General features: G+C 45.5%; 2 protein-coding genes across 3 annotated transcripts; both read right to left on the bottom strand.

The window, feature by feature from the left end:
- Positions 1 to 4183: 4183 nt before the first annotated feature.
- Positions 4184 to 72554, bottom strand: PANX1 (pannexin 1). Of its 2 annotated transcripts, none has more exons than XM_040340157.1 (5): positions 72270 to 72554; positions 26132 to 26271; positions 21697 to 21911; positions 11327 to 11985; positions 4184 to 4592 (listed from the first exon to the last, which is right to left on the bottom strand). In XM_040340157.1, exons 1-5 carry the CDS (start codon positions 72448 to 72450, stop codon positions 4513 to 4515), a joined length of 1275 nt encoding a protein of 424 aa, XP_040196091.1. In that variant the 5' UTR covers positions 72451 to 72554; the 3' UTR covers positions 4184 to 4512. The 2 variants fall into 2 exon arrangements, with proteins under 2 accessions (XP_040196091.1, XP_040196092.1); XM_040340158.1 differs by lacking the exon at positions 4184 to 4592 and adding an exon at positions 7698 to 9087.
- A 39326-nt stretch (positions 72555 to 111880) lies between these two features.
- On the bottom strand, positions 111881 to 272192 carry HEPHL1 (hephaestin like 1). Its single transcript, XM_040340156.1, has 20 exons — positions 271985 to 272192; positions 242264 to 242508; positions 229130 to 229342; positions 221928 to 222104; positions 213867 to 214121; positions 204162 to 204327; positions 196898 to 197037; positions 192393 to 192524; positions 183095 to 183309; positions 180914 to 181058; positions 163089 to 163301; positions 159100 to 159319; positions 153756 to 153895; positions 150390 to 150518; positions 146255 to 146361; positions 140929 to 141151; positions 134725 to 134864; positions 126690 to 126852; positions 112593 to 112613; positions 111881 to 112513 (listed from the first exon to the last, which is right to left on the bottom strand). The coding sequence occupies exons 1-20, from the start codon at positions 272140 to 272142 to the stop codon at positions 112314 to 112316; spliced, it is 3402 nt and encodes a 1133-aa protein (XP_040196090.1). The 5' UTR covers positions 272143 to 272192; the 3' UTR covers positions 111881 to 112313.
- Between the last annotated feature and the right edge of the window lie 16166 nt (positions 272193 to 288358).

The raw sequence follows: 288358 nt of genomic DNA, 5'->3' as shown, positions 1-288358 counted from the left end.
TGTAGTGAAAGACATCATTTTAGGCTCGGCCACCATCCCCGTGGAGCAGAATTCCTTTCCTCTGTTGTAAAGGAAACCTCAGTATCCTGCATAGGATTCTTCTGTATCCAGAGAGCAGCCAGGACATCAGAGAAAACGTCAGCATAAGATAAAAGGTGCATAGAAGACGAAGACAGGAGCAGGATACAAAAAGAAGAATATTCTGTAGTAACAGCTTAAGCCAAAGAAGTCCGTTATATACATGCAAAAACCCCTTAAATAGGTTCTCAAGTTGAGCTAAAAATATAAACAGACAAGGGAAGCCTGCACATAGCAGGGTAGACAGGACCACAGCAATGGCAAGGCAATAGTTATTTCCTAAGTCCAGACATGCCCACTTGATGATGTACAAGTATCTCAGCCCAATGTACAATTCGGCTGGTTTAGTTGCCCATATGTCCATTTTGAAGCTTCCAGATTGGAGGGAATCATCTTCATTCTGCAACAGGCTTAGGAGCACTTTAAAGTTTAAATGTTTGCAAAGTCATCAAAAGGGAGACCACACCTTAGAAAGGACCAGTGCCATCATCAGTCACCTCTGAGTGAAGGTAAGGCAGAGTGATGACTACCATTATCCATTGAATTCTCTTGGCCATTTACAAAATTATTACAATTGGATGCCAAGCAGATATATAAAGCACCATTAAACCAGTTATGTGTTCATTTGAAAAAAAAAAAAAAAAAAAAAGACTAAATGTATTTTTTAACATTCAGTTAGTGCATGATGTCATATTAGCTTTTCCAAAAATTCCTGTACAGCAGCACTCAGACCTTGGGGAAGGAGCCAGTTGGGGCTCTTGCTTTGGTCTGAGAGGAAGGACCTCATCAGTGTGCTGGCAACTCCATAAGCAAAAAAAAAAAAAAAAATACCCATGCAGTGAACCCCCCCCCCCCCCAAATCCAAGGGTAAAATGATCGTTGGCTCAAGGGGATGGGGAGCAAGATGTAATACTTACCTTAGCAAGTGCTTAACAATTGCTCTGGCCTTGGACTCATTGACATTATCACGTGACTGTGATCCGGTATACCCTATTAAAGAGGCTTCAGGGTACTAGTCACAAGGAGAAGTAGTAAAGCAGGCCATAGGTGGATGGATCAACTTGGGTACAAGTCTGCCCTTAGATGGTATAAATCCTCGCGGAACCGGCCAAGATTCAAACCATCTATGGCCAGCTTAAAGGAGTTGAAAAAGGGAGGTGGTTTACCTTAATGCATTCTATGCATTATGATAAAAAGCCTTCTGTGTCTAGCAGCCACCCCAGCACCCAGGGCTGCTGATAGGGGGGCGGGCACCAGTCCTCTTGTAGGGGGCCCGGGCGCAGCAGAGGGAATCTGTGAAGTTGGATGGAGGGGCAATTACAGGATGCCCTATGTGACTCTCTGCAGCAGCTGGAAAACGGCTTCTCTCCCTCCCACTGACTTTCAGCTGCTGCAGGGAGAGACACAGACACCTGTATTGTTTTAATCCCTTGTAAATTGTAATAAAATTCTTTAAAACATTTTTAAAAAAAATGTATTTGTAAAAACTGTAAAATATATTTTTTTCAAAACATAAAAAAAAAAATGAAATGTTTTTGTTAAAAAAATGTAAAATACAAATAAAAAAATGGCTAATTCACACAGCTTCTCTGTTATCTTCGTGTCCCCTAAGAATGATTTTATTATATTTTTAAGGAAATTCAGCTGCAGCGCCGATTTATCTTGACAGCAACAGCGTTTGCTCCCACTATACATGAAGCCGTGACTCCAACGCTGTAGGAGGTGATTTTATCACCACAGTTAAAAAAAAAAAAAAGGAAGAGCATATATGCCGACGCATGGGGGCAGCAGGGGCGGAGGATCGATTTTAGTCCTAATGCCGCGTACATTCCGACGGAGGCTTGCCCGTGTAAAAGTCAGGCCGTGTGTATGCAGCATAACTTTTTTTGCGGGAGGATGCCCCCATGCTTCGGCATATATAAATGGTGCATGTACAGGCTGCATAAAAAAAAAAAAAAGAAGATGACAATATATGTCCAACAAGGACCAGCAACGTACTGGTACCTGTCGCTACCTATTGCCATCATAGGGGGATATTTACATTCCCTGAGATAACAAAAATGATAAAAAAATATAAAAATGGAAGGAACAGTTTAAAAAAATAAAAATAAAAGCAAAATGATTAAAAAGAAGAAAAAAAAAAGCACCCCTGTCCCCTCCTGCTCTCGCAAGCGACGGTCTGGTGTCATATGTAAACAGCAATTGTACCATGCATGTGAGTTATCACCACGAAGGTCAGATCGAGGGCAGTAATTTTAGCAGTAGACTTACTCTGTAAATCATCAAACATTTGGGCAATATAGTGTGTTTTAGTGCATTAAAATTACAAAAAGTGTATTTTTTCCCAAAAAAAATGCGTTTGAAAAATCGCTGCGCAAATACTGTGTGGGGACCCCAAAAACCAAGCACCGCCTTCAGGCTTTCTAAGGGTGTAAATTTTTGATTTTACTCCTCACTGCCCATTACAGTTTCGGACACAACCCCCCCCCCCCCCCAAATGACCCCATTTTGGAAAGTAGAAACCCCAACCTACCGTATTTATCGGCGTATACCACGCACTTTTTTGCCCTGAAAATCAGGGCAAAATCGTGGGTGCGCGGTATACGCCGATACCCGCGCCGAGTTTTCAATACTGCGCCGACATATACCGAGCGCAGTACACTCGGGTATCGTCGGCCAGTCTCGGCTCCTTCCGCGCTCATGTCCTGGACTTACAGGACATGAGCGCGAGTGTTGCCGAGCCTGCCCGACAATACACGAGTGTACTGCGCTCTGTATATGTCGGCGCAGTATTCAAACTCGGCGCGGGAAACGAGCGGGGAGGACGCCGCAGAAGGACGCCGGACCTGACGAAGAGGACACCCGAAGCCCGCAGACGGACCCCAGACCCGACGAAGAGGACACCCGAAGCCGGAGAAGGACTTTTCAAAATGGGGTCATTTGGGGGGTTTTGTGCAATCTTGGCATTTTATGGCATTCAAAACTGTCATAGGTAGCGATAAGTAGTGAGGAGTGAAATCAAAAATGTACTCCCTTAGAAATGCTGAAGGCGGTGATTGGTTTTCGGGGGCCCCGTACATGGCTAGGCTCCCAAAAAGTCCTACACATGTGGTATCCCCATACTCGGGAGAAGCAGCAGAATGTATTTTGGGGTGCAATTGCACATATGCCCATGGCATGCGAGAGCAATTTATCATTTAGTGACAACTTTGTGCAAAAAAAAAAAAAAGAAGTTTGTAATTTTTCCGCAACTTGTGGCAAAATATAAAATATTCCATGGACTTAACATGCCTCTCAGCTTGGAGTGTCTCATTTCCAAATTGGGGTAATTTGGGGGGGTTTTGTGCCATTTCGGGCATTTTATGGCCTTCAAAACTGTCATAGGTAGTGAGGAGTGTAATCAAAAATGTACGCCCTTAGAAATCCTGAAGGCAGTGCTTGGATTTCCGGGCCACGTATGCGGCTAGGCTCCCAAAAAGTCCCACACATGTGGTATCCCCGTACTCAGGAGGAGCAGCAAAATGTATTTTGGGGTGCAATTCCACATATAACCATGGCATGTGTGAGAAATATATAATTTAGTTACAATTTTTTATTAAAAAAAATGTTGTCATTATTCAATCACTTGGGACAAAAAATGTAATATTCAATGGGCTCAACATGCCCCTCAGCAATTTCCTTTGGGTGTCTACGTTTTAAAATTGGGTCATTTGGGGGGGGGGGGGTTGTACTGCCCTGTCATTTTAGCACCTTAAGAAATTAGATAGACAGTCCAACCAAAAGCTGTGTAAATTCCAGAAAATGTACCCTAGTTTGTAGACGATATCTTTTGCGCAAACCAATAAATATACGCTTATTGACTTTTTTTTTTTTTTACTAAAGACATGTGGCTGAAAACATTTTGGCCTAAATGTATGACTAAAATTGAGTTCATTCGATTTTTCTTATAACAAAAAGTAGAAAAAAAACTTTTTTTTTGTTTTCACTAGCCCAGTCCATGGTTTTAAATAAATAGCAAGTATTCTTATAATGAATATATGAATCAAAAAGACAGCCAAATTGAAGGCTATACTGAGCATAAAAAAAAAAAGTGCAATCCAGTTCCTTTAAAGACGTTATTAATAAAACGCTATAGTACAATCGTACCAGGTCTGCTGCTTCCTCTAGAGTAAAAGTACATTTCATCAAGACGATAACCCATTGTCTAGAATAGAAAATCTCAAGCGTTTATATCTAAACCACACTGTTTTAGAAACACAATAACTGGTTCCAGTTTAGTTTTCACCCACTTAAAGGATTTGAGAGCTACAATGGGATCCCTGAGTGAGTTGTAATGAGTCTTTTCCAGTGTCAGTCTGATCCAGTGAATACTTCCAGTGGCTTTGTCACAAGGATGGTTGGCTGTAAACATTTCTACACTGTAGGAGCGAGCTCTTAGCAGGACGAATCAAGAAGCCTTTGCCGAACTTTTTTGTCTTCTGCAGAGACCTTCACTCCATCGGAGGTGGGCAGATCTGAAAGGAAAAAAGACGGACAATTCATCATTCTGGATGTCCCCCCCCATGATGGGATTTAAACCAACCACAGAAATCTCTCCGCACATAAAAATTACACAAAGATGACACACTAATTGGAAGATCTGTTCCCTGTTGTATGACGCAAAGTTAACGTATTGTATTTAACACGGATTTGTTCATAAAGAGTCCCATAAAGGTTACAATTTCTTGTTCAATCATTTTTTATTAAAGTGGTTGTAAAGGCTCAAGTTTTTTTACCTTCATACATTCTATGCAAGAAAATAATAAAATCTTCTGTGGACAGAATTGTCCTAGCCCCACTTCCCCCTTTATACTTACCTGAAGAAAAGAACCCCCTTGAAGAATGGGACTTTGAAAGTGAAAGAGTGGAGTATGTAAAATTATAATTTAGTGTGTATAGTACAAAATGTATTCATAAGTTAAAAAAACAAACATGTGGGACATACAAATCCAATTGGAAAATGTATTGGATACATGGACAGCGGCTCTTAGAGAGAGACCCAACGACCATTTCCGTCTTGATGCCCTTCTTCAGGAAACTTACAAACGTATAGAGCCAAAATGTCTAATAAAAGAACAAATTACATTAGTATATCAAGTAAAAACATACATTTTGTAATGCAGGTGTATTGTATAGGGACAATTGAATGAATACAAAAAGGGAGAGGGGAGAGCAAAAAGGAACAAGATCTTACATCAATAAAAGGTTCTGCGTGGTATCCCACATGACAAGAAAAGTGTGTGCGACTAATAATAAAGTTTCTCCAAATTCAAAGAATTAGTGATCTCAGTGAGGGTCCCTGCACAACCTCCACAAGAAGGGAACTCGCAATCTAAAAATATAGGAGTATAGCAGGTAATTATGTATGTTTGAAAACATTCGTTTAGTAATACTTTTCAAAACTATTTAAAGCATGAAAATAATGTAACCCCAAAACAAAAAAGGTAAGTAGCAATCCAAACACAATCCGGCCATGTGAATATGTGCATCCCAATATGGAAGGAAGATCCAAGTCGTCCTAGGTTTCCAAGGGGTATGCCTAAGGATGGTGTGGGGAGTAATGCCACGCTGCCCTAACGGTAAGCGGCTAACACAAGCAAATAGACAAATAGCAAAAACAAGTAAAACCAAAAAAGTGTAGCGCTAAACAAATATAGCGCACATAATCATGAATAAACACTGTGCCAAAAATTATGATAAAACAATAACAATAGATGTATTGGTGCACAAAATGGAACAAAAACAAACCGTCTGTAAATAAACCAGGTGAGATGATGCACCAATGGACAACTGAATGTCTAGAGTGGTGAGTGAAAGTTGGTGATCATTTCAAAAATATTCATGTATAAGTATTATTAAATTTTAGATTCTATAGTAAGTTTTAGATTCCATATTATAAATGTTCCCATTGTTATGGGTATTTTAGATTTATGTGGCGCTGTTCACTTTCATTGTGGCAATGTTACTGTTTATATAGACCCTTTAGAACTTCCTCCCCCAATATTCTTGTTTATTTTTCCTGTTAGATTAGCATGGTTTTCATGGCCATTCTGCTCCGACCTGTAGGGTGCTGGCTCCTAACTAATTGGAACGCAAACGTTCCTCTGATAGTGAGGCCTGGAGCACATTGGGATGCTACGTACCGTGTCATGTGTCACGTGAATGGCCCCATAGGAGTTGGAACGCAATCACTCCTCTCGTGGCGCGGCTTGGAGCGCACATGGTGTGTCACGCTGTGTGATGTGGCACTCCATGGGCGTAGCTGAACTATGAGTGAGCATATCAACACATTTATCCACATAGAGGCATAAAGCGCCACACGGCCCCACCCCATCAAGGTTTACCATTGACACACTTATTCAGATGGAGGCTTGGAACGCACGCCAGGCTGCCATCTTGCCTTTACAGGAAATACGAGTTTGTTAATGCTGACACGCCGGGGGTTGGGGTCTCTCATAATTGGGGACATATTGTTTGTATATTTTTGGAGGGCAGCAGTGGAGGGACACCCCAGATGATGTACTATGCTATGAAACGCGTCAGGGGACTCCACTGTTTCCACAAGTACTTTGAAAAGCGCCATTTGTCTTCCACAATGTAAGTGTTCCTACTACATTAAAGTTCCTTATTTATACAGTATTACGCTATGTGCCCTATTTTTCCTTTGATTTTTTGATTCACATCCTGCTATATCACTTTGGGACCATCTGGACCACCGCTCTTTATGAGAACATTCTACAAGGATAGCCTCCCCTCAGCGGTTTGAACTATCTGTTATTGCATGGAGCGCAACTGATAAACCAGTTCCCAGTGGTCATTTCACATAAAGCCTGTCTGACCCAATGAACACGTTCTTTTGGGCCCCAACATTTCGGTAAGCCTTCTACCTACTGGTGGCGGTTTTTCTTCACCTCATCGTATTTTCACCTTACTATTTATTTTTGAAATTATCACCAAATTTTGAACTTTCACTCACCACTCTAGACATTCAGCTGTCCATTGGTGCACCATCTCCTGGTTTATTTACAGACTGTTGTTTATTTTTTTTGTTCCATTTTGTGCACCATTACATCTATTGTTGTTTTATCATTTTGGCACGGTGTTTATTCATGATTATGTGCACTATATCATTTGTTTAGCGCTACACTTTTTTGGTATGCCCAAGGATGCAAGCGAGTGGCTGGCATGAATACACGAGGGTAAGTACCAAAGTGACAACATGAGAGAGAGTGGAAAGCAAGATTGCCCATTTACCTGTGGCATGGAATGAATGCAAATAGTTCCATGGTATGAGCCGTCACAGCTATTGTGCAGATACTGCAGGCTTAGGGTTGATAGGGATAGGGTTGATGTTAGGGATATGGTTAGTTTTTGGGTTACAGTTAGGGTAAGGGTTCCAGATATGGTTAGGGTTGGTGTTAGGCTTACAGTTGATGTGAGGGTTAGGGTTGGCGTTAGGGTTGTTTTTTAGGGTAACCCCAACATTAAACCTAACCTCCCTCCCCACCTATCCCTCGCCCTCCATAACACACAGTACATCCCTCTTCTCATCCATCCTCTCTCCCCCCACTGTATCCCATTTATCCTCCCTTTCACTCGCTTCCTCATCTGATACATCTTCCCGTATCTATGTAATCTTACTTCTTTTGTCAACATATTTTGTAAATGATATGTCAAATCACAGATTATGGCCATAGTACCGATTCTCATTGAAAAAAGGAAACCACCGCAAAGTATAGTATATTATAGTAATATTTTTTTGATTTTATACATTTTTGTAGAAAACCAAAATAGCCAAAAAGGGCTGCAAACATCCATGAGAACTTAGATTTATTAAAATAACAAACTACATTAATATTCACATTCAACATTATCAGTAATAACCACATGCATAATAAAACAATAGTCTTTACAGATTATAAAATGTCTCGGCATCCTTTTCAGAAATGTTTTGCACATTGTAATGTGCGTTGACAGCAACATCAGACCTTGGCCCAGGGACTTCAGAGTATTGAGGCAAGGGTGCACTCAAGTAAAAAAAGAATGTTTGTTTGGTTTAGGGGCCATATTGACAATCAATTTGATGCACAGTTGAGGCCATTCCAGGTATGGTAGAGGGCACTGGAGGAATTTTTGAGGCCACTGGAGGCATATTAGTGGCCACTGGAGAATTCGCCGAGTACATCTGAGCCATTAATGGAGTTTGAGAGGCGATTTGAGGAAAAGAAGTGGATATTGGGGTATAATAGTTGCTGCTATGGGCTTCCCTTGATGTTGAATGCTTTGCAATGTGTAGCTTGGGAGGTCTGCTGTTTATGGAGAATTATGAATTGGTGGGGGGCATTGGAGGTGTGATACTGAGAGGCCTGACAGGGGAAATCACAGTAGGATTAGGAGACGGCTGCCTGAAGCATTTATTTCATCAATACTGGGTACAGTGTCAAAACTCGAAGGGTAAGGGTTTGGTGCTTTTTGGGGTGGAGGAGAATGGGAGGACAATAGATGGTCAAAAGTTGATTCCACCATGTTCGAGGACAGCTGTCTGGGAACACAGAAGGAGTGTATGCACTGCTAGATCGCCATTCTCATAGCAAAATATTTTTCCTCTGGGACATCTTTTAGTAGAGGAACCAAACTCATTACAAACAATGTGTGAGGGCAGCATTGTGCCTCCATTTGTTCTGAAATTCCAGAAACAATGCTGAGCAGCTGCCTAGTGCCGTCATCTTCCATCGATGGAGCTCTCCTGTTTGGCGGTGCCTACTTGACCTGTGCACTACAAGAGTATTAGTATCCTGTTGTGCCTAGGATTGGATGGGAACCAGTGATGCTTCTTCCACCAAGGACTCCTCTAGACCAGGCAGCTCCATTGGGGACTGGCCCACAGTTTCCTCCTCCTCCTCAGCAGGTGCTTTGACATGTTCTCTCAAAACCATAACATCCCCCTCCTCCTCCTAACTTGCTTCGGTGCTGTAGAATATAAAAGTTTACCAATTATTCATTGTGTCAATAGATGGAAATTTATATGTTGGATACATCCTACTAAAAAGGAAATGAGGTAGATTGAGGAGGTATAGGGAGGAAAGGAGTGAGGGTGAGAAAGAGGGGGTGTTTGGCAGTAACTCCCGGTTTACTCACGGCATTTGCAGTGAATTTGCATCGGCGCATACTCAATGCAGGGTGCTATTCCTCCCCCATCCCTTATCTGTGGATTGGGGTGGTGCTGTGCGCTCTATATGTGGTGGGGCCCTAGCACCATCCTAATCAGGATAGTCATTAGCCGTTTCTTATGCCATCATTTGTTCAGTTCCTGCTACAGTATTATGTAACTGCGATCCATCATTTTACCTCTTGAGTGCTTTGTTTTTGATTGACTCATTGTGCAAGTTTTCACTGTGTAATCACGCCAATGCGCCGGCCATCTTGGTGACATTCTGTTACTATGCAGGCGTACGCGTCATCCGCACGCGATGCTTGTCAGTCACCGTCGGGATGATGTCATTATGTCTTGGAGCATCCCTGCGCATGCTTGGGCGTCTGTATTTTTCTCTATTTAAACCGCCAGCAGTGTCTGCACAATAGCTGTGATGGCTCATTCCACTGAACTATTTGCATTCATTCCATGACACATGTAAATGGGCAATCGTGCTTTCCACTCTCTCTCATGTTGTCACTTTGGTACTTACCCCTGTGTATTCATGCCAGCCACTCACTTGTATCCTTAGGCATACACCTTGGAAACATAGGACAACTTGTATCTTTCTTCCATATTGGGATGCACATAGTCAAATGGCCAGATTGTATTTGGATTGCTACTTACCTTTTTGTTTTTTTCAATTTTGGTAGGCATTACATTCTTTTCATGCTTTAAAAAGTATTACTAAACTAAATGTTTTACCAGGCAGAAGCTTTATTGATGCAAGATCTTGTTCCTTTTCGCGCTCCCCTCTCCCTTTTTGTATTCATTTAATTGTCTCTATACAATACACCTGCATAACAAAATGTATATTTTTCTTGATATACTAATGTATGTAATATGTTCTTTTATTGGACATTTTGGCTCTATATGTTTTGTAAATCCCTGAAGAAGGGCATCAAGCCAGAAACGGTCGTTGGGTCTCACTAAGAGTACTGTACATGTATCCAATCAATTTTACAATTGGATTTGTATATCCCACAATTTTGTTTTTTAACTTATGAATACATTTTGTACTATACACAATAAAATTATAATTTTACATACTCCACCGTTTCCAGTCACTTTCCAAAGTCCCATTCTTCAAAGGGGTTCTTTTCTTCTTGTTTATAATCGGGATGTGGTGACTGCCAACAGCTTCTTTCTGTGAATATTGGGTCTCTTCTTTATACTTACCCGAGCCCCTTCATGACACAGTGATGTGCACGACAGCCTTGGCTCTCCCCCCTCATTGCCAGTGAGCCAATAAGAGTGGAGAGGGGGGTGGGACCGAGCTGTAGCTCTGTCTGTGAAAGGCCACGCAGAGCAGTGGCTAAAGAGCAAGCCTGCTCGGGTGCCCCCCTAGCAAGCTGATTTCTGTGGGTTCACCCAAAACGAAAGAAGGGCAAGGAGAGCCTGGGGGGGGGGGGGGGGTGGGCAGAAAAGGAATAGATCCAGGCTGCTCCAAAACCATTTTTGTTTTTTTTAAAACAAAAATTGCCTTTACTATCACTTTAAGCATCGGCGCCGAATAAAGCCGAGCCGACCCGAGCTTCTTTCGGGAAGTCGTGACGCGCTGTGTGAACCGTCGTTTAGCATGTCAATCAATTGGCATGTCAATAGGAACACCCACTCCCGCGGGATTCCCTACCTGGAAGCCGCGGTGAATTCCACGGCTAAACGCTATCTACGGGGAAAAAAATAAATAAGGTCAGTGTCATTTTATAGGCAGAACTGGGCTGGATGTAGTGTTAGAATTTTTTTATAGGGTGAACCTCCACTTTAAGTAATTCATTTATAGCTGGAGACGCTATGCTTTTTCCCAACATGTAACCTTCATGGGATTTTTTTTTGCTTTGTAGATTCCTTCCACCCATGGTGGCCAGAAAGAAAACGGCATAATCTATGGGCTGCCCTACATTTTCTTTGAAAGAACTTTAAAAGGTATTCAAAAATACGCCAAGTACGGCTGTAATGTAGTTTTTACTACAAGTAAAATATAAAAAAAGTAAAAAAAAAAAACCTATATATTACCTTTCAGCTCTGTAGAGTCCTTTCCTGCAGGAGGTAAAGCTCCAGTTTTAAATCCGGATTTTTTGCCATCAACCGTGTCTGTCTTCACAGTTCCTAGCGATGTCAGGAGCTGCATGGTATCAAAGTCCTCTCCTGTACCCTTCAGATTTTCCAGCACTTTGAGGTACTTGTAGGACTTCAGCTCACTGACATTCTCCTCCAAGAACAGAAGGAACAGGCTGAGGTCATCATAGTTTTTGGAGGGGCACTGATAGACACTGAAGGTAGGGAGTAACTCGTACACTGTGAGAACGTTGGACCTTTTCCTAAATGGCACCAGCATGCTGTACACCACAACGGGCATCATTACAGAATACACAATTAGGTTGATATAACTGAGCAACCGGAAGACTCCGACCGCAATCAACTTGCATTGTATTAAGGAGGGCAATGTGGTGTCGTTTTTTAAGATTCCGGTTCGGATGTTGCAGCTGAATTCATCGGTCAAAGAAAAGAGGCTGATGTAATAGCCGAGGTAGATACAAGCCAGCAGGATAATTGTCAATGTCAGAGAGCGACAGATGAGGTACTTGATTATTAGGTGATAAGAGCTCTTCTTCGTCTTGAGATACTGCTCGACAAATGGATATTTGAAGTGGCTTTCTGAAATCTCCCACGCGCTGTAAAAAATAGAATCACAAAAAGTAAGAAAACTGAGATTGACGCAGCACGAGCCGGCTTCTGAAATCAGCAATTAGGTGTTCTGATGGATTTAAAGTTTCCATTGGAAAGTTTCTGTAACCTGTAAACTCAGCGGGTACACTCCAAGAAAAACAGAGAAGGCAAAAGAAAAGAAAAACGCATTAATCTGGGTTCACACCATCTTCACATGTGGCTCACAGCAGGGGTCTGGTGCCTCCAAGTTCACTGTTTCAGGTCTGATTTCCACCCAAATGTTTGGCCAAATTCAGACCTGAAATTGGCCAAAGGACACACAGGTCTCCTATGCAAATTTGCACCAGAGCCACAGCGGAGATGTGTGTACCGGCTCCATAGAGAGTTGGTCAAAATCTCCTGCTATTGCAAAGCCAGCCTAACAAAAGGAAAACTACCGACTGCCCAAAGATTGGCAAACTGGAAAAGCGGTAGTGCAGGATGCTAAAGTGGAGTTAAAAATATTGCGAACGGGCAGGCATTAAATTGCAGCAAAGACAAGCCATCTTTCTTCTGCAATAATAAAAACTTGCCGCCTGTTGGCAATCTTCTTTAACTACTTTAACACCGGGCACTTTCACCCCCGGCCAATTTTCAGCTTTCAGCGCGATCACACGTTGAATGACAATTGAGCAGTCATGCTACACTGTTATCCATATGAATTTTTTATTTTAACCACTTGCCTACTGTGCACATACACCCCCATCCTGCCCAGACGAGATTTTAGCTTCCGGCACTGCGTCGCTTTAACTGACAATTGCGCGGTCATGCGACGTGGCTCCCAAACAAAATTGACGTCCTTTTTTCCCCCACAAATAGAGCTTTCTTTTGGTGGTATTTGATCGCCTGTGCGGTTTTTATTTTTTGGGCTATAAACAAAAAAAAGAGCGTAAATTTTGAAAAAAACAAAAAAAAAAACACAATATTTTTTAGTTTTTGCTATAATAAATATCCAATTTTTTAAAAAAATATATATATATTTTTTCTCAGTTTAGGCCGATACGTATTTTTCTACATATTTTTGGTAAAAAAAAAAAAAAAAATTGCAATAACCTGGTTTGCGCAAAAGTTATATTGCCTACAAAATAGGGGACATAATGATTTTTTTTTTTTTTTTTTTTACTAGGAATGGCAGCGATTTGCGTTTTTTTCGGGACTGCGACATTATAGCGGACACATCGGACACTTTTGACACATTTTTGGGACCATTCACATTTATACAGTGAACAGTGCTATAAATATGCATTGATTACTGTATAAATGTGACTGGCAGGGAAGGGGTTAACCACTAGGGGGCGGGGAAGGGGTTAAATGTGTATCCTGGGTGTGTTCTAACTGTGGGGGGTGACCGATCTGTGTCCCTATGTAAAGGGACACAGATCGGTCTCCTCTCTCCCTGACAGGACGTGGAGCTCTGTGTTTACACACAGAGCTCCACGTCCCTGCTCAGTTACTGGGCAATCGCGGATGCCCGGCGTTCCCAGTGACGTGACGGGTGCGCGCGCCCTAGAGGCTTTAAATGACAGGACGTCATATGACGTCCTGTCGGAACAATAGAGCATTCCGCCCGCCGTCATTTGACGGCGGGCAGATGTTAAGTGGTTAAAGGGGTTGGAGAGGCAAAAAAGAGATTTTTAATACAGCTTACCTGTAAAATCTTTTTCTTGGAGTACATCACGGGACACAGAGCGGCATTCATTACTATATGGGTTATATGGAGTACCTTCAGGTGTAGACACTGGCAATCTCAAACAGGAAATGCCCCTCCCTATATAACCCCCTCCCATAGGAGGAGTACCTCAGTTTTGTAGCAAGCAGTATGCCTCCCAAAATGGTCCTCAAAAAAGAGGGGTGGGAGCTCTGTGTCCCGTGATGTACTCCAAGAAAAAGATTTTACAGGTAAGCTGTATTAAAAATCTCTTTTTCTTTATCGTACATCACGGGACACAGAGCGGCATTCATTACTATATGGGATGTCCCAAAGCAATGCTTACAATGAGGGGAGGGAGAACATCTCCAAGACAAAAGGATTTAATTTAGAGATATACTCAAATCATAATAAATCCAACTTAGTTGAGAAAAATAATTTTAAATTTTAAATTTAACTCAAAAAAGAGGAGCCCCCGGAATCCGAGGGTCTCAAACTGCAGCCTGCAGCACTGCCTGCCCGAAGGCAGTATCAGTATTCCTTCTTACGTCCAACTTGTAGAATTTTGTAAACGTGTGGACAGAAGACCGGGTTGCCGCCTTGCAAACTTGAGCCATAGAGATCTGGTGGTGTGCTGCCCAGGAGGCGCCCATGGCTCTAGTAGAATGAGCCTTTAATGATACTGGAGGAGGCAACCCTTTCAAGCCGTAGGCCTGAGTGATTAATTGCTTAATCCACCTAGAAATGGTGGACTTTGCAGCTGCCTGCCCCTTCTTGGGCCCCTCCGGTAGAATGAACAGCACATCTGTTTTCCGGATCTTCTTTGTAGCTTTAAGATAGGCCTTCATGGCCCTGACAATATCCAAGGTATGCAGCAACCCTTCCTTTCTGGAAGTAGGTTTAGGGAAGAAGGATGGTAATACCAAATCCTGGTTCAAATGAAAACTGGATATGACCTTCGGTAGGAAGGAAGGATGAGGGCGGAGAACGACCCTGTCCTTATGAAAAACAAGATATGGTTCCTTACAGGATAAGGCCGCTAGCTCCGAAACTCTTCTTGCGGAAACTATGGCAACCAAAAATACTAACTTCCTTGTCAGTAGAACCAAAGGAATTTCAGCCAACGGCTCAAACGGTTGTTTCTGTAAACTTGACAGAACAAGATTTAAATCCCACGGACAAAGCGGGGATTTAACTGGAGGTCTAATACGTAAGACCCCTTGAAGGAAGGTCTTAACCAGCGAGTGGGTGGCCAGCGGCCGCTGAAACCACACTGACAGAGCAGAAATCTGTCCTTTGATTGTGCTTAATGCCAATCCTTTATCCACTCCTAGCTGGAGAAAACGTAATACTCTATCGATGGTAAATTTGCGAGAAAAGCCATCGCTTGGACTCACACCAGCCTACATAGGCCTTCCAGACCCTGTAATAAATCACCCTAGAGACCGGTTTCCTGGCTCTGATTAGGGTAGAGACTACTTTCTGAGACAGACCTCTACCCCTGAGAATCAGGGATTCAGCTTCCAGGCCGTCAAATTTAGATGCCGTAAGGCAGGGTGGAGGATCGGACCTTGCGATAGCAGGTCTGGCCGTAGAGGAAGAGTCCAAGGGTCTCCCACTACCATCTTTAGGATGAGTGAGTACCATGCCCTTCTGGGCCATGCTGGAGCTACCAGGATGACTGGTATGTGTTCCACCCGGATCCTGCGCAGCAGGCGGGGTAGTAACTGGAGCGGGGGAAACGCATAAAGAAGTTTGAACTGATGCCAAGGGCAAACCAACGCATCGGTTCCGCAGGCCATCGGATCCCTTGAGCGGGATATGAACCTGTCTAGTTTCTTGTTGAGTCTCGATGCCATGATATCCACGTCCGGCACTCCCCATCTTTGGCAGAGTGCTTGAAAGACTTGTGGATGCAGAGACCATTCCCCCGGCCATAGAGTCTGGCGGCTTAAGAAGTCCGCCTGAAAGTTGTCCACTCCTGGAATGAATATTGCCGATATGCAGGGCACATGCGCCTCTGCCCATAGGAGAATCAAGCTCACCTCTCTCTGAGCGGCTTGACTCCTGGTTCCCCCTTGGTGATTTATGTATGCCACGGCCGTGGCATTGTCTGATTGAATTCTCACCGGGAACCCCTGCAATTTTGACGTCCAAGCCCTGAGGGCTAGTCGAGCAGCTCTGAGCTCCAAGATGTTGATGGGCAACTGCTTCTCTGGCTTTGCCCAAGTACCTTGGCGAGTGCAACCATCCAAAATTGCTCCCCAGCCCGTCAGGCTGGCGTCTGTGGTCACTATCTTCCAAGCCACTGGGCTGAAAGACTTCCCCTTCAGTAGATTCTGAGGGTCTAACCACCAACACAGACTTTGTCGGACTCTTGATAAGAGCGGCAACGGGATATCCAAGGCCTGTGGCCTTCTGCTCCATGCTGACAGGATGGCTGCCTGTAGGATGCGAGTGTGGCTCTGGGCGTATGGTACCGCCTCGAACGTGGCCACCATCTTGCCTAGTAACCTCATACATAGGCGAATAGTCGGTTCTTTCTTGCTTAGAACCAGTAGGATTAATTCCTTGATGGCTTTTACCTTCCTCAGAGGTAGGAACACTCCTTGTTGTTCTGTGTCTAATCTCATGCCGAGATATTCCAACTGCCTTGTGGGCTGGAAAGCTGACTTTTCTCGATTTAGGACCCAGCCGAACCTCTCGAGGTATTGGACCGTGAGGGCCACTGCTCGCTCCAAGCCGGGAGACGAGTGGTCTATGACTAGGAGGTCGTCCAGGTATGCTAGGATCGTGACCCCTTGGATCCTTAGCTTGGCTAGGATCGGAGCTAGGACCTTCGTGAACACCCGGGGGGCCGTAGCCAACCCGAAGGGAAGCGCCACGAATTGGAAGTGACGCGAAGCCACCATGAAGCGTAGATATCTTTGATGTGGCTGATAAATTGGAACATGAAGGTAGGCATCCTTTATGTCTATGGACGCCATGAAGTCGTCCTTCTGGAGTGTGGCAGCTGCTGACCGCACGGATTCCATCCGAAATGAGCGGATCTTTAGATATGCATTTACCATCTTTAGGTCCAAAATTGGCCTGACATCTCCATTGGGGATGATGAATAGGTTGGAGTAGAAACCCAGCCCCTGTTCCAGGACTGGCCGGAATCCGAGGCGGATCGTTTGGAATCCTCGACTCCTGGAAATGAGGAGGAGGAAACCTTAGGAAATCTAATTTGTAGCCTGTGGCCACGGAAGACCGTACCCACTCGTCGGGAATGCTGGCTTCCCAAATCTCTGAAAAGAGTCGCAGCCTTCCCCCCACCTTCGTGGGTGGGGGCGCCCCTTCATAAGGTTGGCTTGGGGGCTGGTTTTGCTGGTTTGCGAAACCACTGCCTTTTGCCTCTAACAGCCTGTCCTTGTGATTTGCTGTTGAAGCCGAAGTTTGCTTTTGCAGGAGGCCGTCGATACTGCTTGGCATTAGAGGGCCCCTGCCCAGGGGAATACTGTCGTTTAAACGCAGGCCCCTGAACCTTCTTCTTAGTTGGCAAGAGAGTACTCTTGCCGTTTGAAATGGTCTGAATGTATTTATCTAGGTCTTCTCCGAAGAGTCGTCCTCCATGGAAGGGGAACCCTACCAGGAGCTTCTTGCATGGGGGCTCAGCCTCCCAGCTTTTTAACCATAAGAGTCTTCTCATATGGATAAGGGATAACGATAAACGTGACGCTTGCTGGATAGAATCCTTGATTGCGTCTACCGTAAAACATATGGCCTTAGGGACATCCGAAAATTCTTCTGCCTGCTGGGCAGGAATAAGTTTAAGCATCTGCTTAAATTGATCCGATAATGCTTGAGCGACCCCAATCGCAGCCACAGCTGGCTGTACTACTGCCCCTGCAGTAGTGAAGGAGTTCTTAAGTAGTGCTTCCAAGCGCTTATCAACTGGATCCTTGAACACCTGTATGTTTTCTACAGGGCATGTTAACGATTTGTTAACACATGAGATGGCTGCGTCCACTGCAGGAGTAGCCATCTTTTGGAAAAAATTTTCTTCCATAGGATATAGGACAGAGAACTTCTTAGGTGGTAAGAAGATCTTATCTGGCTTGTTCCAATCTTGGAACAAAACTCCCTCTAATAGAGGATGGATCGGAAACACAGCATTGCTTTGAGGCGCCCTCAGTGAGCCCAAAGCTGAAACCGTCGATACCTGGAGATCTGGTACTGGCAAGTTGAATGCCCTATGGACCAAGTCCGACAATCCTTGAATCCACCAGCTCTCCCTCAGGGAGACTGCCCCAGACTCCTCTGTATCCGGATCTTCGATCCCTGAACCTACTTGGTCCTTGTCCAAGAGGTCGTCCAATTCCCCTGAGGAAAGGACCTCCTCTTCTGAGGGTCCGCGCTCGGGCGACGGAGATCTATTCCGCTTACTGCCCCGCATAGCTGCGGCTATCATTTTACCCATGCTTTTCTGCATCTCTTTTAAAGAGGTGAGTAATACCTCCTCCGTGACCATCTTAGGGTTGGACTGACCCGCGTCAGCTCCAGCCCCAGATCCCGATGGCCCCAAGGCTCCCTGTGGGGAAAGCAGCGGCATAGCATTGTCCGAGACCTCAGACTCTCTGGGGGAATCCCCACCTCTTGTACCCTTGTTTTTTGATGCCATGGTACAATACCGAGGTACACCTGCTACTTATTGGTACCTGGGACTTATAAATAGTTAAATGCCCAAACACCTGTTTGGGGGATAAAAAAATGCTTCCTCTCCCCTAGATGACACTTTTTTTTTTTTTTTTTTTTTCAAAAAAAATTATTTTTTTTTTTTTTTTTTTTCAAATCTAGGAAAGAAAAAACATTCTGTCCCCCTGAGTAGTATTGCAAGAAAAACTATGAGATGGAAAAGAAACAGCCTATTCCTAGGCTTGAAAACAGTCTTTCTGAAGACTGCAATATTCTTTCTGGCCACTGTGTGTCCTCGGCGCCCCGTGCTTGCCGTTCTGGTCTTTCCTCCTCAGTTCCAAAGTATTGAATGAGCTATATGGAACAAACAAGGAAGGGCCGCCCCTTCCTTAAGCCACTGACCCGCCCTTCCCCCCCAGCAATCTCAAACAGGAAATGCCCCTCCCGACAGGGGGGGGGTGGGGTTGGGAGGAAGGGACCTCTCTGCTCCAGCAAACTGCAGCCTGCAGCCTGGAACCATGAGGAGGTCGGCGTTTTGCCTGCTTTGCAGGCCGTGAGGAGGAAGACTGAATGGAGCATCGCCTGGAGGCTTGCAGGTAAGCACAGCTCTCTGACACACACATATACTTTTATATCACAGGCCCCACTCAATGCTTTTCCAACACTACAAGGGAGGTCACATCTTATGGGGAATAATACATATAGAGCCATCCTATCTTTATGATATGTGACTAGTTTGCCAGATGCAGTGCATAACTTTAGGCATGTCCCCTGTGACCCCCCAGAAAAAACCTGCTAAGAACCAAGTTCCGCAAGTTTTTCCCCTCACTTACCTGCTCCATGCCGCAGGACTTTGCCAAGCAAGAGGCCCAATCTTCCCCCATCTCGGTGGGGATGTCTAGACCTTCAGGCCCTGGGTTCCTATGAAGGATCCACTGTCCTGGGCCCATATAGCACTCTGGCAACAGAGACATTAGGCACCCAAAGGTTTCTAAGTTATGGGCCCAGGGTCCAGCTCTCTAAAAAGAAAAGCATTATGGGCTATACCCCAAGGGTTTGGGGTCCGGTTACTGACCACTTTAGCGCTGAGGCTTTTTTGGACAGAACCGGTTAGCTCACCTAATCCCAAGGATGTGGAGGCAAGCTAAACCATGACTAACACCTAAGACACTGGCGGAAAAACTGAGGTACTCCTCCTATGGGAGGGGGTTATATAGGGAGGGGCATTTCCTGTTTGAGATTGCCAGTGTCTACACCTGAAGGTACTCCATATAACCCATATAGTAATGAATGCCGCTCTGTGTCCCGTGATGTACGATAAAGAAAGGGTTATCCACTTAATGCATTCTCTGCATTAAGATAAAAAATCTTCAAAATTTACCTTTAAAAAAAAAAAGATAAAAAATCTTCAGTGGGCAGTAGTATCTCAGTGTTTTGATCTGGGATTGGGAATGATCAGTGTAGCAGTGGGTGTGACCACTTGTGCCGAGGCTCTGAGACGCCTCCCCTGCTTTCAGTCAGTATGTTTTGGAACAGGGGCTGGACTTGAAGTTCTGAGTGACAGGTAGCTCATGTGAGGAGCTCTACTAATCCCCATTCGGTATTGGCAGGGGGAGGACCTCCCATATAAGCTGAGGTCACATGCTGCTGAGGGGGGAGTGGCGGGGAAGATTCATCCCTCACATGCACCACAGAGAAGGAATTCAAGAGAGGAGAGGAAGGATTAGAGGAGTCGCTGGACTGTGCAGCTGAACTATGTTTCCTCCATGGACCGGGGCATGGAAAAGGTCAGTGTGTACACTAAAGCCAGTAATGGAACCGGAGGAAGCTATTGAGGATATTGTAGACCAGGGTTTGACAAATTTGCTTGGAATCTAGGAGCCAGCTAAAAAAGTTAGGAGCCAGAAAACGCGCCCCGTCCCGACAAGCTTGCGTGCAGAAGCGAACATGTGTGAGTAGCGCCCGCATATGTAAACGGTATTCAAACCACACGTGAGGTATCGCCGCGATTGGTAGAGCGAGAGCAATAATTCTAGCCCTAGACCTCCCCTGTTACTCAAAACATGCAACATGTAGATTTTTTTTAAACGTCGCCTATGGAGATTTTAAAGGGTAAAGGTTTGTCGGCATTCCACGAGCGGACACAATTTTGAAGCGTGACATGTTGGGTATCAATTTACTCAGCGTAACATTATCTTTCACAATATAAAAAAAAATTGGGATAATTTTACCGTTGTCTTATTTTTTAATTAAAAAAAGTGTATTTTTTTCCCTAAAAAGTGCGCTTGTAAGACCGCTGCGCAAATACGGCCTGACAGAAAGTATTGCAACGATCGCCATTTTATTCTCTAGGGTGTTAGAATCAAAAATATATATAATGTTTTGGGGGTTCTAATGTGAGGGAAGGAGATGGCAGTGAAAAATGACACAGAATTGCTGTTTAACGTGTAATGCCAACGGCCACCACCAGATGGCGCCAGCTCACAGAACTAAGAGCTTGGGACTTCACAAGGCCGCGGCCTCAATTACCGGCGATCGCGCGGCGGGGGAGGTGGGGGCGCACGGAGACACAGGATCTCCTTGTAGGCCGCAAAGCCGCGGCCTCAATTACCAGCGGTCGCGGGTGCCAGGTCACAATTTCTTGTCGCAATTGCGACCTGGCGCCCGGATATTGTCGACCCCAGCTGTAGACTGTTGTGGTCAGGGAACGCAGGAGTTCAGAAAAAAAACTTTAAACAGTGTGGATCGCTGTGACCGGGGAACTAGGCATCTGCAAGATTGGACTATCTGGGCCTAGTAGTCCATCTGTCGCCATGTGTTGCTGAAGTTCTGGGCCGTCGAGGGGGGGGTGTGTGTGTGTGTGTGTTGCAGGCACCTCTGGCTCAGTACCAGCACTTGAGTGACTTTGAGCAAGCTGAGGAGTTATTCAGAGTGACTTCTCAGTGACAGTGAAATATAAAACTAACAGGTTTTCAGCAAAGGATTTATACAGGAGAAGTGATACTCTGCAGGAGTCAGTGCAGAAGACTGTGAACCATAGGTGTGCCTTGTTATCAGGACTCAGTCTTTCAATGAATAGTTCTACCAATGTGCCAAGTGCTATGGGAATCTCATTTCATCCCTATCCTATCCAAGTTGTGTCCCGCAAATAAAATACAGCAAAGCAACGCAAATGACTGTTCACTGTCTCAAGATGGATGAATGGGGGTCAGGCAGCGGGGTGATTTGTGGATCTTTTAAAACTCGCGGCAGTGCACTGCTACACGAAAGTATACTTATAACCTTTGTAGCCATTACAGAATTTCTTTCAATAGAAGTTTTTGCGTAGATTCAGCTTTATTGGTACATTTACCTCTGTGCCATGCTGTCATTTATCACTGGGGAGCTGGCGCCGTCCCTCTTGCTGGTTATGCTGTTGGCAGCTTTGATGGCCCTGTTGTAAGACTTGTCCAGTTCCTCCATGATGAATTTCAGATCAGAACAGAGATGAGGAGCCGCTGTGAACCTCCAGAATAAGGTGGGCAGGTACATTATTATTGCCACGAGCAGCAGAATATATGGGAAAAACTGTGGAGAGAGGAAATGTAAATATATCACATACCAGCTGTAAGTGAGAAGATACATAATAAGGAGAATAAAATATCACACAGAAGTCAGCCATGTGCAAAAATGATAAAACGTGTTTGTAATGTATACGCTGTTACAGTATTTTCTGAATTTAAAGCTGAAGTTCAAGCAATCAGCTACCTACACAGATGAAAAACATAAGGTAGCTGTTTATCTGACAAGGGATTTTTATCCATCTAGTCCTTCAATTTACACGGCTATCACAGCATAGTCTTTTCTGTCAGGGCCCCCCCCCCCCCCCTTTTTTTTTTTTTACAGGTTACCACTTTAGGTGTACAAAAGGAGGTCTAGTGCTAGAAGTACTGCCCATGATCCGACGTTTGCAGTGATACCTCAGATATGTGGGATGATTGTGGTTTGCGTGCGCTCAGGACTGATGCACGAACTAGCACGGGGGGCACTTAAAAAAAAAAAAGATTTTTTTGTACTCGGCTGTTTGAGGTTGCAACTCCACAGCTGAGAAGCTCTGTTTGGGGTGAAGTTAGTTTTTTGATTGCTGTTCCCACCCCTCGTTTTTTTTTACACTGCTTGGGGACATCACACAAGTCAAGATTTAATGGATGAAAAGAGAAAATAGGATTTTTTGTACTCACCGTAAAATCCTTTTCTCTGTCATCCATGGACGGACACAGCTTCCTTAAATCTTGACTTGTGGGTTATGTTCCGTCTATTGGGAGAGGACTAGGCAGACATGTTGGATGTTTAAATACATGTAACTTTAACAGAGTTGAACAGCCCCGCCCAGGGAGCGGTCAATCCGGTCATAGCCACTCACCCTGCAGCCAGCAGCTCAGTTCATCAAAAAGCAGTACAAACTTAAAAGGAGGGGTGGGTGCTGTGTCCGTCCATGGACAACAGAGAAAAGGTTTTTACCCCCCCAGGCTCCCCTCCAACCTGACGTCCGCCATAATCACAGTCCAGTGGAAAGGAAGGAACAACTTTCCGGACTGAAGGGCCGGAGATCTCAGCCACCAACTCAGAGAGGCCCTGACTAGGTGACTGACCCAAATCTGATGATCCAGAGACAATGGAGATTTGTTCCCTTTGGACAGAATCTCCTTCTGCAAGACTCGAGTGTGGAAATAGGCATACAGTACTGCCTCGAAAAAGGCTACCATGAGGCCCAGGACTCGCATGCAGAAACGGAGAGACGACCATCTGTGGCATGTTGACAATCTTGCCTGGAGTCTGGAGCATCTGCAACTTCTCAAGAGGAAGAAAAACTCTCGCCTCAGAGGAATCCAGAATCCACCCCAGGTATTCCAGGTGCTGAGTCGGTAATAAACACCGACTTCTGGAGGTTCAGCACCCAACCAAATTCTCAAAGAGACCGACTATAGACACGTCGTCCTCTAATTCTGACCTTGAAACAGCCCTCAGAAAAAGATTGTCTAAGTAGCCCACAGTAGCAATGCCTCGGAGTCTCAACAAAGCCAGAATCGGGGCGAGCACCTTGGTGAAAACTCTTGGTGCCGGCGCTAGACCAAAGGGGAGAGCCACAAATAGATAGTGGTATTCCCTGACCGCAAAACGTAGGAATCTCTAATGTCTGACGGAGATGGGGACATGCAAGTATGCGTCCTTGATGTCCAAGGATGCCAGAAAGTCCCCCGGATGGAGCTCAGCGACCACCGAGCGAACCCATTCCATCCTGAATTTCCGAACATTCACAAGGCATTAAGGGCCTTAAGGTCAAGGATTGGACGAACTCCATCCTCCTTTGGGACCATGAACAGATTCAAGTAGAATCCCTGAAACCTTTCCAGCAGCGGTACAGGTATAATTACCCCGCACCTCAGTAAGTCCTGTACTGCCCCCGTTAGGGCATTCCGACGAGCCGGAAGGAGAGGAACATTTGAGGGAAAGAATCTGTTGGGAGGACAAGAAAGAAACTTGTACTCTGAGGTGACCACTTCACATGCTGACTCACTGACAGCCCTAGGGACCAAGTCAATGCACTTTGCACAAAAAAATGTCCACCCTCCTTGCTGTACTGACCGGGGGGTTACCCAGGGAACTCGCCACCCAGCAAGAGACTGCTCAGCACCATCGTCTGATCTGCCTTCACACACGCAAACACTCCAAAATGGCCGCCGGGCGCCTCAGAGAAAAAAGGGCGCGGGCTACAAGAAAATGGCTACCCGCAATGAAGAAATGCGCAACAGCGCAGCCACGACAATATAGCCGCAAATGGGAAATTTCAATGCTGAAAATAACCACAAAAAATGGCAGCGACGCTACCCAAAATGGAGCCCAAGCACACTGAGGTGGACGAGAAGGCCGCAGAGACACGGAGTGGAAGCTTCTAAGTGACATACCACCCCCCACAGAGAGCGGACCCGGACACCCCCACAGCCCCCAACCGAAATACGGAGTCCCCCTACAGGTATTCTCCGGCCGACGCAGCAGGCCCCGCAAGGGAAGGAGGGGGACAGAGGGAGAGGAGAGGAAAGGAAGGACAGGAGACCCCCTAAGTGACCCTCCAGGAATGCCCAGCTGTTCTAACCTGTCGAAACAGGAGGAACTTTAACCCGTCCATGCGCCGACTTGCTGGTGCGTTCCCGACAGACCCACAGCCTAGCATTTCAGAGTGTCTGTCGGCCATGGTCCACTGTGACTGAGACAACAGCAGCCCAGTCATATGTGAACCCCGGAGCATAGAGCTCACCGGCCACCCCTGGAGCAAACGGGGCATGTCGTGGCCAACCCAGCGTGTAGCTAAGGTCTGCTCATGCTTGATGGCCGGACTGGGGAGACTACAAGGATCTATATTATCCAGCCTGTCACCCAGCCGGCAGTTGATAGTAGATCTCAGGATCCAAAAATAAAATAAACAATATAAAGTATAACTTTCTTCAGGACTCTGGGGCCAAAGGGGAGCCAGGTCCTTCTCCTCTACTAGGCAGAAAAAAAACTGAGCTGCAGGGTGAGGGGTTATGAACGGAGGGACCGCCCCCTGGGCGGGGCTGTTCAACTCTGTTAAAGTTACATGTATTTAAATATCTAACATGTCTGCCTAGTCCTCGCCTAATAGACGGAACATAACCGTCAAGATTTAAGGAAGCCGTGTCCGTCTGTACATGGACGAAAAGAGAAGAGAATCTATATTTCTTTTTTTATTCTGTTGCTTTACATTTTTTATTTGATCACTTTTATTGCTGTCATATGGAATGTAAACATCCTTTGTGACAGCAATGGGCACATGACAGGTATTCTTATGGAGGGATCTGGGGTCTATAAGGCCCCTTTCAGACTGGGGCGGGAGCCGCGGTAGCGGTATATCGCCACTAAAAATAGCGGCGCAATACCGCCGGGATTGCCGCGGGAATCAGCCGCTAGCGGTGCGGTATTAACCCCCGCTAGAGGCCGATAAAGGGTTAATACTGCCCGCAATGCGCCTCTATAGAGGCGCATTGCGGGCGGTATTGCCGCAGCTTCCCATTGTTTTCAATGGGAAGGAGCGGTATACATGCCGCTCCTCTCACCGCTCCAAAGATGCTGCTGACAGGAGATTTTTTTGTCTCCTGCCAGCGCATCGCCTCAGTGTGAAAGCCCTCGGGCTTTCACATTGAGTCTGCAGTGACGGAGTTTTTCAGGCGGGATAGCAGCGCTATTTTTAGCGCTGTACCGCCTGAAAAACTCCTCAATGTGAAAGGGGCCTAAGACTCCAAATCCCTCCTTTGTACTTGAAAGCCATTTAAATGGCCAAGATTATCAATTTTTAATACTTTCGATTTTTTCTAAAACTGGCGCCTTTAAGATTCCAGTAGTCCAGAAGTGATGTCATGACATCACTTTCAGGTTACTACAGCCGAGACCCGATCAAAGCCGATTCCAGCTTTCTTTGGATCTCTGGCTATTCAGCGGACGTGCCGGCTGGTCGCACGGGTCTACCGCGAGACAGGAGAGCCCAGGCGAGCGGCGGGGAGGTGCACCCGTGTTAGAAGCCTCAGACGCCAACATTTTTGGTCATCAGTGCTTTGTTCTGGTTTTAAAGCTCTAAAAAAAAAAAAAAAAACAGTAACGGGGTGATGAATGTAGCTGCATCACCCCGGTACTACCCCTTGAAGCAGAAGGCTGAATATTTGCGCTACACTGGCGTCAAAGGGTTAATCACAGCCCTGGTCTTCCTGTAATAGCAAAGCATTGATGACTCTTACCTTGTGAAGCCACAGAGGGATGTTCCCCGCCTCGCTGTGTGACAAATGTTTCTGCTGGACGGCGGCCCAACAGAAGGAGTCCACATAGGCAGCCTGTCTCCAGGAGAAGGTGCTGGGGGCGAAGCAGCTGATCTGAGCACCTGTCAACAACAAATACAGAATCAGAGTCAATGTTAAAGTGGACCTGTCATTATAATGCATTAATACAACACAGAATGCTCATCAACAATGAAAGATGAAATATGATTATCCCAGTTGAATGCCGGTACACATACACAGCCGAAACACCATACATGTACTGTAGAGGGAATATACAACATGTAGAGGGAATATACAACATAATATCTGCCACAGTATATTTAAAGCTGATCTCTAGGATTATTATACAGGATTTATATAGCACCAACAGTCCTCTTTTGGACTGAGCTGTCCAGCAGGTGTGCAAATTAGAAGACTGGCTGAACAGGATAACGGACCTTTTGGTAGGTTAAAGCGGTTGTAAACCCGCATCAATTTTTTTTTTTTTTTCTCCTGCAAGGCAAAAGTCATAATGAGCTAATATGCACCGCATATTAGCTCATTATGAAATACTTACCTCGGAACGAGGTGTGTAGAACTTACCTGGTCCACGCCGAGCGAGATATCATCTTGACTCGGCGTGTCTTCTGGGTATCGCCGCTCCAGCGCTGCGATTGGCTGGAGCGGCGATGACATCACTCCCGCGCGGGAGATTTAAATCCGGCAAGGTCCGGCGGCGGCCGGTCCTTTCGCCGTAGATCCCCCCTGCGCCGCTGCAATCAGCGGCGCATTGCTAGAGGAATATCTCCTAAACCGTGCAGGTTTAGGAGATATTCTTTATACCTACAGGTAAGCCTTATTATAAGAAGAAAAATCACCGCTCAAGGTGGGTCTGCTATAGGGTCATACACAGGTGTAGGATTCCAAGGGTGCTGGCAGTGCACTAGGCAAGCATGGGCGTAAAATGAAGGATGGATGGCCGCACTCCAAACCAAACAGGTTGTCTTTATTTAAACGAACAGCAAAACATACCAGATCACAGCAACAGAAACAGGAGGATAACCGACGTTTCGCACTGACTTGTTGCTTATTCATGGCTAGAATAAGCACTAAGTCAGTGCGAAACGTCGGTTATCCTCCTGTTTCTGTTGCTGTGATCTGGTATGTTTTGCTGTTCGTTTAAATAAAGACAACCTGTTTGGTTTGGAGTGCGGCCATCCATCCTTCATTTTACGCCCATGTAAGCCTTATTATAGGCTTACCTGTAGGTAAAAGTAAAAAAAGTGGGTTTACAACCACTTTAAACAGCGTTGTGTGTATAAACACACACACAAAGCTATAAAATCTATGCAGGAGAATTTGTTTCCTCTCTGTGTATCATCTGGGGCTGTTCACTTTACTGGGTATATATATGTGAGGGTTTACATCCACTTTAAATAATTTAGAAACGCAGTGGGTTGCCCTGTATAAGGATTTTTCTCTGGTCATAAAAATTGTTGTGGTCACGTTATAAGCCAGATCTGACTGCTTTGCATACTAGAATATTATGCCCTTACCTTACAGGGTTTAAAAAATAAATAAAAAAAATGGTGTGGTTTACTACCGCTTTAATACACATTTTATTTTTTCTGCATCCATTCCACCAGTTCGCTCTGACATTATACTACACAACACCGCCCTCCGGTGGTCACAATCTCCAAATGATGTATTCTGCTGTGGCTCCTACATACAATAATAGTCAATAAATTTCTCTCACAGAGTTCATGTATGCCTAGCACATTCCTCATTTACTGCGCTCCTTGAAGCATAAAGGCCAGGATTTAAGGGATAGATGCTTTCTTGGTGAACTAAAGCTTTATTAATTCGTTACCAGCTGTTAATTATGGAAATCCTAACCCTATGAGAATTATGGTCCTTCAATTGTGAAGCTTTGACACAGGAAGCCATGGAGAACAAATGACACGCATTAACATAAATGGCAAATTGAAAGTATTAAATCTTCTTTTACACAATGCAGAGCATGACTGGGAGGACATCATATGACATCCACCCAGGAGGGGAAAGGTCCCGTTCAGCCATCACTTTGCGATAGGCCTGGCAGGAAGTAGTTAAAAAATAAAAAATTTAGGGGCAAATGCACAAGGTGAACAATGGTGGATGTGCTTTAGGATACCGGTGCTCCACTGATTAGTACAGGAGCATGGATCAGCCTGCAATAGTGGGACTCCCAATACTTCCCTCGGCCCCCATACCACCAGCATGGCACCGCCAAAAAAGATAAAAGGGAAGCTCTAGAGCCACTCCATTTTAGGAGGAACTGGTGTTCCAGGGTACAGCTACCAAGATGGCGCTCAACAAGAGTAGGTGGTCTGTCTTCGCCGCCCAAGGGGGTGAGGACAGCCAGTTGAGTTCCCCTGGCCCCCTAGAAAGACATTACCACCTATGCAGACCTCAGACGAGTCGAAAACCAAACAAAAATTTCTTGTTGAGCCTCATGTCTTTCATTTTTCACATCATTTGTATGCCAGCTGCAACACAATTTTCGTGGCACAATCAAAAGTGCCTGATCCAACATATTGGATTTTTTTTATATTTTTTTAGAAAAACAAAATGATGGCACAATCATATGCGCCATTTCTGTTTTTTCGATCGCCATAACGTTTTTTTTTTTTTTACTCATCTATGGCCGGCCTTACTATCTCAAATAGACCAAATGCTAAAGATAGAGTTTCAATCTACTTCTAAAGCGATTACTGATTATCCCACATGAGAGAAATCAGGGAGCCTGACCAGAGGACTGAGGAGTTGGAGGCTAGGATGGGACAATACAGTCACCTCCCTTACAGCACATGATGAAGAGCTGGAGCGGTTAAGGGACAACAATGTCACTCTCCACTACAAATTGGAAGACCTGGAGAACAGATCTTGTAGATATAATCTGCGCTTCAAAGGGTATCCCAGATACTGTAATTGATCTACAATCTACCATCATGGCTTTCATACAAGAATTGGCACCTTCGATCCCGATTGACTGCTTGGAGTTCGAAACATTTTTTTTAATGGGTTTGGTTGCAAAGCAGAATAGTGGCCTTAAAAGTGAAGATTTGCTATGTTATAGGGAAGATTTAGATATGCTAATTGTACATAAGCAGTACCCTGTAAAATGTACATTTGGTCTTGAATTCCTTCTGAAAAGTAGAGCACTTTCTGCCGTGAGAGTGCCTAGGTACTCCTGCTTTGTAACCTTATAGCTGTATATGTGTATAGTGTGAGATCTAAAGCACTGCTGCCTCTGACTGCTAGTCTCCAGAGATTTGGAGTGAGATGTTGCGATGTCACCACTGTTCTGAACACTGTTTTCCTTGCTGGAGGTTCTGACATGAGGAAGCAAAGCCCTGCCTCTACCAAAATCTGCTGCAGACAGAGACCACAGGTTAATGTGTCCTCTGTCTGCCTTTTTTTGGGGGCACAGCTTCCAGAGTTCAATTACCCTTTAAGGTGTGCTGACAACTTCACTCTGGGGATAGAGCATTGGGCCATGGTATAGAGAACAGTTCATAAATGATTTCATGTCTTTAATAAACTCCACTTGGTTTGAAACCAGACCCATCACAGACACACTGATGAGTTCCTGCTGTTACTCTCTTCCTTGAATGTCCCCAGGGATATCTCTTTAGTGGGTAGGGTTAAAAAAAAAACTTTCCACTCAACTCCTGTACCTTTTTAATTGATGGGACAGGTGTGGGGTTCTAAGTCTACTTCCTTGTGGTCTATATTGTGGGTACATGTGTGACATGTACTCTGCCCGTTGGCTGTATAAAGTAGAAATGCACCGATTTATCGGCCGAAAATAGGGTCTTCAGTGGTTTGTCGATAATGGCACAATGTCCTATTGACGGCAATGCAAAGGCCCGTCACACTGATGCCAATGCAAAGGCCCGTCCCACTGACGCCAATGCAAAGGCCCGCCCCACTGACGCCAATGCAAAGGCCTGTCCCACTGACGCCAATGCAAAATCGCGACTTCAAGCCAAACATGCCAGCTACATGAATTACATTTTTTTTTTACTACATAGAAAAATAAATAAAACTGTCCATTTTGGTTTTTGACCAATGGCAACATTTTCAGTTTTGGCACTGGAATTTTAATTTCTGTGCACCTCTAGTATAAGAGAGTACACTTGAAGGCTTCAGCACCCTATGATGGAATGTCATGACACAAGGGGCGAACAAATGACTGGTTGGATGAGCAGCAGAGAGAAGAGAGCAGCTTATGACCACCGATAACCGCTAAAGGAATACAGGTATTAAAAAAAATTATATATATTTTACCCAGAGTAGTGCTTTATTATAACATACAAACTGATTTATGCTTATTTTACGTGAATCAGGTCTAGTCCTCCCGGCTGCAGGTTTCATCATCTGTTTAAATAAACTTTATACCTCAGAATGAGCTTTCATGTCTACCTTCCCTCTATAGTCTGTGATCAAGTCAAATTTGTTGAAAATGTAATCCCCTATTCTGTTTTCTTTTATCTTGAGTCACACCAACCCAGAAAGCCAAGCGATATGTAATGACAAAACAGAAGAGAACACACTCTGCTAATTTCAGATTTATGGTGTTCCTCAATATGTATAAAGCTCTAGCCCTGTAGCACCATCTTGTGGTTGTTCATACACTTTACATGCATAGTTATTCCACTATCAAGAACTCTTTAACCAAAAGCATAGCATTTTTAAGAGCTGCGTCAGTTTAATGCCAAACTCAATGTATGTATAAAATATCGCAAAATTAATGCAGTCATGTAGACTTTAAAAAAATGCAGCTAGTTTAACTAGTTCGGCTCTGGAGCAAATGTGTACAAAAATGTGCCAATGCTACAGTGAAAGACGAAGATCTGGCTATGAATTATGAATCCTTTGACAGCCAACTGGACTGCAACCAAAACAAAAATGATCCAATTGTTTTCTGTGTGTCCTTGCAGAGCCATTGGCTCCCCACTACAGCTGGCGAGCCAATGAGGAGAGATCAGTGGCAGGCCCGGGAACGCTCTGGATGTGAATGGACACACAGAACAGATTTTTTTTAAATGTATGGCCAGCCTAAGAAATGATTTAATGATAAATAGATTACAGGACCATTCAGTAGTGGATGCGTATGAAATTATTTTTGGAGAATAAGATGATCATATAATGTTGCATTAAGTACTGACAAAGGTCCATAACAGAGATGTAGCAATTGCTCCAGTCCATAAGCAGTGTTAAGATACGAGAGCTGAAGAAGTTAAATACAGCTCCAATAATGTCACAATGTTGCCAATTTGTTAATTGACCAATGATGAAGCTTTGCATGCAAACAAATCGCATAAAGCAAGCCGCCAGTTACGGAATGATACCAGATAACAGAGAGGACGATTGTGGTGGTCTTATGACTAGAGTACAAGACAAAAGCAGCTTTCAGCACACTAATGGACCAACATCGCTTCCATAATTTATACAGAGTGTTCCATGCAAGTAACACATTAGCTTTGCCTGGCCTTCCAGTAAACAGGGAGAGAAAACAACAGCCGCCTACACGTAGTACCATGTGACGGGGAAATCTAAAGGTTACAGGGGCTCGAGACCTTAGATGCTCAAGGTTTGGTCTGCAGTGGGAAAAAAAAAAATCCCACAAGTTTCATCGGGGGGTCCCTGAGGTCCCCTAATAGTCCACTGCTCAAAGAGCACTACTGTATACATTCAATCAAAAAGGTAAAAGATATGATAAACACAAACATGGCATGCAATGCCACTCTGCTGGTAACAAAGCAAACAGAATATTGGAATGCGTTAAAAAAATAAATAAAAAAAAGAGATTAACTCCAGAGATAAAAACGATAAGTCTCCCACTCTACAAGACTCTGGTCCAGCAGCATCTAGAGTATGCCGTCCAGTTCTGGGCACCAGTCCTCAGGAAAAATGTACTGGAAATGGAGAGAGTACAAAGAAGGGCAACAAAGCTAATAAAGGGTCGGGAGGATCTTAGTTATGAGGAAAGGTTGCAAGCACTGAACTTATTCTCTCTGGAGAAGAGACGCTGGAGAGGGGATATGATTTCAATTTACAAATACCATACTGGTGACCCCACAATAGTGATAAATCTTTTTTCGTGGAAGGGAGTTTAACAAGATATATGGGTACTCATTAAAATTAGAAGAAAAGAGGTTTAACCTTAAACTGCGTAGAGGGTTCTTTACTGCAAGAGCGGCAAGTAGGGTTGTCCCGATACCACTTTTTTTAGGACCGAGTACAAGTACCGATACTTTTTTTCAAGTACTCGCCGATACCGAATACCGATACTTTTTTTTAAATGTGTTCCCAAATGCAGCCATGTCCCCCCACATATGCAGCCATGTCCCCCCACATATGCAGCCATGTCCCCCCACATATGCAGCCATGTCCCCCCTATATGCAGCCATGTCCCCCATAAATCCAGCCATGTCCCCCCTATATGCAGCCATGTCCCCCCTATATCCAGCCATGTCCCCCCTATATCCAGCCATGTCCCCCCCATACCTTGATGCCGCCGCATGGGTTAAACAGCGTGCGGGGAATATCACAGCTTTCATTTGAATAGCGGTAGTATTCCCGCTGCGCCGCGTATAGACACCCCCCCTTGCTCGGGATTGGACAGATCCCGAGCAAGGGGGAGTGTCTATACGCGGCGCAGCAGGAATACTACAGCTATTCAAATGAAAGCTGTGATATTCCCCGCACGCTGTTCAACCCATGCGGCGGCGTTGTTGCGGTATGCGACGGGGTCGGCGGCGGCGGCGTTGGGGGGGTGGGTGTCCGGATCAAGTATTCTATTTAGGTATCGGGGGTATTTGCAGGAGTACAAGTACTCCCGCAAATACTCGGTATCGGTCCCGATACTGGTATCGGGACAACCCTAGCGGCAAGGATGTGTAATTCTCTTGCACAGGCGGTGGTTTCAGCCGGGGGCATCGATAGCTTCAAACAACTATTAGATAAGCACCTGAACAACCACAACATACATGATATACAATGTAATACTGAGACATATAATCACACACATAGGTTGGACTTGGACTTTTTTCAACCTCACCTACTATGTAACTATATGTAACATGAGTTCTTCCAGGCTCCCGACTAAATGGTGTTAAAGGTGTACAGTGGGAGTGCCCCTTAGTGATCCTTATGCCTCTGAATGGGTGGAAACATAGCCACTTCAATTATTATTGTAACGTATAAACACACGTAAGCCAAGTGAGTTTTACTTTAACCACTTAAGCCCCGGACCATTTTGTAGCTAAAGGACCAGGCCACTTTTTGTGATTGGGCACTGCGTCGATTTAACTGACAATTGCGTGGTCGTGCGACATGGCTCCCAAACAAAATTAACATCCTTTTTTTCCCACAAATAGAGCTTTTTTTTTAGAGCGATTTTTATCGTGACTGACATTATAGCGGACACTTTTGACACTATTTTGGGACCATTCACAATTAGACAGCAACAGTGCTATAAAAAATGCATGGATTACTGTATAAATGTGACTGGCAGGGAAGGGGTTAACACTAGGGGGCGATCAAGGGGTTAATATGTTCCCTAGTGAGTGCTTCTAACTGTAGGGGGAGGTGACTGATGAGGAGGAAACTGATCGTTGTTCCTATATACAAAAGGAACATACGATCAGTTCTCCTCTACCCTGATAGGACGTGGAGCTGTGTGTTTACACACACACACACACACAGTTCCACGTCCATGCTCTGTGATGAGCGATCGCGGGTGCCTGGCGGCAGTACCCTGTGATGCAGAGAGCACGCGTGCGTGCCTCCGGTGGCGCGTGCGCTCTAGCTAAAACCCCCGGGAATACAAGGACGTCATATGACGTCCACCCGGAGGGAGGGAGGGTGCCTGCCGCCGTTATTTACTATACGGGGGTAGGCAAGTGGTTAAAGGGGTTGTAAAGGTTCATTTTTTTATTTTCTAAATAGGTTCCTATAAGCTAGAGCATTGTTAATTCACTTACCTTTTCCTTCAATTTCCCTGCTAAATGTTTTTTTTCTTTGTCTGAATTTCTCAATTCCTGTTCCTCCTCAGTAAGGTGTTCTGACGCACTTTCCACCGCTCGGATGATGGTGGAAAGCTTACTGAGGAGAAACAGGAAGTGAGAAATTCAGACAAAGAAAATAAAACATTTAGAAGGGGAAAAGGTAAGTGAACCAACAATGCACTAGCTTAAAGGAACCCATTTAGAAAAAAAAAAAAAAAAAACTTTACAACCCCTTTAAGCAAGCTTCTAGCAGGCTTTCTACAAGCTTCAAGTAGCGCTGAAGCCTGCTAGCAGCTGAACACATTTAATGTTATCCTATGTGTCCAGGCACACATTCACGTTTTTTTGCGTTTTAAAGCAGTTGGGTTTAGGCTCGTTTTTTCAGAAGCAAAATTTTGGGTTCAGACGCAAAAGTTTTTGCCTTTTCAAAGCTTTGGGAGGGTCTACAATGTCTTTGTTATAAACGCTGATTGCCGCAAACGCGGTAAAACGCCGATAAACGCGGCAAAATTTGCGGCAAGAACGGGCGTTTTAAACGGCGGTTTTTGCCTTTGAAAACTTGAGTTTACATGTGTTTGCATTTGCTTCTCGTGTGCATGGGGCTTAAAAAGCTTCGACAAAGCCCCCGATGCAAATGCTTTGTAAAAGCTTACCGTTCGCACTTTTCTTATACAAACTTGGAGCCTTGTGTGAATCAGGCCTAAGTGTGGCTGTTTTCATTTATGCTGCCACCTCTTTAGTAAAAGTGGAAAAAAAATAAACAGTTAAACGCCTTTGCAAAATGACTGAATTAAACAGAACAAAGCGTTTAAGAAGCTGTAGGTAAAAAGTTAATAGAGGTCCATAAATAATAAATAGCTGTCATCCAACGTTCATAGCAGATGGCGTGTTGGCGTGTTTGAGAGACAGAACTTAAAAGTTCCACAATGATGTTTTTATTTCTACAAAAGAAAAGAATATTCTGGTTGTTACTGTTTAGCAAGTCAATTTCCGTCAGCAAATCACAAGATGAAAATTAGAGAGCTTAATAAGGAACAATCCAATGTCCTGGCGGACAGAACAGGCGGTCTCTGACAAAGCCGTCAGTCTGGATCCTGCAGACAAAGTAGCAGTCTGGTCTCTGAAAGAAGTTAATTAGGCATATTTTATATGGAAATTGGTCCGATAGAGACATCAGGAGTAAGAAAAAAAGTCTGAGAAAATAAACAGAAACTTAGTTTATTTTCTCAATCTTTATTTCTTCATCTTATACCTTCTAATTCGCCACATGAGAATGTTTTGGAAATGGGGGGTAGAATAGATGGAGGAGATGCTATACATCCCTTGAAACAACTCAACCCAGATAGGTTATAGGGGGATGTAGGTAGGTTGTTTAGGAATTAATCATATTCATGAAATCGAATGATATAACTTATGGTGTGACACATACTAATACCCTGTTTCTCTGAAAATAAGCCCTACCCCGAAAATAAGACCTAGTGTGAGTTTCTGGGATGGCTGCAATATAAGCCCTACCCCAAAAATAAGACCTAGTTAAAGTCCTTGTAAAAACATGTAATCCGTTCTGTAAAAAGATTATATAATGTAACTTTAAAATTCCTTATTTACAGCACTGCTGGGCGCTCACGTGACTGGCCGGAGCTCTTCTCCTCCCGCCTAATGTCAGCTGTTTTTTTTTTTCAATAAAACTTTATTAAGCCCCTACCCACTGCAGTACTCAGAGTGGGGCTGACGTCATTGGGGATCTTGGCCCCTCCCTCTGCAGCATTTGGAGTAGGGAAGAAGAGCTCCAGTGGCTCACGTGAGCGGCAAGCGACACTGTAAGTAAGGTATTTTCCACAATAATGTTACACAAGGAGACACACTGCACATGATATTATCTTTTTACAGAACGGATTACATCATTTTATAAGGTCTTTAAACAAAGGTTTATTTTTGGAATTACAGAATTTCACAATGCTGACTCCAGAGCTGACAGGGGGAGAAACTTTTTTGTACATATCATAAATAAATAAGACATCCCCTGAAAATAAGCCCTAGTGTGTTTTTTGTAGCCAGAATTAATATAAGACCCGGTCTTATTTTCGGGGGAAACACGGGTAGTTACACTGAATTTGAATAGTACTTAGGGGGAGGATTGGAGATGGGCAAGTACAGGTATTTACTCGATTTCAGTTGGGTTGGTTTACAGAAACATGTGATTTTTTGTTGTTTTCTTTATCTCTGACTATTGAGTGATTCTTTGATTTGAACCACGGTATTGTTAGAAAGAATATACTACTAAATATGTCATTTTGTAATGCAATATAATGAATTTTTTGTTGTTGTTGTATAATATCTAATGTATCATCTATATTTTGAAAATAAAATAAAATTTGATTGAAAAAATAAAAATTAAAAAATGTCTGACGCATCATTGTTCTGTACAGAAACAAGCAGCTGAAGGATAATGCTTGATTTGCTAAAGAACATCGGGCCTGATCCACAAAAAACGGCCGTAACTTAATTTTTGCCATTTAAGTTACACCGCCGCAAAATCTCTACCTAAGTGCCTGATCCACAAAGCACTTACCTAGAAATTTTCAGCGGTGTAACTTAAATCCGTCCGGCGCAAGGCGTGCCTAATCTAATGGGGCGAGTCCCATTTAAATTAGGCGCGCTCCCGCGCCGGACGTACTGCGCATGCTCCCGACGTTATTTTCCCGACGTGCCTTGAGCGGATTTACGTTGCGCCGGGTTTTGAGAATCGCGACGGGCGTTTAAAAAAAAAGTTGCGGCGGGAAAAAAAATGTTTTAAAAAAAAAATGACAGCGACGCGGGATAGAAGGGTCTACTTTTACAAGGTGTAAACAGTTTACACTTTGTAAAAGCAGCCCTAATTTTGCGACGGCAAACTAATACTTACAGAGAAAAAACGAAGCGTAAAAGCTTTGTGGATCTCCGTAAGTGCTAATTTGCATACCCGACGCTGGATTTCGACGAGAAATGCCCCCAGCGGCGGCTGCGGTACTGCATCCTAAGATCCGACAGTGTAAGTCCCTTACACATGTCGGATCTTCTGCCTATCTATGAGAAACTGATTCTGTGGATCAGTTCCATAGATAGAAACAGGGATACGATGGCGTATCAGTAGATACGCCGGCGTATCCCTTTTGTGGATCAGGCCCATCTACCGTATATACTCGAGTAAAAGCCAAGGCACCTAATTTTACCTAAAAAAAAAAAAAAAATACTGGGAAAACTTATTGACTCGAGTATAAGCCTAGGGTGTCTATCTGGATTCCTCACTGTGCCCATGACTAGACTGACGTTTAACATCGGAGTCTATGGAAGGGGTGCGCCCGGCTTTGAAAAATCGGTGCTCCCCGGCCAACAAACTTTGCACACTTGTAGAGGAAGAGTGTGGCTACATGTGTGCCAAGATTGGGGTCCAGGGAATCTACGGCCGGCCAGTATCGGGTCTCCAAGATCCGTGAGATCAGGCACAAAAAGGTGACTCGAGTATAAACCGAGGGGGGCATTTTCAGCACAAAAAAAATAAAAAAGTGCTGAAAAACTCAGCTTATACTCGAGTATATACGGTAAATTAAAGCGGAGGTTCACCCTAATAACATGTATATCTGACCAACTTCCTTATACTTGCAATAAGTACAGTCCGCAATTTGTTTTGTTTTTTATGCTGTACGTACCTTGTAATCCATCTTTTCAATCTACTTCTCCCCACGGTAGTAGGCGTTTCTATGCCTAGGGGGATTGTCATCTGGGAGGTTGCCCAGATGATTGACGTCTGTTCCTCCCGGCGAAAAAGGCCCCGCCCCCCATATTGCGTAGGCACGCACGAGTTACGGGGTTTCCGAAAGAAGCCGAACATGGAGAGATGCGAGTCGGCCCTATACGGCGCCTCTGCATGTTCGGCTTTTTTCGGAAACCCCGTAACTCGTGCGCGTCTACGCAATACGGGGGGCGGGGCCTTATCCGCCGGGGGGAACAGACGTCAATCATCTGGGCGACCTCCCAGATGACAATCCCCCTAGGCATAGAAACGCCTACTCCCGTGGGGAGAAGTAGATTGAAAAGATGGATTACAAGGTACGTACATAAAAAACAAAACAAATTGCGGACTGTACTTGTTACAAGTATTAGGAAGTTGGTCAAATATACTGTATTTATCGGCGTATATCACGCACTTTTTTGCCCTGAAAATCAGGGCAAAATCGTGAGGGCGCGATATACACCGATACTCGCGCCGAGTTTGAACCACTGCGCCGGCATATACCGAGCGCAGTACACTCGGGTATAGTCGGGCAGGCTCGGCTCCTCTCGCGGTCACGTCCTGGACGTGACCGCGAGAGGAGCCGAGCCTGCCCGACTATACCCAAGTGTACTGCGCTCAGTATATGCCGGCGCAGTGGTTCAAACTCAGCGCGGGAAGCGGAGATCGAGCGGGGAGGACGCCATGATGACCGCAGAAGGACGCCGGAACCGACGAATAGGACACCACCGAAGCCGCAGACGGACGCCGGACCCGACGAGGCCGCCGCGCAAGACACCAAAACTGTAAGTACTGAATTTTTTTTTTACAGGAATGCGGGTCCACATTAGGGGTGCACGCTATACGCCGGAGCATGCAATACCCCGATAAATACGGCAAATGTTATTAGGGTGAACCTTCGCTTTAAAATTTAAGTAGGGAGAAGTTTGTGATGAACAATTTATTGTCCCAAGTTCACAACTAAACAGAACAAGACCGGAGTCACGTCAGAGACGTGTGTTGGAGTATTCTGGGAAGTCCATTGGTTTTCATAAGAAATATAATAAACCTCTAGAAACCAAACATCTGTTTAGTTCCCCAACCTCTATGAAAACATCATCTATCACCACTTTCATTACTTGGAGGACTTCTAGTGGATCTAGCATCAGATACCCCATTCAAGGGAATGTATCCTAAAGTACTGCGTACGTTTAACCACCTAATATATATATATATATATATATATATATATATATATATATATATATATATATATATATATATATATATATATATATATATATATATATATATATATATATATATATAGGCACCTGATGACACACGTTGGTGGAGAAACGTCGGGCCAGTGGAGGAAGGCTAACGCTATTTTGCTATTGGAGGGCTGAACGGAAGAGCGCCATCTTACTGGCAGGAAGCGCAGGTCGTTTTCATAACTACATGCCTGCTTTTTATAGTTTACATGTGAGTGCATCCTTACACCATTTAAAATAAACCTTTGTTTAATGGGATGTCTGCGCAATGAGCTGTGTTTTTGTTTTCATTTCCTACACAGGTGTTCATGCTATTGGAGCCTATTGGGTTATATGCCTTGCTGATCTCCAAGCTCACTTTGAAATTACAAGTCCATAGAAGGAGGAGTGGTGGATGTTTTTTCTTTGAATGATCTATTATCCTGTGAATCAAGAGTTCCATCTGTTCCTTGGGTTAGAATATCCTACATGTGCATTTTATATGTACTGACGGTAAGGGTGAGTGTGTTTGGGTGTTGGTGGAGGCTCGGCTATTATCCTTGCACTTGATACCTCCTCTCTTCTGGATTTCTTTGCATTGGATCCACATTTCAATTGTCATTTATTGGAATGTTACATATGAACTTTTTATTTTTTATTATTATTTTTTTATTATTATTTTAGCGCTACACCACAACTTTCATTATTTTCCATTGTATCCAACAATATTGTGTCAGCTGCTGTAGTATATATATATATATATATATATAATTTTTTTATATTTAGCGCAACAAGCACTCTATTACAATAAATATATACAAAGCCAGCAGCTACAAATCCTGCAGCTGCTGACTTTTAATAAGTGGACACTTACCTGTCCAGGATGCCCACGATTTTGGCAGCTGAGCAATGGCTCGTCTCTCGGCTGCCCCCAGCCACCATCCTCGGTAAGGGAATCAGGAAGTGAAGCGTTGCGGCTTCACTGCCAAGTTTCCTACTGCGCATGCGCGAGTAGCGCGGCGCATCCTCACTTGTCCCTGCTGTGTTCTGGGACCTGCGTTTCCTAAAACAAAGCGGGGGGGAGGGCGTGATATACCACGGTATTATACAGGTATCTGCACCCCCACTCTCCCCTGAAAGGTGCCAAATGTGCCACCGGAGATTCACTTTTTGTGTGAACCTCAGCTTTAATACCAGGCACTTTCTACCCTTTCCTGCCCAGGCCAATTTTCAGCTTTGCGCTCACACTTTGAAGGACAATTGCTTGGTCATGCAATACTGTACCCAAACAAAACAGAGCTTTCTTTTGGTGGCATTTAAAGCGAAGGTTCACCCTACAAACAAGTATATACCATTCCATCGAGCATACTGCCGATATGTACAGTATGCTGTTTTTTTATTTTGTTTCGCTGTACATACCGCTGTATAGATATTTCCCCCCCGGGTTTCGGGTAGTGGATCCCGCGGGAGTGGGAGTTCCTATTCAGAGACTAAGTGATTGACATGATGACAAAAGCTTCCCTCCCGGCGCATAATGCGTGTCACCAGATTCCGAAGGAAGCCGAACGTCGGTGCGCAGGCTCCGTATAGAGCCGACTCGCAGTTCGGCTTCTTTCGGAAACTGGTGACGCGCATTATGCGCCGGAGGGGAGCTTTTGTCATCACGTCAATCACTTAGTCGCTGAATAGGAATGCCCACTCCGGCAGGATCCACTACCCGGAAACAGCCGGGGGGGGGGGGGGGGAATATCTATACAGCGGTATGTACAGCGATTAAAAAAAAAAAACAACAGCATACTGTACATGTTGGCAGTATGCTGGATGGAATGGTATATACTTGTTTTTAGGGGGAACCTCCGCTTTAACCGGTTCCCTACCAGCTTGCGTGTATTTACGGGGGGCAGAATGGCTCCCCTGCACGAAACACCGTACAAGTCAGGGTTTCCTTTAAGAGCCGCCAGAGGGCCCGCGAGCACCAGAGGGATGCGCAAGCGCCCACACTGCACACCAGGGGAACCCGATGCGCGACAGCACAGGGATTTGTGTGTGTAAACTTTGCTGTCAGAGGAGAGGAGACATGTTTGTTCCTACTAATTAGGAACAGCGATATGTGCCCTCTCCTACTCAGTCCTATCCCCATACAGTTGTACACTCCCCTGAGGAAGCCAATCTGGCGAAATATATAGGGATGTGACATCACATACGACCACTATTCCACACAATTTGGGGATTTCAGCGACCCATACAATAAAAAAATGTGCTTAATACCTTGGGCCAAATCCTCAAAAGGGATACGCAGGCGGAACTGCTGTTCAGCCTGCGTATCCCTGTGCCTATCTTTGGAACTGATCCTCAGAAGCAGTTTTCCAAAGATAGGCAGAAGATCTGACATCTGTAAGACACTTACACTGTCGGATCTTAGGATGCAGTACTGCATCCGCCGCTGGGGGCATTTCGCGTTGAAATGCCGCTTTGCGTATGCAAATGAGGACTTACGGAGATCCACAAAGCTGTTCAGCTTTGTTTTTTCTGCGTAAGTTTAAGTTTGCATACGTAAAATTAGTTCTGCTTTTACAAAGTGTAAACTAGTTACACCTTGTAAAAACAGACCTTTTTTTCGATCGCCGCTATTTTTTTTAAATTTTGAATTTTATTTTTCGGCGCGCAACTTTTTTTTTACTCGACGCAACTTTATTGTCCCGTCGCAATCCACAAAGCCCGGCGTAACGTAATTTCGCGCGCTGCCCGTCGGGAAAATGACATCAGGAGCATGCGCAGTACGGCCGGCGCGGGAGCGCGCCTCATTTAAATTGTCATCGCCCCCTGCAGAAGAGGACCGCCTTGCGCCGGAGACATTTAAGTTACACGGCCGAAAATTTCTAGGTAAGTGCTTTGTGGATCGGGCACTTAGGTAGAAATTTTCCGCCAGTGTAACTTAAATGGTAAAAAAGTTAAGTTAGGCTACGTTTTTGTGGATTTGCCCCCTTGTTTTTACCGAATCTTGTTTTTTTTTGTATAATATCTATATATTTTAATTAAAAAAAAAAATTACCCACGTCTATACTAGAGCTGCACGATTCTGGGAAAAATGAGAATCGCGATTCTTTTTCTTATGCCGCGTACACGCGGTCGTTTTTTGTGATGAAATAAAACAACGTTTTTCATCATGAAAAACAACAATGTTTTTCTAACTTCATCATAAAAAACGACGTTGCCCACACACCATCGTTTTCTGAAAATGCTCTAGCAAAGCGTGGTTACGTACAACACGTACAACGGCACTCTGTTCCATTCAAGCTCCCGTCTCATAACTTGCTTCTGAGCATGCGTGGGTTTAAAACGTCGTGTAAAACGTTGTTTTAGCCCACACACGATCATTTTTTATGACACAAAAAATGACATTTTGAAAAACGACAAAAAAAAATTGGACGTTTTTTAGAAGACAAAAAACGATGTGAAGCCCACACACGATCATTTTAAATGACGTTTTTAAAAAAATTGTTTTATTTCATCACAAAAAACATCTGTGTGTACGCGGCATAGGAATAAAGATCACGATTCTCAAACTTTTTTTATTTAAAGTGGAACTGCTCATCGGAACCCTCCCCCCCCCCGAAAATTTGTCTGGTCCCTGCTGAAGCAATTTACGATTAATTTATGATCAGCTTATTAACTCTAAGCCCAGGTTCACACTGCTCCGACATGAAAGTTGCACAGCTTCCGATTAGGACTGGGGAAAAAAATCGATTTGAATTTAGAAATGAATTGAGAGGTCAAATCAATTCAGATTTTCAGCAAATCGATTTTATTGAATGAATGAATGAAAACTTATATAGCGCGGCACATGCAAACTTAATCGCCTTTGGGCGCTTGTTGTTCCTGTCTCCTTTGGTATCAAAAGAGATGAGTTTTGATCTTTCTCCTGAATGCTAAGTGGTTCTCCTCCAACCGAATTGCTGGTTGGTAAAGCGTTCCATAGTCTGGGACCTTGGACCGCGAATCTCCTTTGGATTTGTATCTGGCTTTCGGAATCTGAAGAAGATTTTGATTGGTGGATCGCAAAACGCGATTGGGATTATGAGCTTTTATTTTTTCGCATAGATAATGGGGAGCATTCCCATAGATACATCTATGCGTTAGACAGAGTGCTTTAAAAGCAATTCTGTCTTTTACTGGTAACCAGTGAAGGGATCTCAGTGAAGGTGAGATTGATTCCCAGGGTTTTTTCCCAGCCACAAGTCTGGCAGCCGTATTTTGAACGACTTGCAGACGAGCGATTTGGTATTTTGGGAGTCCGAGGTAAAGGGCATTTGCATAATCCAGTCTGGAGTTTACAATAGCTCCCACCACGACCGCTATGTCTTCCTTGGGAATAAAAGGAGTAAGTCTGCGTAGTAGGCGCAGCAGATGGTGAGATCCGCTGACTACTGACCCTATTTGTGCGTCCATTGTCATGTGAGAGTCAAAGATGACCCCAAGACTTTTGACTTTGGCGCTAGGGGTGATGATTTTGCCCAGAATGGGCGGGGGGGTCCAAGTTGTTGCAGGTTGTTTCATACGCTTGGCGTGAAACAGGAGAAGTTCTGTTTTCGCTCCGTTGAGTTTAAGGTAACTCTTTGTCATCCAGTTCTCTATCAAAGAGAGGCATGTCTCTAGATTGAGGTGGTGATCCTTTTTATTGCAAATGCGGAAATACAGTTGCGTGTCGTCTGCATATGAGTGATAAAGCAGTTTTTGGCTGCTGATGATTTCAAAAAGCGGTCGAAGATAGATGTTGAATAACACCGGCGACAGAGGCGATCCTTGAGGGACTCCGCACGATAATGTGCGTTTCTCAGAAGTTAAAGGTCCTAACTTCACTGTTTGCGATCGGTTGTCCAAAAAAGAGGAGAACCAAGATAAATCGCCTTCTGCGACTTTGGCTACTTCAGCTAGCCGAGTCAAAAGTAGCTTGTGGTCTACAGTGTCGAAGGCTGCGCTTAGGTCCAACAGAACCAGAAGACAAGATTCTCCTTCGTCTGCGGCCTCGAGAGCGTCGTCCCATATTTTGACCAATGCTGTTTCCGTCCCGTGTCCAGGACGGAAGCCCGATTGAAAAGGATCAAGTAGGTTGTGGGTATCTAGATGCTGTTGCAGCTGTTGTACCACTACTTTTTCCATTACCTTTGAGAGAACGTTTAGGCCTGTTATGGGACGGCGGTGGAGAGGGTCCTTAGGGTCTAGGGTGGGTTTCTTTAAGATAGGTCGGATTATGCCCTCTTTCAACTGGGAAGGCACTATACCTTCCTTGAATGATTGGTTAATAAGCTGCGTGATAGGAGGTGCCAAGATGTCAGCGCATTCCTTCAGCAGTTTAGTGGGGATGATATCATTTGGCGCTGTGCCGTTACGCAAAGTACCAATGATATTCTTTGTGGCATGGATAGAGATGGGTTCCAGCGTAAACTTACCTAATTGTGGTGAATTACTGCAGGTATTGTATGGATAATTATGGGGGGGGGGTTGGGGGGGGTGTTGTTTTGCTGAATGCTTTCCCGGATTCCCTCGATTTTATTAATGAAGTAATCCAACAATTCATTGCAAAATTCTTGGGTATCAGTATTGGGGGTTTCAAGACATTCTGGATTCATGGTCTGAGTGACCAGCTTGAAGAGTTCGCATGGGCGATTTAGGGCGTTGTTGATAGCCTCAGAAAAATAGTTTTTCTTGGCTTTGAAGATTTCTTTGTGGTATTTTCTTGTTGCTGCTTTGTAGATGATGAGGTTCTCATCTGAAGAGCTTCTTTTCCAGGCAGCTTCCGCCCTTCTGCGCTCTTGCTTCAGTAATGCCAGTTGGTTGTTGAACCAGCTGGAGGTATTTTTTCGGATGCAGGTTTTACGTTTCGGCGCTATTAAGTCGGCTGACTGTAATAGGGCTGTGTTTATGGCATCCAGTGTTTCTTCAGCCGTTTGATGCGGCTGAATTGTTTTTATTTTTTTCCTTAATGTGGTTTTGAAGAGTTCCGAATGGAGCTTCTTCTGAAATCTAGTCCAGTGCGTTGTCACTAGATTTGATGTTTTTGTTGAGGGGGAGAATTCGGAAATAATGAATTTGATTGCAGGAGTTTTTAGGCAAGGCTGCAGCTTCGGCCTAGTCCGTGAGGCCGGACGTCCAAAAAAAAAAAAAAAATTGATTCAAGTTTTTTTTTTTTTTAAATCGCAGCTTTTTTGGGGGGGAGAAAAATCACCCAGCTCTACTTCCAATCTGACGTTGCCCTGTAACTTCAGTCCGACTTTATGTGACTTTTTACACTCTATGGCATTGAAGTCATATCAAAGTCGGACCAAAGTAGTGCAGAGCAACTTGTGTCAGATTAGTTAAGACGGCTCTCATAGGGAAACATTGAATTTGACATGTCATGCAACTTGTGCTCTCACAAGTCGGATCCCATGTCGCACCAGTGTGAAACGGTCTAAGAGATCACAGGACTCCCCCTAAAAATGCTTTGCTCTCCAGAAGTATGGAGACCGCTTTAATTAGGCTTTACCGGGATCACCAACTACTTCCTGGGCTGATATACTGGCTCAGAGATGCCTCAATAATGTAAATCCTGGTGCGTGTGCAGTTCATGGTCAGTCACTGGCAAAAGAAGCAAAAGGAATACTTACCGTATTTATCGGCGTATACCGCACACTTTTTTGCCCTGAAAATCAGGGAAAAATCGTGGGTGCGCACGGTATACGCCCATACCCGCGCCGAGTTTTGAATACTGCGCCGACATATACCGAGCGCAGTACACTCGGGTATAGTCGGGCAGTCTCGGCAACTTCCGCGCTCACGTCCTGGACGCACAGGACGTCAGCGCGGGTAGCCGAGCATTGCCGACAATACACGAGTGTCAGAGCGCAGTACACTCGTGTATTGTCGGCAATGCTCGGCTACCCGCGCTGACGTCCTGTACGTCCAGGACGTGAGCGCGGAAGTTGCCGAGACTGCCCGACTATACCCGAGTGTACTGCGCTCGGTATATGTCGGCGCAGTATTCAAAACTCGGCGCGGGAAACGAGCGAGGACGCCGGACCCGCCGAAGAGGACACCGGACCCGCCGCAGAAGGACACCCGAAGCCGCAGAAGGACGCCGGACCCAACGAGGCCGCCGCGCAAGACACCAAAACTGTAAGTACAAAAAAAAAATGTTTCCACAGGATTCGGGGTCACTTTAGGGGTGCCTGGTATACGCGGGAGCGCGTTATACCGCGATAAATACGGTACCTACACCAGGCGGAGGTTTCTTTCGAGTCCAACACTTTCGGGAGTGCTGTTCTCCTGGGTCCCCCACAGTGATCAGTGGTTCCTCCTGCTTATATCCATACCACAACTGTATAATGAGGGGAGGTCAGAAGGAGGAACCACTGAGCACTGCAGTGCACATAGGAGATCATAAGAAATATCAGCCTATAATGAAACCGCAAAGGGGAATGGCCGCTCCAGGTGGGAACCCAGACGAACATCCACCGTTGCAGACAACGCACTTAGCAAAGCAGGAACAAAGATTGTCTCTGGACAGCCGCACACTGAACCAATTGTAGCCTTTATTTAAAAAAGGACAGCACTACAAGTCACAGCAAAGTGAAATAAAATAAAACCCAACTGCTGACGCGTTTCGCACTAACACTATTGCTTAGTCATAGCTATGTCTAAGCACTAATGTTAGTGCGAAACGCATCAGAAGTTGGGTTTTATTTTATTTCACTTTGCTGTGACTTGTAGTGCTGTCCTTTTTTCAATAAAGGCTACAATTTGTTCAGTGTGCGGCTGTCCAGAGACAATCTTTGTTCCTGCTTTTATAATAAAACCGCGTTGGAGAAGTGTTCAGTGGCACAGTAGAAGAGGCAAATATTACCTTTACTTCTGTTTACATACAAAGGTTTTTTTTTTAAGTGCAACCTGCACGATTCTCACATAGAATTATTTTAAAAAGGACACATTTCAGAAAAACTATTATCCAAGGTCAATGCTCAAGTGTATTCACAAACCTGGACTCCTCACCAATGGGAAAAACGTGTTCCAAGGAGTCATGTTTCAACCGGTATGTAGACAGGTTTTTGTTTGCAGAGAGCCAGAGAACGCCTTCACCCTCGGGTGTTTTTTTTTTTTTTACATCAATTTAGGAAAGGGTTCTTTAAGAGTGGTAAAAAAGAAAAAAAAAGTGATTTACTGCATGAAGTAGTGACAGCAAAATCAATAACTGCATTTAACCACTTAAGGACCTTAGGTGTTTTTCAGATTTGGTGTTTGCAAGACAAACAGTTTTTTCTGCTAGAAAATTACTGAAAATTACTTAAAATCCCCAAACATTATATATATTTTTTTCTAAAACCCTAGAGAATAAAATGGCGATCATTACAATACATTTTGTCACACCGTATTTGCGCAGCGGTCTTACAAGCGCACTTTTTTTGGAAAAAAATCACTTTTTTGAATTAAAAAAATAAGACAATAAATTTGGCCCAATTTTTTTATATATTGTGAAAAATAATGTAACGCCAAGTAAAATGACACCCAACATGTCACGCTTAAAAATTGCGCCCGCTCGTGGCATGGAGTCAAACTTTTACCCTTAAAAATCTCGATAGGCGACGTTTAAAAAATTCTATAGGTTGCCTTTTTTGAGTTACAGAGTAGGTCTAGGGCTAGAATTATTGCTCTCGCTCCAACGATCGCGGCGATACCGCTTGTGTGGTTTGAACACCGTTTTCATATGCAGGCGCTACTCGCGTATGCGTTCGCTTCTGCGCACAAGCTTGTCGGGACAGGGGCGCTTTAAAAAATTATTTTTTTTGTTTTCTTATTTATTTTTATTTATTTTATTACTTTTTACACTGAAAAAAAAAATTAAAAAAATGTGATCACTTTTATTCCTATTATAAGGAATGTAAACATCCCTTGTAATAGAAAAAAGCATGACAGGTCCTCTTAAATATGAGATCTGGGGGCAAAAAGACCTCACATCTCATATTTAGACTTAAATGCAAGAAAAAAAAAATTGAAACTGTCATTTTTTCAAATGACAAAAAAAAAAATGTTTATTTTAGACGCTGGGCGGGACTGACGTTTTGACGGGCGAAGGAGATTTTTCCCTCACTCGCATCCCCAGTCAGCAGCCGAGCGGACCCGATCGCCCCTCTCCCGCCACCGATAATGGCGATCTTGCGGCGAATCCGCCGCGAAGACCGCCGTTATCGTGTACAGGACCCTTAGCACTAAAGATGGATACCTCGGTTGTGGCAGCAGCTGCTGCCGTTACCGAGATATCCATCTTTAAAAAGCCGACGTATATATACATGAGCAGGTCTGGAAGTGGTTAAATAATATATGGCCAGGAGTATTGGGTGGACTGCTAGGGGAAGGTCTGGAGGGAATTGGCAAGAGTCGCCCCAGGAGTTCTGTGTTGCCTTTCTCTTGACAAAAGCTGCAGGAGCCCTGAGAGGTTAACATGACATCAGACTTTTCATTTCTATTAACCACTTCAGCCCTGGAAGGTTTTGCCCTCTTAACCAGTTCAACCCCGCAAGTTTACACACACACACACACACACACACACACACATCCCGGTTCTCGCTCTGTCACGAGCGATCGCGGGTGCCTGCCGGGCACTCGCACCGGCAGCGTGCACGCCCCTAGTGGCCAAAAGGCGAAGCGACGTAAGATAATGTCACTTCACCCAACCGTGCCATTCTGATGTAGTAAAACTGTGGCGGCTGGTTGGCAACCAGTCAATGACCAGGCCATTTTTTTGCAATACAGCACTGCATTACTTTAACTGACAATTGCGCGGTCATGCGACACACACCCAAACAAAATTGGTTTCCTTTTTTTCCCCCACAAATAGAGCTTTCTTTTGGTAGCATTTGATCACCTCTGTGGTTTTTGTTTTTTGCACTATTAACACAAAAGAAGCAGACAATTTAACATTTTTTTTTTTTTTTTTACTTTCCTCTATAATACATATCCAATTCATCAGTTTAGGCCAATATGTATTCTTTTACATGTTTTTGGCTTGCGCAAAACTTATAATAGAAATGGCATAAATGTATCCCCTATTCTGTTGACTGCGGCAAACAGATCGGACAATTGACAATTTTGACTCGCTGTTTGGCACCCCCGCTAGCCAATCAGAGGACGTGTGCGCCCACGAAAGCTAGTGCACGAATCGTCTTTACTGGTATGGCAATTTGCACAGCCGAGCCACCTTACTGCAGTGCCTCTGTGGCGGGTGGTCGGCAAGTAGTTAACTACCGTATTTATCGGCGTATACCGCACACTTTTTTGCCCTGAAAATCAGGGCAAAATCGTGGGTGCGCTATATACGCCGATACCCGAGCTGTGTTTGAACCACTGCGCCGGCATATACTGAGCGCAGTACACTCGGGTATAGTCGGGCAGGCTCGGCTCCTCTTGCGGTCACGTCCTGTATGTCCTTTATGCGAGAGGAGCCTGCCCGACTATACCCGAGTGTACTGCGCTCGGTATATGCCGGCGCAGTGGTTCAAACACAGTGCGGGGATCGAGCGGGGAGGACACCACGATGGCCGCAGAAGGACGCCGGACCGGACGAGGCCGCCGTTGGACGACGGGCACGACGAGATGGACGACGGGCAAGACACCGATGAGGGGCATCCAAACTAAGTATTTTTCTTTTTCAGGAATTTTCCTTCAAGTTCGGGGGTGCGTGCTTTACGCCGGGGCGCGTTATAGCACAATAAATACGGTATGTAACAAAGTATCATTTTGGATAGAGTAGAGATGGCTTAGAACATCTATCAGGATTTATTGCCGTCTGTGCCCACGTTAGGGAGAGTCACCCTCTCAACTTGTCCTGTTTACCATCATCATTGAAAGTAAAAGAAAATCCCAAATTTTGGGTTTCCCCAGAAAAGTAATAGAGGAGACACAAGTTCTGGTGGGGGACCCAAGGGATTCCCATAATTTGCAGGGATGTATCAGGGATGTATCACACTTCCTGTTTGGCTATGGGACAGGAAAAGGGAAATTTCTGCAATAGATTGGGGGGGGGGGGGGGGGGGTAAATACTGTCAGGGGTTATAATATTTGCCTATAGTTCCATTTTAACCCCTTAACGCCCGCCGCACGACTATATACGTCTGCAAAATGGCACGGACAGGCAGATGGGCGTATATATACGTCCCTGCCTTCTAGCGGGTGGGGGGTCCAATCGGGACCCCCTCCGCTGCGTGCGGATTCCCTCGTCGCGATCGCTCCCCGGAGCTGAAGAATGGGGAGAGCAGTATGTAAACACGGCTTCCCTGTGCTTCACTGTGGCGGCGTATCGATCGAGTGATCCCTTATATAAGGGAGACTCGATCGATGACGTCAGACCTACAGCCACACCCCCCTACAGTTGTAAACACACACTAGGTGAACCCTAACTCCTACAGCGCCCCCTGTGGTTAACTCCCAAACTGCAACTGTCATTTTCACAATAAAGAATGCATTTTAAATGCATTTTTTGCTGTGAAAATGACAATGGTCCCAAAAATGACTCAAAATTGTCCGAAGTGTCCGCCATAATGTCGCAGTCACGAAAAAAAACGCTGATCGCCGCCAATAGTAGTAAAACAATTTTTTTTTAATAAAAATGCAATAAAGCTATCCCCTATTTTGTAAACGCTATACATTTTGCGCAAACCAATCGATAAACGCTTATTGCGATTTTTTTTACCAAAAATAGGTAAAAGAATACGTATCTGCCTAAACTGAGGAAAAAAATAAATTTATATATGTTTTTGGGGGATATTTATTATAGCAAAAAGTAAAAAATATTGTATTTTTTTCAAAATTGTCGCTCTATTTTTGTTTATAGCGCAAAAAATAAAAACCGCAGAGGTGATCAAATACCACCAAAAGAAAACTCTATTTGTGGGGAAGAAAGGACGCCAATTTTGTTTGGAAGCCACGTCGCACGACCGCGCAATTGTCAAAGCGACGCAGTGCTGAATCGCAAAACCTGGCCTGGGCATTTAGCTGCCTAAAGGTCCGGGGCTTAAGTGGTTAAAGTGTTACTAAACCCAGGACCCGGCATTCACTATATCTGGTCTCCCACAGTACACAGAACATGGAAATTCAATAGTTTAGTAAATATATATAAATATATTTTTTCACTTTTTTTGCATGTTTACAATTTTATGAGTTTATTCACTTATAATTGTGATATCACATTGTACACTTGTATATATTTAGATTTGAATATTTATTTATTCTCATAGCGCTGTGGTTTTATATTGGCACTTGATGTATATAATATATTCCTTTATTTTCACATAGTATTTATTTAAACAGCAGCTAGGCGCTTCAACTTCTTTCCATACTGGCGCAGTAGTGGGTTATCAGTCGGGCGCAGTTTTGATATCCCAATCATCACATGGAAATTCAATAGTTTAGTAAATATATACTGCTAAATACCTTTTCTCATCAGCAGTATATAGCAGTCTTGTAAATATCCGTGTCTGGCTGAGAACTGGTTAAAAGCTTGTAGGAGGAGTTTTGATTCTGCTCTGACTGTCTTATGAGGCTGCATGAACTCTGACACACACCTATCTAGCTATACACACCAAACTGAGCATGTGCAGAGTGCCTCCATGGCTCTGTCCCCAATCTATCTCCTGATGGAACAGTAAAAGATGGGGAAGTTAAGGAGGGGACAAAACAGCCTTTTTACACAAATGCGGAGGAATAAACCCTCCACAGAGTGTATAACAAGCATGCTTTACTGCATATACAAGGTGATTTTACTGTTGTGGGTTTACCAACACTTTAATCCTGCGGTGACTCATCATAAACCGGGACCGTTTCCTACCAACGTGTAATCACATCACAACCCAGCCAGCTTTGGGGGAAAATGGGGGTGGGTGTAGATTTAGGCCCCTTTCTCACTTGTACGACTTGGGATTGCAAAGTCGCATAACAAGTCATTCCTCACAATTTCCAATGGCAACTCTTCATATTAGTACGTCTTCAAGTGGTGCCAACTTCAAAGTAGTCCCTTCACTACTTTGTCCCGACTTTGATGTGAGTTTAGGTTCATAGACATCAAGTCTCCCTGAAATCGCATCAAAATTAAATGACTTTGAAGTAGCGGTAGTGTGAAAGTGGCCTAAAGCAGTTAGAGATTTTGACCAGACTTCCACTTTAACCACTTGAGGACCGCCTAACGCCGATATACGTCGGCAGAATGGCACGGCTGGGCACAGGCACGTTGCCCTTTAAGTGCCCAGCCGTGGGTCGCCAGTGTGCTCGCGACCGAGGTCCGAAGCTCCGTGATGTGAACTAGAGCCATTGTAATACATGGAAAACACTGCGTATACATTTTTAGTCCAGAAAACATGCGCACGGAACTGCATCTGGTGTAAACTGGCCCTAATGCCCGGTACACACTATCCGATTATCGGACGAATGATCGTCTGTTTTTTTTTTTTGTATGCTAATCTCACGTCGAATCTGATGAGTTTACTAAAGTCACGAAAATTCTCGTACGGCAGAATAAAAATTCGGAAGTGATGTCATGTGTTGTATTGCATTTTCGAACGACAGCTGTACTGATTAAACGAAAATCATACGATCTGGCATCGTACGAAAAAAAATTCTGTGCATGTCCGATCGCCTCTCGAAAGCTCTGTACTAAACGATACGATTATCGTACGATCGTTTCGAAAGCGGCATTTTTCGCACAATTTTTGGATCGTGTGTACGGACGGGGCTTAAAGCGGAGTTCCGGCCACAATTTCACTTTTTAAATATAAATACCCCTGTAATACACAAGCTTAATGTATTCTAGTAAAGTTAGTCTGTAAACTAAGGTCCGTTTTGTTAGGTTGTTACAGCATTTAGACACTTTATAAAATAGAAATTGACTGGGGCCATCTTAAGTGTGGGCATCATGAAGCCAGACTGTATGACTTCCTGGATTTCAGCCTTGCAAATCTCGCACATGCTCAGTGCTGCACAAGCAGTGTCAGATCAGGTTTCAGCACCTGTACTGTCAAGTCACATGATTCTTTGAGACTGGGGAATGCACAGACTCCTGGAAAGTTACACCCACTACATTCCCAGGAGTCTGTGCGGTGTAGGTTAGGAAGCATTAAGCACCTAGGTGCAGGAAGTGGGAAGATTAACTATTCTGCCTAGCAACAACACTTTGAAGGCATCAAAAAAAAAAAAAAAATTCGTAAAGGACTAATGACATTTTTTTAAAACTACTGATGTAATGTTATATTTATGGGTGGAACTCCACTTTAAGTGTTTTTTCTAGAAGCTGAAAATCTTCCACGAAAAGGAGACCCATAGAATGAAGAAGTGAAAAAGCTGATATTTAATCCTGCAGTGACTCAACATAAACCGGGGCCATTTCCTACCAACATAAAATCACATTACAATCCAGCCAGCTTCGACTTTTCCCAGAATCCATGCGTCTTACTGCCAGCAGTCCCCACCACGTGATCTTCAATAGAAATATTACTGCTGCATGGGATGAGATATAAAGGGTAGAGCATAAAAAGGCGTGGGTGTAACTAATTTAATACGTTTGAACTATTGCTAAACAATAATAGTATAGTTAATCACCTTAACGGAATTCTAATTTTGGAAAGGGGAGTGTAACCTACAAGGGATTCCACCTGCCTAAGCCACATACATAATCAGCAATTAGATGGAAGATTCAATGCAAAAATATTTCTTACGATTACATAAGAATAAAATGGAACAGCTGAGTATTTGTGGCATGCTAAACAAACTAAAGTAACTCCAAATAATCAGCTGTAACAAATACAGAAAGGTCTCTGCCAAGCAATTTATAAATAAAAAAAATAACTTGCCTTCCAACCACCAATACTTCCCGTGTCCACCCTACCCTCCCCGAATGAAATCCCTGTGTAAAAATTGCCATTCGTGGCTAAAGATTGTCTGCCTGGTGAATAGTAGGGATGAGCGCTGGCGTGTTCGCATACTCCACGTGAACAGCCCGCCAGGAATTCGGCACGGCGCTGCGCTAATCACAGGCAGGGAGACATTGTTCCGATCCATGGCTGCAGAGATCGGGAAATGTCTCACTGCCTGTGATTAGCGGAGCGCCGTGCCGACTTCCTGTTGGGCTCTGCTTGTGGAGTGTGCGAACACGCCAGAGCTCATCCCTAGTGAATAGGCCAAAAAACGAGTGTTGGGTGATCCTTCTGGTATTACTCAGCCTGGAATAAAAGTTTGATTCAAAAATCGACTGAGCAAGATGGAAGGTTCTTGGCCTAAAACTGACTGCATCCCATCAAATGAAGTTCCTTTTTTAACACTTGAAGAACCACAGAGAACTGTGGCTGGCTGATAACAATAGACACAAGGGCAGATTCCCGCCATCCACACGGAAATGAAAATTCTGGACCGAAACTGTATTTAACCACTTAAAGCGGAGGTTCACCCATACCTTACACATTTTCCCCTTCGCTTTATGCTCGTTTTGTCTAGGGGAATCGGCTATTTGTTTTAAAATATGATCCGTACTTACCCGTTTACGAGATGCATCTTCTCCACCACTTCCGGGTATGGGTCTTCGGGAGCGGGCGTTCCTTCTTGATTGACAGTCTTCCGAGAGGCTTCCGACGGTCGCATCCATCGCGTCACGATTTTCCGAAAGAAGCCGAACGTAGGTGCGCAGGCGCAGTATAGAGCCGCACCGACGTTCGGCTTCTTTCGGCTACTAGTGACGCGATGGATGCGACCGTCGGAAGCCTCTCGGAAGACTGTCAATCAAGAAGGAACGCCCGCTCCCGAAGACCCATACCCGGAAGCGACGGAAGAAGATGCATCTCGAAAACGGGTAAGTACGGATCATGTTTTAAAACAAATAGCCGATTCCCCTAGACACAACGAGCAGGAAGCTAAGGGGGGAAAAAAAAAAGGAATTGGTTGAACTCCCGCTTTAAAGCGGAGGTTCACCCTAAACACATGTATATAACATTACATTCTGCATACTTCCAACATTTACAGTATGCTGTTTGTTTTTTGCTGTACATACCGTATTATTGCGATTTTCCACCCGGCTTCCGGGTACACACTCCCGCAACAACTTTACTTGTTGCTATAATAAATAGCTCAATTTTTCTTTTTTTTTCAGTCTAGGCCGATACGTATTCTACATATTTTTGGTAAAAAAAATAAAATAAATAAATCGCAATAAGCGACTGGTTTGCGCAAAAGTTATAGCGCCTACAAAATAGGGGACAGAATTATTTTATTTTTTACTAGTAATGGCGGCGATCTGCGATTTTTATCGGTACTGCGACATTATGGCACCATTTACATTTATACAGCGATCAGTGCTATAAATATGCACTAATTACACTAATTAAACACTAGGGGGTGAGGGAGGGGTTAAATGTGTGCCCTGCCTAGTGTTACCAACTGTGGGGGGAGGGGACTGACTGGGGGAGGTGACCAATCTGTGTCCCTATGTACAAGAGACACAGATCGGTCTCCTCTCTCCCTGACAGGACGTGGATCTGTGTGTTTACACACACACAGATCCACGTCCTTGTCTCTGTAACCGCCGATCGTGGGAGGCTGACGGACATCTCGGCCGCCAGGCACGCGCATCGGCATCCCAGTGATGCGGCAGGCAAGCGCTCGCGCGCCCCCCAGTGGCCAGGAGGAGCGGAGGCCGTAAAAATACGGCGACTCAGAGAATTAGAACCACCCTGCGGCGTTAAAAAAAGTGGTACGGCCGTCAGGAAGTGGTTAATGTGCATAACAAAGCCAAGGAAAGATGGAAAAATCTCCAAAAGGCATCAAATTACAGATTAGACATTCTTATAATATGTCAAAAGTTAGATTTTATTTCCATCATTTACACTTTCAAAATTACAGAAAACAAAAAAATGGCATCTGCAAAAGTTTGGGCACCCTGCAGAGTTAATATCTTGTACTGCCCCCTTTGACAAGTATCACAGCTTGTAAACGCTTTTTGTAGCCAGTCAAGAGTCTTTCAATTATTGTTTGAGGTATCTTTGCCCATTCTTCCTTACAAAAGTCTTCCAGTTCTTTGAGATTTCTGGGCTGTGTCACGCACTGCTCTTTTAAGGTCTATCCATAGATTTTCAATTATGTTGAGGTCAGGAGATTGTGAAGGCCATGGCAAAACCTTCAGTTTATGCCTCTTGATGTAATTCCCCCGTGGATTTTGAGGTGTGTTAAGGATCATTATCCATTTGTAGAAGCCATCCTCTCTTTAACTTCAGCTTTTTCACAGATGGCATCAAGTTACCATCCAAAATTTGCTGAAATTTTATTGAATCCATTTTTCCCTTCTACTCGTGAAATGTGCCCTGTGCCACTGGCTGCAATACAACCCCAAAACATGATTGATCCACCCCCATGCTTCACAGTTGGACAGAGATTCTTTTCATTAAATTCTGTGCCCTTTCTTCTCCAAACGTACCTTTGCTCATTCCGGCCAAAAAGTTCTATTTTAACCTCATCGGTCCACAGAACTTGTTTCCAAAATGCATCAGGCTTGTCTATATGTTCATTTGCAAAGTTCAAACGCTGATTTTTGTGGTGAGGATGTAGAGGAGGTTTTCTTCTGATGACTCTTCCATGAAGACCATATTTGTACAAGTATCTCTTTATAGTGGAATAGTGTACCACAACTCCAGTGTCTGCCAGATCTTTCTGGAGGGATCGTGCAGTCAAACGTGGGTTTTGAATTGCCTTTCTCACAATCCTGCAAGCTGTTCTGTCTGATATTTTTCTTGGTCTTCCAGATCTTGCTTTAAAGCGGAGCTCCACCCTAAAGTGGAACTCCCGCTGATCGGAACCCTCCCCCCTCCGGTGTCACAATTGACACCTTTTCGGGGGGAAGGGGGTGCAGATACCTGTCTAAAGACAGGTATTTGCACCCACTTCCGGCCACACAGTCTCGGGCAGACTGTGGGCATGACGTCACCTCCCGTCTTCCCCCCCCCTTGTGTTCTGGGAACACTCGGCTCCCAGTACACAGCGGGAGGCAATCGCCAGGCGAAGCGCGACTCGCGCATGCGCCGCAGGGAACCGGGCAGTGAAGCCGGAGTGCTTCACTTCCTGGTTCCCTCACCGAGGATGGCGGGGGGGGGGGGCAGCAGAGTGACGAGCGATCGCTCGTCCTCTGCTGCGGACGCCGCTGGACTCCAGGACAGGTAAGTGTCCTAATATTAAAAGTCAGCAGCTTCAGTATTTGTAGCGGCTGGCTTTTAATATTTTTTTTTTCAGCGGACATCCGCTTTAACTTCCACTGTTCCTGATCACTGCCATTTCTTAATTACATTCCGAACAGAGGATAACGCATCTGAAAACGCTTTGCTATCTTCTTATAGCCTTCTCCAGCTTTGTGAGCGTCAACTATTTTCAGTTTTCTAGACAACTTCTTAGAAGAACCCATGGTGCTGATTGTTGGGGCAAGGTCAGATGAGTCTGGGCATTTAAAACCTTTGAGATTGACATCACCTGGTCTTCCCAGACGATGATTGAGAACAATCCATGACACTGGCAGGTCTCAGCTTTGCAAAGGCAGCGCATGCTATAAATTCTGCAGGGTGCCCAAACTATACCCTGCTATAAATTCTGCAGGGTGCCCAAACTTTTGCAGACGCCATTTTTTTGTTTTCTGTAACTTTGAAAGTGTAAATGATGGAAATAAAATCTAACTTTTTTTGACATATTATAAGAATGTCTAATCTGTAATTTGATGCCTTTTGGAGATTTTTCCATTTTTCCTTGGCTTCGATATGCACATTAACCACTTAAGACTCAGACCTTTAGGTAGCTAAAGGATCTGGCCAGTTTTTGCGATTCGGCACTGCTCCGCTTGCGCGGTCGTGCGACGTGGCTCCAAACAAAATTGGCATCCTTTTTTTCCCACAAATAGAGCTTTCTTTTGGTGGTATTTGAACACCTCTGCGGTTTTTATTTTTTGCGCTATAAACAAAAATAGAGCGACAATTTTGAAAAAAAACAATATTTTTTACTTTTTTCTATAATAAATATCTCCCAAAAATATATATATATAAAAAAAAAACGCAATGAGCGTTTATCGATTTGTAAACAATATAAATTTTGCGCAAACCAAATAGGGGATAGTTTTATTGCATTTTTATAAAAAAATATTTTTTACTACCAATGGCAGCGATCAGCGATTTTTTTCGTGACTGCGACATTATGGCGCAGACTTTGGACAATTTTGACACATTTTTGGGACCATTGTCATTTTCACAGCAAAAAATGCATTAAAAATGCATTTACTGTGAAAATGACAATTGCAGTTTGGGAGTTAACCACAAGGGGGCGCTGATGGGGTTAAGTGTGACCTCATTTGTGTTTCTAACTGTAAGGGGGTGTTGCTGTAGGTGTGACGTCATTGATTGCGTTTCCCTATAAAAGGCAACACACGATCAATGACGGCGCCACAGTGAAGAACGGGGAAGCTGTGTTTACACACAGCTCTCTACGTTCTTCAGCTCCGGGGACCAATCGAGGGACTCCAGCGGCGATCGGGTCCGCGGAGCTTCGGACCGGGTCGCGGGCGCGCGCCGGTGGCCCACGGCTGGGCACTTAAAGAGGACGTACCTGTACGTGCTTGTGCCCAGCTGTGTCATTCTGCTGATGTATATGTGCAGGAGGCGGTCCTTAAGTGGTTAATACAAATTTTTACCTGGGGTCCCCAAACTTTCGATCCTCACTGTATACGGTACATTTTTTTAAAATGTTTTGTGAAAAGCTCACCTAAACAAATGTACAAGAGCATTTTTGCTGCTGTTTTTTTCTGCCATTCTTACTGCTGCCTGGACCTTCACTTATATACAAGACAATAATCCCTCTCGCCCACCCCTATTATATACATTTGGAATGTTTTATTTAGTTTTTTGGCCAGAAAGTAAATTTTCCAGCAGCTACTTACCCCCATTTCCTGAATACTTGCCTAGGCAAGTATAAAATAAGCCTCCGCCTGCTCCCCTACCTGGGATACATATCACACATCCCAAAAGGCTACGGGACAAGTCTCCTGGAACCCCATGATATGCAGCATGACTATGGGGGTCAGCTGTTACCGATCAAGAAGTCACAGTGGGCCCCAGAATAAAAGATGTCGGCATGGGACCAATGACGGCACTGCTCTTCATGGGTTCAGAAGTGTGTGTTCTTTAAAGGCCAGCAGCTACAGTGCTTATAGCTGCTGACTATTTTTTTTATTTTCCAATAGTTTTTATTGTTTTAGGTGAAAAGAAATATAAACAAACATTCAATTAAAATAGAGGTTCAAACAAAATAGCAAAGCAGATTCAAATGAGCATGGAGGATCTGACTTTAATTTTTCAAAACAAAAAATGGAGTTCTTGGGGCCTACCGAAATTATTCCTCCCCCTCCCTATTTTTTCCAGATGAGCAAGCCTTAAAGGGGTTGTAAAGGATTTTTTTTTTTCCCTAAATATCTTCCTTTGCCTTAGTGCAGTCCTCCTTCACTTACCTCATCCTTCCATTTTGCTTTTAAATGTCCTTATTTCTTCTGAGAAATCCTCACTTCCTGTTCTTCTGTCTGTAACTCCACACAGTAATGCAAGGCTTTCTTCCTGGTGTGGAGAAAGCCTCTTGAAGGGGGGAGGGGGCGAGCAGGACGCCCACTAACACACAGCTCCTTTCTCTATCTGCAAAGTATAGTGTGTCCTGACCCTCCTGCTTGCCCCCTCCCCACTTAAGAGGCATTCTCCACACCAGGGAGAAAGCCTTGCATTACTGTGTGTAGTTACAGACAGAAGAACAGGAAGTGAGGATTTCTCAGAAGAAATAAGGACATTTAAAAGCAAAATGGAAGGTTGAGGTAAGTAAAGGAGGACTGCACTAATGTAAAGGAAGCTATTTAGGGAAAAATAAATAAAAAATTGTACCTTTACAACCCCCTTTAAGATGGTTACAAACTCATGTCCTTTTATTACCCACACAAATAGAGCTTTATTTGGGTGGTATATGATCACTGCGTTTATTTTTTAACCACATATTGCGGGTCAAAGACCAGAGCACTTTTTGCGATTCGGCACTGCGTTGCTTTAACTGACAATAGCGCGGTCGTGCAACGTGGCTCCCAAACAAAATGGGCGTCCTTTTTTCCCACAAATAGAGCTTTCTTTTGGTGGTATTTGATCACCTCTGCGGTTTTTATTTTTTGCGCTATAAGCAAAAATAGAGCGACAATTTTGAAAAAAAATAATATTAATATCCCCCAAAAATATATAAAAAAACATTTTTTTTCCTCAGTTTAGGCCGATACGTATTGTTCTACATATTTTTTGTAAAAAAAAAAAAAATATATATATCACAATAAGCGTTTGATTGGTTTGCGCAAAAGTTATAGCGTTTATAAAATAGGGGATAGTTTTATGGCATTTTTATTAATATTTTTTTTTTTACTAGTAATGGCGACGATCGGCAATTTTTTTTTCCGGTACTGCGACATTATGGCGGACACATTTTTGGGACCATTGGCATTTTTATAGCGATCAGTGCTATAAAAATGCATTGATTAATATAAAAATGCCACTGGCAGGGAAGAGGTTAACAAGAGGGGGCGGGGAAGGGGTCAAGTATGTTCCCTGGGTGTGTTCTAACTGTAGGGGGGGTGGCCTCACAAGGGGAAATGACTGATCGCTGTTCATACATTGTAAGAACAGACAGTCAGGCATTTCTCCCCTGACAGGACCGGGAGCTGTGTGTTTACACACACATCTCCCGGTTCACGCTCAGTAACGAGCGATCGCGGGTGCCCGGCGGTGATCGCGACCGCCGGGGGCGCGCGGCAGTCAGGAGCGATCGGGGCGTGCGCCCCTATTGGCTGCTGGGAGAGATGACGTAGATCTACGTGCTCTCGCCCAGCAGAGCCGACCTGCCGGCTGGTCGGCAAGCACTTAACTATAAAAAATAAAAATAAAAAACAGGAGCGATAATTATATATATAAAAATATTTGTACTTTTTTTTTATAAAACATATCCAATAATTAAAAATAAATGTTAAAATTCTGATTTCTTCAGCAATTTAGACGAATATGTATTCTGCTACATATTTTTGGTAAAAAAGTTTTTTGTTTTTTTTAATAAAAAAAACACACCAATAAGCGTATATTGATTGGTTTGCGCAAAAGTGAAAGCGCCTACAAAACTATGAAATATACTTAAGTAATTTTTATTTTATTGTAATGGCGGCGATCAGCGAGTTGTAGCAGGACTGCGACATTGCAGCGGACGAATCGGACACTTTAGAAACCAGTGCTAAAAATATGTTACTGTACTAATGACACTGGCAGGGAAAGGGTTAACATCTAGGGGTTAAGTGTGTGGCCAACACGTGTTACTGTGTGTGCTAAACAGCGTGCCGTTTTTCACTTCCCAATTTCCAGGAAGGAAAAAAAAAAAAAAAAACAGCACATTGCTGCTGTCAGTTTCTTTACCTACAAGGCTCTCTTCAGTAATGTCGCAGCACAGCCAGGGCCCTCTCTACCCTGGCGCGTGGATCACATACTAGGTACACCAGTGGTCATCAACCCTGTCCTCAGGACCCACTAACAGGCCAGGTTTTCAAGATAACTGAAATACATGACAGGTGATATCATTTGCTGCTCAGTGATTGCCGTATTCTAGCCTGCATCTCCAAGGGAATACATAAAACCTGGCCTGTTAATGGGCCCTGAGGACAGGAGTTGATGACCACTGAGGTACACGATCGGCGCAAAGTGACCGCCCTGCCACAGTATATCTACGGTGGGCAGTCCACAAGTGATTAAATGCAAAACCATGGCTGCTTGCGGTGCTCACAGGGCTGGGCATGTATAGGTGCCCCCCCGCCCCAAGCTGACATCAATGCCACCTTATACCCACGAGCAGGGCTTTTTTTCCAGGGGGAACCGAGTTCCACCACCTCTGGCTCAGACCCTTTGGTGCCCACTCACCACAATCACTTGTAAACACAGAAGTCTGGTTTCTGTGTTTACAACTGACAACTCTGCACTGTATGCAGCCCTCTTGAACTCTGCACTCTGTATGTAATGCAATCCTCGTATTTAATGCCCCTTTAAGACCCTTCTACTGTTTGTGAAATCTGAAAGGGGTCGTGGTTGAGTTCCTGCACCCATTTTCTGAGAAAAAAAGCTCTGCCCACGGGGTCCTGGAACTTCCTACATCTCCTCCAGCCCGGCGAGCACTACAAGCGGCTGTGGTTTTGGATTTGACATGCAAGATATATTAGGATGGTCCATGTATACCTATGGACTGGCGAGTGTAAACAGACTTTACAGCCGCCCACCTCCAATTTGATTCGGTCTGCTAGAAGAAAAAAAAAAGGAAAGAAAAAAAATGGAAGGCGATCCACTCCTCGCCGTCTAGGAGGATCGGATCAGGGGGCAATCAGGTGTAACTGACAGTGGAGTCCGTTTACACCTGGCCGCCCATAGAGCAGAGCAGCTGTGTCCACTCTGCATAAACTGAACACACATGGACCTGTCATGTGCCCACTCTGCCCGCTGATCCCCTGCTGAGCAAAGTGGATTCTGCACCGGGTTTAAGGGCCCTAAAGTTTCATTTACTGTACATGGTGGACTGACCCCGTACCTCCGCACAGAAAGCTGCGATTATGAGACTAAGGAATGACAGGGGCTCCGTGCAGAAAGCCAAACGGGGGCCAATGCACAGCTCTGGAGGCAGATCATCTGCATCGGTCCCCGTATGGATGTAAACACTGGCATGTGAGGGAAGATCTGTACAACCACTGCGTCTCTCCGGGCGTCATTGATTTTCACAGGACGTCTGCACGGAGCACCTGTCATTCCTGGGGGTGGAATAAACATGACGCTCTGCACAGATGTAGGGGGGTGTCCATGTGAGTGAAACCTTAGAAGTCACCTGTTGCTGCAGATCGGCATTGGGGGCTCTGGATGAGGTCTCCACTTACCACATCCAGATACCCCTTACCCCTCCCCCAGGAAGAAAAAAAAAATGTAACAAATAAGAAAAACATACAGTGGCCCAGATTCAAGAAGCACTTGCGCCCGTGCAACCATAGGTTGCGCGGCGCAAGGGCCTACTTGCTCCGGTGTAACGAGTGCTCCTGATTCAGGAACCTCGTTACACCGACTGCAGCCTAGGATGTGACAGACATAAGCCTCCTTATGCCTTCACATCCCAGGCTGCATTCTTGCGTTGGCCGCTAGGGGGCGCGGCCATTGTGATCGGCGTATAGTATGCAAATTGCATACTACCACCGATTCACAAAAGTTGCGCGGGCCCTGCGCACGCAAGGTACGGAGTTTCCGTACGGCGACTTTAGCGCAAGGTTGCTCCTGCTATAGCATAGTTTTGCATTTTTATTATTATTTTTTACTACAAATGGCGGCGATCAGCGATTTTTTTCGCGACTGCGACATTATGGCGGACACTTCGGACAATTTTGACACATTTTTGGGACCATTGTCATTTTCACAGCAAAAAATGCATTTAAATTGCAGTTTGGGAGTTAACCACAGGGGGCGCTGTAGGAGTTAGGGTTCACCTAGTGTGTGTTTACAACTGTAGGGGGGTACATACAAATAATGCATACTATATGCAGGCCAACTAATCAACTGGCCGATTAATCGATTATGAAAATAGTTGACAACAATTTTCATAATCGATGTGTTGTCGATTAATCGATTAGTTGTTTCGGCCCTATTAGAGACTTTAGATTGTGAGCTCCTTGAGGACAGGGACTGATGTGAATGTATAATATATGTAAAGCACTGCGTAAATTGACAGCGTTATACAAGTACCTAAAATAAATTAAAACATTTCACTTGGCTCAGTCAAGTTTAAAATCTACTTTTGTGGAGTGAATATTCGAGAAAATTTGCCTTCGGGGTTACCCACGGCTCAAATTCCTGTTGAACTGGTTCAGATTTGAGTTGACAACAGAGCTTTCAGTTTGGCAAAATCCACTCCAAATAGCAGCAAAAAATAAATCAATATTTACAATACAATTAAATAAGAAAAATAATTACTTAAAAGCATTGGCCAGTATGGCATTGCAATACATTGCACAAAAGATCAAAATCGCCAGTTTAAAGCGATACTGAAGGTACGCGATTTATTATTTAAAATAAGGAAGGTGAAAGAATGTGACAAATCACGGCTTGAACTATCTTGCTTTGCATGTAATGAGTCTCTCTCATATATTAGGTATACCTTTAAAGTTGCATTAGTGAAATAAATGAGAGATACAGAGAATATGTATATAATTATATACACACACACATTGCGGTCGGCAAGTGGTTAATAAGCACTGTGGTACAATGCAGATTACTGCAACAATATAAGGTGAACAGGCCCTAGGAGCCTATGCATTTTTGTGGTGCATCAATGCAGGTTATGATTCATTGCTTTAAGGGTACGTTCACGCTGAACGCAGGTTTGAAATTGCGCAAATTACTTCTGAAATCAGTCCGGAGCCACTTGGGACAGTGCCATTGCCGGCAATAGGCTGTGATTTGACATGGGGGGGGGGCTAAAGGATAAGTTCATATTTTGAAGTCCCATATTTACAGTGTAACTTAGACATGCTACAGACCTGCTGCCCGCACCCCTGACCCCCCCCCCATTTCTGTAACAGCAGGTAGGGGGATCCTCTCCCCACACTCACTGTCACATTTTGTGAATGGTGCGGCCCTGTAGGGCTCTGCTCACTCATTTACAACAATCTGTAAAATGAGAAAACTACAAGTCCTGTTTTCCACAAGAGAAGACAGCTTGTAGAACTCAATGGGCTGATCAATGGCCTCGTAATCCATTCATACTGCCAACAGCTCTGTAACAGAAAGATCATACAGAGGAATGGGCAACAGAGTGTGTGCAGGGGCCCGACGTTGCCATCCATTGACCACAGTTGCAATGCTCTGCAGGCCATTATGGGGGGGGGGGGGGGGGGAGCCATTTTTTTTTCTGCAAAAAGACATGCATTTATTATTGTTTTCAAAAGCGTGAACTTCACCTTTAAACTCAAAACATTTAAAAACAGCTGACTGGCTGGGTTTTTATGACAGAGGAGACTCAGCAGTGATGTATACTGATCTCATGCACAGTATATAGGTAATACTAGCACATTATGGCATAAACCTCCATGGTTTTTAGATAAGAAGACACACATCTGGGGGTATTCAGTAAAAACTGGTTTTATGTTGGAAAACACACCGAAATGCTGCTTTAAAATCACTGAACTCTCATGAAAACTGAAGATGGTACTTAGATCAGTAGTGGCAAATCTTCAACATTACAGAACAAGGCAAGTAGAATTTTACTACTACTAGTAGATATACTGCTTTAAAACATGCAAAAAAAAAACACACAACGTTTACTTCCACATGGCACCTGCCATACAAAATGCAAATACAAAATCCAGCAATAAACCAAGAAATGGTCCAAAGACAGGTACAGGACATCAGTGTGTCTCCGGTTTAATTCTGACACTAACCAGGAAGACTAAGCTACACATTAGCATTATGCAAGGACTCCACCCCATCCAATGACAAAGCCCCAATCAACACATGGTGCAAGGACTCCGCCCCATCCAATGACGAAGCCCCAATCAATACATGGTGCAAGGACTCCACCCCATCCAATGAAGAAGCCCCAATCCATACATGGTGCAAGGACTCCACCCCATCCAATGAAGAAGCCCCAATCAATACATGGTGCAAGGACTCCACCCCATCCAATGAAGAAGCCCCAATCAATACATGGTGCAAGGACCCCGCCCCATCCAATGAAGAAGCCCCAATCAATACATGGTGCAAGGACTCCACCCCATCCAATGAAGAAGCCCCAATCAATACATGGTGCAAGGACTCCACCTCATCCAATGAAGAAGCCCCAATCCATACATGGTGCAAGGACTCCGCCCCATCCAATGAAGAAGCCCCAATCCATACATAACGCAAGGACTCCACCCCATCCAATGAAGAAGCCCCAATCCATACATGGTGCAAGGACTCCACCCCATCCAATGAAGAAGCCCCAATCAATACATGGTGCAACGACTCCACCTCATCCAATGAAGAAGCCCAAATCAATACATGGTGCAAGGACTCCACCTCATCCAATGAAGAAGCCCCAATCCATACATAACGCAAGGACTCCGCCCCATCCAATGAAGAAGCCCCAATCAATACATGGTGCAAGGACTCCACCTCATCCAATGAAGAAGCCCCAATCAATACATGGTGCAAGGACTCCACCTCATCCAATGAAGAAGCCCCAATCAATACATGGTGCAAGGACTCCGCCCCATCCAATGAAGAAGCCCCAATCAATACATGGTGCAAGGACTCCGCCCCATCCAATGAAGAAGCCCCAATCAACACATGGTGCAAGGACTCCGCCCCATCCAATGAAGACGCCCCAATCCATACATGGTGCAAGAACTCCGCCCCATCCAATGAAGAAGTCCCAATCAATACATGGTGCAAGGACTCCGCCCCATCCAATGACAAAGCCCCAATCAATACATGGTGCAAGGACTCCACCCCATCCATTGACAAAGCCCCAATCCATACATGGTGCAAGGACTCCGCCCCATCCAATGAAGAAGCCCCAATCAACACATGGTGCAAGAACTCCACCCCATCCAATGAAGAAGCCCCAATCAATACATGGTGCAAGAACCCTGCCCTATCCAATGAAGAAGCCCCAATCCATACATGGTGCAAGGACTCCACCCCATCCAATGACGAAGTCCTAATCAATACATGGTGCAAGGACTCCGCCCCATCCAATGACAAAGCCCCAATCAATACATGGTGCAAGGACTCCGCCCCATCCAATGAAGAAGCCCCAATCAACACATGGTGCAAGGACTACGCCCCATCCAATGAAGAAGCCCCAATCAACACATGGTGCAAGAACTCCACCCCATCCAATGAAGAAGCCCCAATCCATACATGGTGCAAGGACTCCACCCCATCCAATGACGAAGTCCTAATCAATACATGGTGCAAGGACTCCGCCCCATCCAATGACAAAGCCCCAATCAATACATGGTGCAAGGACTCCACCCCATCCAATGACAAAGCCCCAATCCATACATGGTGCAAGGACTCCGCCCCATCCAATGAAGAAGCCCCAATCAACACATGGTGCAAGAACTCCACCCCATCCAATGAAGAAGCCCCAATCAATACATGGTGCAAGAACCCTGCCCTATCCAATGAAGAAGCCCCAATCCATACATGGTGCAAGGACTCCGCCCCATCCAATGACAAAGCCCCAATCAATACATGGTGCAAGGACTCCGCCCCATCCAATGAAGACGCCCCAATCCATACATGGTGCAAGGACTCCACCCCATCCAATGACAAAGCCCCAATCCATACATGGTGCAAGGACTCCGCCCCATCCAATGAAGAAGCCCCAATCCATACATGGTGCAAGGACTCCACCCCATCCAATGACGAAGTCCTAATCAATACATGGTGCAAGGACTCCGCCCCATCCAATGACAAAGCCCCAATCAATACATGGTGCAAGGACTCCACCCCATCCAATGACAAAGCCCCAATCCATACATGGTGCAAGGACTCCGCCCCATCCAATGAAGAAGCCCCAATCAACACATGGTGCAAGAACTCCACCCCATCCAATGAAGAAGCCCCAATCAATACATGGTTAAAGGACTCCGCCCCATCCAATGAAGAAGCCTGAATCAATACATGGTGCAAGGACTCCGCCCCATCCAATGAAGAAGCCCCAATCAACACATGGTGCAAGGACTCCACCCCATCCAATGAAGACGACCCAATCAATACATGGTGCAAGGACTCCGCCCCATCCAATGAAGAAGCCTGAATCAATACATGGTGCAAGGACTCCACCCCATCCAATGAAGACGACCCAATCAATACATGGTGCAAGGACTCCGCCCCATCCAATGAAGACGACCCAATCAATACATGGTGCAAGGACTCCGCCCCATCCAATGAAGACAACCCAATCAATACATGGTGCAAGGACTCCGCCCCATCCAATGAAGACGCCCCAATCAATACATGGTGCAAGGACTCCGCCCCATCCAATGAAGAAGCCCCAATCAATACATGGTGCAAGGACTCAACCCCATCCAATGAAGAAGCCCCAATCCATACATGGTGCAAGGACTCCGCCCCATCCAATGAAGAAGCCCCAATCAATACACGGTGCAAGGACTCCGCCCCATCCAATGAAGAAGCCCCAATCAGAAGATGACAAAGTGGGTGAAGATGACAGTGGGAGGTTCCAGGATCCTCCTACGTATCAGACATGCTTCACCCCCAGCCCCAAAGTCACCATCATTACACCCAGGATAGAGATGACCACACAGTCCACTCCCAGCCCCAAAGTCACCATCATTACACCCAGGATAGAGATGACCACACAGTCTCCCAGCCCCAAAGTCACCATCATAACACCCAGGATAGAGAAGACCACACAGTCCACTCCCAGCCCCAAAGTCACCATCATTACACCCAGGATAGAGATGACCACACAGTCCAATCCCAGCCCCAAAGTCACCATCATTACACCCAGGATAGAGATGACCACACAGTCCACTCCCAGCCCCAAAGTCACCACCATTACACCCAGGATAGAGATGACCACAGTCCCACTCCCAAAGTCACCATCATTACACCCAGCATAGAGATGACCACACAGTCCACTCCCAGCCCCAGAGTCACCATCATTACACCCAGGATAGAGATGACCACAGTCCCACTCCCAAAGTCACCATCATTACACCCAGCATAGAGATGACCACACAGTCCACTCCCAGCCCCAGAGTACCCCCGACATTGCACCCAGAATACAGATATGAGAAGTGAGGGCCCCTCTGGGTCTTGCTCAGCTAACCCCCAGCTCTGGAGTAGCTCTATCATTAGAGACAGAGATGAGAAGTGGGCACACAGGGAACACCCCTCTGGACCAGGCACAGTTCACCCCTAGCTCTACAGTACCCATACCATTACACTGCGGATAGGGATGATGGGTTGGCACACAGAGAAGACCCAGCATAGCCCCCAGCACGAGCGTACCCCCATCATTGCACCCAGGATGGAGATGACAGGAAAGATAGAGGGCCCCTCTTTGTGCCTGGCTCTGTTCACTCCCAGCTCTGGAGTACCCCCATCACTGTACCAGGGATAGAGACGACAGGTGGGGGTACAGGGAGGACCCCTATGGGTCTTGCACAGCCTACTCCCAGCCCTATGTACCCCTATCATTACACCAGGGACAGAGATGACAGAGGTGATCCAGCAGAGCAGCCATGATAAGGACGACAGGTGGGCGCAGAGAAGACCAGAATACTCCTATCATGGTACCCAGGATGGAGAGGACAGGTGGGTGCAGACAGGGAGGAGTCCCAGCCCCCAAGAACCCCCATCACCACACCGAGGACACAGATGACGGAGGGGGGCACATAGAGGATCCAGCACAGGACACTTCTGCCTCCAGAGTACTCCCATCATTGTACAGAGGACAGGGGTGACAGGTGGGGAGGAGTCAGGGCCCCCGCTATGTGCCTGGCTCTGTAGACTCCCAGCTCCGGAGTACCCGTTTGTGTACTCAGGACAGGGAGGGGACAGAGATGATGGGAGGGATAGTATACAGAGATGACAGGGGGGACATAACACCAGGGACAGGGATGACAGGCGAGGACACAGTATACAGAGAGATGACAGACATGGAGGACCTCTTTGTGTCTGTCTCTATAGCCCCCAGGACAGAGATGAGGGGCGGGGACAGGGGGGACATGACACCAGGGACAGAGATGATGGGAGGGATAGTATACAGAGATGACGGGGACATGACACCAGGGACAGGGATGACAGGGGGGTACATGACACCAGGGACAGGGGGGTACATGACACCAGGGACAGGGATGACAGGGGGGACATGACACCAGGGACAGGGATGACAGGGGGGACATGACACCAGGGACAGGGATGACAGGGGAGGGACATGACAAATGGGACAAGGATGACAGGGGAGGGACATGACACCAGGGGCAGGGACGACAGGGGGGGACATGACACCAGGGGCAGGGACGACAGGGGGGGACATGACACCAGGGGCAGGGACGACAGGGGGGCAGACACCAGGGGCAGGGACGACAGGGGGGCAGACACCAGGGACAGGGATGACAGGGGGGGGCAGACACCAGGGATGACAGGGGGGCAGACACCAGGGACAGGGATGACAGGGGGGGGACATGACACCAAGGACAGGGATGACAGGGGGGACATGACACCAGGGGCAGGGATGACAGGGGGGGACATGACACCAGGGGCAGGGATGACAGGGGGGGACATGACACCAGGGGCAGGGATGACAGGGGGGACATGACACCAGGGGCAGGGATGACAGGGGGGGACATGACACCAGGGGCAGGGATGACAGGGGGGGACATGACACCAGGGGCAGGGATGACAGGGGGGGACATGACGGCAGGGATGACAGGGGGGACATGACACCAGGGGCAGGGACGACAGGGGGGGACATGACACCAGGGACAGAGATGAGAGGGGGGGACATGACACCAGGGACATGACGACAGGGATGATAGGGGGGACATGACACCAGGGACAGGGATGAAAGGGATGACAGGGGGGGGAATGACACCAGGGACAGGGATGACAGGGGGGCATGACACCAGGGACAGGGATGACAGGGGGGGCAGACACCAGGGACAGGGATGACAGGGGGGGCAGACACCAGGGACAGGGATGACAGGGGGGGCAGACACCAGGGATGACAGGGGGGGCAGACACCAGGGACAGGGATGACAGGGGGGGCAGACACCAGGGACAGGGATGACAGGGGGGGCAGACACCAGGGACAGGGATGACAGGGGGGGCAGACACCAGGGACAGGGATGACAGGGGGGGCAGACACCAGGGACAGGGATGACAGGGGGGGCAGACACCAGGGACAGGGATGACAGGGGGGGCAGACACCAGGGACAGGGATGACAGGGGGGGCAGACACCAGGGACAGGGATGACAGGGGGGCAGACACCAGGGACAGGGATGACAGGGGGGGCAGACACCAGGGATGACAGGGGGGCAGACACCAGGGACAGGGATGACAGACACCAGGGATGACAGGGGGCAGACACCAGGGACAGGGATGACAGGGGGGGACATGACACCAGGGACAGGGATGACAGGGGGGGACATGACACCAGGGACAGGGATGACAGGGGGGGGACATGACACCAGGGACAGGGATGACAGGGGGGGGACATGACACCAGGGGCAGGGATGACAGGGGGGGACATGACACCAGGGGCAGGGATGACAGGGGGGGACATGACACCAGGGGCAGGGATGACAGGGGGGGACATGACACCAGGGACAGGGATGACAGGGGGGGACATGACACCAGGGACAGGGACGACAGGGGGGGACATGACACCAGGGACATGACGACAGGGATGATAGGGGGGACATGACACCAGGGACGAAAGGGATGACAGGGGGGACATGACACCAGGGACAGGGATGACAGGGGGGCATGACACCAGGGACAGAGATGACAGGGGGGACATGACACCAGGGACAGAGATGACAGGGGGGGCATGACAGGGGGCATGACACCAGGGACAGGGATGACAGGGGGGGGGGCATGACACCAGGGACAGAGATGAGAGGGGGGATGACACCAGGGACAGAGATGAGAGGGGGGACATGACGACAGGGATGACAGGGGGGGGCATGACACCAGGGACAGGGATGACAGGGGGGGGCATGACACCAGGGACAGCGATGACAGGGGGGGCATGACACCAGGGACAGGGGTGACAGGGGGGGGACATGACACCAGGGACAGAGATGACAGGGGGGCATGACACCAGGGACAGGGATAACGGGGGGCATGACACCAGGGACAGAGATGAGAGGGGGACATGACACCAGGGACAGGGGGGGGGGGGTCAGTGTCACACTCACCCATGGTGATCTCCTGGGCGAACGCCAGCGATATGAGGAGAAGGGGGAGCCCCACTCCTATACAGGAGACGATCTTGTCCCCGGCCAGCTCCAGTCGCAGCCCCTTGTATTTGGACTCGGGCGGCTCCTTGAGCAGGAAGTCTGAGAAGACGTACTCGGTGGCAATGTGGGCGATGGCCATGTTGGGTTGAGGTGACAACAAAGAGCGCGCTCAGTCGCCCCTTTTACCGAGCCCCGCACACTACTAGCGCTACTGCTCAGCACAGCCTGGGGCGCGCTCCCGGGGAGGCGGGGCGGCGTGCGCGGACGTGAGGGAGGGGCGGGGCGGCGCTCGGCCTGTCGCTGTAGAGGTGTGCGGGGAGGGGCGGGGCAGAGAGTAGACAGAGGGCGTGTCTCCTCCCCTCTATTGTCAGGCTCGGGTTACCTGTGTGCAAAGCCGTGATTGGAGCGGTGATTGCTCTTCTGTCATGTCTGCTCACATAGATCTGCTGAGACTCCACACAAATGACTAGATGCCTGGGAGAATATGGGCTAACCACCAGGTGCCAGGGGAAAATGGGCATAAAAGTCATTAGATGCCAGGGAGAATATGGGCATAAAAGTCATTAGATGCCAGGGAGAATATGGGCATAAAAGCTACCAGATGCCAAGTAGAATATAGGCACAAATAAGTAGATACCAGGTAGAATATGGGCACATACCCACCAGATGCCAAGTAGAATATAGGCACAAAAAAGTAGATACTAGGTAGAATATGGGCACATACCCACCAGATGCCAAGTAGAATATGGGCACAAGATGCCTGATGGAATATGTGAGTAAACCACTAGGTGCCATATGAATATGAATGAATATGGTCAGAAATGTCACCGGGTGCTAAGGGGAAAATGGACACAAAAGTTATTGAATGAAGAAAATGGGCACAAAATTACTAGATTCCTTGGGGAATATGGGCATAAAAGCCACCAGATGCCAGGAAGAATACAGGTATGAAACAACTAGATCAGGGCTCAAAATTTCAAGTCCTGAGCTACTAGCCAGTCCTTAAGGGTTACTCGCCACCAGTTAACCCAACCAATCCCTACCCTGCACCACTCCTAATTCTGCCCCTAAACACGCCCTCATAAATTATCTCATGAAATGACACTTACATGTTTTATGCAGAATTAAAGGGTCACTAAAGGAAAACATTTTTTTAGCTGAAATGACTGTTTACAGGACATAGAGACATAATAGTTAACTGATTCCTTTTAAAAATGATTAAAAATAGATAAAAAAACAATCATATAATGTGCCTGCAGTGTAGTTTCGTTTTTGCTGTTGTTTGCTGGTTCTCTGATGTACAGAGAGCCACTAGAGGGCAGTCAGCCAATAGAGAGCAGTGATACTTTGTCTAAAACCCCTCAGCACCAATCCAGTTTCGTTTTACACACAGCTCCTTGATTAGTGACCACCGTGAGAAATCTCCCAGTACTGTGGTTATCAGGAAACAGGCAACCAGGAAGTGTCCAGAACAGAGAGGATTTACAGCAACATGAAAGCAAAAACGAACAATGAGGACATGAAACCAGGACTGCAGTAAGGTAAAGGAAGCTATTTAGCTAAAAAAAAAAAAATCCTTTAGTGACCCTTTAAGTTACAAACTTTATCAGTGCAGCCACACCTGTGCCCATCATTGCAGCCTCTGCTTACTGTGCCAACCATTGCCGCCTCTGCTCACTGTGCCCACCATTGCGGCCTCTGCCCACTGTGCCCACCATTGCAGCCTCTGCTCACTGTGCCCACCATTGCAGCCTCTGCTCACTATGCCCACCATTTCAGCCTCTGCTCACTGTGCCCACCATTGTGGCCTCTGCTCACTGTGCCCACCATTGCAGCCTCTGCTCACTGTGCCCACCATTGCGGCCTCTGCTCACTGTGCCCACCATTGCAGCCTCTGCTCACTGTGTCCACCATTGCAGCCTCTGCTCACTGTGCCCACCATAGCAGCTTTTACTCACTGTGCCCACCATTGCAGTCTTTACTCACTGTGCCCACCATTGCAGTCTTTACTCACTGTGCCCACCATAGCAGCTTTTACTCACTGTGCCCACCATTGCAGTCTTTACTCACTGTGCCCACCATTGCAGTCTTTACTCACTGTGCCCACCATTGCAGTCTTTACTCACTGTGCCCACCATAGCAGCTTTTACTCACTGTACCCACCATTGCAGTCTTTACTCACTGTGCCCACCATTGCAGCCTTCACTCACTGTGCCCACCATAGCAGCTTTTACTCACTGTGCCCACCATAGTAGCTTTTACTCACTTTGCCCACCATAGTAGCTTTTACTCACTGTGCCCACCAAAGTAGCTTTTACTCACCGTGCCCACCATAGCAGCTGGATGCTGGAGGAATGACTTATGGGTTGGATGCTGGAGGAATGATTTACGGGTAATCTGAACGGCTCCCGATCAATCCCTGCATTCCGGCGGTACCCGCGCCCACCCCCCCCTTTCTCACTCCCAGCTCCTCGCCAGAAACAATTTTCCACTCGCATTTTGCGAGTAGGCGAGTGGAAAATTTGAGGGCTGAACTAGATAATATGAAGAATATGGGCAGAAAAGCCACCAGATGTCAAAAGAGAATATGGGCACAAAAGCCTCCAGATGTCAAAGAGAATATGGGCACAAAATGACTAGATGCCAGGGAAAATATGGGCAAAACCCACCAGGTGCTAAGGGAAAACTGGAGACAAAAGTCATTAGATGGCAGGAAAAAAATAGACACAAAAGCCACCAGATGCCAGGAAGAAAATGGTCACAAAGAATAGATGCCTGGCTGGGGAATATGGGCACAAAAGCCACCAGATGTTTTGCAGAATATGGGCCCAAAATGACTAGATGTCTGGCAGAATATGGGCATAAAACATCTAGATGCAATGAACAATATGGGCACAAAAGATATCAGAAGCAAAGGAGAATATTGGCACAAAATGACTAGATGCCAGAAAGAAAATAGGCAAAACAACACCAAATGCCAAGGAGAATATTGGCATGAAACGACTAGATGCCAGAAAGAAAATGGGCACAAAAGTTAATTGATGCAAGGAATAAAATGGCACAAAAGCCACCAGATGCAAGGAAGAAAATGGGCACAAAATAGCTAGATGGCGAGGAGAATATAGGCATAAAATCCACCAGATGCCAGAGAGACAATGGGCTCAAAATGACCAGATGCCTGGGAGGATATGGGCACAAAACAACAAGATATAATGAAGACTATGAACACAAAAGCCAGATACCAAGGAGAATATGGGCAGGAAATGACAATGTTTGTGAGTAGGGATGAGCCGAACACCACCCTGTTCGGTTCGCATCAGAACTTGCGAACACACCAAATGTTCATTTGAAATTTAGAACCCCGTTAAAGTCTATGGGACTCGAACATTTGAAATCTAAAGTGCTAATTTTAAAGGTAGATATGCAAGTTATTGTCCTAAAAATTGTTTGGGGACCTGGGTCCTGCCCCTGGGGACATGTATCAATGCAAAACTTCAGTTTTTTTCGGGAGCAGTGATTTTAATAATGCTAAAAGTGAAACAATAAAAGTGAAATATTACTTTAAATTTCGTACCTAGGGGGGGGTGTAAAGTTAACATGTGAAATATCGCATGTTTCAAGTACATAGAACTGTCCCTGCACAAAGTGTCATTTCTGAAAGAAAAAAATACATTTAAAACTGACTTGCGGCTATAATGAATTGTCGGCTCTGGCAATTCAGAGCGAATTCATTCATAAAAAAAAAAAAAATAGCGTGGGGGTCCCCCCAAATTCAACTACCAGGCCCTTCAGGTCTGGAATGGATATTAAGGGGAACTCCACCCCAAATTAAAAAAAAATGACGTGGAGTTCCCCCAAATATCCACACCAGACCCCTTATCCGAGCACGTTAACTTGGCCGGCCGCAGAAAAGAGGGGGGACAGAGTGCGCCCCCCTCTCCTAAACGGTACCAGGCCACATGCCCTGAACATGGGGAGGATGTCTCCATGTTGATAGGGACAAGGGCCTCATCCCCACAACCCTTGCCCGGTGGTTGTGGGGGTCTGCGGGCGGGGGGCTTATAAGAATCTGGAAGACCCCTTTAACAAAGGGGACCCCCAGATCCTGGCCCCCCCTATGTGAATTGGTAATGGGGTACATTGTACCTCTACCATTTCACAAAGGAAGTGTATATAGTTAAAAAAAACATACACACCACAGAAAAAAGTCCTTTATTAATAAAAAAAAATAAAAAAAAAACAGCGATAATAATCCACTCGTCCTGCCTTCCTGCTCCAACGTTGTCTGTATCCAGCGACGGGTGATCTCCGGTCCAGCGATGAGAAGATCCATCCATCCAGAGCGCAGCATCGCCGACCTCCCAGCGGAATGACGCGGGTGAAGCTTTGACATTTCTTATATAGGGGAGGCGGGGCCACCTGTCACGTGACCCCGCACCCTCTGACGCACCCTCTGCTACGTCACTGGGGAAGCCCAGTGTTCCCCCTTGCGTCAGAGGGGGCGGGGTCACGTGACGCGACCTCCGATGCTGTGCTCTGGAGCTCTGGATGCCGGAAGATCTTCTCATCGCTGGACTGGAGAGGAGATCACCCGTCGCTGGATACAGACAACATTGGAGCAGAAAGCCGGACCAAGAGTGGATTACCACCGCTGGATTTTTTTATTTCTTTTTTATTAATAAAGGACTTTTTTCTACGGTGTGTGTGTGTGTTTTTTCCAACTATTTACACGTCCTTCGTGAAATGGTAGGGGTACAGTGTACCCCATTACCAATTCACATGGGGGGGGCAGTAGCTGGGGGTCCCCTTTGTTAAAGAGGTCTTCCAGATTCTGATAAGCCCCCCGCCCGCAGACCCCCACAACCACCGGGCAAGGGTTGTGGGGATGAGGCCCTTGTCCCCATCAACATGGGGACATCCTCCCCATGTTGAGGGCATGTGGCCTGGTACTGTTCAGGAGAGGGGGGGCCGCACTCTGTCTCCCCCTCTTTTCTGCGGCCGGCCAGGTTAACGTGCTCGGATAAGGGGTCTGGTGTGGATTTTTGGGGGAACTCCATGCCATTTTTTTTTTAAATTTAAGGTGGAGTTCCCCTTAAAATCCACACCAGACCTGAAGGGTCTGGAATGGATATTTGGGGGGAACCCCACGTAATTTTTTTTTAAATTGACGGCGGGGTTCTCCTTAATATCCATTCCAGACCTGAAGGGCCTGGTAATGGAATTTGGGGGGACCCGCCACACAATTTTTTTTTTTTATGAATGAATTCGCTCTGAATTGCCAGAGCCGACAATTCTTATAGCCGCAAGTCAGTTTTAAATGTCTTTTTTTTCTTTCAGAAATGACACTTTGTGCAGAGACAGTTCTATGTACTGGAAACATGCGCTATTTCACATGCTAACTTTACACCCCCCCCCCCCCCCCCAAGTACGAAATTTAAATTGTTTCACTTTTAGCATTATTAAATTCACTGCTCCCGAAAAAACGTCCGTTTTTAAAACTTTTTTGCATTGATACATGTTTCCTGGGACAGGACCCAGGTCCCCAAACACTTTTTAGGACATAACTTGCATATTAGCCTTTAAAATTAGCACTTTAGATTTCTCCCATAGACTTTAACAGGATGTTCACCGGCTTTTCGAATTTGCCGCTAACACCCCTAATTGTTCTTTGTTCGCCGAACAGGCGAACAGGCAATGTTCAAGTCGAACATGAGTTCGACTCGAACTCGAAGCTCATCCCTATTTCTATTTGTGAGACTATGGGCACAAAATCCACCCGATGCCATAAGGGAATATGGGCACAGAACCCACTACATGCCAAGGAGAATATGGACACATATGACTAAAGGCTTGGAAGGATATGGGCACAAAACCACAAGGGGCAAGGGAGAATATTGGTAAAAAAAACAACGACATGTCACCCCGTAGGCTACATGTGTGTGATAGAACGCGTTTTCTGTGATCGATGATGCTATTGTGGCGTTGCAACTGTTTTCCTGTTAATTGTGTAATCTAGATGTCATGGTTTATTAATTGTAAATATGGTGTGAATAGCTTTGCCAAACCTTGCTAACTTCGGATGTGGCTTTTGCTTTGTCTTTCACGGTGTGATTTACTAATTGTGGTTTATAGAATACTGTAGTGCTCTTTATATCACTGTAATCGGTACATTGTGCAATATTTGTTTTGGAATTGGTATTATATTGGTATTGTAAATTATTATTATTATTATATAATAGTTCTTCCCTTCTCTAGGCACACTCCTTGGTGCAAAAATATTTTATTTTTAAAGCTGCAATGTTTATGTATTGTTTTAGCTGTAATAAATCAGGTAGTTTTATGTTTTTTTTAATGTTCATGCATTGTTAGGCATAATATTTGTTTTTTTGTTTTTAGACTTTGTATTTTTTAGTGTCCCTTTACTGTAAGTCAGGGGTTTCCAAACTTTTTTTAAAGAGGGTCAGATTTGATAAAGTAAACATGCGCGAGGGCCCACAATTTTGCCTGATATTCTTTGAACCATTAAAATGAAATGCAAATGAACAAATACACTGCCCAACAAGAACTCTCTTGCCTTTGTGGTTGTGTGGTGAAGAGTCTATTGCCTCATACACACCATCAGTTTTCCCGGTGAGAAAACTGTGAGGAGAGATTTTTGCTGGGAATCCTGGCCACGTGTATGCTCCTCGCAGGTTTTACGATGGTCTTTGGCTGTTTTCCTATGGAACCATAGAATCTATCCGCAGATAAATCCCATCAAATGGGTTTCAGCGGATAGATTCTATGGTGTGTACACTCCTGCGGATATTTATCCTCGGATAAATCTCCCCTGGGATGGATTTTCAGCAGATGAATATTTGCTGACATGCTCAACAAATCCATCTGCTGAAGTCCATCCCAAAGGATGGATCCGCTCGTCTGTACAGACTCACCGGATCCATCCGTCCAAAGGGATTCCCCGCACGCGTCGTAATGATTTGACGCATGCGTGGAATTCCTTATATGACAGCGTCGCGCCCGTCGCCGCGTCATAATAGCGGCGACGGCGCGACACGTCATCGCCAGATGATTTCAGCGCGGATTTCAATGCGATGGTGTGTACACGCCATCGCATAGAAATCTTCTGAAATCCTCGAGAGGATTTATCCGCGGATACGGTCCGCTGGACCGTATCTGCGGATAAATCCTCTCGTGTGTATGGGGCCTAAGAGAGAAAAGATTCGACATTATAGAGAGAAAAGATTTGACATTATAGAGAGAAAAGATACAACATTATAGAGAGAAAAGATTCGACATTATAGAGAGAAAAGATTCGACATTATAGAGAGAAAAGATTCGACATTATAGAGAGAAAAGATTCGACATTATAAAGAGAAAAGATTCGACATTATAGAGAGAAAAGATTCGACATTATAAAGAGAAAAGATTCGACATTATAGAGAGAAAAGATTCGACATTATAAAGAGAAAAGATTTGACATTATAGAGAGAAAAGATTTGACATTATAGCGAGGAAAGATTTGACATAGAGAGAAAAGATTCGACATTGTAGAGAGGAAAGATCGCTGCTGGAATTGGGTGGGGGAAGTAAAATAAAAATAATGATATTGATGAATGTTATTGGCTGATTGTAACCAAAGAGGAGGAGCAGTAAAGTAGCTAGAACTAACTTGACAATTCAACATGAGCGACGAAAATTCGACAAAGCATCGAAAAACATACAAATGTTGAATCTGTCATTGAAGGCTTATGGTGTCTGTTGATAGTTCTAAGAAGATTCGACGGAGCAGCAAAACTGTACAACGCTGCAATCATACATTTCCGGTCAAATGCTCGGCCCATAGGCTATAGAAAAATTCTAATGTTGGTTGACTAGTAATAATAATTAATAAATACAATTATTACTAGTGTCATACAAATTAGAATTCTACTATAGCTTGTAGGCGGAACAATCGACCGGAAAAGTATGATTGCGGCGTCGTACAGTTTCGCTGCTCCGTCGAATCTTCTTTGAACATTCAACGTACACCATAAGCCTTCAATGACAGACTCAACCTTAATTCGTTCGGCTTTTCGGACAAATGCAATTTCCAACGAAAAACAAAATATATAAAAACGAATTTCGGGAGTAACTAAATAAATGTATTTTTCGGATGAAAATTAAATTCCGAAACAAAATATTTCAGTGTGCACATGTCTACTTTTCATTGCAATGGGCAGGGGTGTTTTGGGATCGCGCTCCCAAACCACCCCAAAGATGCTGCTTGCACAAGCGCACCGCCCCAGTGTGAAAGCACTCAGGCTTTGACATTCGGGTGGCATGGAAGGCAGTTTTCAGGTGCTTTACAGTCGCTATTTATAGCGCTAAAACCCCTGAAAACTGCCTCAGTGTGAAAGGTATCTTAGTGTCACCAGTGATGTCAGTGGCAGTCAGTCAGTTCCCCCCAGCATCAGTTAGTGTCAGATTGCCTGCCGCACTATCGCAGTCCCATTAGAAGTCGCTGATCACCACCACAAGTGATATAAAAATAAATAAATAAATAAACTTCAAAATATATATCCCATAGTTTGTAGACGCTATAACTTTCACACAAACCAATCAATAAACACTTATTGGATTTATTTGTTTTTATCAAAGACATGACACAGATTACATCTTGGGCAAAAGTTTTATGAGGATTTTTTTTTATTTTTTACATTTTTTATTAGGTGTTTTGTTGCAGAAAGTAAAAGACATTTTTGTTTTTCCAAAATTTTTATTTATTTTTTGCTTATATGCCAAATAATAAAAACCCGGTGGTGATCAAATACCACCAAAAGAAATCTCTACTTGTGTGAAAAAAATTATATAAATTTTGTTTGGGTACAGTGTTGCATGACCGTGCAATTACCAGTTAAAGTAGCTCGGAGCTAAATACCAAAAAATGCCCTGGTCATGAAGGGGGTAAAACCTTCCGGAGCTCAAGTGGTTATCCCAACAGCTGCTAATTAGTTTCTAACTGTGTTACTGAAGTTCTTTTTAGACAATGACTTTGTTCAATCGTGACCAATTTTCAGAGCAATGTGGCCACATTCATTTTTCAGCGTGGCACGTAGCTTGCCCTGTATGTATTTGCCATTTCATGGTGCCCCCTCTCTTATGCTGTGATGTTGGGGGTATGTTTCTGTAGATATAACCAACCAGACAATGTATAAAAAGTAGCTATCTTATGCCGCATACACACCATCACTTTATGTGATGAAAAAAAACGACATTTTCTGTGAAGTAAAAAATGACGTTTTTGAAACTTCAATTTTCAAAGACGAAGTTGCATACACACCATCGTTTTTCTCACAATGTTCTAGCAAAGCGAGGTTACGTTCACCACGTTTTTCCATTGAAGCTTGCTTCATAAGTAGCTTCTGGGCATGCGCGGGTGAAAAAACGTCGTTTTAAATGACGTTTTTGCTACACACGGTCAATTTCTGTGAAGTAAAAGTTGACGTTTTGAAAAACGACACATAAAATTGAAGCATGCTTCAATTTTTTTTGGTCGTTTTTTAGAAGACATAAAAAGGGAAAATTTATTATCATACTTACCGTAATTTTCCTTTCCTGATGGACTCCATGGCAGCCTACGTGTGGGTTAATCCCGCCTCCTCTCCAATGTGATAGGACCCCATACCCATAAAAGTTAACTCACCAATAGACTCAGTGTTCCGTAACTATCCCGACTCCATAATTTCAGGGTGGGAACTCCGTCTGCCATGGAGTCCATCAGGAAAGGAAAATTACGGTAAGTATGATAATAAATTTTCCTTTTTACTGACTGACTCCATGGCAGCCTACGTGTGGGAAATAACTAGCCAAACACACGGGTGGGTATGCTGAACAGAAATATATTTAATTTGTCCCGTCAGCCGACAAGACTGATAAACCAAAATTTACAGAAGACAGTGCTGCAGGTTCAACACAGTAATGGGACATAAAGGTGTTTATAGAAGACCAAGAGGCCGCTCTACAAATAACGTCTGGCGCCACATGACGGGCTGCTGCCCAGGAAGCTGCCATCCCTCTCGTGGAGTGAGCTGTTACCGCCTGCGGAGGAGCCAAGCCCTTTGCACAATAAGCCTGTTGTATCGTCTGGACGATCCAGGATGCGATTGTTCTTGAAGATGCCTTTTTCCCTTTGTTCTTGCCTGAATGCAGGATGAACAGGTGATCAGAACGTCTGAATGTAGATGTAACTTGAAGATATTCAGTGAGTATCTTGCCCATATCCAGAGGGTGAGTCTCATCAGAATCTGGGTTTTTAAAGGTAGGGAGAACTACTTCCTGATTCTCATGGAAAACCGACGAGACCTTCGGTTTGGAGCCCAGCATAGGTATCAGAACCACTCTGTCTGGAAAAAAGGTGAGAAATGGCTCCTTGTGACCCAGAAAACCGATCTCGGACACTCTCTTGGCCGAGGTGATGGCTACCAAAAAGGCTACTTTGGCTGAAAAGTTCTTCAACGAGGACGGGGAGGGCCCCGACATACTAAGTCCATTCAAAAAGTCAAGTACTAACGGGAGATCCCATTTGGGGAATCTTGGCTTCCTCAGAGGTCTCAATCTTGAGGCTCCACGAAAAAACTGTTTGATTAGTGGATGGTTTGCCCAAGGAATTCCAGAAAAGGCTGAAAGTGCTGAGATTTGAACTCTTAGTGAGCTTACAGACAGGGGTAGGTCTAGCCCTGATTGAAGAAAGCTTAGGATGTTTTGGATTTCTGTGTTCTTGAAGGAACTGCCCGCGGTTAAAGAAAATTCCACAAACTTAGACCATATTCTACCGTACACTTTATTTGTGCTTCCTTTCCTTGAGCTCATAAGGGTAGAGATCACCCGAGAGGCGCAGCCAAGGGATTCTAGCCTTTCCCTTTCAAGAACCAGACCGCTGGTTTCATTTGAGCCGGACAGGGATGGAGGAGCGTCCCCTGGGAGAGAAGGTCTGGTCTGCATGGTATTAGAATTGGGTCCTGAAGACTCAGATGGACTAGAAGAGGGAACCATGGCCTGTTCGGCCAGAATGGAGCCACCATTGTAATTTCTACTTCTTCCGCAAGAAGTCTCTTCAGGAATTTCAGAATTATTGGGATCGGGGGAAAGGCGTACGCCCTCTGAAACCACCACCGATCCGTTAGGGCATCCGTCCCGATTGCCTGGCTGTAGTAACCCCTTGTGTAGAATTTTTTCAATTTGGCATTGTTCGGAGAAGCAAAGAGATCCACTTGGGGATTGACTCCCAGGGACAAGATCCAACGGAAGGACTGATCGTGGAGAGACCATTCGTTGACGTCCACCTGAGTTCGTGACAGGAAATCCGCCTGGGAGTTCTGAATGCCTGGAATGAAAACAGCCGTCAGGTTGACCAGGTTCACTTGGACCCATTTCATAATGGGCTCTACTTCCTGGAGAAGGGATGAGCTCCGAGTCCCGCCTTGTCTCTTGACATATGATACTGCTGTGGTGTTGTCCATCCTTAGGCCCCGTACACACGATAGAATCCATCCGCAGATAAATCCCAGCAAATGGGTTTCTGCGGATAGATCCTATGGTGTGTACACGCCAGCGGATCTGTTTCCGCGGAGAAATCTCCTCTGGGATGGATTCCAGCAGATCGAATATTTGTTGTGCTGCACAACATATCCATCTGCTGGAATCCATTCCAACGGATGGATCCGCTCGTCTGTACAGACTTACCGGATCCATTCGTCCAAAGGGATTCCCCGCACGCGTCGTAATGATTTGACGCATGCGTGGAATTCCTTATATGACAGCGTCGCGCCCGTCGCCGCGTCATAATCGCGGCGACGGCGCGACACGTCATTGGCAGAGGATTTCCGCGCGGATTTCAATGCGATGGTGTGTACACTCCATCCCATCGAAATCAGCGGATATCTTTGAGAGGATTTATCCGTGGAAACGGTCCGCTGGACCGTATCTGCGGATAAATCCTCTCGTGTGTATGGGGCCTTAGAATTACTGACTTTCCCTTCAGCAGTTGTGAAAAGGACTGTAGGGCACACCAGGCCGCTCGAAGCTCCAGGGTGTTCGAGCCTGGATTGTGGAGGCGAGCGTCCCACCTGCCTTGCGCCATGCTTGTGCCGCATAAGGCCCCCCAACCGGAGCCACTGGCATCTGTCGTCACTGTGACCCACGAAACTGGAGCGATGGAGTGACAATTCAGCAGATTCTTCGGTTGAAGCCACCAGAAGAGGCTGCCCCTCATTGACGTTGAAATGTGGATCCGCTGACTCATGCTCCCTGATTTCCACTGCCTGAGAAAGCCGGATTGGAAGGGACGTAGCCTCCAAAGCGCCCATTTCACCATTGGTGTTGTGGATACCATTGTCCCAATGATCTTCAAGCATTGATGAGCTCTTAGGTGGCGAGTACTCAAGGCCCGGGAAATCCTCCCCTGAATTACCGGAATCTTCTCTACTGGTAGGGAGATGGTCTTCCTTACCGTGTCGAATTGAGCTCCCAGATAGGTTAGACACTGAGTTGGCTCTAGGTGGCTTTTTGCCAGGTTCAGGAGCCACCCGAATTCGGACAAGGTCGAGATGACCTGATCTCTCTGTGCCAGGAGAAGGGTTTTGTCTTGGGACAAGACCAGGAGATCGTCCAGATAATGGTACAAACGAATCTTCTTCAGCCTGATGAGGGCTACCAGTGCCAAAAGAACTTTGGTGAAGACCCGTGGGGATGTTGTTAGGCCAAAGGGTAGACATACGAACTGAAGATGTTCCTGGTTGACATAGAACCTGAGGAACTTGTGCAGCTCTGCTGCTACTGGGACGTGGAAATAGGCATCCTTTAGGTCCACAGAAATCATCCAGTCGCCTGGTTGTATTGCTTGTTGGATGGTTGATAAAGTTTCCATCTTGAACTTTTTGTGTGTTATAAATTTGTTCAGGTACGTTAAGTCTATGACTGGACGCCAGGTACCGTTCTTCTTCTGTACTAAGAAGAGAGGGGAGTACACCCCAAGAAACTGTTCGTCTTTTGGGACGTGTACCACTGCTCCTTGAATTTTCAGGAGGTGAATGTAATCTAGAAGGACCTGTCTCTGTTCCAGTGACCCTGGAAGAAGGGTGGAGATGAACTTTGGACAGGGAGGACTGGAAAAGGACCATGTGTGTCCTGAGGTCACGGTCTTGATGACCCAAAAGTCCTTGATTGAGGCCGCCCAGACGTGCCGATAGAGGAGTAGACGAGCTCCAACACGATCCGCTTGGGCGGGCGTTGTCTCAAAAAGATTTCCCTTTGTCGCGTCCAGTTGACGCTTGAGTAGTTGGAGTAGGTTTGCGGTAGGAGCCTCTACCTCTGCTCCAATTCCTTCTGTAGTTTCCGCCAGGTCTGTAAGCGCGAGCTTCCCTAGCGCGATCCGGGCTGTATCGCCGAAATTGGGGTGTTTTTCTTCCTGTCTGGCGCTTGTCCTGAGGAAGGAAACCCGACTTGCCCCCCGTGGCTTTGGAGATGGCATCATCCAGCTTGTTACCAAACAGGGTTGACCCTTCGAAGGGAATCTTGCACCAGTTCTGCTTCGATGATGGGTCAGCAACCCAGGGGCGTAGCCAGAGGGCCCGTTTCGCGGTCACAGAAGAAAGCATAATCCTAGCTAACAGGCGGATTAAGTCAACGGAGGCTTCACCCAGGAATGCGACCGCCAGTTTTAGCTCTGCCGTGGCTGAGTTCTTAGCTAGTTCTTCAGAGACGCCTTTGAGGAAAGAATCAACGTTTTCCGTCCAGGCTTCCATGGCCTTTGATAATGCCGCTAAAGCTAGAGCCGGTTTGCACGCTGTGCCCGCTAGGCCATAAATTCTTCTGAGGTCCTGGTCCATTCTTCTGTCCAGGCCATCTTTGAAAGAGACAGAGTCAGCAATAGGTAAAGTGACGTGTTTAGCAAGTCTCGTTACCGCCGCATCTACTAGAGGAACATTCTCCAAATGTTTGACCTCCTCCTGTTTGAAGGGATAGAGCCTTGATGCTTTGTTAGCCATGGAAGATTTCTTGTCCACCTTGCTCCATTCCTCTTCAAAGATACCCTTCAGTTCAGACAGAAACGGGAACGTAGGGCGTTCTTTTCCCAAGCGCTTAAAATATTTTTTCTGCTTGGCTGGAGAAGCAGGTTGTTCCTCCCATAAGAGAGCCTCCTTAATCGCTTTGACGAGTGGCGTCACCTGCGCGAAGTCAAATTCTAAGCCTTCTTCATCACTCTCTAGGTCACCCTCAGGAAAAGCCGGAGTGGAGGCTTGAGGCCGGGAAGGACCTGGATCCTCTAGGATCTCCAAGATTGGGGAAACAGACCCGTCAGTGTTGGTCTGAATCTGGGTGTGGGGCATGTTCTCTCTTAGAGTTCGTTGAACCACACGTTCCACCAGAGACTCGATGCGATGACCTTCAGTCTCTTTTTCCCTGACCGCATGGGCGTAGCATCTGTCGCACAATGACTTGCCCTCCGGGACACGAGTGTCACATCCCCAGCAGGCTCTGCGATCAGAGCGACTATCATGGCGGTGGGAGCGGTGTCTTGAGGAGGAATGTGAGCTTCTCCTCCGGTGGGAAGAAGTAGAAGGAGATCTACGTTTGGATCTCGACTTGGAAGAAGAGTGTTGCGGTCTGGCAAGGTCTGCGACATTCGGCTCTGGATTAGAAGGGCTAGAAAGACATTTAGGGAAAAATGAGTCAACACCCATGGATTGTGACTAGCAACCCCTAGCCCTGATCCCTTTCCAGCACATACCTTGTGCGTGAGGGCTGGCCGCCTGTAGACGGTGACTGGTCCATCATTTTTCTGGACCTGCGTACAGTGGGTGACAATTCGGAACCAACAAGGAACCTATGGTGCCGAATAAAAAGTATAAGAAATAAAAGTATGCTGTCCCCTTAAGAAGAAATTCTCTGCTAATTACTGCTTTTTTTTTTTTTTTTTTAAAACACCAATAAATAAATAAATAAATGTAACTAAATAAAAGATAGTTCATTTAGACAAAACAATTGAATATAATTAAATAAATGCAGATAGACATAAGTTAAATAGCAGAGCATGGTAAAATCAATGTTAGCCAGAAGTAAAGAACCATTCACTGACCTGGCAACCAGAGGGGAGACACCCAGACACTCAGCTGCTCGCCTGAAGGGAAACCCAATGAACACAGGCGAGCAGCTGATTTTAAATCACCCGCCGGTGACGTCACGCGTCCTCCACGAACGCGCCTGCGCAGTGGATCGCGATCCCACGGCGCCTGCGCGGCCGCCGCGGGAACCAACGGACTGCGCATGCGCGACCAAGCCTCGCTCTGAGGGTGGATACGGCGCATGCGCGGGGCACTAGCGATGGGAATCAGGAAGTCAGAGGCGTGCTGGAACGCAGAAGCGCTCCAGCCGCCATACACACATAGACAGACAACACAGAGGCAAATATAAACCGCTGCCATGGAGGAATATAGAGAAAAGGGACCTTGCCAGCCGATCCTAGATGTCTTCAGCACACGCCACAGCCACAACCAAATGTGCTGGGAAGCTCTCCACCCGCCCATGGCTGGGATCCGAGCTGCACCGCTTAAAGTGTGCCCTTTTCCATTCCTTGAAGAAACGATTTAGATCCATGGAGGAGGAAAAAAAAGGAACACTGAGTCTATTGGTGAGTTAACTTTTATGGGTATGGGGTCCTATCACATTGGAGAGGAGGCGGGATTAACCCACACGTAGGCTGCCATGGAGTCAGTCAGGAAACAACGTTTTCCCCCACACACGGTCAATTAAAGTGACGTTTTTAAAAACGTCATTTTTTTTCATCACATAAAGTGATGGTGTGTACGGGGCATTATAATTAGAGGTGTGAGCTGGTAGCTGCCCTCAGTGCCATCTTGGCTTCCCTTGGGATGTTAATCATTCAGGAAATAGGACACATCAGTAAGTAAACAAGTCACTAATTACAAATCCCCAGCTTCACTCTACTGTGCATGTAGCAGGTAGTTACTTGTAGTGCAATTTACAGAACAGTAACAAGCTGGTTTTATTCAGAGCTCACTTAAACAGCAAAACACAATTAGACAGACACAATTGTGGAACAAGGAGGCAGTTCTTACAGACTGGAGATCAGGCCAAGTGTGTCTTTCCTAAGTAGCAAAAAGGATTAGTACTATTGATCATAGTAGTGTATGAAAATAACTGGTTGGCTGCTTTAATTGGCATCTGTCAGGACCAGGATCTGAACCCAAATTTCTGCTGTGTCTGGTGGTGGCTCTTATTGGCATTGCCGAGTTACCTGAGATGCGGGACAATGCCCTGTCTGAACAATCTTGCCTTGTCTCTTGTTTCTGGTGAACCTTGAACTCTTTGCTCCTCCCATTAACTTTCTGATTTAAGCCATGTATCTGCACTTCCTGTTTGCCAGATTATTATGCTCTGTCCAGCCAACATCTTGCTCCTTTGTGTACCTGTAAAGGTCCTCATCTCCACTGCCACTCCTTACCGATCTTTGGTTTTGGTTTGTTCCTCGACTAGGCTTCCGCTTGATCCCAACCTGCAAGCATTTGTTACCAACCTTTGGCCTGTTCCTCAAGTATGCTTCCACTTGATCCCGAACTGCAACCATTCATTATCGACCTTTGGCTTGTTCTTTGCCCAAGTTACGCTTGATCCCAGCCTGAAATCATTGTTACAACTACACTTCTGCTTGAGCCCAATTTGCAACCATGCGTTACCGACCTGGCTGTGGCTTGTTCCTCAACGCCGCTTCCACTTGATCCCAACCTGTAACCACTTGTTACCACCTTTTGGCTCGTTTACTGACTACACTTTTGCTTGATCCCTACCTGCTATATCTGCTAGTGGACCTCCCAGTGGGCTGATCCTAAGGAGCGTGACCTGGCACCAACACGCAGCAAAACCCATAGAAGCTCTGGTGAATACCGGTTACTGCTTAGACCTTGCACCTCGAGTGAGACCATGTCATCCAGCAGGGTGACCTCCCTGTGTACTTATCCTGCGGGTCAGTGGGAGCCTCTCTACTGCTACAGCTACTGGTCTTTGAGCCTGATCGCGACAGCATCAGTGGATCAGTCTTATTAGAATCAGCAATCTCCAGGTCCCCAGTCCACTCTAATTGTCCCTGACAAAACCATTTTTATTCCTACGTAGTCACTTCTACTACACTTGGTGCCTCACCTCTGACGCTACTGATGCTTTATTTTCTCAATAAATGCAAAGTGTTCTCTGATTAGTGTGATGGAAATTTTGAAATCACAATTTCTCCTCTACAACTCCTCCAATCAGAGAAGGCATTGCATTCATTGAGAAAAAAGGCATTCTTTTAGGCTACTTTCACACTGCCAGCGCGGAGGCATCGGTGGTAAAGTGACGCTATTTTTAGCTGCGCTTTACCTTCATTTTATGCGCCGCTATTCGGCCGCTAGTGGGGCGGTTTTAACCCCCGCTAGTGGCCGAAAAAGGGTTAAAATATCCCACAAAGTGCTGCTGCAGCGGTTCTTTTCTGGCAGTTCGGTGGTGCTGCCCATTGATTTCAATGGGCAGGGGCGCTTTAGGAGCGGTGTATACAACGCTCCTACAGCGCCTTAAAGATGCGGCTAGCAGGACTTTTTTTACTGTCCTGCCAGTGTCCTGCCCTTGGGCTTTCACAATGGAGTGAGAGGAGACGCTTTCTCAGGGCACTTTGCAGGCGCTATTTTTGGCACTATTGTGCCTGCAAAGTGCCTCAGTGTGAAAGTAGACTTTATGATGGCTATACCGAGTGAGCAACAAACCCCCTGTGGTTATTATGCCCAAGGGAGGCCACTTTGCCACCATGGCCAGACCTTTGTCACCCTGGCCAGGCAAAATAACTGCTACTGCACCTGTGTTCTGGGTTCACCTGCCCAGTGCTGACTCCACCAATCTACAGAGGTACAGTGACTACATCCAGATATAGGCCATCCTCCTATGATCCAAGTGTGTGTGTGTGTGCGTGTGTGAGGGTGTGTGTGTCACTGCTGCGACTGTTGAATTCCAGGTCTGCTGCTGTCTTATTAGGAACTGCAGGAACCACCTATAGTCGAATCCAGAGTTGATGTTCCAGACATCCAGGAGAGGGAAGAATCTTAAGCTAGGGTCATAAACGGAACTAAAAGCTGGGTTTCCCACAATAGGGGTGAGTGGTGAAGTCATTGGAGCAATATGGGAGGTACTAGAGATCCTAAAACATGTCCGCCAAGTCTTTCCCACAGTAGGGTGATCAAGAACCGAGGTAGGTAGGCCCGATTGGCATCACAGAACGGAGTCTAATGGAAACTTTGCCAGAGTCCACTCTATCTGTATCCACTGTTTAAGAGGGCCATGAATATGCCAGTCCAACACCCCCGTCATGTGGCATGCTGCGTGAAAGAGGTCCGGTAAAGCCATTCCTCCCAATAGTTTCGGTAGGTGTAGTATTGATTAACTGAGGTGGGGGGTTCTGGGCCCCAAGGAATTGGACAAAAGCGTGATTGACTTCACGAACGAAGGAGCCCACAATGGAGCCTGGAACGTGGACCGGAATTTTCTTCATGCTGACTTCCACATCACTGCTGTATCCAGTAAGGGCTCCTCTCACGCAGGTGTTCCATCAGTCTGTTTTTAGACCAAAAATGAACTGCAATGTTTTCCAGTGGAAATACAAAATAGAGAAAACAAGCAGCGGCAACCTAAGTGCGGTAGTGTTATCACACGTTTTTTAATTTTAGTAGAAATGCACTCACTCTGAGTAGAATAAAAGCAGGCACATCATGATAATGTCCAATGGACAGCAGGATGGACAGCAGGGCTCCAAGAGGCGATCTTCTAGCGCCGTAAGTTCTTGTCTGGCAGCGCCGGTGGCTTCCAGTGTCCCAGGCTAGAGCAAACAAGACTCAGAAGTCCCTGGTCGTCAGACCAAGAGTCCCTGGTCGCGGTCAGACGATGCTAGTAGTATTTATTGGCCCAATTTACAAGCCGACCTCAATGCTCTGTCTAATTGGGCAACTATGTGGCAGATGAGGTTTAATGTTGATAAATGTAAAGTTATGCACTTGGGGGCTAAGAATATGCATGCATCATACATACTAGGGGGAGTACAACTGGGGGGATCTGTAGTGGAGAAGGATCTGGGGGTTTTGGTAGATCATAAGCTCAATAATGGCATGCAATGCCAAGCTGCGGTTTCCAAAGCGAGCAAAGTCCTTTCTTGTATAAGAGAGGTATGGACTCCAGAGACAGAGATATCATTTTGCCCCTGTACAAATCATTAGTAAGACCTCATCTGGAATATGCAGTTCAGTTTTGGGCACCAGTTCTCAAAAAATTATATCGGAGAACTGGAGAAAGTGCAGAGAAGGGCAACCAAACTGATAAGAGGCATGGAGGAGCTCAGCTATGAGGAAAGATTAGAGGAACTGAATTTATTCACTCTTGAGAAGAGGAGAATAAGGGGAGATATGATCAACATGTACAAATATATAAGGGGTCCATATAGTGAACTTGGTGTTGAGTTATTCACTTTACGGTCAACACTGAGGACAAGGGGGTACTCTTTAGGTCTAGAGGAAAAGAGATTTCATCTCCAAATACGGAAAGGTTTCTTCACAGTAAGAGCTGTGAACATGTGGAACAGACTCCCTCCAGAGGTGGTTCTGGCCAGCTCAGTAGATTGCTTTAAGAAAGGTCTGGATTCTTTCCTAAATGTACATATTATAACTGAGTACCAAGATTTGTAGGTAAAGTTGATCCAGGGAACATCCGATTGCCTCTCGGGGGATCAGGAAGGAATTTTGTCCCCTGCTGTAGCAAATTGGATCTCATGCTCTGCTGGGTTTTTTTGCCTTCCTCTGGATCAACTGTGGGTATGGAGTTGGGTGTATGGGATTGTACTGTGTTTTTCATTTTGTTTGTTTATTTTTTTGTGGTTGAACTGGATGTCTTTTTTCAACCTGACTAACTATGTAACTATGTAACTTCACTTACATTTGTGGGGGACAGAGAGCACCAAAGCAATTTTAACTATTTTATATATATTTTTATTGATCGAAAGCAATATGTTTGCGTCCATGTCTGCTTTTTCAGACCTGATCAGATTTAGGCAGATTTAAGTAGACACGTGTCCCTTTACAGCCGGTCGCCCATAGAGATTACATGGGTCTTTTTTTCCCCTCCATCACACGATGAAACAGAACGGTTGCATTTTAGTTTTTTGGTTGGATCCAACTCCGGTCAGCAGGCGGAACCAAAGAAATCTGTGGGGTACTCAGGAGATCAATACTCCCAGAAGTGTTGGTTTACTATTGAACTTCACAAGATGATTTCTCAAGAACAGAGGAACATTTTGCCAGTGTAGGCAGCGGAAACGTAAGAATTTACCATTAAAGTGTATGTATGGGGGTTTTGGATAGAGTAGGGTAGGGGTCTCCAAACTGTGGCCCAAAGGCCGGATCAAGGCTAGTAAAGTTCCATATGCGGACCTTGGGCCGCAGTTTGGAAACCTTGGGGCACTATTCTTGCTAATTATATGAGGCACTATTCCTCCCACTGACACCATCAATGGGGCACTATTTCATCCATTTATACTGATAATGAGGGGGAGCTACACGTCCTCCTACTGTCCACAAACCCTAAGGCCATGTTTATTATCACCGATGCTTGGCCCAGGACATTTTCAACCCTCACTGGCCACAATCGGACCTCCTAATGTCTGAAAGACAGTAAACTGACCCTTTGTTTGAAAAGTTTGGAGACCCCTGGAGTAGGGAATGGTCGTCAGGACAAACAGAGAGCCCTGATCTACCCATGGGGGACAGAGACAGCAATAAAAAAAACTTTCTATTATTTCCCTACACTATGCAAGTTTAAAAAAAAATGTTTTAGCTACTCAGAAAGAGCGGTACCTCCCTGGCCTGTGTTTGCCGTTGTGTCTTGTCGATCTAGTTCCCCTATCGATATGGTTCCCTGCTTGACTGCGCAGGCGCCGACGAAGCCCACAGAAATCTCCGAACCTCGGGCAGCATCCAGGCTCATTCCTTAACATCCCCGTCGATTGGAGGATGTTAAAAAAAGAGCCAGCAAGCCGTCTGAGCGAAGCGAGGACGTGAGGCCAACTGGTCACTTACAGCAAATTCCAAGTTGCCCTGGGCCTCTTGCTACAGCTACTCAGGTTCGGTGATTTCTGTCTGCTCAGGTTGCGCCTGCGCAGTCAAGAGGGGAACCATATCGATAGGAGGAACCATATCAGCAGATCACCGGACTAATGCTAGTTCTGCAAGTTTTGATGGGTATGTGACAGCTTTACCCTATTCCCTAGAGTCGCCCAATCATATCAAAGAGAAAAAGGTCACATGTGGGAATATGCAAAAATCTGATTTTAGTGTTTAACTATTAGAATTCTTCAAGCTTGCGTTTAAAAAGTGTATATTTAACCTCTTATTTCCTTTGTCTGAGTATTTGACTCATGAGGCCAGAAAAATGTAGACAGTACAGTTCTATGTTGTGGCTTGTAATATATTATCATTTTTTTCCTTTTTCAGTTCATTTTTATACTTTTTGTGCATATCAGTTTTTATTTAAGCTCAAACCCATTATCGACACCTAGACTGAGGTCAGACAAATATGACTTTGTTCCTGTGTAATACTGACAACACTTGCTTTTCCACAGACGCATATCTCAGTAATATGTTTGACCTTTCTACCGTGCCTTCCCCTTTCACTTTCAAGTCTCTCTCCTAGAAAATCAATAGATCAAAATGAAATGCAATAGCAATACAGGGCCAACTGCTGTTTAGTGAAAGCAGACTTACTTTGTAGAACAGAAGCTTATATCCAGTGGTGTAGCTTGACACACGTGGGCCCCAGTATAAAGTACAAGCCAGGGTCCCTAAGGTTCATCCTGGTGCTCCAGATTTAAAGGAGTTGTAAAGGAATTTTTAATTTTTTTTGCTGAAATGACTGTTTACAGGGTATATAGACATAATAATTAACTGATTCCTTTTAAAAAGGAATACAAATAGATAAAAATCAATCATATAATATACCTCTAGTTTCGTTTTTGCATTTAGTTTCGTTTTTGCATGTTATCCTGCCTCTGTGCATGTACAGAGCCATAGAGCAGTGATGGTTTGGAAAACGAAACTAGAATCTCCCAGAACTGTGGTCATCAGGAAACAGACAACCAGGAAGTGTCCAGAACTGATAAGAATTACAGCAACATCAAAGCAAAAACGAACAATGAGGACATGAAACCAGGACTGCAATAAGGTAAAGGAAGCTATTTAGCTAAAAAAAAAAATGTCCTTTAGTGACCCTTTAAACTCTAAAAATAAAAAAAGTGCTGGGAGGTAGCAATTTTATGGAAGAGACATGCAAAGATTCATCTGCCAAACAACTTCTTTCTCTTTCCCCTATTGCAGTTTATTTTCTGTGTACACTATATGGTGCATGGTGCAGTGTACACTCTCTGCTTATTCTTGGTATCCGTAAGATACCAAGAATTTACCTGGGTGGCAGATGGTAATTTTGAAATTGATGGCAGCAACACATCTCAAAAAAGTTTTGGAGCTGCATTTCTGCAAATGGAGTTGGAGATTTGGTCAGGATCAATGGTGTCCTCAATGCTGAGAAATATAGGCACAGGGCTGCCATCAGGGGGGTACAGGCATTACACCTGTAAGAGGCCCGATGGTCCCCAGGGGCCCAGTCGCCCCCACGTTTTTTTTTTTTTCGTCTGACCCCCCCACCTTTAGCAACTTACGGCAGAGGGTAACACCCCCCCCCCTTTATTTTCGTCTGACTTTAGCAACTCGCGTCAGGAGAGAGAAGAGAAGACTTGACTTGTTTTGTTCGTCAGCACCAACTCCGTCCCCCGTCCCGCTTATCATCTCGCGGCAGGAGAGAGAAGACAAGAGATGACACTTTTGTTACCACAACCCCCCCTGTTTATCATCTTGCGTCAGGAGAGAGGAGGGCCTCCAGGGGAGCCCTGCCTAAAGCTGTGTAAGGGGCCCCAAAATTTGTAAAGGCTGCCCTGTATAGGCATATACATATCCATCATGCCATACCATCAGGGAGGCGTGTGATTGGTCCTAATTTTATTCTGCAACAGGACAACAATCACAAACATACAGCCAATGGGCTAGATTCACATAGATCAGCGGATCTTTAGATCCGCGTGATCTATGTGATTTAAGATCCGCTGCCGCAAGTTTGAGAGGCAAGTGGGTAATTCACAAAACACTAACCTCCAAACTTGCGGCGGCGGATCGTAAATCCCCCGGTGAAATTCAAATTCCGCGGCTAGCGGGAGTGTACAATTTAAATCAGGCGTGTCCCCGAGCCGATTTAACTCTGCATGCGCCGCCGGGGAAATTTCACAGTGCGCATGCTCCAAATGACGTCGCTAGGACGTCATTGTTTTCGGCGTTAACGTAAATTACGGCCATCCGTATTCGCGACCGACTTACGCAAACGACGTAAAAAAAACAAAATTCGATGTGGGAACTACGGCTATACTTAACATTGGCTGCGCCTCATAGAAGCAGGGGTAAGTATACGCCGGGAAAACCGCTACGTAAACGTCGTAACAACACTGCGTCGGGTCCACGTACGTTCGTGAATTGGCGTATCTTGCTGATTTACATATTTCTCAGTGTAGTTAAGATCCGACGGTGTAACACAGTTACACCTGTCGGATCTTAGGCATATCTATGCGTAACTGATTCTATGAATCAGGCGCATAGATACGACCAGCCTAAGTCAGAGATACGACGGCGTATCAGGAGATACACCGTCGTATCTCTCTGTGAATCTAGCCCATGGTCATTAAGAACTATCTTCAGCGTAAAGAAGAACAAGGAGTCCTGGAAGTGATGGTTTGACCCCCACAGAGCCCTGATCACAACATCATCAAGTCTGTCTGGGGTTACATGAAGAGACAGAAGGATATGAGGCAGCATACATCCACAGAAGATCTGTGGTTAGTTCTCCAAAATGTTTGGAACAACCTACCTAAAGGAATTGGTGCATGCTGTTTTGATGCCAAAGGGTAGTCACACCAAATGATTTGATTTAAATATTTCTTCTGTTTGCTCACTTTGCAAATTGATAAAAATAAACAATTAATATACTGTATGGCCCAGATTCTTAGAGGAGATACGCCGTCGTATCTCTGCGTCCGGCCGGTCGTATCTATGCACCTGATTCTTAGAATCAGTTACGCATAGATATCTGTTCGATCCGACAGGCGTAAGTCTCTTACGCCGTCGGATCGTAACTGCATTTTTAAGCTGACCGCTAGGTGGTGCTTCCGTCGAATTCCGCTTTGAGTATGCAAATTAGGTAGATACGCGAATTCCCGAACGTACGCCCGGCCGACGCAGTAAAGTTACGCCGTTTACGTTAGGCTTTTCCCGGCATATAGTTGCCCCTGCTATATGGTGGCATAAGTGTGGCGTAACAATGTTAAGTATGGCCGTCGTTCCCGGGTCAAAATTTGAAAAAGTTACGTTGTTTGCGTAAGTCGTCCGTGAATGGGGTTGGACGTCATTTACGTTCACGTCGAAACCAATGACGTCCTTGCGGCGTACTTTGGAGCAAAGCACACTGGAAAATTCCACGGACGGCGCATCACGTCGAATCACAGTACATTTACATAATTTGAATTAGGCGGGCTTACGCCGGCCGAATTACGCTACGCCGCCGCAACTTACTGAGCAAGTGCTTTGAGAATACAGCACTTGCCCGTCTAAGTTGCAGCGGCGTAACGTAAATCGGATACGTTACGCCGCCGCAGAGATACCCCGCTGGACGAGAATCTGGCCCTATATATTTGTGAAAGCAATCTTACTTTACAGCATTTCTTCACAACTGCCTAAAATGTTTGCACAGTACTGTGTGTGTGTGTGTGTATCTCTCTCTCTATCTCTCTCTCTATATATATATACACACATACATACATACACATATACACAGCATCTCACAAAAGTGAGTACACCCCTCACATTTTTGTAAATATTTTATTATATATTTTTATGTGACAACACTGAAGAAATTACACTTTGCTACAATGTAAAGTAGTGAGTGTACAGATTGTATAACAGTGTAAATTTGCTGTCCCCTCAAAATAACTCAACACACAGCCATTAAGGTCTAAACCGCTGGCAACAAAAGTGAGTACACCCCTAAGTGAAAATTTCAAAATTGGGCCCAATGAGCCATTTTCCCTCCCCGGTATCATGTGACTCATTAGTGTTACAAGGTCTCAGGTGTGAATGGGGAGCAGGTGTGTTAAATTTGGTGTTATCGCTCTCACTCTCTCATACTGGTCACTGGAAGTTCAACATGGCACCTCATGGCAAAAAAAACATCTGAGGATCTGAAAAAAGGACTGTTGCTCTACATAAAGATGGCCTAGGCTATAAGAAAATTGCCAAGACCCTGAAACTGAGCTGCAGCACGGTGGCCAAGACCATACAGCGGTTTAACAGGTTCCACTCAGAACAGGCCTCGCCATGGTTGACCAAAGAAATTGAGTGCACGTGCTCAGCATCATATCCAGAGGTTGTCTTTGGGAAAGAGACATATGAGTGCTGCCAGCATTGCTGCAGAGGTTGAAGGGGTGGGGGGTCAGCCTGTCAATGTTTAGATCATACGCCGCACACTGCATCAAATTGGTCTGCATTGCTGTCGTCCCAGAAGGAAGCTTCTTCTAAAGATGATGCACAAGAAAGCCCGCAAACAGGTTCTGAAGATAAGCAGACTAAAGACATGGATTACTGGAATCCTGTGGTCTAATGAGACCAAGATAAACTTATTTGGTTCAGATGGTGTTAAGCATGTGTGGTACAATCAGGTCAGAAGCCTGCTGCCTATAGTCAAGCATGGTGGTGGGAGTGTCATGGTCTGGGGCTGCATGAGTGATCCTGGGCACGGGGGAGCTACAGTTCATTGAGGGAACCATGAATGCAAACATGTACTGTGACATACTGAAGTAGAGCATGATCCCCTCCCTTCAGAGACTGGGCCGCAGGGCAGTATTCCAACATGATAACGACCCCAAACACCCCTCCAGGATGACCACTGCCTTGCTAAAGAAGCTGAGGGTAAAGGTGATGGACTGGCCAAGCATGTCTCCAGACCTAAACCCTATTGAGCATCTGTGGGGCATCCTCAAATGGAAGGTGGAGGAGCACAAGGTCTCTAACATCCACCAGCTCCGTGATGTCATCATGGAGGAGTGGAAGAGGACTCCAATGGCAATCTGTGAAGCTCTGGTGAACTCCATGCCCAAGAGGATTAAGGCAGTGCTGGAGAATAATGGTGGCCACACAAAATATTGACACTTTGGGCCCAATTTGGACATTTTCACTTAGGGGTGTACTCACTTTTGTTGCCAGCGGTTTAGACATTGATGGCTGTGTGTTGAGTTATTTTGAGGGGACACCAAATTTACACTGTTATACAAGCTGTACACTCACTACACAACATTGTAGCAAAGTGTAATTTCTTCAGTGTTGTCACATGAAAAGATAGAATAAACTATTTACAAAAATGTGAGGGGTGTACTTACTTTTGTGAGATACTGTATATATATATTTATGCAAAAGTGAAACAAAGAAAGGACATCTAAATTGCTAACTAAATCAACCCCTTCATGACCAGAGGTCATTATGATCTAAGTGCTGGTTACCTTGCTAATAATGATATGATTCATTTGCTTACCTTTATCAGATAAACGTGTTTTAGGGACATATTACGCTTTTTTGGAAAATAGTTTTTTATAAACAGCTTTATTCATAAAAATGAATTCATTCAGGTATAAAACACTTTATTGTACATTTCCTAAAAATTTTTACATCCTAATGTGACTGTTTAGCACTTTTCCGTTAAAACTTAAAACCTACTGCACTGTAGGTTTACTTTTGGTATTTTTTTCTGTAGTTGCTTCTTAGACAGTTCACTATATGGTAAAAAAAAGACAATACATTTCTAAGGCTTGTTGCCTTTTATTGGCGATTGTGGCCACTCACTCCTTCATCACTTTTTTGAAAGATCTCTTCACATGAGACGTGATTTCTTCTGTCGGGTGGGCAATGCAGTACTACCAATATGGTCCTTGTTATAGCAGCACCAGATCCATGTTTATGATACCAATAGGTGGATTCAGAAAGACTTAGGCCGGCGTATCAGTAGATATGCTGGCCTAAATCTGAATCTGCGTCAACGCAAATTTAAGCGTATTCTGGTAACCAGATACGCTTAAATTAGGCTAAGATACGAGCGGCGTAAGTGTCTTACACCGTCGTATCTTAAAGTGTAATTTTTAGGCTGGCCGCTAGGTGGCGCTTCCATTGAGTTCGGCGTAGAATATGTAAATCATAAGATACGCCTATTCACGAACGTACGTCCGCCCGTCGCAGTAAAGATACGCCGTTTACGTAAGGCATTTTCAGGCGTAAAGTTATTCCATCAAATAGCTGGACTAGTAATGTTAAGTATGGCCGTCGTTCCCGCGTCGAAATGTAAAAATTTTACGTCATTTGCGTAAGTCGTCCGTGAATAGCGCTGGACGTAATTTACGTCCACGTCGAAACCAATACGTCCTTGCGGCATACTGGGATATATACACGGACATGAGCCGTTCGTAAAAAACGTCAATCACGTCAGGTCACCCCCATTAACATAAAACACGCCCCCTCAGCCGCTTACGCCCGCCGCATTTACGCTACGCCGCCGTAACTTAGCAGGCAAGTACTTTGTGAATACAGTACTTGCCTAGCTAACTTACGGCGGCGTAGTGTAAATACGATACGCTACGCCGCCGCAACGATGCGCCGCCGTACCTGAATCCAGCTACAAGACATTATGGGAAAGGATAAAGAGGTAGCAATGATGGTCAAGCATTACATCACTTAGGCTGAGTTCACACTATAGAACGCAACGGCTCCCAGCAGGAGTCTGGTGCGTCTCCATTCACCATATCAGGTCCGATTTCAGCCTGAATTTTAGGCTGAATTCGAAAACTGAAACAGACCAAAAGAAGACGCACGGGACTCCTGTGCAATTCGCACCAGAGTCACTGCTGAGATGTGTGAACCAGCTCCATAAAGAGCCGGTCACAATCTCCTGCTATGCAAATTGGGTGCAGCAAAACCGCATCCAATTCGCACTGATGTTCTTACTTTAGTTCAGTGCTTCTCAAATAGTGGGGCGCGCCCCCCTGGGGGGCCGCGAGGCTCCGTAAAGGGGGGCTCGTGTGACCTGGCAATTTTGCCCCGTTTCCAGCCAGTGGCGGAACTACTGCCATAGCGACCAGGGCCGGCCTGATCGTGAATGATGTGTGCGGGGATGCTGGGAATGCTGATCTGCACGGCACCCCGGCGCTGCAGAGGGGGGGGTGGCGCCGATGCGCCCGAAGTGTCTGACACTGTCTGGTCCCCTTGGCACGCACGCCCTCCCTTCCTCCCTCCTCCGCGTCTCAGGTCAGGTGGTCAGGTGGTAGCGTGGCGCCGCTGCGTGCATGCATAAGGCATGCAGTTCAAATTCTAACGGCGGGACCAGGACGGGACTGACAGACTGCCGCCTTACACAGTGCGCTGAAGAAAAGGTAAGGCCGCCCGTCCCCTCCACCTTATCCAGCAGGCTGACAGGTGTCATCCCTCCTCCCACCTCACCTGTACTCCAATGAGGAGGGCCAGTTTATAAAAAAAAACGTTAAAAAAAAAATGTCAAAATTGATCTTTTGTTGAAAAAAAAAGGAAAAAAATAAAACGCAGAGGTGATCAAAAACCAACGCGCAGTTGTCAGCTTAAAGTGGAGGTTCACCTAAAAACCGTATAGAGCAATAACAATTTTATAGACAAAAGATACTATTTACAGTCGCGTGGGGGGGCCCGAAATGTTTTCTTCTTCCTAGGGGGGGCATGACAGAAAATAATTGAGAAGCACTGCTTTAGTTGGTCCCGTACCATCACGATAACCTTTCTGAAGACCAAGTACTGCTTTTCCAATACTCATTGGCTGAGACAGCGATGCCATTGGCTCCCACTGCTGTCAATGTGGGTGAGCCAACGAGGATCGGGGGGGGCAGGGCTGAGCTGCATATCTGAATGAACACACAATTCGGCGGCTCGGGTGCCCCATAGCAAACTCTCTCAACAGAAGGGACGCGCCAGAACTGCTGGCGAGGGACCCGAGAAGCAGGGGATCAAGGCAAAACCACTGCACAGAGCAGGTAAGTATAACATGTTTGTTATTTTTAAAGGTAAAAATCTGACTTTAGTGTCACTTTAAGGTTTGGAAAAGGATAAAGATTTTAATTTTAATTTGGGCTGTGGAAATCAAAGATTAATTTCTCTATTAATCGATAATTTTTTTGATCGATCAAAATTCTTTTGATCGGTACTAGTGGTGCAACGGATTGTAAATGATCCGTGATCCGAACGGGTCACCATATGCGGATCGGCACACCACGTGATCCGTGGAGCTCCGCTGCTGCCTCGGCCATAGGAAAGGCCGCGGCTTCAGCCTAGCTACCGGCCTAGGTGAGCCTAGAGCGCCGCGCTGACGTCATCACCCGGCCTCAACTGCTCGTGTTTGGCCGGCTTTGGTAAGACTAAGAAAGCACTAATCTTCCTATACAGTGGGGGAGAAGTCTGTGGATATTACAGTGGGGGAGAAGTCTGTGGATATTACAGTGGTGGAGATGTCTGTGGATTACAGTGGGGGAGATGTCTGTGGATATTACAGTGGGGGAGATGTCTGTGGATTACAGTGGGGAGATGTCTGTGGATATTACAGTGGGGGGGAGATGTCTGTGGATATTACAGTGGGGGGGAGATGTCTGTGGATTACAGTGGGGAGATGTCTGTGGATTACAGTGGGGAGATGTCTGTGGATATTACAGTGGGGGGGAGATGTCTGTGGATATTACAGTGGGGGAGATGTCTGTGGATATTACAGTGGGGGAGATGTCTGTGGATATTACAGTGGGGGAGATGTCTGTGGATGTTACAGTGGGGGAGATGTCTGTGGATATTACAGTGGGGGGGAGATGTCTGTGGATATTACAGTGGGGGGGAGATGTCTGTGGATATTACAGTGGGGGAGATGTCTGTGGATATTACAGTGGGGGAGATGTCTGTGGATATTACAGTGGGGGAGATGTCTGTGGATTACAGTGGGGAGATGTCTGTGGATATTACAGTGGGGGAGATGTCTGTGGATATTACAGTGGGGGAGATGTCTGTGGATTACAGTGGGGAGATGTCTGTGGATTACAGTGGGGGGAGATGTCTGTGGATATTACAGTGGGGGAGATGTCTGTGGATATTACAGTGGGGGAGATGTCTGTGGATTACAGTGGGGAGATGTCTGTGGATATTACAGTGGGGAGATGTCTGTGGATATTACAGTGGGGAGATGTATGTGGATATTACAGTAGGGGAGATGTCTGTGGATATTACAGTGGGGGAGATGTCTGTGGATATTACAGTGGGGGAGATGTCTGTTGATATTACAGTGGGGGAGATGTCTGTGGATATTACAGTGGGGGGGAGATGTCTGTGGATATTACAGTGGGGGGGAGATGTCTGTGGATATTACAGTGGGGGAGATGTCTGTGGATATTACAGTGGGGGAGATGTCTGTGGATTACAGTGGGGAGATGTCTGTGGATATTACAGTGGGGGAGATGTCTGTGGATATTACAGTGGGGGAAATGTCTGTGGATTACAGTGGGGAGATGTCTGTGGATTACAGTGGGGGGAGATGTCTGTGGATATTACAGTGGGGGAGATGTCTGTGGATATTACAGTGGGGGAGATGTCTGTGGATATTACAGTGGGAGAAATGTCTGTGGATATTACAGTGGGGGAGATGTCTGTGGATTACAGTGGGGGGAGATGTCTGTGGATATTACAGTGGGGGAGATGTCTGTGGATATTACAGTGGGGGAGATGTCTGTGGATTACAGTGGGGAGATGTCTGTGGATATTACAGTGGGGGAGATGTCTGTGGATTACAGTGGGGAGATATCTGTGGATATTACAGTAGGGGAGATGTCTGTGGATATTACAGTGGGGGAGATGTCTGTGGATATTACAGTGGGGGAGATGTCTGTGGATATTACAGTGGGGGAGATGTCTGTGGATATTACAGTGGGGGAGATGTCTGTGGATATTACAGTGGGGAGATGTCTGTGGATATTACAGTGGGGAGATGTCTGTGGATATTACAGTGGGGAAATGTCTGTGGATATTACAGTGGGGGAGATGTCTGTGGATATTACAGTGGGGGAGATGTCTGTGGATATTACAGTGGGGAGATGTCTGTGGATATTACAGTGGGGGAGATGTCTGTGGATATTACAGTGGGGGAGATGTCTGTGGATATTACAGTGGGGGGAGATGTCTGTGGATATTACAGTGGGGGGAGATGTCTGTGGATATTACAGTGGGGGGGAGATGTCTGTGGATATTACAGTGGGGTTAATTGTGGATATTACAGTGGGGGAGATGTATGTGGATATTACAGTGGGGGAGATGTCTGTTGATATTACAGTGGGGAGATGTGGATATTACAGTGGGGGAGATGTCTGTGGATTACAGTGGGGGAGATGTCTGTGGATATTACAGTGGGGAGATGTCTGTGGATATTACAGTGGGGGAGATGTCTGTGGATATTACAGTGGGGGAGATGTCTGTGGATATTACAGTGGGGAGATGTCCCCCATAGCAAACTCTCTCAACAGAAGGGACGCGCCAGAACTGCTGGCGAGGGACCCGAGAAGCAGGGGATCAAGGCTACTCCGTGCAAAACCACTGCACAGAGCAGGTACGTATAACATGTTTGTTATTTTTAAAGGTAAAAATCTGACTTTAGTGTCACTTTAAGGTTTGGAAAAGGATAAAGATTTTAATTTTAATTTGGGCTGTGGAAATCAAAGATTAATTCCTCTATTAATCGTTAATTTTTTTGATCGATCAAAATTCTTTTGATCGGTACTAGTGGTGCAACGGATTGTAAATGATCCGTGATCCGAACGGGTCACCATATGCGGATCGGCACACCACGTGATCCGTGGAGCTCCGCTGCTGCCTCGGCCATAGGAAAGGCCGCGGCTTCAGCCTAGCTACCGGCCTAGGTGAGCCTAGAGCGACACGCTGACATCATCACCCGGCCTCAACTGCTCGTGTTTGGCCGGCTTTGGTAAGACTAAGAAAGCACTAATCTTCCTATACAGTGGGGGAGATGTCTGTGGATATTACAGTGGGGGAGATGTCTGTGGATATTACAGTGGGGGAGATGTCTGTGGATTACAGTGGGGGAGATGTCTGTGGATTACAGTGGGGGAGATGTATGTGGATATTACAGTGGGGGAGATGTATGTGGATATTACAGTGGGGGAGATGTCTGTGGATTACAGTGGGGAGATGTCTGTGGATATTACAGTGGGGGGGAGATGTCTGTGGATATTACAGTGGGGGGGAGATGTCTGTGGATTACAGTGGGGAGATGTCTGTGGATTACAGTGGGGAGATGTCTGTGGATATTACAGTGGGGGGAGATGTCTGTGGATATTACAGTGGGGGAGATGTCTGTGGATATTACAGTGGGGGAGATGTCTGTGGATATTACAGTGCGGGAGATGTCTGTGGATGTTACAGTGGGGGGAGATGTCTGTGGATATTACAGTGGGGGGGAGATGTCTGTGGATATTACAGTGGGGGGAGATGTCTGTGGATATTACAGTGGGGGAGATGTCTGTGGATATTACAGTGGGGGAGATGTCTGTGGATATTACAGTGGGGGAGATGTCTGTGGATTACAGTGGGGAGATGTCTGTGGATATTACAGTGGGGGAGATGTCTGTGGATATTACAGTGGGGGAAATGTCTGTGGATTACAGTGGGGAGATGTCTGTGGATATTACAGTGGGGGGAGATGTCTGTGGATATTACAGTGGGGGAGATGTCTGTGGATATTACAGTGGGGGAGATGTCTGTGGATATTACAGTGGGAGAAATGTCTGTGGATATTACAGTGGGGGAGATGTCTGTGGATTACAGTGGGGGGAGATGTCTGTGGATATTACAGTGGGGGAGATGTCTGTGGATATTACAGTGGGGGAGATGTCTGTGGATTACAGTGGGGAGATGTCTGTGGATATTACAGTGGGGAGATGTCTGTGGATATTACAGTGGGGAGATGTATGTGGATATTACAGTGGGGGAGATGTCTGTGGATATTACAGTGGGGGAGATGTCTGTGGATATTACAGTGGGGGAGATGTCTGTGGATATTACAGTGGGGGAGATGTCTGTGGATATTACAGTGGGGGAGATGTCTGTGGATATTACAGTGGGGAGATGTCTGTGGATATTACAGTGGGGAAATGTCTGTGGATATTACAGTGGGGGAGATGTCTGTGGATATTACAGTGGGGGAGATGTCTGTGGATATTACAGTGGGGAGATGTCTGTGGATATTACAGTGGGGGAGATGTCTGTGGATATTACAGTGGGGGAGATGTCTGTGGATATTACAGTGGGGGGAGATGTCTGTGGATATTACAGTGGGGGGAGATGTCTGTGGATATTACAGTGGGGGGGAGATGTCTGTGAATATTACAGTGGGGTTAATTGTGGATATTACAGTGGGGGAGATGTATGTGGATATTACAGTGGGGGAGATGTCTGTTGATATTACAGTGGGGAGATGTGGATATTACAGTGGGGGAGATGTTTGTGGATTACAGTGGGGGAGATGTCTGTTGATATTACAGTGGGGAGATGTGGATATTACAGTGGGGGAGATGTCTGTGGATTACAGTGGGGGAGATGTCTGTGGATATTACAGGGGGGGGAGATGTCTGTGGATATTACAGTGGGGGAGATGTCTGTGGATTACAGTGGGGAGATGTCTGTGGATATTACAGTGGGGGAGATGTCTGTGGATATTACAGTGGGGGAGATGTCTGTGGATATTACAGTGGGGGAGATGTCTGTGGATATTACAGTGGGGACTATATATGGTGGTGATCTGAAAAATGTATGTGCGTTATAATTAATCTAAATAAGTTGATTAATCGATTAAAAAAAATCGGTTGATCGAACACGAAAATTCTAATCAGTAACAACCCAAATTTTAATGTAACTAATAGGATAAGTATTCAGGTTAATGGTAATAAGTTTTAAGATGGCAATACATATAAAGTTTTCAGGGCTGAATGAGGGAAATCCACAGATTCAACCATCCACGCTAAATAGTAGCCATCCAACCATCCACCCCAGCTGATTGGATACAGTCACTGGTTGGGCAACTTTTTTGTTAATGGCTCCTTTCATTTGACAATTAAAGTAGGTTGAGCCAGTTGGTGCCAACAGGGCCACCCGTGGCTCAAATTTGGCTGATTTACAATAGCAGTCTTAAATTTCAGCCATGTATGGGCAGCTTTATAGGGATGGGGTCAAAGTGGTATTAAACTCAAAAGTAAATATTTCTTTGAATGCAGCTTTGATGCTGCATCAATGCATTTACAAATGTGCCCTCTGTGCTCCTTCATCCAGAGTGGGGGGGGCGCTCTAATACAGGAGGTCTATTACTGGCCAGATCCCCAGGTGAAAAAAGACTTAAAAAAACTAAAACAAATGCAGCCTCCACATCTAATGATTGGTAAGCTGCGATATAATACATTTTTGGTTTTGGGTTTAATACTGCTTCAGGTATTAGGTCAAAGGTTTCAGGTTAGTTTTTAAGGCAGGATGACTGTTAATCTGGCCATACACTAGTAGAGTTTTGCCCAAAATTTCTCATGTTAGGAACCTTTGATTTTCGAATTATTAGTAAAGTCAAATCAAAGTTCATTTTTGACTGCAGTGATGAAAATTGAAGGAGGAGGGATTATGGGCCAGATTCTGAAAGAATTACGTTGCTCCACGGCAGCGTAACGTATCCCATTTACGTTACACCGCCGCAGGTTTACAGCGTAAGTGCCTGATTCACAAAGCTCTTACCTGTAAACTTGCGGCGGTGTAATGTAAATCCGCTCGGCGCAAGCCCGCCTAATTCAAATGGGGCGGGCACCATTTAAATTAGGCGCGTTCCCGCGCCGAACGTACTGCGCATGCTCAGTCGGGAAAATTACCCGACGTGCATTGCGCTAAATGACGTCGCACGGACGTCATTTGTTTAGACGTTAACGTTAATGGCGTCCAGCGCTATTCACGGACAACTTACGCAAACTACGTGATTTTTTAAATTTCGACGCAGGAACGACGGCCATACTTAACATGGCTTAGAACACCTATGGCTCAGCCCTAATTTTACGACGCGTATCTCGACGGAAACAACGTAAAGTTAGAGCGACGGGTAACGCGGACATTCGTGGATCTCCGTAACTAGTCATTTGCATATTCTACGCCGACCGCAATGGCCTCGCCACCCAGCGGCCGGCATAGAATTGCATCCTTAAGATCCGACAGTGTAAGTCAATTACACATGTCGGATCTTAGGGCTATCTATGCGTAACTGATTCTATGAATCAGCCGCATAGTTAGGACAGGCGGATCACAGAGATACGCCGGCGTATCAGGAGATACGCCGTCATATCTCTTTTGTGAATCTGGCCCTGTGGTCAGGACATTGATTCTAAAATGAATTGTTAAAACTAGGGGTGCTGCTCACACTGAGGGTGCAGGCTGGGGAGAACCCATACTGGCTCAATGCAAGCAGTAAAAAAGGAAGCAAACCATCAAGACCCGACAGCCACTATAATAGAAGCAGCATCAGCCTGGCTCCATCCATGCCACACCCCAAACATGTTTTTCTGCACCCATAGGGCTTAGTCATGGAGGTGGGCACCTCCGAGGGCAGGGCCTTGATGGAGCCAGGCTGAGGCCGTTTCTACTATAGTGACTGTCGGTTCCTGATGGTGTGCGGCACTCGAGGATTGTTTCCTTCTTTTATACTGCAAGGATTTTTACGTACTTTCAAACAACATTCATCAAGTCATTGAATGCACTGAGAATCTTATGGCAATTCATACAAACAGAGGCGGCTCTAGGCTTTGTGAGGCCTTGGGCAAATCTGAGACATGAGGCCCCATTCACATCCATAATGGGAAAAATAATTCAAGCGATAAAAATTGACTGTATAAATTGCACATATTAAGGCCCGGATTCAGAGAGCAATTGCGCCTGCGTAACGAATGCTCCTGATTCAGGAACCTCGTTACGCCGACTGCAGCCTAAGATATGCGTGGCATAAGGCTCTTATGCCCGCATATCTTAGGCTGAATTCTTGCGGTGGCCGCTAGGTGGCGTTCCCGTTGTGCTCAGCGTATAGTATGCAAATAGCATACTAACGCCGATTCACAACGTTACGCGAGCCCTGCGTACGCAGTTTACATCGTTTGCGTACGGTGGTTTTCGCGCAAGGCTGCCCCCTGCAATTAGCAGTGGCAGCCAATGTTACGTATACCCGTCGTTCCCGCGTCGTGAAATTTGAACTTTACGTAGTTTGCGTAAGTGATTCGTGAATGGAGCTGGACGCCATTCACGTTCACTTTGAAGCAAATGACGTCCTTGCGACGTCATTTGCCGCAATGCACGTCGGGAAAGTTTCCCGACGGAGCATGCGCTCTACGATCGGCGCGGGAACGCGCCTAATTTAAATTGCGTGCGCTTACGCCGGGCATTTTGCCGGAGCGCCCACGCAATTTCGGAGCTACTGCTCCGTGAATCGCGGGTAGCGCAGAAAATTTGCGGGGGCGCAGGGCAAAATCGTTGCCCTGCGCCTCCGTAAAAACTGCGCAAAGGTACTTGAATCTACCCCTAAGAGTTTTAAATTTTATGAACTATAAATTCACCATTTATAGAATTTTCTCTAACCAATTCTCTAGGCAAATTAGGCGGCCATGAGGCCCCTGTGGGGGTGAGGCCTAAGGCGACTGCCTAATTGGCCTAATTAGAGAGCTGCCTCTGCATTCAAATGTTTGTTCAAAAATCTACTAGTGTATGGCCAGCATTATGGCAAGGTTATTAAAACACACTTTGCAAAAAAGAAAAAAGAAAATGCCACTTATTTCGGAGTAGCCAGCTCTGAATAAAAAGCACTGATAATAATAACAAAAAACATGCAGAAATGTTGGACCATTCTTAAGCGTCATAGGCGTGCACACAGGGTGCGCCAGATGTGCCCAGGCACACCCTAAACAGCACAGATTCCCCCTACTGCCCTGGATCCCCTTCCCTCCTCTCCTACCGGCTGCGAGGCCCCTGTGGGGGCGAGGCCTAAGGCTACTGACTAATTGGCCTAATTAGAGAGCCGCCTCTGCATACAAATGTTTTTTCAAAAATCTACTAGTGTATGGCCAGCTTTATGGCAAGGTTATTAAAACACACTTTGCAAAAAAATAAATGACACTTATTTCGGACTAGCCAGCTCTGAATAAAAAGCACTGATTATAATAACAAAAAACATGCTGAAATTGTGGACCGTTCCTCAGCGTCATAGCTCTGAATAAAAAGCACTGATAATAATAACAAAAAATATGCAGAAATGTTGTACCGTTCTTCAGCGTCATAGGCGTGCGCACCGGGTGCGCCAGAAGTGCCCAGGCACACCCTAAACAGCACAGATTCCCCCTACTGCCCTAAATGCCCTTCCCTCCTCTCCTACCGGCTGCTGCTGCGGGCATACACAGGCATGTTTTAGGATGAGTGGGGAAGGGGCCAAAAAATATGCAATTTACTGGCCCCTTCCCTTTTTAAATGAACACAGTGAGTGATCGGTAGCATGTGTTTGAGCTTTGGGGTACACACTTAAATCCAATAGTCTGCGCACACCATTGATCAGCGTCCTCATGTCCAGTGCAGGGTTATGGGCCCTGCTTTGGACTTGAGGACGCCAAAGGACCTGCAACTGCTGGAGCACCGGGGAAAGAGGTTGCAGGGACCAATCTTGCATTCTGGAGGGAGTCTGCAGTAGAGGAGGATCGGGTAAGTAAAACTGCTTTGTGCAGCCTTCTAGACCTAAACCAATGTTTAACCCCTGTAGTGCGGAGGCAGCGCATTGCAAGTGGGCATTTTTCCTTTGCCCGGAGTTCATCATTAAATGGGCCCGGTACTTGTATTTACTCCCCTGAGAAAAAGTGGCTCAAAATAGCTTTTTTTAGCCCAAAGACCATATGTCAAATGCCAGAGCTGCCAGATTGCCAATCCTGTCCTGCGTACTTTAATATACAAGACCCCTTTCACACTGAGGTACTTCTAAACTGCCAGTAAAACACTGAGGCCCGGATTCACGTAGGGCTGTTTTACGTTGCGCGGGCGTAGCGTATCGTATTTACGCTACGCCGCCGCAACTTAGAGAGGCAAGTGCTGTATTCACAAAGCACTTGCGTCCTAAGTTACGGCGGCGTAGCGTAAATGGGCTGGCGTAAGCGCACGTAATTCAAAGTAGGCTGGTAGGGGGCGTGTTGTATTTAAATTAGGCTTGACTCCATGTAGATGCATGGCCGAACGAACGGCGCATGCGCACGCATGCTCAGTATCACGTCGTATTTACGTCCAAAGATACGCCGGTTCAATGCCTGTGACGTGAACGGAACTTACGCACAGCCGGGAGCTGCGGTGGCTCAACGCGATTGGCACTGCGCTGACAAGCCATTCACCTCTGCAGCTAGGGGTTCGGATCCCGGTCTCGGCTACATGTGAATTGAGTTTGGTGGTCTCAGTCCGGCTCCTGGTGGGTGTGCTATGCGAGGTAAGCCTGCGCTTAGTATGCCCACCCCCCTCCCACAAAAAGCACCACACTTACACGCACTCGAAATTGAGTTAACATGCACGCACTTTGACCACGCGGTCTCTAAAAAGAGAGGCGAAGGACTAACGGGGCTGGTTGAGCGGGCTAGATCCTCTCACTCCCTTATAGGCAGTCCCTCTGCCCTGTTGGGCTTCAAAGCGGAGCAGGTAGGGCGGGCTGTGTGGGAGGACCCCCTCACACACCCGCCATTGCCACCCGGGGCATGGAGAAAGGTGGCAGATTGCCTCTGGGGGAGGCCTGCCTACTCCCAACTCCTGCAGTCCGGCTCCTCTCTCGAGTACACGCACAAAAATACACTTTAAAAAAATAATAAAAAAGAACTTACGCACAGCCCTATTCTCGTATGACTTACGCAAACGACGTAAAAAGATACGCTTGTTTCCGACGTCCATACTTTGCATGGGCTGCGCCACCTAGAGACCAGCTTTAACTTTACGCCGGCGTATGTCTTACGTAAACGGCGTAACTAATTGTGACGGGCGTACGTACGTTCGTGAATCGGCGTATCTTGCTCATTTACATATTTGACGCAGAAAACAAGGAAGCGCCACCTAGCGGCCAGCGTAATTATTGCACCCCAAGATACGACGGCGTAGGAGACTTACGCCGCTCGTATCTATGGCCAAATCTATGCGTAACTGATTCTATGAATCAGGCGCATAGATACGCCGGCGGCCATTCGGACTTACGACGGCGTATCTGGAGATACGCCGTCGTAAAGTCTTTGTGAATCCGGGCCTGTGTGCTTTGGAAGAGCTTTTCAGGCGCTTTTTGAAGAGCTTTCCATTAATTTCATTGGAGAGGAGCATTTTTTCACCGCTTTGCCAGCGCACTGCCCCAGTGTGAAAGCATTCATTCTTTTTAATGGAAATAGGTTTTTGTGAGCTTTTCGGTCGCTTTTTTTTAGCTTGAAAGCGTCTGAAAAGTACCTCAGTGTGAAAGGGGTCTAAGCAGCGCGGGCCTGGGAGGTATTTAACCACTTCCTCCCCACCTTGCCATCTCCCCATTTACATTCAGCATAAAGTTCACTTTTGGGTGGGGGGATGTAGACACCTCTCAGCATTCCATATCTTGCTTGTAAACACGTAGTAGTAAAGTGCAGCTGCACAGAGTTCCGAGGCACTTGTTCATTGAGCATCCAGTGTATCAGAGGAGTTCTCATATGGGATTCAATGGCAGTGATCCATTATAAATTGTATTGTAGTGCATCTTCTTCTTTCTAAAGTGGAGAGATGACAGTACGACCACCAGCAGCACCAAAAGGACCAAACCGATGGACAGGAGAGAGACCAGAGCCGTGTATGCCTGGTCCACTGTTAGGACTTTCCCCAGGAATGGCACTCCGGTGGGGTCAGCATCTGTAATACAAGTAATAGAAGTAATTCAAGAAGCTGATGACAATATACAAAAACTATCTAACTTTTTATCATTACTTACTTTTGGGACGAGCAATTGCCTCTGAAAAAAATAAATAAAAGCAATAGTTAGTTCACATCAATGTATTCTCCTAAAGGCTGGTATACACAGGCCAAAAATCGTCCGGTTCAACACAAACGGTCTACCATTCGGCCAGTGTGTACAGCAGCCTAACACCCCTATTCTGTCAAATGGGCATGTTGAAAAACGAGCAGCCGACCGGCATCCGATCAGCGCTTGCACTCAATGGCTGCAAACGCTGATTAGTGTGTCCTGGCAGGGGGGGCGACCCCCCTGTTAGAACACATTAGCACAGCGGGGGAGATCGCTATACTAACATCGCTTGTGTTAGTGCAGCGATCTGTCAGGTATTTTTCATTCAGCTCACTGGGCTGAATAATAAAAAAAAAAACTTATTGCATGTACCCCGTGTAACTTTATTTCCTTACATACCAGTAATAAAATGGTTTTGAAAAAAAGACCCCCTCCATTATTTAAGTGGTTCTAAAGGCAGAAGGTTTTTTATCTTAATTCATTCTATGCATTAAGAAAAAACTTTCTGTGTGCAGCAACCCCCCTCAGCCTCCCTAATACTTACCTGAGCTCCCTCTGGATCCAGCGATGTTGCACGAGAGCCACAAAGTCCGGGGACTGAGGCACAGCAGCGGGCACCATTGACGCCCACTGCTGTCACTCAGTCAGTGAGCAGGGGGGGGGAGCGTGCCTAACTTTGCGTATGTGAGCAGTCTTTTCTCAGAGCTCCGGACCACACCGAGACCCTTCAGCATCCTAATCAGCCCTAGGCTTGATTTTTCACAGTGCACCTACCTGAAAAGGACCGGGGACATGTCAGATGCCCGAAAATTGTAAAATACTGGCAGAGTCTGGACCCAACGCCCGCGGAGAGGCTTGCTTGGTTTGCCCACAAGGCAATACAAGATGGTGCCTGCTCGTTCCCCTGCCACTGATGGCCAGCTATGGTTTGAGGGGGAAATGGAGTGAATGGATGCCTCTGATCCTTTGGCAATTCAACCGCCCTATCTCTTGCCAGACCTGGTGGAGGGAGGCTCTGGTTCACAGGTAAGGGAGCTGACACTACTGCAGATAATGGAGACCATTAAGAGTTGCCATGCTTCCCTCTCCACACAAATTGAAACCATATGGGTAGATTTTGTACTGTTGAAAGACAATGTGCACAAAATCAGACACAGGGTCTCTAATGCAGAAGGAAGATGATCTGAACCCACTGATGGTGTGGGTTAGAGATGTGGCGGTGGACCACAAGTCCCAAGAAGTCAAACTGGGAGATATAGAGGATTGGCTCTGCCGCAATAATCTTTGCTTCTTGAGATTTCCAGAGGAATCGGAGGGCAAACGCCCTGAAAAATTCCTGCTCTACTGGCTCAAGCAAACCTTAGTGGAAGACAGCTTCTCCCACTTGTTTGCTATTAAAAGGGCTCATAGGGTCCCATTGAGAGACCCTCCGCCGGGCAGATGCCCCATAACTCTGCTGGCCCATTTCAGAGATAAAGAAACAATTCTGCAAAGAGCTTGCAACATACCGGAATTACTTTACAACAATATTCGTATTACCATCTTCCCAGATTTTTCTGCAGCTATGCAGAAACAACGTGCGGCCTTCCATAGTGTAAAGCAATGCCTGAGAGATTGCCGATTACCATACAGCATGCTTTATCCTGCAAGGCTAAGAGTGGTGCATAAAGGTAAAGCACAATTCTTTACTTCTCCTAAGGAAGCAAACAGCTGGCTGGAATCTTTGGGAAGTACCTGATTTGCTGCTCTTAATCCTCTGTCACTATATGGAAATGGCATGGGGCCCCTCCTTGTTTTTGGCTTCAGTTTAATGGCCTCATTATGTGCCTTACTTTTGGACAGTAGATCCTTAACAGTTCAAGTGCTATCTGGCTTTCATAGATCGGCCTACAATCAATGTGGTTAACTATTTGCTCTGCTGACTACTACATACTCACCCTTTTTCTTGCTATCTGGCTGGACTAGGAAAAATACCCCCACTAGGGTGACTTTGCCGTTTGATGTTTGGGGCAAAAGCCTGTAGTATGTTTGGGACTGCGGGCAGGGTGGGGGGGTTTGAATGTGTGGTCCTACATTTTGGATCAGTATTTCTTTGGTTTTTATGTAGTTTCTACTGTATTTCTTCATGCAATTTTATTTACTACTACCACTTGCTATAGGATATGTCTGTGTGCCTGTAAATGCTGCTCCCCTGTGGGGAAGGTGCCGTACTTACCTTCTGTCCATCCCTGAGGCTCTTTGCTATTCGACCGTAATATTTGGTGTTATTTTGTAACTCTCTATCGATATGCCATCAGTAGGGATGGTCCCAATGTTCGAGTCGAACGTAAGTTTGACTTGAATAAATCGGGTGTTTGTTTGTTCGCAGAACATATGGGGCAATCGCCGCAAATTCGAGCGCCCCATAATGCACTGCGAGATCGCAGTGCATTGATGGCTGCTGTTTGGCCAAAGCTTGCACCTGACCTGCATGCTTTGGCCAATCACAGCACGATCTGCTTTGAGAGCCATGATTTGGCCAATCATGGCTCAGGGGGCTAAGTCCAAGCCCCACACTATATAAGGCTGCTTACAGGGCGGCTGGCCGTATATAGTGTGATAGGTGAAGGAGATTGAGAGAACTTGAGCTAGATTAGGCAAGTTAGTTAGTGGCTGCAGGCAGTTTAATATATATATATATATATATATATATATATATATATATATATATATATATATATATATATATATATATACATATATTTATATATAGTGTGTAGTCAGTGCAAAAGTAAAAAGAATAAAAACCACCAAAAGCGCTGGAGTCCAGAAAATCAATGAAGGCAATAAGCTGATGGCAAGATAGATATAAAAGCCAAAACAGTTCCACAATAATCCATCAATAGAGTATATGTATGGAAAGGAAACATTGAGATCCTAATAGTAGGCGTTAAATCAGCATTGCTGCTCCATCAACCAGTGGGAATACTGACAGCTAAAAAGACAAGCGTAAAAAAGAGAGCGCACTGGTCCTAGTGTGACACAGTTTATTAAAAAAGATATACACAAATAAATGTAGTACACTCACATTGTGTAGATAAAAACAAGCGCATCCATAGAGGCTGTGGTTGCTCTCCTAAGTCCAGAAATCCAAGCTGGATGTAAAGCGAATTGACAGTCTCTGTCTAATAGTCCACGAGCAGCCACCGACAAACTGCACGAGAGCCGCCCACTCTCAGTGAGGATCCTGGAAAGCAGAGAGACTCCACACAAGGACACATGCACGTAATCCTCAGAAGCCAGCTGATAAATGAAACTTGATGGTTGCTACGACTATGCGTTTCAGAGGGTGTGGCCTCCTTCTTCAGGTCTAACATGTGGTCACATAGGAGCAATTGAGATCACATGGTAGACCTGAAGAAGGAGGCCACGCCTAGTCATAACAACCACCAAGTGTCATTTATCAGCTGGCTACTGTGGATTCCGTTCACATGTCCTTGTGTGGAGTCTCTCTGCTTTCCAGGATCCTTGCTGAGAGCAGGCGGCTCTCGTGCAGTTTGTCGGCGCTGCTCATGGACCACCACCACCATTGCAGCCAGAGTCCCCCCACCACCACCATTGCAGCCAGAGTCCCCCCACCACCATTGCAGCCAGAGTCCCCCCACCACCATTGCAGCCAGAGTCCCCCCACCATCGCAGCCAGAGTCCCCCCACCACCACCACCACCACAATTGTAGCCAGAGTCCCCACATCCTACCTGTGCTGGGTAGGAGAGGAGCCGCCGCCGAATGGTTCAAACAGCGGGGAACATTACAGCCCCTCCCCTCTTGTCCGGGAAACTTTGATAGACAGACATATCCACCCATCCCAGGATTGGATGGGTGATCTATCAAAGTGCCCGACAAGGAGGAGGGGCTGTATAAGATGCGCGTTGCGGGGACCACAGCTATTGAATTGAAAGCTGTAATGTTCCCCGCAGTTTGAACACCGCGGCGGCTCCTCTCCTTGCTCGCCCCCCCTGCTCCTCGCCAGCCCTCAAAATGTACTCGCAAAATGCGAGCAGGCGAGTTAAATTTTGAGGGCTGTATATATATATATATATATATATATAAACATTGCAGTCAGTGTAGAATATAGAGTGTAGAATATAGATACAATGCAGGCAGTCTAATTTATATATATATATATATATATATATATATATATATATATACACACACACATACATACATACATACATACACACACACAGTGCAGTCAGTTTACAGTATATAATACAGTGCAGTCAGTGTACAGTATATATTACAGTGCAGGCAGTTTACAGTATATAATACAATGCAGTCAGTGTACAGTATATAATACAATGCAGTCAGTGTACAGTATATAATACAGTGTAGTGTGGTGTGAAAAAAAATCCCCATCATGTCCGGAAGGCTACCAAGTAGAGGCAGACACTCACAGGTCACTAAAAGAGGGCAAGCAGCCTCTGTGTCTACAATGAAAAGTGGTGGTCGCAGACATGGTGCATCCTCTGCAGGCAGGGCACGTTTGTACTTTTTTCCTGCTGCTGGCCGTGTTATTGAGCCACAACATGCAGAAGAGTTGGAGTGGATAACTAAGCCGTCCTCATCCTCCGTCACCCAAGCTCATACTAGTTTGCCTTCCAACGCAGCTGCCAAAGCAGACTATTCCAGAGTCACCAGATATATTCGACCATAGTTCTGATTACATGCTACTGGAGGTGCAGCAATTTGAAGGCTCCGATGTTGGTTCCCAGGTTGAGGAAGGGAGTAATGTGAGTCTAAGGAGAGGGGGTGCCACAGAAGGACAAGAAACTAGCAGTCATGTTCCCTCAGCTGCAGCATACTGCCAAATTTGCTCCAGTGACGAGGAGGGAAGGGATGATGAGGTCACTGACTGTACTTGGGTGCCTAAGATAAGAGAGGAGGAAAGTGAGGAGGAGGAGGCACAACTCCAACGACGCAGAATGTCCTCCAGGGGCCAGCTTAAGGCAGCCACCCTATTGCATCACACCAATTTAGCTACCCCAGTTGCTGAACCACCCAAAAAAAAAATACTGTCCCAGCCATCCACCTGCTCAGCGTCTACATGCTAGCTTGGCCAAATTGCTAGCACTACAACTGCTGCCTTTTCAGCTGCTAGACTCAGCCCCCTTTTCGTGAATTTGTGGAATGTGCTGTACCACAGTGGCAGGTTCCAAAAATACATTTCTTTTCATGTAAGGCCATTCCAGCTCTCTACCGTCATGTGGAAGGCAATGTTTTGGTCTCGTTGGACAGAGCGATCAGCAGCAAGGTTCATATTACGACTGACTTATGGTTCAGCAGGCATGGTCAGGGACGTTACCTTTCCTTCATGGCACACTGTGTAACTCTACTGGCAGCTGTGAAGGATGCATGACAGGGTTCAGTGTTGGAGCTTGTTCCTCTATCATGCCTCCAAAAAGCTGGTGGTGATTCTGCCACATCTGTCTGCTTCTCCCCCTCCTTTTCTCCTTCATCCATGGCCTCTTCTGCAGAATTGTCCTCTAAACCAGCAGTGCTCCCTAAGCGTTCAAGGGGCTATGCAAGCAGTCAGGCTAAAATATGCCATGCAGTGCTTCAGTAAGTCTGTCTAAGGGACAGGAACCACACTGGGGCATAGATTATGTCAGCTCTGCAGGGGCAGGCTCAGAGGTGGTTGATGCCATGGCAGCTTGAGCCTGGAATGATTCTATGCAACAATGGCACCAACCTTCTCTCCGCTCTCCGACAGGGACACGTGGCACATGTTCCATCCTTGGCTCACAACCTAAATTTGTTGGTGCAGTGTTTTTTGACCAGGTACCCAGGCTTACAAGATCTGCTGAGGCAGGCCATAAAAGTCTGTAGGCATTTCCAGCGGTCATACAATGCCAGTGCTCAGCTGGCTGACATTCAACGGGAATTCAATTTGCCCACCACCCGCCTCATTTGTGACATGCCCACCAGGTGGAACGCAACATCAGCAATGCTGCAGCAGATGCACACACAGCAGAGGGCCATCAATGAGTACCTGTGTGATTATGGCACCAGGACAGGAGGCCACAAGGATGGTGAGCAGTGACAATACATGCATCAGTGACAATATCCCTCTAGTCTTCCTGCTGGAGCACACGCTTTGTGGAATCATGGACAGGGCACTTGGGGCAGAACAGCAGGAGCAAGAGGAGTACTTCCTCTCCTCTCAAGGCCTCATTTATCCAGATAGCATTCCTTCGGGGTTGCTAAACACCCAGGAAGAAAAGGAGTAGGAGGATTGTGTCAGCATGGATGTAGAGGATAACATACAGCAGTCTTCTAGGGGTGGTTTTCAGAAACCTAAGGAGTTGTACGTGGTTGGGAGGAGGTAGTTCCTGACAATGTCATCCTTAGTGGCCCAGAGGACTTAGAATCTCATGCCTCTGCAAACTTACACTGCATGGGCTCCCTTCTTCTGCAAAGCCTGCAAAAGGACCCTAGGATTTGTGGTATCAAGGAGAGGAGTCATTACTGGCTGGCAACCATTCCTGATCCACGTTACAAGGGTAAAGTTTCAGAGCTCACCCTGCCTTCGTAGAGGGGGGCAGAGGATGAAACATCTTCAGGACACCTTGAAGAAAAGCTTGTGTAACGCCTTTCCAGACCCTGGGAGGTAACTATTTACTATCTGTTCGGTTCGAGGAAGAGCGGTGGAGAAGGTGGCAGGCTGACCGATACCTTTAAACAATTCTTTAGTCCTCAGCTCCCAGGGCTCATAGGTTGAAGCAACCATCGGCAGCATCTGCATTATATGGTGTAGGAATATCTAGGGGCAAGAGCAGACTTGGAGACCTTTCCAACTGGCAATCCACTGGGTTACTGGGTCATGAGGCTGGACAACTGGCCAGAACTTGCTCAATATGCAATCAAGCTACTGGCCTGTCCTGCATTCAGTGTGCTTTCTGAACGGACATTCAGTGCTGCTGGAGGGTTTGTAACCGATCCAAGTGTGCGCCGGTCCGCAGACTCGTTTGACAGGCTCACATTTATAAAAATGAATCAGTCCTGGATCAGCAGCTATAAAGCCCTTGATGCTGATGTAACTGAATGAATTCGCTATGGATCTGGGATCCCTAAAAAACTGCCTACGCTGCCTATCCTATTCCTAAATCTTTATGATGCTAGCTTCCAACAATATTTTTTGTTCAGGGCACGACCAACACCCAAGGCCCAATTTTTCTGTACCTGTTTGACTGGGGCATGTAATTTCAATTTGTGAACTAATTTTTAGTCTGGACCCTTGAAGCCTGACCTTATGCCTGCATCATTCACTTCAGTATCGCAAGTACCCTGATGTTGTTATGCATTGCTATCCTGTGAACTTCCCTGCCTGCTAATTATGTATGCTAACTATACCAGGAATTGCTGCAGCCATAGTCTCTCTATGTTTGGTACTTCTAATAAGGATCCTGCCATGATTTCTACATTCTAAGTCACCAAGTATAAACGGAAGTCTTTCATGCCTATGCACCTCATTCTCAAATGTTATTTTGTGCACATATGCTACCTATTACTTTGAGGACTTTGCCGTTAAGATTATTTACATGCCACGCATGCTCGGCTACTTCTGCATTTAACTAGTATCAGTTCTACCTGGACTTTATACTTATTTGTTTGAGTTTTCACTGGCGCCTATGAAGGAATATGCGCCATGTTTCTTGACTGAGACTGTGATGGTAGGATTCCAAACTCTCTGCACACAAGAGAGTGAAACCTGGGTCCGAAACTGAGTAGTCTCTGCAGTTGAGATCCTAACTCTTAAATAATATCCGGCATAACGTTACACCCCTAGGGCAGTACCCGGATCCCCATACACTTTTTATGGCAATAACTTGCATATAAGCCTTTAAAATTTGCACTTTTGATTTTTCATGTTCGTGTCACATAGACTTTAATAGGGTTTGCATGTTCGCTAGAAATTTTTAACTGTTCGCATTTTCTGGTGCAAACCAGATCGGGGCATGTTCGGCTCATCCCTAGCCACCAGATATGCAAACTCTTAATCTTTTTTTGGAATGCGAGAGGTCAAGATTAAACAGGCTTTAGTGTTTAAGTATATACAGAAACGCAAACCCCATATAATATTCCTGCAGGAATCACATTTGTTTGGCTTTAAGACCCTGGCCCTCCAGAAAGCATATGTGGGCCATGCCTTTCACTCCGTGTATTCGTCTTGGTGGTCAAATCGTTATTGTGTACACCTAAATTATTGTAACAAACCCCTTTGGTAGGTTTATGGTTCTGGTACTTCTAATTGATAATTCACCTTATACATTTGTGGCGGTTTATGTACCACCACCATTTACTGTTGCTATATGGGATACATTAATGGCAAAGGTGCTCCAGGTGGCAGAGGGACCCCTTATTCTGGTGGGGGATCTGAATGAATCTGTGTTGTCTCCTGAAAATTATCGATATAGGGCAACTTCTAGGAGGCAGATCCCCACTGGAGGCATGTGCGAAGCAGTATAGTCTGGTGGAGGCATTGCGATGGAAAAATCCAACAACCAGAGCATATGTGTGTTATTCCTCTACATTTGAATGAAGGAATGAAAAACGTATATAGCGCGGCACATGCGAACTGAATTGCCTCTGGGAGCTTGTTGTTCCTGTCTCTTGGCATCAAAAGAGCAGAGTTTTAATCTGTCTTCTGAAGGCCAGGTGGTTTTCCTCCAACCGAATGCTGGTTGGTAAAGCGTTCCATAGTCTTGGACCTTGGAAAGCAAACCTTCTTTCTCCTTTGGACTTGTATTTTGCTTTGGGTACCTTGACCAGATTTTGGTTGGTGGATCGCAGAAGGCGATTGGAATTGTGGGGTTCTATCTTGTCGCAAATATTTGCGGAGCATTCCTATGGATGCACTTATGGGTCAGACAGAGTGCTTTAAAAGCAATTCTGTCCTTTACTGGCAACCAGTGAAGGGTTCTCAACGAAGGTGAGATTGATTCCCATGTTTTTTTCCCAGTCACAAGTCTGGCGGCCGTATTCTAAACGACTTGCAGACGAGAGATTTGGTAAATACCTTGTCTAGATTAGATATGTGTTTTGTGTCCGAGGAAGTGCTGCCGAGGGATATTGACATCCAATGACTCCCGAAGACCATTTTGGACCACTCCCCTCTGTTACTTACTTTGACTACAGGGCAGTCAGGGGTCTATGTTTTATGGCGGCTGAGTCCCTTGTGGTTAAAGGAGGAGTGCTTTGAGAGGTCCACAGCTACCTCAATAGCTAATTTCTGGTTAGTTTTTGTGGATGAGGCTCTTTATCTTCTCAGATGGTAAAGCTATCCATTCCTCTTGGCAAAAAGCCTCTAGTTACTGTTCATGAACTGCAAGTTTGAGATCTCCCCAGAGTGGCTCAATGATATTGAGGTCAGGACACTGAAATGGCAATTCCAGAACCTTCACTTTATTCTGCTGTTGTCAATTACAGGTCGACTTGGCCTTGTGTTTTGGGTCATTGTCATGTTGGAATGTCCAAGTACATCCCATGCGCAGCTTCCTGGCTGATGAATGCAAATGTTCCTCCAATATGTTTTGAATAACACTGCATTAATTTTGCCATCAATTTTGACCAGATTTCCTGTGCCTTTGTAGCTCACACATGCCCAAAACATCAGCAATCCCCCTCCGTGTTTCACAGTAGGAATGGTGTACCTTTTATCATAGGCCTTGTTGACTATGATTGTGGCCATAAGCTCAATTTTGGTCTCATCACTCCAAATGACTTTGTGCCAGAAGGTTTGAGGCTTGTCTCTGTGTTGTTTGGCGTATTGTAAAAGGGATACTTTGTGGCATTTGCATAGTAATGGCTTTCTTCTGGAGACTCGACCATGCAGCCCATCTTTCTTCTTATTGCGCATCTTGAAACAGCCACACCACATGTTTTCAGAGAGTCCTGTATTTCACCTGAAGTTATTTGTGGGTTTTTCTTTGCATCCCCAACTATTTTCATGGCAATTGTGGCTGAAATTTTAGTTGATCTACCTGACTGTGGTTTGGTTTCAACAGAACTCCTCATTTTCCACTTCTTGATTAGAGTTTGAACACTGCTGATGGGCATTCTCAATTCCTTGGATATCTTTTTATATCCCTTTCCTGTTTTATACAGTTCAACTACCTTTTCCCACAGATTCTTTTTACAATTCTTTTGCTTTCCCCCATGACTCAGAATCCAGAAACTTCAGTACAGCACTGGATGAAAGATGCAAGGGCCTGTCAGGAGTCCAGAAACTCATTGACCCTTTATACACCCACATCAATTACAAGCAAACAGATCACAGGTGAGGATGGTTACATTTAAAAGCCATTCAAACCCCTTTGTGTCAACTTGTGTACATGTTATCAGTCCTAAATCACTAGGGTATGTAAACTTTTAAACAGGGTCATTTGGGTAATTTCTGTTGCCATTATGTTTTAAACACAGTTGATTGATAATAAATGGCTTCACCCAAACACTAACCATGAGTGAAAGAAATGTTTTTGTGTTATTCATATTCTCTGAAAAATGGCCAAAAAATTCATAAATTTTGCCAGTGTATGTTAACTTATGAGTACAACTGTATATACCTAATAATATTTCTCCCCTGCTGACTCGTCTAAGGGATAACTTGCACACGTGGTCTAAGCCCCTTCTTAACCTCCTGGGCCAAATTAATGTATTCAAACTGTTGAAACTGTTTACAGAAATCAATGTTACTCTTCTCGTTTCTTTGGGGATCCAAACTCATTAATAAAGCATTGCCAATGTACAAACTGACATACATGGCTAGGGGATGCCCCCCAAAAAAATGAGAAAATATGGGCTGGATAGATAAAATCTGTATCTGGGGACATAGAGGTGGGATATGGGAAGGTATGGTAGAGTAATATAAGTATGGAAATGGACAGAATGAGACTAAGAACACACAGAAGTAGCAATAAGGAAGAATACAATTTGATCAAAAAGTTTTACGTTATGTTTATTTTGTTTGTCTAATTTCATTGATAAGATGCTGCAGATGTATAACAGATGCACATATTTTGTTCATATGTAACAAGGCTATGGATGTCTGTTGTCAATGTTATCCTCCATACAAGCAAGTATTGGATATTGTATTTATAAATCTTCTTTGAAACATGAATAAAATTTACCCTTTAACCAATTCAGCCCCGGAAGATTTTACTCCCTTCCTGACCAGAGCATTTTTTACAATTTAGCACTACGTCATTTTAACTGACAATTGCACGGTTATGCAATGCTGTACCCAAAACGAAATTTGCGTCCTTTTTTTCCCACAAATAGAGCTTTCTTTTGGTAGTTTTTGATCACCTCTGCAGTTTTAATTTTTTGCGCTATAAACAAAAAAAGACAGCAATTTTGAAAGACAAACAATATTTTTTACTTTTTGCTATAATATCCCCCAAATATATGTAGAAGAATACATATTGGCCTAAACTGATAAAGAATTTATTTTTATCAGTTTAGGCCAATATTTATTCTTTTATATATTTGGTAAAAACATAGCAATAAGCGTATATTGATTGGTTTGAGCAAAATTTATAGCGTCTATAAACTATGGGAAAGATTTTAGGCATTTTTTTGTATTTTTTTCTTACTATTAATGGAGGTGATTTTTGATTTTTAGTGGTATTGCGACATTGCAGCGGACAGATTGGACACTTTTGACACATTTTTGGGACCACTGACATTTATAGAGAGATCAGTGCTATAAATATGCACTGATTAATGTATAAATGTCACTGGCAGGGAATGGGTTAACACTAGGGGCGATCAAGGGGTTAACTGTGTGTTCCCTCACTGCGTTCTAACTGTGTGGGGATGGGACTGAGTAGGAGAGATGACAGATCGTTGTTCCTACTTTGTAGAAACACACAATCTGTCTCCTCTCCTCTGACAGCACAGGGATTTGGTGACTCTCCTGGGCAAAGCCGTATATGTACGGGATTTCGCCCAGGAGAGCATTCTGCCGCAGTATATCTGCGTGAGCCCGGTCGAGAACCGGTTAAAAAAAAATAAAAGTCAGTGAGCAAATGAGGCGAGAGAGAGAGGGGGCGGGGGTGAGGTGCGGCTCTGTGTCTGAATGGACACACAGAGCAGCGGCGTGGCTCAGGTGCCCCCATAGCAAGCTGTTTACTCAGGGGGCAGGAGGGAAGGAGGGGGAGTCAGGAGTGCCGGCGAGGGACCCGAGAAGAGGAGGATCTGGGCTGCTCTTTGCAGTCCCACTACACAGAGCAGGTAAGTATACCATGTTTGTTATTGCTAACCCCCCCAAAAATAAGACTTTACCCCTAGACTTATCCAGCAGTTAAGCCTTACAGTGAGGGGGGGCCAAACTGCAAGGGTCATTTTGACTTGTGCTCAGAGTTGTGTACCACGATTATAGAAGGTCGGCATTACTCACAACAGTGGTGGTGAGTCCATAAGGGCGCAGGAGCGCCACCCCCCCCCCCCCTGTCACTCTCTAATCACCATAGATAGATTCATGCATTGCATAAATCTATCTATGTGGTCGCTGCTGAGACCCCGGGGTCTGGCCCCTGGGTGGGGGGGCCAGGCACCTGATTTACAGCGGTGGGGGTGTTTTTGGAAGCACCTGATTAAAGCCTTTGGCTCTAATAGGCGTCCAAAAAAGTGAGAAGCGAGCGCAACGCTGTGCGTTCGCTTCTCACTCAGCTCAATGTTAGCAAAGCCGAAAGAATTCGCTTTGCTAACATTGACCCGCCTCTCTGCCAATCAGGTTGCTGGGTCTGTTACCATTTGCCTGATTGGCTGAAAAGTCAGGTGCTGTGATTGGATGCCTATCAGGCGTCCAATCATAGGAGGGGAGGGAAGGAGAGGAGGACTGGAGAAGACACATGGAGGGGAGAAGATGCATGAAAGACACCGCTAACCGCCACCTGCTGCCCCACTGAGACAGGGTAAGTGCTGGGCAGATGACGAGCGGACGGGGGGATCACAGTGGGAGCATTGGATGGCACAGTGGGAGCATTGGATGGCACAGTGGGAGCATTGTTTGGCACAGTGGGAGCATTGGAAGCATTTGATGGGCACAGTGGCTGCGTTTGATGGGAACAGTGGCTGCGTTTGATGGGAACAGTGGCTGCGTTTGATGGGCACAGTGACGCTGCAATTGATGTTCTCTTTTTAGAATTATTCAATTTGTTTGCGCCCCCCAAAAAATTTTGAGCACCAGCCGCCACTGACTCACAGTCCCATCTTACCTGTATGGTAGAGGAAGGGCTTAAAAAAGCCTTTTGTGCAAAAAAAAAAATTCTGAGAAGCATGGGTAACTTCATCGTGCCAGCTGGGTGCTCAAAATTTCGTAAGAATGGGCTCTAGACAATTGCAGAAGAGGACAGGAGAAGACACATGGAGGGGAGAAGATGCATGGAAGACACCGCTCACCATCACCAGCTGCCCCACTGAGACAGGGTAAGTGCCGGGCAGATGACGAGCGGGCGGGGGTGGGGGGATCACAGTGGCAGCATTGTATGGCACAGTGGCAACATTGTATGGCACAGTGGCAGCATTTGATGGGCACAATGGCTGCATTTGATGGGCACAGTGGCTGCATTTGATGGTCACAGTGGCTGCGTTTGATGGTCACAGTGGCTGCGTTTGATGGGCACAGTGGCTGCGTTTGATGGTCACAGTGGCTGCATTTGATGGTCACAGTGGCTGCATTTGATGGTCACAGTGGTTGTGTTTGATGGCACAATGAGGCTATGAGGCTGCAATTGATGTTTTCTTTTTAGAATTTTTCAATTTGTTTGCGCCCCCCATTTTAAAGCACCAGCCGCCACTGACTCACAGCCCCATCTTAAAACATATATGGCTTAAAAAAGCCTTTTGTGCAAAAAAAATGTTTGAGAAGCATAGGTAACTTCATCGTGCCAGCTGGGTGCTCAACATTTTGTAATAATGGGCTCTAGACAATTGCAGAAGATTTAATGCTAGTGATAAGTGACAAACTGCATCTTATATGTCATTTTTGATTTTGCCAATAGTTCTGCATTAAACTTACCTGAACTCTCCTTCACAGTAAGGGTTGTCTCCATGCCAGCGTGGATGTGATCATTGACATGACAGTGAAAAAGCCAGGTCCCTGGGTTACCAGCCACCAACTCTATAGTCTGAAATGTCCCAGGAAAGAGGTCAAACACATCTGCTCGGTGTTCAGTGTCTTTCTGGAATAATAAAAAAAAAAAAGGCTACTGTTGAGATTCCAAGCCCTTCCTCTACCATACAGGTAGAGGGACAACAATAAAAAACAATAAAAAAAATTCTAAAGTATCTAGCGCCTTCTCTGGTGATACCAAGAAGCAGATAGAATAAGGTGAACCTCGGAATCTGTTAGTTGATTCACAGTGAGCCTCAGGTGACCAAAGACCCAAGTCACAGATCTCGAAGTTCACCTTATTCGATCTACGTCTTGGTAGTATCAGAGAGGATGCTAGATACTTTGAGACCCGCTGGTACATATATACCATTCTTTCCCCCAGTGACAACCGACATAGCTGCTGAAAGTACTTCCTTTATTCCCATAAGGAACTCTGGTCCATGTTTTGAAACAAGATAAGGAAGACAAACTCAAAAAGTGAAGACTTGCTATATTTTAAGGGGCATTTCAAAATGCTAATTGGGCTTATGTAGTTCCCTGGAAAACGTATCTTTTGTCTGGAATTACCCCTAAAAAAAAAAAAAGAAAAGAAAGCACTTGAGAGAGGGGCTGGCTTATCAAAACGTTGGCGCCACTATAAAAAAGGGGTCCCCAAATACCACTCTCTATGTGGCAAATGAGTTATGTTTGATTCTAACAGTACCAACACTGTACCACTGCACAATAAAATCAGACATAGGAGTTGATTTACTAAAACTGGAGAGTGGCAAATCTGGCGCAGCTGTGTGTGGTAGCCAATCAGCTTCTAATTTCTGCTTGTTCAGTTAACCACTTAAGGACCGGACCAATATGCTGCTAAATGACCCAAGGGGTTTTTACAATTCGGCACTGCGTCGCTTTAACAGACAATTGCGCGGTCGTGCGACGTGGCTCCCAAACAAAATTGGCGTCTTTTTTTCCCCCACAAATAGAGCTTTCTTTTGGTGGTATTTGATCACCTCTGCGTTTTTTTTTTTTGCGCTATAAACAAAAATAGAGCGCCAATTTTGAAAAAAATGCAATATTTTTTACTTTTTGCTATAATAAATATCCCCCAAAAACATATATACATTTTTTTTCTCAGTTTAGGCCGATACGTATTCTTCTTATTTTCAGTAAAAAAAATTGCAATAAGCGTTTATCGATTGGTTTGCGCAAAATTTAAAGCGTTTGCAAAATAGGGGATAGTTTTATTTATTTATTTATTTTTTACTACTAATGGCGGCAATCAGCGATTTTTTTCGTGACTGCGACATTATGGCGGACACTTCGGACAATTTTGACACATTTTTGAGACCATTGTCATTTTCACAGCAAAAAATGCATTTAAATTGCATTGTTTATTGTGAAAATGACAGTTGCAGTTTGGGAGTTAACCACAGGGGGCGCTGTAGGAGTTAGAGTTCACCTAGTGTGTGTTTACAACTGTAGGGGGGTGTGGCTGTAGGTCTGACGTCATCGATCGAGTCTTCCCTATAAAAGGGATCACTCGATCGATGCAGCCGCCACAGTGAAGCACGGGGAAGCCGTGTTTACATACGGCTCTCCCCGTTCTTCAGCTCCGGGGAGCGATCGCGACGGGGCGGCTATAAACGAATAGCCGCGCCCTCGTCCCGGATCGCTCTTGAAGCCACGGGAACCGCCGCATGTACGGGGGGGGTCCCGATCGGACCCCCGACCCACGTCTAGGCAGGGACGTACAGGTACGCCAATGTGCCTGTCCGTGCCATTCTGCCGACGTAAATGTACATGCGGCGGTCCGGAAGTGGTTAAGCTTTGACAAAAAAAAAATGGAAGCTGATTGGTTTCTATGCAGAGCTGCACCGGATTTTGCACTCTCCAATTTTAGTAAAACAAACCCATAGTTCGCTTGCCCAGAACAATTCTGCATCAGTAACAATTGAGTTCTCTGCTCCCCTGTCACTGCACATATAGCCACCCAAAATTAAAATCGGCTATGTGATGTGCTGAGAACATAGCTCATTTCCCAGTGATAATGGTTACCAGGACAAATAGAGAGGGTAAATCTACCCAGTGGGTACACAGAAAGCAATAAAAAACCCATAAGGTGGCTATTGAACGCAAAAAAGTGTTTTTGCTTTAGATGCACTAAAATGCCTTAGCTGACAACAACAGTAAATAGTAAATAGCCATAAGCAGGTACATTTATTTTTAAACTGCATTAACCCATTACCTCCCACACCTGTTAATTGCACATCTTTGCCCACCTACTCCCTATCAGACAATACCTGAGAGACAGCTGTTTGTCACTACTCTCTGTGGCCCGGATTCAGATACAATGGTGTATCTATCCGCGGGCGTAACGTATCTCAGATACGTTACGCCGCCGTAACTTAGGGCGCAAGTTCCGTATTCATAAAGAACTTGCGCCCTAAGTTACATCGGCGTAACGTATGTGGTTCGGCGTAAGCCCGCCTAATTCAAATGTGGATGATGTGGGCGTGTTTTATCCAAATTTATTGTGACCCCACGTATTTGACGTTTTTTACGAACGGCGCATGCACCGTTCGTGAAAGAATCCCAGTGCGCATGCTCGAAATTACGCCGCAAATCGTCATTGCTTTAGACGTGAACGTAACTTACGTACAGCCCTATTCGCGAACGACTTACGCAAACGACGTAAAATTTTTAAAATTCAACACGGGAACGACGTCCATACTTAACATAGTCGTTGTCGTTTACTGTGCATCATATATGCCTTATGGATACTTCCACTGAGGACCATCTGTCATGTAATTATACACTTAGATATTCATTTTTTTAATTTTTTCTTTCTTTTATATATATATGTTATTAACTCTTTACACTGTATCATTACAGACACAGATCTGTTTTTCTGCTAAACATGCATTCCTCGTCTTCGTCCTGAAGAAGCCCCACGGCGACTTTGGCCCGTTGGCGACTTCTGAGGAATATACAGTGGCTAATAACAATAATTTTTTGTATTATTTTTGTATTTGTTTCTGTATTTATATGCTATCAAATTAAACTTTTTTAACCTACTTCCTTGGCCTGAAAGTCTGACCATCAATGTCCACTCGTTAGATATTGTTTCTTCTCCTTCATACTTAACATAGGATACCCCTCATATAGCAGGGGTAACTTTACACTGGAAAAAGCCGAACGTAAACGACGTAAAAAAATGCGCCGGGCGGACGTACGTTTCTGAATCTGCGTATCTACCTAATTAGCATATTCCTTGCGTAAATCTACGGAAGCGCCACCTAGCGGCCAGCGTAAATATGCAGCTTAAGATACGACGGTGTAAGACACTTACGCCGGTCGGATCTTAGGGAAATCTATGCGTAACTGATTCTATGAATCAGTCGCATAGATACGACCCCGCAACTTAGAGTTACGACGGCGTATCCGGAGATACGCCGTCGTAACTGCTCTCTGAATCCGGGCCTGTGAGTTTTGTTTTAAGGAATACATAAAATAACTCTACTTGCAAAAATATAATAAAAGATTCATGCTTTACATTGCAACTGACTCATGCTGTGACCATCAACATGACTTTGCTTGAACGATGCCAAAGCAGGTAAAACAGGTTATACCAAAGAGACATATGACCTATACCTGGTTGATCTGAGGCTGCCTGGTACTTGCAAATACTACCCAACCCATTGGATCCCCAATATCACCTGGAAAATCAATTCACGTTAATCTTCCATAGTGTCTTTTAGAGCCTCTAAACCAGTGGTCTCCAAACTGCTGTATGGGGGTCAGATGTGGCCCTTTGCTTGCTTTTATCTGGCCCTTGGGGCATTATTTCATCCACCGACACCAAAAACGGGTCACAATTCCTACCAATGACACCAACAATGGGATACAATTCCTCCCAATGACACCAATGATAGGGCACAATTCCTCCCAGTGACACCAACGATAGGGCACAATTCCTCCCAGTGACACCAACGATAGTGCACAAATCCTCCCAGTGACAACAATGATAGGGCACAATTCCTCCCAGTGACACCAATGATAGGGCACAATTCCTCCCAGTGACACCGATAGGGCACAATTCCTCCCAGTGACACCAACGATAGTGCACAATTCCTCCCAGTGACACCAACGATAGGGCACAATTCCTCCAAGTGACACCGATAGGGCACAATTCCTCTCAATGACACCAATGATAGGGCACAATTCCTCCCAGGGACACCAACGATAGGGCACAAAACCTTCCAGTGACACCAACGATAGGGCACAATTCCTCTCAATGACACCAACAATAGGGCACAATTCCTCCAAGTGACACCAACGATAGGGCACAATTCCTCTCAATGACACCAACGATAGGGCACAATTCCTCCCAGGGACACCAACGATAGGGCACAATTCCTCTCACTGACACCAACGATAGGGCACAATTCCTCCCAGGGACACCAACGATAGGGCACAATTCCTCTCACTGACACCATGGGGTATTGTTTACTGTCATTGATGTCGGAACATTTTCTACTCCCGATGACCATGGTTTGGCCCCCTAAGGTCTGAAGGACAGTAAATTGGCCCTTTGTTTGGAGACCCCTGGCCTAAACCCACATGCTTTCAGATTGCAAATGGCAATGTATAAGTCAAAGTCAAGAGGCTGGCCTACCTTACAACATCTCTCAATGCAACGTGTGACCCTCACTAACCAACAGAAAAGAGTGTGGGGTGATGCCAGAGCTGTGACTTAAAGTGGAATCAAACCTCCCTATCATATACAGCCAAGGAAACTGCCATCTTAGCCTCTGTTTAATCTGTAGTTAGTTACCATGGTACTACACATCTGATCAACCATGATACCAGCCATTTTATGGTTTGATGGTTAGGTTGAGAGCCAACATACTGTAAGCACACTAGTAAATGTAATGCCTAGTACACACGGGCAGAAATTCTGACAAAAAATACCGCTTTGAAACAATCGTACAAAAATCTGATAGTTGGTGCAAAGCTTTTTCTAAAATTACCCAAAGGAACAAACAAAATGTTTTCTCGTACGATACCAGAACGGACAATATTCGTTTAACCAGTACAGTATTCTTGCAAAGAATATCGAAAGACCATGCATGCTCGAAAATGAAAGAATACATTACAGTACATCACATACAAAGTTGTATTCTGTAGTACAAGAATTTTTGAAAACTCAGGCCCAGATTCTCAAAGGGCTTACGACGGCGCAACGCCATGTACGCCGTCGTAAGTCCTAATTTGGGCCGTTGTATCTATGCGACTGATTCTTAGAATCAGTTACGATTAGATATCTATTAGATCCGACAGGCGTAAGGCTCTTACGCCGTCGGATCTTGAATGCAATTTTTTTTTGTCCGCTAGGTGTCGCCTCCATCATTTTTCCCCGTCGAGTATGCAAATTAGCTAGATACGCGAATTCCCAAACGTACGCGCGGTCGACGCAGTGAAGTTACGATGTTTACGTTAGGTTTACCCAACGTAAAGTTGCCCCTGCTATATGAGGGGCAACCAATGTTAAGTATGAGTAAAAGTAAAATTTAAAAATTTACGTTGTTTGTGTAAGTCGTCCGTGAATGGGGCTGGACGCCATTTACGTTCATGTCGAAACCAATGACGTCCTTGCGACGTCATTTGGAGCAATGCACCCAGGAATATTTTACAGACGGCGCATGCGCAGTACGTTCGGCGCGGGAACGCGCTTAATTTAAATACTACACGCCCCCTACCCTCCTAATTTGAATTAGGCGGGCTTGCGCCGGGTGATTTACTTTGTGAATAAAGCACTTGCCTGTAAAACTTGCGGCGGCATAACGTAAATGAGATACGTTACGCCCGCACTGTTTTGCGCGATTCTACGAGAATCTGTGCCTTAGTGACCTCTTCAGTTTCGATACGAGACTAGCATTAAAAAAAGGACGATCATTCATCCGATAGTCTCATCGTGTGTACAAGGCTTAACAGTTATCATTCAAGGAATATCTTGAATATAACTGTTTTGGAAAACCAATTAAATTGGTGGGTTTAGTTCTACTATTAGTTAATACTATATGTCCACAAATAAGGGCTCCCTTGTCCCTATGAAACCTTCATCCTAAATTAGCAAAGGCATTTTTTACTCACTCCTTTTCCCTGCTCCCCCAACTCTTTTCTGACACAAAGATCACTGTTGCACTCAAAGAGGACCTGTCCTGGGGAAGCTGTGCCCAAAAAAAGCAAAAAGAAGAAAAAGAACTACTCAACGGTAACACATGTGGTCTCCCTGCAGCACATCTTTTCCTCAATAATGACTTACCTTGTTCTGCAATGTGTCTCTTGGTACTAGTGCATTTTCTTATGTCATGCGATTTACTTATGTAATGGCATTTTGGCATCACTTTTGTATATCTGCATAGGGGGACCCACTTAGATTTCTGTGGAGCTCCTGTGGCGCTCCTGGGGAGCCGTTGTGTTCTCCCGGTGGGGGAAGCCATCGTCGCCGGGAGGACACAGTGATTATTGCTAGTGGCTATAACCAGGGCTTTTTTGGTTCCACCACTTTTGGCTCAGACCCTTTGGTGCCCGCTCGCCACAATCACTTGTAAAAAAAGTCTGGTTTCTGTGTTTACAAGTGAGAGCTCTGCACTCTGTATGTAATGCAATCCTGGTATTTAACGCTCTCCTACTGTTTGCGTGAAATTTGACTGAACACACCCACTATTTGAGGTGATTTGGAGGGTGTGTTGGGGGAGGGGTTTTGTGTGGCCGTAGTTTAGTTCCAGCACCTATTGTTTGAGAAAAAAAGCCCTGGCTATAACAGCTGCTTGTAATAATCGCATGTAAAATCCGACAGGCGGATTGTACCCAAGTTGATTGGTCAATCAACGTGGGTACATTCAGCCTGCCAATACATGGTTTTTATTATAAGCAACAATAATAAGACATTACATTGGACAATGGGGGTTATTTCCGAAAGGAAATTTCACTTTGCACAACAAGTGCAAACTACGGGCCAGATTCAGATACAATGGCGTATCTTTAGTTGGGCGTAGCGTATCCTATTTACGCTACGCCGCCGCAACTTAGACAGGCAAGTGCAGTATTCACAAAGCACTTGCTCCGTAGGTTGCGGCGGCGTAGCGTAAATGGGCCGGCGTAGGCCCTCATAATTTAAAGTAGGCTGGTAGGGGGCGTGTTGTATGGAAATGAATCGTGACTCCACGTAAATGACGCGCCTAACGAACGGCGCATGCTCAGTATCACGTTGAATTTTCTCCGTAAATTACGCAGACTCAATGGTTAGTCGACGTGAGAGTAACCTACGCCCATCCCAATTCACGTACGACTTATGCAAACGATGTAAAATACGACTTTCCGACGTCCATACCTTAACATGACTAACCCCTGCTTTTAGAGGGGTAAAGTTACGCCGGTCGTACGCCTTAAGTAAACAGCGTATTTTAATACGCCTGGCGCAAGTACGTTTGTGAATCGGCGTACCTAGCTCATTTGCATATTCGACGCGGAAATATACGGAAGCGCCCCTAGCGGCCAGCGTAAATATGCACCCCAAGATACGACGGCGTAGGAGACTTACGCCGCTCATATCTTGGCAACAGTGAGGCGTAACATTCAGACTTACGACGGCGTATCTGGAGATACACCGTCGTAAGTTGTTTCTGAATCCGGGCCTACAAGTGCACTTGAAATTGCATTGAAAGTGCACTTGGATAGATCTGAAATGAGGGGAAGCTCTGCTGATTTTATTATCCAATCATGTGCAAGCTAAAATGCTGTTTTTTATTTTCCATGCATGTCCCCCCCCCCCGGATCTACAGCGACTACACTTGTAGTGCAAAGTGGATTTGCCTTTCGTAAATAACCCCCAATGTATTTGTGTACTGTATTGGTGGAATGAGCAGGGTATCTGACATGTACTCACCCTGTACAGGAAGCTTTGAGCATGGAAATGGACAGTGTGCATGTCAACTTCTTCCCCCAGTCCTATCAGGTACCAGTTGGTCTTTTCACCCTCGATCATGGTCAGGCCATGTAGATTTCCGTACATCTTACCGTTTATTGCTGGAATACAAGAAAGACATATTCATCAACAAACCAGTAGTTTGAAAATACCCATATCAACCAATTCCATCTGAGGGCATTGCAACTTTTTTCCCACATACATTACATTTGTAAGTTGTACATATGGGAGATATAAATAAAGGACAGTTACCGTATTTATCTGCGTATACCGCGCACTTTTTTGCCCTGAAAATCAGGGCAAAATCGTGGGTGCGCGATATACGCCGATACCCGCGCCGAGTTTGAATACTGTGCCGGCATATACCAAGCGCAGTACACTCGTGTATCGTCGGGCAGTCTCGGCTCCTCTCGCGCTGACGTCCTGGACGTACAGGACGTCAGCGCGAGAGTAGCCGAGCCTGCCCGACGATACACGAGTGTACTGCGCTCGGTATATGTCGACGCAGTATTCAAACTCGGCGCGGGAAACGAGCGGGGAGGACGCGAGGAAGACGCAGAAGGACGCCGTACCCGACGAAGAGGACACCCGAAGCCACAGACGGACGCCGGACCCGACGAGGCCGCCGATGGATGCCGCGCAAGACACCAAAACTGTAAGTACAAAAAATCTTTTTTCCACAGGTATTTCGGGGCAACTTTAGGGGTGCGCGCTATACGCGGGAGCGCGCTATACCCCAAGAAATACGGTACATAACTTTTGTGTGGAGTCAGTTGCTCTGTGTTTGCTAATGTTTTAGGTGAAAGAATGCACCAATTACTTTGTAGCTCATTGAAAAATATGAGTAGGCAACAGAATAATACAGAATAAGTGGGCTTTTTTTGTTTTAAAAAATATATATAATACATTTATTATTGGAAACCTTATTAAATCATTAGCAGCAGTTTTTAGGTCAAAATGTCTATGCTTTCCTTCCCTGGAAACATGTACAAAAGGAACTAATTTAAGGCTCCATCTCACCTATGCAAGTATGACAGTGCGTGCGTGTTTTTGCACGAATTCACCTGTTGTGTTTAGGGTAACCCATTCATTTCAAAGAGATGCTTTATGTATGTGTAGCGCCCTGCTCCTGTTGAGTAGGCGCTATTTGTAAATTTAGTTACCTGAGCTGTAGTTTAGCTCAGAATTTTATGCCAAATTATGGCTCTCTGTTCCAGCTCGGCTGCGTTGCGCATCTTCCACCTGACTGTGGGTGTCGCTGTCACCAGGGGTCAAGGTTGGAACAGCAATGGGCTAGGTGTATTAGGTGCCTCTTGCCCATAAGCAGCTCAGTGGCGTGGTCCCTGTCGCTGTGCGTTCTGGGGAGGGGTACTTAAGGGACAGACACCGTTCTGGCGGGGTCATCCGATCCTGACTTGATGGCCCTCCTGGCCTCAGGGATGTATTAGCAGCTTTTGTTCTCGGGGCCTCTTGGCCCGAGGCTCCGTTACTGAGAGAAGACCCAGGAGTTTTTGGGGCCTACTGGTCCAGGAATGGTCCTGTGCTGTCTTCTCTGCAGGAAGAAGCCGGACAATTGAGGATTCAATTAGAGGACGCATCCTGGCTAATCTACCTCACAGTGCGGCCGGTTTGGCTGAAAGATCCTGGCACCATGAGCTGTGAAATTTCTTTGGGACTTTGCAAAGTGCATGTGTGGTTGCATGGTCCTGTGGCAGAGTACCGTGTAACGACTCAACAGGACTCATCAAGTCTGTGGCAGAGATTTTTGAACAAGCTTTGCACCGGCTGCTAGGTCAGTAAGAGAGGCCTATCCGGTGGTCGCTGAATCCAGTGTGTAAACAGTTTGTCCTCTGGATCCAAGAACGTACCCGTGATCCGCAAAACAAGGTACCTGAATCTTCCCTAACCCTTCACCCCTCTAACGGAACTTGTTTAACCACTTAAGGACCGCCCCCTGCACATATACGTCGGCAGAATGGCACGGCTGGGCACATGTACGTACAGGTACGTCCTGTACTAGTACCCAGCCGTGGGTCGCGGGCGCGCTCCCGCGACCCGGTCCGAAGCTCCGTGACCCGTACCGCGGGACTCGCGGACCCAATCACCGCTGAAGTCCCGCGATCGGTCCCCGGAGCTGAAGAATGGGGAGAGCCGTGTGTAAACACGGCTTCCCCGTTCTTCACTGTGGCGGCGTCATCCATTGTGTGATCCGTTTTATAGGGAGACACAATTGATGACATCACACCTACAGCCACACCCTCCTACAGTTGTAAACACACTTCAGGTCACACAAAACCCCATCAGCGCCCCCTGTGGTTAACTCCCAAACTGCAACTGTCATTTCCATAATAAAGAATGCATTTTAAATGCATTTTTTGCTGTGAAAATGACAATGGTCCCAAAAATGTGTCAAAATTGTCCGAAGTGTCCGCCATAATGTCGCAGTCACGAAAAAAATCGCTGATCGCCGCCATTAGTATATAAAAAAAAAAAATTATAAAAATGCAATAAAACTATCCCCTATTTTGTAAACGCTATAAATTTTGCGCAAAAAAAACGATAAACGCTTATTGCGATTTTTTTTACCAACAATAGGTAGAAGAATACGTATCGGCCTAAACTGAGGAAAAAACATTTTTTTTATATATTTTTGGGGGATATTTATTATAGCAAAAAGTAAAAAATATTGCATTTTTTTCAAAATTGTCGCTCTATTTTTGTTTATAGCGCAAAAAATAAAAACCGCAGAGGTGATCAAATACCACCAAAAGAAAGCTCTATTTGTGGGAAAAAAAGGACGCCAATTTTGTTTGGGAGCCACGTCGCACGACCGCGCAATTGTCAGTTAAAGCGACGCAGTGCTGAATCGCAAAAAGGGGCAAGGTCCTTTAGCTGCATTTTGGTCTGGGTCTTAAGTGTTTAATAAAACTCTTGAAGAAAAAGAAACCAAGTGTTGGTGTGGACATTTGTAACTCTTCAAGAAGGACCCCTAGGACAAGCATGGTGAACAGTAAGGTAACGGCAGGCCCAAATCTAAACCAGCAGCTCCTTCGGGGGTAGTGCTACATATGCACCACACCAAAACACATTGGGGTTGATTTACTAAAACCAGAGCGTGCAAAATCTGGTGTAGCTGTACATGGTAGTCAATCAGCTTCTAACTTCAGCTTGTACAAGTAAGCTTTGACAAAAAACCTGGAAGCTGATTGGTTTCTATGCAGAGCTTCACCAGATTTGCACTCTCAAGTTTTAGTAAAAAAAAAACACTGGGCCAGATTCAGCAAAGATTTACGCCGGCGTATCCATAGATACGCAGCGTAAATGCTAAGCTGCACCGGCGTATATTCTTTCTGTATTCAGAAAGCAAGATACGCCAACATTAGCCTAAGATCCGACTGGCGTAAGTCTCTTACGCCGTTGTATCTTAGGGTGCATTCTCACGCTGGCCGCTAGGTGGCGCTTCCGTCCTTTTCTGCGTAGAGTATGCAAATGACCTAAATATGCCGATTCACAAACGTACGTGCGCCCGGCGGTAGTTTTTTACGTCGTTTGCGTAAGGCTTTTTCGGCGTAACGTTGCTCCTGCTTCTATGAGGCGCACGCAATGTTAAGTATGGACGTCGTTCCCGCTTAGATTTTTTAATTTTTTACGTCGTTTGCGTAAGTCGTTCGCGAATAGGGCTGGACGTAATTTACGTTCATGTCGAAACCAATGACGTCCTTGCGACGTCATTTGGAGCAATGCACACTGGGATATGTACACGGACGGCGCATGCGCCGTTCGTAAAACACGTCAATCACGTCAGGTCATCACACATTAGCATAAAACACGCCCCCCTTCCACATTTGAATTACGCTGGCTTACGCCGGCCCCATTAAGCTACGCCGCCACAACTTATGGAGCAAGTGCTTTGTAAATACTGCACTTGCTCCTGTAAGTTGCTGCGGCGTAGCGTAAATACAATATGCTGCACCGCCGTAACTATGAGCGCAGGTACCTGAATCTAGCCCACTGTGTACTGTGGTGTGCTTTAGTGATGCTTCTGGGGTTGGTGTGTGACAGACTTCTGCTAATGACTTTAGCAAGTGAGCGACAGGTGCGTGAGTGGCAGGCACACTCGCAGATACTATCACTACCCAGGAGGCAGTGTCAATCAGGCACTGTGATTTCTCACAAATCAGGCTTTCATAAGAGGAGGACCCTAGAAGCTGGAAGAAAGCAACTAAAGAAGGGATTTCCTTTATAATACAGTAGTGAATCATGAGTATGCCGTTCCTTCCGAGAGCATGCATCGTTGACATCAATGACTGCAGAGACAGTGAATATCTCCTAAACTAAGCACGATTTATTATAAGCTTACCAGTAGGCACAAGTGTCCAAGCGGTGTTTACTACCATGCTTTAATCATATATACAGCATATACACACTGGGCCAAATCCACAAAGATCGTGCCTAACTTAATTTTTTCCATTTAAGTTACACTGCCTTAAAATTTCTACCTAAGTGCCCGATCCACAAAGCACTTACCTAGAAATTTTGGGCTGTGTAACTTAAATTCCGCCGTCGCAAGGCGTTCCTATTCAAATGGGGGCGATTCCCATTTAAATTAGGCGCGCTCCCGCGCCGGCCGTACTGCGCATGCTCGTGATGTCATTTTCCCGACGTGCATAGCGCGAAATTATGTTACGCCGAGCTTTGTGGATTGCGACGGGTCAATAAAGTTACGTCGGGAAAAAAAAAAGATACGGCGGGAATTTTTTTTTTCAAAATTTAAAAAAAATCGCGTCGCTGGACAGAAAGGTCTGCTTTTACATGGTGTACTAACTTTACACCATGTAAAAGCAGCCCTAATTTTGCGTATGCAAACTAAAACTTACGGAGAAAAAACGAAGCTGAAAAGCTTTCGACACGAAATGCCCCCAGCGGCGGATGCGGTACTGCATCCTAAGATCCGGCAGTGTAATTCAATTACACATGTCGGATCTTCTGCCTAACTATGGAAAACTGATTCTGTGGATCAGTTCCATAGTTAGGAACAGGGATACGACGGCGTTACAGCAATTACGCCGTCGTATCCCTTTTGTGGATTTGGCCCTATATTACCAAAGTATTGGGGCGCCTGCCTTAACACGCACATAAACTTTAATGGCATCCCAGTCTTAGTCCGTAGGGTTCAATATTGAGTTGGCCCACCCTTTGCAGCTATAACAGCTTCAAGTCTTCTGGGAAGGCTGTCCACAAGGTTTAGGAGTGTCTATGGGAATGTTTGACCATTCTTACAGAAGCGCATTTGTGAGGACTAGAAGGCCTGACTCGCAATCTCTACCTTCAATTCACACCCAAAGGTGTTCTATTGGGTTGAGGTCAGGCCAGTCAAGTTCCTCCATCCCAAACTCGCTCATCCATATCTTTATGGACCTTTCTTTGTGCACTGGTCCAAATCATTTGGTGGAGGGGGGATCATGGTGTGGGGTTGTTTTCCAGGGGTTGGGCTTGGGCCTTTAGTTCCAGTGAAAGGAACTCTTAAGGGGGCAGCATACCAAGACATTTTGGGACAATTTCATGCTCCCAACTTTGTGGAAACAGTTTGGGGGTGGCCTCTTCCTGTTCCAACATGTGTGCGCACCAGTGCACAAAGCAAGGTCCATAAAGAGACGAATGAGTGAGTGTGGGGTGGAGGAATTTGACTGGTCTGCACAGAGTTCTAACCTCAACCCAACAGAACACTTTTGGGGCGAAGTGGAGACTGCAAGCCAGACCTTCCAACATAACTGCCTGACCTCACAAATGCACTTCTGGAAGAATGGTCAAACATTCCCATAGACACACTCCTAAACCTTGTGGACAGCCTTCCCAGAAGAGTTGAAGCTGTTATAGCTGCAAAGGGTGGGCCAACTCAATACTAAACCCTACGGACTAAGACTGGGATGCCATTAAAGTTCATGTGCGTGTAAAGGCAGGTGTCCCAATACTTTTGGTAATATAGTGTGTGTGTGTGTGTATATATATATATATATATATATATATATTCACACACACATACACACACACACACACACACACACACACACACACACATACACACACATACACACACATACACATATATACATACACTGTACATAAAATACAAATATAAAGCTAATGAATAATTAAATTACCTACCATGCATTTTATTACTTTCCTCAAAATCCTCTGTGATATTGACATCACTGGGGTCCTTGTGAATATATCTTTCAATATTGTCATTTAGGTACCATGAATTGTTCTCATCAAACACCAAGAAGAGAACAGCAAATTCCCGATCAACATCTTTTCTACGACCTTTGCTGTCCAACACTCCCTTCCTGCAAGTTATCAATGGTCCCACCAGGCCACTGTACAAATCCTGCACGGGGAAGATCAATGCATCAATGGAATTATATTGCATAGATATATCAGATGGAATAATTAGTTAAAAGCAACCTGTTGTATCCAAGTAAGTTATAATCTACATTACAGACTGAGAGCGTTTACCACATATTGTTTGCAGATTTATCATTAGTTAATTGAGTGGAGGGTTGGGTTAAAGTGGAGGTTCACCCAGAAATCGTAATTTTTAACATTAGATTGATGCTCATTTTGTGAAGGGGAATCGGGTATTTTTTTTTTAAAATCAAAGCAGTACTTACCGTTTTAGAGATAGATCTTCTCCGCTGCTTCCGGGTATGGTCTTCGGGACTGGGCGTTCCTATTTGATTGACAGTCTTCCGACAGGCTTCCGACGGTCGCATCTATCGCGTCACGATTTTCCAAAAGTAGCCGAACGTCGGTGCGCAGGCGCCGTATAGAGCCGCACCAACGTTCGGCTTCTTTCGGCTACTCGTGACGCGATGTATGCGACCGTCGGAAGCCTGTCTGAAGCCTGTCAATCAAATAGGAACGCCCAGTCCCGAAGACCATACCCGGAAGCGGCGGAGAAGATCGCTCTCTAAAACGGTAAGTACTGCTTCGATTTTAAAAAAAACTACCAGATTCCCCTAGACAAAATGAGCCTCAATCTGATGTTAAAAATTTTTTTTCGGGTGAACTCCCGCTTTAAGTTACGTTTTAAGATTTGTTTCCTCTTAATAACAGTGGCTTTTTTTTACAGTCCAGATGGTAAAAAAAAAAAAAACAATTGGGGGGTTAATCCTATGAGCCAACTGCTCTTCTGAACTGACATTTTAACTTTGAACTCTATCACGCCCCCTTGCCAAGCCCCCCTCCCACTTTATTGCCCAGCTATTGGCAACTGAGCTGCTCTCACTGGTTGCACAAAGTTACACATTATGGGGTAAATCCACAAAGAAATTACGCCGGTGTATCTATTGATACGCCGGCGTAATTTCAAAATTCCTGCGTCGTATCTTTGTTTTGAATCCTCAAAACAAGATACGACGGCATCTCGGCTAGATCCGAGAGGCGTACGTCTTCGTACGCCTTCGGATCTTAGATGCAATTTTTCGGCGGCCGCTAGGTGGCGTTCCCGTCGTAATCCGCGTCGAGTATGCAAATTAGCTATTTCCGACGATCCACGAACGTACGAGTGGCCGTCGCAATTTTTTACGTTGTTTCCGTTCGGCTTTTTCCGGCGTATAGTTGAAGCTGCTATATGGTGGCGTACTCAATGTTAAGTATGGCCGTCGTTCCCGCGTATAATTTTGAAAATTTTACGTCGTTTGCGCAAGTCGTCCGTGAATAGGGCTGGACGCCATTTACGTTCACGGACGTCCTTGCGACGTCATTTAGCGCAATGCACGTTGGGAAATTTTAGGGACGGCGCATGCGCAGTTCGTTCGGCGTGGGGACGCGCTTCATTTAAATGAAACACGTCCCTTACCCGCCGCATTTGAATTCCGCGCCATTACGCCGCAAGAGATACACTACGCCGCGGTAACTTACAGCGCAAATTCGTTGAGGATTCAAACAAAGCCAAAGTAAGTTACAGCGGCGTAGCGTATCTGACATACGCTGCGCCCGCCGCAGATCTATGTGGATCTGCACCTTTTTGTTTAATCTCTCCTTTATTACATTTTTTTCTTTACATATAACATTTAACACTTAAAAGGCAGCTCGATACTACCTTCCTTTACTATATGGTGGTTTCTCTGAATCCTCCCCAAAAAAAGGGGGGGGAGGGAGAGCGTAGGAAAGTGTTTGTGACTATAAAGAATGTATTAATATATATGTATTCCTAGTGCTATATACTTGTGATATTTATTATGTTTCCTCTGTGCCTTCTTATATTTATTTATCTGTGATTCAGGTTACCTCCCTTATTGAGGGTTAAACACACACCCCCCAAAAAATGGGGAAGAAGAAGAAGAAGAAGAAGAAGAAGAAGAAGAAGAAGAAGAAGAAGAAGAAGAAGAAGAAGAAGAAGAAGAAGAAGAAGAAGAAGAAGAAGAAGAAGAAGAAGAAGAAGAAGAAGAAGAAGAAGAAGAAGAAGAAGAAGAAGAAGAAGAAGAAGAAGAAGAAGAAGAAGAAGAAGAAGAAGAAGAAGAAGAAGAAGAAGAAGAAGAAGAAGAAGAAGAAGAAGAAGAAGAAGAAGAAGAAGAAGAAGAAGAAGAAGAAGAAGAAGAAGAAGAAGAAGAAGAAGAAGAAGAAGAAGAAGAAGAAGAAGAAGAAGAAGAAGAAGAAGAAGAAGAAGAAGAAGAAGAAGAAGAAGAAGAAGAAGAAGAAGAAGAAGAAGAAGAAGAAGAAGAAGAAGAAGAAGAAGAAGAAGAAGAAGAAGAAGAAGAAGAAGAAGAAGAAGAAGAAGAAGAAGAAGAAGAAGAAGAAGAAGAAGAAGAAGAAGAAGAAGAAGAAGAAGAAGAAGAAGAAGAAGAAGAAGAAGAAGAAGAAGAAGAAGAAGAAGAAGAAGAAGAAGAAGAAGAAGAAGAAGAAGAAGAAGAAGAAGAAGAAGAAGAAGAAGAAGAAGAAGAAGAAGAAGAAGAAGAAGAAGAAGAAGAAGAAGAAGAAGAAGAAGAAGAAGAAGAAGAAGAAGAAGAAGAAGAAGAAGAAGAAGAAGAAGAAGAAGAAGAAGAAGAAGAAGAAGAAGAAGAAGAAGAAGAAGAAGAAGAAGAAGAAGAAGAAGAAGAAGAAGAAGAAGAAGAAGAAGAAGAAGAAGAAGAAGAAGAAGAAGAAGAAGAAGAAGAAGAAGAAGAAGAAGAAGAAGAAGAAGAAGAAGAAGAAGAAGAAGAAGAAGAAGAAGAAGAAGAAGAAGAAGAAGAAGAAGAAGAAGAAGAAGAAGAAGAAGAAGAAGAAGAAGAAGAAGAAGAAGAAGAAGAAGAAGAAGAAGAAGAAGAAGAAGAAGAAGAAGAAGAAGAAGAAGAAGAAGAAGAAGAAGAAGAAGAAGAAGAAGAAGAAGAAGAAGAAGAAGAAGAAGAAGAAGAAGAAGAAGAAGAAGAAGAAGAAGAAGAAGAAGAAGAAGAAGAAGAAGAAGAAGAAGAAGAAGAAGAAGAAGAAGAAGAAGAAGAAGAAGAAGAAGAAGAAGAAGAAGAAGAAGAAGAAGAAGAAGAAGAAGAAGAAGAAGAAGAAGAAGAAGAAGAAGAAGAAGAAGAAGAAGAAGAAGAAGAAGAAGAAGAAGAAGAAGAAGAAGAAGAAGAAGAAGAAGAAGAAGAAGAAGAAGAAGAAGAAGAAGAAGAAGAAGAAGAAGAAGAAGAAGAAGAAGAAGAAGAAGAAGAAGAAGAAGAAGAAGAAGAAGAAGAAGAAGAAGAAGAAGAAGAAGAAGAAGAAGAAGAAGAAGAAGAAGAAGAAGAAGAAGAAGAAGAAGAAGAAGAAGAAGAAGAAGAAGAAGAAGAAGAAGAAGAAGAAGAAGAAGAAGAAGAAGAAGAAGAAGAAGAAGAAGAAGAAGAAGAAGAAGAAGAAGAAGAAGAAGAAGAAGAAGAAGAAGAAGAAGAAGAAGAAGAAGAAGAAGAAGAAGAAGAAGAAGAAGAAGAAGAAGAAGAAGAAGAAGAAGAAGAAGAAGAAGAAGAAGAAGAAGAAGAAGAAGAAGAAGAAGAAGAAGAAGAAGAAGAAGAAGAAGAAGAAGAAGAAGAAGAAGAAGAAGAAGAAGAAGAAGAAGAAGAAGAAGAAGAAGAAGAAGAAGAAGAAGAAGAAGAAGAAGAAGAAGAAGAAGAAGAAGAAGAAGAAGAAGAAGAAGAAGAAGAAGAAGAAGAAGAAGAAGAAGAAGAAGAAGAAGAAGAAGAAGAAGAAGAAGAAGAAGAAGAAGAAGAAGAAGAAGAAGAAGAAGAAGAAGAAGAAGAAGAAGAAGAAGAAGAAGAAGAAGAAGAAGAAGAAGAAGAAGAAGAAGAAGAAGAAGAAGAAGAAGAAGAAGAAGAAGAAGAAGAAGAAGAAGAAGAAGAAGAAGAAGAAGAAGAAGAAGAAGAAGAAGAAGAAGAAGAAGAAGAAGAAGAAGAAGAAGAAGAAGAAGAAGAAGAAGAAGAAGAAGAAGAAGAAGAAGAAGAAGAAGAAGAAGAAGAAGAAGAAGAAGAAGAAGAAGAAGAAGAAGAAGAAGAAGAAGAAGAAGAAGAAGAAGAAGAAGAAGAAGAAGAAGAAGAAGAAGAAGAAGAAGAAGAAGAAGAAGAAGAAGAAGAAGAAGAAGAAGAAGAAGAAGAAGAAGAAGAAGAAGAAGAAGAAGAAGAAGAAGAAGAAGAAGAAGAAGAAGAAGAAGAAGAAGAAGAAGAAGAAGAAGAAGAAGAAGAAGAAGAAGAAGAAGAAGAAGAAGAAGAAGAAGAAGAAGAAGAAGAAGAAGAAGAAGAAGAAGAAGAAGAAGAAGAAGAAGAAGAAGAAGAAGAAGAAGAAGAAGAAGAAGAAGAAGAAGAAGAAGAAGAAGAAGAAGAAGAAGAAGAAGAAGAAGAAGAAGAAGAAGAAGAAGAAGAAGAAGAAGAAGAAGAAGAAGAAGAAGAAGAAGAAGAAGAAGAAGAAGAAGAAGAAGAAGAAGAAGAAGAAGAAGAAGAAGAAGAAGAAGAAGAAGAAGAAGAAGAAGAAGAAGAAGAAGAAGAAGAAGAAGAAGAAGAAGAAGAAGAAGAAGAAGAAGAAGAAGAAGAAGAAGAAGAAGAAGAAGAAGAACTGTGGGTTGCTGGGTGGCACTGTGGGAGGTTGGGGGGCACAATGGAGGCTAAAGGCTCTCAGGGAGCCTGGGGGCAACGTGGGCCACAATGGGAGCTGCGATTGTGAGGGATCTGCAGTTGGTTTGAGGACTGGGAGAGGGAAGAACATTGCCCAGCACTTTGGAATCACTGCTCCATAGAAATCCAAGATCCAAGGCGCCATCATGAAACCAGAACTCAGGATCACTTGGAAAAAAAGCCCCCAAGTTCATGGATCACATGTTTGCAGAGTTTTAGGAGCTTTTTTTTTTAGGTAAAGTGAGTTTTAGAGGAAGGAAGCTTACATACTGATATGGTTTCTGGGCAGTTTTTGACACATCAGAATGCATTGGAATACTAAAATGTCTTGCAGTTACAAAGTGACATCTCCAAGCAATTGGAGTATTTCCTTACATTACCTTCACATGGTTTTGCACAGAATAATAGGCCCATGTTAAACAATTGGGGTCATTAATTCCTGGTCCTAGATATTCTGGAATGTTCCACTGGTAGGTTTTTGTTCCCCCTAAAAAAGCAGATATGTAAAGAAGGTAAATTATGAGATCTCAGAATTAAAGCTGAACACACATTTGATATGCATATATAAGGACAGGTTTACCTGCCAGAGGATTTAGCTATTTTTTTTATCCTAGGAGCCTTATGGGACAACATGTTGAGGTTGGTGACCAGTCCTTTCTCTACTACAGTCAAACAGCAAAGCTTGTACAAGGTCCTGCCCCCTTTCAAACTAGTGAGTTTCCAAAAGTAGAGCGATTTCCGCCCATTCAAAATAAATGGGTGGAAATTGCACTGCGCAGAATTGCATGTGAATGGCACAGAAAACGCACAACACATTTCTGTGCGATTCCCAGTGAGAACAGACCCTAGGACCAGGAAATGAGTGATCACATGACCACTGATCCCTCAGTTCTCACTCTGCTCAGAACGCAGAGTAGTGACCATCAGTCACCGTTCTCCGCTCTGCTCCTCCAACTCTTGGCTCGACAGGGGCAGTTTTTTTATCTATGCGCTAGGAGCCGGAGCCAGCTGTCCATCAGGCAGCTGGGTGGATATTGTCGGGATTCTTCTAGGCAATAGCCCACCAAAAGTTGACTCTGGATTACAGGAGAACAAAAGTAAGCGCACTCATGTGACCCAGGAGATGTATGGTCATTAAGCTCATACACCGCGCTAATGTGTAATGGCTTACTACTATTTCCCTTTACAGCGGGGGTTCACCCTAAAAAACAATTTCTAACATTACATCCAGCATACTAACGACATTTACAGTATGCCTGTCTTTTTTTTTTTTTCGCCGTACATACCGTTATATTGCGTTTTTCTCCCCGGATTCCGGGTTCTGATTCCCACGGGACTGGGCGTTCCAAACCCTGGGTTAGATGATTGACGTCTGGTGAAACAGTTCCCATGTCGCACAAGGCGCGTCACCAGATTTCCGTAAATAGCCAAGCTGCAAGTCGGCGCTATATGGTGCCTGCGCCCCGCCGTGTAGAGCTGACTGCGCAGGCGCCGTATAGTGCCGACTCGCAGCTCGGCTATTTACGGAAATCTGGTGACGCGCCTTGTGCGACATGGGAACTGTTTCACCAGACGTCAATCATCTAACCCAGGGATAGGAACGCCCAGTGCCGCGTGAATCAGAACCCGGAAGCCGGGGGGGAAAACCGCAATATAGCGGTATGTACGGCGAAAAAAAAAAGACCTGCATACTGTAAATGTCGTTAGTATGCTGGATGTAATGTTAGAATTTTTTTTTAGGGTGAACCCCCGCTTTAAGCAGCAACTCTTCTGTGGGTTGAGTCAACAGTGATTGGTGTCCATATTGAATCAATTAAATGTCAACAATTAGAATAGAATAAAACAAATGATAAATAAAATAAAATCCACAGTCATGAAATAGTAGAGTCCTTGATTGAAAGTCGTCACCATCCACCACCGTATAAATATGATCCTCAGTGACACCGCCACCACCCCTCCGCCTGCAGACCATGACAACCAACGGCCAGGGTTGTCGGGAAGAGTCAAGGTGCCCCAAAGCACCCACTCCCCCCATGTTGAGGGCATGCGGCCTGGTAAGTTTCAGGAGGGGAGGGGGGGCTTGCTCATCCTTACCCCCTTTCCTAACCTGCCAGGTTGCTCACTTGCATAAGGGTCTGGTATTAATTTTGGGAGGGACCTCACATAGTTTTTTTTGCATGGGGGTTCCCCTTAAAACCCATGCCGGACCAAAGGGCATTGTATGGTCTCGGAGGGGGAATCCATGACGTTTTTTTTTACTTGGTGTGGAGTTCTCCTTCAAGATCATCAGAGCACAAGTCGCGTTCCAAAGTCGGATCAGTTAAGACGGCGAACCGATTTTGATCCGACTTCAGTGATATTCAATGGGCTGAAGTAGGATAAAAGTCGGACCAAAATAGTGCAGGGAGCATTTTCAAAGTCGAACCAGTTAAGATGGCTCCCATAGGGAAACATTGATTTTCACACGTCATGTGACATGAGCTTCCAATGTCAGAGCGTTTGTGAACCAGTGTGAACCCGGCCTTAAAAACAAAAGCGCCGGCCGGCACATAAACAGCAAGCCATCCTTCTGGGATTACACGATCGTGGTGACGTCAGCACATCTCTCCACCCTGGATGGGTGGAGGAGCGACGTGCTGATGTCAATATGAGCTGGTAAGCAAGCATTTCTGTTTTTGTCACTAAGGATCATATTTTTATATTTTATTTATCATTTGTTTTATTTCATTCCAATTTTGACATTTAATTGATTCAATATGGACATCAATCACTGTTAGCGCAACTCAGTAAAATTACATTGCTCTTTAAAGCTGCCCATACATGGAGTGCATTTTATTTGGTTGCTAATGAATCTGATGATTTAAAAAAAAAAGAAGAGCCAGGTTGAAAAATCGCCAGCTAAACAGTGGCTGCATCCAATGAGATTTTTTTGTCTCAAGTTCTGATGTACCTTGTCCCAGAACAGGTTGTCCAAGTTTGAGGAGATGATGTCAGGGCACCCACACTGTTCAAGAATGAGTAAAAAGAGAAGGGCAAGAGTAAAGAGAGAATATGAAAATATCTCTTTACCTCTAGTACATAATAAACACTGTTCAATCATCTCCTGAAGAAGCTCCACCTGGAGCGAAACATGTCGAGAGTACTGGCTCTTTATGTACCTGTTTAGGGTTAAGTAGGCCCTCTGAATATGTATTGTTTCATACTTTTATAAATGTATGTAATAAATACACTTCTATTTTTTTATTCATGTGTAAGGATCGTTTTGTCTGGTCATTTAATTACTTGACACCATCAAAATCCCGAGGCTTTTGACCTCTTGCCCTTCTCTTTTTTACTCAATGTTAATTGGGGTGTGGTGTCCGATTCCCTATATGCTCATTCATACCCCCATAAAAAACGGTTCAATAATGATGACTGTCCACCCAAGCACTGTCACATATGGGAGATCATGAGCACCACCGTACCTGGAAGCTGGAGGATGAGGATACTGAGGATACTGACCAGGAGTGGAGGCGGCTAGGGGTCATGGACAGGTAAGATACATACCTTGGAGGGAGGACTAAAGTTCTTCTCATAGTCTAGAGCAGTGATGGGGAACCTCGGCACCACAGATGTTTTAGGAACTACATTTCCCATGATGCTCATCTACACTGCAGAGTGCATGAGCATCATGGGAAATGTAGTTCCACAACATCTGGGGTGCCGAGGTTCCCCATCACTGGTCTAGAGGAAGGGTCTCAAACTGGTGGCCCTCCAGCTGTTGCGAAACTACAAGTCCCATCATGCCTCTGCCTGTGGGAGTCGTGCTAGTAACTGTCAGCCTTGCAATGCCTCATGGGACTTGTAGTTTTGCACCAGCTGGAGGGCCGCCAGTTTGAGACACCTGAAGTAGAGGTAGGTCCATCACAATAAGGAACAGATTGTGCTTTTATTTGCTGTACCTTTTCCATCCAGACAGGATACTATAAAAAGCTAAAGCCTTATTGTACTGAATATCACATGGGGACCTATTTAGCAGTAGGAGCAGGGCCGGCCCTACCATGGGACCCGATGGTACCATTGTACCAGGCAGCACTTTCAGGGGAGCAGCAAATTTCCTGCCTGCACGCCATCCCATTCTGCCAGCTCCACTCTCCACTCCACTGTGGGGCTAATTGCCGCCCGACCGCTCCTCCTGTTCCGCTCTCCGCTCCACTGTGGGGTTAATTGCATGAATAGAGCCATAACAGGTCCTTTTTATACTCCTATATATATGTATAGAGCCATGATAGGTCCACTTTAGTTATCATGATATAAAATAATGGATGTGGGGGCATTTTGGTGGGCGTATCTTGTTTTTTGGGGGGGGGGGGGGCAGCATTTCATTCTTGGTACCAGGCAGCACAATGTCTTGGGCCGGCACTGAGTAGGATCAGCAGGTTCCCAGTGTTTGGACTGCAGATTTGAACAGGATTTGATTAGGTAACAGACAACTCTCAGAGAAATGAGGCCCTCGGTGATCACTTATTTACTCACCTGGCTGAGTAGGTTCAGCAAGATAATTGACCATCTGAACGCCATGTGCGTAAATAGAATGTGGATGCGTGGCTTTGTTTTTAAATACGATCAATATACTGTCTCCAACCTCCGCCCGAATGAATGGACCTAAATTATATACAAAAAAATACATAACAGTCACTCACTCTCAAGAGGTTACTGATTGAAACCAACGGTCTTTAATTTACGAAAGGTAATCAGATTTATTAAACTTTATTTTGGGGCAGTTCAGGGGAATTTCCATTTGCACAAATAACATTTTCACTTACTTTACTTACAGGTGATTTACAGACCAGGACATGGCAGCACTAGGGTTGTTGGTTCGAATCCCAACCACAATACTACCTGCATGGAGTTTGCATGTGCTTCCTGTGCTTGTGTGGATATACTCTGGGTACTTTGGCTTCCTCTCATACTCCAATGTCATGCTGGTAGGCTAATTGACATGTGACATAGGTACTTTGGAATGTCAGCTCTTTGAGGGCAGGGACTTATGTGAATGTATGTAAAGTAGCATGTAAACTGTCAGTGTTACATAAATACTTGAAATAAATAATATAATTACAATATACAGTATGGCCCAGATTCACAAAGCACTTACGCCGACGTATAAGTGCAAAAGTGCAAATGTGCGCCTTCGTATCTGTGCGCCGGACCCACAAACTAAGATGCGCCTAAAAACAGGCTTCATCCCATTGACGTAACTTGCCTACGCCGGCGTAGGGTGGGCGCACATTTAGGCTGGACGCATGGTGGCGCTCCCATTGATTAGCCATTCAAATATGCAAATGAGTGAAATACGGCGATTCACGAACATACGTGCGCCCGATGCAGTGCGCGTAAGTTGTACGTCCGGCGTGAAGTTATTCCCCATAAAGGAGGTGTAACCCAGCAGCAAACATGCAAAGGTCTGCACCAGGGAACACAAGCCGGCGTATTTAACGTTGGACATGTCTGGCAGGGCGTATGTTACATTCACGCCGTACGAAGTGATCCGGCGTAGTTTAGGCAGTTGTTCCGATGTGGTTGTGAGCATGCGCAGGGGGATGCGTCCACGTCTCGGCGCATGTGCAGCTCATGATACGTATCTGTCTGGCGCTCGGCCCATCATTTGCATGGGGTCACGCCTCATTTGCATGGCTCACGCCCACTTCCACCTACGCCAGCGTACGCCTTTGAAACCCAGCGCAGCGTTGGGAGCACTGGCTTGGTGAATTCCATGCTTGCCTCTCTGTGCTGCGTTGGCATAGCGTACATTGTTTGCGCTACGGCGCCGTAATGTGCGCCCGCTCTCTGTGAATCTGGGCCTATGTGTCTATCTAACCAAACCAGCAGCAGAGATTGTACACTACAAATCAGTGTACGTTCACATTACATTCTAACTAGGGACCTTACTTTGAGTTTGTGATCATAGAACAGGAGTTTTCTAGGGACCATCTAGAAATTTTGATTGTGCCTAAGCGGTATACCTTTTTCTGGCATTCCTTCTGAAATATAGCAGGGGCATATCAGTGTGCCTAAGCACTCCTGTGCCTACAGCCACCTGTAAATTCTCAGTGTGAGATCAAAGGCACTGCTGCCTCTGGCTGTTAGTCCAAATCACAAGGTTTGGAGTGAGATTTGGTGACCACTACTGTCCTGCCTTGCTCACTCTTCTCCTTGCGGGAGAGGAAGCTGTACCTGAGGACCTGCAGTGCAAGCACCTCCCTGTTTTTGCTACATTCATCCCTACATTCATCCCTGTTTATCTATGCAGACACACTAATATATATACCCATGTGTTACAGGAATAAATGAGCAACTAGTGCAGTAAAATGTAGAGGGCTTCTATAACAATTGGAGCAAACTGAGGTCAGGAGCGTGTGCTACTCATTCCAGCATCCTAGTTTTGGCTATGGCATTCTCCTTGTCTGTCTGTCCACCTGCAAGGTGATTAATGTGGCCAGACTCTGGGTGGAGACCAAACCTGATATAAGCTTGCAGTGTCATGCTTGTGATGGAGAGTGTAATACCTGATCAAACTCCCTGTTTGTCTGCCCTGCTAGATTGGATTATCTTGTTGATGACCTCAGATCGGATATCGGCTATTCTCTGAACTCTGCATGCCTTTTGACTTCCCACATTGACCCTAACTATTCTGAACCTCGCCTGTCTGCCAACTGCAAGTACCTGTTTGCTTTGCTCAGATCGCGCATGCCCTGGCGTGCTAGCCAGGCACTATAGTATTGTGTATAAGTCCTGGGGGCAACCAAGTATCGGTAGGCCTGCTTGCCTTATGGGAAAGGGGGCTGCTATAGGTGAAGAATGCAGAAGCTATAGTGTCTGACCACCTGTGTAACGGTAAGCAAGACAACTGAAGACATTTTTCACATCGACAAAACTTCAGCGTCCGTTTTTTTTCTATGACGAACAAAAATGAAGGAAGGCTCCGATTGAGTGCTATTGGCTAATCTTGGGTTCGTTTTACCATTCTAAGAACAGTAAAATGTCACATTACGATTGGTTACTATGGCCCGGATTCAGAAAGGACTTACGACGGCGTATCTCCAGATACGCCGTCGTAAATGCAAATGAGCGCCGTCGTATCTATGCGCTGATTCAGTTACACCAGAATTTGGCCAAGATAGGACTGACGTAAGTCTCTTACGCCATCGTATCTTGGGTGCATATTTACGCTGGCCGCTAGGGGTGCTTCCGTAGATGTACGCGTTGAATATGCAAATGACCTAGATACGCCGATTCAGAGACGTACTTGCGCCCGTCGGATTTAGCTATGTCGTTTACGTAAGGCGTCGGTCCGGCGTAACTCTACCCCTCATAAAGCAGGGGTAAGTCATGTTAAGGTATAAACGTCGGAACAGCGTCGTATTTTACGTCGTTTGCGTAAGTCGTACGTGAATGGGGCTGGGCGTATGTTACGTTCACGTCGACAAAGCATTGAGCCGACGTATCTTAGGGAGTATTTGCGACGTGACTATGAGCATGCACGCGCATGCGCGCGCATGCGCCGTTCGATCGGCCATGCATTTACATGGGGTCACGCTTCATTATAATACAACACGCCCACTGCCTTGCTACTTTGAATTACGCGTGTTTACGCCGGCCCATTTACGATACGCCGATGTAACTTTGGGAGCAAGTGCTTTCTAAATACAGTACTTGCCTCTCAATGTTACGTCGGCGTAGCACATAGGAGATGCGTTACACCCGCTCAAAGATACGACAATGTATCTGAATCGCGGCCCCTATGTGCACATTTCACCACCTTACTGAATGACCCCCCTAGCCTTTGCAGTTATTGACCAAATCGCTTTTAAAAACTCTCCCCACCCACTGAGATCTTACCGAGTATTTCCAGATGCTTCTCCTCCTCGCACCTCTCCTTCCGCTGTGTGAACTGTCCGTCTGTGTATTCCCTGTAAACCACTTTCTTGTATTTTGATCCAATGAAGTCTCCATCAGAGTTCAGAAAAATGTTTCCATAGCTGCAAAAGGAGATTTAAAGATTTATTCAATAAGGCAGTTAGAAGTGCTCTACCAGGGTGCAAAGTATTGCAACCCATAAAAACCAACAGTGGACAACTAATCTGATTGGCTCATATGGGCCTTTGCAATTTGTGCACAATCATTGCTATTTGCACTGGTTTGGAGCTCATTCACAGCAGTAGTATTGGGCTGTGATGGGCAATGTTGCCCCAACGCAGTCCCAACACAAGAACAAGTCCTTGCCCTAAAGCATGGTTCCAGTAGACTTTTATTAAATCAGACACTCATCTGTCCCTGGTTCCAGCGAGGCTCTCTGGTGCACCGGCATCGTGACTGTGGGTGCCCGGATGTGGCTTCACAGCCGGGCACGCACTGCGCATGCGTGAGCTGCACTGAGTGCCGTGATTGGCCGGGGAATCATCTGGGACTTGTCCCAGATGATAGCCGAGAGCAGTGGTGGCTGGTGCTCAAAATTTTTGGGGGGGCGCAAACAAACTGAAAAAGAAACATCAATTGCCGCCACTGTGCCCATTAAATGCAGTGAGCTTGCCCCCTCCAAATGCAGCCAGTTTGCCCCCTTCAAATGCAGCCAGTTTGCCCCCTTCAAATGCAGCCAGTTTGCCCCTCCAAATGCAGCCAGTTTGCCCCCTCCAAATGCAGCCAGTTTGCCCCCTCCAAATGCAGCCAGTTTGCCCCTCCAAATGCAGCCAGTTTGTCCCCTCCAAATGCAGCCAGTTTGCCCCCTCCAAATGCAGCCAGTTTGTCCCCTCCAAATGCAGCCAGTTTGTTCCCTCCAAATGCAGCCAGTTGCCCCCTCCAAATGCAGCCAGTTTGCCCCCTCCAAATGCAGCCAGTTTGTCCCCTCCAAATGCAGCCAGTTTGTTCCCTCCAAATGCAGCCAGTTGCCCCCTCCAAATGCAGCCAGTTTGCCCCCTCTAAATGCAGCCAGTTGCCCCCTCCAAATGCAGCCAGTTTGCCCCCTCTAAATGCAGCCAGTTTGTCCCCTTCAAATGCAGCCAGTTTGTCCCCTTCAAATGCAGCAAGTTTGTGCACCCAAATGCAGCCAGTTTGTGCCCCCAAATGCAGCCAGTTTGTGCCCCCAAATGCAGCCAGTTTGTCCCCTTCAAATGCAGCAAGTTTGTGCCCCCAAATGCAGCCAGTTTGTGCCCCCAAATGCAGCCAGTTCGTCCCCCCAAATGCAGCCAGTTTATCCCACTAAATGCAGCCAGTTTTCCCCCCCAATTGCAGCCACCCCAAATGCAGCCAGTTTGTCCCCCCAAATGCAGCCAGTTTGTGCCCCCAAATGCAGCCAGTTTCCCCCCAGCCCAGCACTTACCTTCCTCGGGTCAGCGCCATCCTCCTCCACGCTCCCTCCACTCCCTTGATGTCTTCTCCCGTCCTCGATGTCGCTTTAAACAATCAGGTGGCCGGTATCCAGACCCGGTGCACCTGATTGGCTGAGAGGCGGGTCAGTGTTAGGGAAGCGGTTCCCTAACACAGCACTGTTTAATTAGGGAACACACAGCCTGTGTGCCCTCTGTTTAACCATGTTGAAGCCGATTAGAGCCTCTCGCTCTAATCAGGCACTTCCAAAACACACCCACCGCTGTTATTCAGATGGCCGGCACTCAACAGGGGGCCCGACACCTGAATAGTGGGCGGCAGCGGCGACAAAACATAGATACGTGCAATGCATGAATCTATGTATTTATGGGTGCAGAAGAGAGGGGGCGGTGCTCCTATGCCCACTATGGATGCACCGCCACTGGCCGCGAGGGAGGGTTTCCGCTTCCCCCCAAAAAATTACATGCCAAATGTGGCATGTCAGGGGGTCACCTGCTCTTAAAGCGGAAGTTCCATTTTTGGGTGGAACTGCTTTAATGAATGCAAAGCAATTTCTGATTGGTTGAGGTGGAGAGTGTGATATCACCTCAGTTCTAGTGACCTAGGGGCCCCAGAGGGATTTCCTTAATTTGCAGGGATTTTCTCTCACTTCCTGTTTAGGCTATGGGACAGGAAATGGTGGTAAATGTCCCCAATAGGACACAGATGAACAAAAAAACTTGAAAGGGGTTATAACCCTCTCTTACACTATCCAACATAGCCCTGTCACACAGCACAGCTCTGCTGCAGTTAATGAAAAGTCCCCAGTCTGTGAGTGGATAGTGAAGAGAAGCAGCACACTGATGGGCTCATCTCTGTCACTTTTCTCTCTCCTCCTATCAGCATGTTTCTGACTGGCACATGAGCACCACAACACAATTGACTGGCTCCTTGTGCTGCTTCTCTTTTCCAGTCTGAGCTCTTGTTTTACAGGGACTTCAAGATGCCGATACCAAGTCAGATTCATGTACTTACACTGTTTGCATTAAAGGGTTTTTAAACCCTTGTTTAAAAAACAAAAAAAAACAAACATGTCACATTTACCTCCACTGTGCAGTTCGTTTTGCACAGAGTGGCCCCGATCGTCCTCTTCTGGGGTCCCCCGGTGGCGCTGGTAGCTCCTCCCTACAACAGGTGTCCACGATGGAGAAGCGATCTCCCTGGTGGACACCCGTGCGGACGCACTTCCGAGTCTTGCTTCTGCGTGTATTTACACAGAAAGTGGGACTCGGCCCCGCCCCCCACATCATTGGATTTGACAGCAGCGGGAGCCAATAGCTGCGCTGCTATTAATCTATCCAATCAAGAGCTGAGACAACAGGCAGAGAGGAAGAGCGTGTCTCTGCCGTGGGCCGGTCACTGTCAGAAGTTTTTTCCCCTTAATGCATAGGATGTATTAAGGTAAGAAAACACAAGGGTTTACAACTCCTTTAACCAGTTAAGGACCGCCTAACGCCGATATACGTCGGCAGAATGGCACGGCTGGGCACAATCACGTACTTGTACGTGATTGTATAATGCCCAGCCGTGGGTCGCGGGCGCGCGCCCGCGACCCGGTCCAAAGCTCCGTGACCACGGCTGCGGGACCCGCGGCCCCGATCGCCGCCGGATACCCGCGATCGGTCACCAGAGCTGAAGAACGGGGAGAGCTGTGTGTAAACACAGCTTCCCCGTTCTTCACTGTGGCGCTGTCATCGATCGTGTGTTCCCTTATCCACTTCCATACCAGGTACTTACGCAGCTTCCCGCCCAAGCCAATTTTCAGCTTTCAGCACTGTCGCACTTTGAATGGCAATTGCGCGGTCATGCTACACTGTACCCAAACAAAATTGGCGTCCTTTTTTCCCCACAAATAGAGATTTCTTTTGGTGGTATTCGATCACCTCTGCGATTTTTTTTTTTTTGGCGCAACAACTAAAAAAAGGCTGAAAATTTGGAAAAAAAATTACGTTTTTATTTTTTTCTGTTAATTTTTTTGTAAATAAGTTTTCTCTTTCAATTACGGGCACTGATATGGCGGCACTAATGGGCACCGATGAGATGGCACTGATGGACATCGATGAGGTAGTACTGACGGGCACAGATGAGGTGGCACTGATTGGCGGCGCTGGTATGCGACACTGATGGGCACACATAGGCGGCACTGATGGGCACACATAGGCGGCACTGATGGGCACACATAGGCGGCACTGATGGGCACACATAGGCGGCACTGATGGGCACACATAGGCGGCACAGATGGGCACTCATGGGCGGCACTGATGGATACTTATGGGTGGCACAGATGGGCACTGATAGGTGGGCACTGGGCATGGATGGGCACTGTGGGGTGGCACTGGGGTGGCACTGATGGACACTGGGGTGGCGCTGATGGACACTGGGGTGGCGCTGATGGACACTGGGGTGGCAGCACTGATTTTTGCCAGGTTGCCAGTCAGTGCCCATTTGTGGGCACTGACTGGCATCTTTTTTTTTTTCTTTATGCTTTTTTTTTTTTTTTTTTCTGTCATTTTTTTTTTTTTTTTTTCTGTCATTTTTTTTTTTTTTGCCCACCCTGGTGCTCCAGGGTGGGCATCCCTGGTGGTCCAGTGTGGCGATCCGAGGGGGGGCTGCGCTGATAAACAATCAGCGCTAACCCCCCCTGTCAGGAGAGCCGCCGATCGGCTATCCTCTACTCGCGTCTGTCAGACGCGAGTGAGGAAGAGCCATCGGCGGCTCTTCCTGTTTACATCGTGATCAGCCGTGATTGGACACGGCTGATCACGTGGTAAAGAGTCTCCGCCGCAGGCTCTTTACCGAGATCGGAGATGCAGGGTGTCAGACTGACACCCCGCATCACCGATCGCCGCGATGCGCGCCCCCACGGGCGCGCTCGGCATGAAATCCTGCAGGACGTTCTAGAACGTCCTGTCAGGATTTCATAACCACTTCCCGGACGTAAATCGGCCATAGGCCGGGCGGGAAGTGGTTATATAGGGAATCACAATCGATGACGTCACATCTACAGCCACCCCCCCTACAGTTAGAAACACAAATGAGGTCACACATAACCCCATCAACGCCCCCTAGTGGTTAACTCCCAAACTGCAATTGTCATTTTCACAGTAAACAATGCATTTTAAATGCATTTTTTGCTGTGAAAATGACAATGGTCCCAAAAATGTGTCAAAATTGTCCGAAGTGTCCGCCATAATGTCGCGGTCACGAAAAAAATCGCTGATCACCGCCATTAGTAGTAAAAAAAAATAAAAAAATAAAAATGCAATAAAACTATCCCCTATTTTGTAAACGCTATAAATTTTGCGCAAACCAATCGATAAATGCTTATTGTGATTATTTTTACCAAAAATAGTTAGAAGAATACGTATCGGCCTAAACTGAGGAAAAAAAAATAGTTTTTTTATATATTTTTGGGGGATATTTATTATAGCAACAAGTAAAAAATATTGAATTTTTTTCAAAATTGTCGCTCTATTTTTGTTTATAGCGAAAAAAATAAAAACCGCAGAGGTGATCAAATACCACCAAAAGAAAGCTCTATTTGTGGGAAAAAAAGGACGTGAATTTTGTTTGGGAGCCACGTCACACGACCGCGCAATTGTCAGTTAAAGCGACGCAGTGCCGAATCACAAAAAGGGGCCTGGTCCTTTAGCTGCCTAAAGGTCCGGGTCTTAAGTGGTTAAAAAAAAATATATATATATGTAGTACTGCCTGGGGTTCAGTTCTAAGGCTGATGGGTCTGGAGCGGAAATGCCATTCACCCCTCAGACAGGATATCTTCTATATAATCACATATAATAATGACCCGTGCATCTCATACCTCTCATGCATATCTTGATTGATGCTATGTTTTTCAAGTTCCCAGGACCTGTCCGGACTATAGTCCCACTCCACCTCCTCCGCAGCAATGAAGTACGTCCTCATGGTGCCATACTGGACATCATCATGGCTTGTGGAATTGTCACACACTTGCACCGTAAATTTATTTTTCATACCATCCCTGTGATGATCCATCAAATGACAGCTCACTTCAAACTCCCCTAGAAGTAGACCACAGAGGGGAGGAGATTATACCATTCAATTCAATGGGGGAAGAGTGCCGGCCCCCACAGAATAACTATGCAGGGGCCAGATTTCATAATAACAATATAGCACTTCTAGGATTAACATACCTGTTATAAAAAATATTAAAAAAACTAAAACTAAAAGGCAAACAGCTACATGCACAATAAAAATACATACAATGAAGGGTTTGTACTTCTGTCCATCCAGTCTTGAGATTTATACAGCACTGCCAGACTTTTTTTCTACTGCAGTTAAAGTAAAGTAGTACCTTGGATTACGAGCGTAATTCGTTCCAGAAGCGTGCTTGTAATCCAAAGCATTTGTATATCAAAGCGAGTTTCTGCATAGGAATCAATGGAAACTCATATATAGCTGGATTCAGGATGGCGAGCGCATAGTTGCGGCGGCGTAGCGTATGGCATTTACACTATGCCGCCGTAAGTTAGCGAGGCAAGTACATGATTCACAAAGTACTTGCCTGCTAAGTTATGGCGGCGTAGCGTAAATCGGGCGGGCGTAAGGGCGCCTAATTCAAATTCGGCTAAGGGGGCGTGTTTTATGTTAATGGGGGTTGACCTGACGTGATTGACGTATTTTACGAACGGCGCATGCGCCGTCCGTGTACATATCCCAGTGTGCATTGCAGCAAAGTACGCTGCACGGTCCTATTGGTTTCGACGTGGACGTAAATGACGTAAATCCCTATTCACGGACGACTTACGCAAACAACGTAAAATTTTCAAATTTCGACGCGGGAACGGCGGCCACACTTAACATTACTATTCCAGCTATTTGATGGAATAACGTTAGGCCTGATAATGCGTTATGTAAACAGCGTATCTGTACTGCGTCGGCCGGGCGTACATTCGTGAATAGGCGTATCAAGTGATTTACATATTCTACGCCGACCGCAATGGAATTGCCACCTAGCGGTCAGCCTAAAAATTACACTTTAGGATACGACGGTGTAAGACACTTACGCCGCTCGTATCTGAGCCTAATTTAAGAGTATCTGGTTATCAGAATACGCTTAAATTAGCGCCGGCGCAAATTCAGACTTAGGATCTACTTAGGATCTACTGATACGCCAACCTAAGTCTATCTGAATCTAGCTAATAATGCGTTCCAGTGCCGGTTTATGCAGTACCGCATGTGGCCAGAGGTGCGGGGGCACCGGAAACACTCGGAGATGCTCATGAAAGGAGTGTCTCCAAACGTCATCGGCGCCCCCCGCACCTCTGGCCACATGCGGTACTGCACACCCCAGAGGCTTGAATTCTGCTGGTCTTGCGATACAAAGTCAGGATTTCTGTGCGATGGGATAAGGGGTGTGTTATGGGCAGCTGCTGTCACCGGGTAATATACCCTACAGCATTAGGATATATATGATTGTCATGAGAATATATGAGTTGTAGCGCTACAAAACCCCACCTTACTATTGAATTTAAGACACTCCTGAAGACGTCATGATGAAATGCGTTGGTCTGAGCAAATTGCCTCACTTCCTGTTTCATTACTCCCGGTCTGGGGAATGCAGGAGCGACCTGGACATACAGATCTTAAAGCGCTAGTGTCTTTTATTATGCTTTTGTTTTTATGCTTTTATTAATACAAATAAAGGATATAACACTATGGAAGATTCCTTCTTTTATTGTACACTGCATGGTCTGTGTGGAGGAGTGGAGAGAGGATTGAAGTAATAACCATTCGTGGAGGCAACTTGGAGCCAAATAATATATTATTTGTAAGCACATTTTGACCCAATTAATTAGTAGGGGTCAAGGGGGAGCAAGAGTGGCATCATTCTTTGCCAAATATGGAAAAGGAACACGTTCACCTGCAATACAATTATGTGGAAGGTGTTTTATAGTTCCAGTGTTTGCACGTCACACTTATATGCTGAACGTATTTTGGTTTATGGCTTTTTTTCTATTGATATTTATTGTTTCCCTGTCTTGAGGGTTATGCATGTTACCCTTAGACCCCTTTCACACTTGGGCGCTTTCCAGGCGCTGTAACAGTATAAATAGTGCCTGCAAAGCGCCCTGAAAGAGCCCCTGCTGTCTCTCCAGTGTGAAATCCCCAAGGACTTTCACACTGGAGCGGTGCGCTAGCAGGGCGGTAATAAAAGCCCTGCTAGCAGCATCTTTGGAGTGGTGAAGGAGCGGTGTGTATCCCGCTCCTCCACTGCTGCTGCCCATTGAAATCAATGGGGCACCACGGCTATACCGCCGGCAAAGCAGTGCAGCAGTGCTTTGCGGTGGTTTTAACCCTTTTACGGCCGCTAGCAGGGGTTAAAAGCACCCCGCTAGTGACCCGAATACCCCCACAAATACGACGGTAAAGGGTGACAGTGCTTTTCAGGGTGTGCGGCTCTGAAGCCTTCCCTCTTCTTGCTGGCTCCATACCCTACTACCGAATACTACTGTGCAGCCTATTGCATTAGGGTGTGCACCCCAGAGCACAAACACACATGCGTGTATATAAGCAGAGCAGTGGACAGTGTTAGCAGAGCAGAGATTGGTGTCAGTAGAGCAGTGGATGGTGTCAGTAGTTTTAATTTTTTATTTTTTTTACAATATTTTTTTTTTTCAATCTTATCTTTTATTTGTTATTTTTTTACAGTCATTTTAAGAGCCCTGTTGGTGGGTTTTGGTGAAATATTAAGGGTCAAAACAGAGAGAAAAGGACTGAGGACAGAGCTTCCCCAGCCCCTTTCTCTGCAGCCTCAGCTGCACTGGACAGTGATTGAATAGGAAGTGCACTGGGCTGAGCGGCTTCCTGTAAAGTAATGAATTAAATCTCTTTCTGCGCAATTTGATAAGGGGTGCCTTATTGGCAGTTTACTATGCTTCAGTTACGAATTAACTCAAGAGCGATCAGTACAGATCACTCACGGTGTTCATTCATTCATCCATCCTGAAACATCCCCCACAGCAGCAGGTGGGAGAGGAGGGAAGGAAGCTGGCAGCACGGCAAGGGGGAGACAGGGGGCGCCAGGAAGCAGGGTGATTAGGGTGTGCTCAAGCCAAGGCTGGACTGGGACAGAAATTTGGCCCTGGACTTCATCCAGACTGGCCCACATTGACAGGTCTCTCCCATGGGGGCTGGACAACTCCTGCACCCCCCCCCCCCCGGCCACCCAAGCCCCCTCTCCCCCTTCACTAGCCGTTCTACTTTATTAGAGTAGAACGACTGGTAATGGTACTCTTATAGGCAGTACCAGTGGGGAAGCTAGACATTATTTCACCCGGGGCAAAGAATCAGTTCGGTGCCCCCCCCCCCCCCTTATGGGACAAGATTAGGCAGAAGTGAGAAACTCCCAGGCCATAGCTGTTGAGTCAGCTGTCTCTCCCCTCCCCCATGCTCCTCTGTCGTCTCCTCTGGTCCTCCCCCTGCCTCTTTGTTCCCCCCAGGTGAGTGCTGCGGGGAGGGAGAGGAGGTGAGCGCTGCAGGAAAGGGAGAGACAGAGGAGCAGAGGGGGGCAGCGGTCCGCTGTCACTGAAGCCGGCCCACTGAGCCACCGGCCCACCGGGAAACTCCCTGTAGTCCCAATGGCCAGTCCATCCCTGGCTCAAGCACATCTGACACCCTGTGCGCATGCATATGATCACCACACTGCTGATTCCATATCCTCTACTAGAGATATCCACATTTTTAAAACAATCTTTTTATAGAGAACATTTTCCACTGGATAAAAATAGTTTTGCACCTTGCACAAAGAAAATATTTGAGAATAATTACCTGCGTTGTGGGCCTGCATAGTCACAGTGAGCGTGGAGTGTGGGAACACAGTGAAGATCTCCCTCTTTGTTCCAGCATAGTTGAGTATGTTCCCCTGGAAAAGAATGCTATGGATGTCTACCTCTGTGCCCAGTCCAAGCAGATGCCATGACACATTGTCCCCCTGACACATGATGAGGCCAGGCAGGTTCCCATACATGTAACCGTTGACAGCTGCAGAGAAAGCAAATGAAAACGTAACGGTCATCAGTATCATGAAACTTTCAGTCTTACATGTAATTACTATGAGCTAGATTCAGGTAGCTTGGCGCATCTTTGTTCCGGCATAGCGCATCTCATATGCGCTACGCCACCGTAACTCTGAGAGGCAAGAGCAGTATTCACAAAGCACTCGCCCCATACGTTGCGCCGGCGTAGCGTAATTTGGTTGGACGTAAGCCCGCCTAATTCAAAGTAGGCAGGTAGTGGGCGTGCTACATTTAAATTAACCGTGTCCCCATGTAAATGAAGGGCCGATCGAACGGCGCATGCGCGCGCATGCTCAGAATCACGTCGCATATACTCCCTAAGATACGACGCCTCAATGCGAACGACGTGAACGTAACCTACGCCCAGCCCCATTCACGTACGACTTACGTAAACAACGTAAAATCCGACGGCTGTTCCGACGTCCATACCCTAATATGACTTACTCCTGCTTTATGAGGGATAACTGTACGCCGGACATACGACTTAGGTAAACGGCGTAGCATACTGCGACGGGCGGAAGTACGTTCGTGAATCGGCGTATGTAGCTCATTTACATATTCAATGCGTAAATCTATGGAAGCGCCCCTAACGGCAATCGTAAATATGCGCCCAAGATCCGATGGCGTAGGAGACTTACGTCGGTCGGATGAGGCCAGAATTCAGGCGTATCTAGTCTTGAGAATAAGGCACATAGATACGACGGCGCATCTGTTCACTTACGCTGCATATCTGTAGATACGCCAGCGTAAGTGTTTTCTGAATCTGGCTCAATGGTATTATAGTGATTGTTGAATTTGTTCACCCTATCTTCTTTTGTGTTGCATTACAAAGAACCAATCAGAAATGGGCATTCATAGGAATCTGAATCTCCACAATAAAATGTTGATAATAATACAACTTACTATCAGGGAGGGTTGTGTGTGCTGTTATTTAGTTGTATTCTATCCCTGTCAGAGCAGAAATGTCACTGTGAGGCCCTATTGTCGCCTGTCTGAGCTCAGGACTGAGAACTGACATTGTCAGACTGCAGTGGATGGGTAAGTCCCTCGGTTGATGGGCTTTTCTTTTCTTTTTTTTGCTGAAGAACTACTTTTCCCCTCATTCATGTCAATGAGAAATCTGTCACATATACATTAATATTATTTACATCAATCATAAGCTGAAATCTAAATTTACTATCTTTGACATTTATAACAGTATACGTTTTCTCCCGATGCAGGGGTCCCCAGGAACAGGCTTTATTTGGAGGCCATGCAGAACACATCACTGGAGTCTAATGGGTCCTCAGGACCAGACTATCATCCAGAATACATCACTGGGGGTCTTCTTTTTATGTAGACCTCTTCAGGGCTGGACTGGGACAAAAATTTGGCTCTGGACTTCATTCAGACTGGCCCACTTTGACAGGTCTCTCCCATGGCGGCCGGACAACTCCTGCACCCCCCCCCCGGCCACCCAAGCCCCTTCTCCCCCTTCACTAGCCACTAGCCGTTCTACTTTATTAGAGTAGAACGGCTGGTACTGGTACTCTTATAGGCAGTACCAGTGGGGAAGCTAGACATTATTTCACCCAGGGCAAAGAATCAGTTTGGTGCCCCCCCTTATGGGACAAGATTAGGTAGAAGTGAGAAAGTCCCAGGCCATAGTTGTTGAGTCAGCTGTCTGTCCCCTCCCCCATGCTCCTCTGTCGTCCCCCTGCTTCTCTGTTCCCCCAGGTGAGCGCCACGGGGAGGGAGAGGAGGTGAGCGCTGCAGGAAGGGAGAGACAGAGGAGCGGAGGGGGGAGGGGGGCGGCGGTCCGTGTCACTGAAGCCGGCCCACTGATCCATCGGCCCACCGAGAAACTCCCTGTAGTCCCAATGGCCAGTCCATCCCTGGACCTCTTACTGCTTTCTACTGTATGTAGACCTCTTACTGCTTTCTATGTAGACCTCTTACTGCTATCTATGTAGACCTCTTACCGCTTTTAAGGTAGACCTCTTGCCTCTTTTTATGTAGACCTCTTACTGCTTTCTATGTAGACCTCTTACCGCTTTTTATGTAGATATCTTACTGCTTTCTATGTAGACCTCTTACCGCTTTTTATGTAGACCTCTTACTGCTTTTTATGTAGACCTTACTGCTTTTTATGTAGACCTCTTACTGCTTTTTATGTAGACCTTACTGCTTTTTATGTAGACCTCTTACTGCTTTTTATGTAGACCTTACTGCTTTCTATGTAGACCTCTTACTGCTTTTTATGTAGATATCTTACTGCTTTATATGTAGACCTCTTACTGCTTTTTATGTAGACCTTACTGCTTTTTATGTAGACCTTACTGCTTTTTATGTAGACCTCTTACTGCTTTCTATGTAGACCTCTTACCACTTTATGTAGACCCCTTACTGCTTTCTATGTAGACCTCTTACCGCTTTTTATGTAGATATCTTACTGCTTTATATGTAGACCTCTTACTGCTTTTTATGTAGACCTTACTGCTTTTTATGTAGACCTTACTGCTTTTTATGTAGACCTCTTACTGCTTTCTATGTAGACCTCTTACCACTTTATGTAGACCCCTTACTGCTTTCTATGTAGACCTCTTACCGCTTTTTATGTAGATATCTTACTGCTTTATATGTAGACCTTACTGCTTTTTTATGTAGACCTCTTACTGCTTTCTATGTAGACCTCTTACTGCTTTTTATGTAGACCTCTTACTGCTTTCTATGTAGACCTCTTACCACTTTATGTAGACCTCTTACCGCTTTTTATGTAGACCTCTTACTGCTTTCTATGTAGACCTCTTACCGCTTTTTATGTAGACCCGTTACTGCTTTTTATGTAGACCTCTTACTGCTTTCTATGTAGACCTGTTACTGCTTTTTATGTAGACCTCTTACTGCTTTTTATGTAGACCTCTTACTGCTTTTTATGTAGACCTCTTACTGCTTTTTATGTAGACCTCTTACTGCCTTTGGATGATCTGACCTTTTACTGCTTTCTATGTAAACCTGTTAGGCCCCGTACACACGAACGGATCTGTCCGCTGGGATTTATCCGCGGATCAGTTCCAGCAGATAAATCCGGTCGTGTATACGGCCTAGCGGACATTTTTCAGCGGACATTTTTCAGCAGACATTTTTCAGCGGACATTTGTCCAGCCGACCGTTTTCCAGCGGATAAAAATTTCTTAGCATGCTAAGAAATCTATCCGCTGGAAACCTGTCTGTACAGACTCACCGGATAAGTCCGACCGATCCCCATCCCTCGCATGCGTCAAAGTGATTTGACGCATGCGTGGAAGTATTTACCTTCCTGGGTCGCGCACGTCGCCGCGTCATTGTCGCGGCGACGGCGCGGCCACGTCGCGACACGTCACCGCGGATGTTTTCCGCTGGGATTTTGGTCTGATGGTGTGTACAACCATCAGACCAAAATCCGCCAGCGGACATATCCGGTCGTGTGTACAGGGCCTAACTGTTTTTTATGTAGACCTCTTACTGCTTTCTATGTAGACCTCTTACTGCTTTCTATGTAGACCTCTTACTGCTTTCTATGTAGACCCGTTACTGCTTTCTATGTAGACCTCTTACTGCTTTCTATGTAGACCTCTTACTGCTTTTTATGCAGACCTCTTACTGCTTTCTATGTAGACCCGTTACTGCTTTCTATGTAGACCTCTTACTGCTTTCTATGTAGACCTCTTACTGCTTTTTATGTAGACCTCTTACTGCTTTTTATGTAGACCTTTAACTGCTTTCTATGTAGACCTCTTGCTGCTTTCTATGTAGACCTCGTACTGCTTTTTATGTAGACCTTTCACTGCTTTCTATGTAGACCCGTTACTGCTTTTTAGGTAGACCTCTTACTGCTTTCTATGTAGACCTGTTACTACTTTTTATGTAGACCTCTTACTGCTTTTTATGTAGACCTCTTACTGCTTTCTATGTAGACCCGTTACTGCTTTTTATGTAGATCTCTTACTGCTTTTTATGTAGACCCTTTACTGCTTTTTATGTAGACCTTTCTGCTTTTTATATGTAGACCTCTTACTGCTTTTTATGTAGACCCGTTACTGCTTTTTATGTAGACCCGTTACTGCTTTTTATGTAGACCCGTTACTGCTTTTTATGTAGACCTCTTACTGCTTTTTATGTAGACCTCTTACTGCTTTTTATGTAGACCCGTTACTGCTTTTTATGTAGACCTCTTACTGCTTTGTATGTAGACCCGTTACTGCTTTCTATGTAGACCTCTTACCGCTTTTTATATAGACCTCTTACCGCTTTTTATGTAGACCTCTTACTGCTTTTTATGTAACCCATCCCAGGAGCTTCTCTCTCATTTTGTGAACTGTCATTGAATATATATATATATTTCAGACACTATAAAGTAGGGTTGTCCCGATACTGATACTAGTATCGGTATCGGGACCGATACTGAGCATTTGCGCGAGTACTTGTACTCGCGCAAATGCTCCTGATGCCTGACCCGATACTTTTTTATTTTTTTTCCCCGAGAGCTGGTGGAGAGGGGGTGGAGTGCGGGTGGAGAGGGGGCGGAGAGCTGAGCAGAGCAGAGCAGTCCTTGTATGGAGGAGAGGAGAGCTGCTGCCGCCTAGTCCCCTAAGACAAAGCCAATGCCCCCCCCCCTGCTGCTGCCGACATCTAGTTAACTTGCGCTTGGGGAACACAACAGCTTTCATTTGAATAGCTGTGTGTTCCCCGCCGCACCTCATGTATAGACACTCCCCCTTGCCCAGAAACTTTGATAGACAGATCACCCGTCCCAGGATTGGACGGGTGATCTGTCTATCAAAGTACCCGGGCAAGGGGGAGTGTCTATACATGACGAGGCTCGGCGGGGAACACACAGCTATTCAAATGAAAGCTGTTGTGTTCCCCCAGCGCTGTTGTGTTCCGGCAGCGGCGGGGGGGGGGGGGACTTGGCTTTCTCTTAGGGGACACAAGGCTGCATTAGGGACATGGCTGCATTAGGGACTTGGCTGCATCAGGAACATGGCTGCGTCAGGAACATGGCTGCGTTAGGGACATGGCTGCATCAGGAACATGGCTGCATCAGGGACATGGCTGCATCAGGGACATGGCTGCATTAGGGACATGGCTGAATTTAGGGACATGGCTGAATTTAGGGACAAGGCTGCATTTGGGGACATGGCTGCATCAGGGACATGGCTGCATCAGGGACATGGCTGCATCAGAGACATGGCTGAATTTAGGGACATGGCTGAATTTAGGGACAAGGCTGAATTTAGGGACAAGGCTGCATTTAGGGACACATGGCTGCATTTAAAAAAAAGTATCGGTATCGGCGAGTACATGAAAAAAAGTATCGGTACTTGTACTCGGTCCTAAAAAAGTGGTATCGGGACAACCCTACTATAAAGCTGAATTCTAAACAGATATAAAGGTGTACAAATTATTGCAGCTCTGTAATCATTAAATAAGTTGTTTTAATGCAAAAGGTCTAAGTATCTGAATTTGACTTGGTATGGGCTGTCTTCAGTCCCTGTACAATCTGTACTACAGAGCTTGGAGAGAGGCAGGGAGAAGCAGTACAAGCAGCCAATAAGGCGCGCTGAAGTGCACAGAGCATGCTGATAGGAGGAGAGAGCAGAGTGCATGAGAGCTTAGCACAGTAGTAAGCTTCTGCTCTATTCACTGTTCAATCACAGGGTTGGGGTGGAGAGAAGACATGCAAGTGTATCCTTAGCAGGGAAAGATTTGGTCCCCTCCCTTGCCAGACAGAACGAAGCAGTGTACATTTCAGGACTGCATGCACAGAAATACAAATCTATTGGAGGACAAAACAACTCCCTATATATATATATTGCATCTGTGAACTTAGCTACCAAAAGTCCACCTTTAATAAATGTTTATTGATGAATGCACTTCCATTGAAGCCTTGAAACAGAAGAACGGAATCATGAACTTAGAACCAATATATCATTTAGTGTGATGACTTCACGGATTCTCCTGATCTGCACTGTTATTCCAGAGACAATCAGCACTTTTAGAAGAAGGTCAGAAGTGGCAACCAAATTATTCCTTTAAATAAAAGAAATAGGACATACGGGGCCAGATTCACAGTCGAAATACGCCGGCGTATCTACTGATACTCGGGCTTATTTTCAAATTTGCCACGTCGTAGTGTTGTTTTGAATCCTCAAAACAAGTTACGACGGCTTTAGGCTTCGATTCGACAGGCGTACGGCTTCGTACGCCTTCGGATCGTAGGTGTAATTCTTCGGCGCCCGCTGGGTGGAGTTCGCATCGTTTTCCGCGTCGGGTATGCAAATTAGCTGTTTACGGCGATCCACGAAGGTATGCGCGTTCGTCGCATTCTCTTACGTCGTCGCTAGTCAGCTTTTCCCGTCGTAAAGTTACGAGTGCTATTTAGGTGGTGTAAAATTAGACCATCCATGTTAAAGTATGGCCGTCGTTCCCGCGCCGAATTTTAATTTTTAAATTTTTTTGCGTAAGACGTCCGGGAATACGAAAGGACGTAACGCACGTCGCCGTTCAAAAAAACACATTGGGGCGCCGTAATTTCGCGCTAAGCACGGCAGGAAATTTTCTAACGGAGCATGCGCAGAACGTTCGGCGCGGGTATGCGCCTAATTTAAATGGTACACGCCCCATTTGAATTAGGCAGGCATGCGCCGGACGGATTTACGTTACGCCGACGCAAGTTTACAGGCAAGTGCTTTGTGAATCAAGCACTTGCGCTTAAAACTTGCGGCGGTGTAACGTAAATGACATACGTTACGCCGCAGCGCAAGTACGTGAATCTGGCCCAAAGTATATAATAACAATGCAGGTTTAATTTATAGTAGTGCCGAAAGTTTACAGCAGAGGGCGACACAATTCCATTTTAGGGTTTAGAGAAGTACAGGATTTCACGAAGATGAAAAAAATGGCAAACCCCCCCCAGGTGTAATCCTATCACGAAATACATTCTCAAATCCATTTTTATTAACTCTTTACATTTAAGTTATTTTTTTTTTAAAGCAGGTAGGTGTTATCAACACATTTTATACTTCCCAGAATTTATCCTGCGTTTAAAGCAGTATTAAATCCAAAAGAAAACCCTTTTTATGTTGCAGCTTACTATTTTTTTAATTATTGTGACTGTATTATTATTATTTTATTTTATTTTCACCTGGTGATCTGGCCAGTCAGTTGTTTTTTCAATAGAACAAGCTGTCCGGCACATGTAGCAGGTAAAGAGTTGATACAAAACAGTTGCAACTGACAGGGGTGTTTACAATGAACGGCTTTTATGTAAAACCTATATCCTAAAAGTAACATAAAGGTCACTGTAACTGCTTATAAAGTATTATCTGGCATTCGGCTTCAATTTGTTAGTGTATCTAAATCTGCCGCTACAGCTAACACTCGCCTCCCCCAACTGACAACGCTGCTGTGCGATCCAGAGTGGAGACACCGTAATAGAGGAGGTGTGTTACTGGCCAGATTATCAGGGGAAAACATGATGAGAAAAGCCTAAAAAAAAATGCAGCCACCACATCTAATGAGTGGGAAGCTGCAAATGATCACATTTTAGGCTTTGGGCTTAAAGCGGAGTTCCGCCTTGGCTAAAAAAAATCAAAGTCTGCAGCTACAAATACTGTAGCGGATGACATTTACTATATGGATACTTACCGTATTTATCTGCGTATACCGCGCACTTTTTTGCCCTGAAAATCAGGGCAAAATCGTGGGTGCGCGGTATACGCCGATACCCGCTTTCCCGCGCCGAGTTTTGAATACTGTGCCGACATATACCGAGCGCAGTACACTCGGGTATAGTCGGGCAGTCTCGGCTCCTTCCGCACTCACGTCCTGGACGTACAGGACGTCAGCGCGGGTAGCCGAGCATTGCCGACAATACACGAGTGTACTGCGCTCTGTATATGTCGGCGCAGTATTCAAACTCGGCGCGGGAAACGAGCGGGGAGGACGCGAGGACGCTGCAGAAGGACGCCGGACCCGTCGAAGAGGACACCCGACCCGCCGAAGAGGACACCGGACCCGACGAAGATGGACGACGGACCCACCGAAGAGGACACCCAAAGCCGCAGAAGGACGCCGGACTCGACGAGGCCGCCGATGGACGCCGCGCAAGACACCAAAACTGTAAGTACAAAAAAAAAAAAAAAAACTTTTTTTCCACAGGATTGGGGGCCACTTTAGGGGTGCGCGGTATACGCGGGAGCGCGTTATACCGCGATATATACGGTACCTATCCAGGGATCCTGCAATGTCGGCACCCCAGTCTGTGTGCACCCCAGCAGTGGCCCAGTCTCCCGGAAGTGAGAAAGGGGACGTGTCCAAAACAGGTCCCCGTTCCCCCCCTCTCCCCTGAAAGGTGCCAAATGTGACACCGAAGAGGGTGAGGAAGAAATTAAGTGGAAGTTCCACTTTTGGGTGGAACTCTGCTTTAACTACTTGCCGACCAGCCGCCGTCATTTTACGGTGGCAGGTCGGCTCCCCTGCGCGAGAGCCCGTAGCTATACGTCGGCGCCGGGCACACGTGATCGCTCGTTACAGAGCAGGGACCGGGAGCTGTGTGTGTAAACACACAGCTCCCGGTCCTGTCAGGGAGAGAAATGCTGATCTTCTGTTCATACAATGTATGATCAGTCATTTCCCCTAGTGAGGCCGCCTCCCCTACAGTTAGAACACACCCAGGGACATACTCAACCCCCTAGTGTTAACCCCTTCACTGCCAGTGCCATTTGTTATAGTAATCCAATGCATTTTTATAGCACTGATCGCTATAAAAATGCCAATGGTCCCAAAAATGTGTCAAAAGTGTCCGAAGTGTCCGCCATAATGTCGCAGTACTGAAAAAAAATCGCTGATCGCCGCCATTACTAGTAAAAAATTATTTTTTTATAAAAATGCCATAAAAATACCCCCTATTTTGTAAACGCTATAACTTTTGCGCAAACCAATCAATAAACGCTTATTGCGATTTTTTTTTTTACGAAAAATATGTAGAAGAATACGTATCGGCCTAAACTGAGGAAAAAAAATGTTTTTTTATATATTTTTGGGGGATATTTATTATAGCAAAAAGTAAAAAATATTCATTTTTTTCAAAATTGTCGCTCTATTTGCAAAAACTAAAAACCGCAGAGGAAAAGAAAGCTCTATTTGTGGGGAAAAAAGGACGCCAATTTTGTTTGGGAGCCACGTCGCACAACCGCGCAATTGTCAGTTAAAGCGATGCAGTGCCGAATCGCAAAAAGTGCTGTCAGCCTCTCTTTGAATTTGACCGGCTGCTGACAGCGGGGCTGGAAGTGGGATCTGTGCCTTCCGCCCCAACACTTAAATACCAGAGCCCCCTGCATTGGGGCTAAACATACATTGTGCATGGGGCCTAAATTGATCTCTATTTACATGCCAAACTAAATGCATCTAAATGAAAAGTAAAGGAACAGTGAATCATACATTTAGAAATGCATATGAATGCATACCTGTTTAAATGAGACCTCAATTTATTTGTTAGTGTAATTCCATAGTGGAAGTTTCCTTATTTATCAATATTTTCTTCCCAGACTACCTTTTAAGGCCCATTTACACTGTTGAGTCTTTACCATTAGCGTGCGCAGAGGGTTTGCCAGATGTGCCTGGGCACACCCTAATCACCAGTCGGGGGGGGGGGGGGGGTCAGATGGACACCCCCCCTTGTTGCTAGTGCCCGCCACCACACCAACAACCACCCCCAGCTCTCCTACTCTGTGCTGCCTGGGATGCCAGCTTGCTGAGGTCGGCGGCAGGGGGGTTGGTGCTGGAGAGGAGTGCGTGGTGTGCGCTGACACAGGAGAGATCCAAGGAGGAGATGACAGCATTTAGCATGGAAGGGCTGGAGGATCGGACTTGGCAGCTGGTGGGTCAGTTGGTCCTCTGCATCACGGCGGCCCTGCGTCTCCTCCTTCCTTCCTCCTAGGTCAATCTGATCCTTTCGGCCAATCGGGAAACAGGTCTCAGGACCCGCTTCGGATTGAAGAATCAGTGTAACAATAGCAAATATTCGTTCGCTATTGTCACACAACTGGATGGGCTCAGGGCACCCTTTTTTGAAGCCTATTAGAGCCTCAGGCTCTAATCACATGCTTAAAAAAAAAAAAAAAAACCTGCTTGGAATCAAAGCGTCCGGCACCTCGCATGTAGATTAGGGGGCCGGGAGCATGGATGGGGGTAGCGCAACTGCGCCCCTAATGGACAGGCTGCATTGTGCAGGGCACCTACCAAGCAGGAAGACCAGCTGTACTGCCTTATTGCAGATAACAATCCTCTTGTTCCCCCCCTGAAGCGCTGCCGGCTTCTCCTCCTCTCCCTCCCTCCGGCTGCACTGCAGGGGATCAGTTCTAGCATCTGCGCCTCCATCCTGTCCTTAGTCTCTTTCTCAGTCTTAAATGTAAGTCATCAGGAGTCTTAGAGGAGGTTTAGAACCCTGGTATTTCACCAAAGCCTCCCAACAGGGCAGTTAAAAAATAAATAAAAATGTAAACAAAAAAAAATGATATAAAAAATAAAATGAAGGACTTGTTCACATGTGTTTTGCACTCTGTAATTTCTGCCGTGGCTGAGAAGCATAGCATTGTGGCCATGACATGTGTACACCCCTAGACACTGTGCACGCCTATGATCTTAACACATAGGGTCAGATCCACGAAGACTTACAACGGGCGTATCAGTAGATATGCCGTCGTAAGTCCGAATCCCCGCCGTCGCAACTTTAAGCGTATTCTCAAACTGAGATACGCTTAAATGTTGCTAAGATACGGCCGGCGTAAGTCTCCTACGCCGTCGTATCTTAACTGCATATTTACGCTGGCCGCTAGGGGCGTGTACGCTGATTTACGCCTAGAATATGTAAATCAGCTAGATACGCCTATTCACGAACGTACGCCCGGCCGTCGCAGTAAAGATACGCTGTTTACGTAGGGGGTTTTCAGGCGTAAAGATAAACCACCAAAAACATGGCGCAGCCAATGTTCAGTATGGACGTCAGAACCGCGTCAAATTTTTCAAATTTTACGTTGTTTGCGTAACTCGTCCGTGAATGGGGCTGGCTGTAATTTACGTTCACGTCGAAAGCATGACGATTTGCCGACGTTATTTGGAGCATGCGCATGGGATACCCCCACGGACGCCGTTCGATCGAAACGTCATTTACGTGGGGTCACAGTTAATATACATAAAACACGCCCACATCTTTGTCATTTGAATTCCGCGCCCTTACGCCGACACATTTACGCTACGCCGCCGTAACTTTAGACGCAAGTGCTTCGTGAATACAGCACTTGCCTCTCAAAGTTGCGGCGGCGTAGCGTAACTACGATACGCTACACCTGCCTAAAAATACGCCGCGCTACGTGGATCTGGCCCATAATTTGCAACACACTAAAACACATATGTCATAGTTTCCCAAAATAAAAAAAAATGTGTTTGTTCCCATCTCTGCACTGCGGGACCTTTTTTTAAAAAAAATGGCATGTCTATTTTTTTTATTTTTATTTTAATGCATTGGGGGGTCCATAAAAGTCGAGAGCAATGCATCAATACCCATATAACATGCATTTTGACATGTTGGCAAAAGCCTTGGTCAATGGCTGTTAACTCTATCCACTTAAAATCTTAAATTCAAAAACACTTTGGCCCGGATTCAGGTAGATTTGCCCCTTTGTTACGGAGGCGCAGGGCAGCGTTTTTGCCCTGCGCCCCTGCAAATTTCCTGCGCTACCCACGATTCACGGAGCAGTAGCTCCGTAAATTGCGTGTGCGCTGTGTAAACTTGCCCTGCGTAAGGGCGCCTAATGTAAATGATCCCGTATGGGGCGGGAATCATTTAAATTAGGCGCGGCGTAGAGCGCATGCTCCGTCGGGAAACTTTCCCGACGTGCATTGCGGCAAATGACGTCGCAAGGACGTCATTTGCTTCAAAGTGAACGTGAATGGCGTCCAGCGCCATTCACGAATCACTTACGCAAATTCCGTAAAATTCAAACGTCGCGACGCGGGAACGACGGGTATACTTTAGCATTGGCTGCCCCTGCTATTAGAAGGGGCAGCCTTACGCTAAACACGCCGTACGGAAACAACGTAAATTGCGTACGCAGGGCTCGCGTAACGTTGTGAATCGGCGTTAGTATTCAATTTGCATACTATACGCTGACCACAATGGGAACGCCCCCTAGCGGCCAACGCAAGAATGCAGCCTAAGATATGAAGGCATAAGGAGGCTTTTGCCACGCATATCTTAGGCTGTAGTCGGCGTAACGAGCTCTCTGAATCAGGAGCACTCGTTACGCCGGGGCAAGTAAGCAATTGCGCTGCGTAACTATGGTTACGCAGACGCAATTGCTTCTTGAATCCGGGCCATTGGAAATGCAAGCCAAGAAGGGAACGCTGACTGATGAGACACAAAGCATCTACCAGTGCTACAATATAATACAATAGTGTGGTCTGGATGAAACAAGCCGAGGCTGTTTTTACCTACTTGCTTACCACTCGGGCCGGGTGAGGTGTGCGGTGGGCTGTTTCTGCTTTGGGTCTGGACAGACCTTTCCTCAGCCTGCACCCTGACTGGTCAGTGGCATCCAACTAACTAACTGAGGGGCCCTCAAGCATTATCATAAAGTATAAAATAAAAGAATAATGTAAAAATAAAAAATTAAATTTTAAGTGCCCCTGTGCTAGCGTGCAAAGGCGAACGCGCACGTTGGTCCTGCATGCACACAAACAGTGACTGTGCCACACATGCCGCGATTCTCAGATCATGGAGCAGCAATTCTAGCACTAGACCTTCTCTGAAAATTGACAGTGATAACCTAAAGGAATTTTAAAGCGTCGCTATGAATAGTAAAATTGACATTGTCAATTTTATTGCGCAACATTTTTGGTATCTATTTACTTTTATAATTTACAAAAAAAACATTTTTTTTTGCTTTAAAATTAAAAAGTGTATTTTTTTCCAAAAATTGCGATTGAAAAACCGCTGTGCAAATACTGTGTGTCATAAAAAAATTGCAAGACCGACCAATTTATTCTCTAGGGCCTGTTTGGGGGTTCTAAGGGCCAGATTCACGTAGAAGTGCGGCGGCGTAACGTATCGTAGATACGTTACACCGCCGCAAGTTTTCATCGCAAGTGCCTGATTCACAAAGCACTTGCAATGAAAACCTACGCTGGCGGCCTCCGGTGTAAGCCCACGTAATTCAAAGGGGCGTGTGCCATTTAAATTAGGCGCGCTCCCACGCCGGACCTGCTGCGCATGCTCCGTTCTGAAATTCCCGCCGTGCTTTGCGCGAACTGACGCTATTTTTTCGAACAGCGACGTGCGTAGTTTACTTCCGTATTCCCGGACGTCTTACGCAAACGACGTGAATTTTTTAATTTTGACGCGGGAACGACGGCCATACTTTATACAGCACATACGTGTGCTGTGTAAAGTTAGGGCACCCAAAACGACGACTAAATTTGCGACGGGAAACTAGACTAGCAGCGACATAGCGAACGCGAAAAACCGTCGTGGATCGCCGTAACTCCTAATTTGCATACCCGACACTGGTTTACAACGCAAACTCCCCCCAGCGGCGGCCGCGGTACTGCATCCTAAGATCCGACAGTGTAAAACAATTACACCTGTCGGATCTTAGGGCTAACTATGCGTAACTGGTTTTATGAATCAGTCGCATAGATACTCTGAGGCCTCGTACACACGACAGAGTTTCTCGGCAGAATTCACAGAGAAACTCGGTCAAAACCCGGATTCTGCCGAGAAACTCTGTCGTCTGTACAGTTTTGGCTCGATGGAGCCGCCGAGGAACTCGACGAGAAAATAGAGAACATGTTCTCTATTTTCTCGTTGTCCTCGTTCTTCTATGGGAGAAGCCGGCCCGCCGAGCTCCTCGGCGGCTTCATCCCAAAACTCGACGAGGAACTCGACGTGCCAAGCACGTCGAGTTCCTCTGTCGTGTGTACGGGGCCTGAGAGATACGACGGTGTATCAGAGATACTCTGTCGTATCTCCGCTGTGAATCTGGGCCTAAGTAATCTTCTAGCAAAAGATAAATAAAAATTATTGTTACACGTAAACAAAAAGTGCCAGAAAAAGCCCGGTCTTCAAGTGGTTCTATACAGATGGAAAGTTCATGGTGGTGGGTGTGGAGACAGAACTCGCTGGACTGGTCTGTTGCAGGTCAAGCGGCAAGGGCATAGCAAGAAAAAAACACTGTTCATGTGAAGACGGTAACACAGTTCTAGTAATTAGATATAGGATATGGAAGAGACTAAAAACTTTAGGATGGCCCCAGGGCTCTTTCATAACAGGGCATTACACTCAGGGAAATAGTATTTAATGGACTCTTTAACCACTTAAGACCCGGACCAAAATGCAGGTAAAGAACCCGGCCAGTTTTTGCGATTTGGCACTTTGACGCTTTAACTGACAATTGCGCGGTCGTGCGACGTGGCTCCCAAACAAAATTGGCATCCTTTTTTTCCTACAAACAGAGCTTTCTTTTGGTGGTATTTGATCACCTCTGCAGGTTTTTTTTTTTTGCGCTATAAACAAAAATATAGCGACAATTTTGAAAAAAAAAACATATTTTTACATTTTGGCTATAATAAATATCCCCCAAAAATATATAAAAAAAATAGTTTTTCCTCAGTTTAGGCCGATATGTATTCTTCTACCTATTTTTGGTAAAAAAAAAATCGGGTCCGCGGGTCACAGAGTTTCGGACCGGGTCTCGGGCGCGCGACCCACAGCTGGGCACTTAAAGAGGATGTACCTGTACGAGCTTGTGCCCAGCCGTGCCATTCTGCCGACGTATATGTGCAGGAGGCGGTCCTTAAGTGGTTAAACTTTCTGGAATACACATATTGCTATTGCGGTGTAGGATCTGGGCCCGCTGTCCTTCCATCCTTCTTTCTTTCCCTCTTTCATCTCAGACTCTAACGACACCCCCTTTAGGTTATCTAAGAGATGGGTTTCAATTGTTTTGACAGGGGCGCAGTTTCAGTGCTTGCCATAGGTGCCATTTTTACTAGATACGCCTCTGTTAAGGGGACATATGAAAACTCACTCCAGTAACAAACGTAGATTGGCTTTCAGCCAGGTTCTTATCTTGTCATGGGTGTGCTGGTGTTGGGGAGATCCAAGACAGCTATTGAATCAATTTTATGACGCATAAACAGGCATGTTATTTAGTATGTCATTGCTTTTTTTTTTTTAGGGGGGGGGGGGGTTGTAAATGAATTATTTAAGAAGAACATCAGCAAAGATAACCAGTACATGATTACCTATTTATAGAAATGTTAAATAGAAACACACATCAAAAGTATGGAAGGTACAATAATCCATTTGCTGATACCAAAAGTATTGAGAAGTTAAAGACCTAACTGATCTTGGGGAGACAGAAAATTGACTGTGCTGCAGTTTATTCAAAAACAGGTTCCCATCTAAAAAATATTATACAGGAAAAAGCTGCTTCGTTGCCTTTCCTGCCTATAGGCATGTACCTACTGTGCCTGAAAGTAAATTTTGCCCTGGTCATAAACAACAGAGAGATTCCCACCAGTGTCCAAGTTACGTTTGGGGCCCTCCTCCCAATAAGCTATAATCATCATTATTTTCCATGATAACTACTATTATTATAAGCTATAAGAACTGAAAGTAACTATTGCCATGGAAAGTAATAAGCGAGTTGAGCTCCACAAGTAAAACATTCTCCAAAAGTAAAATGTTCAAATAATAGCCAGACGGCTGAAAAAAAAAGTGTTTTTAACGAAATTTTTTTCGTGGTTTGCATTGAATCCAATGCACGTTTCGCCGTGCTAGCTGTCAGCCGCTTTTTTTTCTCTATTCAAAATCAATGGTTCCCTACGGAAGCCCATTGATATGAATAGAGGTCGCACCAGCAGTTAGATCAACATGATCAGACTTGCGGTGCAACTCGTGTGCGGATGGATCTTAGGGGGAATCCCCCACACCAAAAAACAAAACGACGTGGGGGTTCCCCCCAGGGATCCATACCAGACCCTTATCCAAGCACGTAGCCCGGCAGGTCAGGAAAGGGGGAGAGCGAGCGCCCTGCCTCCTAGACCATACCAGGCCACATGCCCTCAACATGGGGGGGCCAGGGGAGTTGGTGCTTTGGGGCAGGTGGGGCACTGGCCGTTGGTTGTCGGGGGTTTGCGGGCGGGGGGCTTATCGCAATCTGGGAGCCCCCTTTAATAAGATCATCGTACACCTACCCATTCACCTGGGGGGGGGAGAGTCAAGAAAAAAAACACACTACACAGTTTTTGAAAGTAATTTATTAGGCAGCTCCGGGGGTTAAAAAATCTGTGTAGTGTGTTTTTTTCCCCTTGACTCTTTCCCCCCCCATGTGAATGGGTAGGGGTACGATGTACCCCATAATCATTCACATAGGGTGGGGGGTCAGGATCTGGGGGCCCCCTTATTAAAGGGGGCTCCCAGATTCCTATAAGCCCCCCGCCCGCAGACCCCGACAACCAACGGCCAGGGTTGTTGGGAAGAGGCCCTTGTCCTCATCAACATCCACTTATATTGGTAGACAGTGTAGTACCCTCTTACATTAATGGTCAGTTTAGTAGCCCTTGCATTGGTGGGCAGTGTAGTGCCCCCATAGATAGGCAGTGTAGCACTCCCTTACATTGGTGGTCTGTGGGAGAGGATTTCCCCATACATTGGTGTTTTGTGGTTAGTTACTTAAAGCAGGACTTACATAGGAGACATTGGCTCCAATGTTGTTGGCTTTTCCCAGTGACATCGGCACCCACTCTATACAGGTGCCATCAGAAGGAGCCCGACCTACCAAGTTAGTAAGCCAGTCTCTGGGGTCCTGGGGTGGCCCCTGCCTGTAATGGGTCCCAGACCTTAGAGGCCCCCTCTTGTATATTTACCCATAGCACAGACGGTAGATCAACACACTTTCTGGAAAAACATTTTTTTCTTTCTGCTTTGTAACCATTAAAGAGGGGGTTCCGCGGGTTTTAGTTTTTTTGGATCCTTCTGGCGCTCTTACCTTTGGTAATCAGCAACTCGTGTATCCGCCAGCATTGTTTTTGTCCCGCAAACGATACTTTATAAAATTCATAGATGGACGTTTCCATCTTGATTGTGGGCACTCTGAAGCCCACCAGGATGTCCTTCCGGGATATGGTAAATGCTGACGTCCCAGCATTCACCGCTCTATCCCGCGCATGTGCAGTATTGACAGCGAGCGTCGCCGTCAACACTGCACAGTTGCCGAATCACGTGACCCGCGAGATATCGCGGGATTACAGTACAGCGTCTCCTGGAATTCTCATCACTCACTCCAAGGAGACATAGCGCTTGTCGGGGAAAAGATAATACACGCCCACTCCCGCGGGGAATGGATGACTGATACAACACTAAATGCGGCATTACAAAGGTAAGGAATCGGATAAAAAAAAAAAAGAAAAAACGGATTGTGCTTAAACGATGGCTAGTGGTTAGATTTAGACAAACATGAAATTTAGGGTGAGCCTCCGCTTTAAGTATCTTACCGTTCATTTTGTTTGATTTCTTAAAATCTTCATTTTCAATGATTGCCGGGTCTGCTGAAATCATGGCAATGTTTTCTTCCAAATACCAACTGAGGTTCTCATCAAAGATTGCAAACAGCAAATAGAGCTCTTTATTTATCTGTACCTTGAAGAAAGAAGCCATGTGTAATTAACAAGTATAGATTGCATGTATACATAGGTATATTTAACTGCTCGTTTACATAATCCAGGCTTCAAGGATAAGTGCACTTTTAAAGTACTAAGCTCCATATGACCCTTCCCCTACTTCACCAAATATATGAAGACAAAACTTCTGAAGCATACTTTGGTAGCTTTACACTCCATGGCTTGCCAGGAGACAACAGTAATGTCATCCTGGAAGCCCCCACATGCATTAGCTAATAGATTTTTTTTTTAATGTCCGCACATATGCAGCTATGCAGAGGCTGTCGACTACCAAGAGGCAGGGCTGTTGCTAGAAATCTCGGGGGCCTTGTACAGCTTACCTGGCGGGGCCCCCACCAATATATCAAAACAATATTTTCACTAAAAATGCACAAAAATCATTATTAGCGGACACAAATATAATAAAGAACCTGCGTGAATTAGCCCTTTTTTAATCGTTTTTTTTACATTGTGTAATTAAAAAAAAAAATTCACAATTAATTTTTTAACAGGACAGGGAAGCCAACAGTACCACGGGGAGGGGGGTGGTGCAGCACAGTGACAGGGGGGCACATGGGGGTATCAGAAGTAGGCAGAACAAGGAGGGAGATCAGTGCGGGGGAAGGAATTACAGGATGCCCTGTGTCTGTGTCTCTCCCTGCAGCAGCTGAAAGCCAGTGGGAGGGAGAGAATCCAACTTTCAGCAGCTGCAGAGAGATGCACAGGGCATATTTCTGTAATTGCACCTCTGCCTGACCACACTCATTCCTCCTGCCGTTTGGTACCCCCTGTGTGCCCGGGCCCCCTACAGGAGGACTAATGGTCCCCCCCTATCAGCAGCCCTGCCAACAGGATCAAATTCTGAACAGGCAGGGCAGTATAAAGTATCTGAATCTTTATTAGTTAGCTAGGGAGAGCAAGAAGAATGTGTATGAACTTGCACTATAAGGGCAAACCCACCCTAGACATGGTTGGTTTGAGCCGTGCCCAAGCAATATTGTCTTCCCTCCCGATTCCACTACTGGCCTGCACTCACATTGTGCCAGGCCAGAACAAACTTACGATATCACCTCTCCACTATGTGTAACCTAGTAAGTTTTAATATATCTATACAGAGTATCCTGTCTGCCAAATACTAATGGCCAGATTCACAGCGGAGATACGACGGAGTATCTCAGATACTCCGTTGTATCTCTCAGAGTATCTATGCGACTGATTCATAGAATCAGTTACGCATAGATAGCCCTAAGATCCGACAGGTGTAATTGTTTTACACTGTCGGATCTTAGGATGCAGTACCGCGGCCGCCGCTGGGGGGAGTTTGCGTCGTATTCCAGCGTCGGGTATGCAAATTAGCAGTTATGGCGATCCACGATGGATTTTTGCGCTCGGTACGTCGTCACTAGTATAGTTTCCCGTCGCAATTTTAGGCGACGTTTGACCTGCCCTAAATTTAGACAGCACACGTATGTGCTGTTTAAAGTATGGCCATCGTTCCCGCGTCGAAATTTAAATATTTTTTTGTCTTGCGTAAAACGTCCGGGAATACGAAAGTACGCGTCGCACGTCGTCGCCGTTCGAAAAAATTACGTCACTTCGCGCAAAGCACGGCGGGAATTCCGAAACGGAGCATGCGCAGTAGGTCCGGCGCGGGAGCGCGCCTAATTTAAATGGCACACGCCCATTTGAATTACGCGGGCTTACGCCGGAGGCCACCAGCGTAGGTTTTCATTGCAAGTGCTTTGTGAATCAGGCACTTGCAATGAAAACTTGCGGCGGTGTAACGTATCTACGATACATTACGCCGCCGCTAGTCTACGTGAATCTGGCCCTTAAACCCTATATAGCCATTCTGCTGCTCAAAGCAGCTTCACCAGACAGCACAGCCAGGTCCTCAACCACCGCCGCAATTCTTCAGCTTGGTCAAGGACGTGACCCCAGTTGCAGTCATCAAAGATATTCATTTAAAATTTGCTTTAAACCCCCAGACAGCATTTACACCCTCATTCTCAGTACCTGTGTGTTGTCAGGACGAAGGGAGCCTTTCTTACAAACCAGCAGAGGTCCCACCAGTCCAGAGTTCGTGTCCTTGACTGGGTCAACCGCAGAGTAGTAAAGGTAAGTCAGGCAGTTTGGATCGATGTTTGTAGGTCCATTTTCTTCTAGAACTTTCCAGGTGTATGTGAATTTCTCCCCAGGTCCAACATGGGATCCTCCCTTCTTATTGCTCCCTTCCAAAGAAAAAATTCAAATAAGAACCTTCACTATGGCTTTACCAGTTGTCACACCATTGAAGGAGAGCTTCATGAATTATACGATCCTCTATGCTGACGGTTCTGAGATGCAGCTGAAAACTGGGTGCATAATATTACTAATAGATTATATTATAATATGATATTATTATAATATATTAGCTTAATTCTTATGGTCCTTGTGCTTTCTGCTATTTTATGAAATTATTGCAATGCTGTAATGAAAGTGAAAAATTTGCAGAAACTTTACAGTCCTCTTGCCTTGTCTTAAGCCTCGTACACACGCTTCGATTGTTGGCCAACAGAGCGTCTGATTTTTGTCAAAAGGGCATGTGCCAGGATCTTGTCTTGCATACTAACGTTACACAATTGTCATGCCACAAACACGAACATACAGTAGTGACGTACTATGAGGAATTTCTGCTCTAGAGCGCCACCCTTTGGGCCACTTCTGCTAATTTCGTGTTTGGTGAGCATTGATTCCGAGCATGCGTGTTTGTTCTTTCGACTAGACATGTGCACACTGAAATATTTTGTTTCGGAATTTAGTCTTCGTCCGAAAAATAAATGTATTTAGTTACTCCCGAAATTCGTTTTTACTTATTTTGTTTTTCGTAAAAAAAAATGCATTCGTCCGAAAAGCCAAATGAATTAAGGTCGAATCTGTCATTGAAGGCTTATGGTGTCTGTCGAATGTTCTAAGAAGATTCAACGGAATCTTTAAAGAAAAAAAAATTTGACGGAATCTTTAAAAAAAAAAGAAAAAAAAAGAAGATTCGACAAAATCTTAAAAAAAAAAAAAAAAGATTTGACGGAGCAACGAAACTGTACGATGCCGCAATCGTACATTTCCTGTCAAACGTTCCGCCTACAAGCTATAGAAGAATTCTAATGTTGTACGACTAATATTAATTATATTTATTAATTATTATTACTAGTCAACCAACATTAGAATTCTTCTATAGCCTATGGGCGGAGCATTTCACCATAAATGTCCGCTTGCTGCGATCGTAGGTTTTTAGCTGCTTTGTCAAAACTTTATGTCTCTCTATGGGGAATCTTTTCTCTCTATGTCGAATCTTTTCTCTCTATGTCGAATCTTCTTCATGTCTCTATAATGTCGAATCTTTTGTCTTTATGTAGAATAATATTGGACTAATAGAGTTAAAGTTAGGCACATTCGACCACAACGAAAACAAAAATAAAGCATTTGTTTATGTCAGATCTTTCGGTTTTCGTTTTCTGTGCTTTCGTTATCGTTTGTTAAAACGATAACGAAAATACCTGAAATTCGGACGAAAATACATTGGGACGAAAACGAATGCACATGTCTACTTTCGACTTTTGTGTGACGGATTTGTGTACTGATCATACGAAAATCATACGTCACACCGTTGTCCCCCGAAAATTTGCTAACATGTCATCCAACATTTGTTGGCGGAAAATTGGACAACACTTGTCAAAAGGAGCATATTACTATAATGGTCAGATTACATTTTTTTACTGATTTTAACAATCCCCTGCCAACACCCGGATTGTATATACGAGGCTTAAAGGGTCACTAAAGGAAAGAATTTTTTTTGCTGAAATGACTGTTTACAGGGTATAGAGACATAAAAGTTAACTGATTCCTTTTAAAAATGATTAAAAATAGATAAAAATCAATCATATAAGGTGCCTCTAATTTCACTTTTGTTTTTAAACTGGTTTCATGTTTCTGTGAAGTAGAGAGAGACACAGAACACAAACATAACAAATCCAGGGCAGTGTTTTGTTTTTAAAATGAATCTGATTGGTTCTGAGGAGTTTTAGACACACAGCTTGGACCACAGTGAAAAGCTGCCATGAGATTTTTCATAAGGAGCCTGACAAAGCTCAGCAAAGCTGGCCCCCCTACAATCAGCACAAATAAAAACTCAAGTGTGTTTCTTTAGTGCTACGTTTGTGCTGTTTTGTGCCGCAAAAATGTACGTTTGTGCTGCTTTTATTTTAAAGATATTAGCAATTGTTTTTTCCAGACTATAACACAGCTTTTATACAGCCCCCTACAACAGCCAAATGACACAAAACTGGTCTCGTTGGTTAGTGCTACGTTTGTGCTGTTTTGTGCTGCTATTATTTCCGTTCTATCTTTTATCGTTTTTGCGTTATTAATGATTTATTAAAGGTCACCAAAGGTCACACAGCCCTCCTACAACGCCCAAATGACACAAAACTGGTCTCGTTGGTTAGTGCTACGTGTGTGCTGTTTTGTGCTGCAAAATGTTTTATTTGTGCTGTTATGGTTTTAAAGTTATAACAGTTTATTTATTTTTTTCAAACCCCACTCACTTTGCCCACCTTACAATCAGCACAAATAAAAACTCAAGTGTGTTTCTTTAGTGCTATGTTTGTGCTGTTTTGTGCTGTTTAAATTTCCTTTCTATCTTTTATCGTTTTTGCGTTATTAATGATTTATTAAAGGTCACCAAAGGTCACACAGCCCCCCTACAATGCCCAAATGACACAAAACTGGTCTTGTTGGTTAGTGCTACATTTGTGCTGGTTTGTGCTGCTAAAAATTGTATTTGTGATGTTATGGTTTTTAAGTTATAACAGTTTTTTTGTTTTTTCAAACCCCACTCACTTTGTCCCCCCCCCTACAATCAGCACAAATAAAAACTCAAGTATGTTTCTTTAGTGCTGCGTTTGTGCTGTTTTGTGCTGTTTAAATCTTTTATCGTTAAGGTCACCAAAGGTCACTCAGCCCCCCACAACACCCAAATGACACAAAACTGGTCTCGTTGGTTAGTGCTACGTTTGTGCTGTTTTGTGCTGTTTAGTTGTGCACTAAAGAAACACACTTGAGTTTTTATTTGTGCTGATTGTAGGGGGGCCAGCTTCGCTGAGCTGACAGACAAGCAGGAAGTGTGGAGATCACAGCAGAATTACAGCAACTTTAAAGCAAAAACGAACAATAAGAACATGAAACCAGGACTGCAGTAAGGTAAAGGAATCTATTTAGCTAAAAAAATATTTTCGTTTAGTGATCCTTTAACTGTAGATCACCCGTTATATTGTAAAGTTCTGCAAAAACTGTTGCCACTATAAATCCTGTATAATAATTAGGTCCCACACACACTGGTTGTTTTTTCTGTTGCTTCTAGGGGCGTTTGGTGGTTTTTATTTTACCTGCCCCTAAACACTCCTGCATGTAAGGCCCCGTACACACGAGAGGATCTATCCGCTGGTATTTATCCGCGGATCAGTTCCAGCGGATAGATCCTGTGGTGTGTACGGCCCAGCGGATATTTATCCACAGATTTTTTTCGGGCCGATGGATTTCCAGCGGATAAAAATTTCTTAGCATGCTAAGAAATCTATCCGCTGGAATCCTGTCCAGCGGATTGATCCGGTGGTCTGTACAGACTCACCGGATCAATCCGTCCGATCCCCTTCCTCGCATGCGTCGTAATGATTCGACGCATGCGTGGGAAGTCTTTACCTTCCAGCGTCGCGCACGTCGCCGCGTCATCATCGCGGCGACGGCGCGACACATCACCGCGGATGGATTCCGCGCGGATTTCGATCTGATGGTTAGTACAACCATCAGATCAAAATCCGCCAGAGGATTTATCCGCGGGAACGGTCTGGAGGACCGTTTCGAGCGGATAATCCTCTCGTGTGTACTAGGCCTTAGCCTATGGGGTTGAATTACTAACACTGGAGAGAGCAGAATCTGGTGCAGCTCTGCATACAAACCAATGAGCTTCCAGTTGTTTTGTCAGTTTTAAAGTTAGAAGCCAATTGGCTACCATGCACAGCTGCACCAGATTTTCCAGTTTTAGACAATCAAACCCTATTTGTCCATGCACACATACAGTACAGACCAAAAGTTTGGACACACCTTCTCATTCAAAGAGTTTTCTTTATTTTCATGACTATGAAAATTGTAGATTCACACTGAAGGCATCAAAACTATGAATGAACACATGTGGAATTATACATCACAAAAAAGTGTGAAACAACCGAAAATATATTTCATATTCTAGGTTCTTCAAAGTAGCCACCGTTTGCTTTGATTACTGCTTGGCACACTCTTGGCATTCTCTTGATGAGCTTCAAGAGGTAGTCACCTGGCGCAGCACCCCATCACTCTCCTTCTTGGTCAAATAGCCCTTACACAGCCTGGAGGTGTGTTTGGGGTCATTGTCCTGTTGAAAAATAAATGATGGTCCAACTAAACGCAAACCGGATGGAATAGCATGCCGCTGCAAGATGCTGTGCTAGCCATGCTGGTTCAGTATGCCTTCAATTTTGATTAACAGTGTCACCAGCAAAGCACCCCCACACATCACACCTCCTCCGCCATGCTTCACGGTGGGAACCAGGCATGTAGAGTCCATCCGTTCACCTTTTCTGCGTCGCACAAAGACACGGGGGTTGGAACCAAAGATCTCAAGTTTGGACTCATCAGACCAAAGCACAGATTTCCACTGGTCTAATGTCCATTCCTTGTGTTCTTTAGCCCAAACAAGTCTCTTCTGCTTGTTGCCTTTCTTTAGCAGTGGTTTCCTAGCAGATATTCTACCATGAAGGCCTGATTCACACAGTCTCCTCTTACCAGTTCTAGAGATGTGTCTGCTGCAAAAGGTGGCTACTTTGAAGAACCTAGAATATGAAATTTATTTTCAGTTGTTTCACACTTTTTTGTTATGTATAATTCCACATGTGTTAATTCATAGTTTTGATGCCTTCAGTGTGAATCTACAATTTTCAAAGTCATGAAAATAAAGAAAACTCTTTGAATGAGAAGGTGTGTCCAAACTTTTGGTCTGTACTGTAGGTGTTTTTTAACAACAAGGTTGGTCTTTATTGAGTCAGAGAAAAAAATAAGGACATATACAATTCAACGGGTTACAGTGCATACATGGCTGGGCGGAGAAGTACATACAGAAACAGTACAGAGCAAAATGAAATCAAAAGAGATCCAATCGTGGACTTGATGTAAGCTACAGGACTGCAGGACTTATTTCAGGCGGGGAGAGAGGGGGGAACGGAAGGTGGGAGAGAAAGAGGGGGGAAGGGAAGGCAGGGGAAGGGAGAAGGGGAGAAGGGGGAGAGGCGGGGCCGAGAGGGGGGGGCAAAGCACAAGGATGCCTGAGAAATCAACGACAATCCCAAGTGTGGTGCCGACTCTATCAGAGGACATCCGTCCATGGTCCCCACACCCGCTCAAACTTTGTCGGACACCCCCTGCACAAATAAGTCATTTTATATAAAGGAAGGACGGCGTTGACCGCATCCATCCACATTCCCAGAGTAGGAGGAGCCCTGGATGTCCATTTTACCAGAATAACCTTCTTAGCATAAAAGAACAGCAGGCTGTACTGTAGGTGTTTAGATAAGTTTCCGCAGAGGTCTCAAACTGGCGGCCCTCCAGCTGTTGCGAAACTACAAGTCCCATCATGCCTCTACCTGTGGGAGTCATGCTTGTAACTGCCAGCTTTGCAATGCCTCATGGGACTTGTAATTTCGCAACAGCTGGAGGGCTGCCAGTTTAAGACCCCCTGGTTTAGATGCAGGGGCATTTAGAGGCAGACAAAAAAAAAAACCACTGCCAGCGCATGCAGGAACAGCAGAGTTTTGGCAGAAAAAAACAATTGACGCACCTAGACGCATTTAAACGTGCATAAACTCTAGGGGCCAGATTCACAGAAGAAATACGCCGGAGCATCTACTGATACTCTGGCGTATTTTCAAATTTGCCACGTCGTATTTTTAGTTTGAATCCTCAAACCAAGATACGACGGCTTTTGGCTTCATACGCCTTCGGATCATAGGTGTAATACTTCGGCGCCCGCTGGGTGGAGTTCGCATAGTTTTCCGCGTCGGGTATGCTAATTAGCTGTTTACGGCGATTCACTAAGGTACGTGCGGCCATCGCATTCTCTTACGTCGTCGCTAGTCGGCTTTTCCCGGCGTATAGTTAAAGCTGGTATTTCGTGGCCTATCTTTAGACTTGCCATGTTAAATTATGGGCGTCGTTCCCGCGTCGAATTTCAATTTTTTTTGCGTAAGTCGTCCGTGAATAGGAAAGGATGTAACTCACGTCGACGTTCAAAAAATTACGCCGTTGCGACGTAATTTCGCGCAAAGCACGGCCGGAAATTTCAAAACGGAGCATGCGCAGTACGTTCGGCGCGGGAACGCGCCTAATTTAAATGATACACGCCCCATTTGAATTAGGCAGGCTTGCGCCGGACGGATTTACGCTACGCCGCCGCAAGTTTACAGGCAAGTGCTTTGTGAATCAAGCACTTGCCCATAAAACTTGCGGCGGTGTAACGTAAATGCTATACGTTACCCGCCGGAATTCAACGTGAATCTGGCCCTAGGTGTGTTTAGCTCTTGGGCATTAATTAATTTCAATGGCCAGAATAAATTATTATTCTGGCCAATGAAATTAATTAACGCCCAAGCTTTTGATGCACCTAAACATGCCTAAACGTGTAAAACGAGTTTACAAGTGTCAAGAATTTTTTCTGCAAAACACTGCTGTGTAAAAAGGAATCTAGGAGGGTTAGCAAAATGTCCAGTGTGCGTGGAACCTTAGTTTGTAAGCTCTCAAGAGCAGGACCCTCCTAATCCTCTTGTGTGGAATTGTGTTGTAACTGTAATGTCTCCCTTGCAAATCGTTGCACAAACTTTTAGGCCCCATGTACACTGCTGCTGCGAAACGTACATTCAGAGACAATTGGATACTTTATTCAATTTTATCTTATGTGTACCTGTACACCGGTTCATTTACTGTCGTTTTTAGGCAGTTGCGTTTATAGGCCTTTTATTGAAGGCAAAAAAATGTGTTCAGACGCTGAAGTTTCCGATGTTTCAGACTCAAAACGCGTCTAAACGCGGTAACCTGCGTTTAGCCGCGTTTTGTTTATAGGCGTTTTTCGTTTTTGGTCATTTAAAAAAAAACTAAAATAAAATAAAAATTGAAATGCTTCTAAACGCAAACGGTGCTAAACACGCCAAGTAAACGCGGCAAAACTGACGTTTTAAACGTGGGTAACTGTCAAGTTAAAATGTTCAGGAGAGGTTGTAAAAACGTCCCATGTACATGAAGCCTAAGTGCTACATAAATCCTGTATAATAATTACTTATTCAGTAAATAGCAGGGACGGGTGGTTGAGAGTGCACAGAAGCACTGAACTAATGCCCTGTACACACGATCGGTTCGTCTGATGAAAACGGACCGATGGACCGTTTTCATCGGACGAACTGATCGTGTGTGGGCCCCATCGTTTTTTTCCCCATCGGTAAAAAAAAATAGAACCTGTTTTCAATTTTTCTGATGGTTAAAAAAACAATAGAAAAAACAATCCTCTGTGGGGAAATCCATCGGTCAAAAATCCACGCATGCTCAGAATCAAGTCGACGCATGCTCGGAAGCATTGAACTTAATTTTTCTCAGCACGTTGTTGTGTTTTACGTCACCGCGTTGGACACGAACGGATTTTTAACCGATGGTGTGTAGGCAAGACTGATGAAAGTCAGCTTTATCGGATATCTGATTAAAAAATCCATCAGACCGTTTTCATCAGACAAACCGATCGTGTGTACAGGGCATAACAGTCACACTACTCTCTGGGTACAAATTTTGGAGAACTGTGTGAAGACGGAACTCTGCCAAAGATAGTTTGTGAAGCTCTCCTTTAACCACTTAAGGACCGCCTCCTGCACATTTACGTCGGCTGAATGGCACGGCTGGGAACATGCACGTACAGGTACGTCCTGTGCTACTACCCAGCCGTGGGTACCCAGCCGGTCCGAAGCTCCGTGACTGGGACCCGATCGCCGCTGGAGTCCTGCGATCGGTCCCCGGAGCTGAAGAACGGGGAGAGCTGTATGTAAACACAGCTTCCCCGTTCTTCACTGTGGCGGCTTCATCGATTGTGTGATCCCTTTTATAGGGATACACAATCGATGACGTCACACTTACAGCCACACCCCCCTACAGTTAGAAACACATATTAGGTCATACATAACCCCTTCAGCGCACCCTTGTGGTTAACTCCCAAACTGCAATTGTCATTTTCACAATAAACAATGCAATTTAAATGCATTTTTTGCTGTGAAAATGACAATGGTCCCAAAAATGTGTCAAAATTGTCCGAAGTGTCCGCCATAATGTCGCAGTCACGAAAAAAATCACTGATCGCCGCCATTAGTAGTAAAACATTTTTTTATAAAAATGCAATAAAACTATCCCCTATTTTGTAAACGCTATCAATTTTGCGCAAACCAATAAACGCCTATTGCGTTTTTTTTTTTACCAAAAATAGGTAGAAGAATAAGTATCACCTAAACTGAGGAAAAAAATGTTTTTTTATATATTTTTGGGAGGTATTTATTATAGCAAAAAGTAAAATATATTGTTTTTTTTTTCAAAATTGTCGCTCTATTTTTGTTTAAAACGCAAAAAATTTAAACCGCAGAGGTGATCAAATACCACCAAAAGAAAGCTCTATTTGTGGGAAAAAAGGACGCCAATTTTGTTTGGGAGCCACGTCGCACGACCGCGCAATTGTCTGTTAAAGCGACGCAGTGCCGAATCGCAAAACCTGGCCGGGTCCTTTAGCTGCCTAAAGGTCCGGGTCTTAAGTGGTTAAATGTCTGCTGAAAAGCTTTGACATAAGGAAAATTGATCCCGGAAGTGCTGGAATTTTAAATGGATGCTTCCCCTTTAAGCGTCAATCGAATCAAACTGTATTTTATTTTTATAAATCAATACTAGTGGGTAAAATCCTGTGGCGTCTTACAGTATGTGTCTTGGGAACTCGAATGTAAAATTTTCTCCGCTGAATTTACCCTCACCATGGAGGAGTGATTTAGCTTTTTGTATGTGGTAAGAAAGTTTCTTTTGTTTTAAGGTTTTGCTGTATTTTACAGTATTTCTGGTGCAAAGGTTTATTGGTTCCTTTTGGTCCTCTCCCCATAACTATAGTGAGTCATGATTCCATTTATGATTTCCATTTCTTTGCAGTAGGTTTTATAAAACATAATATATAATAGCTTACCATCCTCATACGGAGCACCTTCTGAGTCTTTACCAAAGGACACACCATGAGCCATGATGCTGTAGTTCTGGTCGGCCATATTGTTAAACACAACAACAATTGTATCTCCAACTTCAGCCTTAAGCACTGGACCTAAAATAAAGTGAAGAAAACAATACATTTTCTATTTTATACACATGGGACTATAAAAGGAAACATCTGACAGGTACAGTAGATTTGCGGTAAGATGCTATCTGAGATACTTAAAGGGGTTGTAAAGGATTTTTTTTTTTTTTCATAATAAGCATCCTTTACCTGCAGACATTCCTCTTTTCACTTGCTCATTGTTCGTTTTTGCTCAGAAGTTGCTCTATTTCTTCTCTGTTCTATTCACTTCCTGCTTGTCTGATTGTCACTCACCACCGTGAAGGGAGGCTTTACTGCGGTGGTCAGTGACGTGCTCACCCCCTCCTGGGAACTACATCTGTGTAGCAGGACGCTCTCTACGTGTTAGAGACTTCAAGGAGGTGTGAATTACTGGGTGTGCCGCAATGCATACTGGGAAATGTAGTTCTTACATGAACGAGCGATGCAAACCAGGAAGTGAATGAGAGAACAGAAACTAGAATGCCGGAGGTGATATAGATGAAGGAATTTAATAGGTATTTACTCGTTTTTTAACAGAATCTTTACACTATTCTGTCTGTCTACCTTGCAGACATTCATTTTAGGCAAATTTTTTTTTCCCTTTACAACTCCTTTAAGATCTATCTATCTGAGATACTGAGATATCAGTGTCGCCTATGAGTACTCATCAGTGCCGCCCATCAGTGCTCATCAATGTCGCCTATCAGTGCCGCTTATAAATGCTCATCAATGCCGCCTATCAGTGCCTCCTATAAATGCTTATAAATGCCGCTTATCAATGCCAATCAGTGCCGCCTATCAGTGCCCATTAATGCTGCCTATGAATTCTCATCAATGCCGCCTATCAGTGCCCATCAGTGCCTCCTATAAATGCCGCTTATCAATGCCCGTCAGTGCCCATCAGTGCCGCCTATCAGTGCCCATTAATGCTGTCTATAAATGCTCATCAATGCCGCTTATCAATGCCCATCAGTGCCTAAGATCTATCTATCTGAGATACTAAGATAACAGTCCCGATTTCAGTACCCATCAATGCCACCCATCAGTGCTCATTAATGTCGCCTAGCATTGCACATCAGTGTTGCCTATAAACACTCATCAATGCCGCTTATCAATGTCCATCAGTGCCGCCTGTTAGTGCTCATCAATGCTGCCCATCAGTGCCACCTATCAGTGCTCAATGCCGCCTATCAGTGCTCATTAATGCTGTTAACAGTGCCCATCAGTGCTGCCTATCAGTGCCTCCTCATCAGTGCAACCGACAGTGGCCGAATGCCAGGGGCGGTCACAAGTGCAACCTTTGCAACCCTGGTAATTCTGTCACTGGGTCACATGCTGAAATGTAAGTCTGACACATTTTGAAGTGTGTCCCGATGCAAAGAGGGGTTTCCAATGGGGACAACTGTCTAAGGGAGGCTTTCCCCTCACTTTGAGAGACTTCCTGTTGTGAAGGGAGATCTTTTCAATAGGGCAAACACAGCAAAAAGTAGGTATGGGTTTTAACCCTTCCCTACTTTATCCAAAACGAAAAAGATTTTTTTTGGCTGTACATACACTTAAACTCCTCCCCACTGTATAAAAAAATATAGACCCTGGATGTTGTAGATATAATAGCAGCTCCCTCTCCTACACCCACTCTAGTTATCCTACACTGGATGCCCACACTTCCACTGTCTGCAATTTGGTACCATTCTCTGTCCGCTGACCATTGTCTTAGTTTGGATTTCTGTCTGAGCAGCTTTCTATAAACCCTACTTCCAGTCCTATGTCTAAACTTCTAATTATTAATAATATTCTAATTGGTATTTTTTAGAGCATCATAAAATAGAAGCAGTGCGCACAACCTCTATATGACTGAATTTGTTATTTTAAAAAAACACAGGTATAAAGGAAAAGTAGTGGTCATTTTTTGCACATTAATTCTTCATGATTCAAGTAACAGGCTCAGGATGTGGTTGGGTTATGTACTTTGCCTATACACTTTGGGCCAGATTCAGGTACCTGCGCGCGGCGTAACGTATCCCGTTTACGTTACACCGCCGCAAGTTTTCAGCGTAAGTGCTTGATTCACAAAGCACTTGCCTGTAAACTTACGGCGGTGTAACGTAAAGGCGTCCGGCTCAAGCTCGCCTAATTCAAATGGGGCGTGTACCATTTAAATTAGGCGCACTCCCGCGCCAGACGTACTGCGCATGCTCTGTTTTGAAATTCCCGCCATGCTTTGCGCGAAGTGACGTCATTTTTTTGAACCGCGACGTGCGTAATGTACGTTCGTATTCCCGGACGTCTTACGCAAAAAAAAAATTTTTTGAAATTCGACGCGGGAACGACGGCCATACTTTAACATGGCTTGTCTAAAGTTAAGCCATGTAAAAGCATGCTTAACTTTGCGACGGGAAAAAATTACTAGCGACGACGTAACAAACGCCAAAACCTTTGTGGATCGCCGTAAAAGCTCATTTGCATACCCGACGCTGGAAAACGACGCAAACTCCACCCAGCGGCGGCCGAAGGATTGCAGCCTAAGATCCGAAGGCGTACGAAGCCGTAAGCCTGTCGGATCTTAGCCAAAAGCCGTCGTATCTTGTTTGTGAATCACAAATTAAGATACGACGCGGCAAATTTGAAAATACGCCGGAGTATCAGTAGATACTCCGGCGTATCTCTTCTGTGAATCTGGCCCTTTGTGCTTAAGGGTGTAATCTTTTCTCATCTCTAAAAGATGGGCAGAACATCAAATACTATTCTGTACTACTCTGTACATAGCTCATCCCAGAACCCTGCACTCTGTACATAGCTCATCCCAGAACCCTGCACTCTATACCTAGCTCATCCCAGAACCCTGCACTCTGTACATAGCTCATCCCAGAACCCTACACTCTGTATGTAATGCACTCCAAAACCCTGAATTATTTTATTCTTTTTTTTTTTAAATGAATGTGCTGGGGTTTGTATGTATCCTTGAGACTCTTGCTTGTAGAAAAATAATAAAAGCATATTGTATAGGTACAAGGAAGCCCAAGTTTTGTTTAATGACGCCCTTTAAGCTCCTCCCACTGTCAGAAGTTCGACCACGCCCACGTTTGCCACGGCGCGCTATGCAAGGTTACTTTCTTCCTCAAGTGTCCCTTATTCTGAAGTTTAAAAGTTGGGAGGTGCACTAAGCACTGTCCCTGATAGATAGGTGACCTGTCCCTACTCTAGCCACACATACAATGTGCGCTCAACCTGGTTGCCAGGGTCTTAAAAAGACACTGCCTAACCCAAGATGGCCGCCAGAATCACATGGGACACCATCATCCAATTGGATAGCTGCCTCTTTGACCCAGGAAACCATAGAGCAACTAGGTTCCTCTTGACTTCCTCCCCTTCTGCAATGCTCCTGTGGTTTAGCGCCACCTGCTGTGGGAAAAATAGACTCTACCTGCCTACATAGAGAGAGGGCAAATTGAAGCTGAAATCTTTAAAATGCCGCGTACATACAACCGTTTTTCGGGTTGTAAAAAATGATATTTTTAAGGGTCTAGAAAAAACAATGTTTTTTCAACTCGATCATTAAAACGGCCTTGCCTACACATGATCGTAACAAAAAAAATGCTCTAGCAAAGCGCGGTGATGTACAAACGTACGACGGCACTAGAAAGGGGAGGTTTAATGCGGATGGCGCCACCCTTTGGGCAGCTTTTGCTGATTTTGTGTAAGTAAAAGACGATTCGTGCTTTTCAGTCTGTTACAGCGTGATTAATGTGCTTACTCCATTACGAACGCTAATTTTACCAGAACGAGCGCTCCCGTCTCATCGCTTGCTCATAAGCATTCGCGTTTTTTTCATGTCGTTAACACCCACACACGACCATTTTTTACAACGTTAAAAACGTAGTGAAAAAATAGAGCATGTTCGAAATTTTTAATGCCCATTTTTTAAATGGTGAAAAATGCTCTGGAGTCCACACACGATCGTTTTTAATGACAAAAAAAACGTAATTTTTTAAAACCCGAAAAACGGTCCTGTGTAAGCGGCATAACACTTTTTAAGCAGTTACAGCAAACAGTTTTTTTACATAAATAAATAAAAATGGATCATTGTAAGTACCCCTTGGTTTGTTAAAGGATATTAAAAAATAACCAAATTACTGGCAGAATCACCAGGTGAAAATACATAAAAAAAGATAAAAAAAAAAGAAAACTCATACATCCATCTAAGAATTGGTAAGTTGCAATATAATAAATTTTTGTTTTTGGGCTTAATACCGTTATAGGAAACCCAACCTTACATCAAAGAGCTTGCGATCTTTTAATTGGATAATGGTCACATGGTGTTGGGGCCACCAATGATAAATACACATAGGTGAAACATTCATTGGAAAGCCATTGGATACCTAGTATTCCAAGATGTACTTCTTCTTCTGCGAGTGTCTTTTTAACACTAAATGACTCATCTGTATACTCAGTGTATTGGACTTTCCAGTAAGTCCCCCCAATCCTTTCGGAGCTCTTTGTAAAGTAGATTGCGGAATCACTAAAAGAAAAAGAAACAAAAACTTGAACACATGAAAATTGCACATTTAAAGCAGAACTAAATATGTTGAATGCAGCACCTACATAATTATGATTAGCATTGTTTCCATTTCCCTACTACAATTAAAGTATTTTGATTAGCATTCTTCCTTAGATTGCATTCTTGTACTGTCACTTATTACCTTGCTTAGAGGCTCCTCGCCTCTCCTCATGGGAGGGGTCAGAAGCATAGAAAAGTGACATCATAAAAAGGATAGATGGACTTGAGGTGATACAGGTAGAGCCTTTTCAAATGTAGATCCACCGATATATTGGGAGCAGCAGTTTTGTACTATACTTGTTACAATCCCAAAAATGTTTCCAGCAGTAGATACAGATTCCTGCTCTCCCACTCCAGTGTCCTGGCCTGGCAGAGCTGAGTAACAACCACACCCATCAGTACCACAGGTTGTTCTGCAGACTTGTATTGAAGACATGGGTAGAGAATGTATCTGACCAACTTTGAGTAAATTACTAAAAATGCTGGGTCTAATTAATTTAATTGGTACATATATGGTAAAATATCCAGGGCCTTTAAAGGAGCAGCACAATGGCTTAGTGGTTAGCACTTTTTTCTTGTAGCGCTGGGGTCCTCGGTTTAAATGTTGGCCAGGATACTGCATGGAGTTTGCATGTTCTCTCTCTGCTTGCATGGGTTTTTTACTATCCACACTCCAAAGATATGCCGGTAGGTTAATTGGCCCCTATCTAATCTAGCCGTCATAATTGTACAGTATATAAGAATGAGAAATAGGGATCTTAGATTGTGAGACTGATAGGAAGTAAGTTGTCAGTGCCCTATAAATACTTTGCCAAGAAAAGAAAACAGCACATTTATAACATCACTAGGTTCCAATGGTTTATTCAGCCATGCAATTCACGTGGTAAGTCCACTCCCTGACAACTTCATCCTTACAGGCATAATCATAGAGATAATCTCTACAGTAAAGCCTGTAAGGGTGAAATGCATCAGTAGCATTGGACTGCGTGGCTGAATGAACCTAGTGACGTCATTGATGTACACCTTTCTTTTCTTGGCAGTTGTTCAATACGGAACAAGGATCCTGAAACTGGCACCCAAAACGCCCACAGGCAAAGTGAGATTGTTGGAGCTTTAAAAGTGAACCATGAGATTATGATAATGATTTGTCATTTTGGGAGGCATTTTGCTGATGTAGTATTACTGAGTGAATTTCAAAATAATGTTACCTTAAGGCCGGGTACACACGAACAAACATGTACGGTGAAAGCGGTCCGTCGGACCGTTTTCACCGTACATGTCTGCCAGAGGGCTTCTGTACGATGGTTGTACACACCATCGTACAGAAGTCCGCGCGTAAACAATACGCGGGGCATGTTCGCGTCGTCGCCGCAACGATGATGCGGCGATGACGCGGAGACGTGGGCGGGCCTGCCATTTAAAGGCTTCCACGCATGCGTCTAAGTCATTCGACGCATGCGAGGGACGGCGGGCGCCTGGACATGTACGGTAGGTCTGTACTGACGACCGTACATGTCCGAGCGGGCAGGATTCCAGCGGACGGTTTTAAAACACGTCCAGGAATATTTGCCCGCTGGGAAAAGGCCCGGCGGGCAAATGTTTGCTGGAATTCGGCCCGCTCGCGCCCACACACGACCGAACATGTATGCTGAAACTGGCCCGCGGACCAGTTTCAGCATACATGTTTGGTCGTGTGTACGGGGCCTAAGGGATTACCCCCCCCCCCTTTTTTTCTTCAACATTAGGAGCAGGAGTGGGCACAGGACCTTTGACAGGCCCTTGTCCTATAGGATCCTCCTTTTAGACGTTCAGAGTGTCATGCCCCGTACACACCATCACTTTATGTGATGAAAAAAAAACGACATTTTCTGTGAAGTAAAAAACAACGTTTTTGAAACTTCAATTTTCAAAGACGAAGTTGCCTACACACCATCGTTTTTCTCACAATGTTCTAGCAAAGCGAGGTTACGTTCCACCACGTTTTTCCATTGAAGCTCGCTTCATAAGTAGCTTCTGGGCATGCGCGGATGAAAAAACGTCGTTTTAAACGACGTTTTTGCTACACACGGTCAATTTCTGTGAAGTAAAAGTTGACGTTTTGAAAAACGACACATAAAATTGAAGCATGCTTCAATTTTTTTTGGTCGTTTTTTAGAAGACATAAAACAACGTTTTCCCCCACACACGGTCAATTAAAGTGACGTGTGTACGCGGCATCAGAATAGATACACTCTTCGTTTTTGAGGTCCAGTTAGAAGAGTCCCACATTTCCCCTACCTCTCTTCTTCTGCCCCCCCCTTTTTTTTTACGTCTCTTCCTTTGGCGTTCAACAAATATGGCCCACCCTGCCAAAAATTTACGAATTTTAAATTACTATGTCATTAATCAAATTTGGGTCTCCTAATGTAAGAGGGCTCAATATCCCACAGACACGGTTACAACTTCTATATAATATGCATAAACAGAGAGTTAATGTTCTGTTTCTTTAGGAGACGCATTTTAAAACATCATCAGTCCCATTTATGCCCACTTGTCATTATGCTAAGTAGCACTTTTGTAACAACCCAGTAAGTAAATCTAAAGGTGTGGCTATAGGTTTTCATACCTCGCTTTCGGTCTCCAATGTTCATGAGGTAAGCGATCCAAAGGGACGATATATTATTCTTAAATGAATGTAAAATCAACAAAATGCCATTTACTTTAATCAATGTGTATGCTCCCAATTATGGACAGATCCCTATGCTGCTCTCCCTTTTGCATGAAGTAAGTGCCTTAGCGGAAGAGAGGGTAGTACTGAGAGGGGATCTAAATATCATACTGGATTCATCATTAGACACAACCTCAATATCGCCTTTCCCTTTCCTAACTCAATCGATTAAATCGCTGCTTACATGAATTTCAATTGGTAGATATCTGGCGGGTATTTACACCCAACCGAACCTTGATTACACCTGTCAGTCTCAAACTCATTCCACCTACAGTAAGATGGACCTTTTTTTTGTCTCGCATAATATGCTAAGCTGGCAACCACAGGCGTCTATTGGCTCCCAACTTTGGTCGGATCATTTTCCACTTTTTGTTTTTCAGTCAGTCAACCACCTTTCTCTAAACCAATGGCATCTTGGAGGCTGAATGAAACCCTTTTAAATATTTTCCAACAACCGGAGAGGAAACACAGGGATCTTCTCCAGCTACTGGATCAGATGTACGAATGACATAAAGATTGCACAAGTACGATTAGTTACGAGTTTTTTGTAAAAAGATAAAAAGACGCTTTCCCCGACTTGTTCATTCCCCGACTTGTTCATTCCCCGACTTAGTTGGGGTAGGCGGTACACTTTGGTGGGGGTGGGTCAGCCACGCCCTGTGCCCTTTGACATCTGGGAACCTGCCTCCTTTGGGGGAGGTCCCTGTTCCAATTCCTGTGTCCTAGCCATATTCTTCAATGGGAAACCCTAACTCTAACCCCAACCCCAACCCCTAACCCTAGCCCTAACCCTAGATAAAAAGATTGGTAGACTTTATAGGATTTACGTATATTTCTAAACTTCGATGTCCTAAGAGGGGGCTGGTGCAATCTTCCAAAGAGATTGCTTTGACGTTTCATGAGTACTATAAGACTCTTTATAACATCTCCAATCCCCTCCCAAATTTGACTTATACGGGGGGACATGAAAAGCTTTCCCAATACATGTCGACCACAGCTCTACCTAGATTAGATCAATTTGCCACTTCTTCATTGAATACACCATTTACCATTGAGGAAATTTTGCAAACGATTAATGGTCTTCCCTCGGGGTAAGAGTCATGGTCCAGGTGGTTTTTCAGGTGCTTTTTATCAACAATTAAATAACATCTTAGGTCCCATAATGGATTCTACTTTCAACTCAATCTCTGACGAGTGCGCTTTTTCTCACCAATCGCAGGAGGCACATATTACTCTAGATCAGAAAGATCCAGCCGAATGCTCAAGTTACCGCCCAATTTCTTTAATGAATGTTGATCTTAAAATATATGCCAAATTATTGGCATATATTCTTCCTGTGGGCACCCAAGACTCTATTGCAGATAAATTCCCGTATAGAGTGCTGGGTGCATGCACTCTATCAAATATTTAGGTGTCCAAATACCGTCGCAACTTTAAAAACTGTACAAGTAAAATTATTGCCCGCTCTTGAACAACATGCAGCAGTGCTTTAAGACAATGTCATCTATGCCTCATTCCTGGCTAGGACGGATTTCCCTCTTCAAGATGGATAGCCTTCACAGATTTCTCTTCATCTTTCAAACAATTCAAATTCGGATCCCATGCTCATTCTTTCGACTGGCAAGCTCTACATTATTTAAGTTTATTTGGTCCAGATCGTCGGCTAGACTTGGGTATGATATCCTAGTGAAGGAGAGACGCTGGTAGAGCAGGTCTGCATCACTTATTTATACTACACCGCAGCATTACTTAGTAGTATACTAGATTGGTTCCATCATGGTCCTTTCACACAGTGGGTTATTCTTAAGTCGGACTTATCACCAGTACCACTGAATTTTCTCCCATGGCTGCTTCCAATGGACCACCCGCCTCTTCCACAGCTGACACTCCCGTTCTCCTCACTCTTATACATTTGGGACAAGGCTATTACTACTTATCTTTGTGCCTGGGGCCTCTTAGCCCGATTCTGGGCAATCCAGAGTTTTTACCCGGGTGGTCAGATATAGGTTTTCTTTGCTGGCAACCACTACATCCATCTCCTATTCAACATGTTAACACTTTATTTAATAAACTCGGGTCGGCTCATTGGATGCCTCATGCCCCCTCCCTCCCATTCCCCCCACCCCACTTTTAATAGGTTGGAGAATGATGGCTCTGATAGCAAATACTGCATCATAATGCAATAGAATCATTTCTGTGTTGACAGTTGCTGCATGACATGACCATATGCAAAAAAAAATTAGGACCAGATTCAGAGAGAATCGCCTATCTTTAGGCGGGCGTAGCGTATCTCAGATACACTACGTCGCCGTAACTTAGAGCGGCAGGTCCCGTATTCAGAAAGAACTTGCGCTCTAAGTTACGGCGGCGTAGTGTAAATGGGCCGGCGTGTTGTATGTAAATGATTTGTGACCCCACGTAAATGACGCGCTTTACAAACGGCGCATGCGCGCGCATGCTCAGTATCACGTCAAATTTTCTCCCTAAGATACGTCGGCTCAATGGTTAGGCGACGTGAACGTAACCTACGCCCATCCCCATTCACAGACGACTTACGCAAACGACGTAAAATACGACGCTGTTCCGACGTTTCCGACGTCCATACCTAACATGACTTACCCCTGCTTTATGAGGGGTAAACTTACGCCGGACCAACGCCTTACGTAAACGGCGTATATAGATGCGCCAGACGGAACTACGTTTGTGAATCGGCGTATCTAGGTCATTTGCATGTTAGACTCAGAAATCAACGGAAGCGCCACCTAGCAGCCAGCGTAAATATGCACCCCAAGATACGACGGCGTAAGAGACTTACGCCGCTCGTATCTTGGCAACCGTAAGGCGTATCTGATTCTTTGAATCAGGCGCCAAGATACGACGGCACACACTCAGACTTACGACGGCGTATCTGGAGATACGCCGTCGTAAGTTGTTTCTGAATCTGGCCCTTAGTTTTTGGTTGTTAGCTTTAAGTAGAGTCAACGATAACAAAGAGATTTGCTGATGTTAAACGCCATATTTTTCAACAACTATAATTCAATTCAATGCTAAATGTCTTACAGTCATGTTGACCCTCATGCTTCAATGCTTACTGAGTCCGGTTGGGCTTAAAGGATTTGCATACTTTTAAAACATCTCACTCCTTTGCGTACCTGCAGCATCCTTATCTCCGCTACCACTCGGTACCAACCTTTAGCTTATTCCTCACTATGCTTTAGCTTGATCCAAACCTGCAACCACATGTTACCGACCTTTGGCTTTATTACAGACTGCGCATCTGCTTGATTCCAACCTGATTATCTGCCACTGGACTCCAGCTTGCTCCCTTCCTGGTGGGGTGGTTATAAGGACCACAACCTGGTAATAACACGTAGCAAAACCCATCTCCACCATCAGGAGCACTGGTGAATACCAGTTAGTGCTTGGACCCCACACCTTGGGTGAGCCTGTGTCATCTGCCAGGGTGACCTGCTTGTGTACTTCTCCAGCTACTGGTCTCTGAGCCTGACCCCTGACCATGACACCACTACATTTCCATATTTTTTCCATTGTTTCAGAGCTGTCATGAAGGGACCAGCTTTCAGCTACATGTTTTCAGACATGTGCTAACAGCCCTGAGCCGCGTCTATACCAAGAATATTTAATAAAACCATCTCTGGCACACAATCTCTGGCAAAAACCAGCAAACATAAATCACAGCCACACCATTAAAAGAAGAACCTTCTTTTAGCAGCTTTCTTCTTAGGCCTTGTACAGACGACCGAACAGTCTGCTGAAAACAGTCCGCCGGACCGTTTTCAGCAGGCAGTCGTCTGCCCGGATTTCTGTCTGATGGTTGTACACACCATCAGACAGAAATCCGCGCGTACACCATCCGCGGTGACGTGGCGGCGCCGTCGCCGCGACGATGACGCGGCGACGTGCGCGGCCCTGGAAGTTCAATGCTTCCACACATGCGTCGAAGTGATTCGACGTATGCGAGGGATGGCGGCCGATCGGACATGTCCGGTGAGTCTGTACAGACGACCGAACATGTCCGACGGACAGGTTTCCAGCGGACATGTTTCTTAGCATGCTAAGAAATATTTGCCTGCTGCAAAACGGTCGGCTGGACAAATGTCCGCTGGAAACCTGTCCGGTCGGTCATACACATGACCGAACATGTCTGCTGAAACTGGTCCGCGGACCATTTTCAGCAGACATGTTCGGTCGTGTGTACGGGGCCTTAGAATGTTTTGCTCACTACAATTTTTTTACTGCACTGAAGGCATGTAAATGTATAGGAATGATTTTCATATATAGTTCCAGGTGCAACATAAAATGTCACAACCTAAAGCGAACAAAGTCTAATTACATGACAACTACTTCATGAAATTACCTCTCTGGGTCATCTAAAGGCCTGTTGGCGAACATGTCGTAGTTCCTTGGTGCGTAGTCCCAGAGCACTTTCTCTGCAGCAATAAAATATCTCCGCACAGGTCCCAGCGAGAGAGGCGCAGGAGTTGCACCACAATTTTCAACTTTATATAAGCCCAACATGCCGGCTAGGAAAAGAAAAAGAAAACAATATTAGAGCATAGGTTAAAAAAAAAAAAACAAACACACACACACACACAACACACTATTAAGCCCCTATGGCCTCTCTCTGAAGGAGCCCAACGTACACAGGTTCACATTATCACATTCCATTGTTGGTGTAACAAAATTGCATGATTGAGAAAAACATAGGCTGCCATTGCTTATGTAGCGCATCCCCCATAGGAGCTGCTGGTGAATAGGGATTCCCGACACTGTACAGCCAGGCACATCAAATTTACACAGGCTTGCTTGAGACAGGAAATCAAAAGTGCTGCTTTTAAAGGCTTATATGCAAGTTATTGTCATAAAAAGTGTTTGGGGACACAAGTCCTGCCCCAGGGGACATGTATCAATGCAAAAAAAAAGTTTTAAAAAACAACAGTTTTTTCAGAAGCAGTGATTTTAATAATGCTTAAAGTGAAACAATAAAAATTAAATATTGCTTTAAATATCGTGCCTGGGGGGGTTCTCTTAGTCTGCATGTAAAGTGGTGCATCTGAGTGATGCGTTTTACAGTGTTGCAGCAAAAAGACATTTCTAAAAGGGAAAAACGTAATTTAAAATTGCTTGCGGCTTGTAATGTATTGCCGGCTCCCAGCAATATAGATAAAAATAAAATTAAAACAAGGTGTGGGTTCCCCCAGTCCAGTCTGGTATGGATTTTGAGGGCGTACTCCACGCCAAAATGTAAAACAAATTGGCGTGGGGTCCCCCCCAAAAGCCATACTAGCCCCTTATCTGAGCATGCAACACAGGATAGGAGGGGCGAGCAAGCCCCCCCCCCCCCTTGAACCATACCAGGCTACATGCCATCAACATGGGGGGGTGCTTTGGGGTCATGATGTCATCATGGAGGAGTGGAAAGTGCCAACCTGTGAAGCTCTGGTGAACTCCATACCCAAGACGGTTAAGGCAGTGGAAAATAATGGTGGCAACACAAAATCTTGAAACTTTGGGCTAGGGTTGTCCCGATACCACTTTTTTAGGACCGTGTACCGACACTTTTTTTCATGTACTCGCCGATACTGATTAACGATACTTTTTTTTAATGCCAAGTGTCAGTTTGACTGATGGGCACTGATAGGTGGCACAGACTGATGGGGCCTGATAGATGGCATTGACTGATGGGCACTGATGGTTGGCACCTATGAGCACTGACAGGTGGCACTGATAGGCAGCAGTTATGGGCACTGATGGCACTGACAGGTGGCTGGCACTGATAGGTGGCAGTTATGGGCACTGATGGCACCGACAGGTGGCTGGCACTGATAGGCGGCATTTATGGACACTGATAGGTGGCTGGCACTGTTAGATGGCACTGATAGGCAGCACTTATAGACACTGACATTTGGCTGGCACTGATAGGCGGCAGTTATGAGCACTGATGGCACTGACAGGTGGCTGGCACCGATAGGCGGCAGTTATGGGCACTGATGGCACTGACAGGTGGCAGGCACTGATATGCGGCAGTTGTGGGCACTGATAGGTGGCTGGCACTGTTAGATGGCACTGATACTGGCACTGATACTTATAGGCACTGACAGGTGGCTGGCACTTATGCAACTGTGATAGTGTGTACTGTGTACAACTGTGACAGTATTCATTCAGCGTTTTACTTGCCGAGGGCTGCTATGATGTCCTTCCTGCTCTCCGCCCGCTCTCCGCCCCTCTTAGCAGTTAGCACAATCTCAGCCCCCGCTCTCCGCCCCTTCTCATCCCCTGCTCTCCGCCCCTCTTAGCAGTTAGCACAATCTCAGCCCCCGCTCCTTCTCAGCACTCGATCTCCGCCCTCTCTCTGCCCACTCTCCGCCCCTCTTAGCAGTTAGCGCAAGCTCAGCCCCCGCTCTCCGCCCCTTCTCAGCCCCCGCTCTCCGCCCCCTCTCTGCCCGCTCTCTGCCCCTCTTAGCAGTTAGCACGAGCTCAGCCCCCGCTCTCCGCCCCTTCTCAGCCCCCGCTCTCTGCCCCCTCTCTGCCCGCTCTCCGCCCCTCTTAGCAGTTAGCACGAGCTCAGCCCCCGCTCTCCGCCCCTTCTCAGCCCCCACTCTCCACCCCCTCTCTGCCCCCGCTCTCAGCCCACCTCTTTGCCCGCTCGTCACCTAAAAAAAAAAAAGTATCGGCAGAAGCATCGGGAGCATTTGCGCGAGTACAAGTACTCACGCAAATGCTCAGTATCGGTCCCGATACCGATACTAGTATCGGGACAACCCTACTTTGGGCCCAATTTGGACATTTTCACTTAGGGATGTACTCACTTTTGTTGCCAGCGGTTTAGGCATTAATGGCTGTGTGTTGAGTTATTTTAAGGGGACGGCAAATGTACACTGTTATACAAGCTGTACACTCACTACGTTACATTGTAGAAAAGTGTAATTTCTTCATTGTTGTCACATGAAAAGATATAATAAAATATTTACAAAAATGTGAGGGGTGTACACACTTTTGTGAGATACTGTATCTGTGCAGGAACCCACACAGATGTCTCTGAACTTGCCCGCAAAGTTGGACTGACATGCAGAAATGAAACATAGGCTAAATGTACATTAGATCTCATTCTCAGAATGTCACAGTATACATCTGGATACCATTACGTCTTGGTTCCAGGAATGCCGTATTACATAACAGCTGTACGCAAGTTGAGAAATTTGAAATTGGTTTAAAAAAAAAACATAGGCATACCGTGTTTCCCCGAAAATAAGACGTACTCCGAAAATAAGCCGTAGCGGGATTTCGACGCAAGATCGAAATATAAGACACCCCTCCGAAAATAAGACGTAGTGATGGCGTGTCGAATCCCCGATAATAAGACGTAGCGATGGCGTGTCGAATCCCCCGAAAATAAGACGTAGCAATGGGCGTGTCGTATGCGGCGCGGAGCGGTAAACAACACGTGATACGGTAGTACTGTACTGGTGCGGAGCTCAGAGCTGTAAAGAAGTGAGGAGAAGCTCTGTACCACCTCTCTCACCCCACACAAACACCAGGGGATAGGGGGAAAAGCTGCTACTGAGCCCAAAGAGATCACCCCAGCTCCACTGTGCTCCACTCTCAGTCTACAGGTGGACAGAGGAAATTCCAAGAAGCGCAAGTGTGGTTCAGGTAGGCAACCTTTATTTTCTGAGCTGGAAGACATGATTAGTGAATAGGTTGCTGACAGGAGAGCAAAGGCTTTGGTTGTGCGCAGGGCTGATATTCAAACATTTGCCCGTGAAATGGCACCACATTTCGACATATAAGACACCCCCCGAAAATAAGCCATAGTGTGATTTTTTGAGGGAAAAAAAATATAAGACGGTGTCTTATTTTCGGGGAAACACGGTAGTAGAAAGTCTCTGAATTGCAAGTCCAGGGATTCAGCAATGTGTTTACAAGTTATTAATGAATTCACATTCAGCACCTGCAAAAAGGCCTCTGGGCCAGATTCACAGAAGAGATACGACGGCGTATCTCCTGATACACCGTTGTATCTCTGTGTTCCGGCCGTCCTAACTATGCGACTGATTTATAGAATCAGTTACGCATAGCTAGCCCTAAGATCCGACAGGTGTAATTGAATTACACTGTCGGATCTTAAGGATGCAATTCTAGGCCGGCCGCTAGGTGGCGAGGCCATTGCGGTCGGCGTAGAATATGCAAATGACTAGTTACGGCGATTCCCGAACGTCCACGCTGCCCGTCGATCTAACTTTACGTTGTTTCCGTCGAGTTACGCCGCGTAAAATTAGGGCTGAGCCCTAGTTGTTCTAAGCCATGTTAAGTATGGCCGTCTTTCCCGCGTCGAAATTTAAAAAACCATGTCGTTTGCTTAAGTCGTCCGTGAATGGCGCTGGACGCCATTTACGTTAACGTCTAAACAAATGACGTCCATGCGACATCATTTAGCGCAATGCACGTCGGGTAATTTATCCGACGTAGCATGCGCAGTACGTTCGGCACGGGAACGCGCCTAATTTAAATGGTGCCCGCCCCATTTGAATTGGGCGGGCTTGCGCTGAGCCCATTTACGTTACACCGCCGCAAGTTTACAGGTAAGAGTTTTGAGAATCAGGCCCTTATGCTGTAAACCTGCGGCGGTGTAACGTAAATCAGATACGTTACGCTGCCGTGGAGCAACGTAATTGTATCTGAATCTGGCCCTATGTTCTTGGGCTGCTTCAAAAATTGCAGCAGCTCAGCTCTCTCTGTACTCCCTTCCCAGCGCTGACTTGGCAGTCTTCCAATCTTTAACTTCTAATCTAAACACAGGAAGCAGGGGGAGCCAGGGGCGTATCTACCACGCGGCAAACAAGGCGTTTGCTTTGGGTGCCATTTTTCAGAGGGGCGGTGCCGCCCCCAGGCAGAATGAACACTACAAGCAGTGGCATCGCTACGGGGGTGCAGACCACACCGGGATGACACCCACCAGAGGGATGACACTGGGGGCGGCCGAAGACTGGTCGTGACAGGGGAGCAAAGCGGCAGCAGGAGGTGGCGATGGCTGCAGCTTCTGATCACGGATGTGGCTCACTTGGCAGAACAGGTCGGAGTCCCAGGCTTTAATCCAAAGCACTCGCATATCAAAGCGAGTTTCCTCATAGAAGTCAATGGAAACGAAAATAATTTGTTTCTGCATTGACTTCTATGGAATGCAAGGTGGGGGGTGCCGGAGAGACTCGGAAATATTTGGGGACAGCTCGGCTGAACTCGGAAACCCACGGGAAGGCTCAAGAACGGAGTATTTCCAAATATTTCTGAACGGTTCCGGTGCCCCCGCACCTCTGGCCAAATGCGGTACTGCACACCGCTGTGGCTTGAATCCTGCTTGTTTTGCGAAGACAACACTTGTAAACCGAGCCAGGATTTTAAAAATGCTCGTATTGCGAAACGCTCGTTACTCGCAATCTGAGGTTTCACTGTAATTCCTATTCTTCCCAGAGCTCTCCTTTAAAATACCGTATTTATCGGCGTATACCGCGCACTTTTTTGCCTTGAAAATCAGGGCAAAATCGTGGGTGCGCGATATACGCCGATACCCGCTATCCCGCGCTGAGTTTGAATACTGCACCGGCATATACCGAGCGCAGTACACTCGTGTATAGTCGAGCAGTCTCGGCTCCTCTCGCCCTGACGTCCTGGACGTACAGGACGTGAGCGCGAGAGTAGCCGAGCCTGCCCGACTATACACGAGTGTACTGCGCTCGGTATATGCCGGCGCAGTATTCAAACTCGGCGCGGGAAACGAACGGGGAGGACGCCGCAGAAGGACGCCGGACCCGACGAAGAGGAGACCCCGAAGCCGCAGACGATGGACGCCGCGCAAGACACCAAAACTGTAAGTACAAAAATCTTTTTTCCACAGGAATTTCGGGGCAACTTTAGGGGTGCGCGCTATACGCGGGAGCGCGCTATACCCCAAAAAATACGGTAAGTCAGTTGAAACGCTTTGACTAGAATCACTGTAGTCCCAAAGACAAGAATACCTCCAGCCATAAAATGGTTAAAATATGGGACCCCCATCAGTACCTCATGGTACTGCTACTGCTCTCCTGTTGGCAGCCAGGCAATTTGATGTACTGTATATGATTTTAATAGCTTGCACTATGCAATGTCCAGAACACATAGAAAGGAAGGTCTAATTTATATATGTAGTACTTTACTACAAAATGGAATTCCACAACTGGATTTCATCTGCGAGGAATAATTTGGATGATAAACGAAAGTGCATTCCATACATATCTCTCTGGTCAATGGGTATTACTACTTTTTAGTGGCTGGAGGCCAGGGCACTAAAACTGCTTATCCTATCGGTGTCATTAGTAAATCATTAAGGAGAAGCTTTTCATTCATCATCTAAAGTTAAAGTGCAATTAAACTTTTTTTTTTTTTTTTTTTCAGCTGCCGTTTTTGGCTTCAGGTGTTTTTTTCTACAGCCAGTGAACTCCCCAGCATGTTATCCGATGTGTCCATATTTTTTGTCAGGGGCCTTCTCTGGCTGGGAAAAAAACCAGGACACATGGGTTTTCAGAGGAGTTTTTCCGCCGCAAAAATGCTCTCATGCCGCGGGCACACGATTGGAATTTCCGACAACAAAACCGTGGATTTATTTCCGACGGAATGTTGGCTCAAACTTGTGTTGCATACACACGGTCACACAAATGTTGTCTGAAATTCCGAACGTCAAGAACGCGATGACGTACAACACTACAACGAGCCGAGACAAATCTAGTTTAATGATGCCGAGCGTGCGTAGGATTTTTGTGCGTTGGAATTTCCGTCAAAGAAACAGGAAGTGGGCCGTATAAGCTATACAGACGATCGGAATTTCCGACAAGGACTTTTGTTGTCGGAAAATTTAAGAACCAGCTTTCAATATTTTTGTTGTCGGAAATTCCGACAAAAAGCTCACATTGAACATTTGTATTGTCTCGTTGGAACAACGTAATGATATTGTAATTCGCCCTGCAGACGGGGGGGGGGGGGGCTTGGTGGTCCTCAGCAAGGCCTACTACTACGAGGAGATGTGTAGGTTGCTGGGTGATCACAGTACCTACCTCTTGTTGCGGGGCGACCCTATGGTGAAATTTTAAAAATGAACTTCACCTGTTGATAGAGGAAGGTAAGAAATCAGGTATTCTTAACAAAAAGGAGGCTGCCTATTTAGATCCTTTTCATTGCCGCACCCCGATAATATATTTTTTGCCTAAATTGCATAAAGACGCTGAACGGCCTCCTGGCCGTCCTATTGTGAATGGAATTGATTCCGTCACGTCCTGTTTGGGACAATACCTAGATGTCTTTTTGCAGCCTTTGGTCTGTAAGGTGCCTGCTTATTTGCGGGACACCAAGCAGATCATTCAAATCTTGAATTCCATTCCGTGTACAGGTAATACTATACTGGTGACCGCTGATGTGTGATCCCTGTATACCATAATAGGGCATGATGCAGCTCTAGCATCAGTTGCATGGGCATTGGAGGCCACAGATTTGAATCCTGAACATGTATGTTTTCTTTTGGACAGTTTGAGATTTTGCTTATTGAAGAACTACTTTTGGTTCAATAGGGAATTTTTTCTCCAGCGGTGCGGAGTTGCGATGGGAGCCCGTTTCGCTCCCAGTGTGGCCAATTTGTTTATGGCCCACTGGGAGCGAGATGTGGTTTTCCATGACATGCCACCTCAGCTCCTCTGCTACCGCAGATATATTGATGATCTGGTGATGATCTGGGAGGGGGACATGGCCTCATTGGAGTTGTTTATGAATAGACTTAACTCCAATGATAAGGGTATTGTCCTGACTTGGACTGTCTCCCCGGATCAGGTGACTTTTTTGGACCTCAAAATTTTTAAGTCTGGGTCTAGATTAGTCACTAGGAATCACTTCAAGACTGTAGACCGAAATGGGTATATTCCCTTAACGAGCTGCCATCATAGATTGTGGCTATGTAATATTCCTCGTGGCCAATTCGTTAGGCTCCGTAGGAATTGTGCATTAGAATCGGATTATTCAGCGCAGTCTCAGGAATTGGCCACCAGGTTTGTGGCCAAAGGTTGCTCTATGCCTGTAATCAAGCAGAAGATTGAAAAGGTCAGGAATACTGATAGGAGTCTGATCATAATGGACAAACCTCCTAATGTGGATTTAGAAGTAGCCAATTACAAAATGTTGTTAGATTACAACATACAACATAAAAAGTTTGAAAAATTTGTGGCCAAACACTGGCCTGTCCTGAAAGGAGATGTGGTTCTGGGTCCAGTTCTCCCTGAGCGTCAACAATTTGTGTACAGGAAGGCCCCTTCTCTTAGGGACCGTTTGGCTCCAGGAGTGATTGATCCACCAGTTATCCCCCGACCCAAACTTTTAAATTTTTTGTCAGGTTTCTATGCCTGTGGCAGGTGTGCGACTTGCAAGCATGCTAAATGTAACATCAAAAAACGCAAGTCCTTTGTTTCTAATGTCACTGGGACCGAATATCCAATCAAGCAGTTAATCACTTGCTCCACTGTGGGAGTGGTTTACATGCTAGAATGCCAATGCGGATTGCAATATGTTGGACGTACCTCACGAGAGTTACATGTGAGAGTGGGAGAACATATTAGCAACATTCGGCGTGGTATCAGGAACCACAGTGTGTCCAAGCATTTCAGGGAATGCCACCATAGGGACCCTAAAGGTCTCAAATTTTGGGGCATCGAAAAAGTCCCTAAGCATTGGAGAGGTGGGCATCACATTCGGCAATTGAGCCGCCGAGAATCGTTTTGGATTTACGAAACTAAGGTTTCTTTCCCGGCTGGCCTCAATGTCGAGTTTGATCTCAATTGTTTTATTTCTAACCGTTAATCTAATTATTCAGTGTATTGGGGAATTTTTATATATATTTTTTTATATATTTTTTTATATATTTTTATATATATTTTTCTTTTCGATATTTTTATATATCAATTTTATCATTTCTGTATTTAATGTATTTTTGATAATTCATGTCTTTTTGTATTATTAATGTTTACTAACGTTGCATTTTAGTGAAATGTTTTTGCTATGCACGGTAGTAATTTAATGTAATCTGATATGGGTATATTGGTTTAATTCCATTATATACTATTTTAATACTTTGTAATGAGGAGGCGATCGTGGTTGACGTCATGTATAAATGATTTTTTTAAATGATTTTATATAGATTTTCTATTGTCTGTATACCTGCTGGTCTTCTCTTTATGTTGACCTTTTTCCTGTTTGCTTGGCGGTTTCAGCTAAGTGTTGCCGGTTGTCTTCTACTAAGGAGACACTAGATGGCGCAGGTTGGCAGTTTTTTTTCATTGTGCTGTGTTACTATGGCAACGGCACACTATTTAAGACACCGCGGGACATTCACGATGATCTCTCCACCCCACGCTGATGAAGTCCCGCCCACTGGGACGTAACGCATACGAGGGGGGGGAATCACGTGACGTCACCCGCGTTCACTGCCTCACATGCTGACTTGTGAGACTGTCTGTGGATTCGGAAGCCCGGAGCTCCGCGTTCTGTTTACATGCTCCACACTCGGCCCTGAGTCGCTTTTATTGTGAGTTCATTTACTTTTGCTTTATTAAATTGATTCTAGTATACAGAGAGCACTAGTCTGTCCCTTCTTCCTTATTTACATATACCTCTCTGTGGATCTGGGGGATTTGCTGAGCTGCCTGCTGCTTGCCCTTAATTGAGATCTGGAGGTGTCCTGTCCATAGCTTGGAGATTTTACATGCTTTGTGACCTAGCCATGGGTCGAGTGTTTGAGGTGAGAGGCCATCTTTAGCAATTGGTGGAGGATCTTTCCTGTGGGTCACCGATCTTGGATTTATTGCACTCAGTCACCTTTATACTGGAGCACGTTTGGACTTTAATTCACCTGTGCACTTTATGGACTCTTTTTGATATTTTATAGTTATTTATACATTTATTGGTATTTATTTTTATTATTTGCGCTGCACTATTTGTTACACATATATTACTTATAACACCAGCATAGTCTAAATCTGTGCTCCTTATTTACCTTCAAAGTGGTCATTCACTTGGCAGGTTAACATCCATGATCCAGCATTAGATGGGGTCATCTCCACTGTGACGAATGTGGCAGGAAACAGATTAATGACGTCGGTTCTGTGGCCTAGGTTTGTAACTGTGTGCCCATGAAAGTAGACTGAGTGGATATCTACTTCATTTCCGATACTAAACAAATGCCAGGACACCGAGTCACCCACACACATGTTCATAGCCGGGAGATTTCCATACAAATATCCATTAATTGCTGAAAATAAAATACATGAAATCAATCAGTGTACATAATTGTATTTAATACAAAGCATACAGCTAGTGCAAGGCTTATGTAGACAGATGTTTTAAAGAGGAAGTAAACCCTCATTAATTTATTTATTTTTTAAAACCCTGCAAGAGAAAGTCATAATGAGCTAGTATGCATAGCAGACCGGGCCTTGGAACCGAGCTGTGGCTCCCCAAGTAACCACACTGCGGGAGGCCATCTGAAGGCAGGTTCGGCATCACTGGGGGGCAAGGCGATGATGTCAGTAAGAGCAATTTCGGCCACACCCACTATTCGCTATGACACGCTATGTGCCCCAGATTATTACTCTACTTGGGGCACCCAAACGTGTCCCAGGTCGCTAAAGTGTTCGGGTTTGGCTTGAAGAAAAGGTGGCAACCCTACCTTCCTCCCCAACACGTTCATGAAGTCCAAAAGCAGCGACAGCAATCGAAAGCACCCAAAAAATATGTTCCCAGCAAAATAGCGGAGTGCAATGGAATATAAGCTGAGCTCAGGTGCTCTTAAAAGGTAATCTACTCAATCTACACACAATCAGATTTTCAGTCGGAAAAACCTTGGATGTTTTTTCCAATGGAATTCCGCTCAAGCTTGGCTTGCATACACACGGTCACACGAGAGTCCTCTGAACTTTTGACCATCAAGAACGCGGTGACGTACAACACTACGACAAGCCGAGAAAATTAAGTTCAATGCTTCTGAGCATGCGTCGAATTGTTTCCGAGCATGCGTCGGAATTGCTACAGACAATCGTATTTTCCGATAGGAATTTTTTCCATCTGAAAATTTGAGAACCAGCTCTCAATCTTTAGCTGCCAGAAATTCCGCCAGCAAAAGTGCGATGGAGCATACACACGTTCGGAATTTCTGTTCAAAAGCTCATATCGGACTTTTGCTGTCGGAATTTCCGATCGTGTGTACGGGGCATTACACAAGCCAAGACTTTTTTCATTTTGAATAGTGTGGGGGACGAGTGAGAACTTCTGCTGGGGTTTTATTATGGTCTGATCTCCATTGGGGAGATGTCCCCCCTTTTTCTGTCTATTTAACTAGTGTCAGAACAAGATGAGAGCACAAAGGTTTTCAAAAGGGATATAGCCAGCATAAAAACGCGAATTCAGATTCTTTCTTACTCTATCCAAAGCTATAAAGAATAGTGATGGCTGGAGTTGGGCTTTATTTCTGGTGGCTTTGTTCAAAGTGGTCACATGCACTTTGTTCAAAGTGGTCACATGCAGATTCCTATTGGTGAACATGTCAGTATGGCAATTTGTATGGATACAATAAAGGGAGGGGGGACATCTAACTTACATAGACGTAGAGGCAGGGCCGCCATCATGGGGGGGTACAGGCATTACACCTATAAGGGGCCCGATGTTTTTTTATTTTTTTACCCCCCCACCTTTAGAAACTCGCGGCAGGGGCCCACCCCCCGCCGTATATTTTTTATTTTTTCGTCTGACCCCCCCACCTTTAGCAACTCGTGGCAGGGAAGTCGCACAACCCCCTCCCGTTTTTTTCCCCGTCTGACTTTAGCAACTCGCGGCAGGAGAGAGAAGAGAAGACTTGACTTGACTTTGTTTTGTTCGGTAGCACCAACCCCCCCGATCTCGCGGCAGGAGAGAGGGGGGCCCCCCCCCCCCCCCGGTTCTCTGCTCCAGGGGGGCCCTGCCTAAAGCTGTGTAAGGGGCCCCAACATTTGTGATGGCTGCGTAAAGGCCCTATGGACAGCCTGGGCTTGAGATCCAAGGGCCTCCACAGAGTTACAGGGATTGAACTGAAGACTGGCACAGGTATCTGAAGGCACCACGTGGTTAATACACTTCAGCACTGTTAAGCCTCGTATACACGCTCGGTTTTCTCTGCAAGAGTAAACCGTTCGTGTGTACGAGGCTTTCAGGTTTCTCGTCTGGAAATCTCGCCAGAATCTTGACGAGAAAAATAGAGATCCTGCTCTCTATTTTCTCGTTGAGATTCTTGTCGGCCTTTTTCCCGACGAGAAACCCGAGAGTGTGTATACTTACCTGTCGCCGTGGAAACCCGTGCATGCTCAAAATGACTTTGACGCATGCGCGGTAGCTTCCACGGAATAGGTAGGGTTAAGCAAGATGGCGGTGACGGCATCGAATGCGACAAGCGCATGCTCGTCGTACGCGATGGCGTCACCGCGTTCTTGCCTTTCAAGAGAACCGTGGTTCTTTTCAAAGGTCTGTACACTCGGGCGGCAAGAGATTCTTGCCAAGAATCTCGTCGGGAAAAACAACGTTTTTTTCCTGACGAGACTCTGGCCCGTGTGTACGAGGCCTATGTTTAGAAACATCTCAAGCCAGGTTACTTTAAATATTCAAACGTCCCAGGAAGTAATAGAAAGTAATGCTGTTTTCCTGCCCCAAGAAGACAACTTTAATGGTTTGCCTCTTTTTGCCTTAAATGGAAGCTCACCTCTTACCATGCCCACCAAGAGGTAAGGTAAAACGACACCTGAGCGCCTCTTCTCAGTACAACCAGATTAGGAATCAGATCCTCTCCATAGCAAGATATCAGACAGGTTAAGCACCTTGGATCCTTGGACCAGGTCGTATACAACACTTTGGCTTTTCTTCAAGTTTTTCATACTCCACGATTGTGCCCACCTTCCTTTAGTGGATACCACTTTTTTACACCACCGATTGTCACTTTGAAACAAGTTGACCTTCTGTTCCTGTCTGAGAATCTGAGTCTGAGCGAGCACACCCACGGTGAGGTTCCAGTCCAGGACTACAGCAATTCATCTGGATATCCTGTGTGGAGTCTACCATTGGGCCCCCGTCCAGCCGAGCAGATTCGAGTGGAGTTCTTCCATGCGTTTATCTGCTGTCGCTGACAAGCAGATCCACGCTATCCGGTAAGAGTATTCCATCTACTCCTGTTTTATCGTGCAGAATGTCCTTTCCATGACGATGATGCGGCCATATACCTCCTACTGATGGACTTTTGTTTGTGTTTTTTCTAAAGGACACTCATTCACAGGCCACTGTGATTTAATTACATTGATCCATGGTTTCCACTTATGTATTTTTCTATAAGTGTTTATTACTAGCGCTACACATTTCTTCACTAAAACTGACCATACTCTGTAAAATCTCTCTAATTCAGCCCCAATGTTGATGGAGAAATCTCCCTGCTGGCTATTGTATTCTGAGAGCTATCAAAATACCTGAACATTGCTTGCAAATGCAAGATGTTTGGTCGCACATTTTTAACCTGGCTCCTCCAATTGTCAGATTGAAGGATGTCGAGTGGGAAGATGCCAATAGAGCCATTTGTGGCTTGAATTTGCTCATTGTATGGCCAAATGTAAAATGTTGCCCCTTTTCAAAAGAAAACCATTTCACGTCACCCTGTGGCCTCTCAGGTATTTTTTACTGCGATGATCCCAAAGAAAACAGGCTGAGATTCCTGGTAGACAGAGCAGATTATGACCATCATGGCTGCAATTAGGCAGATAACTGCCCGGCCCAAAAATACTAGTAGCAGATATTTTAGTGTCTGTAACATTGTGGTTATTTTAACGTACATACAGTGCCTTGAAAAAGTATTCATACCCCTTAAATGGTTTCACAAAAACATAAATGCATTATATTGGGATTTTATGTGATGGAATTAGCAGACCTCCAGCTGTTGCCAAACTACAAGTCCCACGAGGCATAGCGAGACTCTGACAGCATCAAGCATGACACCCAGAGGCAGAGGCATGATGGGACTTGTAGTTTGGCAACAGCTGGAGGTCCGCTAATTGTATATCCCTGTAATAGACCAACACAAAGTGGCACATAATTGTGAACTAGAAGTAAAATAATACATGGTTTTATTTGATTTTTTTACAAATAAATATGTGAAAAGTGCGGCGTTCATTTGTATTTACCCCCCCCCCCCTAATACTTTATAGAACCACCTTTCACTGCAATTACAGCTGCAAGTCTTTGGAGATGTCTCTACCAGATTTTTGCCCATTCTTCTTTGCAAGCTCTGTCAGATTGGCTAGAGAGTGTTTGTGAACAGCAATTTTCAAGTCTTGCCACAGATTCTCAGGTGGATTTAGGTCTGGACATTAGGGTTGTCCCGATACCACTTTTCTAAGTACCGATACTTTTTTTTCAAGTACTCGCGATACCGATTAACGATACTTTTTTTAATGTCATGTGACAGTGGCAGTATTTATTATTTTTTTTTACATTTTTTTTTTTACAGTGATTTTATTTTTATTTTTTTAGGGGGGGGGGGTGGATTGTCAGTGTGTTTTTTTTTTTTTTTTATATTTATTGCAATTTTTTATTTTTTTTAATCAGCCCTGTTGGGGGTCTTTGGAGAGATAGTAGGGGTCTTAACAGACCTCTGACATCTCCCCTTTAAGACAGAGAAAGAGACTAAGGACACAGATTCCCCAGTCCCTTTTTTTCTGCAGCCTCAGCTGAAATGAATGGAGAGAAGCTCCTCCATTCATAAACTGAAGCATCGTAAACACAGGAGGATACGATGCTCAGTTATATGAATGGATAGAGTCGGTAATCACCGACTCTGTTCATTCGGAAAAGGTAGGAGCCGGGCTTAGCGGCTCCTACCTCCGCTCTCCCCCCTGACAGATTGAGGGGGGAGAGCGGCACGGACGGGGGGGGAGAGAGAACTGCACAGACTGACGGGGGGAGGAGAGAGAACTGCACGGACGGACGGACGGGGAGGGAGGAGAGAGAACGGCACGGACTGACGGGGGAAGGGGAGGAGAGAGAACGGCACGAACGGATGAGGGGGGAGGAAAGAGAACGGGGGAAACGGAGGAGAGAGAATGGCACGGACAGATGGGGGGGGGGAGAGAGAACTGCACGGATGGGGGGAGGTGAGAGAGCTGCACGGACAGGGGGAAAACAGCATGGGGGAAAGACAACAGCACGGGGGGAAGACAGCACTGAGCACGGGGGAGAGAAGACTTGCAACTCCCCTGACTGCCCAGGTATCGGGTGAGGCATCGGAGCATTTCCCCCGAGTAAAAGTATCGGGACATCCCTACTGGACATTAACTGGGCCTTTCTAACACATGAATATGCTTTGATCTAAATCATTCCATTGTAGCTCTGGCTGTACAATTCAGGTCATTGTCCTGCTGGAAGGTGAACGCAGGGCCGATCCGCCCTATAGGCTCACTATGCAAGCCGCTTAGGGCCCCGCAAAGATGTGGAAGGCCCCCAAAATTACTAGAGGCCCCGCCTGGTAAAAAGTATTTTTCGGCCCCTCATCCCGCATCTCAATTCGCTGGCTGCATGGGAGAAGAGGTAAGAAGTCAGCACCCCCTGCTTCTCACTTTGATGTAAGATGTCATTTCCGACAGCAGTACACCCGCAGTGCCCCCCCCCCCCCCCAGCTTCTCAACTTTAATGTGACATGTAATTTTGCTTAGGGCCCCAGGGAGGTCAGGATCAGCACTGGGTGAACCTCCGCCCCAGTCTCAAGTCTTTTGCAGACTCTTATGCCCTGTACACACGATCGGTTCATCCGATGAAAACGGTTTGATGGATTTTTTTCACCAGATATCCGATGAAGCTGACTTTCATCAGTCGTGCCTACACACCATCAGTTAAAAAAACTATTGTTTAAGAAAGCAGTGACATAAAACACAACGACGTGCTGAGAAAAATGAAGTTCAATGCTTCTGAGCATGCGTCGACTTGATTCTGAGCATGCGTTGATTTTTAACCAATGGATTTCCCCACAGACTACTTTTTTAACCATCAGATAATTTTAAAACAGGTTCTAAGTTTTTTCACCGATGGGAAAAAAAAACGATGGGGCCCACACATGATCGGTTTGTCTGATGAAAACGGTCCATCAGACCGTTTTCATCAGACGAACCGATCGCGTGTACGCGGCATAACAGGTTTTCTTCTAAGATTGCCCTGTATTTGGCTCTATCTTCCCATCAATTCTGACCATCTTCCCTGTCCCTGCTGAAGAAAAGCATCCCCACAACATGATGCTGCCACCACCATGTTTCACGGTGGGGATGGTGAGTTCAGGGTGATGTGCAGTGTTCGTTTTTTCCACCACACATAGCGTTTTGATTTTAGGCCAAAAAGTAAAATTTTGGTCTCATCTGACCAGAGCACCTTCTTCCACATGTTTGCTGTGTCCCCCACATGGCTTCTCGCAAATTGCAAACAAGACTTCTTTTGGCTTTCTCTCAACAATGGCTTCCTTCTTGCCACTCTTCCATAAACTCCAGATTTGTGGAGTACACTGCTAATAGTTGTCCTGTGGACAGATTCTCCCACCTGAGCTGTGGCTCTCTGCAGCTTCTCCTGAGTTCCCATGAGCCTCTTGGCTGCTTCTCTGATGAATGCTCTCCTTGCCCGGCCTGTCAGTTTGGATGGCCAGGTTTGCAGTTGTGCCATACTCTTTCCATTTTAGGATGATGGATGGAACAGTGCTCCGTGAGATGTTCAAAGCTTGGGATATTTTTTTTTTTATAACCTATGCTTTAAACTTCTCCACAACTTTATCTCTGACTTGTCTGGTGTGTTCCTTGGCCTTCATGATGCTGTTTGTTCACAAAGGTTCTCTAACAAACCTGAGGACTTCACAGAACAGCTGTATTTATACTGGGGTAGATTCAGGTACCGCTGCGCACTCCTTACGGAGGCGCAGCGTCCCGTTTTTGCCCTGCGCCCCCCGCAAATTATTTGCGCTATGCTTCATTCACGAAGCAGTAGCCACGTAATTTGCGTGGGCGCTCCTCAAAAATGCCCGGCATAAGGGCGCGTAATTTAAATGATCCCGTAGGGGGCGGGAATCATTTAAATTAGGCGCGTTCCCGCGCCGAGCGTAGGGCGCATGCTCCGTCGGGAAACTTTCCCGACGTGCATTGCGGCAAATGACGTCGCAAGGACGTCATTTGCTTCAAAGTGAACGTAAATGGCGTCCAGCGCCATTCACGATTCACTTACACAAACGACGTAAAATTTAAACTTCGCGACGCGGGAACGACGGGTATACGTAACATTGTCTGCCCCTGCTATTAGAAGGAGCAGCCTTACGCGAAACCCGACGGACGGAAACAACGTAAACTGCGTACGCAGGGCTCGCGTAACGTTGTGAATCGGCGTTAGTATGCAATTTGCATACTATACGCTGACCACAATGGGAACGCCCCCTAGCGGCCAACGTAAGAATGCAGCCTACGATATGACTGGCATAAGAGCCTTATGCTAGTCATATCTTAGGCTGCCGTCGGCGTAACGAGGTTCCTGAATCGGGAGCATTCGTAACGCCGGCGCAAGTAAGCAATTGCGCTGCGTAACTATGGTCACGCAGACGCAATTGCTTCTTGAATCTAGGCCACTGAGAATAAATTACATACAGGTGGACACATGTATTAATAAGGTGACTTCTGAAGACAATTGGTTCCACTCTGTTTCAGTTAGGGGTATCAGAGTAAAGGGGGCTAAATACAAATGCATGCCACACTTTTTACATATTTATTTGTAAAAAAAAATTGAAAACCATTTATAATTTTCCTTCCACTTCACATTTATGTGTTACTTTGTGCTGGCCTATTAAATAAAATCCCAATAAAATACATTTACTTTTTTGGTTGCAACATGACAAAATGTGGAAAATTTCAAGGGGTATGAATACTTTTCAAGGCAATGTAGTTGTGACTGTTATTCACTTGTGCATAATGTGGCCCTTTAATGCTTTCTGTATGTAATCTACAGCCAGTCTGCATTGGTCCTCATTGCTCACCATGCATCTTGTTGCTCTCCTCAAATTCTTCGTCCTCCACATTGATCGTGTCTGCTTCTGAACAATATGTCTGAATGTTCTCCTCCAGGTACCAGCTGAGATTTTCATCAACAACGGTAAACATCACCACAAAATCCTTATCCACATCCAGGCGATTTATCGAACTGTCCAGAGTACCTGGAAGATATCAGAACAGGAATAATTGGAATTAAAGGGTCACTAAAGGAAAAAATGACTGTTTACAGGGTATAGAGACATAAAAGTTAACTGATTCCTTTTAAAAATGATTACAAATAGATAAAAAAACAATCCTATAATGTGCCTGCAGGTTAGTTTTACTTTTAAACTGGTTTCATGTTCCTGTGAACTAGAGAGACACACGGAACAAAAACAAACAAATCCAGGGCAGTGTTTTGTTTTTAAAATGAATCTGATTGGTTCTGTTAATTTTTAGACACACAGTAATGACAGCTTAGACCACCGTGAAAAGCTCCCAGTATGATGGTTATAAGGAGCCAGACAACCAGGAAGTGTGGAGATCAGAGCAGAATTACAGCAACTTCAATGTAAAAACGAACAATAAGGACATGAAACCAGTACTGCAGTAAGGTAAAGGAAGCTATTTAGCTAAAAAAAAAAAATCCTTTAGTGATCCTTTAAATGGAGACCGTGCAGTGAAATCAGGCACGGGCCGGCGCTTATGGTAATGACATTAAACTTCTGTTTTCTATACATAGGCCAGTCACTGAAAGGTCAAGAGGAACTTACAATTTAAGGAAATGAGAGGATTAGAAGCACAAGTCAAGGCTTACATCACCAGCATCTCTGTAAAGAAGTAAGACTCATAAGAAGAAAGCTTCAACAGTGTTCAGCTCTGTGGTTTTGCATATGGTTTACTCTTGAGTTATAGATGAACTTGCCTATTGGTGACCCAGAGCCCAAATCACTAAAGTGAACCTAAACCCAGTTATTACATTTCATATACAGTCAAACCTTGGTTTGAGAGTAACTTGGTTTGAGAGCGTTTTGCAAGACATGCAAAATGTTTTATTACATTTTGACTTGATATACAAGCGATGTCTTGATATAAGAGTAGCGTCATGTAACAACTAGGGATGAACTTCGAGTCGAGCTCATGTTCGTCTCGAACATTGCCTGTTCGCCGAACAGCGAACAATTTGAGGTGTTCGCGGCAAATTCGAAAAGCCGCAGAACACCCTGGAAAAGTCTAAGGCCCCATACACACGAGAGGATTTATCCGCGAATACGGTCCAGCGGACCGTTTCCGCGGATAAATCCTCTCGAGGATTTGTGCGGATTTCCATGCGATGGAGTGTACTCACCATCGCATTGAAATCCGCGCCGAAATCCTCTGGCGATGGCGTGTCGCGCCGTCGCCGCGATTATGACGCGGCGACGTGCGCGACGCTGTCATATAAGGAATTCCACGCATGCGTCGAATCATTACGACGCATGCGGGGGATCCCTTCGGACGGATGGATCCGGTGAGTCTATACAGACCAGCGGATCCATCCGTTGGGATGGATTCCAGCGGATAGATTTGTTTAGCATGTCAGCAAATATTTATCTACTGGAATCCATCCCAGGGGAGATATATCCGCGGAAAAATATCCGCTGGAGTGTACACACCATAGGATCTATCCGCTGAAACCCATTCGCTGGGATTTTTCAGCGGATGGATTCTATCGTGTGTATGGGGCCTATGGGAGAAATCTAAAGTGCTAATTTTAAAGGCTTATATGCAAGTTATTGTCATAAAACGTGTTTAGGGATATCGGGACCGCGCAGGACTTTCGAGGGGTCAGGTAAGTATAACGGGGGCTCGAGGGGGGGGGGTGGCAGCATCAGATGTTTTTTCACCTTAATGCATAGATTGCATTAAGGTGAAAAAACATTTTCCTTTACAACTCCTTTAACTGAAACAAAATAAAATTAAAACTAAAAAATGTTTCCGTTGCGCACACCTCTATTCTCAAGTAGGTGAGAAATATTTAACGTAGTTTAATTGGCCCCAGTATGTGAATGTATACAAGATAGGGACCTTAGATGGTAAACTCCTTGAGGGCAGGGACTGAACAAATTCTACAATACATGTAAATTGATGCGAAAATTGTTGGTGCTATATAAATACTTGTAATAAATAAATGGTAACATCTGAGATTTGGACCAGTTTATGGACAAACCAGGCAACACTCCAAAGTGGTCGATAATGTTCAATGGCAGCTATAGAGAGGGTTCCTGGTCTGCCAAATACAGGATCACATCATCAGCGTATAAGCCAACTGCATCTTGATGCACGCAATTGCTTAGCCCCCGAATCTCCAGTTTGGTTCGCAGAATCTGAGCTAGGTGATCAACAGCGAAGGCGTACAATAATGTTTTTTCACTTTTTTTTAAATCTGCAGCTTTCATTAAAATAATGCATGGTGATCCAGCCATGAAGGTCCCTTTTCAAAAGCTTCCTGTTATAGGGTGACAACTCTCTCCTAATTGTTCTATGTTGTCAGGGTTTTACACTCATTCCCAAAATAGAATATAGCTGCACACTGTGCCGGTGTTTCATCAGATTAGGCGACGCGTCAGAATTTGTAACGGAAGTGATGTTCCGTCGCCGCCATCTTGCTACACCCCACACTCCTCCACAGTAAGGATACACTGAGAAGGTAAACAGAGCTTATATAGTGATATACAGTATTTAGAAATCCGACGGACTGTTTAGATGTTGATGCTGATCTCACAGGTTTGCTAATCTGACATGTAGCGATCACCCCCGAAGGAGCCGCTGGTTATTGAATGGGATGGCATGTTACCTCTGTGACTCCGCCGTCTAGGGTAGTTGATGAGAGTCAAGCAATGGAATGTCCACACAGCAAGTGTCTTTTCTTGTGCTTTATTTACCCAACAAGGTAAAACAGTAAAACTTGAGGTAGAGAGTAAAGATGTATGAGGAGAAGAAATGTCAGATTCAGGCATAACAGTACGGAAACAGTCCTGCTTCCAACAACACTTTGCTTTCGTCGCCACTCCAGCCGGAGTGGGTATAGTGTACCTGGACAGGCCTCTCACACCGACCTGGCAGCCAGGGTATCACTCGGAACTCTGAGGGAAACAAGTCTCTGCCACAGACCCTCCCTTTTACTTAGCTCATGGAGGAAATTCTCCTCAATAGACTTTAGGCCTAAATCTCCTTTAGGTAGTTCTTTTCTGTTAGGTTACCGACTGGCAGGTTGCCGACATCCAACCTTTCAGTATCCGGTTACCTTGATCCCGGATGGATTGTCGAGGCCCTGTTGGATCGTTAGCCTCTCTTGGCTCTCCTCAGGTGGACTCCCCACTGAACAGCTATCTTGCTTGGGATCTTTTTAGAATTAGGGCCCCAATCGACCACTGGGGCCCCGCCACAGTTTTAAATGTTCCAGACCAACGTGGTCCCGGAACCAGGAACACAGCGTGGCACGCGCACCCCAGCCTGGTAGGCCATCTCGCTGGGGGCCGTGATGTGCGGACACCCTAAAGGTGGGTGCCACACCGGAAAAAGACCCCGCCCCAATGGCGTCTGTTCCATAAGTACCCTCTCCCAGCATGCAACGCGAGAGAAACTCCCTCAGGATCGGCTGCTGGCAAGAGGCACCGAAGCCTTGACTCCACTGCCACCCCGGGGTGGTATGACACCCCAGCCACAACAGAATAGGCACACAGCACAGCCAAGCCAGAACAGAGACCCTTTTAGAATCACAATTGAGATCTGAGTCAAAATATACTCTGACTATCCCTTAAATGTTGTCAGCACCGGTACTTAGAAGTAACCAGGCGCTACAGACAGAACACCTATGATTTTATAATTCAACATGTAAACAGTCAGACGGATTTCTAAATACTGTATTTCACCATATAAGGCTCTGTTTATTGTCAAAATTATCTCCCAGTTATAACTCTCAATATATCCCAATATCTCCCAGTTATACTCTCAAAACATTTTGAAATCATTTCAGGACCTGCAGACTGAATTTAATCTTCCCAGACAACAATTTTATAGGTACCTTCAAATCCGACCTGCTCTACAGGCCCAGGGTCAGATTTCAGCTCTTGTACTGTCTAGTCACTCATTGATAACAGACGTTTTTTTTTGGTCAGGAGAAGAAGGGACTAATCTCCCATATTTATTCTAGTCTATTGTCGGCACTGGGCAGTTCAGGACTTAATGACTTTGCCGAGTAGAAAAGATTGGACAGAAGACCTGGGGGGCAGAAATGGTGAAACTTGGGACATGTGTCTACAAGCGGGTCCTCTCACGTCAGTTTCGCAATCACACAGATTATCCCATCTGTTTTTGTTGCATAGGGCCTACCTACGCCTATACAACTGTTTTGTTGGGGACGGAGGGATTCTTCTCTATGCCCTAAACACTGCGGAGAGGACGGATCGCTCATTCACCTGATGTGGCGCTGTCCCAAGTTGCACCGGTATTGGGGTAATATCACGGAAGTTATATCCTCGGTTTATCAAGTATGGGTCCCTTTGGATCCCCTAGTATGCATACTGGGAGCAGTTGTTGAAGAAATTTACCCTCACCCCACTAATATTGCAGTGATCAGACTTTTAGCTCGAAAGGTAGTGACGAGGTTTTGGTTATCCCCACATGTCCCAATTATAAAACAAAGGATAGAACAAGTTAACTTTGTCCTTATAAAGGAGCACCTTACATATCAGCATAGAAATGCTGCCCGGAAGTTTTATTCCATATGGCAGCCCTGGCTGGAGACCCCTGGGTTAGCTCCCCCGCAACGGATTTTGGCTAGGTACCTGCAGGTATAAAAATAATTTATATTTATAGAGGAGATCAGATTTTACTCTGTGTGCATGATGCATAGGTAAGGCACTCTAGGCACATGTCTTAGGTTTACAGTGGGGAGTATTGTTTAACCACTTCCCGATGGCCGTACGACTATATACGGCCGCAGGGTGGTTCTACTTCTCTGGGGCGCCGTCATTTGACGTCCGCCCCTTTCCGCGTTCCCCCGAGCGCGCAGCGAGGAACTTCTGTGCTGGCCGTGTCCCTTGGACACAGCCAATCACAGATCGCCGTGAACGGCCAATCGGAGTGGCCGTTTCCTAGGCGATCTGTGCGGCCAATGAGAGATGATCTCATATGTTTACATATGAGATCATCTCTCATTCCCGGCTCTCGCAGACAGCGGTGCTGTCAGGGGAGAGAGGAGACGGATCTGTGTCTCTTGTACATAGAGACACAGATCGGTCACCCCCCCCCCCAGTCACCCCCCTTCCCCCACAGTTAGAACACTATATAGGGAATACATTTAACCCCTTCCTCACCCCCTAGTGTTAACCCCTTCCCTGCAAGTCACATTTATACAGTAATTAGTGCATATTTAATAGCGCTGATTGCAGTATAAATGTGAATGGTGCCAAAAATGTGTCAGATGTGTCCGCCATAATGTCGCAGTCGCAATAAAAATTGCAGATCGCCGCGATTACTAGTAAAAAAAAAATAATAAAAAAAAAAAATTCTGTCCCTTATTTTGTAGGCGCTATAACTTTTGCGCAAACCAAGCAACAAGTAAAAAAGTTTTATTTTTTTTCAAAATTGTCGCTCTATTTTTGTTTATAGCGCAAAAAATAAAAACCGCAGAGGTGATCAAATACCACCAAAAGAAAGCTCTATTTATGGGAAAAAAAGGACGTCAATTTTGTTTGGGAGCCACGTCGCACGACCGCGCAATTGTCAGTTAAAGCGACGCAGTGCCGAATCGCAAAAAGTCCTCTAGGCAGGAAGGGGGTTTAAGTGCCCAGTAAGGAAGTGGTTAATTTAGGCCCGTTGGCCTTCTGTTTGTCTGTGTTGGGATGGTGAGGACGCACTTGCCCTCCCGTCGCTGCCTATCTTTCCCTTTTTTTGGTAAGCTGTGTTATGGTAATATTTTTAGTGCCATTGTTTTATTTTCTCATAATGTACATGCGTTACTGGTATTACAAATTATGTGATTTTTTGTTGTGATCTGTAACCTGTGTGTTTTTTTATTTTGCTTTGACACAATAAAACATTTTCCTGATAAAAAAAAAAAAAATAAGTGTGAAATGCAAAACTCTGGTGGGTGTAACAACATGTTCGCTTGCCCCCTTCTCAGTGTATCCTTACGGTGGAGGAGTGTGGGGTGTAGCAAGATGGCGGCGACGGAACATCACTTCCATTACAAATTCTGACTGGTCGCCAAATCTGATGAAACATCGATATGGTCTACTGTTGTCGCAATCGCAATAACCGCCCCATGCAATTACAACCAGATGTCACTGATTACTTCTAGACAGACAGGGGCAGCTTCACAAAGAATTGCATGGGCGCAGCGTATCAGAGATACGCTACGCCGCCGTAACTTTTCCGGCTTTGGTTCGAATCCTGAAAGATTGCGCGCCGAAAGTTACGGCGGCGTAGTGTATTTCTGGCGGCGGAATTCAAATCGGCGATTAGGGGGCGTGATTCATTTAAATGAAGCGCGTCCCCGCGCCGATTGAACTGCGCATGCTCCGTTTCTAAATTTCCCGCCGTGCTTTGCGCGAAATGACGTCGCAACGACGTCATTTTTTGAACTTAGACGTGACTTACGTCCATCCCTATTCACGGACGACTTACGCAAAAAATAAAAAAAATTCAAATTTCGACGCGGGAACGACGGCCATACTTAACATGGCAAGTCTATCTATACGCCGCAAAATAGCAGCTTTAACTATACGCCGGAAAAAGCCGACTAGAGACGATGTAAGAGAATGCGACGGCCGCGCGTACGTTCGTGGATCGTCGGAAAAAGCTAATTTGCATACCCGACGCGGAAAACGACGCAAACTCCACCCAGCGGATGCCGAAGTATTGCATCTACGATCCAAAGGCGTACAAAGCCGTACGCCTGTCGGATCGAACCCAGATGCCGTCGTATCTTGGTTTGAGGATTCAAACTAAAGATACGACGCGGGTAATTTGAAAATACGCCAGCGTATCAGTAGATACACCGGCGTACTCTCACTGTGAATCTGGCCCACAGTATGTGGCTGCAAAAAGGCTGGAGGTAGCCACACCGAGATGCAAAAATAGATGAAAAGTACACTTATAATTGCATAAATATTTACAGAGTATAAAACCCCCATCTTAAATCTAGTTAAACTACAGTTACCTTTTTTGCAGGTGAGCAGTGCCCCGATTAATCCACTTGCAATATCTCTGGGGGCATCGGTGTGGGAATGGTAGATCCATGTCAGGCAGTTGGGGTCTCCACTGGTGGGTGCATACTCCTGTTTAGCAAGCCAGGTGTAGGTGTACTGTCCACCTGGAGGGACTGCATCATCAAGTTTATCCGATTTTCGGGTTTTGTCTGGGTAAAGGGCACCTAAAATAGAACACATATTCACAAAAGTATTTAAAATTTTTGGAAAATAATCTTACATCATTATTGTAAAGTATATCTAGAACTAAACTTTGTTTTAGCTATTGGTAGACTAGGAATCCTTCGATTTTTTCACATGAAGGATGTCAGGGCAGAAGGGTGACGACAGGACCACTCAAGTAGCGAATTTTACCTGCTTCATCAGGAACTGGTTGAAATTTCCAGAGTGCATGAACAACTTAAAGTCGTTCTAAACCCTCAAGGTTTTTTTTACCTTAAAGCGGAGGTTCCGCATATTTTTTTTTTTAAAAGCCAGCAGCTACAAACACTGCAGCTGCTTACCTGTCCAGCGCGCCCACGATGTCGGCAGCCGGGAACGAGCAATCGCTCGTCCCTCGGCTGAACCCACCGCCATCCTCGGTGAGGGAATTGGGAAGTGAAGCGTTGCGGCTTCACTGCCCGGTTCCCTACTGCGCATGCGGTGCACCGTCACTGGTTTCCCCCGCTCTCTCCTGGGAACAGTGTGTTTCCCAGAAGACAGCGGGGGTGTGGGTAGGGGCGTGACTCCCACACGAGTGGGTGCAAATAGGTATCTGCACCACCCCCGGAAAGGTGCCAAATGTGGCACTGGAGGGGAGAGGGTTCCAAAAAGCGTAAGTTAAATTTTTGGGTGGAAGTCCGCTTTAAGGCATTCTGTGCATTAAAGCGGTGGTTCACCCTTATTAACATGTTTTTAGCATAAAATTCGGCATAGTAGCGCGAGCTACAGTATGCCTGTGTTTATTTTTTTAGTCCCGTACTCGCTGTGCAATCGTAGAGACAAGATTTTGACTCCCCACGGGGAATGGGCGTTCCTATGGAGAGGGAAGGTGATTGACGGCCGGCTCTGGCACGTCACGCTCCCCGAAGACAGCCGGAACAGGTCTCAGGTTTTCATGGCGCTATACGGCGCCTGCGCACAGACTATGCGCAGGCGCCGTGAAGCGCCAAGTCCTATTTTGGGTATTTCCGGAGAAGCGTGACGTGCCAGAGCCGGCCGTCAATCATGCTGCCTCTCCATAGGAACGCCCATTCCCCGAGGGGAGTCGGAATCTTGTCTCTACGATTACACAGTGAGTACGGGGCTAAAAAAATAAAGACAGGCATAGTGTAGCTCGCGCTACTATGCCTCATGTTATGCTAGAAGAAAAACATTTTATTTATTTTTTATTAATAGGGTGAACCCCCGCTTTAAGGTAAATAATGCATTAAAGTGGATGTAAACCCACTCTCATCCTTTCTAAACTACTGCCATAGTGCTGATCTATAAGGATATAGATGCCTCCTGCATGTATCCTTACCTGTCTAATGTTTTCCCTCTGTCTGTTATAAGAACTGAAAAACTGAAGATTCTGTGGGTGGATCTGTTGTCTGGAGCTCTGTGGGTGGAGTCGTGATGTCAGTAGACTCCCCGCCCACCTTTAGGCCGGGTACACACGGACAAACATGTATGGTGAAAGCGGTCCGTCGGACCGTTTTCACCATACATGTCTGCCAGAGGGCTTCTGTACGATGGTTGTACACACCATCGTACAGAAGTCCGCGCGTAAACAATACGCGGGGCGTGTCCGCGGTGTCGCCGCGTCGATGACGCGGTGTCGCCGCGACAATGACGCGGCGACGTGGGCGGCCCGCCTTTAAAATGCTTCCACGCATGCGTCGAAGTCATTCGACGCATGCGAGGGACGGCGGGCGCCTGGACATGTACGGTAGGTCTGTACTGACGAGCGTACATGTCCGAGCGGGCTGAATTCCAGCGGGCTGTTTTAAAACAAGTCCAGGAATATTTGCCCGCTGGGAAAAGGCCCGGCGGGCAAATGTTTGCTGGAATTCGGCCCGCTCGCGCCCACACACGAGCAAACATGTCTGCTGAAACTGGCCTGCGGGCCAGTTTCAGCAGACATGTTTGCTCGTGAGTATGGGGCCTTACACTCCCCTTGTCACCATGCATTTTTCCTGTGTATTCCTTACACTAAATTCTGCTATGATCACTAACATCCAGTCAAAATCCAGAAAAGTAACCACATGACTTCGGAAAAGGAGTGGGGGTGGGAATTAAAAAATAATGCCTGTCTCCAGGCTAGTGCATGAGATATGTAAATAACCTGTCACTCACAGCAAGGGGGCGGAACGGACTAAGGTTTTTCTCTGTAAGTCCGTTTTATCTCTCACTGAACAATAAAAGAGGATTGCTCAGAGCTGGATTAACTCTGTGTGGCAAGACTGGGCACAGATGATAGGAAATCTTATACTGTACATTGTGACATCAACAACCTCCTGGCTTTGTCGCTCCTCCCTGGGCAGATCGATAGCAGTGGGAGTCATTCACTACTGCTCCTGCCAATCAACGCCAGCGACGAGGGAGCGGGGGACGGGGCTGAGCCCCGACTCCCGCTGTCAATGGACGCAGCAGCTGGGCTTGGTAGCGGGGATGCACAAGTGCCCCCATAGGAATTTGCTTTCTATTTGGGGCAACAGCAAGAGAGGAGGTACAGGAGCACTGGTGGGGGACCTGAGAAAAAGAGGATCAGGGCCGCTCTGCAATTCTATTGCACAGATCCGGCAAGTATAGACATATTTGTTATTTAAAAAAATAAAATAAAATCCTTTACAACTACTTTAACCCTTCCCACGCCATCCAAAACTACAAAAAAGCTTTCTCCCTATGGATACACTTTAGTCCTCATGCCTCATCTGCAGTCCCAGTGTGAAAGCCTGAGTGCTTTCACACTGGGTCGCTGCGCTGGCAGGATGCTAAAAAAAGTCCTGCAAGCAGCATCCTTGAGGCGCTTTTGGAGCTTCTAAAGCGCCCCTGCCTATTGAAAACTATGGGCAGCGCCGCCAAAGTGCCTGCAACGTGCCTCCCTATTAACCCCTTCATCGACCACAAGTGGGGGTTAAATGCACCCCGCTAGCAGCCAAAAAGCGCCTCAAAAACGCTCTCGGTGTGAAAGGGCTCTTAGAGGCATCTGCCGTTTTGTTTTTTTACGCCTCTGAAAGCAGCTCTAGGTTATCTAATGTGCGTATGGCCATTGTGTACTTTACAGGCAGCCGCTGATCAGCAAAAGCATACCAGCATGGCCATTCAACAGAAGTACAGCATGTCAAACGATTGACTTCTATCAAGCAGGGATAGCCACATACTGATTGAAATACAGCCGGTGTACTGTCACATTCTGCTCCCCATCACAGATTGCTCCGGAAGTGAAGTTCTGTCGCCGCCATCTTGCTACACCCCACACCATTGCACAGTAATGATAGAGTGAGAAGGGGGCAAGCGGCCATCTTCTTACACCCACCAAGTATTTTCAACACATAACACATTATATGCTTAAATAAAGTGTTTGTAAATCCGACGGACTGTTTACATGTTAAATGTGACAATCAAAAGTCTTCTGTCACATTAGCCACCATGTAAGGTCAGCAGGTTTGCTGCTGCGTTTAAAATTCAACATGTAAACAGTCCGTCAGATTTCCAAACACTGTATTTAAAGTGGAGTTCCACCCATAAATGTCATTAGTCCTTTAAGAAACATTTTTTTTTTTTTAGATGCCTTCAAAGTGTTGTTGCTAGGCAGAATAGTTAATCTTCCCACTTCCTGCACCTAGGTGCTTAAGCTTCCTAACCTACACCGCACAGACTCCTGGGAATGTAGTGGGTGTAACTTTCCAGGAGTCTGTGCACTCCCCAGTCTCGAAGAATCATGTGACTTGGACAGTACAGGTGCTGAAACCTGATCTGAAACCTAATACACTGCTTGTGCAGCACTGAGCATGTGCGAGATCTGCAAGGCTGAAATCCAGGAAGTCATACAGTCTGGCTTCATGATGCCCACACTTAAGATGGCCCCAGTCAATTTCTATTTTATAAAGTGTCTAAATGCTGTAACAACCTAACAAAACGGACCTTAGTTTACAGACTAACTTTACTAGAATACATTAAGCTTGTGTATTACAGGGGTATTTATATTTAAAAAGTGAAATTGTGGCCGGAACTCCGCTTTAAGCATATAAGCTCCGTTTTGTGTTGAAAATACTTGTGAAATCTAAAACTCCGGTGGGTGTAACAAGATGTCCGCTTGCCCCCTTCACACTCTATCATTACTGTGCATCAGTGTGGGGTGTAGCAAGATGGCGGCGACAAGACGTCACTTCCGCTACATTCTGTGAGGCACTGTACACACGTCAGAGAAACTCGACGAGGAAAACATATCGTTTTGCTCGTCGAGTTCCTTGTGAAGCCGCCGAGGTTCTCGGCGAGCCAAGTTTCCCTATTGACTAATGAGGAAATAGAGAACATGTTCTCTATTTGGCCCGACGAGATCCTCGTCGGTTTCCTCGGCCGAAAGTGTACACACGGCCGGGTTTCTCGGCAGAATACGGCTCCGATCGAGTTTCTGGCTGAATTCTGCCGAGAAACTCGGTCGTGTGTACGGGGCCTGATAAAGAGCGGAATGTGACACTACAACGGTCCTTACTGATCTGGCCAAATTTTGACCAGTGTATGGCTAGCCTAACAGTGTATGACAAGCTTTGCGGGCATCATGGGTTACTAAATTGGAGAGTGCAAAATCTGGTGCAGCTCTGCCTAGAAACCAATCAGCTTTCAGTTTTTTTCGTCAAAGCTTAATTGAACAAGCTGAAGTTAGAAGGTGATTGGCTACCATGCACAGCTTCACCAGATTTTACACTCTCCAGTTTCTGTAAATCAACCCTCCGTATAACTACAACATGCCCTGGGACAACAAATTCCCAGACACCTGCAGTTTGTGATTGCAGACCGTTACCTGGGACTGATAAGGGCTGGGGCCAGAGACATAACAATTGCCATAGCAGCTGTTATGGGGCCTGGGATAGGTGGGGGGGGGGGCATTAGAGAGGATGTTAAACCCATCCATTTAACAGTTTAAAAAAACAGTTACCGTTTCGGCACATGCCGTGAATGCAACACTCCCATTGGTTGTGCTCACAACCAAACTGTCAAACCACCCAATGGCTGGTGTCATAGCTGATCACATGTGCAGCATCATGGCAATTGTAGATCAAACAAAGGCCAAGATGGCAGCTTCCTTGGCTGAAAACGATAGGAGGGATTACTTCCACTTTAAGGTAAGTTAAAGAGGATCTTCACCCAAAAAAAACAAAGGACACTTACTTGTCCAGGGATTCAGTACGGTCCTCACCCGGACTGGTTCTTCGCCGGTCTTTGGATCCCCAACGACAGCATGTTTACTGTGGGAAGCTGGCTTTGACTCCATGTGGCTTCACGGCCAGCTTCACACTGCACATGCGCAATTCACACTGCAGTTTGTGAATGGTCCTGCAGCTTCCTAGGACCTGTGATGTGTCCTAGAAGGCTGCGGGCAAAAGGTGGGGGGGGGGGAGAGTGGGAGCATGTACCTGTCAAAACAAGGTACCTGTTCCCCTCAAAAAATATAATATGCCAAATGTGGAAGAGTAAGGGAGAGGAGGATATAAAGTGGAATTTGCCCTTTTGAATGAAGTTCCACTTTAAGGAAAACTAATCTGTGAAGTTTTCAATGTGGACTGCAATCAGGATTGATCGTCATAGTCTAATATTTTTCACTGTGCAGTAGTTCACTACAAGAACTCGGCAATGGCAACGAATAAGCTGAAAGACTACAATTTCCAAAAGACATAGAAGAATAGGAGTGGAAGGTAGCTTTTCTGGACTGTGAAAGGCGGAACTCACGCTTTTCCCACGTACACACGGTCGGAATTTCCGACAAGAAAAGTTCGATGTGAGCTTTTGATCAGAAATTCCAACCATGTGTAGGCCCCATCGGGTTTTTTCTGTCGACATCAAAAATTTGAGAGCTAGTTCTCAAATTTTCCGACGGGAAAAGTTCTTGTCGGAAATTCCGATTGTCTGCATGTACTTCCGCTGTTGCTTGGAATCAATTTGACGGATGCTTGGAATCATTGAACTTAATTTTTCACAGCTCGTTGTAGAGTTGTATGTCACCGCATTCTTGACGGGCAGAATTTTGTGTGACCGTGTGTATGCAACACAAGTTTGAGCCAAAATTCCGTTCGAAAAAAATCCACGGTTTTCTTGTCGAAAATTTCCAACTGTGTGTACACTGCATTTCTGTGAGGGGACCAGCAATGTGCACATCTCTGCTTAGCTATGTGCAGTCAGCAGGAGGGCATCATCCTTGGGCCAGAGACCATGACTAAGGCAGGTAGAAGCCAAAGTCACAGAGAGGGGACTTGTACTGAGGGCAGTCCCAGAGCAGTTCCTGGTTGCCCAACCTCTGAACTGGAATCTGCTGAGCACACAGGAATGGTGAGGATTTTTTTGTTGGTTTCACACTACCGTTGGCAGCAGAGGGAGACTTAGGCTGCATTCACACCTGAGCGTTTTGTCGACTGAAGCGCGACGCCCCAAAACGCTAGAGGGGAAAAAATACATTATTCCCTATGGAGATGGTTCACATCTCCACTACATAACGCCTGACGCCAAACGCCTGAAGCCCAAACAAGTTCTGGACCCTTTTTTGTCGCTCGAATTTGGGCGCTTGGGCGTTTTACATTGGTGACCCTAGACCTGTAAAAAATCGTGGTAAAAAAGATGCGTTTTGTCGCGGCAAATCGCGGTAAAAAACGCAGCGTTTTGTCGCGGCAAATCGCGGTAAAAAACGCTGCAAAACGCTACGCTCAGGTGTGAATGCAGCCTAACTTTCAATAGGGAACACTAAGCCACTGCATGCAGAATCCTTAATGTAGCACTACCCCCGAAGGAGCTGCTGGTTTAGATTTGGGCCTGCACGTTACCTCACCATTCGTTGTCTAGCGGATGAGAGTCTATAGAAGCCTCAATGTCCACACAAGTTGTAAATCCTTTTTGTTAAGCTTTATTTCACACAAACTTGCATAGGTAGAGGGATGGAGGGTCAGGGGAAGGTTCAGGCACTTGAGTCAGATCACTGGGGAGCTTTTAAGCTTCAAAAGTCACACTCGCCACTTTCCTCCGAGTGGGTATTGCTCACCCGGATAGGCCCCTCTCACCGACCTAGCAGCCGGGATGATGCACAGACAAAAGAAAGAATAACAGTCTCTGCCACAGACTTTAGTGCGATAAAGATGAACTGTTCAAAAATCCTCTGCCACAGGATTTAGTATTCGGATATCCAGCCTTCAAGCCAACCCGGCACACTGTAAGGTAACATAGACTACAGTGCATCCTCCAATAAAGTCACCAGGCCTTCCCCGAGATACCAGCCTTCCGCTTGGTCCTCTCCAGGACAGGTCCTCCCCTGGTTTCCTCCATTGAGTGGCTTCCTCCCTTAGGACAGACAGGGCAGAACCACCTCCAAAGTGCAGGCCCCAGTCAGGACAACTGGGCCTACGTGGCAGGGATGCAGCCTCGGGACAACGTGGCCCCGCGGCTGAAAATCAACCATCACATACCTCGAGCCAGGAGGACCATGAGGCAAAAAGCCCCCAAAAAATGGTGTCTGCCCCTTAAGTATCTTTCCCCAGCATGCACAGCGGGGAGACCACTCCCACTGGGCTGTTCCAGGGGGAAAGCACCCAATACACTCTGGCCTGCTTGTATTCCAACATTGGCTTGGGGTGGTAACGCCACCTACAGGCAACAGTGGGAAGTCCTTCAAACACAGCCATAGCCGGAACAGAGGCTGATTTAGCCTTAATCATCCCAAAGTCTGAGCTAACTACCAGCTCAGACATACACTAAATTTAAACATAGCGCCTGGTCATCAGGAGCAGGGCGCTACATCAAAGAGACAGTAATTAAGTGCACCGCCATAAAGGCTGGACCCCAACACGGAGCCAGCAAAAGGTTGACACCTAAGAGCCGATTAACTACTGACTGCTTCCACGGTGTTCATGCACCAAGTTTTTTTTCACTCTAGCCAGAAACACAATTTGTAGGTTACACAAAGTGCACTTTGGGACGTTCACTGATTGCTTTCAGGCAGGAAAACTGTCTCGCAGTTGTTTATCATTCTTGAAACTGTTTATTGCTGATATGAGTCTCTGCTTGATGTACTCAAATGGTTTATTGTGAGCCACTATAACCCAGTGCTAATAACTGCTACTTTGTTAAGAGTCATAACACTTTCCTTCACTGACTAATTAATTCTTGCATAGCTTCTAATCAGTCTGGTGTCCATTTCCTGGTGCCTATTCATAGCTGTGAGCAGGATGTATTTATTTTGTGTATGTATAGGTGTTTGTACTTCTACCCAGCAAGGTGTGTCAGAAGGGACAAAGATGTTTGCAGAGTTGTTGCACAAAAACGGAGAACCCAATACATCCAGGAGGAAATTGCTACACAGTTTTTTTCTACATCTACAAATGGGGACCAGGGCTCAAGTCCTGTGGGAACGCGTGGGAACGGAGTTCCTGCACTTTTTTCACAGCAGGAACGCAGTTCTCTTTGCAGGACTAGAGCAGCCGAGCCGCCCGAGCCAATCCTTCACTAAGCGGCGATGCCCAGCTCGAGTCACTGTCAGGGGCAGGCGAACCTTAGTAATCCTTTATGTTACTGGCTGTTTCCTGTATATGGATTCATCGGGTAGTGTGGGGGTATTCCATCACTTCCTCAATGCCGCAATGTCTCCTGGGAGCTTTTGTCATTGTTCCCAGGAGACATTGCGGAGGTCTGCCACGAGTTATCGCGGGATTTAGAAAGAACTTGCTTTTAGTAATTAAAACATGCGGTTTAGTAATTATGCATATGAGCATATGATTTTTTTTTTTTTTGGTGGGGGAGTGCATCTTGGGTGAGAGTTCCCACACTTTTTCCCCCAGGACTTGACCCCTGATGGGGACCCATGTTGGATCTATGAGTAACTGGAGAAAAATAGGCCTGCATCCATTTATACCAAATGAGCAACGATCCATCACGTTTACCTGGATGGACACGACAGATGTAACCGGACACAAGTATATTTACATTGGGCTAGCCGTTGACTAACATGGAAGTTTTAATCAAATCCGTTTTAAAAACCAACAGGCCAACCTGATCATTCCGCCCATGTAAAAGGGAATCAAAGTTAATTTGCAAGACTGAAGCCCACCAGACACAGCTCAAAATTCAAACAAATGGTCCTGTAGGCACGACCCTGCATGAAAAAAGTCGATTTTTAGACCAGGATGAAGATCGATGACCAAAGAGTAACTGCATCCAATCAGATGCAGGCATTGTTTGGGTTTTCTGGGAGCTGTGGGTGGCAGCTTTAAGAATATAATAGCTGGCAGAGCTGAACGGGAGAAATCTATTCCTGCATGATTAACCTAAGGTAATGTCAAGTTCACTGTATGTCAACCATGAAGAGCGAACTCTGTACATTTTTAAGGAAGTTCCATAAGTTATTTCTGATCTATTGCCTCATGACTTAGGATCATGAGCTTTAAACTCTTCCTGTAAACTTTATTACATGATGTATTATATTTATTAACTTTCTCAACATTCTGTAACCAATGATCCTAATATTAGTAAATCTTTGCAATTCTTCACGCTCTCCTATATAACTGGGTTATCTCCATGCACAAATCTGTTGCATCAAATCTGATAAGATTATACTGTAATATGAAATACATAAATATACATAAAAGGTTACCATTTGTAGAAATATTACTACACATTATATACACTATACTGTCAAAAATATTAGGACGCGCATGAACTTTAATGGCATCCCAATCTTAGTCCGTAGGGTTCAATATTGAGATGGCCCACCCTTTGCAGATATAACAGCTTTAGTCCCTCCTGGGAATGCTGTCCACAAGGTTTAGGAGTGTGTCTATGGGAATGTTTGACCATTCTTCCAGAAGCACATTTGTTTGTTAATTTAAAGCGGGAGTTCACCCATTTATTTAATTTGTGCCCTTTTCCCCTTAGATTCCTGCTTGTTTGGTATAGGGGAATCGGCTATTTGTTTTAAAATATGAGCTGTACTTACCCGTTTTCGAGATGCATCTTCTTCCGTCGCTTCCGGGTATGGGTCTTCGGGAGCGGGCGTTCCTTCTTGATTGACAGTCTTCCGAGAGGCTTCCGACGGTCGCATCCATCGCGTCACTCGTAGCCGAAAGAAGCCGAACGTCGGTGCGGCTCTATACTGCGCCTGCGCACCGACGTTCGGCTTCTTTCGGAAAATCGTGACGCGATGGATGCGACCGTCGGAAGCCTCTCGGAAGACTGTCAATCAAGAAGGAACGCCCATTTCCGCAGCCCATACCCGGAAGCGACGGAGAGGATGCATCTCGTAAACGGTAAGTACGGATCATATTTTAAAACAACTAGCCGATTCCCCTAGACAAAACGAGCATTAATCTAAGGGGAAAATGTGCTCTCTAAGGGTGAACCTCCGCTTTAAGAAAAAATAAAACCTTTACAATGCAGCATCCCCCCCCCCCTTAGCTCTATCAAGCTAACATCGGTACATGACCTCTTCATCTCTCATGGCTTTAACATACTCACCATAACCGAAACCTGGCTTGGAGTTGGAGTTGGATTCCTTCTATCCCCACAAAGCACCTTCCAAGTCCTTCCTATCCCTCTCTTCTTTCGAGATGCACTGTATCTGTCTGTTTTCTCCCATTTCTCCAAGGATTGCAGCAATTTATTGGCCTGCCGGACCAGTATCGCACTTTCTTGATGACTTTGCTGCCTGGCTACCCTACTTTCTCTCCTCTGAAATACTCACTATCATTCTTGGTGACTTCAACATTCCTGTAAATGTTAGCAGCTCAACTACAGCTAAACTTCTCAACTTATCCTCTGGTTTCCTCCATTGAGGGGCTTCCTCCCTTAGGACAGACAGCGCAGGACCACCTCCAAAGTGCAGGCCCCAGTCAGGACAACTGGGCCTACGTGGCAGGGATGCAGCCTCGGGCCAACGTGGCCCAGCGGCTAAAAATTAACCATCACATACCTCGAGCCAGAAGGGCCACAAGGCAAAAAGCCCCCAAAAATGGTGTCTGCCCCTTAAGTACCTTTCCCCAGCATGCCCTGCGGGGAGACCACTCTCACTGGGCTGTTCCCGGGGGAAAGCACCCAATACACTCTGACCTGCTTGTATCACAACATTGGCCTGGGGTGGTAACACCACCTACAGGCAACAGTGGGAAGTCCTTCAAACACAGCCATAGCCGGAACAGAGGCTGATTTAGCCCTAATCATCCCAAAGTCTGAGCTAACTACCAGCTCAGACATACACTAAATTTAAACATAGTGCCTGGTCATCAAAAGCAGGGCGCTACATTAAAGAGACAGTACTTAAGTGCACCGCCATAAAGGCTGGACCCCAACACGGAGCCAGCAAAAGGTTGACACCTAAGAGCCGATTAACTACTGACTGCTTCCACGGTGTTCTTACACGAAGTTTTTTTTACTCTAGCCAGAGACACCATTTGTATGCTGCCAAACAAGCCTACTTTGTCTCCCTTATTAATACCCTGTCATCCAGTCCCCGTCGGCTCTTCTCAACCTTTAACACTCTGCTTCGTCCCCCCACCCCTTCTACCCAATAATTCATCATTCACTGCCCAAGAGATTGCCAATCACTTCAAAGATAAGATTGATGCAATTCGTGAGGACACCTCCACTGTGCGTGCATCTTCCCCACCCAACATACCTTGCCTAATAGCACTTTAATTTTTTGATTTGGCTACTATTGAAGAGGTTACAAAACTTTTCTCCGATGCCCACCTAACCAATTGTCTCTTGGACCCTGTTCCCTCACAACTACTATGGTCACTTCTTCTATGCTATGCTCCCTCACTCACATCTTCAATCTCTCCCTCTCTAGTGGCACCTTCCCCTCCCCTCTAAAATATGCACAGATCACTCCCATAATTAAAAGGCCCTCACTGGACCCCTGAACAACTTAAGGCCCATCTCATTGCTCTCATTCACCTCAAAACTTCTAGAACGCCTAGTCTACAACCGTCTTGGCTCCTACCTGAGCTAAAAATGCACTGATCAATGAAAAAAATGACACTGGCAGGAAAGGTGTTAACACTAGGGGCGATTAAGGGGTTAAGTGTGTTCCCTCAGCGTGTTCTAACTGTAGGGGGGATGGGCTTACTGAAACATGACAGAGATCACTGTTCCCGATCACTGGGAGCAGTAGATCCCTGTGATGTCACTAGGCAGAACAGGGAAATGCCTTGTTTACATAGGCAGTTCCCCGTTCTGCCTCTCCTTGCCGCGATCGTGGGCCGCCGGCGGACATAGAGTCTGCAGGACCCGTGGGCATGCCGTGTTATCCTGATTTTACGGGCTGATGTACAGATACGCCAGTTTGCGCAGGAGAGTCATTCTGCCTATGTATATCAGCAAGTGGTTAGAAAAAAACAATAAAACTTTAATATCACTTTAAAACTACCCTCCTAACAAAGTGGTGCTTGTGTTAGAGCAGCTATGTGTCTGGTGTGAACCCTTAAATGCAGAAGACTTGTGTTCTGCATACTCACCCCTTATGGTCGTTTACACCGGGAATCGCACAGGAATGTGTACTCCTGTGAAGTGCACATGCAGTTCTGTGCAGTGCGATTTCAGTCCAGTCATTTTAAAGGGGCTGAGATCGCACCGAAAGTAGCACATGCACTACTTTAGGAAACTTACTGCAACCAGATCGCATGGTACCTCTGTATCATTAGATCCATGCGTTTGCAACCTGAGTTTAGAGTGTCATTAGGTTAATATTGACACCCGCTGCAGATCTAAACTCCAGTGCAGTTAGAATGCGGTGCGGTGTAGCTAGACGCTCCCGAGTGCAAGGGGCATATATTAGTTTGTGTCTTTCATACCTTCCTTGGAGTTCACCTTTAGCCCTGCAAACTTTAAACACATAATTACATATCAAGAAGCAATGTGAAGACGCTTACCCTCTGAATCCTTCTTATAGAAGACCCCGTGTGGGTGTAACGTGTATGGCCGGGAAGCACCATTCTTCAGATGAACAATGATGGTGTCTCCAACCTCGGCCTTTATGGTGGGACCCAGGAACCCTAGCCAGGCTGGCTTACTCACTTCTTCTGTATAATCGGAATTGGTGTATTGTCTGTAGATAGCCTTCTTATAAACTCGTCCTATTCTGTCTGGACCCGGTTCCAGAAATACAGATGCATGCCTGGTGGGAAAAATAAAGAAATTAAAGTGTTTTACCAAGCCCAGGACTCGGCATTCACTATATCTGGTCTCCCCCAGTACACAAAATATGGAAATGCAATTTATTTAGTAAATAGAAACTGCTTGTGACTTCTATCAGTGTCTGGTTAAAGCTTGTAGGAGGAGTTTTCATTCTGCTCCGACTGTCCTATAAGGCTGCGGAACCCCTGACCCTCTGTCTGGACAGTGTTGATTGGCCCTGTGCTGATCACATGCATCCTCCCAAGGAAAAATAAAACTCTTTAGCAACACACACCAAGCTGAGCATGTGCAGTTTGTCCCATAGCCTCTAGAAGCAGGGGCGGACTGACCATTTGGGCACTCGGGCACTGCCAGAGGGCCCCATGCCACTAGGGGGCCCCATCAGGGTTGCCAGCCTCAGGAAAATCAGGGACAGTATGTAAAAATCTGTGTTTTTTTTTACATCTGTCCCTGAAATGTCCCTTACCGACATCCTTTTGGTCTAAAAATCCCAAGATTATAGCTGCCCCGCCTCTCCAGTACCTTTTCAGTGTATGTATGTGTATTCTGTGTGTATGTATACTGTGTGTGTATACTGTGTATGCATACAGTATTTGTGTGTGTATACTGTGTGGCCCAATAATCTATTGCCTGGGGGCCCCATAATCACCTATTACCCGGGGGCCCCATAATCTCCTATTGCCCGGGGGCCTCAGGAGTTGTCAGTCCACCCCTGTGTGGAAGCATGGGAGGATCGGAGAAGACAGGATCAAACAGCCTTTTTAAACAATGCAGAGGATTAACCCCTTAGGTTCCACAGTGAGCATAACAAGCATGTTTTACTGCATATACAGTTTGATTTTACTGTTGGGGGTTTAGGAACACTGAAATGAGTATGAGCAACACAATTTAGTAGGAGCTATTATGACCATTTATTCCCGAAAATCTTCCCCAGTACAGCTAGTCACCAGGGGGTTGTTTGTAGTGAGGGACGCCCTTTCATGAAGCTATAGCAGAGCCTCTACTCTGTCTCCTGACTCATGTATGACCTCTTTCTGGCCTTTCATGCTCCATAAACATATTGGGCCGGATTCAGAAAGAGATACGACGGCGTATCTCCTGATACGCCGTTGTATCTCTGAGTCCGGCCGGTCGTATCTATGCGCCTGATTCAGAGAATCAGTTCCGCATAGATCTCCCTAAGATCCGCCAGGTGTAAATGTCTTACACCGTCGGATCTTAGGCTGCAATTTCAGGCTGGCCGCTAGGTGGCGCTTCCGTATCTTTTACGCAAGGAATATGCAAATTAGGATTTACGCCGATTCAGAAACGAACGACCGCCCGGCGCTTTTTTTTTACGTCGTTTGTGTTCGGCTTTTTCCGGCGTATAGTTACCCCTGCTATATGATGGGTAGCTAATGTTAAGTATGGCCGTCGTTCCCGCGCCGAGTTTTGAAATTTTACGTTGTTTGCGTAAGTCGTTCGCGAATACGGCTGGACGTAATTTACGTTCACGTCGAAAGCAATGACGTCCTTGCGATGCACACTGGGATATTTTACGGACGGCGCATGCGCCGTTCAAATAAAACGTAAAAAACGCAGGGTCAACACAAATTTGAATAAAACACGCCCCCTACATCCCCATTTAAATTACGCGGCCTTACGCCGCAACACATACGTTACGCCGCCGTAACTAAGGGCGCAAGTTCTTTCTGAATAAAGAACTCGCGCCCAAAGTTAGAGCGACGTAACGTATCTCAGATACGTTACGCCGGGAGGACAGATACGCCAATGTATCTGAATCCAGCCCATTATCTTCATTAAAAAAGTAATATATGAGCATTTGCCACCTTTTCCCTCGCCGCCGGCCCAATGAGAACACGCATCGCTCTTCACTCATGCGGAGTAGGGAACCAACAGTGAAGCCAAAAGGCACTTCCTTACCTGGAATGGCGGCAAAAGCATCCTGATCTGAAGATCGGCTGAGGTGCCGACATCGTGGCGTTCCCTGGACAGGTAAGTGCCCTAATAATAAAAGTCACCAGCTTTAGTATTTGTAGCTGCTGACTTTTTAGGGCCGATCCCCGCTGAGCAAGTTGATATGTAAGGATTGGGTCATCACAGATCAGCCCGTGTGAAAGGGCCCTTAAGCAAAATTTAGGCAGAAAATATTTAATTATAATATATATTCCCAAAAGCCACAATATTGGGCAACATTGCCAATGCAAATACAACACAAAGACAATACAAAAAGCCTTGCTATATATGGGCACTGTTCACACCAGCGTTCTGTACACTGTACATTTTCATTGAAATGCAGTGTGTTACAAAGTGCTGCAACCCACTACAACACACCTATAGGAGTTGAAGTGTAATTCAACCACTTCCCGTATAGTAAAATGACGGCGGGCTTGATTCGCTCTCGTTCTGGGACAACGTCATATGATGGCACCCTAGAACGGCAGCTCTTGCGAATGCAGGGGCACGCAGTGCAGTGATCACAGGCGCACCGTGTTCCTAGGACACGGCGCCACCCCGATCGAGGTAAAGAGCCGATGACGCTGCATGTGATCAGATGTGTGCAATCACAGCCGGTCACATGTAAAACATGGAAGTGCCGTTTATCGGCTCACACTGACAGAGTGTGAGGCAAGGAGAGCCGATCTGCGGCATCTCCTCGCAGGGGACACATGTACAGATCATCAGTGCCCTGATTACAGTACAGCCCCATCAGTGCCCATTAGTGCTGCCTTTCAGTGTCAATCAGTGCTGCCCACCCGTGCCCATCAGTGCCCACCAGAGCCACCTATCAGTGCCACCCATCAATGCTCATCAGTGCTGCATATCAGTGCCCATCTGTGCGGCATATCAGTACCTTATTATTAGTGCCACCCAATCAGTGCCATTCAGTGCCACCTCATCAGAGAAGGAGAAAAAAAAATTTGCAAGAAAAAGAACATTTACTTATATACAAAATTTACTAACAGGAACTAAGAAAACCTTTAAGATTTTTTATTTTTTTTAACAAAAAATAAAAGACCCAACAGTAATTAAATACCATCAAAAGAAAGCTCTATTTGTGTGGGATTTTTTTTTTTTTTTATTGTATGATCGCACAATTGTCATTCAAAGTGTGAGAGCGCTGAGAGCTGAAAATTGGCCTGTGCAGGAAGAGGGTGAAAGTGGTTGAATGACGTTAAAAAAAACCAACCACTGCAATACTGGCTTGCGCATTATGTGCACCATAGTGGCCTGCTGATGTGAACGGACCCTTACACACGATCATTTTTCCGCATGAAAAAAACGACGTTTTAAAAAAATATGTCATTTAAAATGATCGTGTGTGGGCTTCACATAATTTTTTGGGTTCTGAAAAACGAAAAAAAAAAAAAATTTGAACATGCTGCATTTTTTAACGTCGTTTTAAACAATGTCGTTTTTCGGGTTGTAAAAAATGATCGTGCGTGGGCTAAAACGACGTTAAAAACCTGCGCTTGCTCAGAAGCAAGTTATGAGACGGGAGCGCTCGTTCTAGTAAAACTACCGTTCATAATGGAGTAAGCACATTCATCACGCTGTAATAGACAGAAAAGCGCGAATCGTCTTTTACTAACACGGAATCAGCTAAAGCAGCCCCAAGGGTGGCATCATCCGAATGGAACTTCCCCTTTATAGTGCCGTCGTACGTGTTGTACATCACCGTGATTTGCTAGAGCATTTTTTTTTTAACGATCGTGTGTGGGGAACGTCGTTTTAATGATGAAGTTGGAAAAAACTTAGTTTTTTCTAGAGGCTGAAAAACGTAATTTTTTACAAGCCGAAAAATGATCGTGTGTACGCGACATTAGACCAGTCTTTTTTTTTTTTTCAATTTATTTATTCCTCCTCTATTTATTCATTCATATTTATTCATTTATTTATTCCTCTGTACACATGTAGCCAAACAATAATGAATTATTCTGTGATTTTCCTGTGCACCATGCATTGACTGCTCATGAATGGCAGGATACACAATGCTTCTTGTGTTTCTAGGCCATTTGCCTTTAGAATCAATGAAGAATAGAAATGACAATTTCTTCCATCTCACAGGATAATGAAAGCTGTTACTGGATGACTCAATATTTGTCTATAGGTCTCATTAGTGTAAAACGCCCCATTTGAAAAGTTGTGTGAAGAAGGACTAAAGTAGGGTGTAAATGCATAGGGCCAGATCCAGAGAGAATTACATCTGCGCAGCGTATCAGAGATACGCTACGCCGCCGTACCTTACCTGGCGGATTTTCAAATCCTCAACGATTTCGCGCCGTAAGTTACGGCAGCGTAGTGTATTTCTGGCGGCGGAATTCAAATCGGCGATTAGGGGGCGTGATTCATTTAAATGAAGTGCGTCCCTGTGCCGAATGAACTGCGCATGCGTTGTCCCAAAATTTTCCACCGTGCATTGCGCTAGATGACGTCGCTAGGACGTCATTTTTTTAACTTAGACGTGAGTTACGTCCATCCCTATTCACGGACGACGTTTTACGCAAAAAAAATTTTAATTTCAAATTTCAACGTGGGAACGACGGCCATACTTAACATGGTCTTAACACAAGTCTATCTATACGCCGCAAAATACCAGCTTTAACTATACGACGGAAAAAGCCGACTACAGACGACGTTAGAAAATGCGACGGCCGCTCCTACGTTCGTGGATCTAAGATCCGAAGGCGTACGAAGCCCCTGGGGACCTCCGGGCCCCTTACATGTGTACTGCCTGTACCCCCCTGATGGCGGCCCTGCTAACAGGCGACCAACATCCAGCCTGTCAGAACTCAGGTGGTCCCCCGATGAATGGACAGGCCCCTCCTGGAACATCAGCCACGTGCTTGGTATCCCCCTGACAGACTCCTCATCGGTCAGCTTCCTCCAATTGGACGGACAGCTCGGGACCCCTTCCAAATTGGGGACCCAGTCGACTACTGGGCCCACACAGTGGATCAATCGATCCGGGCCAACGTGGTCCAGGAACACTGCTGCCCACGCACACCCCGGCCAGGAGGGTCATATGCGGGGGTGTTGTGGAATGGCTACCCCAATTGTGGGCGCCACAAGAGGAGGAACCTCGAGGTAATGGCGTCTGCCCCTTTATACCCCTCCCCAGCATGCACAGCGTGGTTGCCGACACCCCCGACTGGCCGCAAAGGAGTGGCACTCAGAACATTTGACCACACTGCTGCCACCTGCCGTCCGGGGGTATCAGGAGTCCCCGGCCAAAAGGACAGCCCACAGCACAGCAAAGCTAGAGCAGAGACCCAAATTTAAACGATCAGATGAACTCAGAGCTAACTATTTCTCGGAATCCTTCCCCCTAAATTTACATAGCACCGGCTCTGAAAGTATCCAGGCGCTACACAAATATGGCTGGACCTCTACAGCTTTGAAGGGGTCTCTTTATACCTGGTTGTACCATCGTTTGTGAGATGCCGATTGCCGATACCCAGAAAGCGTGGTGTATGCCATTGAAAGGTACCACAATTATCCACGATCTCCACCTCATATTGATTCCCGACCAAAAAATAAAACAAACACATGTGAATCCATTGGGAATCCCCAACATCTGTGCAGTTTGTTTTGGCATTCCTCCAGCTGGGAACACTCAATGGTCTGGAAATAATTTGCTGTAGCAGACAGACGGAGACAAAAGCCATTCTCCGGCCTTTAAATGAGTGACACATTCATGGCTTTGCTCATAGAATCCGGCAAATAGTTCTGTAGTAAGGACTGATCAGCACCTCTGCATATACCAGCACTGAAGTCTACAAGCCATATAACTCATGTTACTATGAAGTATGGACTACCCACCAGTTTTGGATAAAGTATGGTATGTAAAAAATACTTTAATGAATGAATAAAAAAACTAAACAGTAAAGTTAGCCCAGTTATTTTGTACAAGAAAAAAGTGTACTCCCAGCAATCTGGCATGTAAATTGCCACCATCCCTAGTAAATCAAAAACGGAAGTTACCTCAAAGAGTTGGGATTTTATGGGCAATAAATAGAATCAAAAATATATAAAAAATATATTTAATACAAAATATAGAAAAAATACACAAAAATTACACAGAAAAAATACATACAGACATAAACCACTGAGTAGTAGATAATTAAAAACAATGGTACATAGAATCACAGTGCACATGTAAAAATGATAGACAGTATCTGCATGTGAACCCCCGAGGACCTAATGTAGAGGTTCCTGAAGGTGTCAGACAGCTGATCCAACGCGTTTCGAATATATGGATATATACTATTATCTTCTTCAGGGAAGAATAGATAATAGTATATATATATATATATATATATATATATATATACAGTATATATATATTATGGGTATATATGTACATATATATATATAGAATGAGTTGTAAGTCTATTCCAATATGAAGGATCTCAAAGGATCGCAATATTGCATATCTACATGTGTATGGCCCCATACACACGATAGAATCCATCCGCAGATAAATCCCAGCAAATGGGTTTCAGCGGATAGATCCTATGGTGTGTACACTCCAGCGGATCTGTTTCCGCGGATATTTATCCCCTGGGATGGATTTCCAGCGGATAAATATTTGATGACATGCTATCAAATCTATCCGCTGGAATCCATCCCAACGGATGGATCCGCTGGTCTGTACAGACTCACCGGATCCATCCGTCCGAAGGGATCCCCCGCATGCGTCGTAATGATTCGACGCATGCGTGGAATTCCTTATATGACAGCGTCGCGCACGTCGCCGCGTCATAATCGTGGCGACGGCGCGACACGTCATCGCCAGAGGATTTTGGCACGGATTTTGATTCGATGGTGAGTACACTCCATCGCATGGAAATCCGCGCAAATCCTATAGAGGATTTATCCGTGGAAACGGTCCGCTGGACCGTATCCGCGGATAAATCCTCTCGTGTGTATGGGGCCTTAGGCAGAAAAAGAAGGGAAGAGGATAAGAATAAGAATAAGACATATTTTAATTGAAGTAAATATCTTTTTCGATCTTTTTATCTATCCATGTATGGTCTCTGGTTTCCATAATTTTGGAAACCCATGTTCACAATAGATTCACTAATAGATTTCATTCTTGTATCACTATCTTCTCACATATGTGATATATCCAACACTGGTCTGAACTCCATATATATATATATATATATATATATACCTTTCTGTTTAATTCACATGTTCACATTTAGAATCTCGGTTTGGTATATATTCTATAGCACTTCAGCACGCACTCTCTTCTTTTTCACTTTTAGTGTTATCCCCATATATATATACATACGGTATATATATAAAAAAAAAAATCATATATTATGTTCTCATTATTTCACAATATAATTGACGGATGTGAGCCTATGCACACTTATATATATTTATACACTTTTATACGCATACTCATATACATGGGGTACACAATTATTTCACCTTTTATTCTTATAATACATTTCTTTATATTTATATCGTTTGCTTACATATATATTTATATTTATACCATATTACACCTATATATTTGGTCTTTATGTATATACAAACTTGTGTTTAGGTTTGTTTAACCTACACACATATATGTTATTCCAGTAGACATTGTGGGAATACTTTATCATTATATTTTATTATATCATATATTATTATTTTTTACCTTTTTTCTTCATTTTTGAAATCTATGTATGTATTTTGTATTTTGTAGGGTTAAAGATGGATTTGGTCTTTACATACACGTGTTTTCTCTAATTGCTTTGATTTCGGGCGTGTATCACTTTTAATTAATTCTATGATGCCATAGGCCGAAAGAAATCACATGTTTGATTTGATGTTTAGTATAAATTTTGTTGTATTTGAACCATATTTTAGCCATGACTAAGCACTAGTTAAGTGTGAAACGCGTCGGCTGTCCTGTTTTGTGGTTGCGGTGACTATACATGTTCCAGTTTGAAAATAAAGACAACTTTCTTTTAAAGTTTTCCCGGAGTGCGGCTGTCCATTTTCCTCTTCTTATTGCTATTAGGATGTTTTCACATAGTTTCCTCATACACTTACAGAGACTTAGTGGTGCCCAAAGTCCAGTCCTTCACTCTTCTTTCAGGAAGGCTAGGTCAGGATTGGAATCCTCAACTCTATCTAAGGCCCCCTTCACACTGAGGAGTTTTTCAGGCGTTACAGAGCTAAAAATATCTCCTGCAAGCAGCATCTTTGGAGCGGTGAGAGGAGCGGTATGTATACCGCTCCTTTACCGCTCCTTCCCATTTAAAACAATGGGAAACCGCGGTAATACCGCCCGCAATGCGCCTCTTGGGCGACCCAAAACCAGGAAGACACCAATGGCTATAAATGTGGTTGCAAGAATCCCAGCTATATGGGAGGAGGAAAATATCTCGTGTGCCAGTACCTGACCAGTGATGAGCGGTTTATCTAAGGTAAGTTAACGGTCTATATGTAGCACTACCCCCGAAGGAGCTGCTGGTTTAGATTTGGGCCTGCCGTTACCTTACTGTTCCATACGTTGTTTCAGGGGTTCTCCTTGAAGAGTTGTCCGTAAGAATGTCTGCACCAAACACAAGGTTTCTTTCAAGGGTTTTATTAAACAATGCTCTCCAAAAGAGGGGTAGGGATGGGAAAAAATCAGGTGCCTTTGCTTTGCGGAACATGGGTACAACTTAGATCCAGAGGATTAACTCAGCTCCACGCTGGATTTCAGCAACCACCAGATAGGCCTACTCTCACTGGCCTAGCAGCTGGTGCGAAGCTCGTCAAAGACCCACGATCTTCTGCCACAAGAACGCGTAACCACTCGCACACTTTGTATAGTTTCAATAAAGTACACGACTCACGGTGCCAGAACCTTTCAGCCGGACCAGCAGCGCGGTGAGATAAATTTACCAGGGTACGTCCATCAATTGAATCCCACTGGTTCAGCTTCCTTCTGTAGGTAAGGTAGCGAAAGACCATCCCTGGATTAGTAGGCCCCAGAGACTTCTGGGCCTACTCTCAGTTGCGAGGCCTTGGGCCAGCCGGCCCCAAGGCTACGAAACAGCTCACACATCCCTGAGGCCAGGAGGGCCCTCAGGTCAGGATCGCAAGACGAATCCCACCAAAACGGCATCTGTTCCTTAAGTACCCCTCCCCAGAATGCACAGCGGGTTGACCAAGCCCCCTGCCCTGGCTTCTGGGAAAAAGATACCCAATGCATCCAGCCTGCTGACTTTCCAACCTTGACCTGTGGTAAGAGCGTCACCCACCGTCAAGGGGAAAATTGTACAACCCAGCTTAACTGAGACAGAACCAACAATATAGCATAATTATTCTGAGCTAAACTACAGCTCAAGCAACTAGAAATTAACATATAGCGCCTACTCACTGGGAGCATGGCGCTACATATATATTTAGGTAAACTGCTCTCCAGTGGTCAGGTACTGGCACATCTCGTGTAGTGAGATACTTTCCTCCTCTGTCCCATATAGTTGGGATTCTTGCCACCACATTTATAGCTATTGGGGTCTGCCTGGTTGTGGGTAGCCCAAGACTTAGTACCTTGTGCTTTTTACATTGTGTTATGACAGTAGGACCCTCTGACATCTCTCAAGCAGGGACATCCACACACTGATTGAAAATTGGCCAATCCCGTTTGAACTGCCACAATTTCAATCAGTTTATGGTCAGCTTTAGTTAAAGGGGTTGTAAAGCTTTGTGTTTTTTCACCTATGCATTATGTTGAAAAAACGACTTGCACTCTCGGGCCCCCCCAGCCCCCCCGCTTTACTTACCTAAGCCACAAAACTCCGTGGCTCGTTCCAACGATGGTTTCCCCCAGCTTGAGGTGGCTCGTCATTGGAGATTGATCGCAGCGCAGCCATTGGCTCCCACTGCTGTCAATAAAATCAATGACGTGGGGCCGAGTGATACAGTCGGCGGCTATAGCCGTCGGCTGTATCACGGGAGATAACCCCCTTGGGAGAGCGCTTCCCAAGAAGGGGGTTAGCTCTTGCAGGGAGGAGCCGAGACAGCCGCCGAGGAACCCAAGAAGACATGGATCGGGGCCTCTCTGTGCAAAACGAGCTGCACAGTGGAGGTAAGTATGATATGTTTGTTATTTAACCACTTACCCCCCGGACCATATTGCTGCCCAAAGACCAGAGTACTTTTTGCAATTCGGGACTCTGTCGCTTTAACAGACAATTGCGCGGTCATGCGACGTGGCTCCCAAACAAAATTGGCGTCCTTTTTTTCCCACAAATAGAGCTTTCTTTTGGTGGTATTTGATCACCTCTGCGGTTTTTAGTTTTTGCGCTATAAACAAAAATAGAGCGACAATTTTGAAAAAAATGAATATTTTTTACATTTTGCTGTAATAAATATCCCCCAAAAATATATAAAAAAAACATTTTTTTTCCTCAGTTTAGGCCGATACGTTTTCTTCTACATATTTTTCGTAAAAAAAATCGCAATAAGCGTTTATTGATTGGTTTGCGCAAAAGTTATAGCGTTTACAAAATAGGGGATAGTTTTATGTCATTTTTATTATATTTTTTTTACTAGTAATGGCGGCGATCAGCGATTTTTTTTTTCGGTACTGCGACATTATGGCGGACACTTCGGACACTTTTGACACATTTTTGGGACCATTGGCATTTTTATAGCGATCAGTGCTATAAAAATGCATTGGATTACTATAAAAATGCCACTGGCAGTGAAGGGGTTAACACTAGGGGGCGGGGAAGGGGTTAAGTATGCCTGGGTGTGTTCTTACTGTGGGGGGGGGGGGTGGCCTCACTAGGGGAAACACTGATCCTCGGTTCATACATTGTATGAACCGAAGATCAGCATTTCCCCTGCTGACAGGACCGGGAGGTGTGTGTTTACACACACAGCTCCCGGTCCCCGCTCTGTAACGAGCGATTGCGTGTGCCTGGCGGTGATCGCGCCCGCCAGGCACACGCACGGGAGTCGGGGGCGAGCGCCCCTAGTGGCGGCTGGGAGAGAGGACGTCATATTACGTGCTCTCGCCCAGCAGAGCCACCTTGTGGACGTATTTCGACGGTGCGCCGTCGGCAAGTGGTTAAAATTGTATATATATATACACACACACACACCTTTACAACCCCTTTAACGTTCCGATAACCTTACATGGATGTCCACAGAGTAAAGGCAGAATGCTTTACTTCTTATCACAATGACCTAGATGTATCAGATTCATCAGAATATATAACCACAAGGCAAGTCGGGACAAAACATTCAGTAGTGGCTGACGGGATTACTGGGAAGGTCTCTTTTAAATAATTAAATAGTGTGAGACTTTGTCGTGATCATTAATTAGGGTGTGGTGTAACTATGATTAACATGTAGGATATATTCAACAATTCAGAGCATATTATTATTAGTCTGCCTTTATATTTTTGGTCTGTATCAAGTATGTAGAAAAATCCATACAAACTCCATGTAGATGGTGTCTGAGGTGAGAACTAAAAAACAAGAGACAAGCTACACAATAGGTAACATTAACAGTATACCCTTGTTGTTGCTCACATTAACATTAACCAATAAAGTTACAGTTATTTAGTTGCTCTGGGCAACAACTCCACTTATGCTCTAGTTTTTGTTCCAGCATTCACTAATCAGTTCATAAAATCTGAGTTAATCTGGAAGCCACATTTACATGAGCAGCTGTAATAATATATAGGGAGTACAGTTTTGTCTTTTTTCTATGGGTCATCCTTCATGAAAGGAGCCTGCAGACTTCCAAGCAAAATGAGGAAGGGTGCATGAAAGATCTCTGAAGCTCTGAGTGCCCAATAACCATGCATGGGTTACACCCAGGGCTTTTTTTTCCTAAAAAAATAGGTGCAGGAACACCACCCTTCTGAGTTACCCTTCTTTTCTGCTCCCTACCCACCTTTGAGTATTGTCCCTTGGTTCCCCCTCCCAGTAGAGCTGCACGATTCTGGCCAAAATGAGAATCACGATTTTTTTTGCTTAGAATGAAGATCACGATTCTCTCACGATTCTCATGGCATAAAATCTTTTACATTTATACAAAAAATAAATAAAAATGGGCTAACTTTACTGGCTAGTGCAGCCGTAGGGCGGGCGGAGGCGGCGCCCAGAAGTGCCCCCGCGCTTGTTTCTGAGGTGGAAGATACTCCTCAGTACTGCAGGTCCCAGAGGCGCAGATTTTCCCCCGCTGCCAGTCACCCTCTTCCTAGTGCCAAAAGAGCTGCTCTGGTGAATAGAAGCACCCGGGGGGAGCTTCAAACGGTGGGCAGCGGGCAATGCGTGGCTCTGCTTCCACAGCTCCCCCCAGCTGTCTCCCTCTTGTCTCCACTTTATCTTTCCCACAGGTATCAGCTTCGGCAGCATCCGCAGCACCTAACCACTCCAGGGAATCCATTCAGCTGGCTGGTCCTAGCAGCAGCTCCCTGGTCCGACAGAGGTACAGGATCCAGGGAAGGCGTTCAGAGCTCCAGCAGTCCTCCACCTCTAGAGGCACAGCAGATCCCTGTTGTGTGCTCTCAACTGTCAGCTGCTAACACTCTAGGTACTGACAATCTTGCACAATTAAAAATGTTAACTTTACTAACCACTTCACTGTCTTCCTTGATAGAAGGTATGAAAGCCAATACATCTATGCAGAGTCAGAATGTTGTTAATTCTGCAGCCACAGTTTGGGCTAGCCCAGAGGTCACTAGGGGCTCTTATTTTGGGGGTAACAGTGTTTCCCCTGCTGAGATTTTACCACCTTTGACAAGAAATTTCTTGGGCCCCCCCGACCAATGTCCCAGAATCTTGCGCTAGGGAGGCCCTCCTATGTACTTTATCCCCTTTGGGTTACCATTTGTCCTTGGCTATAAAAGACAAAATTGTCAGGGGCGAGTTTGTGGACCTTCTGTCCCTTTTGCCGTCATCTAGGGAATTTTTGTTCAAAGGTGATAAAAAGTAGGATAAAGGTAAGGAAGACAGGTGTAGACCGGTTTTCAAGAATTTCAATAATTGGTTGCAAGCTTTTCTAATATACTCCAGTATAATATGCGAAAAATGCCCTGAAAAAAAGCGTAGGCCTGTTGCAACATTTGGACATTGTCTTAGAAGCTTACAAAAAATTTTGCGGGCTCTCCTGGTTCACCTTTGATGAATCATTCTGCCAGAAGATGTCTGTGCATCCTAGTTTGACGTGGGGTACGAAGGACATTGGACTGTGGCTTAACTTTTGTCCCCCGCAAAGAGCTTTCAGTCCAAGGCCTCAGCTCCTCACATCAACCCCGGGTACTTCCTAGAAGAAAGGGATATGTTTTTCATTCAACGATACGCAAATTCCCAGGCTCCTGCAGATATAGGCACGAGTGCGCATTTTACGGGGGAGCACATCCTGTCGCAAAATGTTTAAAAAAAATGGCAGTTGCCAACCAGCCACAGCATAGGGACTCTTTTTCAAAAAAGGTTGGGAAAAATGCTTCCGTGGCTACAGTGCTACACAGACAGACAGATGGCCCTTCTGCTATTTGAAGGGTTTAATGAGGGGTTTTTACTTCCCCCCTTTGTAGGTCAAGGTTGCGTGGTTAGGAATAATATGAAATCAGCATTGTAGTTCCCTGAGGTGGTAAGGGAGAAAATTCTCAAGGAGCTACAGGAGGGTAGGATCTCTGGCCCCTTTTTTCAACCCCCAGTTCTCGATTTCAGAGTTTCCCCTCTTGGGGTGGTTCTGAAAAAGGAGAGAGGGTCTTTCCGGTTAATACATCACCTGCCTGCTCCAAAAGGGGATTCTCTTAACGATCAGATTTGTGAGGACATGGCATCTGTACACTATTCCACATTTGAGGATGCGCTGGTTAAACTCCGCTTGTTGGGTCAAGGTACGTTCCTTGCAAAGGCGGATGTTCAGTCGGCCTTCCGTTTATTACCCAATAATCCTTTATCATTTAACTCCTTAGGTTTCTTTTTTGATGGGTTCTTTTTCATTGACCGATGCCTCCCAATGGGAAGCTCGCTCTCATGCACCTATTTTGAGTCATTTGCCACGTTCCTCGAGTGGGTGGTTAAAGAGCACTCAGGGTCATCCTTTCTATTACATTACTTGGATGATTTCCTTTTCTTGGGTAGTTCTGTTGCTGATTGTTCGAATGTCCTGAAATCTTTCCTTGAAATCTGTGCATCTTTTAATATTCCTTTGGCACAAGAAAAAACAATAGCCCCCAAAAGGCCCCCCAAAAGGCGGTTGGTTTTCTTGGGGATCAATATAGACACTTCACCTTCGGAATTCGAATAGGTTAAAGGTTAAAGGTTAACCAATGATAGGTCACAGGGAAGGTCACATGGTTCTTAGGAATGTTCCAGAAAGGGGAAAGGTTATTTAAAGGGGTTACAACAATTCCTCTGTGACCAGATTTACAGGACCCTTAGAGCCGGTTCACACTTCCGCGGCACGACTTCGGGGGCGACTCTGCAAGTCGTCCCAAAGACGACTTCAGAGGCGACCTGCAAAACTACTTCTGTATAGAAGTCAATGCAGGTCGCCCCGAGCCGCCCCCGAAGTCGTACAAGAACCTTTTTCTAAGTCGGAGCGACTTGCGTCGCTCCTATTAGAACGGTTCCATTGCATTGAATGGGATGCGACTCGTCAGGTGGCTGAGCCGCCTGACAAGTCACCCCAGTGTGAACCGGCTCTTACCTGTGAACTCCCCTCCCCCTCCCTTGTCACGGCCTGTAATATTACGTGGTACTCCCTCTTGGTTTTTCATGTTAAACAAGGGGTGTTTGAATAAAGCATTAATCCCAACCCGAGTCGTAGTGGCTGGGTTGATGAATGTATTGTTTTTTTGTTTGAATAAATAACTGATGTCTTTGAATGAATGAATGAAAACGTATATAGCGCAACACATGCAAACTTAATCGCCTCTGGGTATTTATATTTACATATGGTTATCTATATGGTAATAAAATATGATTGTTATATTAAATACCAGTAATAAAGGCCTGCGCCCAAGTTTACCCCACCTCAGTTTGTTGGTCATTACTATTATTACATACAGTAGTAATATAGTCCCAAAAACAAGGGCAGAAGATTTAATAGATGGAAAGAGGGAAAAAATTACTTAAGTTCCGCTTTAATGGCCAGATCACCAAAAGAAAATAAAGGAAAAAAAGGCATTTTAACCACTTCAGCTATGTAAGGATTTACCCCCTTAATGACTGCCACTGTGTCGTTTTAACTGACAATTGTGCGGTCTTGCGATGTTGTACCCAAACATAAGTTATTTTTTCCCACAAATAAAGCTTTTAGGCATTTTTCCCACAAATAAAGCTAGGGCATTTTTTTTTTACTGGTAATGGCAGGGATCAGCGATTGTTAGCGGGACTGCGACATTGCGGCGGACAAATCGGACACTTTTTTGGCACCAGTGACATTTATACAGTAATCAGTGCTATAAAAATGCACTGATTACTGTATAAATGACACTGGCAGAGAAGGGGTTAAAACTAATGGCGATCAAGGGGTTAAATTTGTTCCCTGGAAGGTGTTTCTAACTGTGGGGAGGGGACTGACAGGGAGTACAGAGAGAGATAGCTGTTCCTGATCACTAGGAACAAACCATCACTTTGTACTCCCCTGACAGAACGAGGATCTGTGTGTTTACATTGACAGATCCCATACACGAGAAGCGACATACACCTACTGTGATTCATGCAATAGAGCTGACCTGCCGCAGTTTAACTACGGTGGCTGGTTGGCAAGCTGGTAAAAGTAAATTATGCAGACACCACATCTAATGACTGGTAAGTGGTAATACAATACATTTTTGTTTTTGGGTTTATTACTGCTTTTAGCTGGCCACACACGGCTAAAATTGTGACATAGTGACATTTCATTAATTGTATTCACATTAATTAATTGAGATGTGGGTGTAGTGCATCACAACACGCTTGCATGACCTACTTTGTTAAGGGCAGGGGTGGGAACTGAACACATAGGACACAAGGCGATATGCCCTGGCTGTGGGTTAGGATTTTGATGAGCAAGTCTGATTCACACCTGTGCATTTTAAGTGCTTTTTATATTTTGCAGATTCGCACTACACAACGTGTTCCTTAGGAAACCATGGTAAATGGACTGTAGTGCAAATCAGCAAAATGCAAAAAAGCACAAAAAATGCATAGATGTGACTCAGCATTTCTCCATATAGCATAAAATGGAAGCATCCAAGAGTAACAGGTGGTGCTTATAGCCCACTGCCAGCAGCCTGTCAAAATCAATGACAGGCTGAAATGCATTGCGACTGTGAGCATATCTGAGCAGTATTCGCTTACAGCGCCCTATGCATACAGGGACATATGACACTTACTTGGACTTTCTGCATCAGTGTTTCCCCGAAAATAAGACCTAGCGTTATTTTCCAGGAGGGCTGATATATAGGGGAAAGGGAATAGCCGCTCCAGGTGGGAACCCAGATGAATATCCTCCGTTGCAGACAACTCAGGTGCAGGCAATGCACTTAGCAAAGCAGGAACAAAAATTGTCTCTGGACAGCCGCACTGTGAAGCGTTTCGCACTGAAACTAGTGCTTAGTCATATGTCCCTGTACGCATAGGGCCCTGTAGGTGATAAATAAGGTAGTTAAAAAATCAGTTCCCTCTTAAAGACCTGTTCACACTATATTCATTAGGGTTCATGCATACATGTGCATTTGTCCCTACAGTATTAAAAAAACGGGCGCATTTTTTGGCCAGCAGCCTGTCAAAATCAATGACAACCTGTAATATACAGTGGCGGTATGCATTTCCTAATGGTACTTGCGTACATGGACATACTGTATGCCCCTAAGGCCCCTTCCACACTGTGCGGATCCGCTTGCAGCGGTCCGCCAGCTCAGCGGGAGATCTCTCCCAGGATCTCTGCTGAGCCGGCAGATGACAGGTCCCTCTCTGCTCACTGAACGGGGAGGGGCTTGTCGAGCGCCGCTGTCTCCTATGGAGAGATCTGATGAAAACGGACAGCATGTCTGTTTTCATCAGATCTCACCTGATCCGATCCGCCTTGGGCGGATGGCGACGTATCGCCATCCGTCAAATTTTAGCGGATCGATGGAGCGGCCGTTCAGGTCCGCCGAAAAAAAACTGACAGGCGGACCTGATCGGTCCGGCAGTGTGAAAGGGGCCTACCGCGTTTCCCCGAAAATAACAACAAAAACCTGGGGAATGCCCAGGGAAAAACCAAGCCTACTTACCGACCAGCTAGCAGACAACCAATTAACCTGTCTAACACTATGCGTTAAAAACAGGGGTCTAGTCCGCACGCATTTGCAAACGCATGCGTGAGCCACAGAGCCGCGCCAAGGCACCCTGTAATATCTGTGGTCCTAACACTAAACAATGAGTGTCCCCACAGTGGAAGCCTGGGTCTTATATTAATTTTGGCAACAAAAGACACAGTAGGGCTTATTTTCGGGGTAGGTCTTACCATGTAATGTGCTGTCTTCTCTCTCCCTCCCTGCCTATCAGGAATCCCCAGTGTGAACTGCTTGTGTGAAATGCTTGTAAAATCCTATAATCCACTCTATTACAGTATCATATAATGTACAACGTGTGTGTTTCTGTAATATAATTGCTTCTGTGACCCGCCGGAGCTCTCTTCCCCACAATTATATTACAGAAACACACATGGTACATTATATACTACTGTAATAGAGTGGGTTATAGGATTTTACAAGCATTTTAAATTAGGGCTTATTTTCGGGGTAGGGCTTATATATCAGCCCTGCAGGAACAAAAATTGTCTCTGGACAGCCGCACTCTGAACAAATTGTAGCCTTTTATTAAAAGAAGGACAGCACTAGAAGTCACAGCAAAATAAAATAAATCCTGACTGCTGACACGTTTCGCACTGAAACTAGGCATCAATGGGCACAGTGGCGACAATGGGCACAGTGGCGACAATGGGCACAGTGGCGACAATGGGCACAGTGGCGACAATTAAAGGGCACAGTGGCATCAATTGGCACAGTGGCGACAATTAAAGGGCACAGTGGCGACAATTGGCACAGTGGCTGCGTTTGATGGCATGGCACAGTGGCTGCATTTGATGGCATGGCACAGTGGTGACAATTGATGGCACAGTGGCTGTGTTTGATGGCATGGCACAGTGACTGCGTTTGATGGCATGGCACAGTGGTGACAATTGATGGCATGGCACAGTGGTGACAATTGATGGCACAGTGGCTGCGTTTGATGGCATGGCACAGTGACTGCATTTGATGGCATGGCACAGTGGCGACAATTGATGGCACAGTGGCTGCGTTTAATGGCATGGCACAGTGGTGACAATTGATGGCACAGTGGCTGCGTTTGATGGCATGGAACAGTGGTGACAATTGATGGCACAGTGGCTGCGTTTGATGGCATGGCACAGTGACTGCATTTGATGGCATGGCACAGTGGCGACAATTGATGGCACAGTGGCTGCGTTTAATGGCATGGCACAGTGGTGACAATTGATGGCACAGTGGCTGCGTTTGATGGCATGGCACAGTGGTGACAATTGATGGCACAGTGGCTGCGTTTGATGGCATGGAACAGTGGTGACAATTGATGGCACAGTGGCTGCGTTTGATGGCATGGCACAGTGGCTGCGTTTGATGGCATGGCACAGTGGCTGCGTTTGATGGCATGGCACAGTGGCTGCGTTTGATGGCATAGCACAGCGGTGACAATTGATGGCACAGTGGCTGCATTTGATGGGCACAGTGAGGCTGCAATTGTTTTTTTGAGCACCAGCCACCACTGGGCATAACTCTACCATATCCCAGTTTCAGAAACCTGTACGAGGCATGGACAGTAAGACAAGCTATAGATGATGTGATTTTCGTGGTTGCAGGAAAGAAAATAGCTTGATTCCCCCATCAACACAGTCAGTGTTGATGGGGGAATCCCTCCTGAAAACCAATTGTTTTCTGCCAGCAGGGAGTCTTCCCTGCTGGTAGAACAAAATGATTACTGCTAGCGGCTATAGTCACCGGCAGTGATCACATGCAAAAAAATCTGACAGGCTGGTTGTACTGAAGTTGATGAATTGCCATCTATGACCGGCTTAGGGTTCAGTTGCAGTGCCGTTGTGGGGCGGTAAAAACGCAGTTCAGCTGTGTTTTTTTATTATGCCCTAACTGCTTCCCTTAGGCTCGGTTCACACTTGTGCGATACGGGAACCCTGCAAATCCCCTGCATCGCACCCGACTCGCACAGCAGTCCACAGTTTCACACTGCTGGGAGTGTCAATACATTGTTAACGACACTCCCATTTCAGTTTGCATATGACAATTCAGACATGAATCAGATCGCATGGATGCGAACACCCATGCAATCCAATTCTGGTGTGGACCAAAAAAGGGTCCGAATGCGATATCAGCCATACTATCTGTATGGTTGAATTCGCATTGCACAGACATTGCATGTGATTCGCACTGCAGTGTGAATCACATGCGATCTCGCAGAGTGCTCTGGTGTGAACCGGGACTTAAAGTGATACTAAAGTCTTATGTTTGTTATTTTAAAAAAAACGTTATACTTACCTGCTCTGTGCAATGGGCTTTGCACAGAGCAGCCCAGATCTTCCTCTTCTCAGGTCTTCTGCTGGTGCTCCTGTCCCCTCCCTCCTGCCAAGTGCCCCCACAGCAAGCAGCTTGCTATAAGGGCACCAGAGCCGAACCGCTGCTCTGCATGTCAATTCTGACACTGAGCCATGGCCCTGCCCCCTCTCAATCCTCATTGGCTCACTGACCTTGATTGACAGCGCCTGTCCCAGACAGCCAAGACTCTTGTGTAACATTGCTGGAACGAGATGGGACTCAGGTAGGTATTAGGGGGGCTGCTGTACACAGAAGGTTTTTATCTTAATGCATCAATCGCTTGGCACATGCGCTATAGCTGAAAGACGGCCGCAGCACAAGCTTAATGTGTCGGGAGGATGTACACGTGGATGCGGGCGGAGCGCTCTGTGATTGCTGAGTCCTTGGGAGAAAAGAATAAGGGTCCTTTCACACATGCGGACCGTTTTTTAGATCATTTTTTTATCATCAGTTGATCCATTTTTTCATCCGTTTTTCATCAGTTGTCATCCGTTTTTCATGAGTTGTCATCTGTTTTTCATCAGTTGTCATCAGTTTTTCATCAGTTGTCATCCGTTTTTCATCCATTTTTCATCCGTTTTTTATCCGTTTTTTATCCGTTTTTTTCATCCTTTTTTTTTTTGTTAGAACTTTATTTTTATTACATATTTTGATGAAAAACGGATGTTAGCGGATCGGATGTTAAACGGATCGTCCGCCAACATCCGTTTTTCGTCCATTCCGTTTTTTTTGACGGAAGAAAAATAGGGTTTTCTTCCGTTCAAAAAAACAGAGCTTAACGGAGACGGATGTTAACGGACGTTAGCGGATGCTCATCCGCTAACGTACGCTATCCCATTGGAAAGCATTGCAGTCCGTAAACGGACTTATGAAAAAACGGACGAACGGTCCGCACGTGTGAAAGGACCCCAAGGCTGCTTTCACACTGAGGCGTGCAGCCGCGGTGACGGTATACCGTCGGCTATACCGTCGTATTTACTGCGATATTCGGGCGCTAGCGGTGAGGTTTTAACCCCCGCTAGCAGCCGAAAAAGGGTTAATACCACGATGTTACCACGCTTTCCCATTGATTTCAATGGGAAGGCGCGGTATAGGAGCGGTGAACACACCGCTCCTATACCGCGGTAAAAATGCGGCTAGCAGGACTTTTGGTGCGCTCTTGCTAGCGCACCGCTTCAATGTGAAAGCCTTCGGGCTTTCACATTGAACACTACAAGGCATGATTTTTCATGCGGTATAGCAGCGCTATTTTTAGCGCTGTACCGCATGAAAAACGCCCCAGTGTGCAAGGGGCCTAAAGCAGATTACGGGCTTCTGTAAGAGGGACAACGGTCCCACACAGAAACTTTTATAACAAAACTATGAAAACTTTTGGTCTGATTCACTGTGGATCGCTTTTCAGGTGGCACTACTGGTTTAAAAACTGGAGAGAATGTTACCTCGCATTGCTGAAATCCAAAGACACCTTGTGCAATTTTCTTGGCTGGTTGCCCCAATGCCACCTCATCCATTTAAACCCGAGCACATATGAATTACACAAGGTATGCTAATTTATTGCAGATTAGGCACCAAGTAGGTTAAATTACCACCTTAATCGGCCACAAAACCGATGTAATTAATCTGTGTTTGGGTTTAAAGGGATGAGGTGTTAAGCATATTGCCCATAGATGCCAAATTGTAACCGAAAACTGCTTCACAACAACCAACTCTACCATGTTCAAATATTTTGCACTGGAGTACCTAGGAGTATATATGAATGCACAGTGACGCTGTGGTCACATGGTGTCCCGTAATTGGAGCCCAGGACCCCGGCACTGCAAGACTTCAGAGTTAACCCCCTGATCCCTCATTACCCTTCACCCAATGCTTGCTCCAGCCTCCAGCTGTGTATGTACTCCACCCATTGGTTTCTATATGCTGCAGAACAATGTGGTTTTCATTTTCATGACAGGTCTTCTTTCACACAAGGGAAGTTATGTTTGTAGCGCTACCCCCTCAGGAGCCGCTGATTGTTTTGGGATCGGCGTATTAAGTTACCTCTAATCATTGTCTAGGAGTGATGGTAGTGAGTAGAGCAGTAAACGAATGTCCAATCAGTGAATAAGGTTTTTTTCTGAATGCTTTATTTCTCGGCCCAACACGACCAACATCAACTCGAGGTAGATAGGAAAGGTTGATGAAGTAAAGGAACTTTGCGGTATCAGGCTTGGATAGAAGGAAAGCAGTCCTGCTTTCAGTAACAGTACAATTCGTCGCCACTCCAGCCAGAGTGGGTGAAGTGCCCCCGGACAGACCCCTGCCACAGGCCTGGCAGCCGAGGTGTCACTTTAAGGTTGCTGGGAAGGAACAAGTCCCTGCCATGGACTTGGCTCTGATTACCGTATTTATCTTGCTAAAACGCGCCCCGGCATATAGCGTGCACCCCCGAACTTGAAGGAAAATTCCTGAAAAAAAAATACTTACAGTTTGGATGCCCCTCGTCGGTGTCTTGCCCGTCGTCCATCGCGTCCTGCCCGTCGTCCATCGCGTCCTTCGGCGGCCTCGTCCAGTCCGGCATCCTTCTGCGGCCATTGTGGTGTCCTCCCCGCTCGATCCCCGCTTCCCGCGCTGTGTTTGAACCACTGCGCCGACATATACCGAGCGCAGTACACTCGGGTATAGTCGGGCAGGCTCGGCTCCTCCCGCGTAAAGGACGTACAGGACGCACAGGACGTGACCGCGAGAGGAGCCGAGCCTGCCAGACTATACCCGAGTGTACTGCGCTCGGTATATGCCGGCGCAGTGGTTCAAACACAGTGCGGGAAGCGGGTATCTGCGTATATCGCGCACCCACGATTTTGCCCTGATTTTCAGGGCAAAAAAGTGTGCGGTGTACGCCGATATATACGGATATTAAATTTAAGGTGCCAGATGAGGCCTCTGCCACAGGCTCAATGCTGACAATGTGAACAGCAGAGCGAATCCTCCCAACGAGTTGCGCTAAGGTCACCGGTTGACAGTGGAAGTGTACCTGTCACGGTCACCAGATCCCCGATGGTTCGTTCAAGTCTCTTAGACAACCTGCCTCCGGGTTCTCCTTGAGCCAATCCCCCACCGCACAGTACGTAGCTTAGGATCTCTTCAGTAGAGCTGGGGACCCGGTAAGTCACTGAGGCCCCTGATAGCATCAGTTGCTCCAGGCCATGAGGGCCCAGAGTCAGAAACTCCGCGTTGTGCCAAAGGGGGGTGCCGCACCCGGAACCAGGAACCCGCGAAGAACCCAGAACAACAGCTTTCGCCACAGAAATACTCCCTCCCAGCATGCACAGCGAGGCTCAACTCCTCTCATTGGCTGCTGGGAAGAAGCGGCTCCACCTGGACCCCTCTGGCGCTACCTGACGCCCAGGGATGGTACCGCATCCCTGGAACACAGTCTGACCCACAGAACAATCCAGATTTGGCAACAGCCAAATTTAACATAATTAGGAATGAGAGCAACTTACCTCTCTCATTCCCCCACTAACTTTAGCGTAGCGCCTTTACTGAAAGTAAGGGGGCGCTACATGTTTCAGAGCAAATCTGATCGATTTACGACCACCGATCGGTGGAAAGTGTTAGAGGTGATAGAGAACCTCAGGATTAGAGATGGTATCAGTCCTATAATGGAGGGGCCAGGGGGGGACTTTTTATTAGGGTTGTCCCGATACCACTTTTTTAGGACCGAGTACGAGTACTGAGTGCTGAAAAAGCCCTCCTCGGCTTATACTTGAGTCACCTGATCTCCCGGACCCCAAACTTGGCACACATATAGATCCACTCTTCCTCTATAAGTGTGCAAAATGTTGTTGTCCGGGGGACCTACGGCCCGGAAGCAACGATTTTTCAAAATCTGGCACCCCTTCCATAGACTCCCATGTCATTGGTCATTGGTCATTTCTCCTGTAACTTTGGGGACACGGTACCAGCCGGCCGTAGGTCTTCTGGACCCCAATCTTGGCACACATATAGCCCCACTCTTCATCTACAAGTGTACAAAGTTTGTTGCCCAGGGGACCTACAGTCAGGAAGCAGCTATTTTTTAAAGCTGGGCACCCCTTCTATATACTCCCATGTTAAACGTAAGTCTAGTCATGGGCACAGTGAGGCATGGGCACAGTGAGGCATGGGCACAGTGAGGCATGGGCACAGTGAGGCACGGACACAGTGAGGCATTGGCACAGTGAGGCATGGGCACAGTGAGGCATGAAGATGGACACCCTAGGCTTATACTCGAGTCAATACGTTTTCCCAGTTTTTTGTAGTAAAATTAGGTGCCTCGGCTTATATTCGGGTCGGCTTATACTCGAGTATATACGGTACTCTGATTTCACTGCACACTGTGAGCTTCTAATGTGTGGTAATGGTAGGAGAAGGGGGACCAGGGAAGGGAAAATAAAAGCAGCGTAAACTTCAAGCGGAGTTCCACCCAAAAGTGGAAGCTCTGCTTATCTGCTTCCCCCCCCCTCTGGTGCCACATTTGGCACCATTCGGGGGAAAAGGGGAGCGGATACCTCCTCCTTCCCCCGCCCCCCGCTGCCTTCTGGGAGACACACACACAGATGGCAGAAGACAGCGGGACCATTCAGAAAGCGCAGGTCGGCTCGCACATGCTCAGTAGGAAACAGGCTGTAAAGTCGCCAGGCTTCACTTCCTGTATCCCTTAGTAAGGATGCCGGCGCCTGCACCTGGAGCCGAGGGACAGCTTGGGGTGCCAACATCACAGGCTTCCTGGACAGGTAAGTGTCCTTATATTAAAAGTCAGCATTTACAGTATTTGTAGCTGCTGACTTTTCTTTTCTTTTTTTTATACAAGCTGAAACTCCAGTTTCAGCTTAAGGGCTGGTTCACACCACAAAAACGCACTCCAAATCCTTTCCAGATGTGTTTCTGCATGCGCGTTTTTGATGCGTTCCCGAGAGTTTTTGATGCATTCCAGATGCTTTTGTTTTCTTATTTTTTCCTATTTTTCTCTATACTAGGGTCCAGTGCGGTTTTGATGCGTTTCAGCGCATTTTGATGCATTTTACCAGTACAGTCCGCAGCAGGAAAAATGCAGCATGTTCTACTTATTTTTTCCGGAACTGAAAAGCACTGGAACTGACTGCACTGGTGTGAACTATGCCATTGGAAACCATATAACCTACTTTCCGTGCGTTTTTGATGCAGAACAAAAATGCACTGGACTGCATGTGCTGTGAACTGGCCCTTAAAGTGTTTCTTTACTCTGTTTGCAAAGAATTAAAAGTCAGCAGCTACAATTACTATAACTGACTTAAAAAAAAAAAGGATGCTTACCTGTCCAAGTGCGGTCGTCACCCAGGCTGGTTCTTCCTTGGTCTTCGGGTCCCTGGTGCCACCATGTTTAGTGTGGGAAGCTGCCTGTAATGCCTTGTGGCTTCACAGCCAGCTTCCCACGGCACATGTGCGAGCCACACTACATGATTGGTCCTCAACCTGATGGGACTTGTGAGGTGTCCCAGAAGGCTGCGGGGAGGGAGGGGGGTACAACACAGGGTGACCACTGGTTCTACATTGTATGTTATGACATATGTAAGGGGTGTGGTGACTGGTTGTAGTCTAACGTGAGGAACATCTTGGGGGGCATCAGAACCAAAACTGGTAGGAGGAAGACAACAATACATCCCCCACCCCGAGCGATCAGCCGGCACGTCCGCAAGCTGGCCGGAGACCCGAACAAAGCCGGAATCGGCTTTCATCGGGTCTCCGATGTAGTAACCTGGAAGCGACCTCACTTCCGGTTTACTCGGCAGCCAACAACGCCGATTTAGAAAAGATTCTGAGGTATTCAAAAACGCAGATTTGGCGTTTTGAATACTTTGAAGCGCAATGGGGCCCCTTTCAGCAACATGGAACTCCGCGTAGCGTGCGACCCCGGCCTGGTAGGCCATATAGCCGGGGTCTGTTGGATGCGCACACCCTGAAGGTGGGTGCCGCACCTGGAACCCGCGAAGAACCAACAAAAATGGCATCTGCCACAGATATACTCTCCTCCAGCATGCCCCGCGAGGGAAAACCCCTCTAATTGGCTGCTGGGGAAAAGCGGCTCTGCCAGAACCCCTCTAGCGCCAACTGTCGCCCAGGGGTGGGATCGGCACCCTTGGAGCGCAGACTGACCTACAGGACAGTTCAGGAATGACAGCAGCCCAGAATTTAGCAAATTCTGAATAGAAGCAAAATAACTCTCCCATTCCCCACTAACTTTAGCGTCGTGCCCATACTGAAAGTAAGGGGGCGCTACATACGTGTTGTACGTCACTTGACGGTCGGAATATCCGACAAGATTTGTTTGACCGTGTGTATGCAACACAAGTTTGAGCCACAGTTTTCTTGTCGGAATTTACGATCGTCTGTACGCGGCATAAGACTCCTAATCACGACTTGTTCATTCCCCGACTTGTTCATTCCCCGACTTAGTTGGGGTAGGCGGTACACTTTGGTGGGGGTGGGTCAGCCACGCCCTGTGACCTTTGACCTCTGGGAACCCGCCTTCTGACCTTTGACCTCTGGGGGAGGTCCCTGTTCCAATTCCTGAGTCCTAGCCATATTCTTCAATGGGAAACCCTACCCCTAACCCTAAACCTAACCCTATGTCCAAAAATATTCCGTCTTATAGCGCTCATATAATCACATAGCGCACATTAGAGCTGCACAAGTAATTATGAAAAATCGAAATCGCGAACTTTTTCCCTTCCCAATCTTCAAAACAGCATGTGACGATCTTTCTAACAAGTGCAGAGAGTTCTCACAGCTGGAAATACAAAATCCAGCAGCCTGCCAAGTTTAATCACAACATGGAATAAGTGTACACAAAGTATCTCTTCATTCTTTTATCAAAGGAAAGAACTTGTGTTTTTTTTGTTTTTTTAAAGGTATAATTTTAGATGAAGGAAGTTTAACTGTTTAAAGACCAAACCTTTTCTGACATTTGTTGCTAACAAGTAAAAAATCATTATTTTCTGCTAGAAAATTAATTGGAACACCCAAACATGATATATATATTTTTTGCAGAGACCCTAGAGAATAAAATGGTGGTTGTTGCAATATTTTATGTTTCACCGTATTTGCGCAGCGGTTTTTCAAACCAAGCGCTCATACCATAATATAGCGCTCATACAATCACATATTGCTCATACCATAACATAGCGCTCATACAATCACATATCACTCATACAATCACATAACGCTCATACCATAACATATCGCTCATACAATCACATATCGCTCATACAATCACATAGCGCCCATACAATCACGTAGCGCTCATACAATCACATAGCGCTCATACAATCACATAACACAATTTTTTTTAAAAAAAAAGACCTTGTACATAAAAAAAAACGGGAACATTAAAGTTATCCCAATTTTTTGTATAATGTGAAAGGTGATGTTACACCGCGAGAATCGTGATCTTTATTCTAAGCCAAAAAATTGTGACTCTCATTTTAGCCAGAATCGTCCAGCTCGAGCGCTCATACAATCACATAGCGCTCATACCATAACATAGCGCTCATACAATCACATAGCGCTCATACCATAACATAGCGCTCATACAATCACATATCGCTCATATAATCACATAGCGCTCATACAATCACATAGCGCTCATACAATCACATAACGCTCATACAATCACATAGCGCTCATACAATCACATAGCGCTCATACAATCACATAGCGCTCATACAATCACATAACGCTCATACAATCACATAGCGCTCATACAATCACATAGCGCTCATACAATCACATAACGCTCATACAATCACATAGCGCTCATACAATCACATATCGCTCATACAATCACATAGCGCTCATACAATCACATAGCGCTCATATAATCACATAGCGCTCATACACTCATGTAGCGCTCATGTCATCACATAGCGCTCATACAATCACATAACGCTCATACAATCACATATCGCTCATACAATCACATAGCGCTCATACAATCACATAGCGCTCATACACTCATGTAGCGCTCATGTCATCACATAGCGCTCATACAATCACATAGCGCTCATACACTCATGTAGCGCTCATGTCATCACATATCGCTCATACAATCACATATCGCTCATACAATCACATAGCGCTCATACCATAACATAGCGCTCATACAATCACATAGCGCTCATACCATCACATAGCGCTCATACAATCACATAGCGCTCATACAATCACATAACGCTCATACAATCACATAGCGCTCATACAATCACATATCGCTCATACAATCACATAGCGCTCATACAATCACATAGCGCTCATATAATCACATAGCGCTCATACAATCACATAGCGCTCATACAATCACATAACGCTCATACAATCACATAGCGCTCATACAATCACATAGCGCTCATACAATCACATAACGCTCATACAATCACATATCGCTCATACAATCACATAGCGCTCATACAATCACATAGCGCTCATATAATCACATAGCGCTCATACACTCATGTAGCGCTCATGTCATCACATAGCGCTCATACAATCACATAACGCTCATACACTCATGTAGCGCTCATGTCATCACATATCGCTCATACAATCACATAACGCTCATACAATCACATAGCTCTCATACAATCACATAGCGCTCATACACTCATGTAGCGCTCATGTCATCACATAGCGCTCATACAATCACATAGCGCTCATACACTCATGTAGCACTCATGTCATCACATATCGCTCATACAATCACATAACGCTCATACAATCACATATCGCTCATACAATCACATAGCGCTCATACCATAACATAGCGCTCATACAATCACATAGCGCTCATACCATCACATAGCGCTCATACAATCACATAGCGCTCATACCATAACATAGCGCTCATACAATCACATATTGCTCATACCATAACATAGCACTGATACAATCACATAACGCTCATACCATAACATAGCGCTCATACAATCACATATCACTCATACAATCACATAACGCTCATACCATAACATATCGCTCATACAATCACATATCGCTCATACAATCACATAGCGCCCATACAATCACGTAGCGCTCATACAATCACATAGCGCTCATACAATCACATAACGCTCATATCATCACATAGCGCTCATATCATCACATAGCGCTCATATCATTACATAGCGCTCATATCATCACATATCGCTCATATCATCACATAGCGCTCATACAATCACATATCGCTCATATCATCACATAGCGCTCATACAATCACATATCGCTCATATCATCACATAGCGCTCATACAATCACATATCGCTCATATGATCACATAGCGCTCATATGATCACATAGCGCTCATATCATCACATAGCGCTCATATCATCACATAGCGCTCATATCATCACATAGCGCTCATACAATCACATATCGCTCATATCATCACATAGCGCTCATACAATCACATATCGCTCATATCATCACATAGCGCTCATTCAATCACATAGCGCTCATACAATCACATAGCGCTCATACAATCACATAGCGCTCATACATTCAAATATCGCTCATACAATCACATAGCGCTCATACAATCACATAGCGCTCATACATTCACATAGCGCTCATACAATCACATAGCGCTCATACAATCACATATCGCTCATACTATCACATATCGCTCATACAATCACGTAGCGCTCATACAATCACGTAGCGCTCATACTATCACATAGTGCTCATACAATCACATAGCGCTCATACCTTTGTTTGCTGTGTACATAGATGTAATCCAATACCAGTGATGTCCCCTTAGCCCCCACAATGACAGATGGCACTTACTTGTCCTGGGATATGTCCTGTCCGGTGATGAGATTCTTGCCAGAGGGGGCAAAGTCCCACTCCTCCTCCACAATGCCAATGTAGAAGGTCCTTGTCAGGGACTCTACCTGTCCTAACAAAGGCAGTAGTAGTATCAGGATGGTGAGAGCAGGAGGCATGGTGTGTGTCTGTCAGCAGTCTGCATGCAATGATCACAGCAGCTCCAGGAGAGAGACTGACAAAGGGAGTCACTCCCCCAGCAGGCAGGACAGAGAAGAAACTGTGCAAGAGGACTGGGGAGAGCGCCAGACTGCACAGATCACCATGGTGACCACTGACACCCTCAGCCTGGGAAAGATGATCTGCCAGCCCTGACACTTCACTGGCATTCCAAGCCAGGAGGGTCAAAGTGTACATTCATCGCTATTTATGTCGTGTTATTATTTTTCCGCTATTGAAGTTTATGAATGATCAAAACTTTATTTTTTTCTTTTAGTTCACAGTCACTTATACGATTCTAATGCGGAGTTCAGTGCGATTTTTGCATTGCGATTTCTGCTAAATACATTGGGATTGTAACCGCTTCCGGACCACCCTACACATATATACTGCCCTTCAGCAGAAAATCACATACCTATACATCAGCCGTAGCCCATCTATTAGCAGACATCCCAGGACACCCGCGAGCTCCCAGCTGCCAGGCCTGTTATTCAGCCACAGACAGAGCAGAGCGGCCAAATTGAGGACGGCTGTGGCGGGCACTCGGGCTGCTCTGTCTTCTGTCTGTGGCCAGGGGAGGGGGTGTGACAGAGCCGAGAGCGCTCCACTGGTGGACACTGATGAGGTGGCACTGATAGACACTGATGGGCTGCACTGGTGAGCACTGATGGGCTGCACTGGTAGGCACTGATGAGGTTTCACTGATAGGCTGCACTGGTGAGCATTGATGGGCTGCACTGATGGGCTGCACTGGTGAGCATTGATGGGCTGCACTGGTAGGCACTGATAGGCTGCACTGATGAGGTGGCACTGATAGGCTGCACTGGTTGGCAGTGATGAGGTGGCACTGATGAGCATTAGGGTTGCCACCTGTTCGGGATTCACCCGGACAGTTCGGGTTTGGACTAATGCGTCCGGGTTTCAGACTGTCTGAGACCCAAAAACATTATTCAGACTGGACTAAGTCTCCCCCCTCCCCCTTCTCTCTCCTGCCTCTAAGTAAGTATGCTAAGGTAAATCAGGGTTCTCAGAGCACTCATTACATCAGAGCTCCCCTTTACACCAGAGACCACAGTGCTCCCACTTACATCAGAGTCCTCGCCATACACCTGAGCATCCCTTACATCAGAGTCCCCAGAGTTCTCCCGTACATCAGAGTCCCCCTTACAATAAAAGGGAACTCTGCAGACTCAGATGTAAAAGGGGAACTCTGCGGACTCAGATGTAAAGGGGGAACTCTGCGGACTTAGATGTAAAGGGGGAACTCTGCGGACTTAGATGTAAAGGGGGAACTCTGCGGACTTAGATGTAAAAGGGGGGACTCTGCGGACTCAGATGTAAAAGGGGGAACTCTGCGGACTCAGATGTAAAAGGGGGGAACTCTGCGCACTCAGATGTAAAAGGGGGGAACTCTGCGCACTCAGATGTAAAAGGGGGAACTCTGCGGATTTAGATGTAAAAGGGGGAACTCTGCGGACTCAGATGTAAAAGGGGGGAACTCTGCGCACTCAGATGTAAAAGGGGGAACTCTGCGGATTTAGATGTAAAAGGGGGAACTCTGCGGACTCAGATGTAAAGGGGGAACTCTGCACACTCAGATGTAAAGGGGGAACTCTGCGCACTCAGATGTAAAGGGGGAACTCTGCGCACTCAGATGGCTTGTGTGATTAACTTCATATGATTAGAGATATTATTTAATAGCAACATCTATGCATAGTTTATGCATACTATGAAAAAAAAATGTGACTCTGAAGTGTTCGGGTTTGGCTTGAAGAAAAGGTGGCAACCCTAATGAGCATTGATGACTGCACTGATGGACACTGATAGGCTGCACTGATGAGGTGGCATTAATGGACACTGATACAAACAAATAGTGAAAAATATGGCCTAATTCCACTATCTCGGCGCTATGGGGCCCAAGGTATTCACAACAGATATAAATCAATATCAATAACCTTTAGACATTGATCGAGCAGCCGCTTAAAAAATAAACCAACAATAAAAAGTAAAAAATGATAAAATCACATAGAACTTCATCAAATGATACAGCAGCACTAGCAGTCACTTAAATCATGAATGTGACCACTCTTTGGCATGTGTGATAATACATAAAGCAAGAAAGTTCTCCAAAGGTCAGAGGGCGAGCCAAAGTTCAGTGGGAAAGGTGTTCCTAAACAAATGTTCAGCTGTCCGCAGCTGGTGACATCACACGTGAAAGATACACCCGTCGAACGTCTCCCGTGCCAGTCTCCCCCCGAGGGGATCTACTCACCAGAAGGTAGAATTCATAAGGCTCTGAACAATCACTCCATACGATCGTCTCCAACTCCTGGGATCTGCAATCTGACCAGCGTGTTGTGTTTCTTTTGGCACTTCTCTTTGACACTGACAACACCTTGCCTTCAGGAATAACCATGCGGACAGCTGAACATTTGTTTAGGAACACCTTTCCCACTGAACTTTGGCTCCCCCTCTGACCTTTGGAGAACTTTCTTGCTTTATGTATTATCACACATGCCAAAGAGTGGTCACATTCATGATTTAAGTGACTGCTAGCGCTGCTATATCATTTGATGAAGTTCTATGTGATTTTATCATTTTTTACTTTTTATTAATGGACACTGATAGGCTGCACTGATGGATACCTATAGGCTGCACTGATGGGCACTGATGAGGTGAAATTGAAGGACACTGATGGGCACTGATAGGCTGCACAGGTGGATACCTATAGGCTGCACTGATGGGCACTGATGAGGTGTCATTGAAGGACACTGATGGGCACTGATAGGCTGCACTGGTGGACACTGATGGTCACTGATAGGCTGCACTCAGTGCCGGCCCAAGACATTGTGCTGCCTGGGACCAAGAATAAAATGCTGCCCCCCCCCCCCCAGAAAAAAAATCACGCCAACCAAAAGGCCCCCACATTCATTATTTTATATCATGATAACTAAAGGGGACCCGTCATGGCTCTATACTGTACATGTATAAAGGAGTATAAAGAGGACCTGTCATGGCTCTATACATGTATATAGGAGTATAAAGAGGACCTGTCATGGCTCTATACTGTACATGTATAAAGGAGTATAAAGAGGACCTGTCATGGCTCTATACATGTATATAGGAGTATAAAGAGGACCTGTCATGGCTCTATACATGTATATAGGAGTATAAAGAGGACCTGTCATGACTCTATAAATGTATATAGGAGTATAAAGAGTACCTGTCATGGCTCTATACATGTATATAGGAGTATAAAGAGGGCCTGTCATGGCTCTATACATGTATATAGGAGTATAAAGAGTACCTGTCATGGCTCTATACATGTATATAGGAGTATAAAGAGGGCCTGTCATGGCTCTATACATGTATAAAGGAGTATAAAGAGGACCTGTCATGGCTCTATACATGTATATAGGAGTATAAAGAGGACCTGTCATGGCTCTATACATGTATATAGGAGTATAAAGAGGACCTGTCATGACTCTATAAATGTATAAAGGAGTATAACGAGGGCCTGTCATGGGTCTATAGATGTATAAAGAGGGCCTGTCATGGCTCTATAAATGTATATAGGCGTATAAAAGGACCTGCCATGGCTCTATACATGTATCCAGGAGTATAAAGGGACCTGTGAATTGCCGGCGGCCACAATGTCTTTTGCGCAAACTAATCAATGTACGCTAATTGTGTTTTTTTTTGTACCAAAAATATGTAGAAGAATACATATTGGCCTAAACTGAAGAAAATTGTTTATTTTTCTAAATTTTGGGCATATTTATTATAGCAAAAAGTTAAAAAATATATATATTTATAGCACAAAAAAAAAAAAAACGCAGAGGTGATCAAATATCACCAAAAGAAAGCTCTATTTGTGGGGGAAAAAGGACATCAATTTTATTTGGGTAGCGGAGCTGGCGGAACGGGCTGGTGGGCATCAGTATGCTGCCCCCCTAAAAGTGCTGCCTGGTACCCATGGTACCACCCGGTCCCATCATAAGGCTGGCCCTGGCTGCACTGATGAAGTGGCACTGATAGGCTGCACTGGTTGGCACTGATGAGGTGGCACTGATGAGCATTGATGACTGCACTGATGGACACTGATAGGCTGCACTGGCGGACACTGGTGAGGTGGCACTGATGGGCTGCACTAGTGGGCACTGATGAATACTGACTGGCTGAACAGATGGACACCTATAGGCTGCACTGATGGGCACTGATGAGGTATCACTGAAGGACACTGATAAACACTAATGGACTGCACCGGTGGGCACTGATGTGGTGGCCCGAATGGACACTGATAGGCTTCACTGATGGACATTGATGGGCTGCAGCAACAGCCAATTTTCATGCGGCCATCGAATTTGTGTAATTGGACATGTTGGAAATTTTTGGAAAAATTAACAACTTTCGAATCGATGACGGGAGAATCTTGCGAGAAATGTAATCGAAAAAGAAATACGCATGTGCAAGAAAATATAAATTCCCGGAAAGAAAATAAGATTCCCGGCAACAAAAATAATTTTCTGGAGCAACATGATGTGGAATTGAAATCTTGATTGGTCGAATTTCGAAATCAATGGTGGCGTCCTCAGACCACAAAAAGCGCACATTTTCTGGTTTTGAAAAGAAAATGATTTAGAAATGTGACCGTGTATGGCCAGTTTTTGGATAGAGACCCTTCCCAGGTTACGGGGGTTAATCCCCGGCTGGGGAGATTTGCTTGTCTTTTGCTGTCTTGGAGATGTAACAGGAAGTGAGAGGAAATCTCCCCCAAGTGAAGATATTCCCTCACCTCCTAGGAGCTCTCATGACAACTCTGGCAGCATCAAACCTGCATTTATAGGACATTTCTAAACGCATATAAATGCAGGTAATCATTTGTGGATGGTACCAGTGACACTGTGCGCCTACTTATGTTATGTAGGGTCACTGCTGCATTTAGAGAAAATAGAGTTCTGCTCATCCAGGATCCAATTAGATGCACTAAACGTGGCTAAACGCATATAAACGCGTGTACATGCATGTAAAGGCAACTGAACAAAACCTGCCTTGCCATTGGTTCACACCTATGCGTTTTTAGTGCTTTTTGCAGAAACGCACCACAGTCCATTTAACATGATGGAAAGAGTCATGGGGCCGGATTCAGGTAGAATTGCCCATTATTTACGGAGGCGCAGGGCAACGTTTTTGCCCTGCGCCCCCGCAAATTTGCTCTGCTGCCTTTGATTCACGGAGCAGAAGCTCCGTGAATTGCGCGGGCACGCCGGCAAAATGCCCGGCGCTAGAGCATGCAATTTAAATGATCCCGTAGGGGCGGGAATCATTTAAATTAGGCGCGTTCGCGCGCCAATCGTAGCGCGCATGCTCCGTTGGGAAACTTTCCCGACGTGCATTGCGGCAAATGACGTCGCAAGGACGTCATTTGCTTCAAAGTGAACGTGAATGGCGTCCAGCGCCATTCACTTACGCAAAGTACGTAAAATTCGAATTTCGCGACGCGGGAACGACGGGTATACGTAACATGGGCTGCCCCTGCTAATAGCAGGGGCAGCCTTGCGCGAAAACCGACGTACGTAAACAACGTAAATTGCGTACGCAGGGCTCGCGCAACGTTGTGAATCGGTGTTAGTATGCAATTTGCATACTATACACTGAGCACAACGTGAACGCCACCTAGCGTCCACCGCAAGAATGCAGCCTAAGATATGCGGGCATAAGAGCCTTATGCCGCGCAGATCTTAGGCTGCAGTCGGCGTAACGAGGTTCCTGAATCAGGAGCATTCGTAACGCCGGGGCAAGTAAGCAATTGCGCTGTGTAACCTATGGTTACACAGGCGCAATTGCTTCTTGAATCTACCTCATGGACTTTTTTTTTCCCTGCAGCAGATTGTGCAAGTGTAGCGTTTTTGGTGCTTTTTTTTTAAATTTTTTTTTGCTAATAGGAAAGTATGACAGTTCTGTGCATGGAGTGCGACTTTAATGTGACTTTACACTCTCTGGCACTCAAGTCGCATAAAAGTTTTACCAATGTCATATCAAAGTAGTGCCGGAACCTTTATGTGTCCAAAGTCGCATATTAGGGTTAGGGCAGGGTTTGACAAATTTGCTTGGAATTTAGGAGCCAGCTAAAAAAGTTAGGAGCCAGAAAATGCGCCCCGTCCCGACAAGCTTGCGCGCAGAAGCGAACACATACGTGAGTAGCGCCTGTATATGTAAACGGCATTCAAACCACACGTGAGGTATTGCCGCGATCGTTAGAGCGAGAGCAATAATTCTAGCTCTAGACCTCCTCTGTAACTCAAAACATGCAACCTGTAGATTTTTTTACACGTCGCCTATGGAGATTTTAAAGGGTAAAAGTTTGTCGGCATTCCACGAGCGGACGCAATTTTGAAGCGTGACATGTTGGGTATCAATTTACTCGGGGTAACATTATCTTTCACAATATAAAAAAAATTGGGATAACTTTACTGTTGTCTTATTTTTTAATTCAAAAAAGTGTATTTTTTCCCAAAAAAGTGCACTTGTAAGACCGCTGCGCAAATACAGAAAGTATTGCAACGATCGCCATTTTATTCTCTAGGGTGTTAGAATACAAAATATATATAATGTTTGGGGGTTCTAATTAGAGGGAAGGAGATGGCAGTGAAAATAGTGAAAAATTACACTTTTAGAATTGCTGTTTAACTTGTAATGCCAACGGCCACCACCAGATGGCGCCAGCTCACAGAAGGACACAGAGGGACTTCACAAGGCCGCAAAGCCGCGGCCTCAATTACCGGCCGTTGCCTCCGTGCGCCCCCACCGATCACGCGGTGGGCCCGCGGCAGCCGGTAATTGAGGCCGCGGCTCCGCGGCCTTGTAGGCCGCAAAGCCGCGGCCTCAATTACCGGCCGCCACAGGCGCTAGGTCACAATTTCTTGTCGCAATTGCGACCTGGCGCCCGGGGATTGTCGACCCCTGGGTTAGGGTTTGGGGCTAGGGTTAAATGTTAGAGAAAGGTAGTCACCGCAGGCAGAAGGCAGAAGATGTGAATGATTAACCTTTTCACCGAATCTGAAGCCACAGGTGCTGGCAATGCATATAGCAATGCGAATAAGAGGAAATGTCTGGACAGCCGCACTCCGAAAATGTTGCCTTTATTAACAAAACAGGGTCACAAAATACATGCCACAGCAGACAGGATCTCAGCTGATGCGTTTCACACTATTAGTAATCATGATTATGCACTAACTAATAGTGTGAAACGCATCAGATGTGATAGTGTCTGCTGTGGCATGTATTTTGTGACCCTGTTTTATGAATAAAGGCAACATTTTTGGAGTGCGGCTGTAGGGTTAAATGTTAGGGTTAGTGGTAACTGTCAGGGTTGGCATTCTAACCCTAACAATTACAGCTAGCCCTAATGACTACCGCTAACTCTAATCCTAACTCTAGCCCTAAACAATAAAATGCGACTTTGGACACAAAGGTTCCTGCACTATTTTAATGCGACGTTGATGCAAGCTGAGTTTCAGAAAGTGTAAAGCTGCACTCCATGAACAGAACTATCATACTTCCCAATAAACCCACAACAGTAAAATGGGTCTGTTTATGCAGTGAAGCAAGCTTGTTATACTCACTGTGCAACCTAAGAGGTTAATCCTTTGCATTATGTAAAAAGGCTGCTTGATCCTGTCTTCTCTGATCCTCCCCTTCTTCCACAGTCCCCAATCCATCTCCTGATGAAACAGAGCCTTCTGCACATGCTCAGTTTGGTGTGTATTGCTAGGGAGGGTGTATGTGATCAGCACAGGGCCAATCAGCATTGTCTAGACAGAGGGGGTCATGCAACCCCACAGAACAGTCAGAGAATAATGAAAACTCCTCTTACAAGCTTTAACCAGACACTGATAGAAGTCACAAGACTGCTTTATACTGCTGATAAAAAAAGGTGTTTAGCAGTTCATATTTACTAAAACTATTGCATTTCCATGTTCTGTGTACTGTGGGAGACCAGATATAGTGAATGCAGAGTCCTGGGTCTAGTTAAAAGGATATCAATGAATCGCCCATTAAAAGATTAAATGACAATGGACAATGTTTTGCTGCAATATTCATCTTTAGGCTGGGTTCGAATTGGATGTGGGTTTCCCCCACATCTAATTTGCATGACAGGAGAGTGTGCCCGGGTCTCAATGGAGCCGGTTCACACATCTCTGTGGCGGCTGCGGAGTGGATTACACAGGGGTCCTGTGCGTCTTTGGCTCAGTTTCAGTGAAAATTAAGGCAAAAATTCGGGCTTGATTTGTCCCTGAAACGGAGAACAGGGATGCAGCGGACCCCGGCTGTGAGCCGCATTCGATTTAAAGTGGAGGTTCACCCTAAAACAATTATATACCATTACATCCAGCATACCTCCGACATCTACGGTATGCTGTTTTTTTTTCTGGGTTTTTTTTCCGTACATAGCGTTTTATTGTTATTTTCCCCCCGGGTTCCGGGTTCTGGGTCCCGCAGGAGTGGGCGTTCCTATTCAGAGGTTAGATGATTGACATCTGACATAAGGCGCGTCACCAGTTTTCCGTAACTTGCCGACCTGCGAGTCGGCTCTATATAGCGCCTTATAGAGCCGACTCGCAGGTCAGCTATTTCCGGAAATCTGGTGACGCACGTTGTGCGACAGGTCACCTGTTTCACAAGCCGTCAATCATCCAACGAAAGGATAGGAACGCCCAGTCCCGCAGTCATCGGAACCCTGAGACAGGGATAGGAACGCCCAGTCCCGGAGTCATCAGAACGCGGAAGCCCTGGACCAAATCAGAATATAAAAGTAAGTACGGAGGAAAAAAAAAAAAAACTGCCCTTACTATGCTGGCTCTAATGTTAAAAATTCGTTTTTAGGGTGAACCTCCACTTTAAAGCGGATGTGCCACGGGGAAAAAATATTAAAAGCCAGCAGCTACAAATACTGCAGCTGCTGACTTTTAATATTAGGACACTTACCTGTCCTGGAGTCCAGCGCCGTCCGCAGCAGAGGATGAGCGATCGCTCGTCTCTCTACTGCTCCCCCCTCCATCCACGCTGAGGGAACCAGGAAGTGAAGCGCTGCGGCTTCACTGCCCGGTTCCCTACGGCGCATGCGCTAGTCGCGCTGCGCCCGCCGATTGGCTCACACGCTGTGTGCTGGGAGCCGAGTGTTCCCAGCACACAACGGGCGACAGACGGGAAGTCAGAAAAACCCGTCTTTCGCCCGTAGCGTGTGGCCGGGAATTGGGTGCAAATACCTGTCTTTAGACAGGTGTCTGCACCCCCCTCCCCCCTGAAAGGTGTCAAATGTGACACCGGAGGGGGGGAGGGTTCCGATCAGCGGGAGTTCCACTTTAGGGAGGAGATCCGCTTTAACACATAAAGTGATTGGCTGCCTGTGCTGCTTCTTCATTCCACACTCTAGCCCTGCTCTAGAGGGACTGCAATAGGCTGATGCCCAGATACTTACGCTGCTTGCATTTAAAAAATAGATTTAATGATGTGTTCAGGATTACAGAGCTACATTCATGTGTATCTTCTGTACCTGCCTGGAGTTCAGCTTTATTATACCATTAGAAGCTTTAAATTATATACAGAATGTTGTCCAAAATTGAGAAATGTTCTGCAACATCTACATGCTTCCTCCTAATTTTCATCTTGGACTACCGAATAATCAGTCTTTAGTTGTAATGATCTGCAAGTGTGATTGGATGAGTAATTTAACAAAATGCTCTGGGCAGGGCTGACACCACGTAGTCCACAAAGATGCTGCATGTTGTCAGCCCACGATACGAAATTAAGAGCCGAGTATATTTCTGGCAGACCACTAAGGATTCTTTCTATACTTGCAGGATCCTCAAAGGGATTAAACACAAAGAAATGTGCATGTATTGCATAGAGGTTTTTTTTTGCATTGACATACACTTGTTTTATAATATTCTTGTTAAACACCATAGGGTTTGTTCAAAACATTTAAAGCAGAACTAAGGACATACAGTATCTCACAAAAGTAAGTACACCCCTCACATTTTCGTAAATATTTTATTCGCTTTTCATGTGACAACACTGAAGAAATGACACTTTGCTACAATGTAAAGTAGTGAGTGTACAGCTTGTATAACAGTGTCAATTTGCTGTTCCCTCAAAATAACTCAACACACAGCCATTAATGTCTAAACCGCTGGCAACAAAAGTGAGTACACCCCTAAGTGAAAATGTCCAAATTGGGCCTAAAGTGTCAATATTTTGTGTGGCCACCATTATTTTCCAGCACTGCCTTAACCCTCTTGGGCATGGAATTCGCCAGAGCTTCACAGGTTGCCGCTGGAGTCCTCTTTCACTCCTCCATGACGACATCACGGAGCTGGTGGATGTTAGAGACCTTGCGCTCCTCCTCCTTCTGTTTGAGGATGCCCCACAGATGCTCAATAGGGTTTGGATCTGGAGACATGCTTGGCCAGTCCATCACCTTTACCGCTTCTTCTTTAGAAAGGCAGTGGTTGTCTTGGAGGTGTGTTTGGGGTTGTTATCATGTTGGAATACTGCCCTGCGGACCAGTCTCTGAAGGGAGGGGATCATGTTATGCTTCAGTATGTCACAGTACATGTTGGCATTCATGGTTCCCTCAATGAACTGTAGCTCCCCAGTGTCATGCAGCCCCAGACCATGACACTCCCACCACCATGCTTGACTGTAAACACTTGTCTTTGTACTCCTCACCTGGTTGCCGCCACACACACTTGACACCATCTGAACCAAATAAGTTTATCTTGATCTTATCAGATGAGAGGACATAGTTTCAGTTATCCATGTCCTTAGTCTGCTTGTCTTAAGCAAACTGCAGGCTTTCATGTGTATCATCTTTAGAAGACACTTTCTTCTGGGATGACAGCCATGCAGACCAATTTGATGCAGTGTGCGGTGTATGGTCTGAGCACTGACAGGCTGACCCCCTCCCCCACCCCTTCAACCTCTGAGGCAATGCTGGCAGCACTCATATGTCTATTTCCCAAAGAAAACCTCTGTATATAACGCTGAGCACGTGCACTTCTGAGTGGAACCTGTCCTGTTAAACCGCAGTGAAGCAAGGTGGCAAAAAATAAATGCAGGGTGGTACACAACATTGTATGACACATATTAACAGTGGGGGAGGGGATTTAGTTCTGGAATTTTTCCCTGGGAGCTGGACAACCCTGTCCATGTACTGTTAGTGATACACAATGCTTTAACCTCTTGCCACGAACATATGTAGCGCCTGGTTACTTTGGAGTACCAGTGCTATCTAAATTTAGAGGGAGATCAGAGTGTAGTTAAACTCTGATCCAAATTGTTAAGAGCAAATCAGGGTCTCTGTCTCAGCTTGGCTGTGCTGTGGGCTCATTCTGTTGTGCTGGGGTGTACTTCCCACATCTGTACGGTAGATGGCAGCAGTGGAGTCAAGGTTTGAGTGCTCTTTCCCAGCAGCCAATCAGGAGGGTTGAGCCTTGCTGTGCATGCTGGGGGAGGGTATTTATGGGGCAGACGCCATTGGTCTGGGTTCTCCTTCGTCCAGTGTGGCGCCCACCTTTAGGGTGGCAACATCACGGCGCCCCGGCACTATGGCCCACCTGGCCCAGGCATGCGTGCTACGCGGTGTGGCAAAGAGGGTGGGCTTTACCGCTTCCAGTACTGGCTCCCGATCATGTGACCAGGCTGACCTTCCCAATCCCCCGGGCATAAAAGCCCAGTTAAAAGGATGCCAGGGCAGGTAATTAATTGCATGTCATTTAGTTAGGATTTTCATCTACTTTAAACACTGAATCATGAAAAATGTATGCTTTTAATCATTAAATCTTCATTTTTATTTATTTTTTAGCATGCACCAATGTAGCGAATTGGCGAAGTTGTGAAATGAAACCATAGTACATAATGCCTTGTCATTGCATTGGGCAAAGCAGCCATATGCTGATGGTGTGAATGAACCCCAACACCTGTGCGTTAATAATCACACAAGTGTGAATGGAAACAACAGCAAGTAGAGCAATCTGTTATCAGCCAATTTTTCTGAATGGACTTCAGTACACTAAAATCTGATTGGTGAGTATACTGATTTTTCCACTGTCTTGCTGAGTAAGAGCAACAACACAAGCATGTGTTCTAACCAATATACTGCCATTTATTGCTGACTAATCTGCTCAATGAGCTGTGACACATCACCTAGCATGAATCACATAATACAAAGGCCTTCCAGCTAGGAGTTTCATAACATAGCCTTTGCACATTGGAAGTATCTTGGGAAATCCCTCTGTGGATATTTGCCTTACCAATGACCCTCTGAGGATGCTGCCTTATTGACGACCCTCTGTGGATGCTGCTTCACTGGACACACTCGCCCCCCATACACTAGTCAGCCCCATACTTAAAAAGCCTTCACTGGACCCAAACAATCTTAACCTCCTATGCCCCATCTCCTTGCTCTCCTTTTTATCCAAACTCCTTGAACATCTGGGGCCAGATTCTCAAAGGACTTACGACGGCGTATCTCCACGTACGCCGTTGTAAGTCCGAATGTGACCCGTCGTATCTATGCGCCTGATTCTTAGGCCCCGTACACACGAGGGGACATGTCCGTCCGCTCTGAGATTTCTGTCTGATGGTTGTACACACCATCAAACAGAAATCCGCGCGGACAGGATACGCGGTGACGTGCCCGCGCCGGCGCCGCGACGATGACGCGGCGACGTGCGCGACCCTGGAAGGTCAATGCTTCCACGCATGCGTCAAATCACTTCGACGCATGCGAGGACTTTCTGCCGAGCGGACATGTCCGGTGAGTTGTACAGACGACCAAACATGTCTGACGGACAGGCTTCCAGCGGACATGTTTCTTAGCATGCTAAGAAACATTTGTCCGCTGGAAACCTGTCCGATCCGCCGGACAATTGTCCGGTCGGCCGTACACACGACCGAACATGTCCGCGGAAACTGGTCCGACGGACCAGTTTCAGCAGACATGTTCGGTCGTGTGTACGAGGCCTAATGCCGCGTACAGACGGTCATTTTTTGTGATGAAATAAAATGACATTTTTAAAAATGTCAATTAAAATGATCGTGTGTGGGCAAAATGTCATTTTATGTCTTCTGAAAAATGACAAAAAAAAAATTCGAACATGCTCGAATTTTTTGTGTCGTTTTTCAAAATGTCATTTTTTGTGTCAATGAAAATGATAGTGTGTGGGCAAAACGACGTTTTTAAACCCGCACATGCCCAGAAGCAAGTTTTGAGACGGGAGGTAAAACTACCATTCATAATGGAGTAAGCACATTCATCACGCTGTAACAGACAAAAAAGCACGAATCATCTTTTACTAACAAGTAACCAGCTAAAAGCAGCCTCAAGGCGAATAGAACTTCCCCTTTAGAGTGCCGTCACTTTGTTCATCATTTTTCAAAATGATGGTGTGTATGCTACATCGTTTTTGAAAATGAAGTTTCAAAAATGTCGTTTTTTTTCATCACTTCAAACGTCATTTTTTTTTCATCACAAAAAATGACCGTCTGTATGGGGCATAAGAGTCAGTTATGCATAAATTTGGCCAAGATAAGAGCGGCGTAGGAGTCTCCTACGCCGTCGTATCTTGGGTGCATATTTATGCTGGCCGCAAGGGGCGCTTCCGTAGATTTACGCGTTGAATATGTAAATTAGGTAGATACGCCGATTCACAAACGTACTTGCGCCCGCTACGCCGTTTACGTTAGACTTACGTCCAGCGTAAAGTTACCCCTGCTATATGAGGCGCAGCCAGGGCCGCCATCAGGGGGGTACAGGCATTACACCTGTAAGGGGCCCTGAGGTCCCCAGGGGCCCGGATGGCAACCCCCTTAAAAAAAAAAATATATATATTTTTTTTTTTTTTTTTTTTTTAGGGGCCAATTTTTTTTTTTTAGAGGTCCGGAGGTCCCCAGGGGCCCGGAGGCCCCGGATGGCAACCCCCCTTTTTGTATTTATTTTTTATAAAAAAAAATTTTTATATATATTTTTATTTTATTTTTTAATAAAGGGCCATTTTAAATTTTTTTTAGAGGTCCGGAGGTCCCCATATATATACAGTGAGGAAAATAAGTATTTGAACACCCTGCTATTTTGCAAGTTCTCCCACTTGGAAATCATGGAGGGGTCTGAAATTGTCATCGTAGGTGCATGTCCACTGTGAGAGACATAATCAAAAAAAAAAATTCCAGAAATCACAATTTATGATTTTTTAACTATTTATTTGTATGATACAGCTGCAAATAAGTATTTGAACACCTGTCTATCAGCTAGAATTCTGACCCTCAAAGACCTGTTAGTCTGCCTTTAAAATGTCCACCTCCACTCCATTTATTATCCTAAATTAGATGCACCTGTTTGAGGTCATTAGCTGCATAAAGACACCTGTCCACCCCATACAATCAGTAAGAATCCAACTACTAACATGGCCAAGACCAAAGAGCTGTCCAAAGACACTAGAGACAAAATTGTACACCTCCACAAGGCTGGAAAGGGCTACGGGGAAATTGCCAAGCAGCTTGGTGAAAAAAGGTCCACTGTTGGAGCAATCATTAGAAAATGGAAGAAGCTAAACATGACTGTCAATCTCCCTCGGACTGGGGCTCCATGCAAAATCTCACCTCGTGGGGTCTCAATGATCCTAAGAAAGGTGAGAAATCAGCCCAGGACTACACGGGAGGAGCTGGTCAATGACCTGAAAAGAGCTGGGACCACCGTTTCCAAGGTTACTGTTGGTAATACACTAAGACATCATGGTTTGAAATCATGCATGGCACGGAAGGTTCCCCTGCTTAAACCAGCACATGTCAAGGCCCGTCTTAAGTTTGCCAATGACCATTTGGATGATCCAGAGGAGCCATGGGAGAAAGTCATGTGGTCAGATGAGACCAAAATAGAACTTTTTGGTCATAATTCCACTAACCGTGTTTGGAGGAAGAAGAATGATGAGTACCATCCCAAGAACACCATCCCTACTGTGAAGCATGGGGGTGGTAGCATCATGCTTTGGGGGTGTTTTTCTGCACATGGGACAGGGCGACTGCACTGTATTAAGGAGAGGATGACCGGGGCCATGTATTGCGAGATTTTGGGCAACAACCTCCTTCCCTCAGTTAGAGCTTTGAAGATGGGTCGAGGCTGGGTCTTCCAACATGACAATGACCCGAAGCACACAGCCAGGATAACCAAGGAGTGGCTCTGTAAGAAGCATATCAAGGTTCTGGCGTGGCCTTGCCAGTCTCCAGACCTAAACCCAATAGAGAATCTTTGGAGGGAGCTCAAACTCCGTGTTTCTCAGCGACAGCCCAGAAACCTGACTGATGTAGAGAAGATCTGTGTGGAGGAGTGGGCCAAAATCCCTCCTCCAGTGTGTGCAAACCTGGTGAAAAACTACAAGAAACGTTTGACCTCTGTAATTGCAAACAAAGGCTACTGTACCAAATATTAACATTGATTTTCTCAGGTGTTCAAATACTTATTTGCAGCTGTATCATACAAATAAATAGTTAAAAAATCATACATTGTGATTTCTGGATTTTTTTTTTTGATTATGTCTCTCACAGTGGACATGCACCTACGATAACAATTTCAGACCCCTCCATTATTTCCAAGTGGGAGAACTTGCAAAATAGCACGGTGTTCAAATACTTATTTTCCTCACTGTATATAATATTATTATTATTATTATTATTATTATTATTATTATTAATAAAGGGCCCCGGATGGCAACCCCTTTTTTTTATAAAAAAATTATTTTTTATATATATTTTTTTTATATATATATATTTTTGTCTTTATATATTTTTATCTATATATATATATATATTTTTTTTTATTATTAAAGGGCTCAGAGGTCCCCAGGGCAAACCCCCCCTTTTTTTTATAAAGGTTAATAAAGGTTTTTTTTTTATTTTTGTTTATATATATTTTTTTATTTTATTTTTTTATTAACCTCTTCCATACCGGGCAGTTATACACACTTCCATACCAGGCCTATTCTGGCACTTCTCTCCTACATGTACAAATCATAATCTTTTTGCTAGAAAATTACGCAGAACCCCCAAACATTATATATGTTTTTTTAGCAGACACCCTAGGGAATAAAACGACGGTCATTGAAACCTTTTATCTTGCAC

The sequence above is a fragment of the Rana temporaria genome, chromosome 2 (assembly GCF_905171775.1).
Source record: "Rana temporaria chromosome 2, aRanTem1.1, whole genome shotgun sequence".
Classification (NCBI taxonomy): Eukaryota; Metazoa; Chordata; class Amphibia; order Anura; family Ranidae; genus Rana; species Rana temporaria.
The sequence above is the reverse complement of the archived record's forward strand: the minus strand, read 5'-3'. Positions and strand labels throughout refer to the sequence as shown.

Coding starts and splice junctions, on each gene's coding strand:
- PANX1 (XM_040340157.1), bottom strand. CDS start 72,450: ATGGCCATCGCCCACATTGCCACCGAGTACGTCTTCTCAGACTTCCTG. Junction 21,912..26,131: donor TCCCTCTGTGGCTTCACAAG/GTAAGAGTCATC, acceptor CTCTCTCCACAG/TTTTTCCCATATATTCTGCT. Junction 4,593..11,326: donor GGACTCTACAGAGCTGAAAG/GTAATATATAGG, acceptor TTTTCCTTTCAG/ATCTGCCCACCTCCGATGGA.
- HEPHL1 (XM_040340156.1), bottom strand. CDS start 272,142: ATGCCTCCTGCTCTCACCATCCTGATACTACTACTGCCTTTGTTAGGA. Junction 229,343..242,263: donor CTATAAGAAGGATTCAGAGG/GTAAGCGTCTTC, acceptor GTTCTATTTTAG/GTGCCCTTTACCCAGACAAA. Junction 141,152..146,254: donor CTGTGCAAAACCATGTGAAG/GTAATGTAAGGA, acceptor TTCCCCGTGCAG/GATTTGTACAGTGGCCTGGT.